The 288,358-nt window shown below is 41.5% G+C and overlaps 5 protein-coding genes, 11 non-coding genes and 2 pseudogenes across 33 annotated transcripts; 11 read left to right on the forward strand and 7 right to left on the reverse strand.

The window, feature by feature from the left end:
- The first annotated feature begins 2,966 nt into the window (after positions 1-2,966).
- Positions 2,967-35,205, forward strand: VSTM5 (V-set and transmembrane domain containing 5). Its single transcript, XM_003253001.4, has 4 exons — positions 2,967-3,173; positions 32,107-32,433; positions 32,547-32,687; positions 32,818-35,205. Exons 1-4 carry the CDS (start codon positions 3,083-3,085, stop codon positions 32,859-32,861), a joined length of 603 nt encoding a protein of 200 aa, XP_003253049.1. The 5' UTR covers positions 2,967-3,082; the 3' UTR covers positions 32,862-35,205.
- A 4,921-nt stretch (positions 35,206-40,126) lies between these two features.
- Positions 40,127-68,148, reverse strand: MED17 (mediator complex subunit 17). Its single transcript, XM_003253000.4, has 12 exons — positions 67,440-68,148; positions 64,035-64,201; positions 61,428-61,647; positions 58,055-58,191; positions 57,884-57,968; positions 56,823-56,975; positions 55,352-55,482; positions 54,171-54,355; positions 52,689-52,826; positions 47,111-47,228; positions 43,537-43,696; positions 40,127-41,613 (listed from the first exon to the last, which is right to left on the reverse strand). The coding sequence occupies exons 1-12, from the start codon at positions 67,687-67,689 to the stop codon at positions 41,402-41,404; spliced, it is 1,956 nt and encodes a 651-aa protein (XP_003253048.1). The 5' UTR covers positions 67,690-68,148; the 3' UTR covers positions 40,127-41,401.
- Positions 54,583-54,683, reverse strand: LOC115830572. The gene has a single exon (XR_004026120.1). It is a non-coding gene; the product is annotated as a small nucleolar RNA U13 (small nucleolar RNA).
- LOC115830594 lies at positions 57,111-57,309 on the reverse strand (annotated as a pseudogene).
- A 16,950-nt stretch (positions 68,149-85,098) lies between the features above and the next one.
- On the reverse strand, positions 85,099-114,139 carry C15H11orf54 (chromosome 15 C11orf54 homolog). Of its 7 annotated transcripts, none has more exons than XM_030794640.1 (9): positions 114,002-114,139; positions 108,249-108,400; positions 105,276-105,374; positions 101,674-101,747; positions 101,392-101,493; positions 100,038-100,214; positions 97,982-98,131; positions 95,599-95,715; positions 85,099-85,331 (listed from the first exon to the last, which is right to left on the reverse strand). In XM_030794640.1, exons 2-9 carry the CDS (start codon positions 108,301-108,303, stop codon positions 85,185-85,187), a joined length of 921 nt encoding a protein of 306 aa, XP_030650500.1. In that variant the 5' UTR covers positions 108,304-108,400; positions 114,002-114,139; the 3' UTR covers positions 85,099-85,184. The 7 variants fall into 7 exon arrangements, with proteins under 7 accessions (XP_030650500.1, XP_030650502.1, XP_012351373.1 ...); XM_030794642.1 differs by lacking the exon at positions 85,099-85,331 and adding an exon at positions 93,195-93,641 and having other exon boundaries at positions 101,670-101,747; positions 114,002-114,103; XM_003252996.4 differs by lacking the exon at positions 85,099-85,331 and adding an exon at positions 93,443-93,641.
- A 54-nt stretch (positions 114,140-114,193) lies between these two features.
- TAF1D (TATA-box binding protein associated factor, RNA polymerase I subunit D) lies at positions 114,194-125,084 on the forward strand. Of its 4 annotated transcripts, none has more exons than XR_004026036.1 (12): positions 114,194-114,417; positions 116,370-116,462; positions 117,228-117,618; positions 118,475-118,650; positions 118,966-119,023; positions 119,405-119,568; positions 121,062-121,939; positions 122,169-122,203; positions 123,003-123,050; positions 123,502-123,847; positions 124,084-124,596; positions 124,825-125,084. XR_004026036.1 is itself a non-coding variant. In XM_030794654.1 (6 exons), the coding sequence occupies exons 2-6, from the start codon at positions 116,395-116,397 to the stop codon at positions 119,546-119,548; spliced, it is 837 nt and encodes a 278-aa protein (XP_030650514.1). In that variant the 5' UTR covers positions 114,194-114,417; positions 116,370-116,394; the 3' UTR covers positions 119,549-119,779. The 4 variants fall into 4 exon arrangements, 1 of the variants encoding a protein (XP_030650514.1); XR_004026035.1 differs by having other exon boundaries at positions 123,502-123,548; XR_004026037.1 differs by having other exon boundaries at positions 121,062-121,097; positions 121,892-121,939; positions 123,502-124,596.
- Positions 120,475-120,600, forward strand: LOC115830554. The gene has a single exon (XR_004026104.1). It is a non-coding gene; the product is annotated as a small nucleolar RNA SNORA40 (small nucleolar RNA).
- On the forward strand, positions 121,691-121,822 carry LOC115830551. Its single transcript, XR_004026101.1, has one exon. It is a non-coding gene; the product is annotated as a small nucleolar RNA SNORA18 (small nucleolar RNA).
- Positions 121,991-122,062, forward strand: LOC115830562. The gene has a single exon (XR_004026110.1). It is a non-coding gene; the product is annotated as a small nucleolar RNA SNORD5 (small nucleolar RNA).
- On the forward strand, positions 122,795-122,933 carry LOC115830543. Its single transcript, XR_004026093.1, has one exon. It is a non-coding gene; the product is annotated as a small nucleolar RNA SNORA8 (small nucleolar RNA).
- Positions 123,159-123,288, forward strand: LOC115830545. Its single transcript, XR_004026095.1, has one exon. It is a non-coding gene; the product is annotated as a small nucleolar RNA SNORA1 (small nucleolar RNA).
- LOC115830542 lies at positions 123,725-123,797 on the forward strand. The gene has a single exon (XR_004026092.1). It is a non-coding gene; the product is annotated as a small nucleolar RNA Z40 (small nucleolar RNA).
- On the forward strand, positions 124,201-124,321 carry LOC115830549. Its single transcript, XR_004026099.1, has one exon. It is a non-coding gene; the product is annotated as a small nucleolar RNA SNORA32 (small nucleolar RNA).
- Positions 124,627-124,759, forward strand: LOC115830544. The gene has a single exon (XR_004026094.1). It is a non-coding gene; the product is annotated as a small nucleolar RNA SNORA25 (small nucleolar RNA).
- On the reverse strand, positions 124,920-193,974 carry CEP295 (centrosomal protein 295). 9 transcript variants are annotated; one of them, XM_030794653.1, is made up of 30 exons: positions 193,843-193,974; positions 188,775-188,908; positions 187,793-187,993; positions 186,570-186,694; positions 185,424-185,517; positions 179,712-179,807; positions 175,838-175,978; positions 171,667-171,850; positions 171,278-171,445; positions 167,661-167,882; positions 163,756-163,848; positions 163,502-163,605; positions 159,884-160,021; positions 159,106-159,203; positions 155,358-158,853; positions 152,902-153,079; positions 152,620-152,763; positions 149,171-149,323; positions 134,304-134,398; positions 133,646-133,742; positions 132,398-132,646; positions 131,328-131,467; positions 129,885-130,062; positions 128,115-128,785; positions 126,921-127,061; positions 125,735-125,831; positions 125,495-125,650; positions 125,304-125,403; positions 125,130-125,229; positions 124,920-125,045 (listed from the first exon to the last, which is right to left on the reverse strand). In XM_030794653.1, exons 2-30 carry the CDS (start codon positions 188,880-188,882, stop codon positions 125,007-125,009), a joined length of 7,806 nt encoding a protein of 2,601 aa, XP_030650513.1. In that variant the 5' UTR covers positions 188,883-188,908; positions 193,843-193,974; the 3' UTR covers positions 124,920-125,006. The 9 variants fall into 9 exon arrangements, with proteins under 9 accessions (XP_030650513.1, XP_030650508.1, XP_030650506.1 ...); XM_030794648.1 differs by having other exon boundaries at positions 159,845-160,021; XM_030794646.1 differs by having other exon boundaries at positions 124,920-125,229; positions 159,845-160,021.
- On the reverse strand, positions 133,830-133,899 carry LOC115830552. The gene has a single exon (XR_004026102.1). It is a non-coding gene; the product is annotated as a small nucleolar RNA U2-30 (small nucleolar RNA).
- LOC115830553 lies at positions 134,095-134,174 on the reverse strand. The gene has a single exon (XR_004026103.1). It is a non-coding gene; the product is annotated as a small nucleolar RNA U2-19 (small nucleolar RNA).
- A 59,151-nt stretch (positions 193,975-253,125) lies between the features above and the next one.
- On the forward strand, positions 253,126-253,768 carry LOC100584632 (annotated as a pseudogene).
- The last annotated feature ends 34,590 nt before the right edge of the window (positions 253,769-288,358 follow it).

A 288,358-nucleotide genomic window follows, 5' to 3' on the forward strand; every position in this document is an offset into this window, starting at 1 on the left:
GAAGCCCAGAGACTCAGTTTCTTCTAAAGTGCTTTCTCAAAAAAATTTTTAAAAAGAAAAGGGGGGGAAATGTGAAAGGAAAAAAATTCTTGGGGCCCCCAAATCACTAAATTAAAGGAAAAAGTCAAACTGGGAACTGCTTAGGGCAAACCTGCCTCCCATTCTATTCAAATTCATCTCTCTGCTCACTGAGATAACTGCATATCTGATTACCTCCTTTGGAGAGGCTAATCAGAAACTCAAGAGAATGCAACCATTTGTCTCTTAGCCATCTATGATCTGGAACACCCCTTCCTGCATCAAGTCTTCCCACCTTTGCTTCAAGTTGACCTACCTCTCCAGACAGAACCAATGTTCATCTTGCATATGTTGATTGATGTCTCATGTCTCCCTAAAATGTTTAAAACCAAGCTGTGCTCTGACCACCTTGGGCACATGTGTTCAGGACCTCCTGAGGCTGTGTCACAGACACACATCCTCAATCTTGACAAAATATACTTTCTAAATTGAGACCTGTCTCAGATTTCCAGGTTTCACAGCAGTAAGCAGAACAGCCAGTTTCCTCTCAACTTAGCCTTAGCAGGAGAAACCTCTGTGTCTGGAAGCCTTTCTCAACTTGAATCATTTTGTCCCCACTAGTTTGTGAGTATTTTGAGACTAGGAGTCATGAGTTATTATTCATCTTTGGAGCTGCAGTGCCTAGTACATTGCCTGATATGGAGGCAGATTTGATAAATGTTTGATGGATAAACAAGTGAATGCAAGTAATTCCTGAAGCCCTTTACATCTAATAAAGAAAACAGAACAATGTCAAGAAGACCACTTGCTTTAGCAGGGCATTCTCAATTTTATATCATAAAAATCCAACTTAAATTTGCTGAGGCAAAAGAGGGCATTTATTTGCTGATAGATGGCAAACCCAACCGTGCAGAATCCCAGAGCTCAACCCGTGTAGTTAGGCCTTTATCCCTTTCCTCAGTTCCCTGCTCAGTTTGTCTCATCTTGGTTTCATTCTTAATGCAGGGCCTCTCCACATGACAGACAAGATGGTCCACCAGTACCCCCAGGTTCATATCCCATTTTTAGCATCCCAGCAGTGGCCATACATTTCCAGGGAAGACTCTGATGGCCCTGTCTGCTCATCCTTGAACCAAATACTTTGGTTGGCAGAGAGGGTACTTCAAATGGACAGCATGGTCGACAAGCCCACCCCAAGCCAGTCAGCAGGGTACCACTATTATCGGCCTCACTAGGAACACATCGGAATTGTCAAGAAATCTCCTTTAGAAACCAGAAAGAGATGGGAAAGTACAGTGGGTTACGATAGTCTTCTATGTCTTCCTTCCTATCTTTTTTTTTAAACAGGGTCTCATTCTGTCACCCAGGCTGGAGTGCAGTGGTACATTCATGGCTCACTACAACCTCTGCCTCCTGGGCTCAAGTGATCTTCCTGCCTCAGCCTCCCAAGTAGCTAGTACTACAGACGTGGGCCACCATGCCCAGGCTAATTTTTGTATTTTTTGTAGAGATGGGGTCTCAGTATGTTGTCCAGGCTGGCCTCAAACTCCTGGGCTCATGCAATCCACCTGCCTCAGCCTCCCAAAGTGCTGGGATCACAGGTGTGAGCCATCACGCCTGGCCCTTCTAGGTCTTTCTATCTTCCTGCTCCACCATCCTTACTTAGCATGATGGTTTTTGCATTCATTTATGTAACTTAATGGATGCAAGACACATGCCACAGATCTGAACTGAATAAATGTTTTCAAGGCAGAAAGAAAGGGGCAGGGGAAGTCCCAGCCTTAGCTGTCCTTTTTATGAGGAAAGCAAAAACTTTTCCAGAAACATCTCAAAAAGACTTCCCCTTAAATATCACTGGCCAGCAGTGGATCACACTGCTACCCCTTGTGGCAAGTGAGGCTAGACTAGTTTTGACAAAGTGAAATAGAATTTCATGACTAGTTTGGACCAAAACTGTTGCCCCACCCCTCCATCGACCTTTCCTGGAGACTAATTACACTTGCTCTGAGCCCCCAGAGCACGCTGGGCCTCTCTGATCCTAGCGACATATGCACTGTACAGCGGTTGCTCTTTTTTTTTTTTTTTTTTTTTTGAGGCGGAGTCTCCCTCTGTCGCCCAGGCTGCAGTGCAGTGGCGCAATCTCGGCTCACTGCAAGCTCCGCCTCCTGGGTTCACGCCATTCTCCTGCCTCAGCCTCCTGAGTAGCTGGGACTACACGCACCCGCCACCACGCCCGGCTAATTTTTTTTTTTGTATTTTTAGTAGAGACGGGGTTTCACTGTGTTAGCCAGGATGGTCTCCATCTCCTGATCTCATGATCCGCCCTCCTCCGCCTAGCGGTTGCTCATTTTTTGCAGCCCCCACCCCTTGCTAGGATTTCTAAACAGGTGCCCACATCCTCGTATCCCCAGCACTTAGCACAGTTCCTAGCTTCATTCCACCGGTTTATTTGAGTGACTGCCATGTGCGAGGCTCTGTGCAAATAAAGCAGGCGATTGGTGAACATTTCTTGGATGGATGGAGGGATGGATGGATGGACAGATGGGTGGATAGATGGATGAATATCATCACTGTGCAGTGGTTCCCATCAGGGCAGCCTGTCTCCCCACCCCCTCCCCTCATCCCTGTCACTCCAGGCTGTCATTTCACTTTCCTAAAAGCCTTCCCTTTGCCCATGATGCCAATGACTAGCTCTGTCCTGAAGCAATAGCTAGTACTTTCCCTCCTTCCTGCCACCTAGCATCCAGCCTAACCTTGAATCAATACCAGTAAAATGGGTGTGAACGGAAGGAGGCTGCTCATTATTTGCCATTATTTACCTCTGAGTCTGTGCATTCCCATTCCTTCCCATATTAATTCTCTCCCCCGCAACACCCCCCCCCCCCCCAGCCCGCCCCGCTCTCTATCCTTGGGAACTGGTTCAACCAGAGTACAACCAGCTCATCTGCATCTGGCCCTAAAGAACCTGAGGGAGCCAGAGGCGGAGGAATAGAGAAGGCTGCATAGGAGCTGCAGCGCGGTGCGGCGAGCACACACCCCGGCCCGCGAGGCCCCGGGCTCGCCCATGAGGCCTCTGCCCAGCGGGAGGAGGAAGACCCGAGGCATCTCCCTAGGACTCTTCGCCCTCTGCCTGGCCGCAGCCCGCTGTCTGCAGAGTAAGCTCCGGGGGACGCCCCGGGTGCTGGGGGAGCGGGAATGGGTAGGCGGTCGCGGGCGGGTCCCTGGGTCTAGCAGCGGCCCCCCTGGCCCTCGCCCACCTTGTCCCACTGAGGGCGCGCGGTGAGCTCGGGCTGGCAGGCACCGCGCCGCTTCCCCGTGGGGCTGGGCGCGGCCTGGAGACCCGGCGCCAACCGTGGCGGGAGGGGCGGGAGGGGCGAGAGGGGCTGGGCAAAGCAGAGGCTACCGGCCGCGGCACCCCGGCCCACTTCGGGGCGCCCGCCCCACCCGGCGAGCCCGGCCTGCAGTTATCAGAGCTGGAAGGTGGCCCAGAGATAACCGGCTCCCAGCGCTGTGGCCACCGCCTCTGCAACATTTTTTATTTCTTTTTCCTGGAATAACCAGATTGCAGTCCGTGCGCCGCCCCCTACTGTGGGGACCCCTCTATGGCCTTCCCGGGTCATCTCCCAGGAGAATAATCAGGCCTCCTTGATCAGTCAGACGAACCCACAGCAGCCTGCTCCCGTGAGAAAAACGGTTCTGGGGTTTGGGTTGGGCGTTGTGGCCTGAAGTCCCCAGGCTGGAGGTGGTCCTCGCGACCAGCGCACCGAGCAGATTCGCTTTGGATGGCCGGACCGGAATCCCCAGCCTGGTAAGCCTGAATGTGAAGCGTAGTCCCACAGGCTCTCTTGGACACAAACAACAGATCCTAGCACAGTTTTACTTTCTCATTTAATCATTACCATTTGCACTCCCATCTTACACATGGGCCAACTGAGGTTTAGAGAATGACAGAGCAGGACCGCTGAAGGTGAGAGGCCCTGTAGTAAGAGCCAGCACTTATTAAGCATTTATGCATTCACCATCCCTCAGACTTTACAAGACCCCTCTCATTTAGTCCTTAGGGCAACCCTAATAAACTACTCTTATTCCTGTTTCACAAGTGAGGAAACTGAGGCACAGAAATGTTATAAGCCGATCGCAGTGACTTATGCCTGTATTCCCAGCATTTTGGGAGGCCGAGACCAGTGGATCCCTTGAGTCCAGGAGTTCAAGACCAGCCTGGGCAACATGGCAAAACTCTGTATGAAAAAATTAGCTGGGTGTGGTGGCCTGTGCCTGTAGGCCCAGCTACTGGGGTGGGCGGCGGGGGAGCTGAGGTGAGAGGATCACTTGAGCCCAGGAGATTGAGGCCTCAGTGAGCCCTGATCGTGTCACTGCACTCTAGCCTGGGCAACAGAATGAGACCTTCTCCAAAGCGAAAGAAAAAGAAAAAAAGAGAGAGAGAGAGAGAGAGAAAAAAATATGTTACTTATTCAAGGTGACTGAACGATCTAACACTTGACCTTTACACCTCTCTGGCTAGAACCCAGCTTCAGAGGTTGCAAATCTCAGAAACCCAGTAAGACAGAGGCATGTTCCTCTGGCAGCTGTGGATCAAGAAACAGTTGGTTGTTAGTCTCGAGCAGGTGGATGGGTGTGTTTGTCATTGCAGTGGCTTTTTCTATTATTTTTCAAACCTTTAGCACTTGTTTCTAATCACCATACTTACACATCTGTTCAGATACCCCTCATGCTCAGGGACCAGCTATTCGCGATAGTGTATAATTCATTCATTCACTCACTCATTGACTATACCCTCTCCCTGCAGGAAGCAGGCTGCGGTGGGTACCTAGGATATGGTGGTTCACAGTTTTGTTCTCAGGAAGCTCAGGTGTCATGGGGAAGACAGACAAGCAAACAAGAGGGGCAGCCTTGCAATGGCAAGCCTTGAGAGGCAAGAGGTGCCATGTTCTGGGAGCCCTAGTGTCTCAGAATCCAGACTTGAGCAAACTTCCCCAAAACAGCCCCACCCGCCCATACCTGCCAGATGGGTAGGAGCAGCTGGGGGGATGGGACGAAGGGAATGCAGGGTGTACCAGACAAAACAGCACATGCAAAACCTGGAGGCCAGGTAAAAGTTTGCAGTTTTCCATTGAGACCTGTCTCATGCACAGCAGTAAGCTCCAGGAGGGCAAGCACTCTGTTTCAACTCTGGGACCCTAGCACTTGCCCAGTGCTAGCCAGGGCCTGTACCCTTAAAAGACGTTAAATGAATGTGTGCCTGCCTGAATGAAGCCTGTGCTTTGGAGCCAGCCATAATGATGAAGAGTAGGCCTCCTCCTTCCTACCAGTTCCCTGCATGCTCTACCTCTTCTGCCTGTGTCAAAAGCTTCATCCAGAACCTCTGATATTCACTATTTACCCTGAAGTCTGAGTTAAAGCATGCCAAACACCCTGCTTTTGAAACCTTTCCCCTACAAATGTATGGGTCCTCCCAAGATTCATATATTCAAGCCCTAACCTCCAATGTGATGGTATTTGGAGGAGGGGATTCAGGGAGGTGATTTGGTTTAGATGAGGTCATGAGGTGGGATCCCATAATGGGATTAGTGTCCTTATAAGAAGAGGAAGAGAGACCAGAACTCTCCCTCCCAGCTGTGTGAGGACACAGCAAGAAAATGGATATTAGCAAGCCAGGAAGAAGGCCCTCACCAAAAACCGGCACCTTGATCTTGAGCTTCCCAGCCTTTCCAGAACTGTGAGAAATAACTGTGATTTAAGCCACATTAGTCTATGGTCATCTGTTACGGCAGCCCAAGCTGACTAGGGACAAGGACTTATGGGCTCGGAAAGCTGGCAGGCCTCCCCACCAGGCCAGGCACCTTTCTAGAACATTTGTTCATGTCCTTTCCCAGTACATTAGCCATCAGGCTCACGAGTACCCACCCAGTGCTCCCTCTCATTTGGAAGTACTTGATCCAAGACTATAGTAGGATAGTCTAGTTAATGGTCTGGGCCAGAATCAACCTGCTTTGTTCCAATCCCAGTTTCTAAGTAACAGTCAGCTCCCCCAACACACACACATATACCCAGCGGGGCCAGTCCTCAGGAAAATAGAGGAACACGGCTAGGGCTGAATCCGAAGCTGAGGAGGGAGTGGACAGACCCAGGGATGCCACAGCCAGAATGCAGCTGTGGGTTCTGGGCTTAGTGGAAGGTGGGGGCAGATGGGATGAGGAGGGAGCCAGTATAGGAGGAATCCTCTCGAGGCCCTTTATGAGACTCTGGGTCCATCACTCCGTAAGTCCTCAGCAGCTGCCCAGTGCTGCCATCCATGTGGCAAACATCTTAGAAGCACCTACTATGTTGCCGTGGGCCGTGCGCTGATCCCTGATCAAACGAGACAAATGAGGTGTGGTCTCACTCTGCACTGTCCTTTCAGATTTATAAAAAATATTTTTTGCATACATACAAATGTACTCCCTGGAAAAAAAGTGAGTTTCCAATGTACTTTTAAAAAACGCAATCATGGAGCCAGGTATGGTGGCTCACGCCTGTAATCCCAGCACTTTAGGAGGCCGAGCCGGGCGGATCACAAGGTCAAGAGATTGAGACCATCCTGGCCAACACGGTGAAACTCCGTCTCTACTAAAAATACAAAAATTAGCCGGGCGTGGTGGCAGGCGCCTGTAGTCTTGTAGTCTCAGCTACTTGGGAGGCTGAGGCAGGAGAATCACTTGAACCCGGGAGGCAGAGGTTGCAGTGAGCTGAGATCACGCCACTGCACTCCAGCCTGGTGACAGAGTGAGACTCCATCTCAAAAAAATTAAAAAAAAATTTTTTTTAATGCGATCATTCTGTACTGTTTATTCAGCAACTTAGTTTTACGCCAATGATTTTTAGCTCTATCCATGTTGATAAAGGAAGTGCATTCCTTTCAACTTCTCTACATATGTCATCATATAAATATGCTGCTTTTTACTTAGCCAGGCCCCACCGATGGACAATTAAGCTTTCAGCTTTTAGCCCTCACTCAGGGGAGAGAAACTCCTCATACAGGGTGATGTGTGCAGTGCTAGTGATGCACACATCGTATGGAAGAACTGTCAGCTCCCTGGCTGATGGGCACCCCTGCACACACACCTCCTCCCCATCTCAGAAAATGCCTGAAAGACAAAATTGAAGCTGTTGGTGGGGTGGGGGGTGGAGTCAACCGGAAAGTCACACAAATGTCTTACTTCCTGATCTCCAAGAGCCTTCCTGAGTATGCTCCCTACTGGTCTGGGAGCGGGGCAAGGGCCAGGAGGCTCTCCTCTCCATTATCCCCAGGACCTAAGGACAGCTATATCCCTTATCTGATGTAAGACTCTTTGGGGGGAAAATAAAAAACTTTTACTATATCTAAAGTCAGAATTCATGTTATAAATCAATGGCTTTGGAACTGGGCACAGTGGCACACACCTGCAGTCCCAGCTACACGGGAGGCTGAGGTGGGAGGATCACTTGGTCACTTGAGCTCAGGAGTTTGAGACCAGCCTGGGCAACATAGTGAGACCCTGTCTCTAAAACAAACTCACAAAAAGGCTTTACTACAATTTTTGTCAGCCTGGATTGAAGCTGAGTTCTTCCAAAGAGAATGTGTGTTGCTTCTGCCAGTCATGGGAGACATCCTGCCTGGCGAGTCAGAAAACACTTTATGAAGCAGGTGAGGTTGACTCTTGAAAGATGAGTAAGTGTGTATAGCAGGACAGGGTGGAGAAGAGAATTGAAGGCATATAACAGGTGCTCAAAAAATAGGTGCACAATGCCTCTGGGGACCTGACAAGGGAAGAGGGAGTGGAAGTTGCCCTAGCATGCACCCATGGGAACTTAGCCACTGCCCCACTTAGAGACCCCACTGATGCTGGAGCCCTATTGTGCATTCAAGATGCTGGCTTCTCTGCACCTGGATTTTCCCTGGAAAATGGGCTTGGGGTTGGAAAGTAATTACTTATCCAGCAGGAATGAGCGTGGGAGGGGTGGGGATTGACAAGTTTCAAGCTGGAAATGACTCTCCCCTCCTATAACTGCTTTGCTGGGCTGGGAAGGCACCCGTTATCCCTTTAGGAAAAGGAAAAATGACACACTGGACAGTAAAAGGAGCACAGGACATTTTTTGTCCATGTGTCCAGCTGGTCAAGGGAGCATACTAGCCTTTCTCTCTGCTGAGGCACACCCTGGGGCAGCTCAGGCCCATGCCATGCTGACCCCAGAGGAGCCCTGCTGCAGAGAATCCTCAGCTGACAGCACCCATGCCAATCCCAGTGGTGTGTGTAAGCCCCGTATGTGGGGTCATCTTACTCTGAGTGTACACGGACCTTGTAAGATGCCCATATCCTGCTGTAGACCAATTAGATCACTATCTCTGAGGGCAGGACCTAGACACCGTTTTGTTTTGCTTTTAAGTTCCTCAGTGGTTCCAAAGTGTGGCCAGAGAACTACTGCACTAGACTAGACCATTCCCCTCCATTAGTCTGATCCTATGGAAACAGCTGGTTCACCACATCTCCCTCCTGCTGTTCTCAGAACACCCAACGTTGTGTCTTAGAGTCTCACCTGTGTCTTTGTGGTTTTATCCTGACAAGCCTGAAAATACTTTCCCACCAGGCTGAGGGCAGAAGACAAGGCTGCTTTGCTGGGAAGTTTGGTTCGGCTCAGTAAATGGTTTCTGAGCACGCACTGTGCCTAGAACAGCTTGCCAAGAGCTGGGGTAGCAGCGGGGCCCTGCACTGAGGGATCGTAAGTCAAAACCTAAGCAGCTGATTCACTGTCAGATGCCCTGGGGGCACTGAGAAAGGCAGCTAGCTCGGTTTGGAATGGGAGGAGCTTCTTGAAGAGGAGGCCTTGATGGCAAGGTAGGAGGTAGTCAGGTAAGGAGAGAGAGAGAGAGAGAGAGAGAGAGTTCTTAGCACTGGCGAATTGTGAGGACAATCACTTTCTTTGTGGGCCAGTAGAAGGAGTGATCATTCTTTAATCAGGCTTTTCGACTCGTGTTAATTTCCTTGTATTCAGTCTAACTAGTTGTCTGATGGTTAAGGGAATGGAGCTTGGGAAGGTCTTGGAGCTTGGGAAGGCTTTGCATCTTGGGTGGAAGGTGCTGGAATAATTCCTCCAGTAGACCCCTACACTAGTGCCAGAGGAGAAGAGAGATGTGGGTCCTTCGGCACTAGGCACGGGTAAGGGGACCTAATGTCAAGCTCCTCTGACAGTTTGCCCTTCTGTACTCATACAAGATTCCTGCCCCAGACTCACTCCGGGACTGGATCACATTCTTTTTGAAAGCCAATGCCTCAAAGCAGAACACCGGAGCTCCTCTCTCCTCTCCCCATCCACCAAGCCTTCCACGCACTTCGGGATGGGATTTCAGAGGTTCTTGAACCAGAACTTGCTCCTTTATGTCAGGTCTATTCAATTCGACAGCCTGTGCTTGTATGAGTCACATCATATACTGCTATGTGCTGGTGATTCGGACATAAGCACAATGTGATACCTGCCACACTTTCTAACAGGGGAGACGGGCAGTCAGTCATCTAACGTGAGTGGAAGGCTGGCATGAGCTGTGCTGTGGGAGCCTAGTGGGGCCTGGCAGAGGAGATGACATTAAAGATGGGCCTTGAAGAATGAGCAGGAACCTGAGAATGGGAAAGCGGTGAGCTGAGCTGAGGCTGAGTGAATAAAGGCCCAGTGGGGGATGGTCCGTAGTTTGGTACAACTGGAATTGGCGGTGAGGAGTCATGGGAGATGTAGATGGAAAAGAAAGTTGGGACCAGATTACTGAGGTCTGTCAGAGCCAGGGAAGACAGCTAGATGTGTGGTTTAGAAAGATCATTGATAATAGCCTTCAGCCAACTGAAGAGATGAAAAGCCAGTATCTCCTCAGTTTTTTATAACTTAATAAATAACAATTACAAGACAATAATAACTGTGACTGCTTACCAAGCACTTCATGACAGGCACTGTAACAGCTGCTTTTGATTCATCTTCAGAGTTAGCCTGCAACGAGATGCCATTAGTCCTTATTTTATAGGTGCAGACACTGAGGCTCAGAGAAGTTGAGGGACTTGCCTAAAGACATTCATTCATTCATTCATTCAGGTACATATGAGAAGTCCACAGTGCCAGGCACTGTGCTAGGCCCTGGGGATTCAATGGTCACCAAGACGGACCAACCCCTGTGTTCACATAGCTGACGGCAGATCGAGGAGGATGAACCATTCATCAAGAGGAATTGCAACAGAGGGGGATAAGTGTGTTGCTGGAGAGAAACAGGGAACAATGGGAACACAGAAATGGGACCCTTAACCTGGTGCTAGGGATTGGGGAAGGCTTCCTGGAGGAAATGATGTTTAAACAGAAACCTTAAAGAATAAAGAGTAATTGGCCTAATAGTTTTTCTGGAGGAGAATTTAACCTGTGGTATCCAGTTATGCATGTGCCTGAATTCTCTCTTTTTTTTTTTTGAGACAGAGTGTCACTCTGTCACCCAGGCTGGAGTGCAGTGGCGTGATCTCAGCTCACTGCAACCTCCGCCTCCCAGGATCAAGTGATTCTCCTGCCTCTGCCTCCTGAGTAGCTGAGATTACAGGTGTGCACCACCACACCCAGCTAATTTTTATCTTTTTGGTTTCGCCATGTTGGCCAGGCTGGTCTCGAACTCCTGACCTCACGTGACCCACCTGCCTCGGCCTCCCAAAGTGCTGGGATTACAGGCGTGAGCCACTGTCCCTGGCCCTGAATGATATTTTGATCGCTCTATACCCCTCTTCCAAGTGCCTTCAGGCATCCTATAAAGTCCCCCCAAAAGAATTGTTGGGAGATAACAACACCTTATTTTCTCCCTTATCTTCCTGTTCAACACACATTTACTGACCACACCTTCTAGTTCCCCATGCTGGCCGCTGGCCCAGGCCTGACTCAGTCTTGCCACCCAGCTTTGCAGAGGGCAAACCCAGCCAGCTCCCAAACCCCTCGCATGCTGGTGCAGGGTGAGGCAGTGGCTGCTGTCATGCTTTGCTTCCTTGGCATCGGATTAGAATGACGGCAGTGGCTTTTACATACCCTGTGGTCTTTCAGAAAAAGAGTCCAGCTTTCCAGCAAGGTGGCTCTTGTTGGTGCCTGGAAAAGGTGTGGTAGGAAGATTCTAGAAGGAATTCCACAGGGAAGAATTTCAGGTCACCCAGTCTTGCCACACTTCAGAAGTGAATCGAAGGTTTACAAATGCTTATTCCAGTTCTATTATGTGATCTGGAGCAGAAGAACCAGCCTCCTCCTCCAACACTCCAGGTCTCAGATCTTCTGCTTTAATCCCTGTTACAACCCCAGCTTCTGCTTACATACCCCCAAGGATGGGGAGCTCATTACTTTACCAAAAAATCCTGTGCATCTTCAAAGAATTCTCATTAATAATAGCTACTATTTATTGAGCTATCACCAAGTGTTAGAGACTGATAAGCTCTTTACATATATTGTCTCATTTAAACTTTATTCTGCTGCAGGAGGTGGGCCCAGCACTGTTATATTATCCTTATTTCCTAGGTACCATAACAGAGGCTGAAAGAAGATAATTCATTTACCCCAGTTCACACAGGTGTTACTGGCACAGCTAAATTTTGAACACCAGTTAGTCTGACTCTAGAATCCATGAATGCAACTGTTCTACACTCACTGCCTCAATTCTGTTCACCAGAACCTGTGTCCTTTCACTCTTGATCCATTGACCCTGGTTCTGTTAATGACCGCGTGTCCCAAAACTTCCCAGGAACCAAGATAAGAACTGCTGCATCACAGACTAGGCCCTGCCTGGCAGGTACGGTGTTAGCAGGGCAGTGTCAGAGGAGAGGAGGGCCTGGCCTCCTGGGACCCTGAGGGCATCCTTGGTGTCCTCTTCGCCCTGAGGTCTTACAGAATCCTTTCAGCCAAAGTTCTAAAAGTACAGTTCCAGGACCACCAGCAGTGTCACCCTACTGAATGAGAAACTGGGGACCGGGCCCTGCAATCTGGTTCAGTGATCACCTCCAGGTGGTTCTAATGGAGCCAAATGCTGAGAACCACTGTTAGAGTTTTGAAGAGGGTGGAGGAAGCATCACCTAGGTGTTACCAGAAGGAAATCCTTGAGTGAGTTGTCCAGGTCCTTGGTGTTTTGAACAAAGAATTCAACAAAACACATGAAGTAACAAAGGAATGAAACACAGGAATGAAGCAGAAAAGCAGGGATTTGTTACAGCAAGAAGGCACTCCGCAGGGTGGGGGCAGCCTGAGCCAGAGTTTACAATGTTTTCTGGGTTATAAGTACTCCTTTTGAAGTCCCTGTTGGTTACCTCTTACCTGGATGAAGGATTAGGTTCGTGGCTAATTACAGGCTGAAGTGAATTGGTGGCCTATGCAGATAAAGAGATGGCCCATGCTTGGCCAGAGGCCAATCCAAGGCACTCTCCCTTTCCCTCTGAGATCTGGAGGAGAGGGAGAGGCGTAGAGAGAGTAGCCTTTGGGCCTGCGAAGGTGGGGTTTTTCCTTTTGATTTAGCTTTAGGACGTTTTCGTTAATTGGCCTTAGGTGCCTTGCCCCGAGACCCAGGTGTTTTCCCTTTTATTTAACTTTAGGAAATTATCATGAATTGGCCTCAGATTCCCTGTCCCAGACCTTGGTGTTGTCTCTTGATTCAGCTTTAGGAAGTCAGCACGAATGGGCCCTAAGTTCCCTGCCTGCAGACCCTATTCTCCTGCCTCAGAAGCACTTGTTAGAAATGCACTTTTAGGACTCACCTCACCCTACTGAATGAGAAACTGGGGATCTGGCCCTGCAATCTGGTTCAGTGATCACCTCCAGGTGATTCTAATGGAGCCAAATGCTGAGAACCACTGTGTTAAGAGTTTTGAAGGGGGTGGAGGGAGCAAATGGAATGACTTTGCCTGCCTGTTCTTCCTCCTAAGCCCCCAGAGCATCCCTAGAAATAGGACTAGCCAGATACAGTAAAATTTGAGTGATGCCAGAAATAGTCCACTTACCCCAACTATCTTCCTGAAAGAGCTGTCCCTAGTGTCTCCAACATTGCTCTTTCACATAGTTCTTTGGCTTCAGGCTTTGTGCCTGCTGTAAAGGAATTCTAATAAATGGTCTTCAGCTGCTAACACCTCAGTGTGGATTAGCTCTGTGATTATCAATCTTGATGCATGCTGGAAACACATGGGAAGTTTTAAAAAATCACAGAGGCCTTGGTCACACCCTCAGATGCTGAGTTAATTGATCCAGGAGAGTGTTGTAAAACCTTCCCCAGATGATCTAATGCACAATCAAGTTTTGAAAACAACAGATTAGCTGATTCAGTCCTTTCCAATCAGAAAACTGAGGACAATTATTTCTGGAAATAAAAGCCACAGAAGGGCATTTGCTAGGGTGGCTTAAACAACAGAAATTCATTGTCTCCAAGTTCTAAAGGCTAGAAGTCTGGGATCAAGGTGTCAGCAGGGCTGGTTAGTTCTGAGGCCTGTAAGAGGGACTGTTCCATGTTGCTCCCTGGCTTCAGGTGGTTTGCTGGCAATCTGGCATTCCCTGGCTTGCAGATGCATCCCCCGATCTCTGCCTTCATCTTCACACAGCATTCTCTCCATGTGCATGTATGTCTCTATATCCAAATGTCCCCTTTTTAGAAGGATCATATTAGATTAGGGCTCACTGTAATGACCTCATTTTAACTTGATTACCTCTGTTACAACCCCATCTCCAAATAAGGTCATATTCTGAGTTCTGGTTAGGACGCCAACATATCTTTTTGGGGACACACAATTCAAACCATAACAGGCAAAAAGGGCAGGAGCTTTGGGTAGAGCACAGGTCTGAATGGAACCAACTACTACCTAGATTCCATCCTTACCTATAGCCTGCAGTTCCCACCCATGCCCTACCAGGCCTGATCACGCCACTGCCCCACTTCCTCAAGCTGGCACTGGTGGACTATGATAATATTTCTTTTTAATGCACCTCATAGAGAGTGCTTACTGCGTGTCATACTCTGAGTTTTCACAACCATGCAAAGCAGGCGTTGCTATTCCCACTTTACGCCTGAAGAAACAGATTCAGGGAGGCCAAATAACTTGTAAGGAGCAGGAGACACCCAAGGGAAAGTGCATTCAGAGGGAAGTAGAGGTACCTGCCATGGGCAGAGGTGCCAGGCCTCTCCCTAGACCTGGAACCAGGACCCCAGAAGCCATATGTGTCCACGGCAGCAGCTCCTTTCCCCAGCAGTCCCTGGGCCGCAGGAGCCCAGTCTCTCCTGCTGCCCGGCAGCCTCTTGCCAGGACCAGCTTTCTCTGTTCCACTTACTGTGGCCTCCAGGAAGCAGCCTGTCTCTTGGGGCCACCATAGGGCCCAAGAGGCCCCGCATCCTAAGTTCACACTCTTGGGACAGAGAATCTGATTGGCCCAGTTCAGATCAGGTATCAGCCTTGGGCCAATCACTGCAAGTGGGTTCTCAAGGCCCTTTCTGCAGGGGCCGGGCTGTAAGAAGAGCCTGGCGCTGCTGCCTGGGCAGCTGAATTCACTCATTAGGGACTCCGAAGTGGTGCTGGAGTGTGGGCCCAAGAGCAGGAGCTCCTTAAATGTTGGTCCCCGACCCTGTCCTTCCCCAAATGCTTCTTGAGTGGAAGGAGACTGAATTCTCTTGGTCTGGAATCAGGGCTTGTGCCCCTGGAATTGTTCCTGGCTGTCAAGCTTTCTTATCTGTATGGTTTTGTTTATTCATTTTATTTTTTTGAGACAGGGTCTCTCTCTGTCACCCAGGCTGGAGAGCAGTGGTGCGATCTCAGCTCACTGTAGCCTTTACCTCCCAGGCTCAAGTTATCCTCCTCACCTAAGCCTCCCCAGTAGCTGGGAACACAGGCGCCAGCGCCACCACACCAGGCTTTTTTTTTCTTTTTTTTTTTTTAGAGATGGGATTTCACCATATTGGCAAGACTGGTCTTGAACTCCTAGGCTCAAGTGATCTGCCCACCTCGGCCTCCCAAAGTGCTAGGATTGCAGGTGTGAGCCACTGTGCTCGGCCTGGTTGCTTTTTTGTTTTTGTTTTTTGTGGGTTTTTTTACGATGGAGTCTGGCTCTGTCGCCCAGGCTGGAGTGCAGTGGCCTGATCTTGGCTCACTGCAACCTCTGCCTTCCGGGTTCAAGCGATTCTCCTGCCTCAGCCTCCCGAGTAGCTATGTCTACAGTTGCCCCCACCATGCCTGGCTGATTTTTGTATTTTTAGTAGAGACGGGGTTTCTCCACATTGGCCAGGCTGGTCTCGAACTTCTGGACTCAAGTGATCCACCCGCCTTGGCCTCCCAAAGTGCTGGGATTACAGGCCTGAGCCACCACGCCTGACTTTGTTTTTTAAATTGAATCATTGACAGAAAAGCCACGAAGTGGCTCGGAAAGGGGAAGGGGTTTGTGCAGAGTCGCCCAGCTATAGCGTGTGCAGCCCAGATAGAACCTGGGTCTTTCGGCTCCACTGTATGTGCTCTCCCCAGCAGGGATTGGGAGGGGCCTTTTCTGGCTTTCCCTGCACACTCCCACCCCCACCCCCCTGCATCTTGCCCTCTTCTGCCACCCTCTGCACCTGCCGGCACATCTCTTGGCCCCCGTTGCTCTCAATCAGTTGTGCCACGCAGTTGGCTGAGTTTCCTCTTAAGAGTCAGAGAAGCAGTTTGCCTGTTTTATTTTAAAAATTCCTTTTTTTATGGGTGTGTTTGCAACAACCTGAGGCACACCATGAATTATCTTCTGATTAGTCCTAAGATTCTTCTGGGTGTGGCTGGCATATAGCCCTGGTATACCCGTGCCTACAATTTATTATTTGTGGGGTGAGGGCACTGTGCTAGGCATTCGGCATACTGCATTCACTTTCATTCTTTCTAACACATCCGATCTGTGAGATATCTATGGACATCCTTGTTTTACACATGAGGAACGGAGAGTCAGTGACTTTGAGCTAATTTGGCCAAAGTCATGATATTAACAAAGGGCAGATCGATATTGGAACCCACTTCTGTTTGACTGATTTCCTCTGAAGCCCTTGCTTCCCTGACATTTCCTGGGATTCCTTCCCTATGTGGCCCCAGTTGCCAGGAACTCAGAAACTGGGCTCTGTGTGCATGAGGGCATACGTAGAAGCATGGGTGCATGCACATGCATGTGTGTGATACAGGGATGTTTACACAGAAGGATCAAAAATATATTTCAGGCTGGGCAAGGTGGCTCACACCTATAATCCCAGCACTTTGGGAGACCAAGGTGGGCAGATCACCCGAGGTCAGGAGTTCGAGACCAGCCTGGCCAACATGGTGAAACCCTAGCTCCACTAAAAATACAGAAATTAGCCAGGCGTGGTGGCACACATCTGTAATCCCAGCTACTCAGGAGGCTGAGGCAGGAGAATCGCTTGAACCCGGGAGGTGGAGGTTGCAGTGAGCCGAGATCGTGACACTACACTCTAGCCTGGGCAACAGAGCAAGACTCCATCTCAAAATATATGTGTGTGTGTGTTTGTGTGTGTGTATATGTATTTTTTTTTTCAGACAAAAAGAAGGAGGCAAATTGGGTCCCAAGGGTCACACAAGAACTGGCTGTGGAGTCCAAAGTTCTGATCCTGTGCTCAGATTGGCATAGTTCTGGGTTCTGTACCCCACACCCCCAGATCAGATGTACAACCCTATAAGGGGAGTCACTGAGCAGAAATTCTCATCCATGTTCCAGGCACTCTGCAGAGTTCTGGGGCTGCAACAGGGAACCAAATAGGCAACTCCTGCCCTCATGGAACTTACAGTCTAAAGGGAGAACAGATGTCAAATACCCACACAAGTGTATACTTACAAACTGTAATAGTTACTATGATGGAAAAGTGCTATGAAAACATACAAGAAGAGACCTGACCTAGCCTGGAGTTGGGATAGACTTCCCAGAAGAGGTGATGATTGAGATCTGAAGGATGACTAAAGGTTAACAGGCAAACAAGGGAGGGAGCAGGCAGGGGGAGTAGCCTATGCTAAGTCCCTGCAGTGTGAGAGAATGAGATGAATCCAAGGGGCTGAAGAAAGGGCAGTGTGCCTGGAGCTCGGGATATGAGGGCATGATGAGGATGCTGAGGCCTAAGTGATGGGCAGGAGCCAAACGACACCTGGCCAGTCAAGCCTTTGAAGGGGTTTGACTTCATTCCTAGAGCAATGGAGAGCCAGACAAGGGTTTTAAACAGGAGGGTGACAAAATACAATGAAGTTTTGAAAATATCACTCAGGATGCTGTGTAGACAGTAAGTTAGTGGGGATTAAGCAGGCATAGTGAGGCACATTGAAAGACCATTGCCACCATTCATGAATTGGTGGCTTGGACTAGGGTGATGGTAGAAGAAAGAGCACACAAATCAGATTCAAGTTACATGTTGGAGGTAAAATTGACAGGACCTTGTGACAGATGGGATGTAGTGGATGAGGAAGGAGAAGGTGTCAGGATGGTGTCCTGTGGAGCTGACTGGCTGGGAGAGCCTTTCACTGAGGTTGGGGACACCAGACAACCAAATTTGGGAGACAGGATTATACATTTATTATTTTATTTTAAAATTAATTTGCTTCTTTAGTTTTTGCTTATGTTTGAATAGGTAGTATTTGCACACAGTCCAAAATTCAAAATATGTATCTGTAAAAGCCTCCCTGTCTTGTCCTCCAGCCACGGAGTTCCTCCTCCTTACCCCCTGGAGCCAATAGGTGTTACCAAGTTCTTCTGTATCTTTCCAGATAGTCATGACTGTAGACTCAATTCTGTGTGCATTTAATTTATCTTTGAAGATGTAGATTTTGAAGTACCTGTCAACTGTCAGGTGCAGAGGTAAAGCAGACAGTTGGATTAATGAGTCTGATACTCAAAGGTGCAGTTGTGTTGGTGATGTGAATTTGGAAGTAACTGGACTCAGAGTTGCATGCATAGATGGGATTACCTAGGGAGAGAATACAGGACAGGGCCTAGGATCAAGTTCAAAGAATTCTGTGATTTAATGGCAGATCAGAGTACCTTAGCCTATTTTTGGTTGCTATAACTAAATACCAAAGACTGCATAGTTTATTTAAAAATTTCTTTTTAATTTTTTTAGAGACAGGGTTTTGTTCTGTTGCCCAGACTTCAGAGCAGTGATGCAATCATAGCTCACTGAAGCCTGAAACTCTTGGACTCAAGTGATCTTCCCCCCTCAGTCTCCTGAATAGCTGCGACTACAGGTGTACACCACCACACCTGGCTATTTTTTTTTTTTTTTAAGAGATATGTTCTTGTTTTTCTGTCCAGGCTGCTCTCGAACTCCTGGCCTCAAGCATTCCTCCTGCCTTAGCCTTCAAAAGTGCTGGGATTACAAGCATGAGCCCCTGCACCTGGCCATAAGAATTTATTTCTTAAAGTTCTAGAAGATGGGAAGTCCAAGATTGAAGGCCACATCTGGTGAGGACCTTTTTGCTGGTGAGACCTCTCTATACAGTCCTGAGTCAGCAGAGGCCATCATGTGGTGAGGAGGCTTTTATAACAGACTGGCTTTTATAACAGACCCACTCTCATGATAACCCACTAATCTATTAACTCACTAATCTATTAATCCATGAATGGGTTCATTCATTCATGAAGGCAAAGCCTTCATGACCCAATCACCTCTTAAAAGCCCCACCTCTTTATACTATTACACTAAGGATTAAATTTCTTATTTTATTTTTATTTTTAAATTTATTTTTAAGACAGAGTCTTGCTCTGTCACCCAGTGGCGCGATCTCAGCTCACTGCAACCTCTACCTCCTGGCTTCAAGCAATTCTCCTGCCTCAGCCTCCCAAGTAGCTGGGACTACAGGTGCACATCATCACATCCGGCTAATTTTTGTATTTTTTTGTAGACCCGGAGTTTTGCCATGTTGGCCAAGTTAGTCTCGAATTCCCGGCCTCAAACAATCCGTCTGCCCCAACCTCCCAAAGTACTGGGATTACAGGCATGAGCCACCACACATGGCCAGGGGCTTAAGTTTCAACATGAGTTCTGCAGGGACAGACATTTAAACCATAGCAAAGAGGATGAGCCCTCAAAAGATACTGAGAAGCAGCTACCAGAGAGATGGGAAAAACAGCTGGTGAGTGTGGTGGGCCAGAGCTATCGCCAAATCAGAAGGAAGTGTCAGCAGCATCCCAGGAAGAGGAGGGAGCCTGTATAGTAACTGTGGGAAAAGAAGTGTCAATTTATGTAGTAGATTGTCTGGCAGGATGGGGCCCTGTTGAGTTTGGTGATCTTGAGTCTATCCTAGAAACAGTGTGCTTTGTTGTGCTGAAAAGTGTCTGCCAGGTGACATTCTCCTGCAGGGCTGGCTACTCATGTACAGGCAGAGAAAGAGTAGAACATTGTTACTCCGAGGACTAGGGCCTTACCAAGTAGATATGATGAAAAGGCAGAAAGTACTGGTGTTGAAAAGATTGACAGGAGTGCTTAGATCCTGATGGGCGATGGAACTGAGGCTGGGTAGGGAGGGAAGTGAGGAGGATGGATTGGGAAAAGTAGAGGGAGTCAGAGTGGAAGGACTGATGAGGCCAAGGGGAGGAATTGAACAGTAAACAAGGAGAGAAGGTGTGGAGGTTGAGGTTGACTAGAGGGAGGATGTTCCTGTAGATGAGATCACTGATGGGCTGTCCACGGGTATGCTGGAGGGACACAGGATGATGCTGTAACTTGCAGTAAAAGGCGCCAACATGTTTAAACAATGAAGAGAAAGGACTGGGGACAGAGAGCTCACATTGTTGAGAGGGGAGAGTGTGGAACAATCTCAAGGGAACAAGTTTTGTTTTCTTGGCAAGAGTTGGAGAAGTGATCGTTTATACCAACATTTTCCAATAGAAATATAATGCAAGGCTCACATGCAAGCCACATATGTAATACTATTTTATTTTTGAGACAGGGTCTTACTGTGTCACCCAGACTGAAATGCAGCTCACTGCAACCTCTGCCTCCTGAGCTGAAGCTATCCTCCCACCCTCAGCCACCCAAGTAGCTAGGACCACAGGTGCATGCCACCATGCCCAGCTAATTTTTGTATTTTTTGCAGAGATGGGTTTTGCCATGTTGTCTAGGCTGGTCTTGAACTCCTAGGCTCAGGCGATCCACCCGCCTCGGCCTCCCAAAGTGCTGGGATTACAGGCATGAGCCACCATGCCCAGCCATGTATGTAATTTTAAATGTTCTAGTGGCCATATTAAAAATATAAAAAGAAACATGTAAAATTGACTTTGAATATATATTTGGTTTAACCTGATATATCCAGAAACATTATCATCTCAACATGTAATCAATGGAAAACAAGTTATTAATTAGATGTTTTATATTCTGTATAACATACTAAGTACTAAGTCTTCAAATTCTGGTGTGCATTTTACTTAGAGTACATCTCAGTGTGGACTAGTCAGTTTCAAGTACTCAACAGCTACATGTGGCTAGCAGCTACTATATTGGACAGTCCAGGTCTAGACTTTTGCTTTTTGTCATATCTGTCTCCCAAGTCTTCGCCAGCACTGAGCCATGTGCTATTTTGGGAAACATTAAAGAAATGTAAAACTCCACCTCTATACTCAAGTGCCTTATCTTATTAGGGGCAGCTGTGGGACCATGAAAAGAGACTTGGGTTCCAGTCTCAGCCCTGAATTTTTACTTAGCAAAGACTTGGACACTTACGTCTCTGACCCTCAGTTTTCTCATCTGTAAAGTAGTGATCAAATAAGCAAGTGTCCGGGAAGGGAAAAGCATAGGGCCTTAGTCCAAGTCTCCTGCCTGCCTTCATAGACTGAGGTAATGCTCATGGGGTTGTCCATTGTGTATATGTGAAAAACATTTTCAAATGTGAAGATTCTAAGGCTCAGACTCAATCTTGGCATGCAGTATTTGTATTTTTACAGTCACAGTGTATTTATTTTTTAAGTAATTCACAAACTTGCTAAAATGTTACTATTGTTCCAAAGAGTATAGAGTGAAATGTAAAGTCTTCTCCCATTCCAGACACTCATTCTCCTCCCCAAAGACAACCACAGCTCCTGGTTTTTAGAATAACTTAGAGATGTTCTATGCATTTATATGGATAACTGTTTGTCTATCTGTGTATGTGTGAGTGTGTGTGTATACACATATAATTACTTTATTCAAGTGGAATCATTCTCTATACACTGTTCTGCCCTCTACTTTTTTCATTATTTTTGAGATCATCTAACGTCAACACATATAGATTTGCCTCATTCTTTTGAACATTTTTGTAATATCCCAAAACATGAATACTGGTATTTTATTTAACTGGTTCCTTACCAGTGAACACACAGGTGCATCTCCAGTCTTTTGCTGCTACAATTGACTATACTGTGCTTCATGACAACACTGACACACATATCTCTGCATCTATGTGCCCATCTTATCTGTAGGATAAATTATTAGAAGTGGAATTTCTGGGTCAAAAGGTATGTGCTATTTAAGTATTTTTACAGATTGCATCATATGCCCTCCAAGCAGGTTCCACCCATTTACAATACCACAGTAATGTTTGAGAGTAACTTCCATGCACTCCTGACAACATAATGTTATCAAACTTCTTCATCTTTGCCAGTCTGATAATGGCCAGGTCAGTCAACTTTCCCAGCATTGGTTTCACTGGGCTGTGATAATGGTGTATAACATCTGATATCTAACAGGTGTTAACTGACAGGAATGGTGACTGTTGCCATTTTCGAGTGATTTTCCTGGTTTGGGTACAAATTCTGAAACCTGATGAAGGGGAACAGCCTGGTAGCCTCCACCTAAACCTGCATCTGTTTACATTGTTTGGGTTTGGCTGACATCTGGGTGACTTCCCAAGGCCATTAAACAGAAAGATCATGGGGAGCCCTTTCCAAGATGAGCTGAGCTTTGGTTTCTGAGCAATCAGGCACTGAGAGGGGGAATTACCACCTGAGCTCACAGGAGGTATGGGTACCTGTGAACTGTGTGCCCAGGGCAGCCATCAGCACTGTTCTTCACCACTAAACAGGAAAGCTATCACTTGGGGATGCTGTATTGACCTCATACACAAAGCTGTGTTTCCCAAATTACTGGCAGGCAGGTGTTTCAAGAATGGCATGAGTTGGACAGCAACATGGATATTTTAGTTGTGGCTTAAAACTGTGCTGCCTGTAATCCCAGCACTTGGGGGGGTTGAGGTGGGAGGTTCGCTTGAGCCCAGGAGTTTGAGACCAGCCTGAACACCATGGTGAAACACTGTCTCTAGTGCACACCTTTTGTCCCAGCTACTAGGGAGGCTGAGATGGGAGGATTGCTTGAACTCAGGAGGTGGAGGCTGCTGTGAGCCATGATTGCGCCACCGTATTCTAGCCTGGGCAACAGAGCAAGACTGTGTCTCAAAACAAAAAAACAAAAAACTACCAGGCGTGATGGCACACACCTGTAATCTCAGCACTTTGGGAGGCTGGGGTGGGTGGATTGCTTTGAGCTCAGGAGTTCAAGACCAGCTTGGGCAACATGGCGAAACCCCATCTCTACAAAAAAAATAAAAATAAAAAAATAGCCGGGCCTGGCCAATATGCCTGTGGTCCCAGTTACTCGGGAGCTGAGGCTAGAGGATAGCTTAAGCCCAGGAAGCAGAGATTGCAGTGAGCCAAGATCCCATCCACTGCACTCCAGCTTCAGCGGTGAGACCTTATCTCAAACAAACAAACAAAAAAGAACCAACCAAACAACAAACCTGTGCTGTTACTCCTGCCAGCTGTTTGACTCTCAGCAGACTTGGGGCTGGGAAAGGGGTCCCTCTAGCACCTTCCCCAGCTAGATCCAGTAACCCTCAGCTCAGTGGAGATACTCCTTTCCTGCTCTCTCCCGGTTGGCAACAGTTTGACAGGCAGGGCACACATGTCACCATTTGTTCATTCATGCAAGTATATTTTGAGTATCTACAAAGTGTCAGGCTCTGTCCTGGGCACTGGGCGTTCTGAGATGAATAGGACAACAATTCTCTCTACAAAGATCTCGTGGTCTTGGGCAGACCTGCCCTACGCATGCCCACTTCTTACTACCCCTTCTCTCAGAGGCTGGCACAGGGTGGCCAGGGGATGCAGGGCACCACTAGCTGTTCCCAGCTGTTTAGGCTCCAGCCTTAGTTTCTCCCAAAGAACAAGCACCTGTTGGGGGCCCAGGGCAGTACATGTGATGTACGTAAATGGTAAGATTATGAATTCTGCCAGATTGTCCTTCCAGAAGCCCAGTTCAGATCATGTCATGGCCCTATTTGAACACCCTCCTGGGTCCTGTTCTGCCTCTGCCCTGCCCCCACCCTGCCCCACACTCTGTCAGCTTCCTTATCCCATGGCCACCCTGCACTTCTTAATCACCAAGTCCCAAATCTGAGGAGTCTTGGATCTCTCCTGCCTTCCTGGGTCGTCCTACTTTTCTCTCAGCTGAGATTGGGCTTCCTCCCTTTCCCACACTTTTAAAAGCTTGTTATTTATGCCCCACCTTAAATGAGTGTCTTTTCCCTTCCCCGCCTCCTGCAAACTTTCCTGGCTCATTACTAGGACAGTGAAAAGTACTCAGGTTTTGAATCTCTGCTCAGCCACTTACTGTGACATTGGGAAAATTATCTAACCTCAGGGAACTGCAGGCCAGCACCCAATGAGCCTGTCCCCAGCTGTTGAGGAAGCTGTGGCAAGTGCAGTGGTGAGCTCAGGGACAGGAGTGAGGTCCCAACTGAAATGGGGGTGCATGGGATGCTGACCCCTGGAGATGCATTAGGGAGCCAGAGCATTAGGGAAGACTGGCTTTCCTTCTCCCTCAGTCTGTCAGGGCTGGCTGCCTCCACAGCTCCCCTACTGAGCCCCTTTGAACACCTCAGAAATACACAGTGGTATATCTTGGAGTTTTCTCTCTGCTCTTGAATATTTCTGTTTTTCTTTTTTTATTGAGACTGAGTCTCACTCTGTTGCCCAGGCTGGAATGCAGTGGTGCTATCTCAGCTCGCTGCCAACCTGTGCCTCCCAGGTTCAAGTGATTCTTGTGCCTTAGCCTCCCAAGTAGCTGGGATTACAGGTACCAGCCACCACGCCTGGCTAATTTTTTGTATTTTCAGTAGAGACAGAGTTTCATCATGTTGGCCAGGCTGTTCTCAAACTCCTGACCTCAGGTGATCTGCCCGCCTCGGCCTCCCAAAATGCCAGGATTACAGGCGTGAGCCACCACGAGTAATCAACTCTGTTGGTTTGCCCATGATGGTCCTGATTTTAGCCATGAAACTACCACATCCTGGGAAATCCCTCAGTCCTGGACAAACTGGGGCAGTTGGTCAGTCACCCTGAGGCAGGTGACAGAGACCTGATCAGAGAAGGGTAAGTGGTGGGGGCTGTGGCTCCTGGATGAACACAAAGTTCTGTGTCATTGCCCGGCCTGTTGCTGGGCCTTATGTGTGTCATCGACCCTCATCCTCGCAGAAGAGCTGAGGCTCTCATAATTAAGGACTTTCTCCAGATCTCCCAGCGAGGAGGAGGTCTCAGGGTAGAGCCTGGGTGTGTCCTGCCCACATCAGGTGTCTCCACTACGCCTCCCTGCCACTTGTTTTCTGAATTAGGACTCCTGAACCTTAGGCTGTGAGACCTATATGCTAGCTGCTTAACTAAAGCCTTGATAAGGATGACAATGATGCTTAGTTTCTAGTTCTCAGCTGCATCTGACAATCACATTTGCTGAATATGTTGTTTTCCAGATAAATTAGGTGAAAATGAGTAATTAAGATGTATCCCTATAACTCCTTAAATGCAGGGACTATGTTGGCAAGATACCTGTCCTATCATTAGTTGATATTCTTGTCATCTCAACAGACGTAATTGTCATCTCAACAGTATTGACCTTTGTTGTGATTTCAAGAAATATATCCCCCTTCTGAATAATCAATTTTAAAAAAACCGAAAAGTACAACCTTTGTAATTTATTTGTAAGAAAAGTAGTAAGTAACCCTTCTGGGTGTTATATTCTAGCCCATTGCTCGGTAGGTGGTTTCAGCTTCCTAGTACTTTTACTATTTCCTCTTGACAGCTTTCTGATTAGTTACCAGAGGGTCTCACCATCTCCAGGAAATTGGGAAGCCCTTTGGTTCAGGTTCCAGTGACTTCTGTCCTGCTAAAATCTTCTGCTCTGTGACTTGTTCTTTAAGAGAGGCATCCCCATCTATCTTGGAAATGCCTAGAAATGTAGTTCCTCTCTGCTTTTCACAAATAATTCAAGTGAAGATGCAAAGGTAAACTTTTAAACTTTAAATTTTGCTGGCCAAGATTGCATAGTCTAATCAGGAGAACTTAAAAAGACTTTTTAAAGTACATTTAAAAAAATTATTAATAAATAACCGAAAAATTCAAAATTATATAAATGGCTTACATGGAAAATAAAATTCTCCTGCCATTTGATCTCTGAGGGGCAATTCCTATTAACAGTTTAGCATATATTACTCCAACACTTTTTCATTTTTCCATACATAATATGTATATACTAGCACATATTTGCACAAATATAAATGAGATCACATTAGGTATGCTGTTTTATGTTTATTTTTTTAACTTAGTAACATCACAGATGTGTTAATGGCTGCCTGCTGTCCTTTTTTTTTTTTTTTTTAAAGACTACTCAAGAGCAGTAGTGAGAAGGGGAGAAAGAGCAGAATAAGGGGTTTCATCTGTAACTGACTGTGAACAATCAGTTGAGATAACTCATTATCTTCAGACCAGCCCATCCATTTTATAAGTGAAAGCTGATGTACTGAACCAACCTCCTTGAATAGAGCACTTGAACCAGGCCTGAATATTGGCCCAGCCACTAAGTTTCTCTGGACTCACTCTAGATTAATTTTAGCATGAGATGCAGAGGTGGTTACTCATTAATTCAACTTTTTAAATAATTGACAAGCAGTTTGCTTTAAAACCATGAAACTGTTAATTTTTCATCTTTGTTATAGATTATTATTATTATTACGAGATGGAGTTTTGCTCTTGTTGCCAGGCTGGAGTGCAGTGGCACGATCTCGGCTCACCGCAATGTCCGCCTCCTGGGTTCATGCGATTCTCCTGCCTCAGCCTCTCGAGTAGCTGGGATTACAGGCATGCGCCACCACGCCTGGCTAATTTTGTATTTTTAGTAGAGATGGGGTTTCTCCATGTTGGTCAGGCTGGTCTCGAACTCCCGAACTCAGGTGATCCACCCGCTTCGGCCTCCCAAAGTGCTGGGATTACAGGCATGAGCCACCGCGCCCGGCTTGTTATAGATTATTTATTCCTAATTATATGTGATAGATTGACGGAAGGAGAAACCGCTTTGTTCCTAACACCTAGTTAAATGCCCGGTTAGTCTGTCTAATTAAGAGGAGGTTTTTCTCAAGTCTTAACAAATTCAAGAAGATTTAAATTATATCAAATGTCTTTGCTGACCACAGTAATATGAAACTAGAAATCAACAGTAGGAGTAAAATTGGAAAATTCTCACATACATAGAAATTAAACAACAGACTCCTAAAGAACCAATGTATCAAAGAAAAAAATCTTAAACAGAAATGGAATTATAGTATACCATAATTTATAGGGTGCAGCAAAAGCAGTTTTAAGGGGAAAGTTTATAACTATAAATGCTTACGTTAAGAAAAAAGATGTCGGGCCGGGCGCGGTGGCTCACTCCTGTAATCCCAGAGCTTTGGGAGGCTGAGGCAGGCGGATCACAAGGTCAGGAGATCGAGACCATCCTGGCTAACACGGTAAAACCCCGTCTCTACTAAAAATACAAAAAAAATTAGCCGGGCGTTGTGACGGACGCCTGTAGTCCCAGCTACTCGGGTGGCTGAGGCAGGAGAATGGCATGAACCTGGGAGGCGGAGCTTGCAGTGAGCTGAGATCGCGCCATTGCACTCCAGCCTGGGCAACAGAGTGAGACTCCATCTCAAAAAAAAAGAAAAAAGAAAAAAGATGTCGAATAATCAGCCTAACTTTACACTTCAAGGAAGTATTAGAAAACTAATAGAAAAAGAAGAGCAGAAGAAAATAAATAATAAAGATCAGGTCGGAAAACTAAATGTTTGTCAATTTTATTCGTTTTTGAATTTTTATTTATTTTTAATTTTTTTAGAGACAGGATCTGGCTCTGTTGCCCAGGCTGGAGTGTAATGGCATGATCATCGCTCACTGCAGCCTGGAACTCCTGGGCTCAGGTGATCCGCCTGCTTCAGCCTTCCAAGTAGCTAGAACTACAGGTGTGCACCACCAGACCTGGCTAATTTTTTGCTTCCTGTAGAGATAGGGTTTCACTAAATTATACCCAGGCTGGTCTTGAACTCCTGGCCTCAAATGATCCTCTCCCACACTGGCCTCTCGAAGTGCTGGGATTACAGATGTGAGCCACTAAGCCTGGCCCTTATTTTTTTTAAAAAAATCAACTCTTAGTTTTGTACATCTTTTCTATTATTTTTCTAGTCTCTATTTCATTTATTTCTGACCTTGACCAGGTGGTCAAGGCTGCAGTGAGCCAAGACTGCACCACTGCACTCCAGCCTGGGTGACAAAGCGAGACCGTATCTCAACAATAACAAGAAAAAAAAAAAAAAGGAAAGAAAATGAAGAAAAAAAACCTGTCCTATTTACAATAAAATCAAAAATAATAAAATATTTAGGAATAAATTTACAAAGAAGACGAGAAGCCTATACGCTGAAAACTATAAGACAGTGACAAAGGAAACTGAAGACACAAATAAATGGAAAGATACCCTATGTTCATGGATGGGAAGAATTAATATCGTTAAAACGTCCATATTACCCAAAGCGATCTGCAGTGTCAATGCAATCCGTATCACAATTTCAACAGCATTCTTCACAGAAATCAAAAGAGCAGGCCAGATGCAGTGGCTCACACCTGTAATCCTAGCACTTTGGGAGGCTGAGGCAGGTGGATCGCTTGAGCCCAAGAGTTTGAGACCAGCTTGCACAACATGGTGAAAACCTGTGTCTACAAAAAATACAAAAGTTATCTGGATGTGGTGGCGCACACCTATAGTCCCATTTACTTGGGAGGCTGAGGTGGGAAGATCACCTTAATTAACCCCAGGGAGGTCAAGGATACAGGGAGCCATGATTGTGCCACTGCACTCCAGCCTAGGTGGCAGAGGGAGACCCTGTCTCAAAAAAAAACATCAAATTCATATAGAAGCACAAAAGATCCTGAATAGCCAAGCAATCTTGAGAAAGAAGAACAAAGCTGAAGGCATCATGTCTCCTGATTTCAAAGTAAATTACAAAGCTATAGTAAATTGAAATGGTATGGCACTGGCATAAAAACAGGCACATAGATCAATGAAACAAAATAGCCCAGAAACAAAGGCACTTATATATGGTCAACTAATATTTGACTAAAGTGCCAAGAATACACAATGAAGAAAGGAGTCTCTTCATAAAGGTGTTGGCAAAACTGAATATTCACATGTAAAAGAGTGAAATTGAACCCTTACCTTATATTATTCACAAAAATTAACTTGAAATGGATTAGATATTTAAGTGTAAGACCTGAAACCATAAAACTCCTAGAAGGGAAAATAGCGGAAAAACTTCTTGACATTGGTCTTGGCAATAACTTTTTGGATGACCCCAAAACACAAGCAACAAAACCAAAAATGAGTAAGTGGGACAACATCAAACTAAAAACCTTCTGTACAGCAAAGAAAACAATCAACAAAATGGAAAGGCAATCTATAGAATTCAGGAAAATAACTGCAAACCTGGAAAGTTTTCCATATACATGGAACTCATACAACTCAAAAGCAAAAAACAAACAACAAAAAAGAAACAAATGATTTAAAGATGGGCACAAGGACCTGAATAGTGATTTCTCCAAAGAAAATAATACAAATGGCCAACACGTACATAAATAGGTGCTGAACTAATCGGGGAAGTGCAAATCAAAACCACAATGAGATATCACCTAACTCCTGTTAGGCTGGCTATTATCAAAAAGACAAGATGACAAATGTTGGTCAAGATATGGAGAAAGGGAACCCTTGCACAATGTCAGTGGGAATGTAAATTGATATAGCTATTATGAAAAAAGCATGGAGATTCCTCAAAAAAAATTAAAAATAGAAGTACCAGCCGGGCATGGTGGCTCATGTCTGTAATCCCAGTACTTTGGGAGACCGAGGCGGGTGGATCACCTGATGTCGGGAGTTCGAGGCCAGCCTGACCAACATGGTGAAACCCCATCTCTACTAAAAAGACAAAAATTAGCCAGGCATGGTGGCAGGCGCCTGTAATCCCAGCTACTCGGGAGGCTGAGACAGGAGAATCGCTTGAACCTGGGAGGCAGAGGTTGCAGTGAGCCAAGATTGCGCCACTGCACTCCAGCCTGGGTGGCACAGTGAGACTCTGTCTCAAAAAAAAAAAAAAAGAAAAAAGAAAAGTGCCATACAATCCACCAATCCTACCGGGTATATATCAAAAACAATTGAAATCAATGTATCAAAGAGATATCTGCATGCTCTTGTTCACTGCACCATATTCTCAATAGCCAAGACATGGAAACTACCTAAGTGTCCATCGACAGATGAATACATAAATAAATATATATGTGAATATTATTCAGCCATATGAAGAAGAAAATCCTGCCATTTGTGACAACATGGATGAACCTGAAAGACATTATGCTAAGCTGCTAAATGAAATAAGCCAGACATAGGAAGACAAATACTGTATGATCTCACTTATATGTGGAATCTAAAAAAATTGAACTCATAGAAATAGATTAGAACTGTTGTTGCCAGAGGCTGGGGCCACTGGGGAAGAGGGAGATGGAACTGAAAAGGTTCCAACTTTGAGTTATAAGATGAACAAATTCTGGGGACTGAATGTTCAGCGTGAGTGGTGACGGATATATTAATTAATTTAATTGTGATCATCATTACACAACATAGAGATATATCATCAGGCTGTATACCTTGAATGTATACAATCGTTATTTGTCAATTAAATTTAAAAAAAATTTTTTAAAGAAGCTTTTCTAGGCCGGACACAGTGGCTCACACTTGTAATCCCAACATTCTGGGAGGTTGAGGCCAGGAGTCCAAGACCAGTCCTAGCAACACAGAAAGACCTCATCTCTACCAAAAAAAAAAAAAGAAAAAAAGAAAAAAAAAAGGAAAAAGAGGTTTCTCTGGTCCAGAGAAATACAAAAACCAGCAAGAACTGGTCAGCCAGTTTCCAGTTGTATCAGCATCTGAGAAACTTGGAGTTGTTATTTTTATTTATGTTTTAGTTTTGCAGTTTCTTGGGCCAAAGTAACCGAAATGCTCAAAGCGAAGTTCCATGAGGGTGTGAAAAGGGCTGGTAGTCTCCCAGGATATTAACCTGTTAGTAACCTTGACCAACATAGTTAACAGAATGTACATGAAATGCACAGAAGTTATTAGTTCTAAATATAGTTCTCTAAATCTTACAGCAGTAATCACTAGTGCAACTGCTCATATTTGAGGTCAGAAAAATCAGGAAACGTAGATACATGATTGATAGATAGCCACAAAGTAGAGATATGGGCTGGGCATGGTGGCTCATGCCTGTAATCCCAACATTTTGGGAGGCTGAGAAGGCAGATCACTTGAGGCCAGGAGTTCAAGACCAGCCTGGCCAACATGACAAAACCCCATTTCTACTAAAACTATTAATGCAAAAAAAAATTTAGCCTGGCATGGTGGCACATGCCTGTAATCCCAGCTCACGTAGCTGAGACACAAGAATATCACTGGAACCCAGGAGGCGGAGGTTGAGTGAGCCGAGACCATGACTCAGCACTCCAGCCTGGGCGACAGAGCAAGACTGTCTCAAAAACAAAACAAAACAGAAAACAAAGTAGAAATAGAGGATTAGAATCAGAGCTGTGCTGAAATCCCTCCTCTTCCATTATGTGGGCATGTTGGTGTGCCTATGTAAAAAATAAAGGAGATGGCTGGGCACAGTGCCTGTAATCCCAGCACTTTGGGGAGGCCGAGGCAGGCAGATGATGAGGTCGGGAGTTTGAGACCAGCCTGGCTAACACAGTGAAACCCCGTTTCTACTAAAAATACAAAAAATTAGCCAGGTGTGGTGGTGGGCGCCTGTAATCCCAGCTACTTGGGAGGCTGAGGCAGGAGAATCTCTTCAACCCAGGAGGTGGAGGTTGCAGTGAACCGAGATCGAGCCATTGCACTCCAGCCTGGGAGACGGCAAGACCCCATCTCAAAAAATAAATAAAATAAAATAAAAGATAATTATAAAGTAGATAACATAGTAACTGGCACAGAAAGTCTTAAATATAGTTCTCTTCCCTATGTGTATGTTAGCTTTTAGATGTACCTTATTTTTCAAACCATCCAAGCATCAACATTCCTATTAGGAAAAGGCTCATGTTCTTGTTGCTGTAAATATTTGGTCATTCACTTATTCATTTACTCAGCAAACATGTATTGACCAACCACTATTTGCCAGGCATTGTACTGGGTTCAGGGACCATAGGGATAAAGAAAACATGATTCCCACCCTCCAAGGTCTGGCCTGGAATTTGACCTCTGTTTTCTTCTTTATTCCAGTCGTCTTAAACTCTGCACTTTGTTCTGTGTTAAAGAATAACTATGTCACACACTGAGGGCTTGAGTGAGAAGGAGTGATCCAGAGAGTCATGAGAACAGTCCTTGGGCATCAGAAGGGCTCCCATATACTGGGAGAGAACCTCTGTAGTCTACCTTGCTACAAAGGTGTCAGATTTCAGGTTGAAGTAAAAGGGAGCATTCTAAATAGAGTCTTCAAAACGGAAAAAGGTTGCTCTGTGTGTAGAGAGCTCTCTATCTCCAGGGAGCCTTGCGTCTTGTTCAGCATTATCGCTTAAGCACCAGAACCTAGAACAGTTCCTGGCATATAATAGGCAGGCAATAAATATTTGTGAAATAGATTAACAAATTATATAAGTTCACTTCACTATAAAGCCATATATATGTGCCCAACATCCAGTATATCATCCTGCAGGTCAGGGCGTGTCCCTGTACATTCCTCAGGCCACCATCAATGCCACCGTCAAAGAAGACATCCTGCTCTCAGTTGAGTACTCCTGTCATGGAGTGCCCACCATCGAATGGACATATTCGTCCAACTGGGGAACGCAGAAGATCGTGGAGTGGAAACCAGGGACTCAGGCCAACATCTCCCAAAGCCACAAGGACAGAGTCTGCACCTTTGACAACGGCTCCCTCCAGCTCTTCAGTGTGGGAGTGAGGGATTCCGGCTACTATGTCATCACCGTGACTGAGCGCCTGGGGAGCAGCCAGTTTGGCACCATTGTGTTGCACGTCTCTGGTAATACATCCCCGGGCCCCGTGCACCCCTCTGAACTGTGAGCGTGTGGGAGGCCAATTTCACGATATTTAAAGAAATGTTGTCTTCCCCCTCCCCTCACCCTCACTCCATAGAGATCCTCTATGAAGACCTGCACTTTGTCGCTGTCATCCTTGCTTTTCTCGCTGCTGTGGCCGCAGTATTAATCAGCCTCATGTGGGTTTGTAATAAGTGTGCGTATAAATTTCAGAGGAAGAGAGGACACAAACTCAAAGGTAACCCCCTGGGCCTTATGATAATCCATGAGTGGTTTTGAGGCCAGAGGTGGCATGTGTTATCTTGTTCTCACCAAGAAAGCATGATGTGGCTTGATTTCCAACTCACTGACTTGTCTTTGCTTTACAGAAAGCACAACTGAGGAGATTGAGCTGGAAGATGTTGAGTGTTAGCCAAGGCTGGGCCTGACTGCATTCCTACCTCAAGAGGAAACCATTCTCCAACAAAAAGAGCAAGCACAGCTATTATTCTCATTGTGTGTGGTCCCGTTGCAGCCTGCTCCTAACAGGACAGTGGGAGATTAACAACATTGACTGCATGGAGTTGAGGACTGTGGATGGGACAAAGCTAGTTTTAGGACTCGCGCTAAGTTCAAGGAGAAGAGTGATTGAGGCTTTGAACCAGGAGCTTCGCTTGGCTGCAACATCAGGGCCGTGCTGACCCATAACCAATGGGTGAGTGCAGGCATTGGCTGCTTGCTCACAACACTCGCTCTGGCATGCAGGATGGCCTGTTGTCAGAGTCCCTGTATCAGAGGCCAGAGGATTTCCAGATGGAAGTGCAGCCAGCATTAGAACATGCTTTCTGTGCTCCTGTCTGCTCTGCAACTGCTGTGCCTACCAGCCCCCTATCTGGTATCCCACAAGCAAGCACTACTGTGGGAGCTATTGTGAGAAAACCTGAGCCTTTTAGACAATCTGCTGCCTCAGAGCAGAGGTGGAAAGAGACTGGGGGTGGGGGTTGGTGCTGTTGTGCTGCAATGAGTTGCTCATTAATGAGGCCCAGTGGCTGGGAGTTTTATGGGAGAGGAGCTCAATGGACTCCTGAGAGGCCATCTTTGGATACAAGGAATAGAGAGAAAATTATCTTTCTCTTCCTCCCTCACTCCAATGTTAATTGGATTTTCCCTCCCATGGCTCAAACTTAGGCCATTGTAAGTAAAACAACAGCTCATCTCCACTATGGGCAGCACCTGGCCTCCTGACGCACTGGATGCCACCTGTGTGAAAGCTGAGCTTGCTCAGTGGGTGATGCAGCTGGAAAATCAGTCATCTCGGGCTTTGGATCTGTCCCCCTCAGTCACTAACACTTCACGTCTCAAGTCAGGCCCTTGCCCTCTCCTACCTGGGCTGAGGAACGCTTGGCCCTTGCCTACCTCACAGTCAGGGTATCAAGAGAAGCCCACAGTATGCACAGAGTTCTCTGAGCAACTTACGAAAAGCATGAGGCTTCTTCAAGGATCTGGAAAGCTACACTGGAAAATGCTATTCTATCTGAGTATTAGAAATTGATAAAATCCTCTGAGGTCTTGGGGCTCCAGGTGAGATTGGGGACTGGACCACAGCTGGCCTTGGTCATTATTCCCTTAGGTTGTTGGTCACCATGTTCACCTGTAAGTTTCTCCATCCCAACTTCCATTTGACAAGCTCTAAAAGCAGGCATGGATTTATTTTCCATTCTCTTATCTCTCCAATATTCATCGCTACAGACCAAAGGTACCATCCGATGATGATGTGTTCCTAGTCCTCAGCTGCAAATTCACCCATGCAAAGGTTAAGAAGTGCTAGAACATTCCTTTCTCTTCTCCCTCCTTTCAGGCCTCCGATGTCTATATCTTCTCTATTTCCTATGTGGCAGAGGAGTTGCTTGGATAAGTTACAGCCCTTTCCCTCAATATTGAATCCAGAGTTTTGGGAAGGGATATCTCAGAATATTCAGACAGGAACTCTCAGTATCCAGAGCAGGACTCCCAAGGCACTGCTTGATTCAAAAGGTGACAGCAGTTGGTCTATACAACGGATGTGTAGCTCTAGCACCTGACAGGTAGAAGATACCCTCAAGGTGCCTCCTGTAGACACATGGGTAAACTCACACACTGTGCCCTTTCCCCATGCAGCAGTCGGAGGAACCAGGCCCTAGGCCAGGACAGTTTCCAGTGCTGTGAAGAAACGAGGTGAGGAGTATCCAAGGGGCTCAAGGATAATCTGCTGATTTCTTTCTCGTCTTTCACACAGAGAGGCCAACAGCAGGAAAGAAGTAGGAGTTGGGTAGCTGCTGGGGCCAGCATGTCCTCTTCCACACTACCTGCCTTTCAGAACTCTGCTCTTCCGCTTGTCCGAAGTCAGGGCTGGCAATCTTCATAATCAAAGGGGAGTTGGAAAAGAACACCCACTAAGAGGCCTCCATGGCAGATGTCAATTAAATTGCCCCCCCAAAATCTCATGACAGTTTCACATCAGTAGTGTGGAAAGTTACAATTTTTTTTTTTTTTTTAAAAAGCTTCTTTCCTTGGCTTTCCATTTCTTTGAAAAAAAGGTTTCTTTTGAATTTTTAAAGCTCTGCCATCCTGAACATTCCTGTGGAAAGGTTTAAAATGCAGAGCCTGAGGTTTTTGTTTTTCAGAAAAATAAAAATCAGAGAGATTAGCTAGTGCAAATGTTAAGCTATAAATTATGTTTCAAACTGTGAAAAAAAAAAGTGTTTTAAAGAATGAATGAAATAAAACCTGAAAATAAAGCCCTGGTCCTTTGTGTGTGTGCCTGCTCCTGCCAAGAAATCAAGAGGCTCTGGGTGCTGTGTCCTGTCAGGCTGAGCATAAACAAAACCCCTAATCGCAGTCAGGTCTGGCACATATTTTAAGCGACAATGCAACTAATTACACTGGTTCTAACAGTAAACATTATTTAGCAATTCAGAAAAACTACACCTTATCAGCACCACCATTCTCCCCCCAATTGTAGCCAGAAGACCAATTTGAAATTTATGCTTTCAGAATATTAACTGTAATTCAATAGCGTTCTTCCTGCTTCTGGAATGGGCCAAAAGTAGGATGTGACAATTGTACCACTTGTTCAGCAGTGGATAAGATGCCCTACAGAACACACATGCTTTGTCAACAGAATGTCCTTTCAGAGGTTATGATCTTAGAACCCCAAAAGGTATATATTGTACTTTCTCATTTCATGGTGTTCCGGGTATGCAAGGAGAGCTCATGTCCTCTGAAGGCCACATAAGATGGTAAATACCTGAGAGCACTTCGTGCTTACTCTGATTTGAAGCAATACCTCACAAAGGTGAGAAGCAAAGGCAGTGAGAGAGGTTATCAGGATATCTTGCCCCAGGCAAGAATGCAGAGACAAACCCTACAATTCCGAAGAGCTGGGTAAGTGTAACAAGGGATTGAGAAGAGATGGCAGAATAGAATGCTGGAGATGTAACCAGGACCAAGGAGCCAAATATGATAGAGTGAATCCCCAGGGACGTGATTCACGTGCTGCCTCCTTGACAACACTGGGGAGGATACTGAGGGAAGTGGAAACCATCTCACCGGCATCAGCTTTTACATATCCAGCACAGGTTTCTTCTGCCCAGTTTCTAGGGAAGCATCAGACACATCCATAGTTTACTAAAAGCAGAGCAAATCCTTGTGATCACTGTTAGCACATCTATCCCCAACTCAATTTCCACTAATGGTGTGAGTTGCCAGAGCTTGCATCTCTCTGAACCCCTGAATCCACCCAACCTGGCTGTCAGCTTTTCCAATTCTTGAGAACATTTCCACTGTCCTTTAAAAATTAAGTGAGTACTTTTGGTTTGGCTTAATTACAGAGGTGATAAATCCTTCTTTAAAATTCAAATGGCACTAAAGTCTATATATATTAAAGTAAAAGTATCTTTGGCTAGAGTTAATTAACAAAAACTAAATAAAGCAAAAATCTCTCTCCTTCCCTCAATCCAGAGGAAACAATAGTCAAATTTGATGTGTATCCTTCTAGACTTGCTTATGCATATATTAATATATCTGTGTATATATATGCCAAATATACATATTTATCCTATTTTCTTTCTAGTCAAATGGGATTCTATCATATACATTACCCTACAACTCACCAGTCTTTCCTTAATGTGTCGGGAATTATTTCATGTCTACCTATACCAAAACTTCGTTCTTCTTGCCTGCACAATGCAGTCTATAGTATGAATACAAACACTATTAATTGTTTTTTGTTTTACAGAGTTTTGCTCTTGTCACTAAGGCTGGAGTGCAGTGGCGCCATCTCAGCTCACTGCAACCTCCGCCTCCCAGGTTCAAGCAATTGTCCTGCCTCAGCCTCCCAAGTAGCTGGGATTACAGGTGTGCACCACCATGCCTGGCTAATTTTTATATTTTAGTAAAGACAGAGTTTCACCGTGTTGATCAGGCCAGTCTCGAACTCCTGACCTCAGGTAATCAGCCTGCCTCAGCCTCCCAAAGTGCTGGGATTACAGGCATGAGCCACCGCGGCGGCTGGGTTTTTTTTGAATACACTGTAATTGTTTGTTCACTGAAAAATTACTTTTTATTTCAAATGATATATACAAAAATCATCTTAGGCAAAGTTTCTATGTATCAGGCTAGTTCCTTCAACCAAGATGGTTTCCTCCTGTTAAGTAATGCATTCAACTCTACCTCCTGTGAATCTCTTAGTCTTTTAGGGAATTCAATATTCCACGATTTCGGTGGGTTTTTTACATAAAATTTATCGGAGATTGAGTATTGGTGGAAGAAAGGGTACTGATAATGTAAAATAAATCTAAAGTTTTAGTGTTAGATTTGGTTTTATAAAGTACACATTATCAAACCAAACTGGGGTCTGCTCATCTGGCACAGCAAAGCCAAGCACTGACGTTGGGACTGCAGCAAGAGGAAGTGAGGCATTTATTGTAGGGCACCAAGCAAGAACTCCAACTCCTCAATGGCTTGCAGGTAAGGGTTTTAAAGGTGGGGAGGCAAGGCTGGGTACAATGGTTCACACCTGAAATCCTAGCACTTTGGGAGGCCAAGGTGAGAGTATCCCTTGAGCTGGTTTGAGACCAGCCTGGCCAACAGAGTGAGACCCTGACTCTATAAACATTTTTAAAAATTAGACAGATGTGTTCGTGTATACCTGTAGTCCCAGCTACTCAAGAGGCTGAGGCAGGAGGATTACTTGAACCCAGGAGGTTGAGGATGCAATGAGCAGCTGATTGCACTACTGCACTCTAGCTTGGGTAACAGAGCAAGACCCTGTCTCAAAAAACAAAATCAAGAAAACCCCAAAAAACCCACAAAGGTGGAGAGGCAGAGGTTACAGGCAAAGTCATAAATCAATACATGGAGGCTATATATTGGTTTGACGTAAAAGGTGGGACATTGAAGCAGGGGCCAACAAATCATAGGTGGATTCAGAGATTTTCTGATTTGCAATTGGCTAAGGACAAGCTTTGTCTAAAATTTGGGTCAACAGAAAAGAATGTTAGCTCCAGCTCACAGGCATGACCTCCTCCAGGCCCCTCGGGAAGAAATTCAGAACAAAGAACGGCAGTCCTAGTTGTCCTTGCTTATCTGAGGTCTACATGCCAGCAAATCCACTTGGTGGGGATCTGAGATTCTGAAAACAACTCAGGGACATATTTTAAGATGTTATCTTTAGTTTCTATAGGGAACCAAGCATCTGGACTCTTAACTTCCTGAGCAATTGTTTTAAACTACAATTACCTTCTTGCTTATCAAGTTGCTTATTTACGTCTCAGGACTACCCTGGAAATTCCCTCGAAGGAATTCAAGATTTTCCTTTATTTTCAGGCTCAGGGCACCCACAGGCCTTTAAGAAGGGGTCCCTGCTCCATCTCACACACATAGGTAGGTTAAATTCCTTTGATGTTACAGGCTAGTGCTTGTCCAGGTAGTTCTGTCTGTAAAAATATTTTTTCCTTGGGTACCTCATGTTCTGAAAGGATTTTTTTCCAACTAAACAAAGTGAACTTACTAAATAATCTAGTTGCCCCTGTTTTTATTCATCAGCAATACCTAAGGAGGCCAGGCGTGGTGGCTCATACCTGTAATCCCAGCATTTAAGGGCCAATTACAATTCCTGAGCAACATGAGATAATCAGGTTATCCCTTTGATTTGATGGTGTTCCAGCAAAGAAATCTGATGAAAAACACTCAATATCTTCACCATATATAACACATCACGCAAATATGAATACAGGACATTCTGAAATGCTTTCTCCTAATAAATACAGCTGGTGTCTCGACCATTTTTTCTAATTGGCTTGACTCTTAGAAGCACACTTGCTTAATGCTTTATATTTACGTAGTACTTTAGAATTTAACATTTATTACCAACCTTACTGAAACTTCTCAATCACCACTGAGGTTAGTAGAGGAGGCATCTCTATCTTCATTTATATATAAGGAAACACGTTCACAGAGAAACCTTGCCAAGTTCATACAGCAAGCCAGTAGTAGAGCCAAGATTCAAACACAGCTCTTTGCCAACCTGTTAATACTTGTTGAGGGGCTAATTGGTTTTCTTCAAACTGTCTCCCAAGTTTCCACAGCACATCCTTCAAACTCCAAGAAATTCAGGTTAAAACATTAAACTAGAAAATGTAAATAAACACAAGGCACAAGAATTGCTACCACAGCAACTAAGCTACCATTTTCCCACACATTTGCTTTAGTTTCTACAATTCTTTAGGTCGGTACTGGCTACTCACTACAGCGACATAACCAAACAGGGAAAGTAAGACATGAAGAACGTAAAGTCTTCAATCATCCCACTCTACTCAGATGGGGTTTAAAAGAACAGACGGTAGTATCTGCACATGTATTCTCAGCCATTCTACTCAAGGTGTGGTCCTGGTCCGTGAATTGTTACTGATTCATGACAAGCAGAGAAATAAAAAATAAAGCATTCAGAAATGTTTACATTTGGGGGGGCTGGGCGCTGTGGCTCATGCCTGTAATCCTACCACTTTGGGAGGCCAAGGTGGGCGGATCAACTGAGGCCAGGAGTTCAAGACCAGCCTGGCCAACACGGCAAAACCCTGTCTCTATCAAAATTACAAAAATTAGACAGTCGTGGTGGCACACACCTGTAATCCCAGTTACTCGGGAGGCTGACGCATGAGAATCATTTGAACCCAGGAGGCAGAGGTTGCAGTGACCTCTGCAAAGACAGTGCCGCTGCACTCCAGCCTGGGCAACAGAGTGAGACTCTGTCTACAAATTCTAATATTTGATGCAATTTAATCAAGTTATAATCAAATAAATGGGGCTTTTATTTTGTATCTTTTCAAAATTTCATTTTGGGAATTCATTTTTATTAGTTTACCAAAGTCTCAATCTGCAATAGTAGAAGTTTATATAAACAAAAACTGGTCATTCAGCAAAAGTCTCAGACTCATTCTTCTAGCCTGAGCCTTCGAAATCACACACAAGACTCCTCATGTGAGTGGAATTGTACAGATTAGCCTATTGGCCAAGGCAAATTTTGCGGGCAACAATAATTTTTGAAGCACTCAAGATTTTTAAATAACTGCAAATTCATACCAATTATTTTAATTTCAATGGATAGAAAGATGCAAGATCTTGATCAGAAGAGGAAAAAAGCACAAAGTTGTTCTATCGTGGCCCACAAGCTCCATTTTTTCTTTAATGAAAACACGGTGGAGAAATACAAATGACTTTTATTACTGCACAGTCATCTTACAAACTGTTAAAGCAGGATGTCTGTTTTAAAAATTGAAAGCCTTACTTATAAGGAGAGCTCACCTGTATGATATTACTTTCAGTGGTACCGAAAGGCTTATAAGCCTAAATCTATCCTCATATTAGTCGGCACACTTTAGGCACTATTTCCAAGAAGTGCAAACCTGTTCCTTGGAAAAGATAATCCACTAATCCATTAGTTTTTTCCCTTTGAAAAAGCAGAGAGCTAATGGAAAGGCCTTAATTGGAGAAAGCAATCCAGGGCTGCCAGGTGGAGGTTGGAGAATCCCAGGTGGAAGGCTGGGCATGAGCCATGCACTAGGTGTCTCAACTGGTGAGGTCATTCAAGTGGGAGAACAGACCAAAAAAACTTGAGGACGCCCTAAAGAGATAATCTGCCTCCTATGCCTTCAGCTGTCCTTTCTGAGGATGCTCTTAAATTACCTATGTAGGTTAGTCTCAGGAAAGCTTAAAGGAGACAACTAGAAGAAGAGGTTTTCAAGAGTTTAGAGAGTAGGCTGGGCATGGTGGCTCACGCCTGTAATCCTAGCACTTTGGGGGACAGAGGCAGGTAGATCACTTGAGCCGAGTTCGAAACCAGCCTGGACAACATGGAAAAACCCTGTCTTTATTAAAAAATACAAAAATTAGCCAGGCGTGGTAGTGCATGCCGGTGGTCCCAGCTACTCGGAAGGCTGAGACAGAAGGATCACCTAAGCCTGGGAGGTGAAGACTGCAGTGAGCCATGATCACACCACTGCACTCCAGACTGGGCTACAGAGTGAGATACCATCTCAAAAAAAAAAAAAAAAAAAAGTTTAGAAAGTATTTGGGGGGAAAAAGTATTTGGAGATTTTTTTAAACCACACACTTTATTTGATGTCAATATCAAAGAAGGAATATTTTAAAAAGCAAATAGAAACCCTTAAGTTAGTAATATTTTAAGCTGCATGAAAAATGTATTATTTTACATCTTGTCATACTGTATATACAACTGTACATAAACTTCTGCATTTCAAAGCACTTGTCATTTATAAAGTGAAAAGTTTCAAAGTGCTAAATAAACATTTCCTAATTATTATTTTTAAAAACAGCACTCTTTTGGAAGTTATCTATTCTTTGTGCTTATAGTTAATCTGCAAATATTTCAAGTCAAAGTTTCTGGAAACTTCTTTAGGAAACATCTGGAAAAAATCATAGTAGACAAGGGCTAAGTGCAGACATAAGCAGCTCCATTTTATAAACAAAGTTTCGACCTTCCATTTTATTCCACTGAACTTCTTTGAATGGCCCACGAAGATGACTCCATTTGTTATCTTGTAAAACATCACTTTTTGGAAGGTCTTTACATTGGTTACGAGGAAATTGAACCATAATCTTGCTGCCACTTTCAGGTCCATTACGAACTGTGGAGAAAAACCAAAATATCAATACACTCTAGTTTACCAAACTAGAAATAACAAGGATAAATCCCACAACTTCATTCTACTGTGAATACAAAAACTTTGTCTACCAACTTAAATATTCTTGCTAAAAAGTGCTTTTTCAGTTTCAACATACAAGAAAAAAAAATTCTAACTTTTATGTAAGAGGATGGTATAAATATTCACGAATTATTATTTGTACCACAAAGATTAAGCAAGATGAGTTTTGACCTAGAAATGTCAAATGTCCTCTATAATTTCAGGAAATCATCTTTTTGTTTGTTTGTTTCCACATGCAGCACTGAAAAACATAGAAAGCTTTTTTAGGGAGGCGGTTAAAGACAAGGTCTCACTATGTTGCCAGGGCTGGTCTCAAACTCCTGGGCTCAAGCAATCCTCCCACCTCAGCCTCCCAAAGTGCTGGGATTACAGGCGTGAGTACATTTACCTATTTTTTTCAATACATTCATTTGATAATGCAAACATTCAATGAATTGTTAATACATGCCTAATATGTAATGAAACCTCAACCACTTAAAATCAGGACTGAAAGGGAGGAAGGAAAGATTATTCTGAATTAAGAATTTCAGGTTTTAATGAGGTTTTAACTATTATTTGGGAAAGAAGAAGAGGGTATTTTGAAATTCCTAGCAATCAAGATCCAGCAATGACCAAGCTTGCAGATTCACAAGGTGTGATCCTGTGGGGAAACATTTCTAACTACCCACTCTTTCAAATACAGTCATGAGCTGCACAACATTTCAGTCAACTGCTTTTGTTGCATTACAACTGCCTATAGTATTCAGTACAGTAACATGCTGTACAGGTTTCTAGGAGCAACAGGCTATGCCATGAAGCCTAGATGTGCATGTAGTAAGCTGTACCATCTAGGGCTGTGTAAGTGCACTCTATTATCATACAATGAAATCCTCTAACAACACATTTCTCAGAACCTGTCCCTGTCGTTATGCAACACATGACTGTATTTTTAAAGTAGTCAGAGCAGATATTACAAACAAAGATCACACTAAAACCGTAAGTGCTTCAAATGTAAATTTCAGCTATGTAATACTCATGCAAGTGCCTATTAAAGTGCCCACTTGTAGAAGGTGCTTAATAAAATACTTCTCCTCGGCCAGATGCAGTGGCTCATGCCTGTAATCCCAGCACTTTGGGAGGCTGAGGCAGGCAGATCATCTAAGGTTAGGAGTTTGAGACCAGCCTGGCCAACATGGCAAAACCCCGTCTCTACTAAGAATACAAAATTAGTCGAGTGTGATGATGGGCACCTGTAGTCTCAGATACTCGGGAGGCTGAGGCAGGAGAATCGCTTGAAACTGGGAGGCAGAGGCTGCAGTGAGCTGATATCACACCACTGCACTCCAGCCTGAGCGAAAGAGTGAGACTCTGTATCAAAAATAAATAAATAAATAATAAAATAAAATAGAACACTTTATTTTAAATTATTTTTTAATTATTTATTTTAAAATATTTTAAAAACTGTTACTATTTTTTAATGTGAAAAAAATAGTATCTTGCATTAGATACTCCTCTCTGTTCCATCCCTTTACTATTTTTAGGATCAGATATTTTTCTTCCCGTGTTTACAGCAGTATATTCTTTTAAAGTTTTTATCCATTAAACTTTGGGACTGCAGGAGTAACAGTGCTGATGATACTTTTCAGACTATCTCAGGAAAATGTGCTGCCAATCTAAACATTTATTATAATTACTAGAAAGAGAAATAATAATCTCTTGCTCTGAATAATAGCTATGATCAAATAAACATTCAGTGTAAATATTTATTGCAGAGATAAATTACTCTTACCCATATTTAATTATTAAAACTAAATGTTAAAGCCAAACTCCCAATGGTCCCTTCTCATTCAAAGCAGCAGAAAGTACCTGAAATAGCATAGTCACCACTCGGGGAGGCCACCGTGATGGCAGACGCATTACCAATGCTCTCTATAGGTCCAAGTCCCACATGATTACTGAAGCTCAGTACTTGCCAGCCCATAACCTTGGCGAGTTGCTGAACCGCATGTACCTGGTGCTGTGACATCTGTGAATGAAAAAGGACACTTGACTGACAATCAGCAGAGGTATTTGCAGTGACTTAACATCATGACCATAAAGTAAACTTCTGTTGGGGTACTCATTGACTAGTACAGCAACCCTATCTTAGGTCTGAGGAATCCTCCTGTGTGTAACTTAGAGGGAGGGAATAGGACTCACCTTCCACTGCAAAAGCTACAGTTGCCTGATAATTGCTTCTCCTGCCCACCGGCAGCTTAAGCAAAGACATATAACATAAATTTGGCCAACTGAAGACTACCATCTAGATCACTGAATATGGTGTAACATTTGCCCTTTCAAATCCACTGTCTACCTTATTTTCTGCCCTGGGAGGCTGACACACGTGGTTACATTAATACCTTCTTACATCCTCTGGCTTTGGGCTGGGTTCAGGTAATGGGAGCCATCCAATGGGAGCCAGCAGGATGGCAAGGAAGAGGGAGGTCAGGGTATTTATTCCCCTGGCACCCTCCCTGTGAGGTTGTCTAGGCTGGTTGTATCTCTTGACTGGTTGCTAGGCTTCTCGAGATGGACTGTTCTACATGACTCTCCTGCTTAGGGTTCTTGTAATCTGTCCTTCCTCTTAACTTTGGCCTAGGAATGGTGACCACTAAGTCCCTGGGGCCTGGTTACCTGGTTACTACTGCTAGCAGCAGGTTACCACACTATCCCTGGTGGCTCACCTACACCCACATCTTTGTAAATAGATCTTTAGATCCTCCTGAGTCTGCCACCTATTTCTTGTTAAGACTCTGACTGATACAATGGGGGCAATTTAGAATGCATTTTGTCACCAGTGCTGAAGGCAGTAGTGCTGGGACAGCATGAGTGCCATTCCCCTGGCCATGGTTCTCATATCTAGCTTTGATCCCTATCCATCTGCAAGCCTTGTTCTCTAGACCTCCCATTGATTCTGGGACCTACTCAATAGTGTTCTAATATATTTTTGTGTGTGTGCTTAAGGTGACCAAAGCCAATTTGGATGTAATCAGCCAAGAGCTGCCATACCTAACAAATGAATTTTATTTACTTGGCACCAAAGAAGCAAATCAGTATATAAGATTATTGCTCGCTCCTTCCTTTCCTTTCCCTCCCTCCCTCTCTCCCTTCCTTCCTTTCCTCCCTCCCTCCCTCCTTTCTTTCTTTCTTTCTCTTTTTCTTTTCCCTCTGTGGCCCAGGCTACAATCTACTCGGCTCGCTGCTGCCCCCCACCGCGGACTGCCTGTGACTGCCGGCTCGCGCCGCCTGCTTTTTCTCCTTTGGCTGCAGGCGCGGTTTCGCCATGTTGGCCACGCCGGTCTCCAGCTCCTGACCGCGACTGCTCTGCACCTCGGCCTCCCGAGGTGCTGGGACAGCAGACGGAGTCTCGCTCACTCGGTGCCTCCCAGCCGCCTGCCTTGGCCTACCAGGGTGCTCGGATAGCAGCCCCTGCTCGGCCGCCGCCCCGTCTGGGAGGTGGGGAGCGTCTCTGCTCGGCCTCCCCGTCTGGGAGGTGAGGAGCGCCTCTGCCCGACCACCCATCGTCTGGGAGGTGAGGAGCGCCTCTGCCCGGCCACCCATCGTCTGGGAAGTGAGGAGCGCCTCTGCCTGGCCGCCCCGTCTGGGAAGAAGTGAGGAGCGCCTCTGCCCGGCTGCCCCGTCTGGGAATTGAGGAGCGCCTCTGCCCGGCCGCCCCGTCCGGGAAGAAGTGAGGAGCGCCTCAGCCCAGCCGCCCCATCAGGGAAGAAGTGAGGAGCGCCTCTGCCCGGCCGCCCTGTCCGGGAAGAAGTGAGGTGCGCCTCTGCCTGGCCGCCCCGTCTGGGAAGTGAGGAGCGCCTCTGCCCGGCCACCCATCGTCTGGGAAGTGAGGAGCGCCTCTGCCCGGCCAACCATCGTCTGGGAAGTGAAGAGCGCCTCTGCCTGGCCACCCCGTCTGGGAAGAAGTTAGGAGCGCCTCTGCCCGGCCACCCCGTCTGGGAAGAAGTGAGGAGCGTCTCTGCCCAGCCGCCTCGTCTGGGAAGAAATGAGGAGCGCCTCTGCCTGGCCGCCCCGTCTGGGATGTGGGGAGCGCCTCTGCCCGACCGCCCCGTCTGGGAGGTCTACCACGGAGGCCAGAAGCAATGTGGGGGCTGGACGTGGTGGCTCACGCCTGTGGTCCCGGCACTCTGGGGGGCCAAGGTGGGTTGATCACTTCAGGCTAGGAGTTCGAGACCAGTCTGGCCAACATGGCGAAACATATGAAAAATACAACAGACAGACCAACCAACCAACTCAGTGACAACAAAACAGGTCTACCCTGGAGTCATACTCTAATTTTTTCTATTTTCCTCCCTTTCTGATCCTTTATCCCACTTTCTTTTTCTTCCTCTTCCTTCTCCTTTGTCAAATAGAGGATTGAGTTATCATTAAAAAAAAAAAAAAAAAAAAGATTATTGCTTCTGAGGTGGAAACTGTTACTATTTTTTTTTAATGTGAAAAAAAAATAGTATCTTGCATTAGCATTTCAAAAACCTACCCTTTATCTCACAATTCAGTATTTCACTGGGTCATTAAAAACTCCATGAAGAAATTAGCAAAAATACTGTTAGATATGAAAAGAAAGGGCTAGAAATTTGTCTGATGTCACAAAGCAAGTTTGTCGTAAAGCTGGGACTACAACACATCATTTTTTTTTTTTTTTTTTTTTTTTTAAAGAGATGGTATCTTGCTCTGCCACCCTGGGCTGAAGTACAGTGGGACCAATTATAGCTCACTGTAACCTTGAACACCCGGGCTCAGGCAACCCTCCTGCCTCAGCCTCCCTAATAGCTATGACTATAGGTACATACCAACACACCCACCTAATTTTCTATTTTTGTGGAGACAGGGGTCTTGCTATGTTGCCTAGGCTGGTATTGAACTCCTGACCTGAAGTGATACTCTCGCTTTAGCCTCCCAAAGTGCTGGGATTATAGGCACAAACCACCATACCCAGCCTCGGACCCATCACTTTCTATACTGCACCTTGGACTTGAGATGAAACTACTTCATTTATTATGGATAAGGGTCATTATAGTTTTTTATCTGATCTCCCTTTCTCTAGTTTTCTTCAGTGTCTACAACAACTCTAGAGATATTGTAAACCCTAGAGATTTTGTAAACCTTCACAAACATGACATGTGGGAAAAAAAACTTGCTAGTCTCAGAACTGGTCCTTCATCTTAACATAAACTATGTGAAAACCTAGGACAGCTTATCAGCACTTCCAATTAACCAACAGGTTGTAAAATGTGCATTAGAAATTAAACAGAATTTAATTTCTACTGGAAAAAAATTTTTTTCTTCTTACACAATTTATTACATTTTAACTACTTTTTAACCAATTTGTTCTTTAAGTAGCTATGCGAAGAAGGGGGCTTAAGACAAAATCTGCAACTGTTACCTGAGACAGAAGAAAATCCTGTAGCTCCTGCTCCTGATAAGACAGTGTAATTACTCTTCCATCTCTATGTACAACTCGAATCTGCTCAACTCCAATATTCAATTGCAGTTGAATGGACCTTTATAGACACACATACTAAAAATCAGAGATGTTCAAAATTATCTTATACAATTTCATAAATAATAAACCTTTACATCAAATTAGAAATTATTATTATTTTTTAGACAAAGTCTCAAAGCCTGTTGCCCAGGCTGGAGTGCAGTGGCATGATCTCAGCTCACTGCAACCTCCGCCTCCTGAGTTCAAGAGAGTCTCCTGCCTCAGCCTCCCAAGTAGCTGGGATTACAGGCACCCGCCACCACATCAGGCTAATTTTTGTTATTTTTAGTAGAGACGGAATTTCACCATGTTGGCCAGGCTGGTCTTGAACTCCTGATCTGAAGTGATCTACCTGCCTCAGCCTCCCAAAGTGCTGGGATTACAGGCCTGAGCCACTGCACCCGGCCAAAAAAAAAAAAGTTTTAATTACTCACACCAACATCCATGGAGGACATGCAGGAGTCTTCTTAGGTTCAACTAAACAGACTCACCCCAGAATACCATAGACCACACTGAGTACCAGTCTACCCAGAAGCATTTGAAGAGACCACAGCTTGCCAGCAGACCATGCAACTGTCTATATAGCAGCAGAATACCTTTGTTGCAAGGAGATGAGATCCACATTGGGTATATGTGGGACCTGCCCTAACAGGAGCCGTAAGCTTTTGTAACAACTCCATAGGCATGGTTTCCACAAGCCAAGCCCAGTTTTAAAAGTCACCACTATCCAGGAATATCCAAAGGCATTCCCATCAGTTATTTAAAATTTCTCCTGGTTCAGATGCATTTTACCAATTTGAGATCATTTTTACTATAAGCAATTGTTGACTAGTAATACAGATGACATCTTTCCTTATCAGGTTTCCAAGGGATTAGAGCCAGCATTAACCAAAGAGCAAATTCTCATACAGAAAGAGAAACGGTTTTGTTAACTCTTTACCTTCTCTTACTGAAATAATCGGCAAACAAGTCAGAATATATATACTCCATTAATTTGGCTTAGGTCAAATAAAGAAACTTATACAATAGCCAGTAAATAACAAGCAGATCACTGCACTCTTCCAAAGCAACTTCTAAAATTTCAGCATGTAGTATGTCCAAGAAACTTGAAATCCCCTAATAACCTAGACGAACAAAATGCGGGAAAAAGCAGCTTTATGTCCTCTCACATTTGATAATAGCTCGTTTCTAACTTTGTTTTAAAGCAAATATTTGAGAATAAAGCATTTTGGTGATTGTCTACATAAAATTGTAATTAAAAAAAATAAAGGCAGGGCACAGTGGCTCACGCCTGTAATCCCAGCACTTTGGGAGGCTGAGGCGGGCGATCACAAGGTCAAGAGATCCAGACTATCCTGGCCAACATGGTGAAACCCCTACTAAAAATACAAAAATCAGGTGGGCATGGTGGCACACACCTGTAGTCCCAGCTATTTGGGAGGCTGAAGCAGGAGAATTGCTTGAACCCGGGAGGCAGAGGTTGCAGTGAGCCAAGATCACACTACTGCACTCCAATCTGGTGACAGAGCAAAACTCCATCTCAAAAAAAAAAGAGACAGGGTCTTGCTATGTCGCCCAGGCTGGAATGCAGTGGTTTTATCCATGGTGCCATCATAGCGCACTGCATCCTTGAAATCCTGATGTTGAGTGATCCTCCCGCCTCAGCCTCCTGAGAAGCTGGGACTTCAGGTGTGTGCAACCATGCCTGGCTTAAGTTGTAATTTTGATGAACTAAAGTTTACATTGTTTTCTCAAAGAAAAACAAAACTCAAAAGGCTTAAAGATATATTAATCTAACCAACATTTTAGAATTCTTAAAACAAGGTGTGAAGGAACAGGGTTTCTTATCACTCACTATTGGTGAATGCATACTTGTGGCAACCACTTTGAAGAACAATTTGGTAGTGCTAAGTAAAAATTGTATCTTTTTTTTGAGACAGGATCTCACTCTATTACCCAGGCTGAAGGGCAGTGTCGCAATCTCAGCTCACTGCAACCTCTGTCTCCTGGGTTCAAATGATTCTCCCACTTCAGCCTCCCAAGTAGCTGGGACTACAGGCATGTACCACCACACCCAGCTAATTTTTCTGTTTTTAGCAGGGCCAGGGTTTCATCATGTTGGCCAGGCTAGGCTCGAACTCCTGGCCTCAAGTGCTCTGCCCAAAATGCTGGGGATACAGGCATAAGCCACTGTGCCCAGCCAAATGTCCTTCTCTTTTAGCCCAGCAATTATACTTGTAGGACTTTACCCTATAAATTGATATGCCTGTGTATGTACAAATTATTTTGCTGGTACTCAACAAAAATGTTCAACAACAGAAGACCGATTAGAAGTTTGGGACATATTAATGAAATACAAAAAGGCTGTAAGAAGAAAATGAGGTAGATCTATGTGCTAACAAAATAATGTTTACTCACTCATATATGACTACTGAGCAATAAATTATTTATTATGTGTCTTGTCTGCATTTCTGGACCTTATGGCCACATGAATAATTTTAACTCAGAACAATGCAGAATAATCCACATATTTTAAACCTTGTTAAAATAGTCCACATAAAAAGAGTCTACTACTCTGTAAAGCGTTTCCTGTATACAGTTCTTCCTAATTGATCCCATTGTATTCTGATCATTAAGCCTACCTGAGTAAGCTGAACTAAAACACTACTGAGTTTAAAAATCACGTAAATTACAAACGACTGCTAATATGTAGAGTTTCTTTTTGGGGTGATGAAAATGTTCAATAATTAGATGATGATGGTTATACAACATAGGGAATATACTAAAGACCACTGAACTGTGTCCACTTTGAAATGGCGAATTTTGTTATGTGTATTATGTTTTTAGAAAGCATACAAAACTGTGTAAGAGAGGTAGGGTTACATGTCTTCTACATGCATATGTAAAAAAAAATTTTTTTTAAAGAGAGGTCAGTTACAAGAACAGGTAGGATATATATGCTTGTAAATACATAGACTTTCCTAGAAAGAGTTGTAAGAAACTTTTAAATGATTGATCCAAAGGAGTTCTGATAATTATTTTCAACTTTCAATAGCCTAAGTTGAGCCCAGCTGTGATGGTTAATACTGTCAACTTGATTGGATTGAAGGATACAGAGTATTGGTCCTAGGTGTGTCTGTGAGGGTGCAAACGAGATTAACATTTAAGTCAGTGGGCTGGGAAAGGCAGACCCACCCTTAATCTGGGTGGGCACCATCTAATCAGCTGCCAGTGGGGCTAGAATATAAATAGGCAGAAAAATGTGAAAAGAGAGACTGGCCTAGCCTCCCAGCCTACATCTTTCTCCCGTGCTGGATGCTTCTTGCCCTTGAACAACAGACTCCAAGTTCTTTAGTTTTGGAACTTGGACTGACTCTCCTTGCTCCTCAGCCGGCAGATGGCCTATTGTGGGACCTTCTGACCCTGTGAGTTAACACTTAATAAACTCCCCTTTATGTGTATGTGTGTGTGTGTATATATATATACATTCCATTAGTTTTGTCCCTCTAGAGAACCCTAATACACCAGCTATAGAAGATGAGGAAAAGGGCATTCTACTACTGCCTTCTACTTCTCTTTCACTCTTGATTCTGTCAAGGCTACATCATCACTAACCTTTCTTCATGGAAGTTTACAACGTTTACATTGGGACCTGTAACCATAATCCCACAGTTTTAGTCTTAGTTCTAAGTATAAACAATTCAATGATGATAATTTTCTCTCTTCCTTTCCATTGCACTCAGTCTCTCTTAACTTTTTACTATGGAAAATTTTAAACACAAACAGTAGGAGGGCAAAAGGCTTACTGGCAAATAAATAATAAACACCAACAGAAGTATAATATAATGATAGCCTATAATCCCATCACCCAGTCTTAAGTTAAAAATGCAATCCAAACTTGTTTCATCTATGTTCAACACCTACTTTCTCCCACCCCACCCTCAAATCACCCCAATTGTTTTATTATTTCTTTAGATACAGGGGAAGAAAACTCTATGACTCTACTTTATTCCATCATCTTTCTCTGGAAGTTTCAGGACTAGTTTCCTTCCCATTGTGTATTCTTTCACACTCTACATCTGCTCTCACACTTATCTACTACGTTTTCATTTTTTAAGTGAATTAAAACCTCTGCATTAAAAATAGCATTATATTGGGAATGACTGTACATAGGAAAAATCAAAAAGAAAGAAAACAATAGCATTATAAATGTATTTTCTGCCCCTACTCCTAAGGGTTGTTATTTTGTGTTTCACAGTATGCTTTGCTTTACTGTGGCTAGTTACGTCTGTCTGAAATAAAGCAACTAAGAAGGGTATGGTAGTGCACACCTGTAGTCCCAGCTACACAGGAGGCTGAGGCAGGAGGACTGCTTGAGCCCCAGAGTTTGAGATCAGCCTGGACAACAGCACTGTGAGACGCCATCTCAAAAACACAAACTGAGACAAAAAGTAAATAAAGCAACTAACACTTTAAAAATAAAACGTAGTCACAGACCCTGACAAATGTCAGGTGTTAAATTTCAAAGAGGCTCAAAAAGTAGGCTAAAAAGTCCTTAATGGCTACTGTCCAATTGTATTAACTTGTGATTTGTGAATGTAAATCAAGTAGACTGCATTCCTATGAAGCCTGGGGACAAAAACCATCTTACCTCCTTCACAGACACACAGTTATCAACCCAGTTTTTAGGGCATAATCATGAACTCGATTAGACCCAGGATCAACACCAGGTCATGAGAGCTATAAAACTTAGGTTGTTTTAGGCATAACATGGAGTGTACAGGCTAGAATGCAATTGGCCCTATTCACTTCAAATATACTAGACCTGCCATAACCATCAGGCGAGAACTGAGGCAGACCTGGAGTCTCAAGAGGTAAGGCAGCCTTCTGCTCAGTGCCGGGGTTCATTGTTTATCCCAACTCAAATATGTGACATGTACTTAATAAAGACTAGTTTTCAGACATTCTTACCTCTCATTCTTACAATGTTTAAAAACAGACTTTATGAATTTTCTCCTAAGAACTAATTGCCATAAAAAAAACAAAAAAACAGGGGCCGGGAGTGGTGGCCCATGCCTGTAATCCCAGCACTTTGGGAGGTCAAGACAGCAGGATTGCTGGAGTCCAGAGTTCAAGACCAGCATGGGCAACATGGACCTGTTTCTTAAAAATTTTTTTTTTATTAGCTGGGCATGGGGGCACACGCCTATAGTCCCAGCTACTCAGGAGGTTGAGGCAGAAGAATTCCTTGAACCCAGGAGCTCGAGGCTGTAGTCAGCTATGATTATCACTGCACTCCAACCTGGGTAAAGAGTGAGACTCCACCTACTAAAAAAAAAAAACACTCTACAGCTTATATAATTTACAGAAACGTTATGCCACCCTAGCAAATAAAAACCAAATGCTTAATATAATTACTCAGCAAACATCAATAGCAAATTAACATATTAAATACAAAACTTTTATTTTGGCCACTTACTTGCATATTTGTTCATAGCCTTGTGATGTGATTAAAACTTTCACACTAGATTCATAAACATCATTGATATTTGACCAATGAGCCTGTATCTGAGGATCCTCAATTCGGCTTGCTAAGCTGTCAATGGTTGCAGCAGCTCTTTTAAACACAAGAGGTTAAAAAACTTTTAAAGTCACCATACAAAATGATAGGAATATAAATGATTCATCAATTTTATGAAAATTTTAAAACTAACTACTTTTTAAAACTACCACTATGTGTAAGGCAGACTTTAAATAAAGGCAGAGGTAGCTCTAAGAACCCTTTCATACTGCTTGAATGTGTAGGTTCTCGGCTTGACATTACAATACACTCTCATCACACACCCAATTATGACGATTCATGATGGGTTTATTCCCTTTAACTCTTATTTATTTTCTTCCACTCAGAAAAGCTTATCAGGAAATGAGTGAGAAGGATATTCGATATTCTATGGTATAAACCTAATATAAATCATTCATAAATGTCAGTACTTGATCCCTGGTAACAAATGACTTGGGACACACCCACATCTAGACCCATTACTGTAATGAAATTATAATCATATTCAAGAGAAGCTAGAGATTTTTTGCACAATCAAATCCTTATACTCCAAAAAAAGAAAAATATCAATACAAATGAGAAATAAGATTTATCAAGTGTTCATTATACAGCAAGCATTATAATAAGAGCTTTCATGAATTATATCATTTAATCTTACTAACATATCATTTAATCTTAACCTTATTAGGTAGGCACTATTATTTTCATTTTTTAAACAGAAAAAGGTTTAGCAATGTTAAGCAATTTGCCCAAGGTCATATAGCTATAAACTGGGATACAAAACCTGGGAGTCTAAATCCAGAGCTAAAAACCTGGGAATCTAACTCCAAAGCCAGTAATCTTATACACACTAATCAACAGCCAACACTTAGAACCAAAGCATAAATCATTTAAATTAACCAAACCCTCAGTTTCTAATTATCTGATTTTTAGGTGCATAACTTCTTTAAGCCTCAATCTTATCAGTAAAAACAGGGTTAATACTACCTGCCGCAAAGAATAAGGATTAAATAAGTTAACATAAGGAAAGTGTCCTCCAAACTCTAAAATGTGCAAGAAACAAAATATACAGAAACCCTCAAGAAAAAGCTTTAAATCAGTTCAGAAATAAGTATCTCACAGCTGGGTTACTGAAGAAAGTATGGTGTTGTAAGGCACATTCCTAGTCAGTTGTCTTTGCAAAAAAGTGACAGAGTTAGAAAGAATACACTGTTAGCTCAGAAGTGGATCTAAGTCTTCCCCAGACTTGACAGGACCCAGTCTATGAGTGTAAATAAACTCTTACCACTTCCTCTCCCTAAAATAAAATAAAGCATCCCAAAAAAGTGTATGAAATAATAGAAGAAAACACACTGCAATTTCAAAGAAAAAACAGAAAACAGCAACTTTTTTCAATCTTACCTACTCCTTAGAAAAATATGCTTTGCTTGTTTAATTATTTTTTCCAGAAGCCCTTCACTGGACTGTAATGAATTAATTTCATTTTTATCAAAAGCATGAGGACCCGAAAGTCTCATTCTCTTGTGGCCAAAAGGTGCACTTGCTGGATGAGGCATCATGATGGAACTCAAGGTCTGTTTATGAAACTAACAAAAACAACCATTTTAAATAACCAATATCCACATAGTAAATGCTATATAATATTTAATCAAAACATGGTTGACATCTTAGAAACACTGAAAGGAATGGATTTGAACCACATATGAAAACAATCCAACCTTGGAGAAAAATGCTAGCATCTACTAGGTCACACATAATGCAAGACTGTAAAGAGAAGGGTCCCTCTCAAGCTGTAACTTTTTTCCTTTTCTCATGTCGGATGGGTAATGCACCCACATCCTAATAAGGTTTGAGGGAGTCACAACTCACGCATGAGCATGAAAGCCCAATCATGCTTTTGAACCACAAAAGGATCTCAAGCTTTTTTATTTTACAAGTTTTAAAATGTACAACAATCCTCTTCATTGAGTCTCATAAATAGAACATATGCAATCAGTAAATAGTTCTTTCACTATACCCTAGATTAGAGGTTCCCAAACCCGGCTGCCTATCTGAACCTCTTGAGGAGCTTTTTAAAAACAACTCTTGCATCATCACAATCAACTGAACCAGGTTTTGGGGTGGGGCGGGGGAGGCTGTAATATATAATTCTATGAAATTTCACAGGATATTCTTTTGAAATTACCCTGGCCTGTGAACCAGCTCCCTGGAAACAGTTGTAGATGATTTGTAAGTAGAACAAGTCCTAAAATAAAACTAGTCTGTTCACAGACTCTGGCAAGACATTTTCCCTTATCTCCCCTAGTCAGAATCGCCGTTCCCTCTGCACTTTAGCATCAGGTTTCTTACACCTCTACTTTAAAACCTGTGTATCTCTACCACTAGAAGGTATGTTTGGGAACAGGGACAGTATTGTGATTATCTCTGTATTCCCCTAGCACACAGCAAGGATCTTTCACATCAGACAGTGAATGTTGTTGCTACGTGAATAATCAAGACTCAGCAGACGAGGGGGACTTTGTGCATACTCACTGCCCTGGACATGCTCACCAGAGTGCAAAGAAAACCATTTATTTCCTTACCTCTCTAATCAGTAGATGCAAATTATGCTCTAGGACATAAAGGTGGTCCTCTGGACATTGCTTTTCAGTAGCAAATTTTTGGGATTTCTTATCATTTGAGGAATGGCACAAAGAAATAGATAACTGCAAGCCTATTTATAAAAAGAAGGAGGACAGATGTAAATAACCTGAAATATGGAAAGGTACAAACTGTCTTCATAAAGTATAATCATAGTTCATTTTCAAAAGATATATTCTAAACTTGAAGATCAGACCTCATGATTAACATCCGTATATCAAGATTACTATTCGGCTGGCTACAGTGGCTCACACCTGTAATCCCAGCATGTTGGGAGGCCAAGGCGGGTGAATCATAAGGTCAGGGGATTGAGACCATCCTGGCCAACATGGTGAAACCCTGTCTCTACTAAAAACACAAAAAAATTAGCTGGGCATGGTGGCGTGTGCCTGTAGTGCCAGCTGCTTGGGAGGCTGAGGCAGAATTGCCTGGACCTGGGAGGTGGACAGGTTGCCGTGAGCCAAGATCACGCCATTGCACTCCAGCCTGGACAACAAAACGGAAACTTCATCTCAAAAAAAAAAAAAAAAAAAAAAAAAATTCATGAATATAATAAGCTACCATGTATTCTAACAATTCAAATTCTGTTGACATATAATATGGCTGCTGCCCTTGAACTGGCTAAAGACTGGTGAAAAAGCTATATATTAATTTGTTTTTTCCTTTAAAATAAGAGTAGGCAGCCAGTCTTACTGCATAAAAGACAGTTAGTCTTCCCTGCTCCCATGAGAAGTAGGATGGAATTTCTCACCACTAAAACCTACTTCCTTCTAAGATGACAGTCCTTAGAATTTACGTAAAAAACAAGTGCAAAGCTAAATACAAACTGATCTCCAGGGCAAGTCTACCTGCTTTTGAATAATATAATTAAAATCCAGTTTCTATAAATTTGAGACTATTACGAGTAAACTCTTTTTTTAATTTTTTTGTTTGTTTGTTTTAGTAGAGATAGGATTTCACCACGTTGGCCAGGCTGGTTTCAAACTCTTGACCCCAGGTGATATGCCCGCCTCGGCCTCCCATAGTGCTGGGATGACAGGCGTAAGAGTAAACATTTTTAAATTGACCTCTCATTTAGAAAATAAGGCAGGATCCCTGAAAAAATCTCCTTTAGCAACTGTCGCTAAATAACTAGCTATGCTAGTGCAAATTTTCTTTTCTCTTGACCACAATAACGACTACATAAGTGCAAATTTTTAATATGTAGCTTAAAAATCCAAGGGTCACACTATTTAGGACAGAACAGATTCCACAGTGTAGTTTGTGTTACATGCTTTACTGGCTGTCACTAAGGATAGCACACTATTTCTTTGCTCTCATTATTCTCCCAATACACCCTAAGAGCTACCTTCTTTGTCCTGTTCCCCAAAACACAAAGTCCTGTTCATAAAGTCGAAAAAGGGCTGCTCTTACTCGGAAAGGGCTGAGAGATAATCTGGTTTTTCACCACAATGTGAGGGATTTGTGATTTAATTTGAACAGCTTCCCGAGAGAGCTGTGCAAAAATTTCTTTACATAAGAGAACATTCTGTGCCGCTTCTAATTTTGTCTGCCAATGCGGGGAACCTGAAAGACAAGAAATATATGTATCAATTATCTAACCATATTATGCATTAACTAGTTTAAATGGTGATCTGAATACATATGACAAAAGTTTAGGAAAACACTACATTACAGTATATTCTTTTTTTTCCTATTCAGTCTCTATAGAGACTGTCAAAAATTGCCAATGCCAACTGTGTTACAAATCATCCTGGCAGGGTATTGAGAAGTTCCCCGCCACCCCAATCTTTCATTCCTGAAGAGGAAAGTTTAAATTCCTGAAGAGGGAAGTATCAATTAGCAATAATCATGCCACGGATAAACCTCATTGGGTATGATACTGCCACTGTGCAAAGCTATATTCTTTCCAAAATATAAAAATCTCACTTCTTTAACAGAGAAAAGCAGTAAATAAGTTCAATCTTAAAAATAAGTTGCTGGTGGCTCATGCCTGCAATCCTAGCACTTTGGGAGGCTGAGGCGGGTGGATCACCTGAGGTGGGTGGATCACCTGAGGTTGGGTGTTGGAGACCAGCCTGACCAACATGGAGAAACCCCATCTCTACTAAAAATACAAAATTAGCCGGGAATGGTGGCACATGCCTGTAATCCCAGCTACTCAGGAGGCTGAGGCAGGAGAATCACTTGAACCTGGGAGGCGGAGGTTGTGGTGAGCCGAGATTGCGCCATTGCACTCTAGCCTGGGCAACAAGAGAGAAACTTGGTCTCAAAAAAAAAAAAAAAAAAAAAAAAAAAAAAAAAAAAAAAATTGCACAGCTATTCACTAATGGTTTACTGACAAATTTTAGAAGTGTATTTTGAATTGTTCTTACTTCAAAATATCTATTTTTCCTACCCATATTTATCTTCAGTTTATTTTAAAATGTCACCTCAAATAAGACCAGAAATTAGAGGACAGAACATAACCATACCTGGTTTGGATTTGGGCAAAGGTCGTTTGAAGAGGTTAACTGTGCCGAGGTCACCTATATCTGGAGCCTGTTTTTGTATTGAAACCTATATGACAACAAAAACAAAAAAAGTTAACAAATTAACTTCAGGCTATTCGTAAGAAATTACTTGAAAAATATTTTGACGAATACCTTGATATATGCAGACCCCTCTAAATCACTAGGAATTTGGACATCAAGAGGACAGTAATCTTCAGGTATCTTTTTATCCAGATCGAGATCTGTATTCTTTATTACTTCAAATGTACCATGATGAGGAAAGAGAGATCCTAATGTTGTATTAAAAATAGGAAAATAAAAAACAGTTAACATATTATTCTGACACACATTAAGTATATAATACTTCACATCCACATCACTGAATCCACAAATAAGTCCCCACTAAAAAACATATGTTTTGGGGGGAAAGGGTGGGGAGTGGTGAACAAAGGAAAGAAAGATAATGGTGGGGGGGGGGGGTAGTTATTTACCTTAAAAAAAAAAACACTTCTTAGTCTAATGACATCATTATAATAAGAATTCCACAGAAAATCCAAAGTGTTTTATTCCAATGGAGTATTGATAAAAATGGGTGTACTCACAGGGCGGGCGTGGTGGCTCATGCCTGTAATCCCAGCACTTCGGGAGGATGAGGTGGGTGGATCACCTGAGGTCAGGAGTTCAAGACCAGCCATGACCAACATGGAGAAATCCCTGTCTCTACTAAAAATACAAAATTAGCTGGGCGTGGTGGCGCATGCCCATAATCCCAGCTACTCAGGAGGCTAAGGCAGGAGAATTGCTTGAACCGGGAGATGGAGGTTGTGGTGAGCTGAGATTGCGCCATTGCCCTCCAGCCTGGGCAACAAGAGCGAAACTTGTCTCAAAAAAAAAAAAAAAAAAAAAAAGAGATGTACTCCTAGAAATGAAACCTTGGGGATGAAATATTTCTGGAGCTTAGCCTCTCTACTAAGGTTTCAACTAAGTGCTCTGCATCCAACAACAGAAAGACAGAGGATAGTGCACATAACATCTTTTTTTCAACCAGTTTCCTAGATTTTTTATTTTTTATTATCTTTTTAGAGACAAGGTCTCCCTCTGTCTTCCAGGCTGCAGTATGGTGGTGTAATCATAGCTCACTGCAGCCTCAAACTCCTAGGATTTAACAATCCTCCCACTTCAGCCTCCCAAGTAACTAGGACTACAGGTACATGCCATCACACCCAGCTAATTTGTAAGTTTTTTTTTTTTTTAGAGATAGGGTCTATGTTGTCCAGTCTGGTCTTGAACTCCTGGGCTCAGGCAATCCTCCCACCTTGGCCTCCCAAAGTGCTGAGATTACAGGTGTGAGCCCCCATGCCCAGCCCAGTTCCTAGATTTTATGTGATGTGTTTTTGTGTAGTTCAGAAGTTTGGGTAAGTTGTTCTGGGCCATTGAATTACGTAAGAAATAGGTGGTTCAATGTAACTGGTTTTATAACAAGGGAAGATGTTAAAGATTTTCTTGCAATTAAAAACAATGTGATCAAATCCTTTCATAATCATGAGTGACTACCCCAAAGAAAGAATTAAAGTTCCTGCACACAAATTATTTGTGGAAAAGAAAATACCCAAAACCAGAAAGCACTGCTTCTACAGATCACCTATTAAAATTTTTAAACGGTCTTGTCATCTTTAATTCATCTTTATAATGAAATTTAACCTTCGGGATTCAAACTACCCCAATTAATATTAATGCTGTAGCTATGTCAGTCCTCCAGTATTTGACTTAACCACCTTAACCTTTTTTTAATCTTAGGATAATGATAGCTTACTCTGGCAAATAATCTTTCAGATACCACTCTACCATTATCTCAACTATCAAAGTCAAGACTTCTTGCCTCCTCCCCTGATATTCACAGCTTTTACCCCACTGAGCTATGAAGTTTTTCCATATAGCCAGCCCCTCTGATTGCCTCAGCAGCTTATAAAACATTGCCATTATTACCTTGTAAAACCTACTATTTATTATAGCTCAACAACTAAGAATTTATATCAAAAAATATGAAGTCAACATCATCAAACTTTAGTATGCCCCCAAAAGTTGCACTCCCTAAGTTAGTGTTGTAGCCCTAGTTTGGTGGGAAAAAGCAGAGCAAACCTTTTCACCACCCTTTCTCTTCACTCAGGACATAAAAACAGCTGAGCAGATTAATGGGAAAAGAAAAGGTAAAGAATAGAAAGTTTCTTTCCTCCTCTCATGTCCATTTTTTTTTTTTTTTAATTCTCAGAAGAACACTTCCATCACGTCCAGTTTTCGTTTGTTTGTTTTTTTGGGTTTTTTTTTGAGACAAGGTCAGGCTGGAATGCAGTGGTGCAATCCCAGCTCACTGCAGCCTCGACCTCCTGGGCTCAAGGGATCATCCTGCCTCAGCCTCCTGAGTAGCTGGGACTAACAGGCATGCAACACCATGCCCAGCTAATTTTTGTATTTTTTGTAGAGATGAAGTTTTGCCATGTTGCCAAGGCTGGTATCGAATTCCTAAGTTCAAGCAATCTGCCCACCTCAGCCTCCCAAAGTGCTAGGATTACAGGTGTGAGCCACTGCACCCGGCCATGTTCAGTTTTTAAGGGTTACAGGTAAGGCCTTGATTGAGGAGTGTAGTTCTACTTCATTTCTAACTAAAAAGTCAATTATGCTTCAAGTTGTGCCAGCACATAAACCCCATCTTTGAACTTTCTGTTAAGTGTACCTAAAAGGTTTTGAAATAGAAACTAGGCTATTTATTATAAGGCTCTGATCAGAGTGGCTTATATGAACAGAAATTAAAATTTTGAAACATAACACATAGCTGAGAAATAATATATATATATATATTTTTTGAGACGGAGTCTCGCTCTGTCCCCCAGGCTGGAGTGCAATGGCGTGATCTCCGCTCACTGCAAGCTCTGCCCCCTGGGTTCACGCCATTCTCCTGCCTCAGCCTCCCGAGTCGCTGGGACTACAGGCGCCCACCACAACGCCGGGCTAATTTTTTGTATATTTGGGAGAGACGAAGTTTCACCATGTTAGCCAGGATGGTCTCGATCTCCTGACCTCGTGATCCACCCGCCTCGGCCTCCCAAAGTGCTGGGATTACAGGCTTGAGCCACCGTGCCCGGCCAGAAATAATATATTATAGAAGGATGTTTAACATTATACTTACACAGAAAGCATGGTTTTTGTTTGTTTTTGAGACAGAGTCTTGCTCTGTCCCCCAGGCTGGAGTGCAATGGTGCGATCTTGGCTCACTGCAACCTCCACCTCCTGGGTTCAAGCAATTCTCGTGCCTCAGCCTCCCAAGTAGCTAGGAATACAGGTGCGTGTTACCACGCCTGGCTAAGTTTTTGCATTTTTGGTAGAGACGGGGTTTTGCCATGTTGCCTGGGCTCATCTTGAACTCCTGGCCTCAAGTCATCCACCCGCCTTGGCCTTCCAAAGTGCTAGGATTACATGCATGAGTCATCGTGCCTGGCCAGAAAGTACAGTTTTTAATAATTATTCATACCTGCACTTCTGTAGCTCAGATCTCCAAGAATTTTATCTCCAACTTTTCGAAGTTTCCAGTGTTGCCGTAATCGCAAAAGCTCAGAATTGAAGTCTCTTTGTAGCTTGTTTTCTTGGTTTTCGGTAACTGATTTAGTCAGTCTTTCTGCCCCCTTCAATAGGATTTGTGCTGCTCCAGCAAGTGACTTCTTTTTAGATATCAATTGCAACGTCTGAGGATTCTGTCAAAAACAACCCAAACACGCAGTTCTGCAGGATTTTTAAATGACTCTAAAATTACACAATTTATCAACAATAAAATGAAGTGAACAAAAAGCAAAAAGGAGGGGCAAGTACACATAACAGTGTTTTTAATAAAATAATAACCTTAACCTATTTCTTTGTCCAACTCATTCAAAGCTTTACTTATGTTAAACCAAAAACACTACAATGGCCTCTAGTCAGAACTTACCATTGCATCAACTCTGTCCAGCCTGTTAAGGTCCCCTCTTAATGTACTGCCATTCTTCTTATATATTGCCTGCCCCCTATCCTGTACACACACACATATAGTTATATATAACCTTTTTGGTACTCATTATACTTCTGATTAACATCTATAATCTCTGCTTCAATGGTAACCTGCATGATGGCAGAAACCGCTATACCCACAAACCCTAGAACAATGCCTGGTACATAATATTTGATTTAATGAATGAACGAATGAATGACTGCAATGGGTATAACTGTAAAATTATCTTGTATTTTGTAGCTTACCATATTTTGTATCTTACCATAAGCTATTAAAGTGCTTTTGGAATTAGGACTAAAATCACACAGCATTAACTTTTTTCTTTTGAGATGGAGTCTTGTTCTGTCACCCAGGCTAGAATGCAGTAGCACCATCTTGGCTCACCATAGCCTTGACCTACTGGCTCAAGCGATCCTCCCGCTTCAGCTTCCTGAGAAGCTGGGACTCCAGATGTGCAACACTAAGCCTGGCTTTTTTTTTTTGGTAGCGACAGGGCCTTGCTATGTTGCCTGGGATAGTCTCAAACTCCTGGCTTCCTGCTTTGGCTCCCCAAAGTGTTGGAATTACAGGCATCAGCCACCGCGCCCTGCCATTGTTAATATTAAATGTACTTCACTGAATCCTAATTTTTTGGAAAACTGATCAGAAATCACTATGTATGTATCATATATACATAGATAAATACCCACAATCACCATAATGTGTATATTTTACTAACCAGTTTAATACAGTTTTCTGGCTGTATGAGAGTCAAAAATCACATAAAAAGCTTCATAAACATATCAAAATAATCTTTTGATCGTATTAGGGATTGTAAATAAAAGAGTTCCTGGAGATATTAAGAAATTCCTGGAGACTCCCTTCTGGGAAAAGCACAGAATAGTGGAAAAGGCAGTGGGGCTATGAGTTAGGTGCTGGAGTTCTAGTCTTGGCTCTCTAACTACTGGCTTGACACCAACTTGAACATATTACAAATCTCTTTAAGCTTTAGTTTTCTCTCTGTAAAATGAAGAATGCAGATTTAGGGAACTCTATTAGTCCCCCAGCACAATGTTTCTAGATTCTGAAACTATTACTATGTGAGTAATTCTATTCAATTAATTTTATTTACAAATGGGTTCTAACAGTCATTACTTCCTCTCCATGACTAATTTGGTTATGGTCTTGACACTTGTTTTCCTTAAGGACCCAAGTAGCCTCAATGATTTCAGACTATTCACCAACTCATCTTCCTGCTGCTTCTCTTTCATCTTCAAATGTTCAAAAAGTGAATATACTGTTTATGAAATAGCAGCAATTCTACCCAGCTCTCAATATGCTCCATAATTTGGCCTAACATTTCTAATCCATCCCCTAAAAAAAAGGGAAGGAAGGATTAGATGGAAAAACAGGGACTTAAGAGAAAATAACTTGCTTAATTTAAGGTCACACAGTTAATGAAGGCAGAGGCAGGATTTGAATCCAGGTCTACCTGATTCCAAAGCTATTATATCATCACATTTTTGTGTAATATATCACAGACCAAGGACCCAGGCTATAATAATTTGTTAAGATTTGGTAACCTTTAAAGTATTACATTCTTTTTTTTTTTTGGAATGGAGTCTCACTCTGTCACCCAGGCTGGAGTGCAGTGGCGCGATCTCAGCTCACTGCGACCCCCGCCTCCCAGGCTCAAGCAATTCTCCTGCCTCAGCCTCCTGAGTAGCTGGGACTACAGGTGCCCACCACCACGCCTGGCTAATTTTTGTTATTTTTAATAGAGACAGGGTTTCACAGCATTAGCCAGGATGGTCTCGATCTCCTGACCTCGTGATCTGCCCGCCTCGGCCTCCCAAAGTGCTGGGATTACAGGCGTGAGCCACCACGCCTGGCCTTAAAAGTATTACATTCTTAATGAAACTTAACTCTTCCAAGGATCATAGGTATATAACAAAAAAATAAAGGAAATGCAGTTGTATGGCTTTTAGACTAGTCTTTAAATCTTCATCTGGACTTAATTTTGCAAGAAAGGAAAATGGAACAACAGGCACAAAGCCAAAAAAGTGTCCTGGGATTTAATAAATAAAATTTTATTATTCAATTAAAGTCCACAAATACCTGTTTTGGAGGAAGTGCATCCTGAGAGACAGGATCAAGAGTCATAAATTTTTTATCCCTAACAATACTGAGAACGTCATAAAGAACACACATCTCTGTCAGGGCACTTCTCAAATTGTTCCTCACTGAGTCCCAAGGCCAAAGGGAAGGCTGAAATTTTACCACTCCTAAAAAGAGACAGAGAAAAAAAAGAAATACAGAAGTATTCGTTACATTGAATGGCAGACAGCTCACTTAAGTTTAAAAAGTACTAAAAGGAGAAATAATTAATTTAATTTCAAATTGTTCTCTTATTTACCATCTCCTCTACCATTTCTTAAATCTTTGTTAACATTCACATTATCATTCCTACAATCGCAAAATGAATATGACATCTATTTCCACAGGTTAAATTTATCATTACGACATTATAGACTCAAATATCTTTTCAAATTTATGTAAACCTTTTTAATAATCTTCTTACAGTTTTTAGAACTTGAATTTACAATTGCACAACATTTCCAAAATACAGAAAAGTACAAAACGAAAATGACCTGTAAACCAGCCACTATTAGCATATCTTCCTTTTAACCATTAAAAAAAGTATTGTGATTAAATACATGAACATTCACTATATAGAGTTCACATGATAAAGAATTAGAGGGTAAAAAGTGAAAGTTTTCCTTCATTCCCCAACCGATTCTCTCCCCTCCTGAGAGGTAACCACTATTAACAGATGGAGTGTACCCTTTCTTTTCTTTTTTTTTTTTTTTGAGACAAAGTCTTGCTCTGTCACCCACCTAAGCTGGAGTGCAGTGGCGCCATCTCGGCTCACTGCAAGCTCCACCTCCCGGGTTCATGCCATTCTCCTGCCTCAGCCTCCCCAGTAGCTGGGACTACAGGTGCCCGCCACTACGCCCAGCTAATTTTTTGTATTTTTAGTAGAGACGGGGTTTCACCATGTTAGCCAAGGATGGTCTCCATCTCCTGACCTCGTGATCCGCCCACCCCGGCCTCTGAAAGTGCTGGGATTACAGGCGTGGGCCACTGTGCCCTGCCCCGATGAGTGCACCCTTTCAAAGGTTTTTCTATGCACTTACATATATCTATTTCCAATTTTCTATTACTTGCTTTTTCCCCGCCCCCACTTAATATTTCCTGGAGACACTTCCATGTTAGCACTTATGAGTCTACTTAATTCTTTTAACACTGTATGATATTCTGGAACATGGATGTACGGTATGTTTAACCACTTGTATTTAATGGACATGTAGATTGCTTCCAACAAGTAAACTGCTTCCAACAATGCTAGCAGTGGTAAACACCTTGAATATATACCCTGTATATGTGCACCTTTTTCTGCAGGTTAAATTTTTAGTCGTGGTAATAGTGAATCAAAGGAGATATACATTTAAAAGTTTCGGCTGGGAGCAGTGGCTCAGGCCTGTAATCCCAGGACTTTGGGAGGCCGAGGCAGGGTGGATCACCTGAGATCCGGTATTTAAGACCAGCCTGGCCAACATGGTCAAACCCTATCTCTACTAAAAATACAAAAATTAGCCAGGCATGGTGCCGCACGCCTATAGTCCCACAAACTAGGGAAGCTGAAGTGGGAGAATCGTTTTGAATCTGCCAGGAGGCAGGGGTTGCAGTGAGCCGAGATTGCACCACTACACTCCAGCCTGGGCGACAGAGCAAGACTCTGTAAACAAAACAAAACAAATCAAAAAAAGTTAAAATTAAATTTTGGCACATATTAAACTGCCAAATTGTCTTTCAAAATCACTACCAGTTCACATTCCTAACCCTGAATATTAACAATCTTTTCAATTTCTGTCAATTTTGTGCATGGAAAGAGTATCTTAATCATGTTTTAATTTCCCAGTCCCTAGTAATGAGATTGAGTCTATGTTCTGTTTATTGGTATCTGAAGTCTCTACTCTATGAGCTGTTTATACCTTTGGCCTATTTTTCCAAAGTGTCATCGTTTTCTTTTCAGTCTCAAGGGACTTTTTGAATATAGAAGATACCAACTAAATTTGTGTTGTATGTGTAGAACTTCTCCCAGTCTGTCATTTTATCTTTTTACTTTGCTTATGGCATCTTTTCCCATTATTTTTAAATTTTATGTAAGTAATATATCTATACTTTGTAAGGTAGGTGGGTGAGTGTGTGGTTGTGTGTGTGGATGTTAGGGTCTTGTTCTGTTACCCAGGCTGCAGTGCGGTGGCACAATCATAGCTCACTGCAGCCTTGATCTCACTGGCTCAATCCATCCTCCTCCCTCAGCCTCCCCAGTAGCTGGGACCACAGACGTGCACCACCACGCCCAGCTAATTTTTTTAATTTGTAGAGACAGGAGCTCCCTATGTTGCTCAGGCTGGTCTTGAAATCTGGGCTCAAGCGATCCTTCCACTTTGGCCTCCCAAAATGTTGGGACTACAGGTGTAAGCCACCATGCCTGTCCTGTTATTTCCTAAATTAAGATCTAGCCTACTCCCAGAATAATGCAATTATTCTTTCACTATTTCTTCTAACACTTTGTTTTACTTTCTTCATTTGGCACCTCAATCCTCAAAAATTATTGTGGAAATAATTTTTATGTGAGGTATAAAGTAGTATTTATTTTTTTTCGCAAATGGACCCCTAATAATCCTAACAGCACTGCCCTGAAATGACATCTTTAAATTCCCATTTACACTAGGTCTGCTGCATAACTAAATTAAGAATTGATTTTTTTTTCAAAAATCCTTGACAATAGTAAGAATCCGAAACCCACTCATTGCTTCTTCACTTCCCTCCTAACTAGTCTCCTCCCTTCCAGTTTTGCTTTCCCTATAATTCATTTACTGGAAAGCATCTAGAGTAACCCTTAACAAAATCATGTCTCTACTTATCCTGCAAAAGCTTTCAGTGGTCTTAACACTAGTCAAACGCTTATCCTGGCCTACTGGGCTCTACACGATATGGACCCGCCTACCTCTTGGACCTCGTCACACATTTCAGTCAAAACAGACGTCTTTTCTGTAGGTGCTACTATCATCATTCACACTGCACAAAGATGCAAAGTAACTCGCCCAAGGTCACACAGCCGGCAAGGGGTACAGCCCCGATCTAGGGCTCTTAGCCACTAAGTGTGCCACATTAAAGGCGCTCTACAGAGAAGCATTCATTTAAACATTTCACGGTTTGACAGTGTCTCAAACGCTGCCACTCAAGGAGACCCGCAGGAGTATTGCGTAAAGTCGTGTCCTACCTTGTCCGGCAGCAACAAAAAGATGACGACCAAGTATCCTTACGCTTCCGCTAGAGGGACACTCAAAAGTTCTCGCACGCACAAGATCACCCCCATCGCGGGAGAGGCCGAGGCCCGCGCGGGTGCTGGGACCCAGACCGGCAGAGTAGGGCAGCGGATGCAGACTTTACCTTCCTCGTCGTCCTGGTCTGCGCTGGAGCCAGCGCCCGGCCAGTCCTGCGCGTCGCCCTCGGTCCCCGCCGCCTCCTCCTCCTCGGAGCCCGAACCCTGGCTGAAGTCTATCCGCTGGGCCAGACGCGCCAGATTCTGCGACATGGAGAGCGGCGGCAGGTACGTCTCGGTGCCATCCAGGCCCACCTCATGGACCTGCTTCTCGCAGGCCGATTCGATGCTGATCCTTACTGCGCGCACCCCGGACATGCTGGCTGCGTCGGCCAGCGGTGGGAGGACCCCCCACGAGCCAAAAAACGAGGTACGAAGAGGCGGCTTCCCTGCGGAGAGCCGGGAACCCAGAACCCCGGAGCCGCGGTGCCTCAGAAGACCCTCGGGAGACCGAACGCAACGCTCAAGCTGGAAACAAAAGAGCTGGCCCAACAACTTTCCCAGAAAGCACCGCAAGCTCCCTCCTCCGCAAGTCTTTCGGAGCAAAACTGGGCAGGCGCGGAAGCTCCGGGGCTCCCTAGAGCGCTTCCGGTGAATCACGATGCAGGGTGGGGTAAACTTCCGGGCCTATAAGAGGCGTGGCCGGCAGCGGGAGGGAAAGAGCGGTTTGGCAGCCGAGAGCGTGGCGGGTATGCTCCCTGCTTTTTAAGCCTGCGTTTGTTTAAAAAGTGGATGAGGAAAGAAAGCTGCAGAGGCGAGAAGAGTCAAGGAAAAGGAAATTAATGGATCCTTGGATGTTAGTAATGAGAGTCTTGTTGAGAAAACTGAGATCTGGTGGCGCGCGCCTGTGGTCCCAGCTGCGCGGGTGGCTGAGGCGGGAGGATCGCTTGAGCCCTGGAGATGGCGGCTGCAGTGAGCCGAGATCTCACCGCTGCAGTCCAGCTTCGGCAACAGAGTGGGATCCTGCCTCAAAACAAACGTTTTTTTAAATTAGCAAGAAATTTTTTAAAGAAACACTATCTGAAGAGTTAGAAATTAAGGGCATGGCTTGGGGGAAACAATCGTGCTTATCACCACGTAAAATTATACTACGTAATTATTTGGTTTCCTGTTAGTTATAACTCTATGATAGCCAATATCTGCAGCAGACATAATAGACTCTGGCATGTAGTAAGTGCTTAATATTTATTTTATGCCCGAGTAACAGAATAAATAATGTTGATCTCACTTTTTTATTAGTGATGGGGTCCCGCTATGTTGTCCAAGCTGAGTGCAGAGGTTATTCACAAATGCTATCAGCACACTACAGCCTGGAGCTCCTGGGCTCCAACAATGCTCCTGCCTTAGCCTCCTGAGTAGCTGGGACTAGAGTGTGTCACCATGCCTGGCCTACAAATAATATTTAAAAGATTTAGAAAAAGAGGAATAACGTAAGTCTTTGGGTCTCCAAGAACGTATTTCATTAGTAGGAATTCCACAGACAAAGATGGATTATCTTATATTACAAACGTCTGTATTTCGTTTAAGGAATTATATATACCGTTTATCATGAGTGTTCGCCAGGTTTTGTTCTGACCAAGATATATGTAGGTTTTGAACTACTCTCCTAAGGTATTTAGGAAAATACGGTTGCCCTGGTGGCAGTCCCTGCTGAAGAAGAAAGTAGATGGCCGTGTGTGGAGGGGGTTGAATTTTCATGAGAGAAACCTATTTCTGGCAAGCTGCACAGTCTGTCGCCCAATCATGTTTGAGAATCACTGTACTTGCTTTTCGTGTGAATTTGTAAAAAAAAATTTTTTTTAACTTTATTTTAAAATCTGATTAATAGCCAGGCGCAGTGGCAGTCTAATAGCAGTGCAGGCAAAAACAAGACAACAACAAATGATTATGATTCCTAGAATAAGTAACAGCTTTTGCCACCAAGTCTTCAAGATCAAAACTAGCTGCTTAGCCAGTTGTTTAAAGATGTGTTGGATGTGAAAGGTTAGTTGCTGAGGTTTTCATATTATCCATTAACTTAGTGATACTATCTGATTCATCTGGGATACAGACATAACACACAGTTTTTATGATAATGCAAGTTCCTCCCTGGGCTTCGGTGAGTATGTCAAAAGCCATATGGTTTTGTAATATAGCCTTTTCCATAAGAGTGACTTTATTGTTTAATAATGGAATACCTATGTAGCTATCGTTTTGGTATAATTGGTTAGGACCTCTATATGCCAAATAACATCTTCAACCCTCAATTGTGGTATGAAGATGAAAGCTAAGTGATCATGCCAATGGAACACAGAATGAACCCAATGAGATCACAAATAAGGAAAATTTGCAGGCTTTGGCAAAGTACAAACTGCTCAACCATATGATTAAGCATAACCCGAAGAACATCATCCTGACTATCCTGGAAGTAACCATGGTCATAGGTTAGTGCCACATAGCCAAAATGTTGCATTTGGAGCTAATCAGTAAATACATTAAATGGCATGCCAGTCAGTACTTTGTAATATAATGGTGTGAATACACAGTTCTTTGGGTATCCATCCCATATCTCCAGTGCTTTTGGGCCAGATATCTTTGGTATGATTTCTTTGTTCCCAATATAAAGGGGCAAAGTGGCCGGGCACGGTGGCTCACGCCTGTAATCCTCCACTTTGGGAGAATGAGGTGGGTGGATCACCTGAGGTCAGGAGTTCGAGACTAGCCTGGCCAACATGACGAAACCTCCTCACTACTAAAAATACAAAAACTAGCTGGGCATGGTGATGCATGCCTGTAATCCCAGGTACTCAGAAGGCTGAGGCAGGAGAATCACTTGAACCCAGGAGGCAGAGATTACAGTGAGCCAAGATCTCACCACTGCACTCCAGCCTGGGCAACAGAGTGAGACTGTCTCAAAAACAAAAACAAACAAAAAAAAACTCGGAGTGGCAAGGACAAGGTGGCTGAGCTGACAGAAGGAGGGGTAAGCCAGATAAAACCATCCCTAATTTGTGCTATACCGTTCTGAAATCAAGGTGTCTTATCTCTTAATTGGGACAGTGTCATTGTTTCATTACTTAATTGGGACAGTGCCAGCATTAAAGTTAACAAACTAGTTTATTTTACTAAGAAGCTCCTTCCATGCTTTTTACTCTGTAAAGGTTTTGTTTTGTTTTTTGAGATGGAGTTTTGCTCTGTCACCCAGGCTGGAGTGCAGTGGTGTGATCTTGGCTCACTGCAACCTCCGCCTCCTAGGTTCAAGTGATTCTTCTGCCTTAGCCTCCCGAGTAGCTGGGACTACAGGTGCACATCACCACGACTGATTAATTTTTGTATTTTTGGTGGAGACAGGGTCTTACTTTGCTGGCCAGGCTGGTCTCAAACTCCTGAGCTCAGTCGATCTGCCCGCCTTGGCTTCCCTAAGTGCAGGGATTACAGGTGTAAGCTACTGTGCCCAGCCTTTAAAGTATTATTAATAGGCTAGTGATGTACTTTATCCTTCATCATACTAGTGTCAAGCACCATGACTGTTTTTGAAATACAAATATATTTCTGATATTCTATGCAATATCTTCTCTCCTTGGAGCAATATATTTCTTTTCCTTGGAGAGAAGATACCCACAACTACTGGAAAAGGGGCATGAGACCACATGTTCAACAAGCATTTTTTTTTTTATAATCTATTAGCATAGTCCTAAACCCATTGCAAAAAGAGGTTGGCTTTATGGGCAACAGTTATTGATAGTAGTGCCAAGACATGAAAACTAAGGACAAAAAAAGGTTAATGGGAGCTTGTAAAGGAAAGTCTCCCCCATGTATTAACATTTGCTAATATTAAGCATTTGTTTAGATACAGGTCTGGTTTGGAGTCTTGAGTTTTAGCCACCTACATCAGATGTTATCTTGTTCTAAACCTGTCATTGACTTATTTTGAAACAGAGATCACCTTCTGGGGAAACAGTCCCTCAGGAGATGGAGCCCTCTTCAGATCCAGACATGGATCCAGGAGTCTATTCCAGTTTTTGTTTTTTGTTTTTTTGAGATGGAGTTCATTCTGTCACCCAGGCTGGAGTACAGTGATGCAATCTCAGCTCACCGCAACCTGTGTCTCCCGGGTTCAAGTGATTCTCCTGCCTCAGCATCCCCAGTAGCTGGGATTACAGGCAGGTGCCCACCACCACACCCGGCTAATTTTTGTATTTTTAGTAGAGATGGGGTTGTGCCATGTTGCCCAGGCTGGTGAACTCCTGAGCTCAGGTGATCCATCCGCCTTGGCCTCTCAAAGTGCTGGGATTACAGTCATGAGCCACCACACCCAGCCAGGAGTCTATTCCTTCTAATATAATAGCAAAAGGGTTACTAAGAAGCACTTGGTAAGAGCCCTTCCACTTGGTTGGAGAGAGTCCTTTAGAGGATGTTGTTTCCAGTAGATACAATCTCCTGGATGAAAATTGTGGGTCTTGAATTTTTCATATCCCAAGAGCCCATTAGGAAATAATCTTTCACTAGGTAATAATTTTTAGTTAATCGTCTCATAAGGTTAGAACAACAAGGGAATATATCTCCCCTTACAGTTAAGGAGTTACCATTTCCTGGGACAGATTCATAGGTATGTGAGTTATTATTTCAAATGGGTACAACTGATGTTTTCCAAAGGGGTTGATCTTGGGTTAAACAAAGACAATAGAAGCCTTTGGCCATGGGATCTTAAAAATTTGTGTTATTGGCCGGGCACAGTGGCTCACGACTGTAATCGCAGCACTTTGGGAGGCCGAGGTGGGCGGATCACAAGGTCAGGAGTTCAAGACCAGCCTGGCCAATATGGTGAAACCCCTTCTCTACTAAAAATACAAAAATTAGCCGGGCGTGGTAGTGAGCACCTGTAGTCCCAGCTACTCGGGAGGCTGAGGCAGGAGAATCGCTTGGAGGCAGGAGAATCGCTTGAACCCAGGAGGCAGAGGTTGCAGTGAGCCAAGATCGTGCCACTGCACTCCAGCCTGGGCAACAGAGAGAGACTCTGTCTCAAAAAAAAAAAAAAAAACAAAAGTGTTATTTTTTCTCAATTGAGTGTTTTCTTTTTGTAAGGACAGGATCTCACTATGTTGCGCAGGCTGGTCTGGAGCTCCCAGGCTTAAGGTCTGGAGCTCCTGGGCTCAAGCCATCTTCCTACCTCGGCCTCCCAAAGTGCTGGGATTACAGATGTGAGCCACTGCGCCCAGCCCAGCTGTGTCTTAATTATTCCATGGGTATGCCCCACCAATCCAGATGATTGGGAATGATACACACAATTAAAGTGTTGGAGGATGGGCCGAATTTTACATACTGATTGAATTCTGTGCAACAAAATGAGTACCTCAGTCTCTGTAGAGTTCTAGAGGAACTCCCCGAGTTGGAATAATCTTTTCTATAAGAATTTTACTTACTGCTAAGGCAGTCACTCTTTGGCATGGAAATGCTTCTACTCAATGAGAAAATGTGCAAATCACTAAAACATACTTGTATCCTTGTGACTGTGTCAGCTGAACAAAATCTAATTGCTATACTTCCAAGGGGTCTTCAGGTAAAGGAAAATATCCTTGAGAACTGTGTAAAAGGTTTCCCTGGATTACATTTTGGGCAGATAGGGCAGAAATTGTATACCTTATGAGTTATAGTCAAAAAAGGGTTCCAAAAATATTGTTTTCCCCAAGCAACCATTTTATCAGGGCTCCAAAGAATTAGATCATGTACATAGGTTAAAAATGATTACTGTGAGGCCGGGTGTGGTGGCTCCTGCCTGTAATCCCAGCACTTTTGGAGGCTAAGGTGGATGGATCACTTGAGCCCAGGAGTTCAAGACCAGCCTGGGCAACATGGTGAAACCCCATCTCTACAAAAAATACAGGAATTAGCTGGGCATGGTGGCATGCACCTGTGGTCCCAGCTATGCAGGAGGCTGAGGTGAGAGGATGACATGAGTCCAGGAGGCGGAGTTTGCAGTGAGCTGAGAACGCACCACTGCACTCCAACCGGGGTGGCAGAGCGAGACTGTCTCCAAAAAAAAAAAAAAAAGAATGATTACTGTAATTCAACAGATAGTATAGACAAGTTGTTTGGCCCATATCATACCTCACCTTTGATAGAGTATGTTCCCCCACTTTGTTTTCCAGTTTTCCAATTTGAATTTTGGAGCTCTGGATTGACTTTATTTATTTATTTATTTATTTATTTATTTATTTATTTATTTTGAGATGTAGTCTCACTCTGTCGCCCAGGCTGGAGTGCAGTAGTGTGATCTTGGCTCACTGCAACCTCCGCCTCCCAGGTTCAAATGATTCTCCTGCCTCAGCCTCCCGAGTAGCTGGGATTACAGGTGTGTGCCACCACGCCTGGCTAATTTTTGTATTTTTAGTAGAGACGGGGTTTCACCATGTTGGTCAGGCTGCTCTCGAACTCCTGACCTCATGATCCGCCTCCCTCAGCCTCCAGAAGTGCTGAGATTACAGTCGTGAGACACTGTGCCTGGCTGGATTGAATTAATTTTATGTCAAGTTGAGATGCTCCTTGAAAAGTTAATGTAGATTGCTTTTCTTGCTTAGATGTATTTCGAACAGTTCTTTTTGTTACCTTATCAGCCAGCTGACTTCCTTTGCTCTCTGGAGTATATGATTTAGAACGACCTGTGATTTTAATAATGGCCAGTGATTTTTGGTAATAATATGGCTGTTAGCAATTGTGAATTAAGGTGTCCATTTTATATGAACTGACCAGAAGTAGTTAAAAAAATCTTGTTTCCATTAACATTTCAAAATCATGAGTTACTCCAAAAGCAAATCTGCTGTCTGCATGAATATTGTAGTTATTTCTTTCACCAACTGACAGACTCTGATTATTGCTATCAATTTTGCTTGATGAGCTGAGGTGGCTTTTGGAAGGTAAGCATTTTTTATTTCTTCAGTTAAAGATACTATAGAGTTGAACATCAATGCAAAAATCCTCAATAAAATACTGGCAAACTGAATCCAGCAGCACATCAAAAAGCTTATCCACCATGATCAAGTGGGCTTCATCCCTGGGATGCAAGGCTGGTTCAACATACACAAATCAATAAACATAATCCAGCATGTAAACAGAACCAAAGACAAAAACCACATGATTATCTCAATAGATGCAGAAAAGGCCTTTGACAAAATTCAGCAGCCCTTCATGCTATAAACTCTCAATAAATTAAGTATTGATGGGACGTATCTCAAAATAATAAGAACTATTTATGACAAACCCACAGCCAATGTCATACTGAATGGGCAAAAACTGGAAGCATTCCCTTTGAAAACTGGCACAAGACAGGGATGCCCTCTGTCACCACTCCTATTCAACATAGTGTTGGAAGTTCTGGCCAGGGCAATCAGTCAGGAGAAAGAAATAAAGGGTATTCAATTAGGAAAAGAGGAAGTCAAATTGTCCCTGTTTGCAGATGACATGATTGTACATCTAGAAAACCCCATCGTCTCAGCCCAAAATCTCCTTAAGCTGATAAGCAACTTCAGCAAAGTCTCAGGATACAAAATCAATGTGCAAAAATCACAAGCATTCTTATACACCAATAACAGACAGACAGCCAGATCATGAGTGAACTCCCATTCACAATTGCTTCAAAGACAATAAAATACCTAGGAATCCAACTTACAAGGGATGTGAAGGACCTCTTCAAGGAGAACTACAAACCACTGCTCAATGAAATAAAAGAGGACACAAACAAATGGAAGAACATTCCATGCTCATGGATAGGAAGAATCAATATCGTGAAAATGGCCATATTGCCCAAGGTAATTTATAGATTCAATGCCATCCCCATCAAGCTACCAATGACTTTCTTCACAGAGTTGGAAAAAACTACTTTAAATTTCATATGGAACCAAAAAAGAGCCAGCATTGCCAAGTCAATCCTAAGCCAAAAGAACAAAGCTGGAGGCATCATGCTACCTGACTTCAAACTATACTACAAGGCTACAGTAACCAAAACAGCATGGTACTGGTACCAAAACAGAGATATAGACCAATGGAACAGAACAGAGCCCTCAGAAATAATATCACACATCTACAACTATCTGATCTTTGACAAACCTGACAAAAACAAGAAATGGGGAAAGGATTCCCTATTTAATAAATGGTGCTGGGAAAACTGGCTAGCCATATGTAGAAAGCTGAAACTGGATCCCTTCCTTACACCGTATACAAAAATTAATTCAAGATGGATTAAAGACTTAAATGTTAGACCTCAAACCATAAAAACCCTAGAAGAAAACCTAGGCAGTACCATTCAGGACATAGGCATGGGCAAGGACTTCATGTCTAAAACACCAAAAGCAATGGCAACAAAAGCCAAAATTGACAAATGGGATCTAATTAAACTAAAGAGCTTCTGCACAGCAAAAGAAACTACCATCAGAGTAAACAGGCAACCTACAGAATGGGAGAAAATTTTTGCAATCTGCCCATCTGACAAAGGGCTAATATCCAGAATCTACAATGAACTCAAACAAATTTACAAGAAAAAAACAACCCCATCAACAAGTGGGTGAAGGATATGAACAGACACTTCTCAAAAGGAGACATTTATGCAGCCAACAGACACATGAAAAAATGCTCATCATCACTGGCCATCAGAGAAATGCAAATCAAAACCACAATGAGATATCATCTCACACCAGTTAGAATGGCCATCATTAAAAAGTCAGGAAACAACAGGTGCTGGAGAGGATGTGGAGAAATAGGAACACTTTTACACTGTTGGTGGGACTGTAAACTAGTTCAACCATTGTGGAAGACAGTGTGGCAATTCCTCAGGGATCTAGAACTAGAAATACCGTTTGACCCAGCATCCCATTACTGGGTATATACCCAAAGGAATATAAATCATGCTGCTATAAAGACACATGCACACATATGTTTATTGCAGCACTACTCACAATAGCAAAGACTTGGAACCAACCCAAATGTCCATCAATGATAGACTGGATTAAGAAAATGTGGCACATATACACCATGGAATACTATGCAGCCATAAAAAATGATGAGTTCATGTCCTTTGTAGGGACATGGATGAAGCTGGAAACCATCATTCTCAGCAAACTATCATGAAGACAGAAAACCAAACACTGCGTGTTCTCACTTACAGGTGGGAATTGAACAATGAGAATACTTGGACACAGGAAGGGGAACATCACACACCAGGGCCTGCTGTGGGGTGGGGGGGAGGGGGGAAGGATAGCATTAGGAGATACACCTAATGTAAATGACGAGTTAGTGGGTGCAGCACACCAACATGGCACATGTATACATATGTAACAAACCTGCACGTTGTGCACATGAACCCTAGAACTTAAAGTTTAATAATACAAATATATATATATAAAGATACTAAAGAGTAACCTGGTTGGGCGCGGTGGCTCATGCCCGCATTCCCAGCACTGTGGGAGGCTGAGGTGGGTGGATTGCCTGAGCTCAGGAGTTTGAGACCAGCCTGGGTAATATGGTGAGACCCCGTCTCTACTAAAAATACAAAAATTAGCCAGGTGTGGTGGGCACCTGCCTGTAATCCCAGCTACTGGGGAGGCTGAGGCAGGAGAATTGTTTGAACCCCGGAGGCGGAGGTTGCAGTGAGCCAAGATCGCGCCTCTGCACTCCAGCCTGGGTGACAGAGCAAGACTCTGTCTCAATAAAGAAAAAAAAAGAAAGATACTACAGTGTAATCTGTGCAATAAGTCCCAGGTTTATTCTTTAGGTAAGATCCATCTGTAAGCCAAACAACATCAGCGTTAATAAGGGGAATCTATTTCTAAGCCAAACATCAGCCTTAATAAGGAGAATCTCTTGCAGGTCTGTTATAGGAGAGAGAAACTAGTCGGTTAAGATTATGCACTTACGGCCGGGTACAGTGGCTCATGCCTGTAATCCAACACTTTGGGAGGCCGAGGTGGGAAGATCACATGTGGCCAGGAGTTCAAGACCAGCCTTTGCAACATAGTGAGACCTTGCCTCTAAAAAAAAAATTCAAAAAATTAGGTGGAAGGATTGCTCCAGGCCAGCAGGTCAAGCCTACAGCGAGCTGGTGAGCTGTGCTTGGGCCACAGCACTCCAGCCTGGGTGACAGAGCAAGACTCTGCCTTGAAAAAAATAAAAATAAAGATTATGCAATTGTGTAACATCTCTCGAGGCAGAAGAATGGCAGAGTTTAGATTATTGCACCTAGAGATTGTAATGTGAGGTACAGAAAAAATAACTTCATAAGTAGTCTGATGACCGAATAATGTTGAGTGTGGTGCCAATTTTGAAGTGCTTTCACAAAATGTGGAACTAAGTGACAGGAAATTCCCATCACTATTTCTCTGGTGGCTCTTACTAACAAAGCAGTGGAAGTTATTGCCCTCATGCAAGGGGGCAGTGCTTTAGCCAAAGGGTCTAGTTACCGACTATAGTAGCCTGTAGGTCTGTTTTGGGCTCCCTGTTTTTATGTCAGAATGTCTAAGGCGTTTCCCTGATTTTCAAAAACAAACAATGAAATGGAATATTATAACTTGGGGGTCCCACCCTGGGGCATCTCTTAAGGCCCTTTTTAATCCCTTTCAATGTTAACTGATTTTCTTTAGTCCATTGCAGGGTGTCTGGCTTGTTTTGTTTTAAAGAATACATATGCTAGGTGTGGTGGCTTATGCTTCTAATCTCAGAACTTTAGGAGGCCTAGATGGGAGGATCCCTTGAGGCCAGGAGTTTGAGACCACCCTGGGCAACATTGCAAGATTCCATCTCTACACAAAATTTTTAAAAAAAATTAACTGGGCAGCCAGGTGCAGTGGCTCATGCCTGTAATCCCAGCACTTTGGGAGGCCAAGGAAGGTGGATCCCTTGAGCCCAAGAATTCTAGACCAGCCTGGGCAACATGGTGAAACCCCGTCTCTACAAAAAAAAAAATACAAAAATTAGCTGGGTGTGGTGGTGTGCGCCTGTAGTCCCAACTACTTGGGGCCCTGGGGTGGAGGATCACCTGAGCCCCAGAGGTTGAGGCTGCAGTGAGCTGTAACTGTGCCACTCTACTCCAGTCTGGGTAACAGAGCATGACCCTGTCTCTTGAAAAAAAAAAAAAAAAGTTAAAATCAGGAACCAATTGGATAGATTGTTTGTTTGTTTTTAGAGACAGAGTCTCGCTCTGTTGCCCAGACTGGGGTGCAGTGGTGTGATCAGAGCTCACTGCAGCCTGGAACTCCTGGGCTCAAGGGATCCTCCCACCTCAGCCTCCCGAATAGCTGGGACTAACAGGTGCATGCCACCATGCCCAGATAATTAAAAACAATTATTTTGTAGAGATAAGGTTTCACCATCTTGCCCAGGCTGATCTTGAATTCCTGGTCTCAGGTGATCCTCCTGCCTCAGCCTCCCAAAGTACTGGGATTACAGGTGTGAGTGACCATGCTTGACCTGTTTTTTTTTTTTTTTGTTGTTTTTTTAAATAAACAACAGAAAGTTATTTCTCACAGTTCTGGAGGCTGAGAAGTTCAAGATCAAGGTGCCAATAGATTTCGTATCTGGTGAAGACCCATTTCCTGATTTATACACAACACCTTCTTGCTGAGTTCTCACTTGGAAAAGATAAACAAGCTCCCTCAGGTCTCTTTTGTAAGGGTACCAATCTCCTTCATGAGGGCTCTGGCTTCATGGCCTAATCGCTTCCCAACAGGCCCCACCCCCTAATACCATCACCTTAGGGGTTAGGATTTTGACATTTGAATTTTGTCATTGGATAGGTTTAATAAAAGATTTGATACAGTAGAGAACAGGATTAATGAACTCAAAGGCTAGTCAATGGAAAAATCTAAACCAAAGCACAAAAAGAACAGAACAGAGTGTAAGATAATTTGGGATTCATGTTCCAAGTCATTACAAGAATTAAAGTGTTAATAAAAGAATACTATGAATCACACCCCTTTTCCCCACTTCCTCTAGCCAGTGTATCTTAGTTTTAGCGCCCCCTGTCATGCAGTTCTGTATTACTGGGACCACCCTCCATATACAGTAGTAAAAGAGAGAGAAAATAGGATCACAAGAGGCTCATTTCCTGATTCCTCTGCCCCAAGAGATGTGTTTTTCTCTGGGACTTTTAGGTAACAGCTTACCTGCTGCCACTGATGCAGCAGAACAGCTTTGCCTGCAATGGGGCTAGTCAAGGGATCCTCCCACCTCAGCCTCTCAAATATCTGGGACTAACAGGTGCATGGAGAGAACAGAAGAGGGCCAGGAGAGAACAGAAAACATAAGGGAAAAAAAAGGGAGACCTTTCTTTTTTTTTTTTTTGAGATCGAATTTTGCTCTTGTTGTCCAGGCTGGAGTGAAATGGCGTGATCTCGGCTCACCACAACCTCTGCCTCCCGGGTTCAAGCAGTTTTCCTGCGTCAGCCTCCCAAGTAGCAGGGATTACAGGCATGTGCCACCACGCCCAGCTAATTTTGTATTTTTAGTAGAGATGGGGTTTCTCCATGTTGGTCAGGCTGGTCTCAAACTCCTGACCTCAGGTGATCTGCCTGCCTTGGCCTCCCAAAGCGCTGGGATTACAGGCATGAGCCACCACACCCAGCCAAAAGGGAGACTTTTCTCCATGGGGCTCCTTTTCCTGGTTCTCTGGTGAGAAAGAGGGACTGTCTATTGGGAGCTTTTGTTCTCCGTGCTGGTTGCATAGTTGCCCCAATGCAAGCTGCCTTGGGTCAAATCCAGAAGATAAAAGAGGAGAGGAAAAAGAGGAAACTCATTATCATATTGTTCATTCTTTCAGTTTTGACTTCCCTTCTCAATTTGCCTATTGGTTTTTTGTTTGTTTGTTTTGTTTTGTTTGAGATGAGTCTCACTCTGTTGCCCTGACTGGAGCGCAGTCACCTGATCATGGCTCACTGCAGCTGTGACCTCCTGGGCTCAAATGATCCTCACATCTCAGCCTCCCTAGTAGCTGGGACTACAGGTGTGCACCACCACACCTAGTTAATTTTTAATTTTTGTAGAGACAGGATCTCACTATCTTGTCCAAGCTGGTCTCAAACTGATGGCACTGGCAGGCCATCCAGAGTGGCCACTGCCATTGAGCTCTGGCTATGGGGAGTGCATGGGGAGGAGGTGGTCAGCCCTCCTGCAGCCTGCTGCCCTGGGGGCCACCACAATGGGGCCAGGCCTGGTTGCCCACAAGTGGGGGAAAACCACAGTAGGACAGAGTGGTGCCCTGAGGTGGAGCTGGGCTCCAGGCAGTGCTGTGCTTGCAAATGAAGCACAGGGCCCGGGCCCAGGTCACAGAGTTGGGGCCGTGCCTTGGGGGCCTGGGGTGGGAAGTGGGAGTGGCACCTGCTTCAGGGACCTGGCCATTAGCCACTGTTCCCACCCCACTGATGGCTGTGGGTTCCTGCACCTCAGGAGGAGGCTCTGTGCAGGGCCCCCTGGAGCCACATCCCCAAGGTCTGCCCTGCATCAGGGTGACTGCTGAACCTGACACTCCTGATGGCTGGCCCTGGCCTGCACCTGTGATCTGGTCCCAGAAGCCCCCCAACCAGGGAAGGGCCATGAGCTAGGCAGAGGGGAGCCCCAGCTCACCCCTGAGTGCCAGGGCCACATGGGGAGCTCACAGCAATATCACCCCTGCCCCAATGCTGGCCTGGGCCCAGCAAGGACCTGGAGCTCCTGCCGCAGACTGCAAGGGACCTGGTTGGGGCTGCATGCTCCACAGAACTGGTGGGAGCTGGAAGCAGGCAGCAGTGCCCATCCCCCCCCACCCCAGGTGCAACTGCAGCTGCCCAAGTTGGGGCTGTGGACTCAGGCCTTCCTGTGTTATTGGGGGCCGGAGCAGGCAGGCACCCTGCATGCCCCACACCTCCAAACCTGGGCCTCTCTGCACTCTTGGAGGCCTGGGAAGTCCCCCAACCCCATGGTCTCAAAAGTGACTGCTCCTACTGCCTGGCTTCTCCCTGCTGTTGGCACCTGCTCTGATCTTGGAGCAACATGGGGCCAAGCTGGGGTACTGTCACAGCCCAGCCAGGTGTGCACACACTTGGGGCAGTGCTGACATACCGGCCCCCTTCTGCCTTGGCCCCTCCAGACTTTGGGTACCAACAAGCATAGTGGGGAAGCCAAGGGGGGTGCTGCACTCCAGTCAGGGCAACAGAGTGAGACCCTGTCTCAAACAAAACAAAACAAACAAAAAAATCAATAGGCTCAGCACTGGCCTACAGGTGACCCTTGACTTGAGCAGCCTGGGCACCATGGACAGTGGCAGGAGGCAGACAGGCTTCTGGGCAGAAAAGGGTGGGTCCCCAGTGAGGCCCCACCTTCAGGTCAGGGAGGGCCTGAATGCTGGGGGCTAAACTGCCAGTCCCAGGAACCAGAGTGAAGACTTGTGGTGCCTTTTCTTGGCCCATCCATGGCCACCCTTGGATCAATCAGTGCACACTTCTTCCCCTCTGAGGCCCATAAAAGCCCCAGGCTCAGCCAGAGCAAAGCAGAGGACAGAGGAGCTACCCTCTCTGCTAGGAGCTGAACACTCGTCAGGACACCCTGTCTATAGAAAGGAGCTGCCCACTGCAGGTCTTCTTTGAGCTGTTCTAATACTCATTGAAGCTCCTTTTCATCTTGCTCACCTTTCACTTGTCTGCATACCTCATTCTTCCTGGTTGCAGTACAAGAACTTGGGACTCGCTGAAAGGCAAGACTAAAAGAGCTGTAACACAAACGGCTGAAACATGCCCCTTGCTCACCACATTGTGGGTGGAGAGAAGAGCTGCAGCCCTCTGGGGAGGCCAGACCTGGAAACTCCCTGAGCCAGGGCTGTGACTCCCTCTTTGAGGTCCTGCAGTTTCTGATGTCTCCAAGCTTCCGGACACCACCGTGCTCCCCAATGCCAGCTGGGGAAGCAGCTTGTGGTGCACCTGGTCCAGCCAGCATGTCTGACTGTGCAGTGGCTGGATCCCGTGCTTGCTCAGATACCCTTCATGTCTCCATGCCTGACTCACAGTCTTTCTTGGAGGCATGGGATCCCAGCCAGTAGCATGAGCTGAGCACAGCCTGCCAGGCTGAATGGGTGGAATGAGTCCAGCTTGCCTGAGCAAAGCTCTAGCAAAGGCACTACCAGCCACAGGTTTCCAGCCAGAAAAGTGACACCCCAAAGATCCTGTAACAAAACTCCTGGGCTTAAGCAATCCTCCCACCTGGGCCCTTCCAAAGTCCTGGGCCTACTGGCATGAGCCACCATGCCCAGCCCATTGTTTAATTTTCAACTGTTCTGAAAGGGATGCTTTTTGTTTTTCATGCAAAGTTCTATATTTTGCAATTGTGTGGGAAACAGATTGTTGTGCTAAGTCTTGGTGCTGGCCAAGGCTTATTCCATCTTGGCCAGCAGCAGAAGTTCAAATTCATGTTTTTTTGTTTGTTTTGTTCATTTATTATTATTATTTTTAAAGATGAGGTGCATTAGTCAGAGTTCTCTAGAGAGACAGGAGAGATGTACATATGAAGGGGAGTTTATAAAGGAGTATTGACTCACACAATCACAAGGTGAAGTCTCATAATAGGCCATCTGCAAGCTGAGGAGCAATGAAGTCAGTCTGACTCCCAAAACCTCAAAAGTAGGGAAGCTGACAGTGCATCCATCAGCCTGTGACCAAAGGCCCAAGAGCCCCTGGAAAACCACTGGTGTAAGTCCAAGAGTCCAAAAGCTGAAGAATTTGGAGTCTGATGTTTGAGGGCAGGAAGCATCCATCATGGGAGAAAGATAAAGTGTGGAAGACTCAGCAAGTCAGCTTCTCCCACCTTCTTTTGCCTGCTTTTTTTCTAGCTGCACTGGCAGTTGATTGGATGGTGCCCACCCACATTGAGGGTGAGTCTGCCTCTCCCAGGCCACTGACTCAAATGTTAATCTCCTTTGGCAACACCCTCACAGACACATTGAGGAACAATACTTTGCATCTTTCAATCCAATCAAGTTGACAATATCAACCATCACACAAGGTCTCACTCTGGTCACCCAGACTGGAGTGCAATGGCAGGATCTCAGCTTGTTGCAGCCTTTGCCTCCTGGGCTCAAGCAATCCTCCAGCCTCAGCCTTCTAAGTAGCTGGGACTACAGGCATGCACTACCACATCTGGCTATTTTTTTGTGTTTTCGGTAGAGACAGAGTTTCTCCATGTTGCCCAGGCTGATCTCGAACTCCTGGGTTCAACAGATCTGCCCACCTCAGCCTCCAAGAGTGCTGGGATTACAGGTGTGAGCCACTGTGCCTGGCCCATGTGTTCTTTAGTAAATTTCTCTTGTTATGATATTCAGTTTCCTTTAACGTGTTGTTAAAAGAAAAATTTTAGACAAATTAAACGGAGCTTAATTGAACAAAGAACAATTCTTGAATTGGGTAACCCCCAGAACAGAATAGGTCCAGAAGTGACTCCAGTGCTGCCAGATGGTTGGAGAGGATTTAAGGACAGAAAAAGGAAAGTGGCCTACACAAAATGGAAGGGAGGTACAGGAACAGCTGGATTGGTTACAGCTCAGCATTTGCCTTATTTGAAGGTGGTTCGAACAGTTGGCCACCTGTTGGAGTGTTCGAACAGTTGGAGTATGGCTGCTGTGATTGGTTGAGACTTGGCTACTTGTTACAAGAGTAACAGTCTGTGAACCCAAAATATCTGAGACAGGTCTCAGTCAATTTAGAAAGTTTAATTTGCCAAGGTTAAGGATGCACTGTGACACAGCCTCAAGAGGTCCTGACAACATGTGCCCAGGATGGTCAGAGCACACGTTGGTTTTATACATTTTAGGGAGACATGAGACATCAATTAATCTGTGTAAGATATACATTGGTTCCATCAGATAAGGCGGGACAACTATGTGGGGACTTCCAGGTTAGAAGTAGATAAGAGATAAAAGGAAAAGGTTGCATTCTTTTGAGTCCTTGATCAGCCTTCCACTGAATACACAATTTAGTCTGGCCCAGTGACTGTGCATATTGTTTTTACATAAACAATAGGGCAGAGAAAGCAATCAGATATGCATTTGTTTCGGGTGAGCCTCAGAGGGATGACTTTGAGTTCTGTCTGTCCTTTGTCCACAAGGTATTGTGGACAATTGTGAGGGAGGTATATAGCTTCTTATCTTGGTAGCTGTCTTATTTAGGAATAAAATGGGAGGCAGGTGTCTGACATAGTTCCCAGCTTGACTTTTCTTTTGGCTTAGTGATTTTGGGGTTCCAAGATTTATTTTCCTTTCACAAGTCCATTTACACATCCAGTTAGATTACATTTCACTAGGTATGGAGAAACCTTTAAGCCAAACTTAAAATATGTAAGGAGGCAGCTTTAGGCTAAACTTAATTTAACAGTGTACAGTACAATATAGGGCAATACTGGCCAGGTGCAATGGCTCACTCCTGTAATCCACGCACTTTGGGAGGCTGAGGCAGGTGGATTACCTGAGGTCAGGAGTTCGAGACCAGCCTGGCCAACATGGCAAAACCCCGTCTCCACTAAAAATACAAAAATTAGCTGGGCCTGGTGGTGTGTGCCTGTAGTCCCAGCTACTCCAGAGGCCAAGACAGGAGGATCACTTGAACCTGGGAGGCGGAGATTGCAGTGAGCCAAGATTGCGCCATTGCACTCCAGCCTGGGCAACGGAGTGAGACTCCATCTCAAAAAAACAAACAAACAAAAAAAACAAAAAGCAATATAGGGCAATACTGATAGGATTTATTCTATTTTATTTCAATTATTTTTTCACCTGAGTTGGGGCTTAGAAAACGAAATTGTAAAATATGGCACTTTGGCATGCTGAGTGTTTTGAATTAAGGAATATTAAAAGGTCTCAGAAATAAGCCTCGGAACCAAGGGATCTCTCTGACCTTCCTCAGCTTCCCCATCTCTCTGATCTTCTTCCTTTCCTGAAGCATCTGGAAGGACTCTGGAACTTCTTTTTGTGAGTAGGGAAGCTTCTTTCCAAAAAAAAATTCAGTGAATCCCCTCTCTAGGAATCTCATCAAATAACTAGAAAAGGTTAACCACAAAAAGATGACACTGGGACTTGTCACCATGTCCAGGCAGGCTTTTCTCTTTTTTTTTTTTTTGAGACAGAGTCTCACTCTGTCACCCAGGCTGGAGTGCAGTGGCATGATCTCAGCTCACCACAACTTCTGCCTCCCACGTTCAAGTGATTCTCCTGCCTCAGCCTCCAGAGTAACTGAAATTACAGGTGCCTGCCACCATGCCTGGTTAATTTTTGTATTTTTAGTAGAGATGGGGTTTCTCCATGTTGGCCAGGCTGGTCTCAAACTCCTGACCTCAGGTGATCCACCTGCCTCGGCCTCCCAAAGTGCTGGAATTACAGGCATGAGCCACCATGCCCGATCTGGCTTTTCATTTATTCTTCTGAGTGCAGCTCCAAGAGGATTACCTGGGAGACATTATCTATATAAGATAACCTTTGCTCACAGTAAAGTTCTGCCCCTCATCTTCCTGCCACCTCCCCCAGAGTTCAAAATAACTTTCTTCCAGGCCATTGTTCTTGGAGCTCATTCATTTTCCCTAAAAATCTTTTACTCCTGTACCCCCGTGCCCACCATCTCCCCTTCCTCTATGAAGAGGGGCATATAAACATCTGGACCTCATTGGATTATTGAGTAATCATTCTCCTGAGGTTCCCTCATGCTTATGCACATTAAATAAAGTTTGTATGCCGTTTTTTCTTGTTAGTCTGCTTTTTGTCAGTTTATTTTCAATGAGCCTTCAGAAAGAGTGAAAGGGAAGCTTGATCTTCTCCTGTATGCATGTCAGTGTCCCCACTAGACCGAGCTCTTCCAGGTCAGGGACTATGTCTTATTCATCTTTGTATTCCTAGTACCTGGCACAGTATGTACCAGTACAATATGTACCATATATACCAGTAGAGTACATACTAGTATATACTAATACCACTACAGCATGTACCAGAGCACCTAGTATAGTATGTAATAGTAAACTGCTACTGAATGAAAGATTAGGCCACACAGAGGCTTTACAGGTAAACTAAAAGGAAGCTGAGCTTTAAAACCAAAAGCAAACGCAAATCTGCATTTAGGTGTTGTATTAGTCTGTTCTCGCATGCTGTAAAGACATACCTGAGACAGGGTAATTTATAAAAAAGAGAGGTTTAATGGGCTCATGGTTCTGCAGGTTATACAGGCTTCTGCTTCTGGGGAGGCCTCAGGAAATTTACAATCATAGGGCGAAGGCAAAGGGAAGCAGGCAGGCTGGGAACACTGGCTCATGTCTGTACCCAGAATTTTGGGAGGCTGAAGTGGGAGGAGCACTTGAGTACAGGAGTTCGAGACTAGGCTGGGCAATGTGATGAAACCCTGCCTCTAAAATAAAAAAATAAAATAAAATAAAAATTAGCTGGGTGTGGCATGTGCCTGTAGTCCCAGCTACTCTGGAGGGTAAGGTGGGAGGATGGTTTGAGCCTGGGAGGCAGAGGTTGCAGTGAGCTGAGATCATGCCATTGCACTCTAGCCTGGGTAACAGAGCCATACTCAGTCTCACTCTGTCGCCCAGGCTGGAGTGCAGTGGCGCGATCTGGGCTCACTGCAAGCTCTGCCTCCCGGGTTCACACCATTCTCTTGCCTCAGCCTCCCAAGTAGCTGGGACTACAGGCACCTACCACCACGCCTGGCTAATTTTTTGTATTTTTAGTAGAGATGGGGTTTCACCGTGTTAGCCAGGATGGTCTCGATCTCCTAACCTCGTGATCCACCCGCCTCGGCCTCCCAAAGTGCTGGGATTCCAGGCATGAGCCACTGCAAAGGGGAGGCAGGCACATCTTCACATGGCCAGCAGGAGACAAAGAGAGGGTGAAGGGAGAGGCGCTTTCAAACAAGCAGACCTTGGGAGAACTCTATCACAAGATAGCACCAGGGGATGGTGCTAAACCATTAGAAACCACACTGGTGATCCAATCACCTCCCACAAAGCCCCACCCCCGAGCCTGGGGATTACAGTTCAACCTGAGACTTAGGTGGGGACACAGAGCCAAACCATATCAGGTATTTACTGTAGTGACAAATATTAGGTTGCCGGTGCAAATAATATCAAGTGTTAGTCTAAATTTGAAGAAGTTAATCCTCGTTGTGGTTAATATGAGTCAGAAAAACAGAGCGTATCAGAGAAATGAGGCTAAAGGTAGGAGTTCTAGGAAGAGTAATCATAGATTTAGCCAATGAATATACAGATTTTCTGTGGAAAATTCAGTTTTTAATATTTCATTATTTTAGTCACATAATTGCCCTGTCAGATTGTGTTCTGTTATCTGGAAGACCAAAATGGATGCTCCTTTATCAACTAAGAAGAACCCTAAAGTTAAGAAAATGAAAGTTACCTATGGGTGGAGGGTTCCAGGCTTGGTTGGCATGGGAACTCTGCAAATTCCTAAGGCTACAAGAAAAAACACAATCTTGCTAAATTTGCTAAAAATAGGAGCTATTGGGAAAATTGTCAGAACCTTACCAAACCTGATTTACAATCCAAACCACTATAGCTCTGATTGGACAAAGGACCAGCCTTACAAAAATTCTTTCCTGATAAGCAACTGAAGACCTCAAGCCAGTTTCAGCCAGTTTATAGAGACTGCATGCAAACTTTGTGTCCAATAGTTCACCTTTTGACCTGAAGAGCCAAGTTCCACCTTATTTTAATGTTAAAACCTTACCCCAAAGTGAACATGGGATGCGTGTTACATATGTTTATCCATTGCACGTGTTCAACTTCCCTCATAGATATGTATAACTTTTCTCCCAAACCTGCTGAATATGTTTTACTCTATTGTGTGATACAGGCCCTGTGAGGCATAAAAACCAACCTGCCCTTTTCCCTCTGGGAAGAGAGCACCTTTGGCCTAAGCTGGAGACTCTCTCTTCCTGCTGTGCAAACTGAAATCACCAATATAGCTCTCCTTTCTACTATTTAGCCATCCTGGTGGTCTTTTGGATGACATATTCTTCTTCTTTAAAGGAACATGGTCTGACTCTGTTGCCGAGGTGGGACTGAGGTGGTGCCATCTGGATTCACTATAGCTTCAGCCTCCAGGTCTCAAGTGATCCTCCTGCCTCAGCCTCCCAAGTAGCTGGGACTACAGGTGTGTGCCACCATGCCCAGCTAATTTTTTTAGCTTTTGTAGAGACAGGGTCTCACTATGTTGCCCAGGCTGGTCTCAAACTCCTGGGCACAAGCGATCCTCCCACCTCAGCCTTCCAAAATGCTGGGATTACAGGCATGAGCCATTGCACCTGGTTGGATGACAATTCTTTAGGTTTATCTGTGTTCTTATTTTAGGTTTGGAAAGATGGTATGACACTGTGATGTATAATAAGATATGCAGTATGTATAGACAGTCTTAGTCCCAGTATTCTGGCACACAGCTCCTAAAACCCTGGGAATCTCCAAAGTGACAAATGGTTTTTTGTATGCTAATGAAATGACAGTGATAAGTGGGTTTCTGCATGCCAGAAGCTCCTGGATGGCTTCAGGATAGGGGCTCCTTGCCCAGGAACTAACCACGTGATTAAAGAATTATGGCTTTCAGCCCCAACCCCAACCTTGAAGGAGAGGAGAGACTGAAGGTTGAACTTATTTATCACCAATGACCAATAATTTAATCAATTCTGCCTACATAAGGAAGCCTCTATAAAATCCCAAAAGAAAGGCAGAGGTGGGTGGATCACTTGAGCTCAGGAGTTCAAGACAAGCCCCGGTAACATGATGAGACCCCATTTCTACAAAAAATACAAAAATTGGCTGGGCGTCATGGCGCACACCTGTTAGTCCCAGTTACTCAGGAGGCGGAGAGAGGAGGATTGCGTGAGCCTGGGAGGCAGAGGTTTCAGTGAGCAGAGATCATGCCACTGCACTCCAGCCTGGGTGACAGTGAGAACCTGTCTCAAAAACAAAAACAAGCCAAAATCCAAAAGAAAAGGGTTTGGATAGCTTCCAAATTGCTCAACATGTGGAGATGCCTAGAAGGTGGGGCACCCAGAAATGGTCTGGAAGCTCTGGACTTCTGCTGGCCTTTCCATATGCATCTCTTCCATCTGGCTGTTCATCTGTATACTTTATTATATCCTTTATCAATAAACTGGAAAATATAAGTAAAGTGTTTCCTTGAGTTCAGTGATCTGCTCTAAGCAAATCAAACCTGAAGAGGTAGGCATAGAGACCCCGATTTACAGTGGGTTGGTCAGAAGTACAGTTCGCAACCTGAAGACTGTGATTGGCATCGGAAGTGGGAGGCAGTCTTGGAGGATTGAACCATTAAACTGTGGGATCTGATGCTATCTCCAAGTAAATAGTGTTCAAATTGAATTAAATTATAGGATCCCCAGCTGATGTCTGCTGGAGAATTGCTTGGTGTGTGGGGGAAAAAACCCCATGCATCTGGTCACAGAAGCTTTCTGTATTATACTGAGTGAGTAAGAGTAAGAAGAGCACTTTGGGCAAGGTGCAGTGCCTCATGCCTGTAATCCCAGCAATCTGAGAGGCTGAGACGGGCAGATCACTTGAGGCCAGGAGTTCGAGAACAGCCTGGCCAACATGGCGAAACCCTGTCTGTATAAAGAAAGAAAACTAAGAAAAAATTTAAAAAGAAAAGCGTTTTGATTTTTTCCCCCACCTCTATTAGATGGTGTGAATGTACCTGGTCTCCAAGCTTTTTGAATTGTGTCTCTCGGTGGCTCACGCTTGTAATCCCAGCACTTTGGGAGGCCGAGGCGGGCGGATCACGAGGTCAGGAGATCGAGACCACGGTGAAACCCTGTCTCTACTAAAAATACAAAAAATTAGCCGGGCGTGGTGGCGGGCGCCTGTAGTCCCAGCTACTTGGAGAGGCTGAGGCAGGAGAATGGCGTGAACCCGGGAGGCGGAGCTTGCAGTGAGCCGAGATCGCGCCACTGCACTCCAGCCTGGGCGACAGAGCGAGACTCCGTCTCAAAAAAAAAAAAAAAAAAAAAAAAAAAAAAAAAAAAAAAAAATTTTGAACTGAAATCCCTAACATAAGAAATGCACACAAAACTACAGAAACTTAAAAGGACGAAATAAAATATATAAATAGATGTTCTAATATTCCCACACCCCTTGGAAGGTCATGTGTACCTGCTTTCCATGCACCCCATTTTGGAGGACACTAATGGAAGAGTAAAGGCAGTGTTTATATCTGTAGTGTGAAGAGGCCCAAGACTGCTTCAGATGATCTCTACACCTGGAATCTGACCTGAAATAAGCTCTGATTTGAAATCAGATCTGAAATCTGTAATTAAGAATCTGACTTAATTTATGTTTGACTGCTGGTGGCTTTTAAGCCTTATCCCACCCCTCATCCTCTTATGCCCTACACCTCTGGCAAGCTAAGAAAGCCTGGGTGCTCGCCAGACATGGTGGCCCATGCCTGTAATCCCAACACTTTGGGAGGCTGAGGCAGGAAGATGACTTGAGCCCAGCCTGGGCAACATAGTGAGACACCATCTCTTTAAAAAAATAAAGCAAGCAAGCCTGGGTGTTTCCTTCTTTGATACCGGTGGGAAATTCAAACCACATGCAAGAAACATCACTCTGGCCCTACTTCCTAACCACCAAAAAACTCCAAGTCAATCTCCTTCCCTGTTGTCAAATCCTGCTTAGGAGCTGCCCTGCTTTCCTCAGAAAGCTTCATTATGTGAGTAACAACCCTTTCATACTCTGTTGGTGTGTGTGTGGCTTCATCAGTCATTTTTTTTTTTTTGAGACAGGGTCTCACTGTGTTGCCCAGGCTACAGTGCAATGGTACAATCATAGCTCACTGTAGCCTCCAACTTCTGGGCTCAAGTGATTCTCGTGCCTCAGCCTCCTGAGCAGCTGGGACAACAGGTGTACACAACCATGCCCAGATAATTAAAAAAATTTTTTAATTTTTTTGCAGAGATGGGGGTCTCTCTATGTTGCCCAGGCTGGCCTTGAACTCCTGGACTCAAGTGATCCTCCTACCTTGGCCTCCCTAAGTACTAGGATTACAGGTGTGAGCTACTGAACCTGGCTATCAGTCTGGACATCCGAACCAAATTTTGAGTGTGGAATGCATCCTGTCTCAGTGTGGGATGGCCACAAAAAAATAGCATCCTCCTTTACAGTTCATCTACTTTCTTTTCATAGCACTTAATACCACCTGACATATTATATATTTATTGTCTTCCCCACTAGACAGATCCCCAGCTTTAGTAAAGTGTTTGGTATAATCATCCAAGTGGCTACTTTGCTAGCACTGTTAAAGGCACTAGTGCTACAGTCATGAACAAGGCCCTTGCCCACATGAAGTGTATACTCCAGAGAGAAGGGTAGGTGTTCAATACATATTTGTTAAATGAAAGACTATTAATATTATTTTGTCTGGAGGTAAGATACTGCAAACATAATATATCATAAATTAAATTTTTTATTCATTTTTTTGCATCAAAATAGTGCTTAAAATAGGAATTTATACTCACAAGACATAGCTAACATCCAAAGTAGACAATTAAAAAATATTATTTGAAAATTATGTACTTAGTACTAAAGACTTCCTAAATTTGCACATTAGCAAGATTGCCATTTAGCACCATTAGAGAGTTGATCTTTGGCTAATGATTATTCAAAGAACATTCACGAAAATTTCAACCATTACAATCAGTGAGTATAATTTTATATTTCAGCAATGATAGTGGTCATGTTCAGCAACAGCTTCACTTACAAATTAAAGTAAGCTCACTTCAATGTTGCACTTTGATGCTGTTTTTTTACCCCTTCTCTTGCAAGTAACCAGTGAAATAAAAATTGCTTCTAAACAGCAATCGAAACAAGGGAGGAATTATGGCTAGCCAATTAGTTGCTGATGTTTGTGTTTTTATTTTTTATTTAAGAAACATTTTAAATAATAGAGATGGGGTCTCACCATGGTACCCAGGCTGGTCTTAAACTCCTAGGCTCAGGCAATCCTCCCACTTGGCCTCCCAACATGCTGGGATCACAGGCTTCAACCACCATGCCCGGACTGCTAATGTTTGTGAAAGGCAAATTGTAAACTTCTACGGTTTAACTTCACCAGAAGAGTAAAGGGCTCCCCACCTGCCACCTAGTTCTATAAAAAACGTATACTCTGATTACTGGAATGGATTTTTAAAATTCAATTCAAAGATTCAATAACTATCAACATTTCTAAATACTGATTTTTCTTTTTCTTTTTCTTTTTTTTTTTTTTTTTGAGACGCAGTCTCGCTCTGTCACCCAGGCTGGAGTGCAGTGGCGCGATCTCGGCTCACTGCAAGCTCCGCCTCCCGGGTTCACGCCATTCTCCTGCCTCAGCCTCTCCGAGTAGCTGGGACTACAGGCGCCCGCCACCACGCCCGGCTAATTTTTTTTGTATTTTTAGTAGAGACAGGGTTTCACCGTGGTCTCGATCTCCTGACCTCATGATCCGCCCGCCTCGGCCTCCCAGAGTGCTGGGATTACAAGCGTGAGCCACCGCGCCTGGCCCCTTTTTCTCTTTTTCAAATGTTTTTTAATGTCCTGCAGGTAATAACACTGATTTTTCTTACTCAGAAACATCTACTTAGCAGTTGTGATACTAATTTGCAAAATGTAACAATGTTATACAAATATAAGATACTACTAAATACAGAGTAGAAATAATTGCATGATTCCTGATATTTATATTCAAGGTATAAAATTAAAGAATATCTCAATTAGATAATTTTGTTCCCAATCTCTTTCAGACCAGATCTATGAAATAATATAGAATATACTATCAATATATTCCTTCATATGAAGTGAAAAAAAATGGGGTTTAAGTAGTGAGATAATTTCTACTTTTTACTTTTTTAAAAAAATAAATAGACAGGGTCTTGCTATGTTGCCCAAGCTGGTCTCAAACTTCTGGGCTCCAGTGTGCCTCCTGCCTCAGCCTCCCAAAGTGCTGGGATTATAGGCATGAGCCATTGTGCCTGGCCTGTGGGATCATTTCTATTTGGTTTTATATCAGTATCAATTAATGAGTCAATCAATTAACCTTAATTATTTCTTTTTCTAAATAAGTATCAGCTGATTTAATCTCGCCCAATTGAATGAGTCTCTTTTGGTTGATCAATGCGATAGAGAAACTCTGCAGGTAAGAAGTATCCAAGATATTCCACTATATCTGGAGTAGTGTCATAATGGTAGTGTCCACCTTCTCCATGATGACTAAAAAAATGAGTGTGCTCCAGTCGCAAATCAAACCCCTAAGATAACAGACAAACAATATGTTAGTACTCAAATTATTGATTAGAGTTTAAGGGGGGAGGGATAACTTTTTATGTTGCAATAGTTTTTGTTTTTTAAATAGGTAATACATTCACATGTTCTTTTTTTTTTTTTTTTGTGACGGAGTCTCGCTCTGTCACCCAGGCTGCAGTGCAGTGGCGCGATCTCGGCTCACTGCAAGCTCTGCCTCCCGGGTTCACGCCATTCTCCTGCCTCAGCCTCTCCGAGTAGCTGGGACTACAGGCGCCCGCCACCTCGCTCGGCTAATTTTTTGTATTTTTAGTAGAGACGGGGTTTCACCGTGGTCTCGATCTCCTGACCTCGTGATCCGCCTGCCTCGGCCTCCCAAAGTGCTGGGATTACAAGCGTGAGCCACCGCACCCGGCTACATTCACATGTTCTAAATTCAAAGGGGGCAAAATGATATATTCAGTAAAATGTATCTTCTTCTCTTTTGCCCTCACCACTCGCTCCCCTTCCTAGCAGGTAACCAATGTAAGCAGCTTCTTGTATATCCTTCCATAAATACTTACTTTTATTTTTACTCAAATGTAGTATTTTGTACACACTTTTCTGCATGTAACTTTTTTTCATGTAACAATATAGTTTTGAGATCTTTGTATATGAAATCATAAAAGAGCTTCCTCATTCTTTTATATCTACGTGGTATTCTATTGTGTATGTAACTTCTCAACTGACACTTGCATTATTTCTAATTCTTTTGCTACTACAACAATACTGTAATGAATAACCTTTTAACTAGTAATTTTACACAATTATGCATATATTTAAGTATAAAATCCTAGACATGTAATCACTGGATCAAAAGATATGACCAGGCTAGGCGCAGTAGATCATGCCTGTAATCCCACCACTTTGGGAAGCTGAGGCGGGCGGATCACTTGAGGTCAGGAGCTCAAGACCAGCCTGGTCAACATGGCGAAACCCTGTCTCTACCGAAAATACAAAAATTAGCTGGGTGTGGTGGTGAGCACTGGTAATCCCAGCTACTCAGGAGGGTGAGGCAGGATAATCACATGAACCCAGGAGGCAGAGGTTGCAGTGAGCCACGATTGCATCACTGCACTCCAGCCTGGGCAACAGAGCGAGACTCTGTCACAAAAAATAAAAAAAAAGAAAAGATATGACCAATATTTTAGTAGGTATTTGCTCTGAATTGGTCTGTAATATTTTTTCTAGTGTCTAGTATTATAATATAATGAACACCAAACAAGATGACAGGAGACCTGAATCCTAGTTGTGACGCTACTATTTGTTTTTTTTGAGATGGGGGTTATACTGTTACCCAGGCTGGTCTCAAACTTCTGGGTTTAAGTCAGCCTCCTCTGTAGCTAAGAATACTGGGGCAGGCAACCATGCCCAGCTACACCTGCTATGTAATAAAATAATTTTGGGTGTTATTTAAAATGCTTGTGCCTTCATTTTCTCAAAGGTAAAATCTGCTCTGCCTAACTCATAGGATAGTGAAGAGCTCCCTTATCTTCCAAAATAATTCTACAGGCTACCCTAATTCTTAAATAACAACAACACATGGCCGGGCATGGTAGCTCATGCTTGTAATCCCAACACTTTGGGAGGCAGAGGTGGGTAGATCACCTGAGGTCAGGGGTTTGAGACCAGCCTGACCAACGCAGTGAAACCCTGTCTACTAAAAATACAAAAATTAGCCAGGCATGGTGGCGCATGCCTATAATCCCAGCTACCCAGGAGGCTGAGGCAGGAGAATCACTTGAACCCAGGAGGCGGAGGTTGCAGTAAGCTGAGATCGTGCCATTGCACTCTAGCCTGGGCAACAAGAGTGAAACTGTCTCAAAACAACAACAACAAACACAAAAAGTGCCTAGTTCTTAAAGATTATCCTAAAAATCAAGCATTATCATTGCAGTATAATATAAAAAACAGACACAGACTTACTGGGTCTCTGGAGACAAAAACTGGTAGACAAACCAAAGGAGCTTTCATCTCATAAAAATGCAACCATTTATTCACTTCTTCATCAGAGTTCAAGGGGCAGGAAGAAAATTCTGCAGGCTACAACAAAAGATAATTACATAGGTAAACATACTGAATATTACTAAGAATTAAAAATTTTTAAAATATATTTTATTTACTTATTTATTTTTTAATTATACTTTAAGTTCTGGGTTACATGTGCAGAACATGCAGATTTGTTACACATGCCCTGGTGGTTTGCTGCACCCATCAACCTATCACCTACATTAGGTACTTCTCCTAATGCTATCCCTCCCCTAGTCCCCCACTCCCTGACAGGCCCCGATGTGTGATGTTCCCCTCCCTGTGTCCATGTGTTCCCATTGTTCAACTCCCACTTATGAGTGAGAACATGAGGTATTTGGTTTACTGATCTTGTGATAGTTTGCTGAGAATGATGGTTTCCAGCTTCATCCATGTCCCTGCAAAGGACATAAGTTCATCCTTTTTTATGGCTGCATAGTATTCCATGGTGTATATGTACCACATTTTCTTAATCCAGTCATTTGGGTTGGTTCCAAGTCTTTGCTATTGTGAATAGTGCTGCAATAAACATATGTGTGTGTGTGTCTTTATCACAGAATGATTTATAATCCTTTGGGTATATGCCCAGTAATGGGATTGCTGGGTCAAATGGTATTTCCAGTTCTAGATCCTTGAGGAATCACCACACTGACTTCCACAATGGTTGAACTAATTTCCCCTCCCACCAACAGTGCAAAAGCGTTCCTATTTTTCCACAACCTCTCCAGCATCTGTTGTTCCCTGACAGGGTCTGGCTCTGTCACCCAGGCTGGAGTGCAGTGGGATGATCACGGTAGGCCTGGAAAAGGCACCACAAGTTTCCACTCTGGTGTGTGGGATTGGCAGCTGGGCCCCCAGCCTTCAGGCCCTCCCTGGCCTGAAAGTGGGGCCTCACCGGAAACCTGCCCCCTTCTGCCCCGGAACCTGTCTGCCTCCTGCTGCCAATCATGTATTCCAGGCTGTAGGTGCCAAGGGGTGCCTGAAGGCCAGTGCAGAGCTGCTCTCAGCCCCCACTCAGCTTCCCCTCTATGCTCGTGTCAGTGCCCAAAATCCAGAAGGGGCCGGGGTGGCAGGCGGCTGGTGTGTCAGCAGTGCCCTGAGCGTGTGCACACCTGGTTGGGCTGTGACAGCGACCGGGCTCTGCTTGACTTTGCTCCTGGATCGGAGCAGGCGCTGACAACAGGGAGAAGCCAGGCAGTGGGAGCAGGCATTTCCAAGCCTGCAAGAGCAGTGGGGGCCTTCCCAGACCCCCCAAGAATGCAGGAATGCCTGGGTCCGCAGCCACGGTTTGGGCAGCTGCAGCTGTGTGGAGAAGGCAGGGCTCCTGCCTGCTCCGTGGAGTGGGAGATCCAGGTCTGCAGCCGCGGGTTTGAGCTGCTGCAGCTGCGCCTGGGAAGTTGGGACTCTCGCCTGTTCCGGCTGGGAGAGCACAGGGATGCCAGGGACCACAGCCATTGCTTGGGCGATTGCAGCGGCACCAACGGAGCTCCAGTGCCAACTCGGAAGGGGCGGGACTCCCACCTGTCTTCAGCTCCCACCCGCTCCATAGAGTGTGTAGTCTCAGCCGTGTCTCCCTGCTGCAGCCGCTCCGGAGAGCCTGCCGCTGCCATCATCACTATGTTGACCAGGCTGGTTTTGAATTCCTGGCCTCCAGTGGTCCTCCCACCTGGGCCTCCCAAAGTGCTGGGATTACAGGCATGAGTCACTCTGCAGGCCTTGAATTTATCTTGATCTTAAAAATAAACATATCCAAAGTAAAGTTCTAATATATTAACATGCACAAAGACATTATCTTACAATCTGATTTACAATATTATCATTTAAATTTTAAAGTAATACAATCATAGTAAAAAGGATTTGTTTAGAGTGTCTTCAGATGTAGAATTCCCAACACATACTTTACAATCCTAAGATCTGGCACTGTGCAGTGTCTCACGTCTATAATCTCAGCACTTTGGGAGGCAGAGGTAGGTGGATCAGCTGAGGTCAGGAGTTCGACACCAGTCTGGCCAATGTGGCAAAACCTTGTCTCTACTAAAACTACAAAATGAGCCGGTTGTGATGCTGCATGCCTATAATCCCAGCTACTCAGTAGGCTGAGGCAGGAGAATCCCTTGAATCCGGGAGGTGGAGGTTGCAGTGAACCAAGATCGTGCCACTACACTCCAGCATGGGCAACAGAGCAAGGATCCGTTTAAAAAAAAAAAAAAAAATCCTAAGATCTTAAGTATGTGCACACACACAAACTCCTTCATGCATGTATGCACACACGGGCTCTTACCATAATGTGAGACTTCACTTTTCCCTTCTGAATTATGAAAGTACCTCCCATTCCTATGGGCTTATTTCCATAATGTTTTTCCAGGGTCTGTCTCATACAAGTCACAAAGTTAAGTGGTCCAGTTCTTCTTTTGGCTTTCACCTCAATTACCTATAGAGGACATAAAGATGCATACAATTGACTATGCTGCAAAATAACTACCAAAGTAAAACATTATATAATTTAATTCTATCAAGCAAATATTCTGTTCTTTGCTTGGAGCCCCCAGATCTGAGTTGAGATGTTGCAATCCCGTGAATCTTGATCAATCATATATATATGTATACACACACACACACACACACATATCAATTATATGTAATTTGCTAATAAGTCTTAAGCATGCTTTCTTGAACTGCGAAACTGAGAAAGACAAGTTTCTCAGTGTAGAGAGTCTAGAGACTCTTAACATACGTGTCGAGGCAGTCAAAAGATTGAGAATTACCTTTGGTAATTCTTTGGTTAAAGGAATTAACCTTTGGTAAGTGTGGATGAGGAGAAAATGATTACATTTTCTCACTTCCCTTAAAATTCTGTACTATATTATCTCCACAACTTGGACGTTAAGTATTTTCACTTCTCAATCTCTTATCTCAAAATAGCTGAAGAGGCTATCTCTACTTCCAAAACTGGAGAGTCTTCACAAAAGCTAACACTGAAATCATCTTTTTGCATACCAATAGGAAGTAAATATGAAGTAAGGCATTAGTTTTCCTTACTTTCTTCTTGCTGTAAGTTTTTGCTACCACCATTTCTATCTAGAGCAATGTATGATTCATCAGAAATGAGCAAATAACCTATTTACTACCTGTAAGTAGGCATTATTTATTTTAGCTGTATGGTTCATGTAGATGACAAACTCACTCCCCAAATTAATATTCTATTACCTTTTAGTTCTCAGAAAAACGTCTTGCTTACTAAATAGTCTTTTTTTTTTTTAAGACAGGTCTTGCTGTCACCCAGGTAGGAGTGCAGTGGTGTGATCATAGCTCGTTGCAGCCTCAAACACCTGGGCACAAGGGATCCTCCTGCATCAGCCTCCTGAGTAGCTAGGACTATAGGCATGTACCACCACACCTGGCTAATTAAAAAAAAATTTTTTTTTTTTTTAGACAGGGTCTTGCCATGTTGCCCAGGCTGGTCTGAAACTGCCAGCCTTAAGTGATCCTCCAGCTTTGGCCTCTCAAAGGACTGGAATTATAGGCATGAGCCATTGTGCCAGCCGTACTATTCTTTTTTTTTTTTTGGAGACAGAGTCTTGCTTTGTTGCCCAGGCTGGAGTGCAATGGTGCGATCTTGGCTCACTGCAACCTCTGTCTCCCAGGTTCAAGCAATTCTCCTGCCTCAGCCTCCCAAGTAGCTGGGACTACAGGCATGTGCCACCTTCCCTGTCTAACTTTTTTATTTTTAGTAGAGACGAGGTTTTGCCATGTTGGCCAGACTGGTCTCAAACGCTTGACCTCAGGTATCTACCCGCCTTGCCTCCCAAAATGCTGGGATTACAGGCGTGAGCCACTGCATCTGGCCTCCAGTCATATTATTCTTAACCTTAAAGATGACTTTTGCTCTGCCTGTCATACTCTCTGAACCTTTCATTACTGGGTTATTTAAAGAGCTTTGACTTAGGAAGCTCTAATTTTCTTTTTCTTTTTTTTTTTTTTTTGAGACAGAGTCTCACTCAGTGGCCCAGACTGGAATGTAGTAGCATGATCTTGGCTCACTGCAACCTCTGCCTTCCGAGTCTGAGTGATTCTCTCACCTCAGCCCCCCGAGTAGCTGGGACTACAGGCACACACCACCACACCGTGCTAATTTTTGCATTTTTTGGTACAGATGGGGTTTCACCGTGTTGACCAGGCTGGTCTTGAACTCCTGACCTCAAGTTATCCACCCAGCTTGGCCTCCCAAAGTGGGAAACTAATTTTCTTAGCAAAACCATATTTGTGGCAGTAAAAGTTCACATTTTTAGCTTTCTGAGAACATTTAGGGAATATTGTATTTTTATGGACACAATCACCTTGCCAGGTTGGCCCTCACTGGCAAAAAGATTAGCCAGTAATGCACACTCAAAATCATGACGTTTCTCACTGTATTTCTCCAGTAGGCACCCTCCATCTGCAGGGTTCACATGGGCAAAGTAACTTCCATTCACAGGAGGCTTGTGTTCACTTTCTGTCTGAATAACTGGCATAAACTGAAAAGAAAGTGAGGCAATTAGTCAATCTTTGTATCTCTGCAAAGATAATATCTTGAATAATGTTACAAAACATTTAATCCTTTTAAGACATTTTAGTTCAAGTCCTAATAAGAGAACATAAAATACATAATATTTAATTTTAGACATAAAAAACTTGGAAAACTTTTATAGGCCGGGCGCCGTGGTTCATGCCTGTAATCCCAGCACTTTGGGAGGCCAAGGGGGGCGGATCACGAGGTCAAGAAAAGAGATCAAGACCATCCTGGCCAACATGGTGAAACCCCGTCTCTACTAAAATTACAAAAATTACAAAAATTAGATGGGCGTGGTGGCACACACCTGTAGTCCCAGCTACTCAGGAGGCTGAGGCAAAAGAATTGCTTGAACCTGGGAGGTGGAGGTTGCAGTGAGCCAAGATCGTGCCACTGCACTCCAGCATGGTGACAGGGCGAGGCTCCGTCTCAAAAAAAAAAAAAAAAAGAAGATATTGTATTTCTTATAGTATATCTATAACTTGCGTTAAATATCTTATTTTAAATTTTAAACTTTTTTTTCCTAACTTGAACACTAGGCAAATTGTATTAATGTTTCTGCAAAGAACTTGTATGACTACTATTAGTCATATCTGAAAAGGTTATGAGAGAATGAGCAGACTGAAGTCTTGTATTCATGAGATTCAAAGAAACAGTAATATTTTCGTATGGTAATAATATATACTAGTAATAACTATTAACTTTTATAAATAACCATCATACTACTGTGATAGTTTCCTACTATTTGGTCTGGAAGAAGGAGTTGACTAGATCACTAATATTCCATTCATCTTCTAATCCAAAGCTGCCTGCACACTCAAAGCAAAGATTTATAGAGAAGCTAGGAATCCTGTAAGAATATAAGTATTTTATAATCTAGAACCTTCAACAGAATACCATAGAACCCTGCATTTATCTAAGGCTGAACCTATAACCTAAGAAAATCTAAAACTGTAAGTTAGTACTCCATTACAGTTAGTCCAGTTGGAGTGTGTGCTATAGCAGAAATCTATATCAAGTAGTATCAAACCTGCAGAGAGATTTACAATTCACTCAGAAAGTAGGATTTTTGGCACTAAAAGCAAAAAGACAAACCAAATGTCAAATCAATAAAGTAAAATAATTTTCTTATATATGCTGACCTCAGAATTGAACCCGAGAGTCTGAAATGGACCTGCTCCTGCTCCAAGAATAAAAGCTCCAGGCAGCTTGATTTCTTTTGCAATTTTATTCAGATCATAAACCTACAGAAGAGGAAAAAATATTATTTAAGTCACAACTTGTACAAAATCCCTGGTTTACCTTTTATTACTGATCCATTAGCGCTTCCTTGCCAATTGATCAACAGGTCTTCTAATAATAAACACAGTAATCAACCCAACTTCTACAATCTTTATGTGAATACGCAGAGTAAAAGTACTTACTTTTTTTTGGTTTACAAGAGGCAATAAGTAAGGCACACCTCCTACTTCTGCAATTCTAGTTTTCCCACAGATGCCTAAGAAAAAACCAAAAAACGAAAACACAAGCCGTATTAAAAATAGGCAAACATCTAATTTAATAATAAAATGCCAACAGTATATAACTTCTCCATTCTTATAAAGTTTTACAAATAACAGGGATTGGAAGACATAAGTAGCTAGAACCCCTGTCCTATTTTAAGTACCTGTGTCTCTAATATCATCATAACCAATTATGGCTTATATAGTTGGTGGCATAAAGGCAATACAAGGCAAGGGCAAGGGTTAGAACTGGGGCCAAAGTTTGCATTGGGTAAGGTTTCTAGAATGTCTTTAACACCTTATTTCTTTAAAAAAAAATCTATTTTGGGGTGGTTTTCCTTTTTTTTTGGCTAAAATTGTTTTTTGTTTTTTAATTTAAAATATTTTGCTCTGATACAATGTAAATTCTTAGATGGTGGCTCATGCCTGCAATCCCAGCACTTTGGGAGGCTGAGGCGGGTGGATCACTTAAGGTCAGGAGTTTGAGACCAGCCTAGCCAACATGACGAAATCCCGTCTCTCCTAAAAATAAAAAATTAGTTGGGTGTAGTGGTGTGCACCTGTAGTCCTAGCTACCTGGGAGGCTGAGGCAGGAGAATCGCTTGAACCTGGGAAGTGGAGGTGGCAGTGGGCCAAGATCAAACCACTATACTCCAGCCTGAGCAACAGAGTGAGATCCCATCTTAAAAAACAAAACAAGCTGGGCGTGGTGGCTCACACCTGCAATCCCAGCACTTTGGGAGGCTGAGGTGGGTGGATTACCTGAAGTCAGGAGTTTGAGACCAGCCTGGCCAACATGGTGAATCTCTACTAAAAATAGAAAAATTAGCTGGGCATGGTGGCAGGAGCCTATAATCCCAGCTACTAAGGCGGCTGGGGCAGGAGGACTGCTTGAACCCAGCAGGGGCAGAGGTTACAATGAGCCAAGATTGTGCCACTGTACTCCAGCCTAGGCAACAGAGCAAGACTCTGTCTCAAAAAACAAAACATCACGAGGTCAGGAGATCGCGACCATCCTGGCTAACACGGTGAAACCCCATCTCTACCAAAATACAAAAAATTAGCCGGGCGTGGTGGTGGGCACCTGTAGTCCCAGCTACACTGGAGGCTGAGGCAAGAGAATGGGGTGAACCCGGCAGGTGGAGCTTGCAGTGAGCCGAGATCACACCACTGCACTCCAGCCTGGGCGACAGCGAGACTCCGTCTCAAAAAAAAAAAAAAAAAAAAACAAAACAACCCAGAGAGATCTAGGTGAGATGTACAAATTTCAAAGTTATATTCAGGTAGTAATTAAAACCATAAGAGTGGATTAAAAAAATACCCAGATATATTACTAGAAATAAGAAGAGGCTAAGGAAAGAATTCTGGAAAAGATCAATATTTAAGAGACTATTAGAAAAAGGAACCAGGAAAATGTGGAAGAGGAAGGAAAGGCACCAAGGAAGAACAGGTGAAACAAGGACAGAGGAGATAGAACCTAGGGGAGAATGTCAGGCAGCAATGGCCAAGCAGTATGAAATATGTGGAGAGGTTAAATAGTACTAGCAAACATTTTAAGGTCATTGGTGATCTTAGCAAGACCAGTTCATGTAGAAAATGTCTAACACGCCACTGCACCCAGCTAATTTTTGTATTTTTAGTAGAGATTGGGTTTCACCATGTTGGCTAGTTTGGTCTTAAACTCCTACGTTTATGAAAGATCATACATACACATATTAGACGCATATCTGGCTTCTAGTATTGCAATTTAAAGACTCACAAATTACTGACCAGAAAACACTTCTTCCAAGTATAACTCTGCATGACAAAATTAAGACTAACTATTTTGGCCGGGCATGGTGGCTCACATCTGTAATCCCAGCACTTTGGGAGGCCAAGGCGGGCAGATTGCTTGAGATTGGGAGTTTGAGACCAGCCTGGCCAACATGATGAAACCCCGTCTCTACTAAAAATACAAAACTTAGCCAGGTGTCAGTGGTGCACACCTGTAATCCTAGCTACTTGGGAGGGTGAGGTATGAGAATCGCTTGAACCCGGGAGGCAGAGATTGCAGTGAGCCGAGATTGTGCCTGGGCAACAGAGCGAGATTCCATCTCTCACACACACACACACACACACACACACACACAAAAAAAAAAAAAACAACAAAAAAAGATTAACCATTTTTCCTTCTTTCTTGTACTCTTCTGTTTCCTGACTTTTATTTAATTTTAGTTAATTACTTAATTAGCAGGGGAAACATATTACACTCATATTTTTAAAAAAATCAATGCCGGGCGTGGTGGCTCACGCCTGTAATCTCAGCACTTTGGAAGGCCGAGGTGGGCGGATCACGAGGTTAGGAGATCGAGACCATCCTGGCTAACACGGTGAAACCTCGTCTCTACTAAAAATACAAAAAATTAGCCAGGCGTAGTGGCACGTGCCTGTAGTCTCAGCTACTCGGGAGGCTGAGGCAGGAGAATCGCTTGAACCTGGGAGGCAGAGGTTGCAGTGAGCTGAGATCGCGCCACTGAACTCCAGCCTGGTGACAGAGTGAGACTCCATCTCACAAAAAAAAAAAACAAAAAAAACTATAAAAAAGTATGCTAAATGCTTTGAAGAAGCTAAAAGAAACTGCCATATGGTACAAAAGCCTTCTAGAATTTACAGGTCTACTTAAAATCAAAGATTGTTTAAGCTGGAAAGGCCCCCAAAGAACATTCAATTCAAATCCCCCCATGCTAATGTTATCTCAAAGTCAAGTTTGTTTTAAGACAGAACTAGAGTCCAGAATTTCTATGGCAAACTCCTTTTTAGCAAAGATGTTAATTACATAATAAAAAGAACACTTTGAGTGTTTATCCTCAAATTCCTCATCATAATAGGGTATAACGGGAGGGGATTAGACTTTGGAAACAGACTTGCATTTGAATCCTGGTTATGATTTACACTGAGCTTATCTAGCCTCTCTCGTTTTCCGTTTTCTCATCTATAAACAAGGGCTACTACTTACCTTGTGGTGTTATTGTAAAAACTGAAACATCAAATAAGTATCTATCACACTGACAAATTATTTTATTCTTCTAATACTAATTTCCCTTCCTTCTCACTTCAAACAGTGGATGCTCACTTGGCAAATTTGTTGAAGGATTAGTTTTAATAGATCATTCAAATACAAGGCTTTTAGGATCTCTTCTGGTCTTGAATAAATAAAATCATAAAAATTAAAATCAGTTTCCATAACAGTCTAAGCAATTAAAAGCAAAACTCTCGTGTGATACAAAGAATTCTAACCTATTGGATGTCTATTCTATAATCTCTGAAGGTTACATAAGTGAATAAAACACAATCCTCTTCCACAAGAGTATGAAATGAAATTTAACCAATATCAGAAAAGTGAGCACAGAAATTTGGCACAATTTAGCCTAAATGTTGTGACAATATCCTTTATTTGTAGATAATTTAAGATGTCCTTAAAAATAATTCTAGTTTCAAAAAAGATTATGACTAAAAAACAAAAGCTAATTGCAAAAATTGCTTACCTTTTACAGGAAAGGTAAAGGGTTCCTTAGTCAAATCAGGGCAATCAACTACAGAGACCTGGACATCAGCAAAGTTATCTTTTAACCCCTTCTGCATAACTAATAAAGACAAGGAATAAGATTATTTAACATTAGGTAAAAGCTTGGCTATCACATATCAAAAGTGCCCTCAACACACTCCCAATCTCAACTTGTATAATAAAAAAGAAGGCGGAAATGGTCTTATTAATGAATATAATTAGACATTAGACATAATCACAAGGTACAACGTAGACTAAGATATATAAATACTTCCTCTACAGTGATTTTCAACTGTTGAGGATAAACAGCCTGCACTTGTGTGAGGGTGAGGATTACCTTCTTTTTTGAGAGAAGATTCCAAAAACCAACTGAAATGCAAACATTTAAACTTTTTAAAAAGTAAGCAATCACACGTAACAACTTCAGTGAAGGTAACAGACAATATGTTGAACAAAGCAGCCAGATACAAAAGACTACATACAATATTACTTCACCTTATGCATCTCAGAAACAGGCAATGGATCAAGGCTGACTGGGAAGGTGTGCAAAGGAGCCTTCTGGGATGTTGGAAATATTTTACATTTTGATCTGGATAGCAGTTACATAGGTGTAACTATTGTTAACATTCATCAAGCTGTACACTCAAGATTAGTGTACTTTACCGTAGATAGTTATACCTCAATAACAATGTATAAAAGCGCAGGTGTCTCAAAGTTATTAATGTAAGACCAATGTATTTCCCTCTCTTTTTCTCTCTTTTAAATGTAGAGACCAGGTCTTGCTATATTGCCCAGGCTGGTCTTGAACTCCTGGGCTCATGCGATCTTCCTGCCTTGGGTTCCCCAAAGTGCTGGGATTACAATGAGCCATCACACCTAGCCTCAACGGTTTTGTTGTTGTTGTTGTTGTTTTGAGACAGAGTCTCACTCTGATAGCCTTACCCTGTAGCCCAGACTGGAGTGCAGTGGTGCGAAGCATGATCTTGGCTCACTCAGCCTTCATCTCCAGGCTCAAGTAATCCTCCCACCTCAAACTCCCCAGTAGCTGGGACTACAGGTGGGTGCCAACATGCTTGGCTAATTTTTGTATTTTTTGTGAAAATGGGGTTTTGGCTTGTTGCCCAGGTGGCTCTCAAACCCCTGGACTTAAGAGATCTGCTCACCTTGGCCTCCCAAAATGCTGGAATTATAGGCATGAGCCACTGCATCAGCCTATGTACTTTTAAGGATCAAAAGTTCTTACAAAATTTCTTTCTTTGTTTTTTTTGAGACGGAGTCTCACCCTGTCGCCCAGGCTGGAGTGCAATGGCACGATCTCGGCTTACTGCAACCTCCGCTTCCCAGGTTCATGCCATTCTCCTGCCTCAGCCTCCCGAGTAGCTGGGGTTACTGGCGCCCGCCACCACACCCAGCTACTTTTTCTATTTTTAGTAGAGACAGGGTTTCACCATGTTGGCCAGGCTGGTCTTGAACTCCTGACCTCGTGATCCGCCCGCCTCAGCCTCTCAAAGTGCTAGGATTACGCATGAGCCACCGCACCTGGCCAATTTCTTTTTTTTTTTTTTCGAGGCTGAGTCTCGCATTGTTGCCTAGGTCGAAGTGCAGTGGCGCGAATTTGGCTCAACGTAACTTCTGCCTCCCAGGTTCAAGTGATTCTTGTGGCTCAGACTCCCGAATAGCAGGAATTACTGGCACACACCACCACACTCAGCTAATTTTTGTATTTTTAGTAGAGATGGGGTTTTGCCATGTTGGCCAGGCTGGTCTTGAACTCCTGAGCTCAAGTGATCTGTCCACCTTGGCCTCCTAAAGTATTGAGATTACAGGCATGAGCCACTGTGCCAGGCCATAAAATTTCTACTTTTTCTGAATATATCCTGCACATATAGAAGGAAAATAGAAACAAACACAAAAGTGAAAACAGGTTCTAGAAAAGCAATCAAAGAAAAAATCTGGCCAAGCATGGTGGCTCATACCTGTAATCCCAACACTTTGGGTGGCTGAGGCAGGAGGATCAAGTGAGGCCAGGAGTTCAAGAGCATCCTAGGCAATAGAGCAAGATCCTATGTCTACAAAAAGAAAAAAGAAAAAGAAAAAATTCCTAATTGCCCTGTCATATTAGGGAAGACAGACTGATGAAAAAGAAATACAGGCCAAACAATACAGATTGTTTACTAGCTACCATTCAATTAGGGAAAAAAAAAAGATTGTAAGAGGAAAGTTACAACAAAGCAAAAATGAGTCTATTTCTTAACTTCAATCTTATCAGGATGACAGATGAACTACCAGAACACTACATTTTGAGAAACAAGCGAAGGTTCTATCGTTACCATTAGAACAGAACCTAGAGGTTGTCAAATAAAGGTTAGTATTCTGACAGACTTTACAGTTTTGGATAACAACTATTCCTGGCTTCATTTTTGTACTCGTTTTTGTTTTCCTTTTTTTGACTATCTTCCCTCCTAATTTATCCTGGGAAACTGCCTTAAATCAAAGCAAGTTCACTGGCAGTCTGTCATTATCAGTGGTAGGGGGGAATTATATTGGGATATGATTAACATACAACAGTAGAGTATACATTTAAAGAATAATGTAAGTGAAAAAAGTTAAAGCAAAATTGTGCAACTCTGGGCATCACACATGCTTAAGTCTTGGATTACTAATCATTTACATCCTGTAAAGTTGGTATCATCAATAATCTATAAGTGAAAGAAAAAAGAATTTATAAATTATAATTTTAGTTTTTTTGGATGGACAGAATTTGGACTTTCTCAATAAAAATGGGACAGAACAGATACTGAAATGGAAAATGAATTCTGTACCAAAAGTACTATTTTGATAAGTAAGATATAGATATAGACAAGTAGTAAGCTATAGATAGATCTTAGAATATTTTTAAAAGAATTTTCTCTTGGGATAATTTCTAAAAATCCAAAGTTAATATTGTTTTTACCTCCAGCAAGCTCTTCAAGACTTGGTACATGAAAAGAAAACTCAGCACAAGCCATTTTCTTTCTTCTTTAGGCGTGAGGTTGGACAAATAGAGCTACTCTTGGTTAATTATCACAAGAGTCCACAGTGCACCAAGTATGAACAGCTTCTGTTCTGGAAATGAACATTTAGCATTCAAACACATAAACAGAACAAAAGGGCATTCAGGTTTCTATCTTCATAAAAAGGCAAACACAGCTTCCAGCATTTAATGTTCCAAGTGAGAAATAGCCAAGTGGCCTTTTAATACTTACACTTTATTTTACTGTAATTTAAAATTTTAAACTACTTTTTTAATAGAAACAAGGTGTTACTATGTTGCCCAGTCTGGTCTTGAATTCCTGGCCTCAAGCGATCCTCCCACCTCTGCCTCCCAAAATGCTGGGATTACAAGTGTGAGTCACTGCTCCCAGCCGATTCATTTTTTTAAAAAATATCATATAGCTGGAGTGAACACCCAATTTTCTAATGGTTGGTCTAAGGAATATAGGTCTTGAAGCAAAAGGTACTTATTAGGAGTTTATGGATAAGTGTTTAAATGGTTGTAGATAACAGTACATATAGGATTTGTATAGTACATATAGGATCTCAAGTATTTCTGTAATAGATATGTGTGTTTTCTATTCCATATTTCACATTTAGGTCAAAAATTAAATGAGTTCCTTAGACTATCACTTTTTCAAAATAAAATTTAAATTACAAATAGAAATGGAAACTTTTATGGAATGATTAGCCTTTGAAATTCAAATTTTTATTTTCATTTACAAATAAACATACTTCAATTATGATAATCTATCCAATTATAATTTGATATTTAAATATATGCTTTTCTATCATTGCAACTAAAAAATAAAATATATGCCAAGTATACTTTGTAACAAATAAGTGTACATACACAGAGATTAGTATCTTACCTTAAGTGTTCAGTGATGAAGTATACAACCAGAGGGAGATAAAATGAAGGCAGGGAAAAATATAAGTAATATGAGGTAGACAGGTATCCTACTCCAGGCCAATCACAACAGGGAACACAGACAAGACTCTCAAGGGTGTTTCTAAGAGTACTGCAGGAGTTCTCGTTAAAATTGTTAATAGAACACCTCATTAATCTGAGTGGCCTCTGCCCTTAACATGCCTATTTAGCAAGTGGAGGTGATCCTCAGCCATTTGAAATATTCTTCCAAATTTTTTTTTCTAATTTTCCAAAGATTCATAGGTTGCTTAGAAACTGGGTTTCTAGTTCTGGTACTTTCCAACAACATATCCTCTATAACCATTCTATTGCAAACATTTAGGATGTTACATTTACTTTAGTACTTTATCAAATACCAGCTTTTATTGTTCTTGATTTAATACATGTAATCTAATCTCCCAAATATATATAACTGTTTATTAAGGGTCCCAAATCTTTTTTTTTTTTTTTTTTTGAGACGGAGTCTCGCTCTGTCACCCAGGCTGGAGTGCAATGGCACGATCTCAGCTCACTGCAACCTCTGCCTCCCAGGTTCAAGCAATTCTCCTGTCTCAGCCTCCCTAGTAGCTAGGATTACAGGCATGTGCCATCATGCTCGGCTAATTTTTTGTATTTTAGTAGAGACGGGGTTTCACCATGTTGCCCAGGTTGGTCTCAAACTCCTGAGCTCAAGCAATCCACTTGCCTCGGCCTCCCAAAGTGCTTGGATTACAGGCGTGAGCCACTGCACCTGGCCCCCAAATCTTATGTAATCACACTTAAATTATTTTAAACATAGTTTTGTGTGGGGAAAAGAAAGATCAGACTGTTACTGTGTCTATGTGGAAAAGGAAGACAAAACAAACTCCATTTTGATCTGTACAAAGAAAAATTGTTTTGCTTTGAGATGCTGTTAATCTGTAACTTTAGCCCCAACCCTGTGCTCACAGAAACATGTATTGAATCAAGGTTTAAGGGATTTAGGGCTGTGCAGGATGTGCCTTGTTAACAATATGTTTGCAGACAGTATGCTTGGTAAAAGTCATCGCCATTCTCCATTCTCTATTAACCAGGGACACAATGCATTGCGGAAAGCTGCAGGGACCTCTGCCCGAGAAAGCGTGGGTATTGTCCAAGATTTCCCCCCACTGAGACAGCCTGAGATATGGCCTCATGGGAAGGGAAAGACCTAACCGTCCCCCAGCCCGACACCCATAAAGGGTCTGTGCTGAGGAGGATTAGTGTAAGAGGAAGGCCTCTGTTTCTCGCATATCCCTGGGAACAGAATGTCTCCGTGTAAAGCTGACTATTAGTTCTATTCTGAGATAGGAGAAAACCACCCTGTGGCTGGAGGGGAGATACGCTGGCAGCAATACTGCTCTGTTACTCTTTGCTACACTGAGATGTTTGGGTAAAGAGAAACATAAATCTAGCCTACTTACACATCTGGGCACAGTACCTTCCCTTGAACTTATTTATGACACAGATTCCTTTACTCACATGTTTTCCTGCTGACCTTCTCCCCACCATCACCCTGTTCTCCCGCTGCACTCCCCTTGCCGAGATAGTGAAAATAGTAATCAATAAATACTGAGGAAACTCAGAGACCAGTGCCGGTGCAGGTCCTCGCATACTGAGTGTGCCCGTCCTCTGGGCCCACTGTTCTTTCTCTATACTTTGTGTCTTACTTCTTTTCTCAGTCTCTCTTCCCACCTGATGAGAAATACCACAGGTGTGGAGGGGCAGGCCCCCTTCAGTTTTGGGTTGAATAATTTATAATTGTTCAGAAATGAGACAGTTTAACTTTTTCTTTTAAATAATTTCAGATTGACAGATATTACATACAAATAATTCCTGCATATTCTTCACCCAGATTTCCCAAATGTTAACATTTTATCACATTCTTTATCAAGCAAACATTGGGTACTAACTTATTTATGAACATGTCAAAATCTGCACAATGAATAGTATATTCATTTATAATGATAATAAAAGCACTTTAGATATTTTTGGTGGCAGTGGGAATAAGAACACAAGTTAAAATCCAAATGTAATCTTAATTTTATTCCCTTTACTATCTCTTTAGTAAAAAGTTAGGTCAGTTGTTTCCGTTTATTTATGTCCCTACCAAAGTAGAAACAAAGTTCAATCTTGGGAGGATGTAGCTTGAATAACTGGTTTAGAAATGTACTTATTAGGGGTACTTATTAGGGATTAGTGGGTAAGTGTTTAAATGGTTGTGGATAACAGTGCATATAAGACTCTCAAGTATTTCTATAACAGATACTTGTGCTTTCTACTCTATATTTGACATTTAGACAAAAAATTAAATGAGCTCCTTAGACTATCACTTTTTCATAATAAAATCTAAATTATGAAGGCCCGTTCAATCCTAAAATGATGTGAACTTCAGGCAGGCTGATGGCAAAGCAAGCAGTGTGGTAGCATGTGTATGTGAGTGTTTGTGTGTTGGAGGTGGGGAGAGGGTTAGAGTTGGAGCTGAGAAAGGAGTTAGGTTCTTACATAAACTCCAGGAATACAGCCTTGGGCCAGATGGAGGCAAACAATATTTTCCTGCCTAATTGGTGGGAGTTGATGGCCCAGAAATAGGGTGTAGAAGGGAAACGGAGCTGCAGAGGTTAACACCTGAAGGGGTGGACCAACTATCGCAACTAAACTGGTTACCATTTGAGTGCACACTATGTACCAGACACCGTTAGACACTGTGCAGACATTCTCTGAAAACTTTTCACAACCATGACAGGTTGTAAGACAGGTTGTGGATCTTCAGGGGTCGCGGGCATCCCCCAGACACAGCCGCAGAGCCTGCATGGAGTTCGCTAGTGCCGGCGACCAAAAGCGCTCGCTCCGGCTCCAGCATCTGCTCACCCCCACGCACCCTCCCATAAAGGGTGGAACGCAGCAGGCCTGGGTGAGTGGAGTTCGTGGCTTCTGGCACTCAAGATCCCGCCTCATTCACTCGCGCGCCCCCTCCCGCGAGGAGTTGGGAGCTGCGGGCTGAGTAAGTGGAGGCACAGCAGCCGCAAGACTCGCGAAGGGGTCAGAGAAATATCCTGCTTCAACTGCACTCCAGCCTGGGTGGCAGAGCAAGACCCTGTCTCTACAAAACAAACAAACACCAAATGTGGCCGGGCGCGGTCATTCACGCCTGTACTCCCAGCACTTTGGGAAGCCGAGGCAGGCGGATCACTTGAGGTCAGGAGTTCGAGACCTGCCTGGCCGACATGGTGAAACCTGGTCTCTACTAAAAGTACAAAAATTAGCTGGGTGTGGTGGCGGGCACGTGTAGTCCCAGCTACTTGGGAAGCTGAGGTGGGTGGATTTCTTGAGCCCGGGAGGTGGGGGCTGCAGTGAGCTGAGATCGGCCACACTGCACTCCAGCCTGGGCGACAGAGTGAGACTCTGTCTCTAAAAAAAAAAAGAAAGAAAAAATACAAAATGAAATGTGAAATTTCAGTGATTCTGCATTAGGAGTTAAAATGTTCCTTCCCTTTAATAGCACTTTTCCCCTTCTTTTTGAACAAGGGATGCTGCATTTTCATTTTGCATTGAGCCTCACAAATGACACGGCTAGGCTTGCTGCTGAATATGGCAGTGAGGGACATGCCATACCAGTCCTGGAGCTTAGTCATTGCCCAGACCCTGTGGATCAAATGCAGTGGGCTGCCTAAAGGATCAGACTTTTTATCCCCGGAATTGTCCAATCTATGGAGCAAAGCAGGTAAAGAGACCAGATTACTTTTAAGGCCTGTTCAATCCTAAAATGATGTGAACTATAAAATAAGACTACGCAGCTTTACTGGTTTTTTGTGGTTTATCATATGAAAACAGAATTTTGAAAGCGGAAAAATCAAACCAGTTCATTCCTTTTTAAAATTACTTTGGGAGGCTGGGCGCGGTGGCTCACGCCTGTAATCCCAGCCCTTTGGGAGGCCGAGGCGGGCGGATCACCTGAGGTCGGGAGTTCGAGACCAGCCTGACCAACATGGAGAAACCCCGCCTCTACTAAAAATACAAAAATTAGCCGGGCATGGTGGTGCACGCCTGTAATCTCAGCTACTGGGGAGGCTGAGGCAGGAGAATCACTTGAACCCGGGAAGCAGATGTTGCGGTGAGCCAAGATCGCACCATTGCACTCCAACCTGGGAAACGAGCGAAACTCGGTCTCAAAAAATAAAAAAAAAATTACTTTGGGAGAAAAAAACCCCACCAAAACTAAACTAGTTTACACTGTTTAATCTTAACTCAGGAACCGGTCAAGGAACTAATGGTGTGGGGCAGGGGGGATGTAGGAGGAAACTTAGGAAAAAGAAATCCTCCACAGGTCTCACTTGTGACATGTTAGCCAACTCCTGGGAGGCAGAAAGGGTGAGCTTACGAAACAGGTGCAAAAGTGGGGGAGACCGGGGCGTGCTACGGAATAACACTGGCGTCCAGCACAAAGGTTACACACTTCGAGTCATGGTCAAAGGATGAGCCTTCCCCAATATTTTAACACACAAGGGTTTTTGAAGGCAGAAGTAGACAAAGGATGACAAAACACTCAGGCACACATCCCACCTGTCACCCTCGCCACACACCCGGGACCAGGTTTAGAAAGCCAGGCGACAGCTCAGCAAACGCGAGACCACCGGAAACGAAGCGGGCTGAGAGGCTGTTTCCTCACAGTTCTCATCCACTCACAAGTGACCGCACGTTTTGTTTTTGTTATATGCCGAAATGTTCTTGGCTATTCCACTCACCTAACTGCTCACGGAAGCAAAACACCAGAGTCCGGATCTTCGCGTAGGCCAACCCCCGCCTCCTCAGAATACACGAGCTAGAGCTCCGCCCACGTCAGTCGGTACTCCCTGCGTGGCGAGAAAAATGGCGCCCGCGCGTCGCGTCTCCTCCCACCGCTCGCCTTCTTCCCGGAAGCTAAGTTGTATCGCGATATTTCGGCCTGACTATTACTTGGGCCGCGGAAATAGCCCATCCTTTTCTTCCGCACGGTTGGAGGAGGTCGGCTGCTTATCGGGAGTTGGAGGGCTGAGGTCGGGAGGGTGGTGTGTGCAGATCTGTAGGACTGACGCACCACGCCAGTCGCGGGTTTTGGGCCGAGGAGGCCTGGGTTACGAGCAGCAAGTGCGCGGTTGCACCCACTGTGAGGCCGTTTTAGGTAGGTTGCTAAGAGGGCGAGGCCATCCGGGCCTGGCGGGCGGGGGAGGCGTTGCATATCTGGGGTTTCCTGGGGACCCTGCCTTGGTCCGGAGGATCGAGCCTCCGAAGTCGGGCCGAGAGGGTGAAGGGATCACGGCTGCAGGCCAGTCCGCACCACGCGGCTGGTATGAGTCACACAAAAAAGTGGTTGTAGTGTGGACGGGCTTCATTATATCTTGCGATGGAGGTGTTAAAACGTGTTGCCGAGAAGTTTAACTTTATTACGTGATTTAACCTTCATATGTGAGGTACCCATTACTAGCGCCAGTTTTCTGCAGGTTAGGCGCTGCCGGGTGAGAGGCGCTGGTGGTCACAGCGTTAGCTCCGGGTAAAGCGCCGCTCTCTGCCCACGTGGCCTCTAAGAATTGCAGAATCCCGGCGGAGGCATCCACACCCAAGTAAACACTTCGAAAAAGTGATTATTGAGCTAGCTTTATTTTGATAATCCCTACTTTAAAAAAAATTAACCACAGGTATAACCATTAAAGCATGGGGGCGAATTTTTGTTGAGTTCCGTTTTTGAGCATTCGATATTTAATGACTTTGTAGAATCTTGTACTTAAAAAAGCTAGTAAGACGTTCTACCAGGAAATTACCACAGGGGGCATTTAACAAATCTGAGCTCTTGGTGACCTTATCGTTTTATATTTTAAATATTTATATTTAAATATTTTGCTAGTTCATCCTAGGATTTATATGTAATGACTCATGTCAGTTCCCAAGAAGCTACAGAATGAGACGAGATTGAGTAAGGCAAGTACAATAGTGAAATAAGTAGTTATCTTTAATTTTTGTTGCCATGGCTTTTTTTTTTTTTTTTTTCTGAGACAGGGTCTTGCTCTGTCGTCCAGGCTGGAGTGTAGTGGTGCAATCTCGGCTCACAGCAACCTCCACCGCGGCTCATGCGATCCTCCCGAGTGGCTGGGAGCAAAGGCACGGGCCACCACACCTAGCCAGGATTTTAAGAATTTTTTGTGGAGACAAGGGTCTCCTTGTGTTGCTGAGGCTCACTACATACAACCTCCACCTCCCAGGCTCAGGTATTCCACCTACCTCAGCCTCCTGACAACAGGCGTGCGCCACTATTCTGGCTAATTTCTGTATTTTTTGTAGAGACGGCGTTTCACCACGTTGCCCAGGTTGGTCTTGAGCTCCTGGGCTCAAGCGATCCGCCCGCCTAGACCTCCCAAAGTTTTGTGTTACACAGGCCTGAGCCACCTAGACCAACCTGTTTTTCTTTTTTCTTTTAGCTCAGAAGAAGGAATCTTTTTCTTTTTTTTGGTATGTTGTATACTCTCTACCATGGCGATGAAGACACAAGAATTATGATAGTTATTGAAAAAGGTTGAGAATTCAGAACTTGTCAGTTTCCACCAATAATGGCAAAGATGCAGTATGACAAAGTTCAGTTACTTAAATGAATCTAGGAATGAAGAATCTAGGAATTATAATGGAGAGGTGATTAGGAGTTTAAAATGGTTTATTGATTGGAGATCCTTTTCCTGGTTTATATAGGGCACACTTTGCCTTAGGAATTCCCCCTTTGATCTTGGAAAATGGCTTTTAATTGTACATTAATACTGTATTGGTAATTGTACGTTAAAATATGTGGCTAATGATAAAACTACATTTTTTACTTATATTGAAAGATGCTTTTGTTGGAAGTGACAGTACTTTTTTGGAATCTTGTTGCATTGGATACATTTAGAGGGTAAAAACTGAAAGAACCTGTGAATAGAATTTCTGGATTTCTTTTTAAAGAAACTGATCTGAAATGGATAAGAAGCTTAACCTTGGTAAATGATTTTGCCTAAAATCATTGGCATAGTCTGACCATGTTCAACACTGTAGTAGATAATGTGTCAATATTTAGGGAAGCTTTGTCATATTTACTAAATTTCATAATTTCAGAAAACTGTTTAAAACAAAGCAACTGATGGATAAATCAGGAATAGATTCTCTTGACCATGTGACATCTGATGCTGTGGAACTTGCAAATCGAAGGTGAGTGGGTTTTTACTGGAGAACTGAGTGGATTCAATCATGTTTATTGTATCTGAATTACGAGAAACTATTGTATATAATGAGTGACAGTAAAGATAATTTTCAGGAATTGGGAAAGAAAGAAAACTAGATTTCACTGACCTTCCAAGTTTATCTAGTTATATAGATTGATATAATAGCATTGCAAATACTTTAAATTCAAAATGTGAATATATTATAAAGGGACACATTCTTCGAGAAAAAATGTATTCTTTAGGTCATATTAGCATCTCTTCCAGACTACATCCTCCGGTTCGGTAGGCTGTTTGTTTTACTCAGACGCTCTTAGCAGTGAACCGAACCATACAGCCTTTTGGAGCTCATACATTGTCTTGAAAGATACATAGTTTTTTTTGTAAGTTGAGCATAGTGGTGCATGCTATTAGTCCTAGCTAGCTACTTGGGAGGCTGAGGCAGGAGCATCCCTGGAGTTTCCAGGAGTTTGAGATTGCAGTGAGCTGTGATTGCAACACTGCACTCCAGTCTGGGTGACGGCAAGATGATGTCTACAAAACTCTTTAATAAGAGCTGTAGCTTTATGGGCTATTTAAATAGGATGGTCAGCAGAAAGGCTGGCTGGTTCCGAGCCCATCCTTTAAAAAATTTTTAATTCTGGGCGTGTTTTCTGAGTTGGTTTTGGAAGAAATGTACATTTGGGACTGGGTATTAATGGTAATAAGCAGTAAGAAAGGAAGATGAAATTAATTTTTTTTCCCATTTTTCTAGTGATAACTCTTCTGATACCAGCTTATTTAAAACTCAGTGTATCCCTTACTCACCTAAACGGGAGAAAAGAAACCCCATTCGAAAATTTGTTCGTACACCTGAAAGTGTTCACGCAAGTGATTCATCAAGTGACTCATCTTTTGAACCAATACCATTGACTATAAAAGCTATTTTTGAAAGATTCAAGAACAGGAAAAAGAGATATAAAAAAAAGAAAAAGAGGAAGTACCAGCCAACAGGAAGACCAAGGGGAAGACCAGAAGGAAGGAGAAATCCTATATACTCACTAATAGATAAGAAGAAACAATTTAGAAGCAGAGGATCTGGCTTCCCATTTTTAGAATCAGAGAATGAAAAAAACCCGCCTTGGAGAAAAATTTTAACGTTTGAGGTGAGTCAGCATTTTACATACATGGCTACACATAACTCAGATGCCAAAATGATTTGTTGGCCAATTTAGAATTGTCTCATATACTGGGAACAGACTGTCTGCAATTTTGATACTCTTCTATACTGACTTACCCCTAAAGTCCACCCTATCCTTCAACTGAATCTTGACTTGTATCTCTTATATAACTACACTTTTGCCAGATTTAAAAGATAGTGCTCCAACGCTCTTTGTATAAAATCCTTTGATCTCATCCCATCTCAGGTCTTTAAACACAACCCTAAAACTCAGTGGGGATAATAAAAGCTCACATAACTTGAAATTACTTTTGCAGTAACCTAAACGAAAACCACACATGCCTTATGTTCAGTGGATATATTCTTAAGGCCTGGATGTTTCTAAGCCAATTATCTGAAAAATACACTAATACTTAGGAGTAGACTTTTTTAAATATTTGAGAGTTGTATGTTGAATGAATGCAGAATTTATGATCCCTTGCCAAAACCTGAAATTTTATTTGGGAGGATTAATACATGTTAATCTCTTCAGTTAATCTCTTTAAGGTGATTATAGTAAACATTAGAAATCTTATTCCTGTTTTTACATTTTAAAATGCCTTTAGTAAGTCCCAGAAATGACAAGATATGTACTTCACTTTTCCTTGGTACCAGCTTAGGTAAATTTATAATTGTAATGTGAATTTTAATAATCAGTATTTGATATGTCCACAAGTGGGGAGTAGTTAAGATAGCAAATTCAGAGTCTTTGTTAAGGGGGGGCATTGCCCTTTTTGAACATAGGCACCTGCTGGGTCGTGAAAGAAAAATGTTGACATACTTATGGTGTTTTTAATATATAGCAAGCTGTTGCAAGAGGATTTTTTAACTATATTGAAAAACTGAAGTATGAACACCACCTGAAAGAATCATTGAAACAAATGAATGTTGGTGAAGATTTAGAAAATGAAGATTTTGACAGTCGTAGATATAAATTTTTGGATGATGATGGATCCATTTCTCCTATTGAGGAGTCAGCGTAAGTGGAATCATATGGAATACTTTGATAATAGGTTATAAATTAAACTTTTATGTTAATTGCTTCATATTTTGCCTTTAATATAGTTATACTTAAATAATGAACAAAGATACAGAGTATGACAATTGGGATTATTACAGTTGAGCCAAGCTTGGCACACAATACATCTATAATTCTCTAGAACACAAAATTCTCAAATTTTGTGTTTGCTTTGACTAGCATTGCAGTTACAGTTATATTTCAGAGTGGAATATACAACTAATTAGGTCATAGAAGATTCTGTCATCTCAGTGATGATAAATTTTAATATTACAGAGCAGAGGATGAGGATGCAACACATCTTGAAGATAACGAATGTGATATCAAATTGGCAGTAAGCGACTTATTTTTTCCTGTTCCATTTTGGGAATGCTGGAGTTGGTTGGTACAGAAGGAATTGTATTTAGTTTTTCTCTTAACACTTCATTTAACTTTTGAAAAGCTCTATAAGTTTACTGCAGGAAATGCAAGAAGGAAAATAATTTTTTAGAGACTTGATAACATGGGGTTTTCAGTACTATAATAAATAGCATTCTGATACGTATTATCGCTAGTTAGGATATCAAATGAAAAAATAAGCAGATGTTAATTTGGATTTTTAACATCTACATGTAGTCTCTAGGTTATCTGAAGTAATCCAGGGCATTCAGCTATATGTAATTACTAAACCATTTGAGTTATTGCTTAATCCATGATTTTTGTTTGTTTTATGCAGGGGGATAGTTTCATAGTAAGTTCTGAATTCCCTGTAAGACTGAGTGTATACTTAGAAGAAGAGGATATTACTGAAGAAGTTGCTTTGTCTAAAAAGAGAGCTACAAAACCCAAAAATACTGGACAGAGAGGCCTGAAAATGTGACAGGATCATGAATGTCAAAGGTGAAGCATATAGAAAAAATGACTTCATAGAAATGAATAAAGATAAATGTGGATATATGTACCAGTCTGGTGATGAAGAAATTCTGAAACCCAGGACTTTATAACAAGAAAAAAAAATTTTAACCCTGTGAAGAAGTTTGTGAAAGAAATGTGTGAAGTAGTAATAATTAGAAAAAAACCATTAAAACACCAGAGAAAATACATAGAAAAATTTGAGAAATTGTCATTTGATTTCTGAATAAGAGCTTACAGGTGTCCTGTGAGTATTGAAACAATGAAGTGTAGTGATTTTAATTTTGAAAAGAAAATCTTAAAGATTAAGTAACTTGACACCCAACCATCTTGAAGAGGGTATTTGAAATGCTCTAATTTTATCTCAGCTTTGTTCAGCCATGACAAAGGTGACCTGTCAGATGCTTAGTATTGTAATAACCTCATTTCCCTTCCCAAATTTTGAGTATCTTTAATACTATTCTTTTTACAGAGTCTCGATCTGTCACCCAGGTTGTAGTGCAATGGCGCAATCTTGGCTTACTGCAACCTCCATCTCCCGGGTTCAAGCGATTCTGCCTCAGCCTCCCTAGTAGCTGGGATTACAGGCGTTAGCCAGCACACCCAGCTAGTTTTTATATTTTTAATAGAGATAGGCTTTCACCATGGTCTTGAACTCCTGACCTCAGGCGATCCGCCTGCCTTGGCCTCCCAAAGTGCTGGGATTATAGGCGTTGAGCCATGGCACCCAGCCTAATACTACTTTTAACTACCATTTTCACTTTTTTTTAGTTCAAGAAAAGGCATACACATTTATTTAACATGTACACGTGGGGAGAACCAGTGATTACCCCGATGTTCATTATTTTGATCACAATAGAGCTGACTACTCTGCTATGTAGTGCATTTTGGGACTGCACTTACGTATGTTTTTGTTTAACGTGGACAAAGACTTATGGATAGGTGCAAAAAATAAATCCTCTTTTGCAACCCAGAACTCATTGTTCAGTATGAGTTTTGATACATATAAGAAGGGATATTATGATACCTGAGACAGTTGATTGATGGAAGTATTGATAGCCATAAAGGTTGGTTCCAGGCCAGGTGCAATGGGTCAAGCCTACAATCCCCACACCGAGGTGGGAGTATTGCTTGAAACCAGGAGTTCAAGACCAGCTTGGGCAAGAAAGAAAGAAACACCTCATCTCCACAAAAATTTAAAAAGTAGCTGGGTACTGGGGCATGTGTCGGTAGTTGGAGTTACTCACAAAGGGGAGGCTGAGGCAAAAGGATTGAGCCCAAGAGTTGGAGGCTGCACTGAGCTTTGATGGCACCACTGTACTACAGCCTGAGTAACAAAGACAGACCCTGTCTCAAGGAAAAAAGGTTGATTCTAGGACTGTAGAATAGATAAACAGCATGGGATATGAGGGAAATCCTCAGCAGTATTTTGTATTCCAATTTCATGCTGACAATATATACAATGGCTTTTTGTTTTGAAGGCTTTTATCTTGAGAACATGGTGTCTGGAGTTAAAGGTATGTCTCAATATGAGTTTTCACATCGTATTTATGTGTAGGAAACAGTATGTTGTCAGAGCAAGCAAGTTTCATTTTATTCAGAGACATTTCTGCCATGCTTTTAATTCCCACTTATACTGATTTCTGAAAAGAAGAATCCTAGATTCACACATTTTATAGTGGTGTGTCAGATTCATTTTAGTTGCAAGCATTAGAGGGTCCCGAATTTGTTAGTTTGTAGCAATAATCAGAACTTTGGATTTCCTACTTGAAGCCTACGGCATTATTTTGAATTAATGCACAATCTAAAATGAGGTAGAGGATTTTATGGTTTAATGCAAGATAGAGTATAATGAAATGATTACACAGGTTGTAAGAATTCATAAATTTGAATGATGTAGAGTTTGATTAAAAGTTATATAATGCCAAAGTCATAACTTACAGGCACATTATATTCCTGTATTTTATCATGGATGACAACTAATTTTGAGCCAAGAATTAAAATTAGCCTCAAACCCCTGGGCTCAAGCGATTCAGCAAGAATCACACGATTTTTAAAAGACACAGCAGATCCTGTGTCTTAAAAAAAAATCAAAACCTTGTAAATAGTGGTTGAGGTCTATCCCGATGGGGCTTTTCCTGTAGCCTGCACATCGTTGGAAACGCCTCATAGAGTAACTCTGTGGTTTTACCTTACTCACAGGACTATTGTTAGATCTGTGGGCAGGAACTACAAGACAGTTGCTAAAAGTTTGAAAAAAGACAGTTACTAAACGTTATGAAAAACCAGATAATCTACTTTTTTACCTTAGGTATTGGTATATTCCACACATCTGTACCATTCTTGAGTGATTGCTTAGGTAAGTTTTATTAATTGGTGACAGTATAATTTTTTGGGAAATAGGATTACAGTTCAGATGATGAATTTAACTGTTCAACTGCTGAGTGATATGGGCATGAACTAAAACTTAATTCTGACAGAGCTGGATATGGCTATATAATAAACTGGATCTTAAATTTATACTTGGGTTTTAGTTTTAATAACTGGAAATGTATCCTTTCTAAATCTTTAATTGGTACTTTCTGTAGGAATGAATGTGATTTGAACTCATTCGTGTTGAGAGGTAAGTAAAATATTTAACTTACAATAATCAAGGACTCAAAAGATGAGAAATAAAGTACACCATCCCAGTATTTCAGGTATAACACAGAATTAGTATGATACTGGCAAAAATATTACAATATATATATTCGTATAGAGAAGGAAAATGAAGAGACTGCATGTCTATACCTACCAAATGAAACTACCTATATTCTTTGCATCGTTATTCAACTGGCAGTTACACATATTTCATCCTAAAGTCATGTAAACCTGTGTGGATATGTTGAATCAATAGGGATATGAATTACATTAAAAGAATTTTGCATAACTGGCAGTTTGAGCAACAGTGAGCTTGACGTTTGTAGTCTGCTTGATCTGTTAAGTTACATGTATACCATCTGTAAGTTTTATAGAGAGACTGGGCAAAGATTAGGCAAAGACTAGAGTTGCAGCTTAAAATGAAGTTAATGTAGCTTCCTTATTACAGTGACAATTAGGAAAAAAGGTCAAATTATTGTACTTGTTAAAGGAACTTGAATTTGAGAGGTTTGTGAAAGCATTTCTCAGCAATATTGCAAATTTGGGAATACGAGTTGTACAGTTCAGTCATAATTGCACTGCATGGTATCTGCACTCAGCAGTTTATACCTGCTAGGGTGTTCAAAGGTCAGTGCTATAGAAATTCAGTATCTGGCATCGTTGGTTTTCTTGGCTTTGTGCTTGTTAAACCTGGTATTTCTATTGATACAGTATTTGTATAGGTTTCTCAGTGTTCAGTTTGATATACTCTAAAATAGTAAGCAATGCTTTTCTTTTTCCAGGGTGTCAAATTGAGAACCAGGCAGATCCCCACCACCTACAGTAAAAAGGTAAGATTCTCTGTTTCTACTGATTCTGCTTGTTTCCCTCTATTGGTGGCATTGCCAGCATAACAAGAACTTTGTACAAATACACTACTAAGCTTTAAAGACTTACAATGCCTCATTCTAGAGAATGGGCACTGTTGATCATGGTGTCCAAAAATAGTTAATGTGGCTAAATTGAGACAGGTTATGCTTCCATCACAGTATGCATATTGCAGTGGTGACAATGAGACCTGTAACATTTTGCCATGCTTATGAGTAAAATATGTAGGAGAAAAATGTTGACTTTTCAATATTAGAAACAATAACATTTAAGTAATAAGGAATTTTCAGCTCTTATAGGACCACTGTTGTTTTTGTATGCTATATATTGACTGAAACATTGTAATGTGGTACATGACTGTGTCTTGGATCAGGTGTCAAAATATAAGTGTACTTTGTACAATTCATCTTCTAGGACCCTAAAGTAAATTGGTTGAAGAAATTAGATCCCAAAAATTCTTGGTAAGTTAATTCATTACTTAAAAGGCCATGCAGGTTGTTTTGCTGAATACTAGCTTTTCTCCAAATGTTATTTTAGGTTATTACATTTATTTATCTAGTAATGCTATTGCAACATTTATCACCACTTAGGAGTAAAAAAAGACTAGACTTATTATGTGTTTAAACTTTATTATTAATGATGTTATGATGATGGGCGAAATGTTCAACTGCTCTGAATGGGCTGAGTGAAAATGGCCTTTCTGAACATCCATTTACATTAAATATTCCATTGTATTTCAGAAGATTATAAAAGCTCAAAGGTAAAAGTTACCAGAAACCTGATCATAGAGCAAATTCAGATGTGAATGGGCATGGGATCATTGATTTTTTAAAAAATACCTATTAGTTTAAATAGCTATTTTAAGCATGGAATTTTCAATACCTTAGTTGGGGTGCCGGGTTTTAAGATAATTTGGAACCTAAGCAACCTCATTCTGAAAGATTGATTTCTGCACTTAATAGTAAATATAAATTTGAAATACACATTTTTCCATAGGTGAATTTCAAAGTCTTCATCAGTATATCCATATTAAAAGGAGATGACAGAAGCCAAAGTAATTATGGCAAGTAATGGTTTTTATCTTAACCATAAGTTATTTGCTCAAGGGTATAATGGTCATTACCAAGGCTTTTAGAATGCAGTTTCTCATTTGCTGTGGACATGACCATAAAAAAATTTCCCAGTAGGTTTTCTCTCTGCTACTTTGCTAGCAATCAGCTTATTGGGAACAGTTGATTATAATGTGAACCACATATGATTTTTCTTTAAAATCAGTGAGATTTTAAAATTCTTCTAGATCTCTTGAATCATGCGGATGTGCTTTGCCTTTGTATTGTAACCCTTGTGGGTTGCTAATAACCAAGCAGTTTGTAGTAGAGTTAACTCAGGCTCGTTCTAGGACTCATTCGTGTTCACTAACTGTACAATCATCTCTGGAAATGTAAAATTTACTTTTATGTTATTGTTATGTAGGGCTGACAGGACAGCTGGATCAGTTTCATTAAAAAGGTATGTATGCATTAGAAAAGACATTTGTATAGGTCATTTCAAAGAGGGCTCATGAGGCTGTGAAACCCAGAGCTCTTAACGCTGTGACCAAAGATGGAAGTTCTCTATAGGATGCCATAGCACTCCTATGTTTGGTGCTATGTTTTCCCGAGGAGATATAAAACTTAATAATCCATGATTGTTGCCATGTGAGAGTTTTAAAGGTTAATTAAAATTTCTCTTTTTCAGGGCAAACTTGAAGATACCTCTTTTGACTCCAGCTCTTTAGAGGATCAAAAGTGACCTTGATGGACAGTGGAAGAAATCACAACATGGAATTCTTTGAATAAAAATTTATTGACTTTAAATAATTTTGTCTAATGCTACATATACACAATTAAAAAAAACCTCTTTACACTGTTTCTGGAAAGTCAGCATGTATTTTTGGCTCGAAGTTTCTCTAGTGTTTTCTGTGGAAGGAATAAAAATTTAGCAGTTTCAGTTGTGTACTTCATGCTTGAAAAATTAGGTCCTTCCCCCTCAGTTACACTCACCTTATGGAATTCTTTTGCCCTTGCTCTGTTTTGGGCATAAGCTTCTTGTTTTGCTTTTTCTTCCTTTTGTTGTTTCACTTCAGCTAGTTGATTGTATAACCTGTAAAGAATTTATATAGAATTAGAGATAAACATTGCAAAAAGTAAATCACTAAGAAAAAAACAAAACCCTACCTTAGACCCCTTTGGTGCCTTAGAGCCTGTGTAGTCTGTCTGTCTTCAGGAAAAGATGCTCTGACTTTAATCACACCCTTTAGACGACTCACAGATGAACCTGAGGAAAGAAAAGTGAAATCAAGTTATAATCACAAGGCTTTAAACATTTAAGGGAGTTGGTTGGTGAAGATTTTAAAAATTCAACATACTTAGAGATGGTTTCTCTTTAACTGTTTTGATTTTAGAATTTTCAGAGACACGAATTTTATTCCTTATTTCTTTCTGCCTCTGGTGGGATCTCTCCATAAATGATTGTTTTCTCTTTTGTAAGCTCCCTGGTATAGGTGTAAACCATCGAGGGGTTTCTGTTGGGGGGAAAATAAATTTATGACAGAAATAGGCAAAGTATCTACTTTCCATTAGAAGTGTGGAGGCCATCCAAGGCTTACCTGTAGATGCTGTCCTTGGTTTTTCTATGGAAAGTTCTGATACAGCTGGATAATCTGAGGCTTCTGTTCCTGATACAAGAGGCAGAAACTCACTCACCTAATGGCAAGAAAGTTGCATGTTTTATTCACCTTAAAAATTTTTTTTTTTAGGCCGGGCATGGTGGCTCACGCCTGTAATCCCACCACTTTGGGAGGCCGAGGTGGGCGGATCACGAGGTCAGGAGATGAGACCATCCTGGCTAACATGGTGAAACCCCGTCTCTACTAAAAATACAAAAAATTAGCCGGGCGAGGTGGTGGGCGCCTGTAGTCCCAGCTACACGGGAGGCTGAGGCAGGAGAATGGCGTGAACCCCGGGGGGCGGAGCCTGCAGTGAGCTGTGATCATGCTGCTGCACTCTAATCTGACAACAGAGCAAGACCCCTTCTTAAAAAAAAAAATTTTTTTTTTTTTTTTTTGAGATGGAGTCTCGCTCTTTCACCCAGGCTGGAGTGCAACCCCGGGGGGCGGAGCCTGCAGTGAGCCCAGATCACGCCATTGCACTCCAGCCTGGGTGAAAGAGTGACACTCCATCTCAAAAAAAAAAAAAAAAAATCTTTTTTTTTTTTTTTTTTAAGAAGGGGTCTTGCTCTGTTGTCAGATTAGAGTGCAGCAGCATGATCACAGCTCACTGCAGCCTCAATCTTAGCTGGGTCTAGAGACCCGCCACCATGCCTAATTTTTGTGTCTTGTAGGGATTGGGTTTTGCCTTGTTGCCCAGGCTGGTCTTGAACTTCTGGACTCAGGCTCCACTGCCCTCACACCTCTAGGCCTCTGTTTGGATAGTTTTATTCTTACTGCCCCCCTACTACCGTAGTAAAATTACCAGTTGTTCTGAAGTCATTTTTCAATATCTGGAATAAGTTTAGGTAAAACTTTCAACTTGGCACCCTAACACTAGCTGTATAATAAGATTAGTTCTACCAGAGTCTTGGAGATGGGCATAAATTGAAGTGGGGATTAAAAGAAAATGCACAGTGGTTGACAGAATTGTGAAGGTTTAAGACAAATTGAGAGCTGGTAGGGGTGTCGGGTTAGTTAAATCCATAGCATAATTCCCTCCAATGAGTACCTTCTGATAAGTTGTAAGAGACAATCAGCTAGTTTGCTTGTAATGGAATAAAATAGAAGGCATGCTTAAATTCACCTGAAAGCAGCTTTTTGCTTCATTCTCGCTCTTCTCTTCTAGGGTTAAATTTGCAAAATCCATTTCAGCAATACTGTTATCACTGGTGCTTACTAAAGTAAGTTCTGGTTCTTCCATTATACCATGGCCAGTTTCTGTTTCCTGTGAACCACAATTAAAAGGAACATGTCAAAATAGCCTTAAAACACTTGAAAAAAAAACATTTTGTATATAATGCACATTTTTTGCAAGTGTATATAAATGTGAAAATGGAGGAAGAAAAGCAATAATTGGGAAAGACCAACAGATCAGATTTCCTTAGGCTTCTGTAACTCCAGCATTCAGTTGTAGAAATACTGGAGTCCACTTTGGGGAGGGGATGACATAGTGTGACAATGAACTGAAAGTATCTACCACAATGATTACAAACCTAAATGCTTGTAGTGTTGGGCAAAAAATATAAATGCAGTTTGGCTGGGGCTGTGCAGAATTGTATCCTCTCTAAAGGGAGCAGGGGTTGACTGGGCTACCAAATGTGGGCCACTGACTGCTAACAGATTATAAATGTTTCAAAAGAAGTATCTAAACACAACAAGAACAAAAGCAGCCAAATAAAACGTGGTTTAGTTGTAATTCTTATTTTCAATCTGTTATGTTTATATGTGGAAGGATAAACTGCACATACTGCTAGATGAAAACCAGTCACCAGTTGACTGGTGGTGAAAGCACGCAGATTATAAGTTGCTTAGTATGAGTAGCAGGGTTCCGATACTTATTCCAATAATGGATGAATTCAGTGCACTGCAATGAGGCTCAACACTGAAAGTGCTGAAGCACAGGCAGAACCACCATTTTTCAGGGAAGGTGGAGAAAGGATATCTGAATTGGGAGAAAAAGGATCTTTTGTAAAATACTCTCAGAAGACAGTTTTCAAATTTTTAAGTTTCTTCATTATGCTGGATATTTCCAGTGATCACAAGCTTGATAGGAATATTAACAAGCAGTTTTGCTTGTATTTTGTTTCAAGTTTTTCCTGCCAGGCATTGTGGTGTGTCCAAGCTACTTGGGAAGTTGAGGCAGGAGGATCCCTTGATCCTAGGAGTTTGAGTTCAGCCTGGGTAACACAGTGAGATCTTCATCTCTAATATTAAAAGAAAAAATTTTTTTCCCAAAAAGGAACTTAAATGTTAATTATACAACACTGATTTCACTTACCCAGACTGGTATAGAGCTCTGTAATGAAAATGATCCAGAACTTGCAAAAAGCTCTGATTGTCCTAGTTGAGGTAGTTTTTTGGTGATTTTTGGAATGTCTGTTTCAGCTGAATTCTCAAAATATTTTTTATTTTGAGTAGTTAAGGAATATGGTGCCTGCATTGAAGTTCCCATCTCCACTGTTCTTAAACATAAGTGAGAGTCAATTTCCTCCACCTGTGGATGTGTGTCTAAAACCCTACAGGTTTCATTTTTATTATCTTCAGTGAGTCCTTGACTTTGTGGCATTGTAACAACCCCTCTTTTTGATAGTTCTTCAAAGCCCATCCTTTCCTTTCTGCTTTCTAGCTGGTATTTTATTGAGCACTCACTAGAGTTAGAACCACATGGAGTGCTATGTTGTACATTTAACTGATCAAATACATTAGCTTCATCAGATGAACTGTAGACTGAACTTAAGTTTCCCACAGAAAGCTGGAAATGAACACTTTTTTTCTTGTTTTGTAATATTTCAGTATGTTCTTCAGAGGGATAGTTCTGATTTTTCATGCCTTGGGAAGAATCTCTTGCTTCAATGCTAAAAATACTTGGTAGATCAGCATGCTGGCTCTCCTGTGAAGAATATTCTGGCTGTTCAAAACATTGAAGCTGTTCAAAACATTGTTCAGATCCTGCATTAAGAAATTTAAAAATCAGTTAATCATTGTTACATGTTGTAAAACTTGGATACTGAGTCTCTAATAGTTTATCATCCAATTGCAAGTAACCTACAATTTTAGGCATAAAAGTTGATGTATATAAACATGAATACAAAGATAAGGATGGTCACAGTGATTTCTCAAACTACTCTACAGCTCACACCAAGTATTTTTTCTTTTTCTATTAATATTTAATAAGGACAATATGGCTATAAACTGAGGATGTTTTTCATCTATAAGAACTGAATATGATTTTAATAAAGAATAAAGCATCCATGTGTATCTCAATTATCTATGTGTATATATAATTTGTGTATCTCAATTATGTATGTATGTGTGTATATATAATAATTTGTACAAAAGGCTCAAGAAGAATACTTGTTTTCTATGTTGCCCAGGCTGGTCTTGAACTCCTGGGTTCCACGGATCCTCCTGCCTCAGCCTCCCAAAGTGCTAGGATTACAGGCGTGAGCCACTATACTTGGCCTAAGAAGAATACTTAAACTGGCTGGGCGTGGTGGCTCACGCCTGTAATCCCAGCACTTTGGGAGGCCAAGACGAGTGGATCATCTGAGGTCGGGAGTTCTAGCCCAGCCTGACCAACATAGTGAAACCCTGTCTCTACTAAAAATAGAAAATTAGCTGAGTGTGGTGGTGCATGCCTGTAATTCCAGCTACTTGGAGGGCTGAGGCAGGAGAATTGCTTGAACCTAGAGGTGGAGGTGGCAGTGAGCCGAGATCACGCCATTGCACTCCAGCCTGGGCAACAAGAATGAAACTCAGTCTCCAAAAAAAAAAAAAAAAAAGAATACTTAAACTGCTAACTATCATATAATGATTGAGGTAGGGAAATTGAGAAACAAGAGGCAACACTTTTCCTTTTATTTGATAACATTCAGTATTGTTTTAAAAAATGCATATATTACTTCTGTAATTTAAATATTTTTTAACACCCAGGATAGGGGTGAGAACAGGGGTAAAGATAAACCAAGAGGTGCTAGGCTTAATTTCTAAGGAAATGGATGTAAAAAATCATGAAAAAATTAACTTTTTCTAATTTAGTCATACATACCCCCAATATTTTCTGTAGCAAAACTGTGAGCTCCAACATGAGCCAAGTTAGTGTCAGGTTGTTGATTTGGGCTTGTGTTAAGAGAAGAATGCATGCTGGTCCTCCTCAGTGCTGTGAAATAAACTGTACTTTTGGATGATCCAGTAGCACGGTGGCTTTCAGATGAAGAATCTGATCTCTGGCAGGAAACAAAAGGGAAAGGCTGAAATACTGATTAGGTATTACCAGTAATCACTGTGTTCCTTTAGTATTACTCTTCCTTAATTACCACTTTACTATGACAGTGATGATTTGCTTTTTCAAATCCAGTTCTTTTCAATCAATATGAAAGAGACTTTAAAATGTCAGGCTATCAAGAAGTGGAAGCAAAAAGACTCAGGTTTAAATCTCAGCTCCTTTGACCATGTAGGAAGATACTTTAAATTTTGCAAAATTGTATTTACCTTACTGTTTAAATATGTTCCACAATTAAAAGTTGTTATCAAGCCTTTTATGGCATCATACTCCCTAGGTGGAGATAGATGGATGGGACAAACAAAATTTTAATGCAGCTGTTTTCTTTTTTTTTTTTTTTTTTTGAGATGGGGTCTTACTATGTTGTCCAGGCTGAAGTGCAGTGGTGCGATCTCGGCTCACTGCAACCTCTGCCTCCCAGGTTCAAGCGGTTCTCAGCCTCCCGAGTACCTGGGACTACAGGCATGCCATAACACCCAGCTAACTTTTGTGTTTTTTAGTAGAGACGGGGTTTCACCATGTTGGCCAGGCTGATCTCAAACTCCTGGCCTCAAGCAATCCACCCGCCTCAGACTCCCAAAGTGCTGGGATTACAGGTGTGAGCCACTGCACCTGGCCCAATGCAGCTGTTTTCAAACTTGGTTCAACATTAGAATCACTTGAGGAGCTTAAAAAATAATAATAATAATTAGCACTATCTGAGCACTCCCAGAGACTCTGCTTTAATTGGTCTAGGGTGTAGTCTGGGCAATAGGATTTATTTTTATTTTTTATTTAAGTTTTCCATGTGATTATTTTTTGTTTGTTTCTTTTTTTAAAGACAGGGTCTAGTTCTGTCACCCAGACTGGAGTGTAGTGGCATGATCTCAGCTCGCTGCAGCCTCCACATCCTGGGCTCAAGCAGTCCTCCCACCTCAGCCTCCTGAGTAGCTGGGACTACAGGTATGCACCACCACACCTGGCTAATTTTTGTATTTTTAGTAGAGACAGGGTTTTGCCATGTTGGCCAGGCTAGTCTCAAACTCTTGGCCTCAAGTGATCTGCCCGCCTTGGGCTCTCAAAAGTGCTGGGATTACAGGTGTGAGCCACTGTGCCTGGCTTTCCATGTGATTCTAGGTTAAGGTTTAGAAGAACTTTTGTTCCAGTAGAAGAAATGGCTTAAAACTATTTTTAGATATTCACTGCAATGGGACATCTACTTTAATATACCTGGTAAAAGTCTCTGTTGTCTGGAGAAATCCCAGAGGATGATGATGATAAGTCAAAATCTGGATGTGGTTCTAAGGGTTTAAACAGCTGATGATGCAAATTAGGAAAAATGTGTTCCAATTCTGGAAAGTCAAGGTCAACTGTTGGAATTTTTGAGGGAAAAAAAACCATAAATTTATTTTTAAGGTAAACACCAGAAAAGGAGTATTAAGAACATATTCATAAACGCTTATTTTCAGGTAACTCCAGTGTAACAAAAACTTCAGTTTTTCCCCCATGATCAGCAGATGCTTTAAAGTTAAGTCCTATCATGATTATTTCAAAGGTCCAAAATATGGATCCTCTCAGTGACCAAAACTTAAGTTTTATTTTTAGAGAAATTTAATTTAATTTTTTTTTTAAATAGAGATGGGGTCTCAGTGTGTCCCAGGCTGGTCTTGAAATCTTGGGCTCAAACAGTCCTCCTGCCTTGGCCTCCCAAAGTGCTACGATTACAGGTATGAACAAACTTTTGACAAATACAAATTTCCATTTCTACAACCTTATGAGGCTAATTAGGATCAATAGGACATATGTAACCACTGCTTCAGTATACGCTTAAAAAAGGAAAAAGGCTCACTGTATTCAGTGTTACTATGGGCCAGACATTGTGCTTTATGTGCACTGTCTCCTTTAATCTCTAACATTCCTCTTTTATAAAAGGTGAAAAAGTAACTTGCCCATGGTTTTACAGCTAGGAAATGGTCAGGCTATGACTCAAATCCAGAACTGTCTGATTTCTGAGCTCCTGCTCTTATTTATCAGTAATACTGCCTCAGCCGTAATAGCTAACTCTGCAATGGTAAAGGAAGATTTGCTAATTAATCTCCTGTACATGTGCCTCAGTGAGTCTAATTGGTTCCAGGTCCCCTTTCTCACTAAATGCCCTCAATATTTTCTGTGGTATAATGGTGTTGTAGCAGGCCATAAGAACATGAAGCTCAAACAATCACTGCATAAAATTAAAAATGATGAAAGGTGAAAATTTAAAACTTAATTTACATAAAAATATTGCTCTAAAATAATTTTACCCTGAGAATCTGTTTTTTCAGGTATCAAATTTGCTTCATTAATGTACTTGTCTATCATTTGCTGAAAGTGTGTGTGACCACATGTAGTTTCATCCACTATAGGCAACAGAGATTTATGAAAGTCTGAAGAGTTCTGCCGCTGATAAATATCTTCTGTTGAAGGAACTATGGAACTTATAATATTTGTTTCCTCTTCTTTACCAGTGGTAGATTCTTGCTTGCCATCATCCATGTGCTCTGAAAACGACTCTGAAAATTGAGTTTAATGAAAATATGTAAATAGGCCGGGCGTGATGGCTCACTCCTGTAATACCAGCACTTTGGGAGGCTGAGGTGGGTGGGTCACGAGGTCAAGAGATGGAGACCATCTCACCAACATGGTGAAACCCCGTCTCTACTAAAAATACAAAAATCAGCTGGGTGTGGTGGCACACACCTGTAGTCCCAGCTACTCGGGAGGCTGAGGTAGGAGAGCCGAGATTGCACCATTGCACTCCAGCCTGGCGACAGAGCAAGACTCTGTCTCAAAAGAAAAAAAATGTAATGACAGTGACACTATATTCCTTTTAATGGAATATTCCTTACAGACATACTGTACTGGGTACTTCCTTACAGACATATTTTAGTGGAGAGGCATGGTAATACATATTGCTAAGAGATCAGTGCAACCATGAAATTTGCTTGGATAGGTTTCCACTGAATGGAAAAATGTATTAGCAACTGCTTCTCAAAAGCGTTGCTGGGGATCCACAGAGCATCTTTGTTACTTCCAGTAATGTTTAGAACACCACAGGCTCCAATGTTTTGCTGGGTGTGAATATTTTACTTTTTATTTTTGAGACGGTTTCACTATGTTGCTCAGGCTGGAGTGCAGTGGCACGATTGTGGCTCATTGCAGCCTTGACCTCCCAGGCTCAAGCGATCCTCTCACCTCAGCCTCCTGAGTAGCTGGGACTTCAGGCACATACCACCACACCTGGCTAACTTTTGTGTTTTTTGTAGCAATGGGGTTCTACCATGTTGCCCAGGATGGTCTCAAACTTCTGGGCTCAAGCGATCCTCCCACCTCAAGGTGCTGCTGGGATTACAGGAGTGAGGCACCACGCCAGGCCATACTTTACTTTTGAGATTTAGAGAAACAGTTCCCCATGGTGTATTATGAAAAACCAATGCTTCCTTCCATCACTGTATTGCAACTCAACTGGTGCTGGTCTTTCAACTTATTTATAAACATTTTGACCTTATTACCTGGATCTGTAAGGCTCAAATCTGTGTTTTCATAACTTAAAAGGCTCCCAGTGGAAATGGTTACTGAAGATAATGGCTCATGAGAAAGTGTTTTAGCCTAGAAATTAAGGGGAATATCAGACCACAATGTAGCAAGTAGTATGTAAGAAAACCCCAAATCACCAACCCCAGCAGCTGTCATTTCTGAGCTCAGGTCAAGTGTAGAATCCTTCATAGTTACAAAGATCAGTAGTAAAACCTTTTCATCATTGCCCAGAAATGATTAGGCTTTCATAGACATACATACGCACCCCCTGACCCCCAATCTCATTCATTCCTACAGCTGTTATCTTTATACACACACACAGACACACAAACCCACATACACACATACACACACACACACACACACACACACACACACCCCAGACATATGCCCTTATGGTTTTACATTGTTTTATAGTTTTGCTTCTCACAACTATAGAGATCATGCATCAGGTAGACTGGAAAGCCTTCTGATGCTCAGATTTGGCTAGTTTCATCATTGATCGACTTCAGGTAAAAGCAGATCTCAGAGACACTGACTTCAATGTTATAACACAGCTTCTGTAAACTAAACAAAAGAGAATATGAAGCCAAACAGCTCTAAAAATTGAGTGAACATTAAGACATTACTAACCTTATCATCTGGCTTCACAGCCAAATATGTATGTTCTTCCTCCACAGCATAACTTAACACTGCATGATTTTCAGCAACAGATTCCTTTACCTTAACTGAAAAATTGATTTTGGAACTCAAGATGGGAGAAAAATATAGTTGGGATAAGACAAATCAAATTCTTAGCACCACAGGACACCATTCCCTGCTTTCCTACAATCTACTTTCTCATTTTGCTTCTTAAAATTGTCTTGTCTTAGATCAAAGAAAAAATTCACCTTATTTGTTAAAAACATTCACTAGTCAGCACAATATACTTTTTCCTGGAAAACTGTAGCTATTGTTATTTTATGAATAAAATGCTTTAAGAAATTTGAATATTAGGTCTAAAAGCTAGAAAAGAACCAGTGTGATGAGAAATGCTTTTGTCACTATTTTAAGTGGAAAAGCAAGAATATTAAATCATAAACACAGTATGGTCCTAAAGATGGGAAAACATGCATATAAAAGAGACAATAAAGAAAACACCAGGGTCAGGTGTGGTGGCTTACACCTGTAATCCCAGCACTTTGGGAGGCTGAGGCTGGTGGATCGCTTGAGTGCAGGAGTTCAAGACCAGCCTAGGCAACAGTGAAACCGCATCTCTACGAAAATTACAAAAGTTACAAAAGTTAGCCCGGCGCGGTGGCAGGCACCTGTAGTCCCAGCTACTCAGGAGACTGAGGTGGGAGGGTGGCTTGCTTGAGCCTGGGAGGTGGAGGTTGTAATGAACTGAGAATGTGCCACTGCACTCCAGCCTCTGCAACAGAGCCAGACCCTGTCTCAAAAAACCACAAAATGTAGCCAGTGGTTGTTTATGAATGGTAGCACAAGGAGTAATTTTTACTTGTACTGTACCTTTTACTGCCTTCTATTATTTTATTTCATTTTTTTAGAGACAGTCTTTTTTTTTTTTAAAGCTGTAAAAAAAAAGGCTTTTTTTTTTCGGGGGGCAGACTCTCACTCTGTCACCCAGGCTGGAGTGCAGTGGCGCAATCTTGGCTCAGTGCAACCTCCACCTCCCAGGTTCAAGCAATTCTCCCTGCCTCAGCCTCCCGAGTAGCTGGGATTACAGGCACACACCACCATGCTTGGCTAATTTTTCTATTTTTAGTTGAGATGGAGATTCACCATGTTGGCCACCATGCTGGTCTCGAACTCCTGACCTCAGGTGATCTGCCCGCCTCGGCCTCCCAAAGTGCTGGGATTACAGGTGTGAGCCACCATGCCTGGCGAGACAGAGTCTTGTTATGTTTCCCAGGCTGGTCTTGAACTGTTAGCCTGAAGTGATCCTCCTGCCTTAGCCTCCTGAGTAGCTGGGATTATAGGCATGAGCCACTATGCCCAGCCTTTTTTTTACAGCTTTCTAAATTCACAATGAGCATATATTACTTTTATGATGAATTATCATTCCTAATTATATTTGATATATTAAAACATTAAAATTATACTTTCTGTCTCATATTAACAACTCATGTATTCTGAGCTTATTTTCCTTCTTATTCCAAGTGACGAACTGACACTTGTGAGAAAGCTCACCAAGACATATTGTATGTAGTCTATGGCTCTGAAAAATACAATTAAAACTGCTTTACTGAATATAAACAAAATTCTGCTTCATAATCTCAATGATATTAGAAGGTATGCACATTAAAGGTATATTTCTTAAATGTTTATGTAATAATTATTAATTATTAATTTTATTATTTTTTTTAAGACTAGTCAAGTGTAGTAGTGAGAAAAGGGAAAAGAACAGAACAAAGAGTTCGATCTGTAACTGTCTGTAAATAATCAATTGAGATAACTCATTACATTCGGACCAGGAGAATTATTTTTCAAATGTAGACCTAGTAAACAAACAGGCAGGCATGGTGGCTCACCCCTCTAGTCTCAGCAACTCAGGAGGTTGAGGTGGGAGGATTGCTTAAGGCCGGTAGTTTCAGACCAGTCTGTGCAACCTAGCGAGACCTCATCTCTACAAAAAAATAAAAAATTAGCTGGGCATGGTGGCATGCTCCTGTAGTCCTACCTACCTCGGAGGCTGAGGCAGGTGGATGGTTTGAACCCAGGATTTTGGATTTTGAATGAGCTATAATAGCACCACCACACTCCAGCCTGGGCAACAGTGTGAACAACCGTGCCTTGAAACAAAACAAAACAAAACAGGAAAAAATAAAAATAAAAAAATAAAAATAAACCCCCCCCCCCCACACACGTACCCATCTATCTATATGTAAGTACAGATATTTATTCATAAAATAATATATATTATGGTTAATGAAGTAGAAACAAAGCTAATAGCAAATCTTTGTCTATTTTTTTTGAGACAGAGTCTCATTCTGTCACCCAGGCTGGAATGCAGAGGCACGATCTTGGCTCACTGCAACCTCCGCCTCCCGGGTTCAAGAGATTCTTCTGCCTCAGCCTCCCGAGTAGCTGGGACTACAGGTGTGCACCACCAAGCCTGGCTAATTTTTGTATTTTTAGTAGAGACGGGGTTTCACCATATTGGCCAGGCTGGTCTTGAACTCCTGACCTTGTGATCCGCCCACCTCGGCCTCCCTAAGTGCTGGGATTACAGGCATGAACCACCGCGCCTGGCTGACATTTGTCTTTAAATACAATATATTTTTTGGATGACAGGGTCTTGCTCTGTCGGCCAGTTGGCTAGTGAAATTTTATAGTGAGTTTTTATTTTTTCTTCTATTCTTAACAGCTCATTTTAAAAGCTAATTGGGAAATGAGAAGTTAATCTGGGTTGTTCAATTCAATAATAATAATTACAATTATTTACTGTTATCTGTAATATACCTAGAAGACTCCCTCAGTGGAGGTATGAATAAATAAGGCAGCATTTGCGTAGTAGTAAGAAGTGAAAAATAAAAGTGAGAGAAAGGAGCAAGATCAGAGCCAATGAAGATGTTCAAAGATTCAGTGGATAGGTCTCTGAAAGCTGGAAGAGAAATAACTGTCATCATTTGGGATGTGGTTCACTGATAACAGTTCCTAAAAAGGGGAAGTGACATAATGAAAGGAACACCTTACTGCTACCTTTTTATGCCATGCAGGAAGGCACCATTTCCTGTTTTCCTACAAAGGCAGACAGTACCAAGCTTGCAGTTAGTGGCTCCATCTTAAAAATCTATTAAATTAAGGTGTGGGGCAGAAACAATGGAATAGTAGTAACAAGACAGACCTTTCTAAAATAGAAACAATCTGGGCCAGGCGTGGTGGCTCACGCCTATAATCCCAACACTTTGGGAGGCCAAGGTGAGAGGACTGATCAAGCCTAGGAGTTCAAGACCAGTCTGGACAACACAGTGAGACCTTGTCTCTACAAAAAATTACAAAATTAGCCAGGTGGGGTGGTGCATGCCTGTAGTCCTAGCTACTTGGGAGGTTGAGGTGGGAGGATCAATTGAGCCTAGGAGGTCAAGGCAGCAATGAGCTGTGGTTGCGCCACTGCACTCTAGCCTAGGTGACAGAGCAAGACCCCGTCTCAAAATAGAATAAAATAAAATTGAAACAATCTGAATCTGGGAATGATTCTGAGAAAGAGAAAAGCCGTCTCTGGTATCCAGGAGCTGACCTGGCACTATCAGGTAGGCCCTGGTGTTCTGTTAAACATCAACAATTCCATGGAATGCCAAGCTCAGAAATGGCCACTCTGTGACCATGATAAAGAAAAAAAAAATGAGACCCCTTGTAACCACATCTGAACACAGACAAAACCATGAATATTATCTAAACCACAAGAATGACCAAGCATTCCCTCATCCTGGCTAACAGGAGTAACTGCTGCTGTTTTACCAGTTACAACTTTAGCTTCACTTCCATTCATACCACCTCCTAAATAAAAACTTTTCAGGTACTGAAACAGAATTACTCCTGCTTCCTGACAACATCCAATACTAATAACCAAAAAGCCCTGTTTCCTTGAACCCTTCTCCTAATCCCCTAAAACAAGCCCAAATCCTGTAAGTCCTTTCTAAGTAGCCATTTACTGAGATGCCTCGTGGTTGCCTGTGGTACGCATTCCCCCTCATTGCAACAGGTCAGACACTCAGCTTTGTTCAACTATAGGTGTGTTCCTCGTGGTCTTTAGCTAGAGGATATCAACAAATAGAATAAAAAGAAAATGCAAATATCCACTGTGTAAATAAAAAAGAGTGATGCAGCAGGGAGGGGCGAAGCAAGAGAGATGAATAGAAACTTCCATCAACTGTCCTCACCACAGGAACTTCAAAGTTGGCAACTTAGGCGGGAGATTAAAGAAAAATAAAATTAAAAAGAAAGAGAAATAAGCTTTCCTGTATTAGGCTGACTTGTCCCAGAGGCAGCAACAGGCACAGCCCAGACCCAGGAAAAGTCTTAATAATACTATCTAATGTGCTCTGTAGACACTCCCAGCACTCCCTCAACATAGGGAGAAGAAAAACAAATTTTCCTTTGTTTTGTGGTATGAGTTTATAGATTCTTGTTCTCCGTAACTAGTAACTTCGAGTATTCTGTTTTATCTAAGAAGTACAACGAAGGTCATGAGAAGCCTAAGCAGGCCTGAACTACAGCTGTCTAGGCACCATAGCGAAGGTTATGAGATAAACCAGTGCAAGGCTCTTTAGAGCAAAATCTAGATAATGGACATCTGGGTTGCATAGCGATGGTCTTGTGCAATCCTGAGTTATGAACTTGTTTCAATTCGATTAACTGTCTTTGTCCTGCCTCTGTATCCCTGCTTTCACACCACTGTAAGCTTGCTTCAAGCTAGCCCACCCCCTTTTGTGAAGTGTGTATAAAAGCCAAGTACTGTCTTTGTTCTGCGCCCAGTCTTTGAATGTTGAGTCTGCTGGGTCTCAGTGCACTCAATAATAAAGATATCCTCCTGTATACACCCCAAGGTCTCTCTCTGATCCTCCTGATTCCACAACAGCAACTATATAAAAAAGTACCTTCATACGAACCAAAAATCAGGTGAGCAATCACAGTACCTGGTTTTAACTTCATATCACTGACAGAGGCACTGAAGAGGATAGCAAAGACAGTCTTGAAATGCCAACACCACCCTTCCCTCATCTCCAGGCAGTGGCCACATGGTGCGGAGAGAGAATCTGTATACTTGGGGGAAGGAGAGCTCAGCCATTCTGGGACTTTGCATTGGAACTCAGTGCGGCCAGCACCAGGTAGAACTCACCCAATGCCCATGATGGGAGCATTGAGACCAGCCCTAGCCAGAGGGGAAGTACCCACTCTAGCAGTTGGAAGTTGAGTTTTGGCAAGTCTTGTCACTGCGGGCTAAATTTAGTGCTCTGGAGTCCTAAATAAACTTGAAAGGCTGTTTAGGCCACAAGGACTGCAACTCCTAGGCAAGTCCTAGTGCTGTGCTGGGCTCAGAGCCTGTAGACTTGGAGGGGTCACACAACCTAGTGAAAACCAGATAGGGTGGCGAAGGGAGTGCTTGTGCCATCCCTCCCCTAATCCCAGGCAGCACAGCTCACAGCTCCAGAAGAGACCCCTTCCTTCTGCTTGAGGAGAGAAGGGGAAGAATAAAGAGGACTTTGTTTTGCAAATTGAATAGCCACTCAGTCACAGAATAATAAGGCACTGGGTGGATTTATGAGGTCCCCATACTAGGACCTAGCTGTTGGATGACATTTATGGACACATCCTGGGCTAGAAGAGAACCTGCTGCCTTGAAGGGAAGGACCCAGTCCTGGCAGGATTTGTCACCTGCTGACTAAAGAGCCCTTGGGTCCCAGCAGTGGTAGCCAGGTAGTATATGCCATGGGCCTTAGGTGAGACTCTGAGACATGATGGCTTCATGTGTGACCCAGCATATTCATAGCTGTGATGGCTATGAGAAGAGACCCCTTCTGCTTGAGAAAAGCAGAGGAAGAATAAAGGGGACTTTGCCTTGCAGCTTAGGTACCAGCTTGGCCACAGTGGGGAATAGCACCAAGTGGGATCTTGGGGATTCCAGGCCTTGGCTCTTGGATGGCATCTCTGAACCTACCCTGGGTCAGGAAGGAGGAAGCCCACTGCCCTGAAGGAAGTCCCATGCCTGGCAGCATTCACAACAAGCTAACTGAAGAGCCACTGGGCCTTAAGTGATTATCAGTGGTACCATGACAGTACTCTCCATAGGCCTGTGGTGGTGGTGGACAAGAGGAGAGACTTCTTTGCCTAGGGAAGGGGAGGGAAGAGTGGAAAGGACTGTTTGTGATTTTGGTGCCTGCTTAGCCACAGTAGAGTACCCGGTAGAGTTCTAAAGATTCCGATTTCAGGCACTGGCTCCCGGACAACATTTCTGGATTTGCCCAGGGCCACTTGCCGCCCTGAAGGGAAGGACATAAGACTAGCTGGCTTAACCACCTGCTGACTGTAGAGCCCTAGGGCCTTGAATGAACAAAGATGGTAGGCAGGTAGTGGTTACAGTGGGCCTGGGGCAAGACCCAGTACTGTGCTGGCTCAGGTCTGACACAGCACAGTCCCAGAGGTGATGGCCACAGGGGTGCTTGTGTCATCCCTTCCCCCAGCTCCAGGCAGCTCAGCACAGAGAGAGAGAGAGAGAGAGAGAGAGAGAGAGAGAGAGAGAGAGAGAGAGAGAGAAACTCTATTTGTTTGGGAGACAGGAAGGTAAAGAATAAGAGTCTCTGCTGGGTAGTCCAGAGAATTCTTCTGGATCTTATCCAAGACCACGAAGTCAGTACCTCTATGAGTCTGCAAGAACTACAGTGTTACTGAGCTTGGGGTATCCCCTTAATGAAGACATGGCTGCAGTGACCAAAAACTTAGATCACAACACTGAAGTCCCTTGGAATACTCAGAAAGCTGTCTCAAAAAGGATGGGTACAAGCAAACCCAGACTGCAAAGACTGTAAGAAATACCTAACTCTTGGCAGGGCATGGTGGCTCATGCCTGTAATCCCAGCACTTTGGGAGGCCGAGGCGGGGGGAACATGAGGTCAAGAGATCGAGACCATCCTGGCCAACATGGTGAAACCCCGTCTCTACTAAAAATACAAAAATTATCTGGGAGAGGTGGCACGCGCCTGTAGTCCCAGCTATTTGGGTGGCTGAGGCAGGAGAATCATCTGAACCTAGGAGGCAGAAGTTGCAGTGAGCTGAGATCATGCCACTGCACTCCAGCCTGGCAACAGAACAAGACTCCGTCTCAAAAAAAGAAAAGAAATACCTAACTCTTTAATGCCCTGGTACCAATGAACATCCACAAGCATCAAGACCATACAGGAAAACATGACTTCATCAAACTAAGTAAGGGACCAGGGGCCAATCCCTGAGACACAGATATGTGACATTTCAGACAGAGAATTCAAAGGTAGCTGTTTTGAGGAAACAAAGAAACTCAAGATAACACAGAGAAGGAATTCAGAATCCTATCAGATAAATAAAATGAAGACAGTGAAATAGTTACAAAGAATCGAGCAGAAATTCTGAAGCTGAAAAATGCAATCGACATACTGAAGAATGGATCACTCTCTTAATAGTAGAACTGATCACGCACAAGAATGAATTAGTGAACTTGAAGACAGGTTATTTGAAAATGCAGAGGAGACAAAAAATAAGATAATTATAAAGAATGAAGCACACCTACAAGATCTAGAAAATAGCTTTAAAAGGGTAAATCTACGAGTTATTGGCCTTAAAGAGAAAGCAGAGAGACAGGGATAGAGTTTGTTCAAAGGGATAATAACAGAGAACTTCCCAAACCTAGCGAAAAATATCAATATTCAAGTACAAGAGGAATAGAGAACACCAAGCAGATTTAACCCAAAGAAGACTACCTCAAGGCATTTAATAATCAAATTCCAAAAGGTGAAGGATAAAGAAAGACTCCTAAAAGCAGCAAGAAAAAAATAAACAAATAATATACAATGGAGCTCCAATACATCTGGCAGCAGACTTTTCAGTGGAAATCTTACAGGCCAGGAGAGTGGCATGACACATTACAAGTGTGGAAGGAAAAAAACTTTTACCCTAGAATAGTTTATCTGGCAAAAATATCCTTCAAAAGTAAAGGAGAAACAAAGACTTTCCTAGACAAAAGCTGAGGAATTTAATCAAAACCAGACCTGTCCTACAAGGGATAATCAAGGGAGTTCTTCAACTGGAAAGAAAACAACATTAGTATGCAATAAAAAATGATCTGAAGGTACAAAAATCACTGGTAATAGTAAGTACACAGAAATACACAGAATATTATAAAACTTTCTTTTGTGTAAACTACTCATACTTAGAACAGAAAGACAAAAAGATGAACAGATCAAAAATAATAGTACAACTTTTCAAGACATAGACAGTACAATAAGACATAAATAGAAACAACAAAAAGTTGAACAGCAGGGACACAAAGTTGAAGTACAGGGCTTTTATTAGTTTTCTCTTTGCTTGTTTATGCAATCATTGTTAAGTTGTCATCAGTTTTAAATAATGGGTTATAAGATATTATCTGCAAGCCTCAGGGTAACCTCAAATTTAAAAACATACAACAGATACACAAAAAATAAAAAGCAAGAAATCAAAACATACCACCAGAGAAAATCACCTTCATTAAAACAACAACAACAACAACAACAACAACAACAACAACAAAAAACATAAGAAAGAAAAGTAGGAAGAGAAGACCACAAAATAACCAGAAAACAAATAACAAAATGACAAGAGTAAATCATTACTTATCAATAATAACATTCAATGTAAATGGACTAAACTCTCCAAGCAAAAGACATAGTGTGGCTGAATGGATAAAAAAACAAGATCCAATGATCTGTTACCTACAAGAAATACACTTCACCTATAAAGAAACAGACTGAAAACAAAAACATGGAAAAAGATGCAAATGGAAACCAAAAAACAGCAAGAGTAGCTATACTTATATCAGAAAAAATAGACTTTGGCCAGGTGTGGTGGCTTATGCCTGTAATCCTAGCATTTTGAGAGGTCTAGGTAGGTGGATCACCTGAGGTCAGGAGTTTGACACCAGCCTGGCCAACATGGTGAAACCCCGTCTCTACTAAAAATACAAAAATTAGCCAGGTATGGTGGCGCATGCCTGTAATCCAAGCTACTCGGGAGGCTGAAGCAGGAGAATCGCTTGAACCCAGGAGGCGGAGGCTGCAGTGAGCCAAGATCCTACCACCGTACTCTAAACTCCAGCCTAGGCGACAGAGTGAGACTGTCTTAAAACAAAACAAAACAAAACAAAACAAAACAAAACAAAACAAAACAAAAAAACAAAAACAAAAAAAAACAGATTTCAAGACAAAAACTATAGAAAGAGAAAAAGCAGGTCATTATATAATGATAAGGGGTTAATTCAGCAAGAGGATATAACAATTATAGGCCGGGCACGGTGGCTCACGCTTGTAATCCCAGCACTTTGGGAGGCCAAGGCGGGTGGATCACGAGGTCAGGAGATCGAGACCACAGTGAAACTCCGTCTCTACTAAAAATACAAAAAAAAAAAAAAAAAAAATTAGCTGGGCGTAGTGGCGGGTGCCTGTAGTCCCAGCTACTCGGAGAGGCTGAGGCAGGAGAATGGCGTGAACCTGGGAGGCGGAGCTTGCAGTGAGCCGAGACTGCGCCACTGCACTCCAGCATGGGCAACAGAGCAAGACTCCGTCCCAAAAAAAAAAAAAAATTATAAACATATATGCACCCAACACTGGAGCATCCAGATATATAAGGCAAATATTATTACAGCAAAAGAGATAGTTAGACCCCAATAAAATAATAGCTGGAGACCTCAACATCCCACTTTCAGCATTGGACAGATCTTCCAGACAGAAAATCAACAAAGAAACATTGGACTTAATCTTCACCATAGACCAAATGGATCTAATAGATACTTACAGAACATTTCATCCAATGGCTACAGAATACATATTCTTCTCAGCACATGGATCATTGTCAGAGACAGACCACATGTTAGGCCACAAAACAAGGCTTAAAACATTAAAAAAAAGACTCAAATAGCCCAGGGGTGGTGGCTCACACCTGTAATCCCAGCACTTTGGGAGGCTGAGGTGGGTGGATCACTTGTTCCTGGGCGGTCAGGAGTTTGAGACCAGCCTGGCCAATATGGTGAAATTCCATCTATACTAAAAATACAAAAATTAGCTAAGCATGGTGGCACATGCCTGCAGTCCAGCTATTCGGGAGGCTGAGGCAGAAGAATTGCTTGAGCCCAGGAGGTGGAGGCTGCAGTGGGCCAAGATCATGCCACTGCACTCCAGCCTGGATGACAGAGCTAGACTCTGTCTCCAAACAAAAACAAAACTGAAATAATAACACTTATCTTCTCTGACCACAGTGGAATAAAACTAGAAATCAGTAACAAGATAAATTTTGGAAACTATACAAACACATGGAAGTTAAACAGTATGCTTCTGAATGACCAGTGGGTCAGTGAAGAGACTAATAAAGAAACTGAAAATTTCTTGAAACAAATAATGGAGACACAACATACCTAAACTTATGAAATACAGCAAAAGCAGTACTAAGAGTGAAGTTTGTAGCTATTTAAGTATCTACATAAAAAAAGAAGAAAAACTTCAAATGAACAACCTAAAAATGCATCTTAAAAAACTAAGAAAGCAAGAGCAAATCAAACCTACGGTTGGTGGAAAAAAAGAAATAATAAAGATCAGAGGAGAAATAAACGAAAGGGAAATGAATAAAATAATGCAAAAGATCAAGAAACCAAAAATTGGTTTTATGAAGAAGATTTTAAAAATTGACAAATCTTTAGCCAGACTAATTACAAAAAAAAGATCCAAACAAATAAAATCAGAAATGAAAAAGGAGACATTACAACAGATACTGCAGAAATTTAAAGGATCATTAGAGACTACTATTAGCAACTATAGGCCAAAATTGGAAAACCAGAAGAAATGAATAAATTCCTAGACACATACAATCTATTAAGGTTGAACCATGAAGAAATCCAAAACCTAAGTAGACCAATAACAAGTAATGAGATCAAAGCTGAAATAAAGTCTCCCAGCAAACAAAAGCTCAGGACACTATCGCTTCACTGCTGAATTTTACCGAACACTTAAAGGCAAACTAATACCAATCCCACTCAAACTATTCTGAAAAACAGAAGAGGAAGAAATAACTTCCAAACTCATTCCACAAGGCCAGTATTGCCCTAATCCCAAAACCAAAGACCCAGTAAAATAAAATTTACAAGTCAGTATCTCTGATGAATACCGATGCAAAAATCCTCAATAAAATACTAGCAAATCGTATTCAACAACACATTAAAAAGATCATTCATTATGACCAAGTAGAATTTATCCCAGGGATGCAAGGATGGTTCAATGTATGCAAAACAAACAATGTGATACATCCTATCAACAGAATGAAGGACAAAAACGACATGATCATTTCAATTGATGCTGGAAAAGCATTTGATAAAATTCAACATTCCTTCATGATAAAAACCTTAAAAAACTGGGTACAGAAGGAACATAACACAGTAAACGCCATATATGACAGACCCACAGCTAGTATCATACCAAATGGGGAAAAACCTGAAAGCCTTTCCTCTAAGATCTGAAACACAAGGATGCCCACTTTCACCACTGTTACTCAAAATATTAATGGTACTGGAAGTCCTAGCTACAGCAATCACATAAGACAAGGAAATAAAGAGCATCCAAGTTGGAAAGGAAGAAGTCAAATTATTCTTGTTTGCAGATGATACGAGCTTATATCTGGAAAAAACCTAAAGACTCCACAAGAAAACTACTATACATGATAAATTCAGTACAGTTTCAGGATACAAAATCAACATACAAAAACCACTAGCATTTCTATATGCCAAAAGCAAATCACCTGAAAAAGAAATCAAGAAAGTAATCCCATTTACAACAGCTACAAAGAAAATTAAATACCTAGGAATTAAGCAAAGAAGTGAAAGATTTCTACAATGAAAACTGTAAAAGATTGATGGAAGAAATTAAAGAGGACACACAAAAAATGGAAAGATATTCCATGTTCCTGGATTGGAAGAATCTCAATATTATTAAAATGTCCATAATACCCAAAGCAATCTGCAGATTCAATGCAATCCCTATCAAAATACCAATGACATTCTTCACAGAAATAGAAAAAAAATCTTAAAAATTTATATGGAACCACAAAAGACCCAGAATAGCCAAAGCTATCCTGCGCAAAAAAGAACAAAACTGGAGGAATATACCTAACTTCAAATTATACTACAGAGCAACAGTAATCAAAACAGCATGGTACTAGCCTAAAAATAGACACACACAGATCAATGGAACAGAATAGAGAACCCAGGAACAATTTCATACATTTACTGTGTACTCAGTTTTGAGAAAGGTGCTAAGAACATACATGGGGGAATGAGAGTCTCTTCAGTAAATGGTGCGGGGAAAACTGGATATCCACATATGGAAGAATAAAACTAGACCCCTATCCCTCACCATATACAAAAATCAAACCAAAATGGATTAAAGATTTAAATCTAAGACCTCAAATTTGAAACTACTAAAAGAAAACATTGGGGAAACCCTCTAGGTCACTGGTCTGGGCAAAGGATTTCTTGAGCAATACCCCACAAGCACAGGAAACCAAAGCAAAAATGGACAAATGGAATCACATCAAATTAAAAAGCTTTTGCACAGCAAATGAAACAATCAATAAAGTGAAGAGACGACCAATAGGATGGGAGAAAATGTTTGTAATTACCCATCTGACAAGGGATTCATAACCAGAATATATAAGGAGCTCAAACAACTCTGTAGGAAAAAATCTAATTACCTGATTAAAAAATGGGCAAAAAATCTGAACAGACATTTCTCAGAAGAAATACAAATGGCAAACGGGCATATGAAAAGGTGCTCAATCAACACCAATGATCACTACAGAAATGCTAATCAAAACTACTTTGACACATCCTCCCAGTCCAGTTAAAATGGCTTTTATCTAAGACAGGTAATAATGAATGTTTTGCAAAGATGTGGTGAGAAGGGAACACCACTGGTGGGAATGTAAATCAGTACAACCACTATGAAGAGCAGTTTGGAAGTTCCTCAAAAAACTAAAAATATTGCTACCATATGATTTGGCAATCCTGCTGCTAGGTATATACCCGAAAGAAAGGAAATCAGTATTGACTGCAGCACTGTTCACAATAGCCAAGATTTGGAAGCAACCTAAGTGTCCATCAACAAACAAATGGATAAAAAAAATGTGGCACATTATCACAATGGAGTACAATTCAGCCATAAAAAGGAACAAGATCATGTCATTTGCAATAACATGGATGGAACTGGAGGTTATTATGTTAAGTGAAATAAGCCAGGCACAGAAAGACAAACTTCACATGTTCTCACTTATTTGTGGGAACTCAAAATTAAGACAACTGAACTCAACGGAGACAGAGAGTAGAACAATGGTTATTGGAGGCTGGGAAGCGTAGTTGGGGGTCGTTGGGGGAGTGGGGATGGTTAATGGGCACAAATAAGCAGTTAGATAGAATAAAATCTAGTATTTGATAGCAAAACAGGGTGACCATAGTGAATAATTTCATTGTACATTTTGCAATAACTAAAACTATAACTGAATTGTTTGTAATAAAGTATAAATGCTTGAAGTAATGGATACCCCATTTACCATGATGTGAATATTACACATTGTATACCAGTATCAAACTATCCCATATACCCCACAGATACACCTACTATGTAGCCATAAAAATTAGAAATTAAAAAAAATAATTTTTTAAAATGTCAAAAATTATAGTTCACTGAAAATTATATCCTTTATAGTTATTTTAATCCACAACTTAAAGAGGAGATGTTAAAGTCAAATTTTTTATAAACCCTCAAAAGAATATCCCTTTCCTTCATCTCTCATTCTACTCAACTAAAATCAATTATCTTAGTAGATGTAGTGCTAAAATAAAAATAAATCTGGCTAAAAACTGTAACTTCTTTTTTTTTTTTTTTTTTTGAGACGGAGTCTTGCTCTGTCGCCCAGGCTGGAGTGCAGTGGCTCGATCTCGGCTCACTGCAAGCTCTACCTCCCGGGTTCACGCCATTCTCCTGCCTTGCTGGGACTACACGCGCCCACCACTATACCCGGCCAATTTTTTGTATTTTTAGTAGAGACAGGGTTTCATGGTGTTAGCCAGGATGATCTCAATCTCCTGACCTCATGATCCACCAGCCTTGGCCTCCCAAAGTGCTGGGATTACAGGTGTGAGCCACCACACCCAGCCAAAATGTAACTTCTTACAAGATGCCTTACAACTAATAAAATAGTACAACTATGCTTTGTAGGATCAGTACACAAATTATATATAAAATACCCTGTGCTATATATACATATATAAATTCAGAAGTGAGAAGATTAACATTGGCTGTCTTTGGGTGTTAGGATTAAGTGATTTAAATATTTTTCCTTGTAATTATCTTTATTTTCCAAATATTTAAAAATAAACATAAAACGGCTTATTTAGAATGCCCACAGATAGAATTTTTAAAATAATTAATAGTATTCAATTAGATATGGATTGTTACAAATAGGCTTAAACATAAAATTTATGGATGCTGCCAACTGTATAAAACTCATACCTTGATAAACTTCTTACTGGTATTTAATAAAACAATTTAAAAGCAAAATTACTCATTTAACAACTGCATAGAACAATATAGTAAGAGTGCATCATAACGATTCCATTAACAGCAGTAACTAACGTTATTTACCATTTTTCACCATTACAAATAACAAAATAATAAATATCTTTTGTCCACATATCCTTGTGCACACAATTCCACTTTCCATTTATTTCTCACCTGCTTCATCAGAGTTATCACCACAGACATTCTCTTGGCCAACTGGCTGAAGACAACTAAACGGATCACGGGCCAGTGGGCTCCCAAAGAAACTTTGTTCTCGGCTTACTGAGACTCTCAGGGGGTCTCTGTCTTGATAAATACCTGGTTTACCTGGGGGAAAAAAATATTTCCACTTCAGTTTCTGGAACTATTAATAGCTAGAACTAAAGTGCCAATTTAGATTATGGGTAGAAATCTAAACTCTTAAAGACTTACTGTATATAGCAAGAAAATAATTCCTTATCTTTCACAGTCAAGCTTTTCTGTTATTTGTATTTAATTTTACTAAGCTTTTAATGATGCTGCTACCTCATCACATCAGATTATGTCTCAGTATTGACTAATCCAAAGAAAATTCATGGAGAATTTACCAGCCATTATAACATGCATTCATAATTTATATATAAAGTTCAAAAATAACCACAACTAATTTGTGGTATAAGAATCAATATATGGTTTAGAAGAGAGGGGATGATAATTGGGAAGGTAAAAGAGAAGTGTTTACTGGGTTCTCTAATGTTCCACTTCTTGACCTGGTGGTGTTTACATGGGTGTGGTTATTACAGTGATTAACCACTGAAACAAACATGATTTGTGCACCTCTTTGAAGGTTATATTTTGATAAAGCATCCCCCCAAAAATTGGGAATTAACGGCGCTAGGCACCACTACAAAAGGAATACATGCAGCAGGAAACTAAAAACAGAACGTTTAAGACTGTGTACTTGGAAGAGTTATATCCCTCTCCTGAGATCCCTGTCCATCAACATCATCCCCAGAGGAAACTAAAGGTTTATTCTCTGGAGAAACCGAATCTGATACACTCTGGAGTCCTGGGGATCAGGCACAGAAAGGAGGCAAGAGTGGAGGGGGGTGACAGAATGCCATAAGGAAATCAGAGGGTGTTAAAATAAAGTCTGCATCCTCAATCCAGATCTCCTAGGTCTGGCTCAATAATATCAACAGCCAGGCTTGTATCAAGCTTAGAAGGTATTTCTTTGAAGAAACTAAACTTCTCTCAAGGAAGGGAACTACAGATACTACAGTGAACATCCTCACTACAAAGCCATACTTTTTCCAATAAAGTCCAACAGCACATATGGCCCCTCACCTCGAGAGAAGCTCCAACTGGCCTTTTAGCATCCCGTTCAAATATGAAGATATTAGAGGAAAGGTTCTAAAGTATAAGACAGAGACAATGAAAAAATGAAAGAACTCAAAAATATAAAAACCCAAACCAAAAAATCCACTATAAATATTTAAAGTAGACAATATTCTGCATCCATGAAACAAAGCAGGATGCTATAAAAAAGGAAAATAATCAGAGAAAAAGAGTAACCTTTTAGAAACTACAATTTGATCATCAAAAGTTCAAAAGAAAAGTCAGAACACAAAATTAAGAAAATTAGCCCAGAAAACAAAACCCAAAGAAAAAGAAAGAGAAGAAAAAATGGAAAGATCAATATAGATCAGTATTTCTCAACCTTATTTTTATCATCCCTTAAGGAGTCTTTTTAGACTTTTCCTTTTCAAATTGCCTCTACCCCCATTCAGTTTTAATAACCACAAATATACTGTATATCTGTTTATGCATATTTGTGCTTTGTACATATAAATAGTAAAAGTTTTTTTTCACCTCCCCAAGAACCAATTTTTATCCCTTTGGGGGAAAAAACACCCTTGTTAAGAATGCATAGCATGGCCCATACAACTTCCAACTAAAAGGTGTTCCACAAAAAGAGAAAATAGTGCAAACTACATTATATTGAGAGGTATTTAACTGAAGTAGTAGAGTCGAAAGACAGACACTCTAAAAACTTTAAGCAAATTAAATAAGAATTTACTACACGAAAAAAAGTTTAGAAAAATAAAATATAATAACATACTAATGGACTTAGCAGCGAAAAAGGTCTATGTATCACCATAATGATAATTTAGCTTAATTTTTGCTTAAACCCACTGCAACTATGGAAGTTGAAGATATACAAGAAGAAATACTTAAAATACTTGAAAAGTAACTGCCTCTGGTAAGTGGTATTAAACGGTGTGTAGGGGGCAGGAAGAACTGCTGTTTTGTGTTATACCTTTGAGTGCTATTTCCCTTTTTAAATTACTTGCATGTAATATGATGATAGAAGTATTACACTAAGAAGTATGGTAAAGGCTATGATGAGACCAAGACTTCATGTGAAGGAAATCTGAATAAGTTTACCAAACAAATGACACTTACTAAGTCTTGAAGGGAGGAAGAGAAAGATCATGAGGGCCTGGTAGTTCACCTACCAGGGGTTTTGGTAGGGATTTTAGTTCACCTACCTAGGGCTCCTGACTTATTTAGAGTTACTCTTAGACTTAAAAGAAACCACTGCAGTCTCAACCCCCTGGGCTCAAGTGAGCCTCCCACCTCAGCCTCCCAAGTAGCTGAACACTACAGGCAAGCGCCACCAGATGGGGTTTCCCTGTGTCACACCAGGCTGGTCTCTATCCTCCCATCTCAGCCTCCCAAAGTGCTGGGATTACAGGTGAGTCACTGCACCTGGCATACCTCCCTTAATTCTTTCAAATGCTCAGAAACACAGGTACATTATTTTATAGCTGAAGATCAAAACAGTTAATATTAACATTACAGCTTTTTTTTTCAACTACTATACTAAGAAGGATACAACTTCTAAGTACCTATTGACAAAGCTAATTTTCCCCTTTAAAAATAATTTTGATAAATTTGAGAAAATTATTTAGTGAATCTGAATTCTAAAAACAATTATGAAATTCACATAAGACTATTTATTAAGAATTACAGAGATGGGGCCGGGCGCAGTGGCTCACGACTATAATCCCAGCACTTTGGGAGGCTGAGGCGGCAGATCACAAGTTCAGGAGATCAAGACCATCCTGGCGAACACGGTGAAACCCCGTCTCTACTAAAAATACAAAAAAATTAGCCAGGCATGGAGGCGGGCGCCTCTAGTCCCAGCTACTGGGGAGGCTGAGGCAGGAGAATGGCGTGAACCTGGGAGGCGGAGCTAGCAGTGAGCTGAGATTGCACCACTGCACTCCAGCCTGTGCAACAGAGCAAGACTCCGTCTCAAAACAAAACAAAACCAAACAACGCATGTTCTCACTCATAGGTGGGAATTGAACAATGAGAACTCATGGACACAGGAAGGGGAACATCACACTCCCGGGACTGTTGTGGGGTGGGGGGAGGGGGGAGGGACAGTATTAGGAGATATACCTAATGCTAAATGACGAGTTAATGGGTGCAGGAAATCAACATGGCACATGGATACATATGTAACAAACCTGCACATTGTGCACATGTACCCTAAAACCTAAAGTATAATAAAAAAAGAAAAAGAAAACTGGCAAATTATTTAAAAATCTTGTTTTATCAAAGCATCTATTTACCTGGGATAGAAGTTCTGCCACTTGCTGGTGACTCTACTTCTTGTATAGCACTAAGTTCATGCTGGTTTAAGTCCAAACCACATCTGGCTTTTGCTACAGGTGGCTTTGAGGATCTTCTCCCCAGATCTTTTTCCAGATGCTCACCTATTAAGTCAATGACAAAGTTGGATACAATACAAAATCTATTAACATACTTCTAACTTTTCTTCAACTAGCAAGCTACAGGGGAGGAAAACAAGGAATAATCAGTGAAATAATTACAATCAAACACAATTATCTTACCACTTTGCTTGGCACTAGTATCTTCTGAGGCCAAATGATTATCATCAGAGTTGTTCCTATCTGCATGCCTAATATTTTCTTGATCATTTCCTGCTAGGTCTTGTGTATTAGGAAACCACTCTCTGAGCTGCCCCATCTTCTGGGTTTTTAAATCATTTTCAACTGTGGGCTTACTTATCTGAAAAAGTCGAGATGAGGGTGGGGAAACACAAGTTGGGGGATCGTGTGAAGGATTATTCATTAGACTTATATCTCCCTCCTTAAATTAGAACGTCAACCAAATAAATAGTTCCATCAATCACACAGTTTTATCTATATATAAAAAATAAGATATGCTTCTAATGCCAAAAGGATAATGTTTCCATTGAAAATACAACCATTCGGTCGGGCACGGTGGCTCACGCCTGTAATCCCAGCACTTTGGGAAGCCAAAGTGGGCAGGACACCTGAAGTCAGGAGTTCAAGACCAGCCTGGCCAACATGGTGAAACCCCGTCTCTACTAAAAATAGAAAAATTGGCTGGGCGTGGTAGAGCATGCCTGTAATCCCAGCCACTTAGGAGGCTGAGGCAGGAGAATCACTTGAACCTGGGAGGCAGAGGTTGCAGTGAGCCAAGATTGTGCCATTGCACTCCAGCCTGCAGCGTGGGCAACAGAGCAAGATTTTGTCTCAAAGAAAAAAAAAAAAAACAGCCATTCACAGCCTTGGACTTAAAAACTTAGCCTACAGCCAGGTGCAGTGGCTCACGCCTGTAATCCCAGCACTTTGGGAGGCCAAGGTAGGCAGATCATGATTTCAGGATATTGAGACCAGCCTGGGCAACATGGCAAAACCCTGTCTCTACAAAAAATACAAAAATTAGCTGGGCATGGTGGTGCATGCCTGTAATCCCAGCTACCCGGGAGGCTGAAGCAGGAGAATCGCTTGAACCAGGGAATCAGAGGTTGCAGTGAGCCGAGATGACGCCACTACACTCCAGCCTGGTGACAGAGCAAGACTCCGTCTCAAAAACAAACAAACAAACAAAAAACAAACAAAAACTTAGCCTCCATTGCATCTTTCCATAAGAGATTATATTTGAGTATTTCCCTCTGCTTTTCTTTTGCCATTACTTTTCCTTTAAATGACCAGTAAATCTCTAGACGTTAACTCTTCCTGAACCCAACTCAACCTTCTTCTTGACATCAAAGGATTTGTAGAATTCTATTTAGACTAAATAATAAATTTAGGAAGTAGCCTTCCATTTATTTTTTTTTTTGAGATAGGGTCTCCCTCATCGCCCTGGCTGGAGTATAGTGGCATAATACAGCTCACTGCAGTCTCAACCTCCTGGGCTCAAGTCATCCTCCCACCTAAGCCTCCAGAGTTGCTAGGACTAGAGGTACATGCTACCATGCCTGGCTAATTTTTGTACTTTTTGTAGAGACAGGGTTTCACTATGTTGCCCAGGCTGGTCTTGAACTCCTGGGCTCAGGAGATCCACCTGCCACGGCCTCTCAAAGTGTTGGGATTATAGGCCTGAGTCACCATGCCCAGCGGAACTGGCCTTTTAAAATAAAATGGATACATTCAAATTTAGAACAAACTCTTGTCTCCCAGATAGGGCAACTATGAATGAGTCACTGGGCCAGAGTCTTATGAACAATTCAGATAAAAGCAGCAGGTCCAGCTCTACATCAGCGTAAAATTGTGCCAGTTTTACAACAAACCATAATAGTGTCACTTGAGAAAAAAGATGGTACTGATTTTGATTTGTATATAAATGTCCACAAAGAGCACAATGCCTGTTGCTGCATAAGAGAAATTCTGCTAACCAGTTATTTTTACAATTTTAATCTTATGGTAAGCTTAAAATCCATTAAAACAAAACTCCAAAATAAGAATCTACATTGTTTTGTGGTGTATTTGCAGGTGAAATTAATTGAGCTTTGGGCCAGGGGCAGTGGCTCACACCTGTAATCCCAGCACTTTGGGAGGCTGAGGTTGGTTTGAGACCAACCTCACCAACATGGCAAAACCCTGTGTCTATTAAAAAAAAGCACAAAATTTAGCCAGGCATGGTGGTACACGTCTGTAATCCCAGCTACTTGGGAGACTGAGACACAAGAACCACTTAAACCCAGGAGGTAGGGGTTGCAGTGAGCCGACATGGTGCCACTGCACTCCAGCCTGGACAACAGAGCGAGACCTTGTCTAAAAAAAAAAAAAAAAAAAGCGAAAACAAAAGAAAATTTAAAAAATAAAATTAATTGGGCTTCACGTAACTATTAACCTCATAAACACCATGTGGGTGGATCGATTTTTGTTTTAACTTCCACATCATTTAGGGTGAAAAATCAAAGCAGTTAAGGTCAAGCTACTTTTTCTCAATAACTGAAAACTTGCAATCTTAGTATTAAAAACTGATTTGCATTTAAACTTCTATTGTTTCATTATTATTCAGGTTTAAAACATACCTGACTGTCTTTAAAGAAATCCTTCAAAGTCTCTTCATGTTTCTGTATCTGCTGCTGCAATGCTGTTTGTCTCTGTACAAGCAATTTTTCTTGGGCTTTCTGGCTATAATGCAGAACTTCTCTTTGTAGATCCAACTGCTTCTGAAGTCCCAAGTTATCTTGCTGAGTTAAGACAGGCTGTGAAAAACTCAAAAGTCCATCATGAAACCCTGGGATCACAGGATCACCTGGGGGGGCTGCATGTTCATTCTGGGATGAATACAATTCACGGGTGCTTTTAGGTTTAGCTTCTGCAAAAGGTAGTGGAATAAACGAATGCTCTGTTTCCTTGGGTAGAAACAAAGAGGGGATAGTATGCTCAGCAGATTCACTTTTGTTCAACTTTCTTTCTTTGTTTAAAGACAGTTCTTCCTGGGGTTTCTCATAAGAATACATCACTTCCCTTTGTGCATCCAATTGTGCTGTCATACTATCTTGCTGAGGCAGAATAGGCTGTGATAAACTCAAAAGTCTATCCTGTAATCTTGGAATCTCACGATGACTTGAGGGAACAGTATCATTACTTTTGGTTGGGAAAGACTTCTGGGTTCTTTCAGAGTCAGCAACAGGCACCTGGGATACGAATGAAGAGGAGCTAACTTGTTCAGATGATACCCTTTTCTCCAATTCACTTAATCTTTGCAAAAGCAATTCTTCTTGGACTTCCTGTATAGATCGAATGGCTTTCTTCTGTGTATCTAACTGCTGTTGAAGTGCCTGCAAATCACCATGGTGAGACTGGATAAAATGCTCAGAAGATATCTTTTCCTCAAATTTACATGGTTTTGACAAAACCAATTCTTTCTGGGTTTTCTCAACAGAAGGAAGGAAATCTGTCTGTGTATGCAAGTGTTCTTCAAGTGCAATCAAATTATCTTGTTGAGGTAAAACAAGATGTGATAAACCCAATAGCCCATCAGGCAATGTTGATATCTCTGAGTGACCTGAGGATACCATATTATCACTGTTAATTGAACATGGTTCTTGGTTTCTTTCAGATTCAGTAAGAGGTAATGAGGCGAATGAATGCTGTGGTACTAGGGGTAAGAAAGAGGTGTCAACCTGCTTGGGAGATATTCTTCCCTCCCATTCACTCTGACGTAAAAGTAATTCTTCCCGAGCTTCTTGTCTAGCTAGAATGATGGCTTCTCTCTGTGTAGCTAACTGTTCTTGAAGTGCCTTCAAATTATCTTGTTGAGGCTGGATAAGTTGCGATATCCTCAAAAGTCTATCCTGCAATTGTGGGATCTGAAGGTGGCTTGAAAAAATTTTACTTTCACTCTCTGTAAAAAGAGGTTCCAGGATTGTGCCAGACTCAGCTGAAGCTAAAGAAGTAAATGAAAGCTGTACCAACTGGGGTATGAATGAAGATGAGCCAGTTTGTTCTGAAGATGTATTTTCTTGGGTTTTCTGGCTGAAATGAAAGGCTTCTTTCTCAGGGTCTAGCCGTGCTTGGTGTTCCTCCAAATTACCTTGTAGAGGTAGTATATGTTGTGAAACTCTCAAAAGTCTTTCCTGACATCTTGGGATCTTAGGATGGCTTAAGGGAATGGTACTGTCACTCTTGATTGATATACATTTCTGGAATCTCTCAGATTCATCTACCTGGGAAAGAGATGAGGAGGTGCCAGTCTGTTCAGAAGAAATTCTTTTCTCCAATTCACTTTCTGTGTGTACAAATTCCTGAGTTCCTTCTTTAGCACTAAGTATTACCCTTTGTATTTGTGACTGTTCTTGGAGTCTTGTCAAGTTTTCTTGCTGTGGCAGGCTATGCTGTGGAAAACTAAGAGACTTATCCTGAAATGTTGGGATTATCGAATGACTGGAGGGAACTACATTCTCCTTCTCAGATAAATAAAGCTCCTGAATTCTAGGCTCAGCTTTAGCAGAAGCTTGTGAAGCAACTGAATGCTGAACAACCACTGGTGAGGATGAAGAGCTCACGACCCCAGACTTACTGTCCCCCAAATCTCTTTGTCTATGTAATTCTACCTGAGCTTCATGCCTAGCCTGAAGAGTATCCCTCTGTTTAGTCAACTGTTCTTGGAGCAACTTCAAACTATCATGTAGAGGTAGGAACTGCTGTAGGAAACTCAAAGACCCATCCTGAGATTTGGGGATGTCAGATTGGCATGAAACAAGTCCTTTCTCGCTCTTAGATAAATGTTGCTCCTGTATTTTTCCACATTTTGTATCAGCAGATGGTAGTGAAGCAAATGTATGCTGAGCTACCTGAAATGGGAAAGAGGGCTCAGCCTGTTCAGAACATACTCTTCTATCCAATTCACTCTGTTTATGTACACACAATACTTCCTGGGCTTCTCGCCTAGCCTGAAGGCTATCCTTCTGAATATTCAACTGCTCTTGGAGAAATTTAAAATTATTTTGCTGTGATAGGATAGGCTGTGAAAGACTCAAAAACCTATCCTGAAGTTGTGAGATCACATGATGGTCTGAGGAAACTGCAGTATTATTCTTGGTTGGTGAAGATTCCTGGATTCTCCCCAAATCTGCTTTGGCAGAAGGCAATAAAGCAGATGAATCTGGAGTTACCAAGGGAAGGAATACCGAGAGGCCAGTTTGCTGTTCCAATTCTTTCTGTTTGCACAGAAGCAACTGTTCCTGAGCTTCCTGTCTTGCCTGAAGAACTTTCTTCTGTAGGTCTAACTGTTCTTGGAGGGCCTTGATATTACCTTGCTGGGCTGTGATATTCTCTGACAGCAGCAAAGGCCTATCATGCATTTGGCTGATTATAGAATGGCTTGTGGAAACTGTACTTTTGCTCATGGCTGAAAAGGGTTCTTGAATTTTTCCTGATTCAACTTTAACAGGCAGAGAACTAAAAGAATGCTGAGGTACCAGTGGTACAAATGAAGAAGGTTCAGTTAGATGGGAAGATATATTTTCACTATTCTCTGAGAACAATTGTTGGGATTCTAAACTTTGAAAAGTTGTTGCCCTAAATGTTTCAGATATTTTTCTAGCATCCTGTGATATTAGCCGCCTGTCACGTGACAAAGCCCTTGAAAGTGTCTCAGAATCTTTGGGGACCAATTTACAGTCTCTCTGTTGTGTTTCAGTCTGAGAGAATTGCCTTAGATGTTCTTGTGATTCTAAAGCTTGATTGGTTAAAATATCTGAAGCGCCTAATGTTTCTGTTGTTTCCACCTGTCTTTGTGGAAAGTGATTTTGTCTCGCTACCTGAAAATGATCTTGTTCTAATTTGGAGGTCTGTATAGGTTGTATGCATTGGTATTTGTTAGGACTCAACTTGAGTCTCTGACCTCGATCCCAATGCTCTGATATAGCAGTTGGTCTCTCAGATTTCCATGATGGCACTGATATAACAGAATCAGTTATCAATGATACAGCTGACATCGATGGGCACCTTCCTTTTAACATAGTTTGATATTCGAGTAATCGTTTCTTGGCTGTTTCAACAGACTGCCTGTGTAACCTACCAAAAACAAAAGCAAACAATTATTCTTTTTTAATGAAAAATAAAAAGCCCCATGTCTACACATCAAATTTAACAAACAGCAATCTAGGGTTGGCAATACTCATGGTGAAGAGAAATTACGCTCACATTGTCCTTTAAGAATGGCAATTCTAAATGCCATAGTTCTAAGGAAATCCAAATTAGATCCTCATATAAACGAAATAATAAATCCTAAAAATGTAGTCACATACGATCACATATAAATTATACCTGTTTTGTTGTAAAAGCTGATGTTGATAGTTACGAATCATCTGCCTATGACTATCTTCATCAGAAATTACAGTGCATGATGCTGGAGCAATGCCAACCTAATAAAAGACAAAGTTACTAATTAAAAAGCAAATTTAGAAATAAGTATTGAAGTATTTTTACATACAGTTCTATAATTGTAAACTTCTATACAGCTTTATTTTTTATAAAATGACTGGCATTTCCATTAGTAAGAAATGAACTAATCTGTCATTCTCCTTTAGCGCAGGTCCAAAAGCTCAACGTACGCATTACCTACAAACCATGGTCATATCTATTAGTATCTTATAGAAACTGAAAGATGAAAGCCGTAACTGATGCAAATTTATTCATATATACATACATTATATCAAAAAAAGACCAAAAAAGAATTACAAAGGCATTTTACTCTTATTATTTTTTTGAGATGGAGTCTTGCTCTGCAACCTCCACCTCCCAGGTTCAAGTGATTCTCCTGCCTCAGCCTCCGGAGTAGCTCGGATTACAGGCATGTGCCACCACGCCCAGCTAATTTTTGTATTTTTAGTAGAGATGGGGTTTCACCACATTGGCCAGGCTGGCCTCGAACTCCTGACCTGAAGTGATCTGCCCGTCTCGGCCACCCAAAGTGCTGAGATTACAGGCATGAGCCACCGTGACCAGCCATCCATTTTACTTTTCTAAATGCTACAAGTGTTCATATTTTCTTGTTCCCCCTCACCAAATGATTTATGTAGTGATGAGATTTTCTGCATCCTACCCCAGTCGGTTGAGTTTTTTTTCTTTTTTCTTCTTCCAGCTGAGCCCTGAAGCAGTCAGTTTCTAATTTTAATTTCTGCTGTTCAATTTGTTCCAGTAATTCCAATTGCTTTTGCTTCTGCTCTTCTATTTCCATTATCTAGGTAACAAAAATACTATTGATCTATTAACAACAAACTCATACAGAGGCAAAGCTAACACACATTCCATTTAAAAGAAATTAGGTTTCTTCACCAAGGGTACCAATTTTCAAAGAAGTAAGTGGTGATGCTTTATCTCTGTTGTTGTCACTGACAGACTGAGGATGGGAGTAAAAGATGGGAAATGGGAAAAAGAGAAAAAGGGATAGAAGTAAAAAAAGGCAGAAGGAAAAGAAAGAATAAATACATTAACTATTTCTACTTTCTGAGAGCACAGGGAAACCCTGATCACCACTGAAGAACTACCTTGAAGTAGCAAATGACGTACAGCCAAATTCTATGTTCACACATTTAATAGTATAAATAATGACTAAAGAAATTACATACCAAGGCCTCCTAAAATACTTTGACTTCTTAACCATACTCATTAAGAGGGATAGTTATCTAGAAGCAATGAACAACATTCTATGTCTTTTTTGTCAGGCATGGAACAGAAGAAAATGGCAGAAAGATAACACATAAACTCTAATACTATACAAACAAGCACACTCACATTCTAATATGAACATGTTCAAGTAACTGTGAGTTTCATGAGGACAAAATTAGCCTGCCAAATCCAGCACCTTAGTCCCCTCCTATCTGCAGTTTAGCTTTTGTGGTTTAATTACTCAGGGTCAACAGCAGCCAGAAAATCTTAAATAGAAAATTCCAGAAATAATTCATAAGTTTTAAATTATGCACTATTCTAAGTAGTGTGATGAAATCCTGCATTGTCCTGCTCTGTACTGCTGAAAACATGAATATTCCCTTTGTCCAGCATATCCATGCTGTAAACTGGACCAGGCCATTTGTTACTTAGTAGCCATCTTGGTTACAAAAACTTGCCTGTTGCAGCATCACAGTGCTTGTGTTCAAATAACCCTTATTTTATTTCATAATGGCTCCACAGCATAAGAATAGTAATGCTGGCAATTTTGATATGTCAAAGAGAGGCTGTAAAGTGCTTCCTTTTAGTGAAAAGCTGAAAGTTCTCAATAAGGAAAAAAAAAAATTATATGCTGATTGCTAAGATCTATGGTAAAAGTAAATCTTCTATCAGTGGAATTATAAAGTAGGAAAAATAAATTCACCCATAGTATATACAGGAATCAATATTATCCGCAGTTTGGTACTATCAAGCATCCACGAGGGGTCTTGGAACATATAAACTGTGGATAAGCAGGGACTACTCTACAGTCCCTGATAGACAGACAAATATTTACTGAATAAGTAAAAAAAGGAATGCACGTTGTTTTATTATATAAAGAGCAGCACTTCTACTAGAGATAATGAACAATGATCTTGTTTTCAAAATAAAAAATGTTTTGACCTGATTCTTTACCTATTCCTAGCTAGGCAACAGTGGCTTCAACTGAGTTCCCAGACAGTTCCTCTTCCTTACTTTCCCTTACTCATAGGAGCCCCTGAATTTAGACTGTTTACACTTCTGTAGTACATCTACAACTGTACTATCCATACAGTGGTTACTGGCTTTATGTGACTACTTAAATTTAATTAAATAAAACTTAAAATTCAGTTCCTCAGTTACGCTAACAATATTTTATTCAACAGCCTATGTGGCTAACAGGTACATACTGTACATAGATATAGAACATTTCCATCATCACAGAAAGTGCTACTGAACAATACTGTTCTAGACTATTGATGAGAAATTTTTCTTTTTTTTTTTTTTTTTCTTTTTTTTGAGATAGTTTCGCTCGTCGCCCAGGCTGAATGCAGTGGCACAATCTTGGCTGATTGCAACCTCCGCCTTTTGAGTTCAAGAGATTCTCCTGCCTCAGCTTTCTGAGTAGCTGGAATTGTAGGTGCACACCACCACGCCCAGATAATTTTTGTATTTTTAGTAGAGATGGGATTTCACCATGTTGGCCAGGCTGGTCTCAAACTCCTCAGGTGATCCGCCCGCCTAAGCCTCCCAAAGTACTGGGATGACAGGTATGAGCCACTGCGCCCGGCCTGAGAATGTATTTATCTGAGAAGAAATACTGGCTCACGGAACTATCATTTCCCAGACGTATTTTTGAAAAAACTAACTAGGACTATAAACTGGCCTGCTTAGTAATAATTAGCCTCCTTCAAGGTAAGTTGGGTTAAAAAAATATTTTATTAAAAGTAGATGAGACCAAAGTTATAAGTTAAGGAAGTTTTTTTTGTTTTGTTTTGGTTTGTTTTGTTTTGTTTTGAGACAGAGTCTCACTCTGTCGCCCAGGCTGGAGTGCAGTGGCACAATCTCGGCTCACTGCAAGCTCCGCCTCCTGGATTCACGCCATTCGCCTGCCTCAGCCTCCTGAGTAGCTGGGACTACAGGTGCCTGCCACCACGCCCGGCTAATTTTTTGTATTTTTAGTAGAGACGGGGTTTCACCGTGTTAGCCACGATGGTCTCAATCTCTTGACCTCATGATCCACCTGCCTCAGCCTCCCAAAGTGCTGGGATTACAGGCGTGAGCCATTGGGCCCGGCCTTTTTTTTTTTTTTTTTTTTTTTTTTGAGATGGAGTCTCACTCTGTCATCCAGGTTGGAGTGCAGTGGTGTGATCTTGACTCACTGCAGCCTCCACCTCCTGGGTTCAAGCAATCCTCCCACCTTAGCATCCTGGGTAGCTGGGACTACAGATGTTTGTCACCACACCTGGCTGATTTTTGTATTTTTAGTAGAGAGAGGGTTTCACCAGGTTGGTCTCAAACTCCTGGACTCAAGAGATCGGCCCACCTCAGCCTCCCAAAGTGCTGGGATTTCAGGCATGAGTCACCATGCCTGGCCTAAAGAAGTTAAAGTTTAGCTTGGGCAACATAGCAAGAGCTCATCTCTACCAGGAAAAAAAAAAAATTAGCTGGGCATGGTGGCCTATACCTGTAGTCCTAGCTACTCAGGAAGCTGAGGTCAGAGGATTGAACTGAGGAGGTCAAGGCTGCAGTGAGCGATGATCATGTCACTGTACTCCAGCCTGGGCGACGGAGCAAAAAAAGGGGGTTGTTTATTAAAAGTTCTTCCTCTGAAGTATTATTTTTCAAAAACCTTGTGGGATTACAAAGCCCATCTGAGTGTCTAATACTATGACAACGACTTGTTAATTCAACAACTATTTATTGTATACTTGCTATGTACAAAGCATTGTATCAGAAACTGTGTAGGATAAATTGAATTTTTTAAAGAAGATAGTCTCTGCTTTTTAAAAGCTAATAAATTTTATAGGGAAGAGCTATACAAATATATAAAATATAAAGCAGACACAACAAGGGTTGAATGAGCAGTATGAGCAAAGACAACACACATTTTATCAGCTGAATGTTTGTGTAAGACAATGTCAAAAACATATCAAAATTAGCCAGACATTAAGACAAATTTCATTGGCCAAACAAAATTATATAATAGTACCTAGGGGAAAAATAAACCTTTAAAAATAAAATTTCAAATTACCTGTTTCTGCCTTGCTGACATTCTAATCTTGGCTGCTTCTTCTTGAGGATGAAGTAGAACTGGACTCTGAGCTACAGGTGTGATAGGCAGAGTCTCATTTATTTCTAGGGGAATGCCCCAAACAAAAATTAGTTTCAATAATTTAGAATTTTGACACCACTATAATGCCCTTTCTTAATATATCACATGTAATTTTATTTAAAAAAAGATGCAAGGAGTCAAATTTAATTTGAGGATGTGATAAAAAGAAATACCTTGTTCTTTTCCAGAGTTTGTACCACACGAAAGTGGTTTATCTTCACTAGCAAGTGGTCCAGACTCAATTGTTAGTGTATCACTTTCAACAACTGTAATAGATAATACCACTGTTATTATGAATATATAATCATTGTCAAACTTAAAGCGAAATAACAAAATTCTGGTATTAACAGATTCAATCTAGGGCCATCTGAATGTCACATCTAGTTAAGATCCAGTCACCTTCCTGATGATCAGATATATTTCTCATTAAACCCAAGCCTAATAATAACAACAGAGATGAAAGAATGAAATTGTGAAAACGTGAAGAACTGATTTAAAAGATACGCTGATAGGGTTTCAAACACAGGAGAAAAGCATAAAAAGAGTGGAAACAACAAGGTATCGAAGTTAAAAAAGAGAAGCTAACAAAATGTCAATGTATCTTTGATATATTTGGATACTAGGTTTTTAAAAAATAATTTGTGAAACCAGAGCAGAGAAGGAAGTTAAAGCAATTTGTTCTGATCATATTTGGGTAGCCAGATGTCTGCATGGAGCTATCTGTTCATTCACTCATTAATTCATTTGGCACCTACTTATGTGGCAGATGCTGGGGATACCACAGTGAATGAGAAAATGCCTCAAGGAGGCTTTACAGAGTAGGTGGCAGAACCATCATATAATTATCCCAGAAAAAATTATAAAATTAGAAATTGTAATAAGTACTATATAAGAAAAATGAATGGTTATATAATAGAGTATAATAAATCTGGGCAAGATGAAATTTCTCTGAGGAAACGACATTTAAGCAGACACTTGAAAGGTAAGGAAGAACCAGCTAGGTAAACAACGTGAAGATGCATAGGAGACCTTTCCAGACAGACCAACGGGTATAAAAGGCCCAGTGAGGATAAAGAAACAAACCTTGGCCCATTCAAGGAACTGAGAGATCAGTGTGCATGGTTTTAGTCAGGTAAGGGGGAGAATAAAGCAAGATGAGAATGGTGAAAGCCTGCTCATGTTGGCCCTTTATGTTTTTTTGTTTTTTTTTTTTTGAGACAGAGTCTCATTTTGTCTCCCAGGCTGGAATGCAGTGGCGCGATCTCAGCTCACTGCAAGCTCACTGCAAGCTCTGCCTCCGGTTTACACCATTCTCCTGCCTCATGCTCCCGAGTAGCTGGGACTACAGGTGCCTGCCACCACGCCTGGCTCTTTTTTTTTTTTTTTTTTTGTGAGACGGAGTCTCGCTCTGTCCCTCAGGCTGGAATGCAGTGGCACGATCTCGGCTCACTGCAAGCTCCACCTGCCGGGTTCACGCCATTCTCCTGCCTCAGCCTCCCAAGTAGCTGGGACTACAGGCGCCCACAACCACCATGCCCAGCTACTTTTTAGTATTTTTAGTAGAGACGGGGTTTCACCATGTTAGCCAGGATGGTCTCAATCTCCTGACCTTGTGATCCGCCCGCCCCGGCCTCCCAAAGTGCTGGGATTACAGGCTGAGCCACCGCACCCAGCCCATGCACGGCTAATTTTTTGTATTTTTAGTGGAGACGGGGTTTCACCGTGTTAGCCAGGATGGTCTCGATCTCCTGACCTCGTGATCCGCCCGCCTGGGCTTCCCAAAGTGCTGGGATTACAGGTGTGAGCTACCGCGCCCGGCCAGGCCCTTTATCAAAAGAACTTGGTCATGGATTGACTATGAGAGTCCCCTTTTTTTGGATTTCAACTCCATATTCTCCCCTACTTCTCTGGCCACTCCTTTTACTGACTTTGCTATCTGCCCTTTCTCTAGCCATCTTCTAGATGTTGGAATCCCTCAGATGGTCTTACAAGCCCTCTTTTCACTAAATTATTTCCCCTCCAAGTGGTTTTCTATGCCCATGGCTTTAAATATCATATATATGTCTAGATTCCAAATTTACCTCTCTTGCTTTAAATTATTCGATTAATTCAACAAATGTTAACTGAGCACCTGTTTTGTACAAGGCAGTAGTCTAGACTCTGGGGACCTAGCAATGTACAAAATCAAAGCTCCTGTCCTTATGGATGGGTGGGGTAGGCATTAAGACAATAAGCAAAATAAGCACCAAAGTCACTTTACTGGGCCCATCAGATATTCATAAGAGCTATGGGGGGAAAGCAGGGTAAAGGGGATAGGAAGTAAAAGGTGTGGAGGTCGGGGTAGAGGTGGGGAGTGGTAGAAGTGTGCCATTTTATATAGTCAGAAAAGGCCTTACTGAGAAAGGGATAGTTGAGTAAACATGTGAAGGAAGTGAGGGAGTGAGTCAAGGAAATACCCAAGAAAAAGAGAAGTCTCGTCAAAAAGATTAGCAATTGCTAAGACCACGAGTCCTATGCCTGCTGTTTGAGAAACAGCGAGCCAGCTGGCATCTACAGTGCAGAAGATGGGGAGGGAGGTGTGGCAGGCAAATGAAGTCAGAGAGGTAGTGAGTATGAGAGTAGTGGTGATGGGGGTGTATGTGTGCAGGTCATATAAGGCTTTGAAACCACTATAAACTCTCTGGTTTTTACTGAGTGAAACTGACAGTTACTGGAGGGCTTCATCCAAAGAAATGACATGAGATTACTTGTTTTTAAGAGGACCACTATGTTAACAGACGACAACAGGGAGGTGCAACGGCTGACGATAGCAGGCTACTACAAGAATCTACCCTAGAAAATGAACACGGCTTAAGCTAGGATGTAGGTGGAAAGAAATGGTTGGACTATGGATGTATTTTGAGGGTAGGACCAACTGGATCAGCTAATAGTTTGGATACATAAGATACGAAAAGAGGGAAGAAGAATGGCTATAAGCTTTTTGGCTTGAGCAAGGGAATTAACATATTGCCAGATACTGAAATGTGGAATACTGTAGGAAAAGCAGGTATGTGGTGGGAGGGGATATCAGCAGGTCACTTTTGAACAAATTTAAGATATTATTAGATATACAAGAGAAGGAAACAGTTAAGTAAGGTGAGTTCAAACAGGAGGCCAAAAATAGACATGCACACTTGGGAGACATCAGTATATAGATGATAATGTAAAGTGTGACATTTGAGATCAACTAGGGAGTTTTGATAGAAAGAGAAGGGACTTGCGGAATGAGCTCTAGACTAACCAATGACTAACAATGGTTAGTCATTGTGGGGATGTGGATAAACAGTGAAGAAAATACAAGAGAAAATAGTAAAGTAGGAAAACCAAGGGAAGGTACTGTCAAGGGGCCAAGGGAAGAAAATACTTCAGGAAGGCTTCCTGTGGGACTCAGGATAAAATCCAAAACCCAAATATAGACCACAAGTCACTCTTATCAAAAAGCACAGAAGCAAAACATTTCTATCTATACAAATCCAATCACATTTTTTAAATAATCCCAATCAAGGAGATACTTCAATTATAGGTGAAAATATGCTTTATAACTTTTGGAAATATAGTTAATAGCCTATTTTTCCAATCAGAAAATTATTTAAAATTAGCAAATAAGAAACCAAATATCTGGTGGGAATACAACATGCTCAAAAGCCATTAACATGTTCATATATCCTTTGATCAGGAGTTATTCTTTAAAGAGTCCTTCCTAAGGAAATAAAGATGTAGGCAAAGACTTCACTAAAAGGATGCCCACTGTAGCACAAAAATGCCAAGAAAAATTAGAAAACAGCCTGAACATCTCAATAAGGAACTGGTTAATTTTGATTCATTGATTACTTTGGAATTAATATATATAAATAACTATACTAGATTAAAAGTGGTCTGGAAGAAGATTCACTAAGGCTTTTATGTTTCTTTGTTGTTTTTAATTAGCAGGATTATGTTTTGTTCCTTTTAACCTCTATTCTTTGATTTTTCAGAAATGAACCTACTTTTGAACAACTTAAAAGGATTTATATAAAATGAGACTCTTGGAGAGAAATACCTTGTTCCTGCCCAGAGGATAATGTTCTCTCTTCGCTGGCAATTGTTCCTGACTCAACTGTTGGTACTTTACTCTCAATTTCACTAATAGTCGTAATCATTTCACTTTCATCCTCAGACATAGATTTAATTGTCCAGAGAGATTTTTGGTTTCGGATCTTATTTAACAATTTTTTAAAAAGAACTTTTGAAGGAATCTGTTGGGTCTTCATTACCAAGGGAACTAAAAGAGAAAGGGAAAAAACTTATTTAGCATCTATTGTATTGCCAGGCAAATTGTTCCATCTTATATTCGGTTACTGCTATAACCACTGGTTAAAAGCACAATTTTATTTTCCTCATATTTACAATTTAACAGTATATACAACAATGCTATCTGACTCCAATCATTATAACTAGAAATAATTTTTTCAACTGAAAATAGTAGAAGTGCCAAAATTCAAGTATTTTCCAAAAACACATATACAACACAAATATCAAGCCTAAAAAACTTATCAGGAAGATGTTTATTTTGCTCACTAAATGATAACTGAATGTGTAACTTCTAATTAATTTGCTGGTAAGATTAGTATTGAAAATATATGCTGTGAGGTTCTACAGTCTACACTAGAGAATGGTCCCAAATATGGCTCTATATTTCTTAGTGAGCTACAGAGGAAAACATCATAGCCATAAAAGCAAATCAGCTGCTCCCAAATTATTCTTGGCACTATCTGGGAAAAATATCTCCCACCCATCTTCACAGACAGATCCCTTCAGTTAAAAACAAAAATAAACAAAAAAACAACATAAGTATTTCTTCAAACATTTTCCCATGTGGGCTGATAGTTTAATGCCAAAACTCAGTATAATACAAACAGTTCTCTAAGAGGACAAAAATGTGATGCAAGTACATATTTCTCTGGCTTAGTCAAGGAATAAAATTTAAGAATATCTTTAAGAGGTTGAAAATAGGCAGATTGTAGTTTTGTCTAACTTACATTAAAAAAAATTCCAATTGAGTTATAATTTACAAAGAACAAGGTGCACAAAAACCTAAGTGTATAGCTTATTGAATTTTACATATGTCGATGTAGCACCTTTCAGATTATGTGGAACATTACCAGGACTAAGGTTCCTTCATGTCCCTTCCCAGTCAATACACCCCTAAAAACAGCCACTACTTTAACCCCAAAATCACAGATTAGTTTTGCCTATTTTTTTTAAACCTTCATATAAACATGGAATCATATATTTAGATACTATTTTCTGCCTGGCTTCTTTCATTTACCATTAGTCCACAACCTACTCATTTTTAAGAAGTAAATTCATTGCCAATATTTAAAAGGAAGGATTTTTAAAAACAATGAGATTCCTAGCTTCAAACAAACAACTTGGCAACACCAAGCCAATAAGACCAAATGAGATCAGCAGGAGCTAAAGTGTAACTGTCCCTTTAGATTAGGCAAGACTTCCACTGTGACAAACTAGATATTGAATGATACTCCCAATGAAAATAACTGAAAAAGCTGCATAAAGAGTAAAAATATCTTTTTTTTTTTTTTTTTTTTTTAAGATGGAGTTTCACTCTTGTTGCCCAGGCTGGAGTGCAGTGGTACGATCTTGGCTCACTGCAGCCTCTGTCTCCCAGGTTCAAGTGATTCTCCTGCCTCAGCCTCCCGTGTAGTTGGGATTACAGGTGAGCACCACTACACTCGGCTAATTTTTGTATTTTTGGTAGAGACAGGGTTTCACCGTGTTGGCCAGGGTGGTCTCGAACTCCTGAACTCAAATGATCCTCCCACCTCAGCCTCCCAAAGTGCTGAGATTACAGGCATGAGTCACTGCGCCTGGCCATAAGAATATCTTTTTAAAGACTGCTGGCCGGGCATGGTGGCTCATGCCTGTAATCCCAGCACTTTGGGAGGCAGAGGCAGGTGGATCACGAGGTCAGGAGTTCGAGACCAGCCTGGGCCAACATAGTGAAACCCCGTCTCTGCTAAAAATACAAAAATTAGCCAGGCATGGTGGTGTGTAGCTGTAGTCCCGGCTACTCGGCAGGCTAAGACAGGAGAATTGCTTGAACCCGGGAGACGGAGGTTGTGGTGAGCCGAGATCGTGCCACTGCACTCCAGCCTGGGCAACAGAACAAGACTCCATCTCAAAACAAACAAACAAACAAACAAACAAAGACACTGCTGACCTGGCATGAAACAAAAAGGTTCTGCAGAGGACAGAAATGCAATTTAAGTGGAAAGCTTGGAGGGAAAGCAAGTCAGTCCTGAAACCATCTTCTGCCAAGCTTATGCCAAAGTCAAAACATAGTAACCTTTAGCTGCTGCTGCTTTTTTTCCCCCAGTTGCTGGTAGTAACCTTAGGCTTCTGTTTGGACAACAATGTATGCATAGGAGACATGAATAAGGCCTAGAGCCCTCACTTGAGGAGTCTAATGGGAGGCCTACATAAAGTTGGAATCCCAAAAGGCTACGTTCACAGTGTAGGGTGAAGATGATAAGAAAGCCTGAGTGGTTTTAAACAAAGGAAATACCAGTAGATACAGGGCAAAAATAGCTTAATTCCATGAAGAGGACTTGGTCTTTAAGGAGACATGCAGGTAAAAGGAAAGTGTTAAAGGTAACTCCCAGTGGTCTGGCTTGGGTAACTGCAGACTGTGATACCATTCATTAAGATAGAAAAGATAGGTAGAGATAGTTTCAGTAGGCAAGAGAAGATCATAAATTTATTGCTAGACGTGGAGTTTTAACTATGGGACAGCCAAGTAAAAAAGTTCAGAATGTTGGATATAGAGATGTTTGAAAGATCAAAATTTGTGCTATCCATCATTACACATGAAGTACCTAGAAATAACTGAATACCAGTAGGATCTCCGATGATCTGACAAGTCTATGCTGATCTTTGTTGTGCTGAACCTCTACTCACTCAAATGGGGATGGCACCAGGTTCAAGAGGCCAAATAAGAGATCCAGAGCTAGCCAATGAGATTTGGGGTTTCACTGAGGGTATACATATAAGGGAGAGTCCAGTGGCAACAGGCTGGACAAAAGAACTGCAACCGCTTGCAAAAAGCATGCAGTTTAAATAGCACTGTCACTTAGTACCCTTTTCCTAACGATCTCCACCTGACAACTTTCATTCAACCCAAAACTTGACACCTTGATCCTCTGTATGGCTCATGTTCCACGGGATGGGACAGGGGCTCAGATGTTCCTCATAGACAAGAAATGAACCTCCAGGTTGGCTACTCCCAGATTCCCTAGCTCAGAACACACATTCAGGTGTGTATGCCACACAGGGTCATTCTCAGGGTATGCTCAAGTTATTGCTATCAGGTATGTTTACCATGCAACCTTTCAAATGAATTCAGAATTGAGCACCTAACTCAAATAACCTGAAAATCTTCAGATCATCTGTACGTCTGAATAAACTTTCCTCCTACACATATGAAAAAGGATTGTCAATGATGGAAATATAAAAACATTGTATCCTTTAGCTCCTGCTCCCATCAGTATTACTCATTGCTTGCAATTAAATCAGACCAGATTTTCCTAACTGCTGGTTAATGGTTAGCATTTTTTCTTCTGTGAAGTACTGTAATATTTAGCTCAGAAGGGTTTTTACCGTCTGTTTCACTAGAACATATTATTTTAGCTTCTGTCACTGGAAGGTCTTCGGCTGCACCCAAATTTTCTTGTTCCACTGAAAGGTCCAGCTCTTCATCTTGGATCTGATCAGTCACAGTGGGCAAGGGCTCTGGTTCAAGGTGCAGAATCAGATTCCCTTTCACCTCTTAAAAAAGAAAAATAGAGACATGTTTCCATTCCAAAATGATTAAAAATAACTGGATCAAAAAAATGCAAAGGCCAAGGTAATGTCTCAATCTAAAATATGGGGGACCTCCTTCAAACTGAGAACTCATTTCAAGATAAAAACTGCTTTATCATTACAAACATATTTTCCCACCAAAACGTTTAAAACCACTATTGAAAGCCCTACTGAAAATATCTTACTCCTGTCTGCATTGTACATATCTTCAAAGGCAAATTCCAATTCTCTCTGCCAGTCTTCTTTCATTTCACTGCGTTTGTATGGAAGTTCAACTAGCTGTGGTGGCATTTGTGCTACAGTCTGTCTCCTACGTGCCAGGTCCTCTTGCTGTAGCTGTTTGAGTTCTTTCATTAGTTTCTTCTGATTCTTCAAGAATAAAGAGAATTAACAAAAACGGAGTCACAAACTTTGTATGGTAATATTAACAGTGTTGCAGGTAGGGGAAATGAGGATCAGGGTCTAAGCTTCTCTCCTCTCCTCTATTATTTGTTCAGCCAAAAGACAGACATTTATTCATTCAACAATTATTTGCTGAATACCAGATACCACATTAAGTGCTAGGGACAGAATCTCAACCCTATCCTAGTAGTAAGACCAACAAATAAGTAGTGTTATGTTAGTAAGTACTATGAAAGAGTGGTACTGGTTAGGCCATAAAGCTGCAAAAAGTGTCTGCCAGCTACAGTTTTCCTTTCTGAGGAAAGTCATGAAGTTAATGTCTATATAAGTTGCCATGGCTCCTGTGATGTACTTTGTTCCACTTCTCCATATACCTATCTCAGGTAAGCACCAAGACCCAGGGTGACTGTGGCTTAACATAGAATATTTCTTGTTACTTCACACTCTTATGAATTTCCATTATTAAAGGAGATCTGACTGTAATTCTTTAAGCTTAAAGAGTGTGGCTAATATGAAAGTTTAATCAGTGTTTTAATGAGGTTATCTAATGGAATTTTGGTGGTAGAAGGCAAGGAGGGAGAACAAGGCAAGACTTCTCGTTCCTTGGGATAAGGATTTAGCCAGACAAAAGTGGGTGAAAGAGAATAAGTACATGTAACAAAAAAACTGCAGCACAACGGTATGGAGATGAAGGCATGGGATATTCAGAAAATAGCACACTGTTCATTATAGCTAGGGCATGGAAGGCAAGGATGATTAGGGAAAGAAGATAAAACTGGAGAAGCAGGTAGAAGTCAAATATTAGTTAATACAGACACTAGAAGGAAATAAGGTCCCAGGCCACAATACAGTATGCAGCAAAAAGGTTCAGACAGGAAAAATGAAATCCTCTATTAGCAGTGAGATTGCATGGTTTTTTAACAACCTTCTTATATAAGGAACATTAAGTCTACTATAACGTAGAGAAATCCTGCATTAAAAAAGTGGTAATGGGCCGGGCACAGTGGCTCATGTCTGTAATCCCAGCACTTTGGGAGGTCAAGGCAGGCAGATCACCTGAGGTCAGGAGTTCGAGACCAGCCTGGCCAATATGGCGAAATCCTGTCTCTACTAAAAATACAAAAAGTAGCAGGACGTGATGGCACACACCTGAAATGCCAGCTACTAGGGAGGCTGGGGCGGGAGAATCGCTTGAACCCAGGAGGCAAAGGTTGCAGTGAGCCAAGATCACGCCATTGAACTCTACCCTGGGCAACAGAGTGAGACACTGTCTCAAAAAATAAAAAATAAGTAAAAATAAATTAAAAAGTGATAACATATATACATTACTTATTCTTTTGTAAAATTTTAACTATTTTGTCTTTTAAGGATGAATTTTTTTTGCCATGGCCTGCAAAGGAATAAAATTATAAATGAACTTATTTCATTTATACTAAAATTCTAATTATCTAAAGTTATTTTATTAAGTGTACTATTCTAGCTCACTGCAAACTAGTATATTCTTCCTTTTGGATTATTTATAACAATGACCACTACCACTAACATTTACTGAGCTTATGAAATTCCAGGCACATTTCCAAGGGCTTTACTAAACTCATTTAATCCTCACAAAACAGATGATCAGGAGAGGTGTGGCAGGGGAGGTTAAAAAAAAAAAAAACAAAAACCAGCCAGGCTTGGAGGCCCACACCTGTAATCCCAGCACTTTGGGAAGCTGAGGCGGGCAGATTGTTTGAGGTCAGGAGTTCCAGCCTGACCAATATGGTGAAACCCCATCTCTACTAAAAATACAAAAAAATTGGTCTGGACACGGTGGCTCACGCCTATAATCCCAGCAATTTGGGAGGCTGAGGCAGGCGGATCATGAGGTCAGGAAATCGAGACTATCCTGGCTAACATGGTGAAACCCTGTCTCTACTAAAAATACAAAAATTAGCCAAGCGTGGTGGTATGTGCCCGTAGTCCCAGCTACTTGGGAGGCCAAGGCAGGAGAGTTACTTGAACCCAGGAGGTGGAGGTTGCAGTGAGCCGAGATCGCGCCATTGCACTCCAGCCTGAGTGATAGAGCAGGACTCTGTCTCAAAAAAAAAAAAAAAAAAAAAAAAAAAAATTAGCTGGGTGTGGTGACACGAGCCTGTAGTCCCAGCTACTCAGGAGGCTGAGGCAGGAGAATTGCTAGAATCCGGGAGGTGGAGGTTGCAGTGAGCCAAGATCCCAGCACTGCACTCCAGCCTGGGCGACAGAGTGAGACTCTGTCTCAAAAAACAACAACAACAACAACAACAACAACACATGAAACAGAACTCAGAGGTTAACTAATCTGCCTGAGATCGAACAGCTGAGTGGTGAAGAGAGATAAATCCTGGCACAATGACTGTGGAGCCCACTTGCTTAACTACTAAACACTACTGCTTTTATGGAAGAATCTGTTCGATTTATGACTGCTTTTTGTGTCTGTTTTACTATAGGTTTAAACTTTAGATGGGGAGAATTACTGATAATAATTCAGACTTTCAGTTATTTTAGTCATAATTCACTCCTAGTTTATAAAAGCTAAAAATTTAAGGGAAAAAGAAGCTCATGATTTAGTTCAAACTATAAAAATAACCTTTCATAAGAAAATTTAATTTCCAATGCATTTTTAAGAAGTACTTAAAACTCATTCCTAAGATGGGTATTTAAAACATCCAAATGCATTAGTCAAATTCAGAAAATAAAGTCAGACTTCCAGTAAGATGAATCATTTTTATGCTATGTTTTAAGACTAAGTACTAAATGAACAATAAGCATGACAGAAGTAAAGCTAAAACTATAAAGCCAGCTTTCATTATAATATTTTACACATTTATGACAGTCACTATTTATTGATTGACTGACAGAATCTCACTCTGTCACCAGGGTGGAGTGCAACAGTGCAATCTCAGCTCACGGCAGCTTCTACCTCCTAGGCTCAAGCAATCCTCCCACCTCAGCCTTCTTGGGAAATGAGGTCCCAGGCCATAACACCGTCCCAAACTGGGACTGACTGTATAGTCCCAGGCCACCACACATGGCTAATTTTTGGATTTTTGGTAAAGACAGGGTTTTGCCATGTTGCCCAGCCTGGTCTCGAACTCTTGGGCTCAAGCGATCTGCTCGCTTTGGCCTCCCAAAGTGTTGGGATGACAGGCCTGAGCTACCTCGACTGGACTTGACAGTCACTTTTTATTTAAGTTTTTTTTGAGACAGGGTCTCGCTCTGTGGCCCAGGCTGGCGTGCAGTGGTGTGGTGTGATCTCAGCTGAACGCAACCTCCTTGTCCAGGGCTCAGGCGATCCTCCCACCTTGGCCTCCTGAGTAGCTGGGGCTACAGCTGCACACCACCATGCCTGGCTAATTTTTCTGTTTTAAGCAGAGACTTGGTTTCTCCATGTTTTCCAAGCTGGTCTTAAACTCCTGGGCCTACGCGATCTGCCAGCCTTGGCCTCCCAGAGTGCTGGGATTACAGGCATGAGCCACCATGCCTGGCCTATTGACTGTCACTTTTTAAAAGCTCCAGTAGCAAGGATCATGACTTTATTTTTGAAACAACATTCTGCAAAACCAACAAGTGCTTTGCTCAATACATATTTCATGAACTGAATCCTCAAATTTATAGAGCACATATGCTATTGAAATAATTAAATCAGGAAAGTGATTTTTTTCTCAGGCTGTTTTTGGACATATTAAAATATTAAACTTTTAATAAATTCATTAGTAAAATTTTTAGAACAGCAATACACTGGGAGAATAGCTTAACCCAATCAGAACTTGAAATGGGAGGGCGAAGAAAGTTGGGAAACTTGAAATCATATGAATCAGAGACTATATTGAACACTCACCCTTCCTACCTTTCTTTGAGCTCATTCACTAATCAGTCCTGCAATGCTATTAGTAAGTTCATCAGTAATGGTCACGGGTAGAATATAAGTCTTACTTGAGCCAAATGGATCTTCTTCATTGCTTGGAATCCCCGTACATGTGCCTTTTCAAACCGTTCCATTCTCTCTTGTGCTGCCTGTTTTTGTAGTTCTTCCAATCGTTTACCTTCCTCTTCAGCAGCCAAACGAGCATCTGGCTAGCAGCCAATCAAAAATTTTAGGCAAAATTTTTAAAGTGTGAGACAAGCAGTAACTAAAAAACAAAACAACCTTAAAATCATGTTTTCTACATATGTAAAATATAAGAAGAGTTATATTTTAAAATGTTCACAATTATCAACGGCATGTATCTATGAAAGGGATCAAATTGTTAGTATAAAGTTTTACGAGTTACTCATTTTAAACCAGATGAGGTTATACTCCTCCAAACACATTTCTTTATCACTTTGTAAGTAAAGAAATCTCTTGCTGGGCGTGGTGGCTCATGCCTGTAATTCCAGCACTTTGGGAGGCCGAGGTGGGTGGATCACCTGAGGTCAGCCTGTCCAACACGGTGAAACTCTGTCTCTACTAAAAATATAAAAATTAGCCAGGCATGGTGGCGGGCACCTATAATCCCAGCTACTCGGGAGGCTGAAGCAGGAAAATCGCTTGAGCCTGGGAGGCAGAGGTTGCAGTAAGCTAAGACTGTGCCACTGCACTCCAGCCTGGGTGACAAAATAAGACTCCATCTCAAAAATAAAAAAAAAAAGGAAACTTCATTAAAATGACAGTTTTGAAAGGTAAATACCCACAAATCTCATTAACATAAATAACACAAAAAAGAGAGGCACAGAGTCTGGATTTACTTTTTTTTTTTTTTTTTTTAGAGATGGGGTCTTGCTATGTTGACCAGGCTGGTCTCAAGCAATCCTCCCATCTCAGCCTCCCAAAGTGCTGAGATTACAGGCGTAAGCTACCATATCCAGCCTGGATTTACTTTTATTATCTGAACATTCACTTTCTAAATGTAACCAGGAGTGAAAGTCTTTTTCTGTCTTTTGTATGTTGAAATTCTGCCAGCCAGTTGAAACAATTAATGATGACCAAGAAAGCTGTTAACTTCAAGTGTAAGATTATTAAAAATTCTCACATGGTGAGATAAATAGGTAGAGAGATTGACGGTTGTTAAATTAACAAAGAGTACACTGGCCAAACAAATTTATCAAAAATATATCCCCTTTGAGCCACTAAATATTCATGCAAAACTAAATAACATCAGGCAAGACAAAAAAGTTAGATTAAATCAAAATTATAATCTGTAGAAGTATTTAGTATATCAATATGTATGATATTAAATAAAATAACCTCTGAGAACAATATTTCAATCCATTTCAGCCATGAGGTTTTCAAGAAAAAAGTTGTTTATGAATTCTTCACATCTCTTGAAGATAAATTAAAAGCAGTATGTCAATTTTGGTAAACCAAAATTTTAAAGAAAGGAAAAATTTCAAAATAGCATACAACATGAAGGATAAATACCAGTCCAGATATAAAAAAGCATATAAAGGATATGAATAAAGGGTTAGAGAAAAAGTTTGGGACCGCAAACGAATTTTGTTCTTATTGATCATACTTCAAAACAAGATTTATAATACAGCTTTAGGAAGACAATCCCCTACAGATTTGTGTCAATGCAATTAAAAACATAACCATAAATCTGGTTGAAATAATGTTAGATTCTATTTTCAGTATGTGAAGATCGAAGATATATGAATGATAAATGCTATTATTAAATACATTTCTGAATCTTGTACATCAGATATTTGGAGAGAAATCTTTTTAGATATAATAGAGCATGGAAAATTGAAGATGAATTTAACTGATTCAGCTTCACTTTTCTGCAGAGATTTCTGGGTCCCACCACAAACGATATAGTTAATCTGACTGAATATTTTCAGAATGCAAAGTTCATTTGAAAAAAATGCTACGTAACTGTCACTGACAAAGAATAGACATGATGAAGCCCATGAATAAGTAATGTAGGACTTTCAAGCGTATGATGTTTTGTTCAGTCGTGTGTAGAGGTAGCGAATGAAGCAAAACAAAATGTAGAGAATTACTGGCTGTAAGTAGGACTACAGCAGGCCACTTTCATAAATCTTCTTCAGCCAAAGATATATATTATGACATATAAGAGATTTTGGAATTACTTTATCAGGATATTAAAAACACACACACAATAGCAGCTCTTATGTGCTAAAAAGGCTGACTGAACAAATGAAAGTAGTTTATTTGCAGAAAGCTGCTAAAGAAAAATATCCAAACATATATGCCAAGAGTGCAAATATTTTTATATGATACCTGCTGTAAAGATCATATTGTTCTCCTCCAGGGAAGATGCTAAAATTATTGTGCATGTGATATAAGTTGAATGCAGATGAAAATTCAGAGGTAATTTTATCTTGAAAGCCAAGCACACTGGTCATCACATTTTAAATCCAAAGTTTAAGGACAGATTTTTCCTAAGTGATAGAGTAAAGCAGCAAATGAAAGAAAACATTCGAATAAAAATGTGTTCAGTAATAAAACCATTTCTGAAAATATTCAGAAATCATATCTTCATTCAGTACACAAGGCTTTAGTTTGTGGGACTACTTTCATAAAACTGTTAGAAACAAAATTTGTTTGTGGTCCCTAACTTTTTTCTAACTCTTTATCATTATAACTACTGACCTAATTTTTAAGTCCAAAAATTGAAAAGGAGGTAGGCCTTCTGGTAACTATCAAAAAAGAAAGCTTATGGATATTAATTTAATACCATCAGCAGCACCCTATGCTGATGGAGTTAGGTAAAAAAAAAATCATCATCAATCTTAGTTAAAAGGTAACATCTTTTTAATATCACAAAAATGCAGTAAACAATAAAGCAGTTAGCAATAAATTGAAGTTATTGTTCCTACATTATAATATCGAAATTGTAATAATACTTTACAATTTTAAATAAATCTCAGATTTACTCTTGCATCTTAGAAGTTCATTCTGTGATGATATTCACTTTAGTTCTTAACTGAATATTGCTTTTAATACCTGCTATTAAGCAGTCAACCAAAATGTATGTTTGTTGCATTCTAAACGCCACAGGAGTGCTATAAAATTTATTTTCCTAGTGGCCAAATATATTCAACATGAAAAAAATTAAAACCCCCACTGACACAGAGAAATAGCAATTATAATAATATATCATTTGTTACTCTTAAGACTGGCAATAATTTTTAAAACATAATATTTGGTGCAGACAAGGTTATGGTAAGGTGGCCATTCTCCTATGTTGCTGATGCTTTTAAAAAGCAATTTAATGATCTGTATCAAATGTTACACAGTTTGGAGCCAATACTTTCACTTTCAGGAATTTTATATAATCAGAGATGTGGATAAAAATGTGCAAGATAATGCTTACATTACTTACAGAAGCAAAAAATAAAATAACGGTTAAATAAATGCTACGATGAAATATTAAGTGGCCACTAAAAATCATGTTTTGAAAAGTGTGTATATGTTTATATTTAAATAAATGTTATAATGAATTTATTAAAATATTAACCATATTCCACTTTGGTGACAGAATTGGTGTTTTCCCAGTAGTTTACACTTATGTGTATAGTTCCAAATTTTTCACAAATAGCATGTAATATTTTATGATAAAAAAAGCTTTAAAATCTGCTATTTTAAAATATAACCATTTAAATAGCCAACTAGTTTCTTTAATTCATATTAAACCATCATATGCCTGACATGAAAATTCAAAGCATTTAAAAGGTTTTTGATTATTATTACCAATTGTCCAAATTTTGAAATCTGGGAACACCATATCTATAGCTAAGATATAATTCAATTCAATGCACACAGAAATAATAAAGCGAGGGCGTGAAGAAACAGTAAGTCAATCACCTGTTTTGTGTCTGTCTCTCTGTTCACAAAAGTGTGAAGATGATGGTAGGTAGAACTATTGGTTTTGACTGCAGAAATTCTTTTTACTTCAATGTTCTGGAACAGAGAACATAAAAAAACAGGTTAAAAGCATTAATTTTCAGTTAAAGCTGAATCCAATGTAAAAAAAGTAATTTTGTATTTTAATGAGTTCTCCGCATCCAAAACATGCTAAAAATCTGCTCATAATGAAATCAAATTTTTAGAGTTAAATTACTTCAAATTTTAATAAAAGTACCAGATTCATCAGTATTTCAAATCATCTTCAAGGTGTCGCTAACTAATCAATGTGTTTTATTCATCTCAATTTTTAAGTTATTTATAGAGAAATTTCATCTTTAAATCTCCTGAATATAGAAGGGTTTACAGGCCATATCAAATGAAATGAAAAGCACTTCATTATATTTATAAGAAAACAACATGCACCATTATGTCCTCTTCCATATCTAATCACAAAAATTCTACTGTAGTTCACATTAGTCTTATTTTCTCAATGTTTAATGACGTATTTTGAGTTTTGGTCCTGAAACACTTGCCAATATATTTAAATTACACTTATTCTAGAACAAAACAACTCTCAGAAGAATGAAAGTAAACTACCTTCCCCCTTCCCTTTCCTGTATTTTGTAGTAAAGGCAGATTCAGTCCATCACAACCTATCATACAGATGTTTAATTAATTAACTAAACTGACAAAGAATATTAAGTGCCTACTATGTGTTAAACATTACACAAGGCACTGTGAACGACAACGAGAAGTAAAATAAAATAATGGCCCCTGGCTTCAAGGAGCTCACAGTAACAGTTTTAACTAGAAGTTCTAACATTCACACATAAATTAAATAATAAACTATGCATTTTACAGATAACATGATGAAAAAAATATCCACAAAGAAATGCTAACACTTCTGCTGGATGTCTTCTGTATTATATCCTAGTGGTGAAAACTTAGCAAAGTCCCTCAACTTTTCTGTCCCTCAGCTTTCTCAAGAAAAGTGGGTTTATAGCTATTGCTATACCATATGATCACTGTGACAATTACTGTAAGAATCAATTAATGTATAAAAAGCACTTTTAATTTTTTTAAGGCCTGTTGACAAGGCCAGAGTACAGTGGCATGACCATAGCTCACTGCAACCCCTGAGCTCAAGTGATCCTTACGCTTCAGCCTACCATAGCTAGGACTACAGGCATGTACCACCATGCCTGGCTAATTCAATGACATCACGAATGCAACACAGGTTGGGAGGGTGAAAAGTTTAAATAAGAATAGGTTGAGAATTAACCAAAGTTTTAGCTATAACATATATGAGTGTGGAATGATGAGGAGGACTCAAGTGAAAAGAAACGATATAAAAGACAAGAAGGGGCTGGGCGCGGTGGCTCATGCCTGTAATCTCAGCACTTTGGGAGGCCGAGGCAGGTGGATCACTTGAGGTAAGGAGTTTGAGACCAGCCTAGCCAACGTGGTAAAACTCCGTTTCTACTAAAAATACAAAAATTAGATGGGAGTGGTAGCACACACCTGTAATCCCTGCTGCTAGGGAGGCTGAGGCAAGATAACTGCTTGAACCTAGGGGTTGGAGGTTGCAATGATGCAAAATGAGCCAAGATTGTGCCACTGCACTCCAACCTGGGCGACAGAGCAAGACTCTGTCTCAAAAAGAAAAAAAAAGGGCCGGGCGCGGTGGCTCACGCTTGTAATCCCAGCACTTTGGGAGGCCGAGGCGGGCGGATCACGAGGTCAGGAGATCGAGACCACGGTGAAACCCCGTCTCTAATAAAAATACAAAAAAATTAGCCGGGCGTGGTGGCGGGCGCCTGTAGTCCCAGCTACTCGGAGAGGCTGAGGCAGAAGAATGGCGTGAACCTGGGAGGCGGAGCTTACAGTGAGCCGAGATTGCGCCACTGCACTCCAGCCTGGGCGACAGAGTAAGACTCTGTCTCAAAAAATAAAAAAAAGCTGCACAGGTGATAAATGTACAGCCAAAGTTGAGAATTACCTAGACCAGTCAGAAGATAACTAATTGGCAAATACCTGGATATACATCCAGATATGTACGATAGAGGACCTTATTCAGGGTCTTATCATTTAGGTAAAGGATTAAACTGACCACTAATGAAAACATTAACTAGCATACATATACACATATACATATATATATTTGAGACAGGGTCTTACTATGTTGCCCAGGCTGGTCTTGAACTCCTGGGCTCAAGGAATCCTCCCAACTCAGCCTCCTAAGTAGCTGGGATCAAAGGCAGGTGCCACCACACCCAGCTTTAACTAGTTAATATTAAAGTTCAGTAAGAAACTGAAGTCACAAAACAAAAATTCAGAGATGGTAGTACACATTAGAATGCTTCACTCTACAAAGAATCTTAGTAGCCTTTAAATCAATGCCTTGAAAAAATAAACCATAGGCTTCTTGACAAGGAAGAACTCTGAAGAAAACTAGTCTCTAAAATTATGTAATTTGATATACAAATGGGATTCAGCTTACACATTTTAAAGTACCAGTACTTCCAGAGTAAAGACAATTATGTATAGATTGAATTTGGAATTCTCCCAAAATTGGGATAATTTGAGATTTCGATTACTATGAATCCTTATTGATTATAACAGGATTTCCAGTGAATTGCACCTAAGTTTTTAGTGAAATCAGTCCTTAGCCTGGCAGAATTAGGATGATCTGTTAATAATTTAAAATCACTCGATTTACTTCCTGTGTTCTATCTTCCAGCCTTAGTTTTGCTCCACAGTAACTATTTCCAGCCTTATCTACCCAAGTACAGGACAAAACCAGCTTTCTACTCTGGAGTACCTGACACTGGCTCATGCAGCAATGGAAAAGAAGAAAAAAAACACCAGGCACTGTGGCACATGCCTGTAGTCACAGCTACTCAGGAAGCGGAAGCAGGAGGATTGCTTTAGCCCCAGAGGTCAAGGCTGCAGTGAGCTATGATGGTGCTGGTGAAGAGCCACTGCACTCTAGCCTGGGCAACATAGTGAGATCCCGTCTCAAAAAAACAAAAAGGTATAAGCAAGGGAAGAAGTAAAACAAAGCTCATTTTTCTCTTGCATCTGGTATAGATACATGAGAAGTCTTCACAGCATCTCAGGGTTTTCAATACAAACTTCATTCTTTAACAGACCTATGAAAAGATTATGGTTGTTTACATTCCTAGACTTTAATATATATGTAGTTAACTTGAACAGTTAGCATGAACTCTGAAGAAGCATATTCATGGGAAGCTAAGTGTCACAGTAAAAAGATCATGAGCTTTATAGAATTTGACCTTGACATAAACTCTGGTTGTCGCACTTACCTATTAAAGGACTTTGGTTACGTTACTTAACCTCTGACCTTCAATTTTCTTCATTTGTTAAATGGAAATATCTAACATGCAGGACTAATGTGATTAAATTAGATATGAATAAAAAAACCTGACATAACTAAAATCTTAGGTACACAAGAAGTATCAATTCTCTTCACCATGTAAACAGCTCTCTCAAAAAATAATATTTTCTTAAATTAAGGAAAGACCTTGGTTTGAGAAGACTAAACAGTCTAGGTTTATTTCCCCAGGCTTTTCAGCATTTATATTTTTATCTGCTTGGAGAAACAGTGATACAGATGCATCTATATCCTGTGTATGTGACACAATGTTCTTATATGGTGCATTTCCCTGGCCCCCAAATACCCCACAACCTAGCTTTTCCCAAACCAAAATCCTGTCCCTCCCTTCTATGCCATAAATTCACAACCGTCTCAAGACATTCAGAAACACTGCCTTATCCCAAACACCTTTATTGGCTTGGGTAATGTATTTTTCTAAAATAATGCCTTTTAGTGAAACAGGAATATATAATCACCCAGATCTTAGTTTATAAGTACCATTTCTCCACTAAAAAGAATCAGGGGTCTTTGGAGATACCAGATACAGGACAGAGTAAATTAAGCCTAGGTCATTTGCTGGGCCACAGAGCAAGGAAATGCTCATGGAGTCACGGGGACGCAAGAAACAACTTCAAGTCTCCTGCTGACCAAATTTCAGATATTACAAACATCAGTGAGAAGAAAAAGAATAGTGACTATGATTGACTATGTAATATTGAGTAAAAAACCCCCACAAGTTAACAGGGATAGTAACAAAAGAGAAAGGAAAAAAAAACCCATTTACCACCAATGGCATTATTACCCCAACCCTTTACTCCGAAAACTGGCAGAGGGAAAAACAAGGAATATATCCTGTTTTCTTAAAAGGAACTAGGCTGGGTGCAGTGGCTCACATCTGTAATCCTAACACTTTGGGAAGCAGAGGTGGGTGGATCATCTGAGGTCAGGAGTTCGAGACCAGCCTGGCCAACATGGTGAAACCCCGTCTCTACTAAAAACACAAAAATTAGCTGGGCATGGTGGCGGGTGCCTATAATCCCAGCTACCTAGGAGGCTGAGGTGGGAGGATCGCTGGAACCCAGGAGGTGGAGGCTGCAGTGAGCCAAGACTGCACCACTGCACTCTAGCCTGGGTGACAGCGAGACTCTGTCTCAAAATAAAAAAAGAACTAAATAGTTCATGCCCACTGATATAATTCATGCTTGTCAAAGCACTTACAGAGTTTTGTTTGCTTTTTATAAATTTTTGACTTTGGCTTGTTATAAATACTAAGAATTAAGACAAAAATAATCAAAAGGCATCATGGATAATATATTGCCTGGCTTTTATCGTGTCACTTTGTACTGAGGGAGTGATTGAAATACAACTTTTCCATCTGAATTTTGTTGGATCAAACGTTATATGGTAGATGGCTCAACGTAAAAGCAGGAAGGCTGACAAACTGAAGGGCCTAAGAAGCGAATATATGGTACTTATGCTTATGCAGAATATACCTGTATGTACAACTATGTATTTGTGGGTTTACTTCTACTTCATTTTTCAGGTAAAAATAACTAGGTAATTTTGACAATCATCCAAATAGCCATTTCAATAACTATAACAAGCTAATGTGGAGAACAAGTATTTTAAAAAATTTCTGCTTTAATTACATTTTTTAAAATAAGCTTCAAATCACAAAAGCACACATTTTACTCCCATGAAAAATAGATCCTTCTTATTATTTTATAATTTCTTTTCCTCTTTTCTTTTTAAAAATCACACTTGGATACTTTATAATCTTATGCAAATTTATTAACTTAACTGAAACTTATCTGTAAAATGTTGACACTTAAAATAAGCCAAATTCAGAGTGTGGGAAAGTCTAAAGGACAAAGAGTTTAGTTTTTTTTCCCCCAATAAATAAATAAAGGGTATTTTTTTCAAAAGGCAGAATTATTAAAAGTTTTTTCAAAACCAAAACCATTATAGTTTTCCAAACAAAATTTTTTTGACATCATTGAGGAAGGCTGAACAAATACTGGGTATTAAATAATATTGGAAACAATATTAGTATTATACTAAGAAAAAAGTCCTTATACATCAGAGATACATACTAAAGTATTTACAGGTGAAATGATATCTAGAATTATTTTAACATACACCAGATATACTCCTGTACAGTTTTTAATTGTACAAGAAAACTTGTACAATTAAGTGATAGTCATTCTGACCTCCACTGAATTATAATAGTAAAGAAGAATTATGACCTAGTTCCTCTTAATACTCAAACTCACCTCAAAAAGAGTTGGAGGAGGAGGTGGCAGACTTGTGATTTTGGCTGATCTCTCTTTTTCCACAAGCAGTGCTTCCTTTCGAGCTTTTATATGCCTTAAGAAACAAGAGATGTGATTAATTAATCTCTCAGTGATAATATTACAGTACAACTCTCAGGGTTAAAAATACGTAAGTCATAGGCTCAAGAAATCCTCTAGTCTGATTCCACAGGCTCAGTAAGCTTTACATGTGTAAAGAATCTATACACATGTTAAGAAAATGTTTACAAATTGAGAGAGGCCTGTCAAAAGACAGAAAGCTCTATGGTGGGGACCAACCCAAGAAACTCATAATGTTCTTTAGAGTGGAAAAAAAAAAAAAACAGAAATGTTAAAAATGGCCATTGCTAACTAGTAACAGGGCCCTTAATTTTTTACTTTGCTTCACTCATGTTTCCTGTGAATGGCCCTTTAATTTTACAACATGCAAAAAATACTAATGACTTCCAGAGTCTACAACCTTTTTAATGTTCTTAATCACATCAATTTTCATTTCATGTTTACATCAGAAACAGACATTGGTTGACATGCATTCTGAACTAGCCATACATTTTTTCAGAAACTTAGTAACTGCTGCTAAACTCAACTCAAACTACAACTAGAAAAGAAAGCTCATTAGTTACTATGTTCACCTAAGCAAATCACTCCCTGTCCCCAACATTATTTTTAAATCAAGTTTAACAAATGCGCCGGGCGCGGTGGCTCACGCTTGTAATCTCAGCACTTTGGGAGGCCGAGGCGGGCGGATCACGAGGTCAGGAGATCGAGACCACGATGAAACCCCGTCTCTACTAAAAATACAAAAAAATTAGCCGGGCGTGGTGGCGGGCGCCTGTAGTCCCAGCTACTTGGAGAGGCTGAGGCAGGAGAATGGCGTGAACCCGGGAGGCGGAGCTTGCAGTGAGCCGAGATGCGCCACTGCACTCCAGCCTGGGCGACAGAGCGAGACTCCGTCTCAAAAAAAAAAAAAAAAAAAAAAAAAAAACACATGCAATGAATATGCTACTATGATGTTTATTTAATATTTGCTTACACAGTATCCTATGTATCCTCTACTTTCAACTATGTTAGTTTCAGTTGAGATTATAGTAAAAATTATTACTTTACCAGGTTTTTTGTTTCATTAATATTTCTTTTTGATTTTTCTGTACTTTCAGGGCTTCTTTATGCCTCAAATCTGCTTTTCTTTTCCTTTCTGCTGCCTGCTGTGCCAAAGCATCCAAATCAGGTTCCTAAAAATATACATCACTTAAAATGTCGTGTTAAACAAGAATAAGAGAAATGTATCTCATATGACATCAGAAGTGATTTATCAATTTTGTCATCTTCTTTCTACATACTATAGCAGTGTTTCCCAGAGCATGATAACAGCACCGCTGATGATATGCCATATTAGGAGGGATAAACACAAACATTTTAACGTAAAGTTAATGCAATCAATTAACATGTTATTACAAAAATATAAATAGGATATTGAACTACTTAGGACATGGTTAAAGTAAGTAATAAAAGAGTCCATCTAAATTAAAATGTCAAATATATAGTGATATGGGTAGTTTCCCAGTCAGGGCAAAAATTGTGAACATGGTATTCAAATAACAGAGGTTTGGGAAACATTGCATTAAGGCATAAAGTTAATGTGGCACACATAAAACCACAAAAATCGGAGTCAGAACTTACGGCTATTACTAAAAACACAGACTAAAACCAAGGACCATGAAACAGATTGCCACAGTCTTTAAGATATTTTCTTTCTCACTAGTTGTTATCAAAGATTTACCTTCTTTGTAACTAGCTTGTTTATTGTATGTGACTGATTCTGGGACTGCAGTATTTCCATATCATAAATCACAATAAATCAAAATAATGGGGCAGACTTACCACGATTTTCTGAAAGTCATCAAAAAATGTTTGTTATTTGTAAATGAAATCCAAATGTATATACATTCAAACCAAATGTTTAAGGGAAATACACTGAAATGAGAAATCTGAATTCGCCCCACCAAATCTGTCTAAAATGCCTGAGATGGACAACAACTTCTGATTCAGAAGATTATTATTTCCCCAGATAGAGGAGTACTGGAAGAGAATAATGCTAATTTGAATATCATAAGAAGACCAATTTTATTTGACATGGATTTTACTTGAAATAACTCTTAGTAAGAAATGAGCCTATTATTCGCAAATTACATTAAATTTATAAAAAAGTTCAAGCTGCCCCAAAGAAATTCAATGCATGAAAATGTTATCAGAAAAGCATTCAACAACTATAATTTACTTTTTACTAATATTACTGCCACAACTGGGTAGTCAAGTAAGATCTCACTCACATTTTCTTTGGCCTGTCGATGTCCCTCTCCCATACTTCTTAAACTTGCCAAATACAGTTTTTCCAAGTTCTGTATTTTCTGAGTTTGTGATTCTTCCCATTCTGCCCTTAGCTCTTCTGCCAAACGTGTAAATTGTTGATTCCTCCTCTGTTTTATGTCTTCTCTTATCTGTAAGGCGATATCTCTTTCTTGTTCTCGAACCTAAAGAATGCATATTTAACAGGTTATATGAAAGGAGGTTTACTTAAACTTTTTTGAAAAGCTATTTGGAAACAGGAACTCAAATGAATTCTCTTAAGTCTGTCAACTCTCTCTGATACTCATCTTTATTAGATAAGGACTATTTAAAGCAGAAAATCTGAGTGAATGTACAAAAAGTAAAAATCTCAAGACTATATCTAATGTCTCCGAACTGATAGCTTTTATTCAGCGCCCACTCCCAAAAGGACGGCCATTATCACTCTTATAACCTATAAAAGCTAAAGCGATAAATATGATGCAACAAAATCTATAGCCCAGAGTATAGACAGAGCCAGATGAGAACTCCATTTCTGTTGTACATCATTTCTGATTCTAGACAGAATGGTGCCTGAAACATACTTCACAAAGACTTACTTTAAAAACACTTCTAGAAAAGGGTTATCTACAATTTCCTGATAAATTTGTTTCAGCAGCTAATAATCTTTCCAATTAGCATTCTTCAAAGTCATCTAAGCTTCCTGTTACCAATTACAGACCATTTTTAAAAAAGATAAAGAGCTATTTTCAGTATTTGAGTCAAATAATACCTATCTTCCAACTCTTTTACAATCTACTTACCATCTCAGCCTATTTTTCAAGTGTTCCAATTAATACCGAAGAACCAGGGCTCTTGTATACCCAGAAGGTTTTTAAATACAACATTTAGAACATTCTAATGTAAAACAATACAAGTAATTTGAGGAAGAAAGGAATTTAAAACTTTATTACAAATAAGTCATACCTGTAGCAATCTTAGTTTTCGCCTTCTTTCATAATCTTCCTTCAAAATGAAGGCTTCCTCATTAGGACTCAATCTCAGCTTGTGAGCATTCACGACTTTTCTTTTCATTTCTGTGTACTTTATGTATGACAGTTCTGAATTCAAAAAGGAAAATGTCTATAAAAATAATGTAACATTAAAATAGGGCAGCAAAGATCAGAATAATTTTGTTTGTTTGTTTGTTTTGAGACAGTCTTGCTGTCACCCAGGCTGGAGTGCAGTGGCACGATCTCAGCTTACTGTAACCTCCGCTTCCTGTGTTCAAGCGATTCTCATGCCTCAGCCTCCAGGGTAGCTGGGATTACAGGTGCACGCCACCACGCCTGGCTAACTTTTGTATTTTTAGTAGAGATGGGGTTTCACCATGTTGGCCAGGCTGGTCTCGAACTCCTGGCCTCAAGTGATCCACCTGCTTCAGCTTTCCAAAGTGCTGGGATTACAGGCATGAGCCACCATGCCTGGTCAGAATAATTTTTAAAATTCGTGTTAATACTTTTGATATTTAAAGGGTTATATATATGCAAGGAAAAATTGAGTAAACAAAGTCCAACTTATTAGCAATTATAAATTCACACTTAGATCAGTGATACTCAGAAGGGTGGGAAAGTGGAAATGAAGACTGAATCAGAATTACTCAGAAAAGTTTTCTCCCATCTATGGCAGATTGTCTACCTCGAGTATCTGGACCTGACTTATTCCTGGTTAGCATTTCCAGAGTTTACTGAGCTTAAATGTGAAAAAGCACAAAGACCTAAAAAGATGTTAGAATAGCATAAATGTTTTCAAAACTATAATCTGACACTTTAGAACTTTCATAACTTGTTCATAACTAGCAAGGCTGCTGTAATTTCAAGGGTTCCTTGTTCCTAGATTCAACTCCCAGGCTACTGTATATAACTTGACCACCAAGTGTCATTGTTACCTCATGAAATCACATCAATCCCATGTTCTATACTCTACAGTAAACAATTCTTCAATAATTATAGTGACGCAATTTTTACATGAATGACCTGCTCGGCTGTATCAAGTGTTTAGGTTTCCAGATCTATTCTTCTTCTTTTTTTTTTTTGAGACAGAGTCTTGTTCTGTCACCCAGGTTGGAGTGCAATGACACGATCTCGGCTTACCGCAACCTCCATCTCCTGAGTTCAAGTGATTCTCCTGCCTCAGCCTCCTGAGTAGCTGGGATTACACGCATTCGCCATCACACCGGGCTAATTTTTGTATTTTCAGTAGAGACAGGGGTTCACCATATTGGCCAGACTGGCCTCGAACTCCTGACCTCAAGTGATCTGCCTGCCTCGTCCTCTCCAATTGCTGGGATTACAGGTGTGAGCCACCACGCCCGGCCCAGATCTATTCTTCTGTTGCTACCGTTCACACTGTATTCTCTCTCTCCTCCCTAGATTATAACATGCTCCTACTTGGGGGAACGAGGCAGAAAGAAATGGAATAAATATAAGAATCTATAGTTCTATAATTTAAATACCCTCTTCAGGTAATTCTGATATTAACTGGCTCCCATTACTGCCATTTCCAAAAAATTAGACACTTTACATCAGTACACGACCATTTTATCTGAGACAAGTCAACATTTCTCAGGTCTCCCTCACAATGACCAGGCAGGCAATCTCAGTTACTGAATATTTACATCTTTCTGAAGCTGGCTTAAGCCCTCCTTCCTCTACGAAGCTGTCCACTGATAACTCCTGTTCCAATTTCCCACTCCTGATTTGCCCAACTCTAATACATTATTATCTATACATTCAGATGGGGACTAATTTTATGTTGTCTTGGTATTACCTCCTGTAGTTTTTCATCAATTACAGTTTGCTCTTTCTAGTTAGATTCCTAACAATTAAAGGACAGTGGCTATGGGTTTTTTAATAAAAATTTTAATATTCAATTAAATTTAGTAAATAACTACCAGGTAATATTTCACATACTACGGATGGACAATGTTTTCAACCAGGTCTAAACACAATAGGGGCTAGGAGACTGTGGTATTACCTAACAGGGACTAATACCTTTCCAGTGACTTCTCCATCAGAATGTAAGCTCATCAGGGCAGAATGGACTTATTCACCATTTTATGTCCATAGCCTGAAAACAGTATCTCGCTCATAGGTAGTTACTTCAGTAAGTGTGTTGACTGAATGAATGACTCAATGAGTTAATTCATGTAAAGTGCTACAGAGCTATACGCAATCATCACTACCTTCAACAAGACTCTAATGCCAAAAAGGAGTAACTGCTTGCATTAAAAAATCTTTTAATGCATCCTACTCATCTAATATTCACACGGCTTTGGTAAGGGTAACTAAAGTACTGATTATATTTTTCATGCTATACATGAAGAAACAAGGCCTCTTGGGTTAAAGGACTTTCCCTGAGTGACAACATCTAGTGGCGGAGGCAAGGGAAGAATCTGGTTTCCTTATTCCAAATGGCTCCTAACTTTCCAACACACAAAAACATGTGGAGTGGCGAAAATTTTATTTAAGCTGTTGTTTTTTGAGAGTGAGAATTTAAAAAACAGAAAAGAATTTAACAAAGAAGAAAAAAGATTAATCTTCACAATGTATCTTTATTATTTTGTCTGAAGGTCTAAGAATTCACTCATATTTAAATAATTAAGACTAATTGCTGAGGAATCTCATAGACATAATATCACTGAATTTTTAAAAAGCCAGACACAAAAGAGTACAATAAAATTGATTTATATAAAGTTCAAAAACAAGCAGAACTAATCCATGAGAGGTAAAAGTAAAGTTACCTTACTGCAGGTTACTGACTCGGAGATGGCACAAAGAAGTTTGCTGGGGTACTGAAAATATTCGGTATTTTGATCTGTATGATGGTTTACACAGGTGTATACATATGTAAAAATTCCTCAAATGGTATACCTAGATTTGTGTTTTATTCTTATACTTTAAGGGGAAAAAAACCCTTATATTTTTAAGGGAAAAAAATCTAATATTTCAGATTTTAAGTATCTATTACTTCATCTCAGAGGATTATCGAAAAACACATATACATTTATTATTTTTAAGCTCCTAAAATGCGATAGAATAACTGTTTCTTCTTGTGTATAATTTTTAAATTTTTTAAACTTTTTATTTGGAAATTTCAGGCTTAGAATTCCCATTTGCCCTTTCCCCAGCTTCTCCAAATGTCAACGTCTTGTGCATAACCACGGTACAATGATCAAAATCTGAATATTAACACTGGCACAATATTTTTTACTAATCTACAGGCAGTATTCAATTTTTGTCAATTATCACACTAATGTCTATTTTCTGGACCAGAAGCCAATGCAAGGATATAACACATTGCATTTGCTGCTGTGTAACTGTGGGTCATCTAAAAAGCAGATGCTAAGATGGGAGTAAACCTGCAAATATATTATTAGGAGAAATGCGTGTGTGAGGGAAAATGGGAGGGAGCTGATAAAAGTTACAAGCACCTCAGACTTCAATGTAAGTCTGACATTGAATGGAGGGAAGTAACAATGAGTAGACCCCTCTTAGACAGCCATGCAGTGTAAGAAATGTTCAGCAAGACCTGTGAGGAGATTCTCAGGAACAGGCCTGCCACTGTCAGTGGCTAGGAGCAGCCCATGGGAAGCATGGCCTCAGTGCAAATGGAGATTTCAGAACGCAGATTAAGATATGTGAGTTACATTCTCATAATGCCAAAGTTGTCATGTCTCCCTTAATCTGGGACGGTTTCTCAGTCTGTCTTTTCAAGACCCTGTCATTTTTGAAAATACTGGCCAAGTACTTTGTTGAATGTCCCTCCATTTAGATTTGTCTAATCTTATGTGATCAAACTGAGGTTATGTATTTTTGGCAAGAACACCACAGAATTGATTAGGCACCTTTCTCAGTGCATTGTTATCAAGAGGTAAATGATGCTGAATTTTGGTCACTTGGTTAAGATGATGTCCACCAGGTTTCTCCTCTATAGTTACTACTTTTCCTTTATAAATATCTCATGAAGACAGAGTGGAGGCTACAGAAATATGCTTTTCATCATACTTTTGCCCATTGACTTTAGTATCCATTGATGACTGTTGTCTGAAACAACTACTGTGGTGTTTACTAAACAGTATTTTCTATTTCCATTATTCCTTCTATAATTATCAATCGGAGTCCTGCTGTAAGGAAGTTTTCCCTGCTGCCCCATTTATTTGTTTATTAATTATTTATTCTTAGTAATATGGATTTTTAAATTCTACATTTTATTACTATCCAGTATTGGAGATGATACTACTTATCTTGCAAGATTTCATCCTGAGGATTAAATGGCTCCTGGTACACAGTAATCACAAAATTAACACTAAACTTGGAAGATTTGGGTTCAAGACCCAACACTGCCACTTATTAGCAGGAAGATACTGGCCAAGTCATTTAAGTCACTTTGGTCTCGTTTTCTTAAACTGTATAAAGGGAATAATAATCTCTACCCCAAAAGATTTGTTCTGACGACTATGTGACTTAGCGTGAAGTCTTCAAATGCACTCTAAGTATTAAGGACTCAAAAGTTCACCATTGCTTTAAAAGCTGAGTTTGTGACAGGACTGAATAACTGTGAGGTTAAGGTGGCAGACACCAAAAGAGAGCGTGCTCTTTGTATGAAACGATTCCAGGTAAAGCTCTTTTAACAGCTACCAGGTGGCAGGCCATGTCCGCGGCCGCTCTGGGGAGCGCCCCTCCCCCGGCACGGAAGCTACGGGACAGGGGAGGCTGCAGGGGGAAGCTCGCGCGACCCGACCCCAGGAGAGGGCGCAAGGCCTCTCGCACTGAGATGCCGAGTCTGGGTCTGGTCCGGACACTCCTTACAGCCGCCGGCCCGACCGCGGGCAGGGCCCACGGCCTGCGGAGCCTGAGAAACGCGGGCCGTACCTGCGTTCGCAACGAGGCGCCTTCCTACGATCCCTTTCCTTCGGAGTACAATTTCAGCTCTTGGGCTTCGGGGAGTCATGCTCCTACGGGGCGACTGGGAAGCCAGTGCGTCCATCACTCACCTGAGAACCTGGAACCTGGACACAGTAGCCGCAGCTCAGAGTAAGTCGACCTGGTAAGCTCCTACCCATCAGCTGCCCAGCAGCCGTTTCTGCGCCTGCGGGAAAGCCATCGCCGAGCCGCCGTCACTTCCGTCATTCAAACCGCCCGCCAATGGCGGGACCAAACCGCGGGAATAGGCCCGGTCCCGCCTTCCTCGGGGGCCGCCGGGAAGGCCGCGCTGTGTTAAAACCCCGCGCCCCGCGCACGCGCACAGGCACGCGCCAGCCCCAGCCTGCGTAGGGGCCCATTATTTGTCACACCTTGTCAGGCTTTGACCTTTAACCTTATGGGCCGCGCTCGGTGGCTCGCGCCTGTAATCCCAGCACTTTGGGAGACCGAGGCGGGGGGATCACTTGAGCCCAAGAGTTCGAGGTTATGAGTTCAAGACCAAGTCCTTTTAAAAAATGGTAAAACCTTATCTTTACAAAAAATACAACAACAACAAAAATTAGCCGTGCGTAGTGGTGGGCGCCTGTAATCCCAGCTACTCGGGAGGCTGAGGCAGGAGAATCGCTTGAACCGAGAGGCGGAGGTTGCAGTGAGCCGAGATCTCGCCAGTACTGCACTCCAGCCTGGGCGACAGAGCCAAAGCCTGTCTAAAAAAAAAAAAAAAAAAAAAAGAGTGCAGAGCCATGAGGGTGACTTTTGTTTTAAGGCCCCATCATGAACATATCTTGGGATATGCATCCTTTTCTGTACTGACTACGGAATTCATTGGTACTATAATGCGCAGTTAATGTCTTATAGCTTTCATTTAAGGCCTCCAGCTCATAACAACAATGAGCCGTATGTTACCCTGTGTCTCCAGAGGTCCAATGCACGGAGAGCACCTCACGGATTTATCTGCTGTAAATAACCAATAGTCAGGCGGTGAGCACAGGTTAATACTTATTGAGTATCTGTTATGTGCCGAGTACATTATGTTAGGTGCAGGGGAGACAAGGGTGAATGGATTATGATGCCTGTATTAGATTTTGCAGTCTGGGTCATGGGGGTTAAAAATATCAGGAATCAGAGGATTAAAAATGGGGGGTGGGGATGGGAAGTTGCTGACCCGATCAGATCTGGCTGCACTGTGGAGAAAAGGTCAGAGAGAGTGAAGACAGAAGGCCGGATACTACTGCAGGAAGTGAAAGATAATAGCCATGAGAATGGAGAGACGTGGGTAGATTGAATAGGAAACCAAACATCAGGAATTGGTGGTTGCCTGGTTATGGGAGGCAAAAGAGGAGAAAACAAGGGTGATGCCCAGGTCCCAGATACCTAACACCTGGGTAGATAGTGATAACATTCTCCTGGAACACACAGGAAGAGAACCAGGAGGTAGAAGTAATGAGCTAAGCTTTGAATATTTTGAATTTGAGCTGTTTATGAGATATCTAGACAAAGGGATGCATTTCAGAAATTTAGGACACAAAATTAGCAGTACTTGACAAACAATTGCTTGTGAGATTGAGAGAAAAGGGAAAGTGAAGTTAATTTCATAGGCCACTAGCTTGGGTAGCAGTGTTGATTCTTGATTGTAAAGGGAGAAATCAAAGATGGGAGTTAAGTGGGCAAGGTGATGAGCCAAGCTCTGTGTATATTGAACTTCATGTGCCTGTAGAACATCCAGTGATGTACTATAAGCAGATGAATACATTGGTAGATAGCCCACAGAAAGAACTAGGCTAAGCATAAAGGGATTTCCTTGTTATATGAGTAATAACAAAAGCCAGCGGAATGGATGAAATCACTTAGGGAGAATTTGCAGACTGAGAAGAGCAATGAGCAAAGAACCAAACTCCGAGGAGCACCAAAACTTAAAGGGATGGAGTTGGAGGAAGGAACTGTCAAGTACAGAAAGAGTGTGATTCCACCTCAGATTTACAGATCAGGATACTGAGTTACAGAGAGGTTTAGCAACTTGGCCAAGGGCACATTTAAGTCAAGGGTGAACCAGGACTAGAATTCACGTTTCCCTCCCAAATATTACGGTTCTACTCAGCCTGTCTCCCCATTTCCTGTCACATTTATCTTGAAGAATAATTGTATTCATTTTAAACATTTTTCAGCATCCTCCATACAGATGCAGAGATACTCTTCCATACCCGATAAAACATGTGCATATTATTTCATGCCTTGGGCTAGGTTTAGTGCCTGGACATGGGTTCCCGCACATGCTGTCCCATGGCACTTAGGAATTCTTATTGAAATGAGCTGTTTATAGGGCTCTCTATTGATTACATTCTAAGTTCCTGGAGAACCAGGAGTGCACTTTGTTCAGTTGCCTGGCATAAATGAACAAAGCTGAATAAATGAACAAATTATATGCCTCACTTCCTCAACCTGCATCCTGAGTAGAAATTCTACACTTGGAGATTTTGAATCGAGGCTTGTTCTGTTTTTAATAGAAGACAGTGAGGAATCAAAGCCCAAGTGGGCTTAGAGTCAGAGCATCTGGCTTAGCATTACCACAGATACTTTCTAGCCATGGGACCTCGATCAGTTGCTGCCAACCAAACCACCCTGGAATGTCCAATATGGGTCACTTACTATGGCTGGCAGCTGATGTTGGCTGGCAGCTGAGAGCTCACCTGGAACTGCTGACTGGAGTGTCCACTCATGACCAGTCCATGTAGATTGGACATCTCACTCCATTGTGGCTGGTTTGGAGAGGGAGCATCTTAAGAGCGAGCATTCGCAGAGAAAGAAAGTGGAAGCTGCAAGTCCTTTAAAAAGTGAGGCAGAGAACGAGTTGTAGTAAGTTGTACCACATTTTATTGGTTAAGTAACATGGAGCCAGCCCAGATTCAAGTGAAAGGGAAATGAACTACATCTCTCAATGGAGGCAGTAACAAAGAATTTGTAGCCATCTTAATCCACCACTATTTCTTAGTAATACTTCATCTCCCCTCTCTATAGGATGGTTGTGAGACTCAAAAGGCATGAATCATGTGAGAGCACTTTGTATACTCTAGAGGGGTATACACATACTAGGTAGTTTTGCAGTTATTTTATTTTTTTTTCTGTCCAGCACCTTTCTCTCCTCCTCTGGTACAGACCCAGACCTCTAGGCCACAGGGGTAGGCCTGTGACCCAGACTGGACAAATCACAGTTCTTGTTTCCATTGCCATTGTGACCAACCGAGGTATGGGTATATGACCTAATTGGGGCAATCAGAGTCTTTCACAGGAATTGGCACTGGAGACAGCAGAAACAAATATTTTCCACTCTGGGCTCATGTTAGGATGTAAACCTGGAGCTTTCCCAGGTGGTCCCCCACAAGCTGGTCTGAAAGAATGAGTGTGACAGCAAGGAGCGCAGAGACAGAATTTGGATAGTGTTCAAGTCCCTGGATCTAGCCATACCTGAGGTCAATATGCCTGCCTATTCTGCAGCAAACTGGTAGTAGCCATTCAATATTTTACTGAAGCTGCTTTGAATGGGAATTTCTATTTTTTTGCAAATTAAAAAGGGCTGTAGATTTTGATTTAAATTCTCATAGACAAATCTGGATGTCTTGGGAAGTAGTATAGAATAATGTTTAAGATCTTAGCTGAGCGCAGTGGCTCACACCTATAATCCCAGCACTTTAGAAGGCCGAGGCAGGAGGATTGCTTGAGCCCAGGAGTTTGAGACCAACCTGGGAAACATAGGGAGACTCAATCTCTACAAAAATATTTAAAAATTAGCCAGGTATGGTGGTGTGCACCTGTAGTCCTAGCTACTTGGGAGACTGAGGTGGGAGGATAGCTTGAGCCCAGGAGGTCAAGGCTGCAGTGAGCTATGATTGTGCCACTGCAGTAAGTAAAGTTTGGGCAACTGAGTGAGACCCTGTCTGAAAAATAAAAATGTTACATAGATTTCTTCCAATTGGATTTAAACTTCTGGCTAACTCTGTGACTTTGAGCTAGTTACTGGACTTCTTTAAAAGTCTGTTTCCTCATCTCTTAAAGAGATGTAGTAAACGTACTCAAAAGGTTCTTGTGAGGTTTAAAGCTCTTGAAACAATGTCTGGCACAACATGTGCAATAAATGTTATCTTTTTTGGCTTTTATTTTAATACATTCATTTTAGAATACAAGAGAGGGAAAAAAACCCAAACTCTTAAATGTACTTATTGGTGTTTTGGATTTGATTTTTTTTTTTTTTTTGGTAGAGATGGGCTGTTGCTTTGTTGCCCACGTTGGTTTCAACTCCTGGACTCAAGTGATTCTCCCACCTTGGCCTCCCAAAGTGCTGTGATTACAGGCATGAGCCACCACACCTGGCCTGGTTTGAGTTTTAATTCAGTCTTTTTGTAGAGTTTAGGCCTAGGGAGAGGTATGTGTATTTAGTTTCTAGTATTGTTAACCTATTGAGAATGAACATCAGTAACCAGTGATCAAGAGGAAGAATTGTCCTCAGCAGTAATGACATTAGTGTCACTGGTTTATAATGCTGCCACTCTTCAAAATGCAACTGAAGCCATTTAAGATTCGAACAGTTTAAGATGTTTCTCTGATAGCAAGGGTTTCACTGTTTCATCTTTATCCACGATCCAATATAAGCAAATGATACTTAAGTGGGGAGGAACCCTCAATAATTCTTACATATAAAAGCCAGAAAAAAGGGGGATCTCTGCAAGAACAAAAGTAATCAAAGAACTTCCATCTGACCATCTGCTAACTGCCCTCTTTCTCCCTAATATACACACCACAGGAGCTTAACAAGTGTCAGTGTCTCAGTAGAATAATTTAGAGCTACTACCAGGAGTGAAATTAAGAGTGCCAGGCAGGAAAGGAAGGATAGGCTGAGAAAAACTTTTAAAAGCTGTAAATATTTTTTAAAGGTATAGGGTAGGAGTTGAGCCAAGGAATTGAGCCACTTACTTAAAGACAGTAAGAAACAAAGAGGAGATAATAGGGAAATTCACTGGTTTTGTTCTATCTTTTAAATCTTTCCCAGCACATTGCTAATATGATGCGTATCAAAAATATGAATACCTGTTAAGACATAAGTGTGTAGAGTTTGAGTTTCATGCTTAGAGAGAGAGAGAGAAGTCTAGATAAAAAGAAAAAAAAAAGGAAATCATATACAACCCAAAAAAGTACAAAGCCATTGAGGGGGCTTGGGTAGGGTGGGGAAGAGTTTTGAAGATGTGTGTTTGAACATCTACTTGACCAACAGTTAACCTCCGAAGCTCAATGTCTATTTATAAAATAGGGATTAAAAATACCAAACATTTATTATGCACCATGTGTGCCAGAAATATTAATACCTACCCTATCTCATAGAGCAGTGGTAAAGATTACATTTTAAAATTTTGCATTGTAAAGATCAAATAGAAAATTTGTAAATATCTTACATAGAAGCATATAAATAACTGTAAAAGATCCTCCTATGATTTAGCCACTGGTCCAGACTCAGGGCAGGTCACTGCCACACCACCATTTCTTTGTTACTGCCATTTGACTCACTTGAACTGATCCAGCTTACAGAGAACAAGAACATCAATCAGTTCTGTTTACTTAGCATTCTCTTTGTCCAAAATTATTTTCATTTACCTGTGAACATAACTGTAACCCTACACCCTTGCTACCCAAAGGGTGGTCCAAGGACCAGCAGTGTTGGCATCGCCTGGGAGCTTGTTAAGAATGCAGACTCTGAGGCTTCTCCCCAAACCTGCTGAACCAGAATCTGTGTTTTAACTAGATCTGCAGGCAATTTGTATACACATTAAAGTTTGAGAAACACTGTTCTACACAAAGCCCTATATGAGGTAAATAAGCTTGATGCTATACTGGACATTTTGGAATCAACAGGTGAATTGGTGATATTTCCTAACCACAAGCTTAGTTTTCTCATTGCATTATAGCAGACCCCTCAGTATGAGTCTCCTATGTACAGATCTTATCTCTTAGAGTCACTATAATGTATTGTTGTTCAAAGGAAATTTTGTCTCTTCAACTTCCTCCCTCTCAGTATTATCTACACATCTGCTCCAGCCTTAGACACTCATCTCTGGGGGTAGTTTTCTTCAGCTGTCTCCTTGCGTTTTTGCTTTTCCCTCCTCAGGCAGGGTATCTTGTTTCTACCCCAAACATTCTCTCTCCTTTCTTAAAAACTGTAAAGACTTCCTTTAATAGTTTGCTATGGCTGCCATAACAAAGTCCTGCAAACTGAGTAACTTAAACAACAAATATTAATTATCTCACAAATCTGGAGGCTAGAAGTATGAGATCAAAGTGTCTGTTGACAGGGCCATATTCCCTCTGAAGATGTTAGGTCTGTTCTAAACCTCCTAGCTTCTGGTAGTTCCTTGACTTGCACATGCGTCATCCCAATATCTGCCTTCAGCTTCAGATGGCGTTCTCCCTGTGTGTGTGTGTGTGTGTGTGTGTGTGTGTGTGTGTCCAAATTTCCCCTTTTTCTAAGGACACCAGTCATACTAGGTTTGGGGCCCACTCTACTCTAGTATAATCTCATCTTTAATTACATCTGCAGTGATCCTATTTCCAAACAAAGTCACATGCAGAGGTGTTGGGGCTTGAGATTTCAACATATGGTTTCCTGAGGAACACAGTTAACTCCTAACACTTCCTCTTGAAGCTAGTGCAAGGATTGTGAAGTACTTGAAACAACTCCGTTTGTTCATATAACTCCCAACTCAGGATTTCGCAGTATAAAATCATAATATTTTGCATGGGCAAAGTAGGTGGGAATATTTGCTTCTTATTAGTGTGGAATTACTGTTGTGTGACTCCAAGTGTTGCCCACATCTTCCTAGCATGCCTGCTGTGCTGCTGGCTTATAATGTGAGCTTGTCTATGGAAAGAATGATTCCTGAGAGCATCAAGCTAAGTATGCACTGATAAGTAGTGAGATAAAAATGCCCTTCCCTTCATAGCCGCAAATCTAAAAGCTATCCATCTTTCAAGGCTAATGTTGTCTTATGAATTATAATGTCTACCATTTTATTGAGTCCTTAAGTAGCTTGGTATTACATGGCTCAAGTGACAGAGCTGGGGTTTTTACCCAGACATTTCTAACAGTAAAGTCCATACCCTTCCCATTCCTTTCTGCTCACCCCGCTGTATTTGACTCCACCCCAATCACTCAATGTATTATTCCTTTTTTTGCACTGCTCTAAAGAAATACCCAAGATGGCGTAATTTATAAGGAAAAGAGGTTTAATTGATTCAGAGTCTGCATGGCTGGGGAGGCCTCAGTAAACTTATAATCATGGTGGAAGGGGAAGCAGGCAAGTCTTACATGGGTAGCAGAACAGAGAGAGAAGCACGAAGGAGGAGTTTCCAAACATTTATAAAACCATAACTCACTCACTATCACAAGCACAGCATGGGAAAAACCACCCCATGATCCAGTCACGTCCCTCCTTTGACACATGGGAATTGCAGGTCCCTCCCTCAACATGTGGGGATTACAATTCGAGGTGAGATTTGGGTGGGGATGCAGAGCCAAAGCATATCACTCAATAAATATTTACTGAGTTCTTTTGTGAACAGTGGTCTATGCTATATGTGTTTCTCTTCTAGCCAGCTGTGATCTGTATGTATCCTGAACTTTCTCTGCTAAACTTTAATCACACCTTCTACCTTGAAGGAAATCGCATCTCTACGGGGCTAGAACAATAGGTAGTCCTCAGTAAATATCTGATGAACAAATGAAAGAATGTATGTACTCACAAATAATAGACTGTTTTTCAGATCCATGTCCTGATTATTGTAGTATGATCTAGCTTAAAAAATAATTCTGGGCTTTAATTCATTGGCTAGTAGGGAGGCCTTTTCCACTATATGTCTGGTGTGATTAAACTTTGTGCCTGGTGTACCCTCTTTTACTTGACTTGTTCCTATTGAGTGGCACCTGATGACCCAATTCTGAAGTCAGATCAGTTGCATATGGTCTTATCACCATTTCAGTCATGCACCACCCGTTACAGAATCACCTTTTCTGGAGCTCCTGGAGGCCTCTCCAGCATGTTCCGTCTCCCTCACACCATGTCTGTGGGTTCCATATTTGGGCTCATGTTGACCTTTCTCCATTAGATAAAGCCCTTATCCTACTTTTGTTAGTTGAAATCTCATCTCCAATAATACTTACCAAATTTCAAGCTTCTATTCTGCCCCTGCCTCTTCACCCACTTTCTTTTTCTCTCCCCTCCTATCTTTGCTCCGAAGACTTCGCTATTGGGATTTCACTTTTGGGATTTTCCCCAAGCTCTCTGATAGGGATCTATGCATCCTGCACATTCTCTCCTCAGCTTTATTAAAGAGCTAAGGACTTCACAATCTAATGTCATCAAGCCACCAGGCCCAGGTCAGAAGAGGAGTGTACCTTTTCAGTAAATGTCCCTCTTTCACCTTCAACCCTAGTCACGGCACACCATTCTCAGGAAGACCTAAATAACAAACAAAACCATACACATTTTGCTGAGAGCAGAATTATCACCATCATGCCCATTCTACAGATGACAAAATTCACGCTCAAAGAGGCTAAATAGCTTGCCTGTTATTACTCATCTTGTCAACCACAAGAGGAGCACTCAATCCCTGGTCTTTTGACTCAAAATCTAAGGGTCTTTTTGCCAGCACAAATGCATATTAACATGTTAAAAAGAGTCACCTTTTGGGCTAGGAAATTTTGCATTCCTTTCCTTCAAGAACGGTAGGTTCCAGGCCAGGCACAGTGGCTCACATCTGTAATTCTAGCACTTTGGGAGGCCAAGGCAGGCAGATCACTTGAGCTCAGGAGTTTGAGAACAGCCTGGGCAACATAGTGAAACCTTATCTCTACTAACAATAAAAAAAGAATTAGCTGGGTGTGGTGGCATGTGCCTGTGGTCCCAATTACTTAAGAGGCTGAGACGGAAGGATCGCTGGAGCCCAGGAGGTAGAGGCTGCAGTGAGCCGTGATCATGCCACTGCACTCCAAGTTTTTGAGACCCTGCCTCAAAGAAAAAAAAAAGCTATGTTCTAGTTTTATGACATCCACCTCTGTTGAAAAGTATGACTCCTAGATAAACATTTATGATTTCTGAGGGAGCAGGGGGAGCATTTTTGGAATCTGTTCCTTCTGCTCCTCACCCCTGAGATAGCCACGGGCCCCCTTGATGATATGGCTAGCCTCTCATGGCCTCTCCTGACCCTCATCTACTCTGCGTCTCATCCCTCAGGCTAGCTAGTTCAGGCTGAAGGATTCAGTTAGACTACTCTTCCTAGGTGCATGTTTGCGTTTTAAGAAAGCCATTCAAAGCCTTAATATAAGGAAGCAAGCAACGGGCCAGTTTAGGCACTGTCCTGCCTTTACATGGTAGTGACAAGGCCGGTAGTAGGAGATGCGGCAAATACCTCAGATGAATCCTTTATGGGTATTTTCTTGCAATTCCAGTTGGAAAAAAAGTGACAGAAATTATAATGTCTGCCACTAGGGGGCGGATTAGCCAAATTTTGGAATATTTGTGGGCGAGTGAGAAGACTCAGAAATTTTTTCTTTTCCTATTCTCACAAATTCCCCTGCATCAGACAAGAGAAGACCAGCATCACCAGAAATAGGAAAAAGCAAAGGCAGCAGCATTGCTACTGGCAAGAGCAGGGTCCCCCATTGTCATCCTCTCGAAATGTGTTAGCGCACGAGGGTAGCACACCCAGGTAACAACAGCCTGGTATTCAGTACCTGTTACGTGTCAGGCACTGTGCTAGGCACTTTACCTACATTGTCTTCCTTGATCCACACAGCAATCTTCTGAGGCAGATTTTTCAAATCATTATTTTACCGGTGAAGGAACAGGCTTGTGAAGGTTAAATACATTGCTCGAAAGCAAGCAGCTAATACGTGGCAGAGTTGGGATTTGTATTGCTATTTGTGGGGAGTGGTAGATGGGTTAAGGACGAAGTCTTGAAAGGGGTTGATATTAAGTCACCATTCAAAGCCTCTAACAGAGCTTCAGCGAGAGGCACCGCCTGTCTTAGGCAGTGGCTGTAAGGAGAGAAAAGAGTTTTAAGCATATTATGTGTGTCTATTGTAAAAAATAATATGGAATATCTTAAAGAAGAAAGCAGAAACTATCTTCAAATCTTATGTAGATAAAGCACTTTTAATCATTTTTAGTCAGTACTTGCCTATGCTGGTTTTTGTTTTGTTTCATTTTGCTTTTTATTGTTCATGCATTACCATGTAAATAAATATAGAATCTTCACTAACAATTTTAATGTTTGTGTTTTGTTCTTTTGTACTTAAACCTCTTAAATTACTTACCCAATACCTACTGATAAACTTTTTATTAATTTTCAGGTTTTTTACCACTATAAACAATTGTGTAATAAATTCTTTGTGTTTGCTTCTTTCCAAGGTATCTTCTCTTTTATTTATTGGATCCCATCCTATCTCCCTTAATCAAACAGTTGTCCCTGTTTTTCCTTTGCTGTTTTTCCTCTCTCTGCTATACTATTTCTTTAGCAAACAGATATGAGATAATAACTTCCATCTCGTTAAAAAAAATCTTCTTTGGGCCGGGCATGGTAGCTCACACCTGTAATCCCAACACTTTGGGAGGCTGAGGCGAGCAGATCACTTGAGGCCAGGAGTTTGAGACCAGCCTGGCCAACATGGTGAAATCCCATCTCTACTAAAAAAAAACACACAAAAATTAGCTGGGTGTGGTTGTGCACACCTGTAATTCCAGCTACTTGGGAGGCTGAGGCAGGAGAATTGCTTGACTCCAGGAGGCGGAGATTGCAGTGAGCCGAGACTGCGCCACTGCACTCCAGCCTGGGCAACAGAACGAGACTACATCTTTAAAAAAAAAAAAAAATTTCTTTGATGTCACTCCACCTCCAAATCCAGCCCATTTTCTTGTTTCCTTAGACACCTAGAATGCTTGACAGAGTTGTTTACTCTTATCAGCCTTGCATCATCTTTTCTTGCTTCTCCTAAACCCACTCCATCAGGTTTTGTCCACATTCCTCCACACATAGTTCTTGCCAAGATCACCATGACCTCCATGTTGTCAAGCCCTTGGTTTGTCCTCCAACTTCATCTTCCTTGACCTCTGAACAGCACTTGACACCTGATCATTACTTGTTGGAATTCGTTTGCCTTCCAGGACACCACCCTCTAGGAGGCTCTCCTATTTTATTGGCCACTGCTCTTCAGTCCCTTTTGTCTGTTTCTCCTCGTCTTCCTGACCTCCAAATCTTGGACTATCGTGGAGTTCCATTCTCAGAACTTTTTTGTTCCTTACCTACATTTGTTCCTTAGGTGATCTCGTCTGGACTCAGGACTAAATCCCAGCATTCTACTCCCACATATATATCTCCAATCTAGACCTTTCCCTGAACTCCAGATTCATAACCCAACTGCTTGCCTAACATCTCTACTTAGATGTCTAAGACACGTCTCAAACTTGACAAGTGGAAAGCCCTTGATTTTTCTGAGTCTACCTCACCCAAATTTTCTTCCTCGGGCTTCCCCATCTCAATAAATATAATACTAACAAGCTGCAAATCTCAGAATCATCCTTGACTCTTTTCTTTTACAACTCACATCTGTATCGTGAGGAAATCCTGATGGCTCTATCTTCAAAATGTATCTAGAACTCAACCACTTTCAGCCACCTCCACTGTCCTCTCCCCCATCATATCTTATCTGGATTATCATGGCTTCCAAGTGGCTTTTCTGCTTACTAAGAAGTCAGAGGGTCTTTACAAATTCAAGTAATCGTTCATCACTGCTTTGCCTAGGGCTCTCTGGTTCTGCCTGTCTCATTGAAAGTAAACCTCACGGTCTTACTATGGCTGACAATGCCTTACATTATCTCAGAGCACTGTCCCTCAGCCCCATCCAGCCTGCTTCAGTTTCCACCCTCCCTCACTCTGCTCCAGTCTCACCAGCCTCCTTGCTGATCCTTAGACACACCAACATGCTCCCATCTCCCCACCTGTTGTTCCGTCACTTGGAATCATCTCTTCATGGGTATCTCTATGTCTTGTTTCCCTGGTTCCTTCAAGTCTCTTCTCAAATGTGTCCTTAACAGAGAGGTCTTTCCTAATCACCCTGTAGGAGCAGGACATTCCATCTTCTCTTGCCCTGACCATTCTCACCACCAACACTAACACCACTACCACCACTACCCACCCACCCACACATACACCTCCCCACCATACACACACACTTTTTGTCATTTGTCTCCCTTGACTATAATGAATGCTTTGCTTATTTTGTTGTTGGCCCAGTAAAGAATATCCCTAACGCCTAATCTAATGCCTTGCACATATAAGAGCTCAACAAATATCTGTTGGATGAAATAATGAATATTCATCTTCTAGTGTAGTTATCTTTTCATGATAGGCTTTTAGGAGTGGGATTACTGACACCAAGGGTATGAATATTAAAGACATATTTGACACATTCAACAATTTATGTTCCCATCAACAGAGTACTATTGACCCAACTCAAAATATTTGCCTATTAGATTACTAAAGATGAAAAAGTATTGACAAAACCTATCAACTTTGTCAATACTTTTCATCTTTAGTAGTCTGATAGGCAAATATTTACATTTTAGGATTATTTGAATGTTTTTCTGTATATATTTCTTGACCATTTATATATATCATTTGTGTGAATTCCTAGATTATATTCTTTGTCCACTTTTCTATTGCAATTATTTCCTGTACTGACTTGTTCTTTCTGCATTAAATCTTTGTTTAAATTGCCATTTTTTTCAATTTAGCATTTGTCTTTTCATCTTATTTTTGGTGTTTTTGCCAAAAAGAAGGTAAATTTTTAATGCAAATTTATTCATTTTTCCCGTGTAGTTTTTGATTTATCCAATAAGAACATAGTTATGTGAATGAATATTTGAATATTGAGCCTGCTCAGGCTTTCTTGGTAATGTTTGTTAAGCATATTCTTTCCTTGGAGGTAAATGTCTTGATAAAGTTTTATGTCATGAGTCTAGGTAGAAGGAGGTAGTACAGCACTACATGACCCATCAAACATATAGTCCCATGAATCTGGGGAGTAGGAATGCTATACCAAGGCAAAGTGACATGAAGCCAATTACTTGGGGAGTTCAGGGAAGGGTGAGCTGACACAGTTGTTAAACGTCTATATGTAAAGCGGGTACCAGAGGGAGAACATTGTGTAGCTCCTGGAGACTGTGCTTTCACAAGGTTCTGCTCCAAGAAGAGACACATAAATGAACACAACTACACAGGTTCTGGAGAAACAGAAAAGTTTACACTGACAGGCTTCTCAGGCAGTAGAACCATATATCCAACAGCAATTTCCCTTGTTTCCTCAGCAGTATTGACTGACATATATCACCACTAATTGGTGCTATACATAAGCACAGCTAAGGCAGCTGTCTCCCCCTCATCCCCCCGTGTATCAGGCACTAAAGATGTCCTCAGGTGCAGAAACAATACTTTCTCGTCCCAGTATAAATGGGATGAGTTAGGGTAGTGCTTTCCATCCATTGTCCCACAGATGGGTTAAGGTGTACTGACATATTTATTCCTGGTAAACATGGCTGCTGGTAGAGGCCCTGGGTGGCCTGAATCCCCAACCCTTACTCCTCAAAGTACTGTTTGTGGACTAGCAGCATGGACATCTTCTGGGAGTTTCAGAATCTGCATTGTCACAGATGTCCAGGTGATTTTCCAGGAAGTTCAGAAGCTGTGCCCAAAACAATTGACTCTGGTTTTGAACAACACCATCATTTAATTCCACTTCAATGTATTATCATTCTTTGTTTCTTGATTGTGAGAACATTTGGAGAGCACTGATTATTATAATCAGACGTAGGAAAATGATCAAATAATGCAGTTGCTGCTATTGTTTTTTAAATTGCTCTGTTTTCTGGAAAAGTATGGACACTATTTATCACTTGATTTTGTGGGCTTTGTAGCCCTCTCTAATTGTTCACATGTAATATAAAGCTTGCCCCTTCTTAATGAGACTGTGAGATCTTAAAGAACAAGGACTATTTTATCTTATAACCCTTCCTCATAATTTTTTAATACCGTAAAGTGGTGTTGTGCAAACTTTGCATAGGAATCACTGTGGGGAAGGTATCTTGTTAAAAATGCAGATTCTTATTCAGTAGATCTGAGATTTGGCATGTCAAGCAAGCTCTCAGGTGATGCTGATACTGATGGTCCATAGATCACACTTTGAGCAGCAAGGTTATAGGGTATTCATTTTATTCTCACAAGGTGTTTATGAGGTAGGTGAGTTTGATATTATCCACATTTTATAGATGAGGTACCTGAGGAACAGGAAATTAAAGTCATGCCCAAGATCCCATAGCTAGTAAGTGATGGAGTTGGATTTCCCATGGTGTTTGCCTCTTATAACCCATTCTTCCTTTGCACAGTAAAGGATAGAAGGGCAATGGATGCTGGCCCTAGAATTGCTAGAGGCTCCAGAGCAGCCTGGGGTCTAAGGCAAAAATTTTTTATCTCCTTTTTGGATGGCCATGACTCAGATAGTGTGTTTTAGACTGGCATTATGGTGAATAAGAGTTTTGTACCAGGGGGACATTTGGACACTCTCTCAGTGGCTACAAAATAAGTTTTACCCAAGATACTTATTACTTTACATCTATCTATCCTGGATCACTTGTAGCACTTTAAAAACATAGATTCCTGGGCTCCACTGAGAAGATACCAAATCAGCATCTTCAGAGACAGGAGTTCAGGCATCTGCACTTTTTTCATTTAAAATTTTTTAAGAGACGGGGCCTTGCTATGTTGCCCAGGCTGGTCTTGAGCTTCTGGGTTTAAGTGATCCTCCCACCTCAGATGTGCCACCACACCTGGCTTGGCATCTGCATTTTTCAAAGCACCACATGTGATTCTAATGGATGATGAAGGTTTCATAAAAATCACTGCACACTCTCTCTTTGCATCTTCACCAGGCTGAATAGTGGAGGAGCTAATGATTATTAAAACTTACTGTAGGCCTGCTAATTGCTCAATGTGTGGATACAGGACCAGCAGCACTGGCTTTACTAGGAAGCTTGCTACAAGAAGTAAGAATCTCGGCCGGGCGCGGTGGCTCACGCTTGTAATCCCAGCACTTTGGGAGGCCGAGGCGGGCGGATCACGAGGTCAGGAGATCGAGACCACGGTGAAACCCCGTCTCTACTAAAAATACGAAAAAAAATTAGCCGGGCGTGGTGGCGGGCACCTGTAGTCCCAGCTACTCGGAGAGACTGAGGCAGGAGAATGGCGTGAACCCGGGAGGCGGAGCTTGCAGTGAGCCAGTCGAGACTGCGCCACTGCACTCCAGCCTGGGCGACAGAGCGAGACTCCGTCTCAAAAAAAAAAAAAAAAAAAAGAAGAAGTAAGAATCTCAGGCCCCAACTCACATCCACTGCATCAGAATGTGCATTTTAACAAGATCCCCAGGTGATTTCTATGCACACAGAGTTTGAGAAGCACTGCTTTACATGCATAATCTCATTTCACTTTATCTTTCCAACAAATTCCAAGGTAATTTTTCAGATGTGTGGGTGTTGAGGTCTAGGGAAGTTAAGTAATCTGCTAGTAAGAATTCAAAATTGGCTCCACCTGAATCTAGAACCCACGTTCTTAACAAATATATCAGTGATTCGCACTACTTAGTATATAGAAGATTTACCTAGGGAGCTTATTAACAATATTGATTCCTGAGCTTTCTCCCTGAAATTCTGATCCAACCCATCTGAGGCAGAGCCCAGAAATCAGCATTTTAACCTTTCCATCCCAGGAACTTGGAGGGAGGTGACCGCAGAACACAATTTGCAAAGCACTGGCACTTTATTATATTTACTGGAAGTACTTTTGGGGAGAGAACTACCCTATATTTTCAAAGCACTTCAAAATGAGAGCTTGACTGATAGTAATAAAGATTTTTTTTTATTTTTTATTTTTCACTTTTTTACCAAATTCTGGATTGAGATCCCCTAGGCACCTCTGGATCTAATCACAAGCTTTGGGAGAAAGCGTGAAGGAGGCCAGGTAAGGTAAAGACCCAGATCTGTTCGAGAATAAACCCAAAAGCTTATTTTTCACACTTTCCAAAACTTAATACAGGCAGGAATGTTGGTTACCTTTTAAAAATTTTATTAGATTTCATGTATAATTTAAATCACTGGGTGGCTGTAACTCCTGCTAATAAATTGTGTACACCCTGAACACAATAAAAATCAGCTGGTACAGCAGAATGGGTCTGTTCAGTGCTGAACCCCTAAGGGCATGACAAAGTTAAAAAGGGATGAACGATAACTAGCCACAGAGGTGCAGGATCTCTCTTCTTCAATTTTATTTCAACAAAATACATTTTTAAAACATGTTTTGTTTGACATAACACTCCTCTCCTGAAGACCTCAGGGTGCTCTGTGTACACACACACATACATGCCTGCATGCACGCACACACGCACATTCTCATTGCCTTCATCTGATGCTTACCACGAGGATGTACAAACAGGAAGAGAACTAAAGTGAAAGAAGTAGAATGAAGGCCGGGCACAGTGGCTCACGCCTGTAATCCCAGCACTTTGGGAGGCCACGGTGGGCAGATCACTTGAGGTCAGGAGTTCAAGACCAGCCTGGCCAGGTAAAATCCCGTCTGTGCTGAAAATACAAAAATTAGCCAAGCATTGTGGCACATGCCTGTAATCCCGGCTACTTGGGGGGCTGGAGCATGAGAATCACTTGAACCCGGGAGGCGAAGTTTGCCGTGAGCTGAGATCACGCCACTGTACTCTAGCCTGGGGGAAACAGAGTGAGACTCTGTCTCCAAAAAAAAAAAAAAAAAAAAGCGGAAAGGATCAGTAGTGGTAAATTACTTGCTAAGACTCACCATTTTGAGTCCACTCAGTCATTTTATATATATGTATATATACATGTATATAGAACATTGGTTACACTCTAGGCCATTTGGTAGCTACTTAAGTGGCAAATGAGAGTATATCACAATCTCCACTCTCAAGAGTATATCACAATCTCCACCCTCAAGATACCATGCTCATCATGGAGCAGTAGGGTAGGGACAGGAGGAAAAACACACATGTACACAATTTTAACATGTTAGCTTAATGGGGGCAATGCCTCCTGAAAATAGATCTCCCTGGAATTTATCTGTTATCAATAAGGAGGAAATCTGGGCTTGGAAAATGTGATACAGTGAGCAGCCAGCAGTTCTGGAATGCCTACTTAACTCTGTGCCAGACATGCCCCACAGCAACTGGCAGTCTCTGAGTAGTTATCCCAGACTTGCAGATGAGGAGGGGAAGCCCCAAGAGAGTTAAAAACATGCCCATGGTTACAATGGGGGAATGTGGCATAATTAAACCTAGGTTGTCAGACTCTAGAGCAGCGTTCTTCTGACCTTACAATCTTATTTCCATTGTTGAGAAGGCAATAAAGAGAAGAAATGAAATCCATACATGAAGAAAATTTGACATAGAAAAATAACACTCTAATGATTATGGCTGGGTTTTTGGAAATTCAATTTTGTAGTATTGGATCAAGTTTGGTAATTTACTAAACGAGTAGAAGGATGGCCTGGGTAAGCCTAGGTGGTTGATTTCCTTTTATAAGGTCTAAAAGAGATCCATGTAATGACAGTCCACCCCAGCCATCCCATATGATAATGCTTAGTTTATTCAAAGGTGACCCCAGTATCAAGTAGGATTATAGATTCTGAGATGAGATTTTGTTAAAGGTTTTAACTCAGAAAGATGAAATCAGGGGTCTCAGAACATGACATACCACTACCCAGGTGCTGAAATCATCAAAAATCACAATGCTTTTCCCTGGGCCTATCTTTCCTCTCTGAAGATCAAGGTGTGTCGGGGCTGGAGTCAAACCTGGCAGTCTGTCTGTTTGAAGTTGCTGTATGTGGTAGGAATTCAAGGATGTGTGAATCAGTTATGCTGTAGTAATGAATGAGACTCCCAAATATCAATATTTATAACAATAAAAGTTTATTTCTCACTCCTATTTCCAGCATGGGCCAGTTGCAGCTGTGTTCCACATCTCTGTGCTGAGTCCAGGCTGATAGGCCAGTCTCTTCCTGAAGCATTCCCTGTTGTTGAGACCTGGGGAAAAGAGATGGCAAACCATGCTCTGGTTCCTAGTGGCACTTCTCACTTTTCATTGGCCATGTCAGCCTTAGCCACTCTGGAGTTCAACAGGGAAGGCTTCTATAATCCTCACAGAAAGGAGAATCAGAACATTTGGTGGCAAGTAAATCCAACCTACTGCAATGAGTCGAGGGTTTTGAGGAACACATTTGGGATCAAAACTCAGGGGTCAAGTACAATGCATGAGAGCAGGGCCATAAATGAAAGGCAAGACCAGTAAGGCTACAATCCACCAGAACTGAGGAGCACAGGGATTCAGAGCAAGGGTGGGATCAAGTGGGACTGCATGGACACCCTGGGCAGTTTGTGTTCCCTGATCGGTGCTAGCTGGGACATGGATGAGCTGGCTGGCTTGAAGGTTCACAAATGTGCAGACTTCGGGAATACAGCTTGTTAGGGTCCATCTGAGTAGTGTGAGCTGTCCATCTGGTGTTTGCTGACCCTCATTGCCTTGTTTTCTGCTCTGCACACTGATCACCCTGGGGAAACTGAGGCAGCATGTTATACCAGTGAAGGTTCTAGAACATTTCCCAGGTCTATGGCCTTAAGAGGATCATTTTTGGACATCGAGTACTTCTTTCTTAAAATAGATAATTTATATTGGACAAAAGCCTTCCAACCCACTTTAAAGAACTTTTGATTTAAAAGATAGTACAATTAGGAGAGCCTTGCAGATAGCTACTTGTCTGGGATAAATGGTGATATATGAGGAGAAATAATCAAGAATGTTAAATTAGCTTTGCTTTTCTATTACTTGGAGCAATATCAAGCTAAACTCTGCTACCTAGAGGAAAAGACAAAGAATCAGTGCAAACAGGAACTTGGATTAGGCAAAGGAGCACAGGATCCAATTCTTCCCCTTTTAGACCTTGAGAAAAAGTGTAAGTGAATTTGGTTCAGCAGTCTTTACTACTCCTTTATTTAGTGTTCATCTCACGAGTTTGGAGACTGTGCCTCCTCTGCCCTCTTGCATCCCACTCAATACATGTACTACCCAGATTTGCTTCTCAAGGCCTGTCTCAGTGTCCCAAATCTTTTTCCCCACTATTGAAATTACCGTTTAATTTCCTTGTTTAAGAGCACTACCTGAGGAATCTGTGAATAGACTAACTCAGAATAAATGACTGGTAACCAGTCAGTATGTTACTCTTCCTAGGAAAATTTGCATTTAAAATCTTCCCAAGGACAATGCTTCAACTAAGCAAATACTGCCGTAATGGTGCAATATGAGGCAATGCAGCTTGCCAGTAGGGCAGCTGTTTTGTTAGGGGCCCTTCCCTGGTTTATTTCTAGTCTCTTCCAAATAACCTGTATTTATGAGCACCCAGCTTGACAAACAATTCAAGCAGCCCAGCTGCTGGTGACTTCTGCATAGTACTGTACCACTTTTCTTTTCTTTTTCTTTTCTTTTCTTTTTTTTTTTTCTGAGACAGAGTCTTGCCCTATCCCCCAGGCTGGAGTGCAGCGGCATAATCTCGGCTCACTGCAACCTCTGCCTCCTGGGTTCAAGCTATTCTTATACCTCAGCCTCCTGAGTAGCTGGAATTATAGGCGCCTGCCACCACGCCCAGCTAATTTCTGTATTTTAGTAGAGATGGGGTTTTGCCATGTTGACCAGGCTGGTCTTGAACTCCTGACCTTAGGTGATCTGCACACCTCAGCCTTCCAAAGTACTGGGATTATAGGTGTGGGGCACCGCACCTGGCCTCTATACCACTTTTCAGCAAGATATTTGTGAATCTGGGTCTCAGGTGTCTACGCCTGCATGGTCAGGAAAAAACTAGTCATTATAACACTAGTTATAATTTATCATCAGCCTTCATGATTTCCCAGGCACTTACACATGGATTAACCTTGTTGATACTCAAAAAGCCTATGATGGAGGCAGTGCAGATTTATTATCCCCCATTTTATGGATGTGGAAACTGACGGAGGGATTAAGTGACTTACCTAATTAGTTTCTCTACACCCAATCCAGTGATCTTTCTTTATGTAGTGCTGCTCCTTCAGCCTCTGGCACAGCCTGGACTGCTGGTGCTTAGAGTTTGGATCAGGCAGGCGAAAGTGCAAGATGGCAGGGCCACATCATCTGCCAAAGCCACTGATGTTTGATATATCTAGGACATGGCCACAGTGTTTTGCCACAGGGCATCACCTGGTGGGGGAAGGTTCCTATATTGGTATTCTGCATCTGTATGGGTATTGATTTATTTCTCAAAGGGCTCTGTCTGCCTTCTATCTAATTATGTTACTAATCTTCATCCCAGTCCTTTGAGGATTTTTATCCCAGTGCTACAGAGGTGCCAGTTTCCAGGGTTACCAGAAATCCATAGATTAAAGCCTTTCTCCAGCTTTCTTGTCAAGGTCCTTATCAGTAGAATTTTTTTCATCATCTTTTCTGGATGGTGTGTCTCTTACAACTTTTCTCTTTTACTTCTATTTGCAGTTAATCTGTTAAGAATAATCCCCGAGAAGCTGCTTTGTGCAGATGTAAAATAAATTATAGACACTGTGTCCTCAATGATTGTTTAAACAAAACCCAAACAACCCTACATCAGGGCCAATGTTGTGAGGTGGAAAGTGCTCTGCTCTTGAAACCAGCAGATCTGGGGCCTGTGGGACCCATCTCAGCTTGTCAGTAACTAACTGTGTGGTCCTGACCTAGTCCCGTAATGGCTCCTGGCTGAGTCTGTTTTTATAACTGCCATATTGGTTTGGGAGGCTTTGATGAGATGATTCTGTCAGAAAGGCCTTCTCAAACTTTAATGGGCTTTGGAATCACCTCTGAGAAATCTAGGTTAAAATTCAGATTCTAGGCCGGCTCATGCCTGTAATGGGCTTTGGAATCACCTCTGAGAAATCCAGGTTAAAATTCAGATTCTAGGCTGTGGCTCATGCCTGTAAACTCAGCACTTTGGGAGACCAAGGCAGGTGGATCACTTGAAGTCAGGGGTTCGAGACCTGCCTGGCCAACATGGCGAAACACTGTCTCTACTAAAAATACAAAAATAATTGGCAGGGTGTGGTGGTGCGTGCCTGTAATCCTAGCTACTTGGGAGGCTGAGGCATGAGAATTGCTTGAATCTAGGAGGTGGAGGTTGCAGTGAGTCGAGATCACGCCACTGTACTCTAGCCTGGGCAACAGAGACAGATTCTATCTCAAAAAAAAAGAAAAAAAAGAAAAAAATGCAGATTCTAAATCAGCAAGTCTGAAGTGGGGCCTGAGATTCTGATTTCTCCTAGATTCCTAAATGATGCGACCAAGGTTGAAAACCACTGTTTAAAGAAATCTCGGAATGACACATGGCTACAGCCTGCAATGAGGGTCTGAAAACTGAGGGGGTGGGAGAAATCATAGCAGCTTTTAGGAAACTTCCCCAATTCATCTTTCTTGATTTTTAAGACCTGCCGCAAGTAGGGTTTAAATGCAACATTTATTTTTTTCTCCTTCTTACAGAAATAATGAGTGGTATTTGTAGACACAAGGCTAACACACATCTCAATACTTTTCTTGGCTGACATTCACACTGATTTACAGTGCCAGAGGCTAAAGGTTTGAAAATACCCCAGCATCCTACTGCACAGGTAGCTAAATTAAACCCGATACCCAGGACCTGCGTGATTGGAGTGATGTACTATTCCAGTCTACCTCAAAAACCTGTCAGTGGGGGAGTATTGGAGGATCAGGAGGAAGCCAAATTTGGGAAGTAGAAACTGTATTGCAAAAATACAGTCTCAGCAACTAATTACCCATCAGATAATTGTTTGGAATGATAAGAAATTTTCTGTTTCAATTTGCCTTGAAGTTCAATGGATGCTTGACCCAGAGAAAAACCTTCTCTTTTGCCATTTGGAGAAAGTGGTCAAAGTCTTGTAACAGTTAACCATCCTTACGTATTCCCATATCCAAACCCTCCTTCTTAGACCCAGGTACTGGACAATCTCGAAAGGATTGTAGATTAATCATGCAGCTAACCCAAGACATCATCATCTCCAGAATGATAAGAGCTAAAATTGTGCAGTGCTTTGTGGTTTAACAAGCACTTTCGGCCAGGTGCGGTGGCTCACGCCTGTAATCCCAGCACTTTGGGAGGCCGAGGTGGGCGGATCACGAGGTCAGGAGATCGAGACCATCCTGGCTAACACGGTGAAACCCCGTCTCTATTAAAAATACAAAAAATTAGCCGGGCGAGGTGGTGGGCGCCTGTAGTCCCAGCTACGCAGGAGGCTGAGGCAGGAGAATGGCGTGAACCCCGGGGGGCGGAGCCTGCAGTGAGCCGAGATCACGCCACTGCACTCCAGCCTGAGTGAGAGTGAGACTCCTTCTCAAAAAAAAAAAAAAAAAGCACTTTCACTTACGTTATATCATTTCATCCTTATGACTATTCTTTAAGCCACACACTATTATCTCCATTTTCAATTCTGGAGAATTTATGTGATGTATCTAAGGTCATACTGTCAGTGGCAGAGCTGGAGGCAAACCCATCTTTTGACCACTTATTTATTGTTTTTTTCCACAATAGTACGTGTATCTTTGTTCTAGAATACTATCTTTTCAATCCTGGACTCACATTAGAAGCTTTTAAAAATAGTGATGCCTGCCCTATTTGAGGTCAATTAAATTAAATCCGAATCTTTGGGGTGGAGCCAATATCCATCTGCATTGTTTCCTTTTCTTTTCCTTTCTTTTTTCTTCTCTCTTTTTTTTTTTAAACTCTGAGACTGATTCTGATGTGTATCCAGAGGTGAGAAATCACTATTCTGGAAGAAGTTTTAGGGAACTTTCTTTTTTCTTTAAAAGGAAAGTATCTGTTTATAAAGCCAGATATGGACATGATACTTGGTTTTTTGTGTGAGTAATTTCTGGCACCTAGCTCAAATGTCTGACAGACTGGGGTAAAGGAAGCAAAATTAGTGAGCCTCTGCTATGAGAAAGGTTCCCTGCTGATCATTTTACTGCTCTATAAATGCAGTGTAATTAGTATTAGTGTCATGGCCTTGTTTGTGCCATTTGTAAATATCAGGGCTGAGATTTGAACGCACATCTGCTAATGCCAATGCCCAGATATGTTCCATTGTGCCAGTGGTTCTAGACCTTGGCTGAGAGTCTGGTTACCTGGGCTGGAGTAAGGCCCAGGCATTGGTGTGTTTCAAAAGCCTCCCCAGTAATCCTAATATATAGTGAAGGTTGAGGATCACTGCCCTACACTGTTTTATCTTTGAAAAGTGCTTAGAATACACTTGTTGAGCTTGAGGGTATGGGGCAAGGGCTTCCTTAGCCATGTAGACATATATATACATGTACACACATCAACCTACTCACATCTCTCTCCATCCCTCCACCCCAAGTTAGAGAGAACAAAGACTTTCATTCCACAAGAACACATTTTAGAACAGAAAATTCAATCACGTGAATTCACATGTCCAGCTTTTCCTGAAAGCAGAGAGAGGGGAAGAACTTTCTTCTGTAGGCCTGGGGTTTCTGAAGGGTCATCAGCCTCAGGACATGGCACAGAGTGGGTAGGGGAAGAGGCAGAACATTGAATTGGGCCACAAACACAAACATGGACATCTTTCCAGTTCCACTCCGAGCCAGTCTGCACTAGGAACCAGCCACATCTTGGCAAGACAATGTGATAATTTAGACCAAACAGTGTAGAGAATGGCCTTGTGACTGGGAGATCATTAAGAAGTTTAGAAAATGCCTTATTAACTCCCTAGGAGTTATGCATTAGTATAACTCTAGGAGAATGCATTAGTATTTTGAGGAAAATAGAACAGATTTCCCATTGGATTGGGTCCCGGCTCCACTAATCTTCAGTAGGTCCCATGTGCCTGTTCAAAACTGTCTGGGGTAGTGGACATGCAAATGCATTTCAGGTTCAGGCAAAGCAATTCTTAGGCACTGTCTCTGCTCCAAAAGCCATATCCAAGTCATCATTGTTATTCAAGATTCCAATTAAGTGCTTCAGAATTGCGAGAGAGAGATAGAGAGATGCTTGCACCTTCTTTTCCATTAGTATTCCTGCCGTGTTTGAAGAAAACACCATATAATTTTTACATGAATGTTTGAAATTTGTCCAAATGAAAAATTATTAGTCAATTTCATTCACTGGATTTCTCTGAACCTTAGTTGAACCTGAGACTCCAACTTCAAAATGCCAGACTAATCTCTGAAGGTCACAGTTCAATGACATCAACCTTAAGAAAGGAATCCTTACAATCTAGATTAGGTTGGATCTGAATTAATTTTTTTTTTTTTTTTTTTTGCCAAAGATTGTGTGCTGCCTAAATAGAAGGAGACTTGGTACTTTAATTAAAAATTTTGGGTCTCCTAAGCCAACATTTCAGAAAGGGCCCCCTAATCTCTATTAATAACTGAATTCAATTCAAGAAGTATTAACTGAAAGAATATTTATTAGGTAGATTCAAAATGGAGTGAAACACAGGCCTATTAATTTGTTCACTAAGCACTAATCATGCTGTTACTATGTGCCAGACACTGACCTAAGCATAGGGGTATAGAGATAAGCAAGTTGCTGCCTCCATCCCAGGGGCTTCTAGTACAGTGGGGAGACCCACAATATTTCCTCAGCACCCCATTGCAAAGTAGAAGAAGTATTTTCACATCTGGTGTACAGATCAGGAGAAAGAGAGAGAAGGCAGATGGCATGGCTGTCCCCTTGGTGAGCTCTCCCTTGCTCCTTCCTCATGTGGACTTGAGCCACACAAGGAACCAGACCTTAATATACCCAGTCCATCACCACCTCCTGAACAATTAAAAGGTTTAGCTGCAGTGCTTTTTGGGGCTCTTGAAGGTAGTGATAATACTTGCTGACTTCCCCTGTGGGGTTAATTCATTTTATAACTAAGAGGAGGAAGAGGAACACTCTAATATGGTGGTGACCTCTTGGTTGGTCTCTTAAAGCTATGGAGACCTCTTTCTGGATTCCAAACCTTACAAACCATTTTCATGCTGCTGATAAAGACATACTAAAGACTGGGTAATTTATAAATAAAAAGAGATTTAATGGACTCACAGTTCCACATGGCTGGGGAGGCCTCACAAGCATGGTGGAACGCAAAAGGCATGTCTTACATGGCAGCAGACGAGAGAATGAGAGCCAAGAGAAAGGGAAAACCCCTTATAAAATCATCAGATCTTGTGAGACTTATTCACTACCATGATGAGAACAGTATGGGGGAAACTGCCCCCATGATTCAGTTATCTCCCACTGGGTCCCTCCCACAGCACATAGGAATCATGGGATTCCTGATTCCATGATGAGACTTGGGTGGGGACACAGAGCTAAACCATATCACAGGGACTGATTGGGTAATTTCACCTAGACAAGGATAACATGTCATAGCAAGAGGAAATTCTACCGTTTTCCATTCTTTTATTATTATAATGTAACTCACTTAACTGGGGCAAGAATACTGGGTCTTCACCTTCCACCCAACCAGACATAGATTAGGACTCCACCAGGCCAAGGAGAGGGATGGGAAAGTAGGAAGCATTGGGGTCTGGGCATGATGCAAATCGCCAGGTGTGGGTATGCCAAAGACCAGTGAGAGTGGGATATCAGTGGACAGGAACAGACAGAAGTCAGGTGTCCAAAATTCTAGGTAGGGGCTAAGGCATGAATGGTCATTTCTGGTCTGAAATAGGCTAAAAGTGAGGAGCATGGAGAACCACAAAGGGCTACTGGCTACCATGGTCAATGGCAGACTGGGAGTTCTGGGAGGTGAAGATCTTTGTTATAAAGCTGTCTTGGCAGGAGTCATGTCAGCATTTGGGTGGGCCCAGGGCCGCAGATGGGAACCAAGAGGTGAGAAGAGAATGCAGCTGGTTAGGGCAGAAGAAAGTGGAGGCTACAGGTTGCTAGCTTTCTGGGTTTCTGCTCATCAAAGAAGGGTGTATTCTTCCATACATATTCTCAACCTTATTGTTGCATTTATCCCAGTATATTATTTTTTCTTTACTTTTTATCTTACCAGCCCACTTCAGCGCTTCCAGGACAGAATCTGCAAGCTTGCTCAGCACAGGTGTGGCACACAGTAGGTGTTGTTTGCTTTGCCTGATTCCTAATTTAGGGCTCTTTACCATCCCCCTGGGGTTTCCATGTGGATGCTCAAACTCTTAGAAAGGACACCTCTAAAAATTATTCAGGTGCTTGTTGCTACCATTGTCTCTGACAAAAGGGTTCACGGTAGCTTGCAAGCCAGTGTCATAATGTTTCAGACCTTGCTTTTATGTTCTGCCAAAATATGCTAATGAGGTAATATTTATTGGGAACTGCTACAGGGTTGGCCCCATGCTTATGGTGCAAACATCAGTAAAAAGATTTGAATACCTGTTACCATCAACCCAGCTAATTAAGTAAAATCATCCCCTGAAGAGGCAGCTCTTCTCATCTCCCTGATTATGAGCTGAGAGATTCAGAACTCAGAACTGTGAGAAATGAATGTTTATTGCTTAAGCCACCCCATCTATGGCATCTCCCTGATTATGAGCTGAGAGCTCCCTGAGACCTCCAAATATTCTGCTCCCATGACTCTTACTTGGATTTTTTTTCCCAGGCTGACAGTCTTCTAGCGAGGTATGGCCTTTATTTTTTTCTAATTCCCCGAACACTGTGATACAGTCAGAACAACATTATTGCCTGTCCTGTCTAATCACATTGGTGAAGAAGGAGAAAATGAGGAGTGGAAAAAGGAGACGATAGGAGTGTGTAGCAAGGGAGAAAAAAGAGAAATAGAAAGAAGGCTGAGGGAAAATAAGGAAAGTAATGCGAATCTTCTTGACAGTTTGAGTTTTGCGTTGTTCAGAAAACTGTTTAAATCCTTCAAATTTTCTCTTTCAAACCAGTCCCCTGTCAGAACTTGAAACATCTTTTCTGCCTGGGACACAGGCTGTAGGAAACTTAAAAGATTCAAAGATGTCTACTTATCTAGATAATTTTCCTACGTGTGTGTGTGCGCGCGCGCTCGTGCGTGTGTGTGTGTGTGTGTGTGTGTCTGTGTGTGTGAGCGCTTGCCCACGTCCCTTAGTAAGGCTATGGCAAGCACTTTCGAGTTCAAACACCAAACACGAACTCTCTACTTATTTGTTCCCAGTACACAAACTCTGGCTGTAGTTTTTGTTTTGTTTTGTTTTTCACTGTAGGATGGCTTATTGGGATGGCTGAGAGGAGGACAATAATTGTTATTTATTTTCAGGCCATCAATTAGCCAGGGAGTAGGGGGAGAGAGATGATTAACTTTTTTATTTCTAGAATTGCTTTGTAAATTTTGAATTAAAGGCTGGGCGCGGTGGCTCACGCTTGTAATCCCAGCACTTTGGGAGGCTGAGGCGGGCGGATCACGAGGTCAGGAGATCGAGACCACGGTGAAACCCCGTCTCTACTAAAAATACAAAAAAAATTAGCCGGGTGTGGTGGCGGGCGCCTGTAGTCCCAGCTACTCGGAGAGGCTGAGGCAGGAGAATGGCGTGAACCCGGGAGGCGGAGCTTGCAGTGAGCCGAGACTGCGCCACTGCACTCCAGCCTGGGTGACAGAGCGAGACTCCATCTCAAAAAAAAAAAAAAATTTTGAATTAAAAAAAAGTCCTGGGTGGGCATGGTGGCTCACGCCTGTAATCCCAGTACTTTGGGAGGCCGAGGCGGGCAGATCACTTGAGGTCAGGAGTTCAAGACAAGCCTGGCCAACATGATGACCCCCATCTCTACTAAAATATAAAAATTAGCCAGGTGTGGTGGTGCATGCCTGTAATCCCAGCTACTCGGGAGGCTGAGGCAGGAGAATTGCTTGAACCCAGGAGGCAGAGGTTGCAGTGAGCCTAGATTGTGCCACTGCACTCCAGCCTGGATGACAGAGCGAGACTCTGTCTCGGGGAAAAAAAAAAAAGTCCTGCTATGACCTGAATGTTTGTGTCTGCCCTCTCTCCTCCAAATGTATATGATGAAATCCTAACCCGCAATGTGATAGTATTAGAAGATAGGGCCTTTGGGGATTAATTAGGGTTAGATGAGATCATGAGGGTAGAGTCCTCATCAATAAGGTTAATGCCCTTAGAAGAAGAAATGCAAGGAAACTTCCTTTCTCTCTCTGCTCTCTGCCATGTGAACACAGAGTGAGAAGGCAGCCATCAACAAACCGAGAAGCAGGTCCTCACCAGACATCCAATCTGCTGGTGCCTTGATCTTAGACTTCCCAGCCTTCTGGACTGTGAGAAATGAATGTGTATTGCTTAAGCCACCCAGTCTATGGCAATTTTTTATGGCAGCCCAAGAAGACTAAGACATGTCTCTTTCTTCCTCTGTCCTCCTGAGCTTCCCTGATCCCAGTGAAACCGCCTTTGCAAAAATATAACAGACAGTGAAAGAGATTTAACTTAACCGACTCCATCTTGCTTTTACCCTTTAAGCTGTCCTTGTTTATTCCTGGGGGTAGGCTGAACTAACTTTGGGAGAAACAGTTTATAGTTTATAGTTTAAACAAAGATGGTAACAGCCCTTTCCCAAAGCAGACCTCCTTCTTGCCTGAGGACTAGATTGCCTTTGTAGGACTAACATTAGCCACAAGATTAGAAATTATGGTTTAGGAGACCAGTCATCATGGTGGAACCCGGTCTCTACTAAAAATACAAAAATTAACTGGGCATGATGGCACTTGCCTGTAATCCCAGCTACTAGGGAGGCTGAGGCAGGAGAACTGCTTGAACCTGGGAGGTGGAGGTTGCAGTGAGCTGAGATTGCACCACTGCACTCCAGCCTAGACGACAGAGGGAGACTCCATCTCAAAAAAAATAAAAAATAAAATAAAACACCATGAAATGAAAAGCCAAAGCACAAGGTCCTAGGAAGAAGAGAAGCAGAATCCTCGACAATGGAATCGACAGTTGTCTGTGCTTTACTGTGTGTGTGTGTGTGTGTGTGTGTGTGTGTGTGTGTGTTGGGGGAGGAGGTAGTGATAGAGAGTGAGAAAGAGGTAATGTCTGGATATTCCTGATGGTTACTTTTTTCCTGATGGTTTTAATTATGCTTCCTCTACTTTTCCTAGCTGGCCTTCTTTACCATCCTCCCAGGGTTTCCATGTGAATTCTCAAACTCATAGAAAGAACATCTCTAAAAATGATTCAGGTGCTTGTTGCATTACTTTTCTTATTTTCCCTCAGCCTTCTTTCTATCTCTCTTTTTTCTCCCTTACTACACACTCCTATCATCTCCTTTTTCCACTCTTCCTTTTTTCCTTCTTTTCCTTATTCACAAAAACCATAAGACAGGACAGCCTAATCACTTCCCTAACCGTAGGATGACAGTGAGCTAAGGAGGGGATAGAAATTCCATGTCACATGGAAAACTCTTTAGTGGATGTAGAGGTGACAGGAGGTAATAGAAGCAAGCAACAGAGAGTGGAAGGAAAAGTAGTATTGTGCCGGAATTGAGAGTGTAGGTTTTGGACACACCTGGATTTGAATATTAGGGTTAGCACACAGCAGCCGTGGAATCGCTTAACTTCTCTTAGTGTCAGCTTTCACATCTATGAATGGGAAGAAATTAGATTATGTATTTAGAGCATTTAGCAATGCTATATATTTAGTTAAAACTCAATAAATGTAGACATTATTAAGTGTGGAATACTGGAGGGCAAAAGCATTGAAGGAGTAGTTTTTAGATGAAGGTGCATGAGAAATCAGTTGGGCACAGTATGAAGAGTACGAGTCCCACCTGCTGCCCATCCTCGTGTCAATTCTCTGGGCAAACATGGGGACTGGGTAAATGGGTTGCCTCCATCTGAGAGGACTTCAGGGAGATCTGGTGAAAGGCAGATGAGCAGTTATCAGGGGTTCTGTTTCTTAAAAAATAATGCCTTACATCTCAGCTTCAACTAGATGACCACCAATGTCCATTAAAGCCTGATTAAAAAAAATATGCGTGATATAACATCCAAAACCTGCAAAAGGATTAAGTACAATTAAAAGGAAGTCGTCCTTTCACTTTGTCCCAGTCTTCGGGTCCCTCTTCCCAGAAGCAACCACTGTAACTAGTTTCTTATATTTTTAACTGTACTTTAAATGTTCTAGTCTCCAAAACCCCTGTTCAGAATATCCCATTCTCCTTTACACATGCATTAAAATCTAACTTTTAATGTTCCCTTTTATACTACTTGAGAACTTCCATGACTGTCATAGCTGGTCTGATGATGACCCTGCCAGCTGTTCACAAGGGGGTTATGCAGAGCTCTGGTGAGCACCCAGAAAGGGAACATGGATAGGCAGGAACACACAGCATGTGCAGGTGGGGCCTGGCATCAATCAGGAGAGCCCTACCCACCTGCTCTCCTGCCAGAGACATTGGCTTTCTGCCCTTGTGGCCCAGATCATAGCAAAGCAAGATAATGCTGAAACAGACAGACGCAGTGTAGTGAGGAGAAAGGGGAGGGAGAGAAGTGCATACATGCCCAGAGGTTACTGGGCAGAGGAATAGAAGGGGTTTTATTCTGTTCAAAGAGCCTGGAGAAATCCTATAGGGCCAAGAGGAGGAAAAGTTAAACTAGAAAGAAAAAGGAATACAGAGGACAGAGTGTCACCCACAGCGGTGACTGCAAAACAGAAAATGTAAATGCTTTCTCCTCTCCTGTTGTTCCAAAACTACCTAATTTTATATTCTTGCCAATGATGACTTCGTTCATTCTGCCATTCTACATGGCACTGTCCCTTTCCAATAACACAGTATATGTCCATTGTTGATTTTGCTGAGAAACCCCCACAGGGCTGCTCAGGTCTGGCTTTTACAGCATGGTCTGATTTCAGTAATGTTATAAGGCAAACTCATTAGAGCCAAGTTAGGGGCCCACAGAACAGATAAATGAATAGTCTGCTAAGCTATCCATTTACAATGGCCATAATAAAAATGTTAATAAACATCAATATTTGTACCATGGTTTATGATCACTTTTAATGAGCAATTCTGTGTGCTCTTTGAGTGATTTTCTTTAATAGATGACTTCCCTGTTGTCAAATTTGATCTTGACTCAATGCGATTATGCCATCCCACTATGTCTGTGCTTGAGTTAAAAAGCCTCTTGGCTGAATTCCACAACTAAACTCAAAAGTTGAGAAGTTGGACATCTTAGTGACTTTTATAAGTGGTTGTCACCTTAATGCATGATTTGGGGTGGAGGTTGTTGCTAATTTAAATTGTAGGTTCCATAGAGACACCCCCAATTCTAAAAATGCAGAATTAACATCTGCTTAGACGAATGACTAATTTGGACCCTCCAAAATCCATTTCTGAGCCAGAACTATCTGGGTTGGGTGTCTGGACAACTACTGAATGTTAATTTATTTTCAACTTTATATTTGGCTCTTTAGACATTGACTTATTAGGCCACCAAAAATTCTTTAAAAATAGATAGTGTCATGTAAACCAAAGGTTTTCTTCACTCATTGACTCTGTTTCCTCATCTGTAAAGTGAGAGTGATGATAATCTCTACCTTTCAGAATTATATACAAGACACATACATATATGTGTATATGTATGTGTATATATATGTATATGCATATAAATATTTGTATCTTATTTAAATAAGTTACTATATACTAAGTGCCTAACAGTGGTGCCTGCTGTGTTAACTATCATAATTACTCTGCAGTGGCCCCTGTAGAATTTTCCTGAAGTTCCTCGCTCAGATGTGTAAAAATAGTAGGCTTAGTTTTGTATTTCCCTTAGTTTTGTGTTTGTCATGTCTTTTGCATAGTTTTGCAGGTACATGCAGATCATGCAAGCCAGAAATAGATCGTCTGTCACCAAATGATACTTCTCCAGGGTTGCTTGTTTTCTCTCTGATCTCTTTTTACTTATCAACTCTCGCCGACACAAATTTTTTACAGTAAGGGCTTTGATGGGGAATGGAGTGTTCTGTTTACTGAAAGATAAAGATTAACTTAAAATTAGCTGCGAGGCCTCTTTTGTCCATATCTTGTTGAAAATATTTCCAAATGAGAAAGTCTATTTTCTTGTCCTCAGACAGTTCCAGGAACATGTTAGTTCATCTTTCAGTGGTAATGGAAGCTCTTGGAGTGTCTGGGTCATTGCTCTGAACACTGGCTTTCATCACATAGGCCTGAGAATCTAAAAGCTGAAGAGCAGGTGTTGGCAACTTGAGCCAAAGTTGACACTGAGGCTAAAGTTTCTTTGGGCTTACTGTATTATAATCATGTCTTACATAGTTTTGTGTTGTAGGTACTCGAGAAATGTTTGTTTAATAATTGCATCCTTGCTCCCTGAGATCCCTAGCCTCTCCTGCCATCTCCCTCTCTCCCATCTTTTTCCAAAAAACACTAAAGACAGCTTACAAGAACTCCTAAAATATAAAGAATGTGGGAGACATTACTTAAGGATAAACCAGCATCAGTCATGTCTCCCCTTTCTCCCTGCTGTGTGACCACGTTTCCACTGTGGTGAGGCCAGTTCTGCTGTCACTGTAGATTGCACCAGGAATTGGGGGTATGGGGTGGGCAAAGCAGTGGCTGAACATAGCAAACCAGTTTCTCTCTCCTGAAAGACAGTTCTCAGTGTTGGGTGATGATATTTCTTCCAGAAACTTCCCTTCTTGATGTGGTTAGAAGTAAATCTTGTTATGTCCATTTTAGGGTACTGGGGCTCAGAGAAGTGAGGTCATGCAGATTTGGGATTTGAATTCAAGTTTGCCTGACTTGATTGTCTAGAATCCTGTACTGAACCAATATGGCAGCCACTAGCCACATGTGGTTATTTAAATTTAAATTTAAAGTAATAAACATTAATTTGAAAAATTTGGTTTCTCAGTCACACTAGCCACATGTTAAGTGCTCTATATCCACATGTGGCTAGTGGCTACTTCTAACAGGAAACACACTCAAACTCAAAGTGTTTTCCTCTGCTCTCACACTACCGACAACAATCAATACAGAAGACTTCTATGACCAAATGTATGGGGGTTTTTCCTCACATACTTAAGCAAGCAATTAATTTTGCAGTGGACACCAGCTGGGTATCCTCCAGTTCAATCCTGATGCGCTCTACCTGGGAGATAGCCTCGAAAACCATATGTTGAGGGCTTAGTCCCACAGGACTGCCCCCCACTTCCCACATATCACAACTCCAGGCCTCAGGAACTTCTGACCAATGGTCTTCAAGTTGGGGTTCCCAGGACACTCTCTTCGGGTTAGATTAATTTGCTAGATTGGCTCATAGAACTCAGGGAATCACTTACGTTTACTGGTTTATTATAAAGGGTATTACCAAACATACAGATGAAGAGATGCATAGGACGAGGTATGGGGGAAGGGGCAAGGAGGTTTCACGCTCTCCACAGGCACACCACCCTCCAGGAAACTCTATGTGTTCAGCTATCCAGAAGCTCCTTGAACCCTCTTCTTTTGGGGTTTTATGGAGGCTTTATTACATAAACATAATTGAATAAACCATTGGCCATTGGTAATTAACTTAACCTTCAGCTCCTCTTCAGAGGTTGTGGGATGGACTGAAAGTCCCAACCGTCCAATCATGCCTTGGTCTTTCCAGGATCAGCCTCTATCCTGAAGCTACCTAGGGGCTGACAGCCATCAATCAATCATTAACATACAAAAAGACGTAACTTTGGAGTTTCTAAGAATTTTAGGAGTTGCATGCCAGGAAACAGGTTCAAAGACCAAAAATATTTTTCTAATATCATATTACTGTTGTGGACAGTGCAAATATAGGACATTTCCATCATTACAGAGAGTTCTACTGGCTTGGGCTCTTAAAGTGGAGGACTGAATTGTAAACTAAAAGGTATCTGAGACAGGTCTGAATTGATTTAGAAAGCTTATTTTGCCAAAGTTAAGGACTCGCGCATGACACAGGCTTGGGAGGTCCTGATGACATGTGCCCAAGGTGGTCTGCACACAGCTTGGTTTTATACATGTTAGGGAGACATGAGACATCAATCAATGTATGTAAGAAGTACATTGGTTCAGTCTGGAAAGGAGGGACAACTCAAAGAGGGGAAGGAGCTTCCAGGTCATAGGTAGATAAGAGACAAACGATTGCATTCTTTTGAGTTTCTTATTAGCTTTTCACCCAATGTCCAATTTACAGGAATCATCACTTATGCATTAGTCTGGCTTAGTGAAATAGGGCAAAGGAAGCAATCAGAGATGCATTTGTCTCACATGAGCACAAGAATGACTTTGAGTTCTGCCTGTCCTTTGTCCACAAGTAATTTCTTTGTAGGTAAATTGTGATGGAGGTATGTAGCTTTTTAATCTTTGTACCTATCTTATTTGGGAATAGAATGAGAGGCAGATTTGCCTGCAGTTCCCAGCTTGACTCTTCCCTTTGGCTGAATGATTTTGGGGTCCCAAGATTTATTTTCCTTTCACAGACTCAAGCTCAACTTCAATATCCTATGCATAGCACAGATTTCCAAAACCCAGGAGTCACTAATAGTCAGCATTGTTTCTTTTTCCTATGCCATCAACACATTTTCAATGTAGATGAAACACCCTTCCATTGGAAGAAGATGCCATCTACAATTTTCTTAGCTAGAAAGGATGTCAAGGCCTGACTCTCAAACGACAGGCTGACTCTCTTGTTAGGGATTAGTGCACCTACTCTAAGTTGAAGCCAGTGCTTATTTAGCATTCTAAAAATCCTAGGGCCCTTAAGAATTATGCTAAATCTACTGCCCGTGCTCTATAAATGGAACAACAAAGCCTGATGACAACACATTTGTGTACAGCATGGTTTACTGAATATTTTAAGTCCACTGATGATGGTACTTACTGCTCAGAGAAAAAGATTCATTTCAAAATGTTAGTGCTTATTGACAATGCACCTAGTCACCCAAGAGCTCTGATGGAGATGTACAAGGAGATTAATGTTGTTTTCATGCCTGCTAACACAATATCCATGGATCAAAGAATAATTTTAACATTTAAGTTTTATCATTTCAGAAATACCTTTTGTAAGGCTATATACCTGCCATAGATAGTGATTACTCTGATGGATTGGGGCAAAATAGATTGAAAACTTTCTGGAAAGGATTCACCATTCAGAACATTCATGATTCATAGGAGGAGGTTGAAATATTAACACTAATAGGAGTTAGGAAGAAGTTGATTCCAATCTTCATGGATGACTTTTTACGAGTTATTTTACTGGTGACTCATGGTGGCTCATTCCTGTAATCCCCACACTTTTGGAGGTTGAAGCAGGAGGATTCCTTGAGCTCAGGAGCTCAAGACCAGCCTGGGCAACATGGTGAGATCCTATCTCTAGAAAAAATACAAAAATTAGCCAGATGTGGTGATGTTGCACCTGTAGTCCCAACTACTCAGGAGGCTGAGGTGGGAGGATCACTTGGATTTGGAAGGTTAGGACTGCAGTGAGCCATCATTGCACCACTGCACTCCAGCCTGGGCAACAGAATGAGACCCTGTCCCCAAAAAAGAATACAATAAATAAATAAATAAATGAAATTATTTTACTGATAACCCAGATCCTCATGAATGACTTAGAGGGGCTCAAGACTTTAGTGGAGGAAATAACTGCAGATGTGATGGAAATAGCAAAAAAACTAGAATTAGAAGTGGAGCCTGAAAATGTGACTGGATTGCTGCACTCTCATGATGAAAGTTGAATTGATGAGGAATTGCTTTTTATAGATTAAACAAAGAAAGTGGTTTATTAAGATAGAATCTACCCCTGGTGAAGATGCTGTGAACACTATTGAAAGGACAACAGGTGGCGACCTGGGTGAGGCGTCCTTGCTTCTGGGTGCAAAGACTCCTAGCTGGAAGTCTAGGAAAAATTACCTAGGAAAAAAGGCTTCAGTTGTAACTGATAAATTAGAGAAAGTTGACATTTAAGGATTAGCTTCATCGATGACTTCAGGGCATTAAAATTTGGAGCATTAAAAACATCACTTGGTGGAGCCAAGATGGTCGAATAGGAACAGCTCCGGTCTCCAGCTCCCAGCCCCAGCGACACAGAAGACGGATGATTTCTGCATTTCTGCTTGAGGTACCGGTTTCATCTCACTAGGGAGTGCCTAACAGTGGGTACAGGACAGTCAGTGAAGTGCACTGTGCACGAGCCGAAGCAGGGCGAGGCATTGCCTCACTCGGGAAGCGCAAGGGGTCAGGGAGTTCCCTTTCCTAGTCAAAGAAAGGGGAAACAGACGGCACCTGGAATATCGGGTCAGTCCCATCCTAATACTGCGCTTTTCCAACGGGCCTGGAAAACGGCACACTAGGAGATTGTGTCCCGCACCTGGCTCAGAGGGTCCTATGCCCATGGAGTCTCGCTGATTGCTAGCACAGCAGTCTGAGATCAAGCTGCAAGGCGGCAGCGAGGCTGGGGGAGGGGCGCCCGCCATTGCCCAGGCTTGCTTAGGTAAACAAAGCAGCCAGGAAGCTCGAACTGGGTGGAGCCCACCACAGCTCAAGGAGGCCTGCCTGCCTCTGTAGGCTCCACCTCTGGGGGCAGGGCACAGGCAAACAAAAACTCAGCAAGAAACTCCACAGACTTAAATGTCCCTGTCTGACTCACAGCTTTGAAGAGAGTAGTGGTTCTCCCGCACGCAGCTGGAGATCTGAGAACGGACAGACTGCCTCCTAAAGTGGGTCCCTCACCCCTGAGCAGCCTAACTGGGAGGCACCGCCCCAGTAGGGACAGACTGACACCTCATTCAGCCAGGTACTCCTCTGAGACAAAACTTTCAGAGGAACTATCAGACAGCTGAATTTGTGGTCTCACGAAAATCCGCTGTTCTGCAGCCACCACTGCTGACACCCAGCCAAACAGGCTCTGGAGTGGACCTCTAGTAAACTCCAACAGACCTGCAGCTGAGGGTCCTGTCTGGTAGAAGGAAAACTAACAAACAGAAAGGACATCCACACCAAAAACCCATCTGTACATCACCATCATCAAAGACAAAAAGTAGATAAAACCACAAAGATGGGGAAAAAACAGAACACAAAAACTGGAAACTCTAAAAAACAGAGCACCTCTCCTCCTCCAAAGGAACGCAGTTCCTCACCAGCAACGGAACAAAGCTGGGTGGAGGATGACTTTGATGAGTTGAGAGAAGAAGGCTTCAGACGATCAAACTGCTCTGAGCTACGGGAGGAAATTCAAAACAATAGCAAAGAAGTTAAAAACTTTGAAAAAAAATTAGAAGAATGGATAACTAGAATAACCAATGGAGAGAAGGGCTTAAAGGAGCTGATGGAGCTGAAAGCCAAGTTTCGAGAACTACGCGAAGATTGCAGAAGCCTCAGTAGCAGATGCGATCAACTGGAAGAAAGGGTATCGCTGATGGAAGATGAAATGAATGAAATGAAGAGAGAAGGAAAGTTTAGAGAAAAAAAATAAAAAGAAATGAACAAAGCCTCCAAGAAATTTGGGACTATGTGAAAAGACCAAACCTACGTCTGATTGGTGTACCTGAAAATGATGGGGAGAATGGAACCAAGTTGGAAAACACTCTGCAAGATATTATCCAGGAGAACTTCCCCAATCTAGCAAGGCAGGCCAACATTCAGATTCAGGAAATACAGAGAACGCCACAAAGATACTCCTCGAGAAGGGCAACTACAAGACACATAATGGTCAGATTCACCAAAGTTGAAATGAAGGAAAACATGTTAAGGGCAGCCAGAGAGAAAGGTCGGGTTACCCACAAAGGGAAGCCCATCAGACTAACAGCTGATCTCTCAGCAGAAACTCTACAAGCCAGAAGAGAGTGGGGGCCGATATTCACCATTCTTAAAGAAAAGAATTTTCAACCCAGAATTTCCTATCCCGCCAAACTAAGCTTCATAAGTGAAGGAGAAATAAAATACTTTACAGATAAGCAAACGCTAAGTGATTTTGTCACCACCAGGCCTGCCCTAAAAGAGCTCCTGAAGGAAGCACTAAACATGGAAAGGAACGACCGGCACCAGCCACTGCAAAAACGTGCCAAACTGTAAAGACCATCGAGGCTAGGAAGAAACTATAGCAACTAACGAGCAAAATAACCAAACTAACATCATAATGACAGGATCAGATTCACACATAACAATATTAACGTTAAATGTAAATGGGCTAAATGCTCCAATCAAAAGACACAGACTGGCAAACTGGATAAGGAGTCAGGACCCATCAGTGTGCTGTATTCAGGAAACCCATCTCACATGCAGAGACACACATAGACTCAAAATAAAGGGATGGAGGAAGATCTATCAAGCAACTGGAAATCAAAAAAAGGCAGGGGTTGCAATCCTAGTCTCTGATAAAATAGACTTTAAACCAACAAAGATCAAAAGAGACAAAGAAGGCCATTACATAGTGGTAAAGGGATCAATTCAACAAGAAGAGCTAACTATCCTAAATATATATGCACCCAACACAGGAGCACCCAGATTCATAAAGCAAGTCCTCAGTGACCTACAAAGGGACTTAATCTCCCACATAATAATAATGGGAGATTTTAACACCCCACTGTCAGCATTAGACAGATCAACGAGACAGAAAGTTAACAAGGATATTCAGGAATTGAACTCAGCTCTACATAAAGTGGACCTAATAGACATCTACAGAACTCTCCACCCCAAGTCAACAGAATATACATTTTTTTCAGCACCACACCACACCTATTCCAAAATTGACCACATAGTTGGAAGTAAAGCTCTCCTCAGCACATGTAAAAGAACAGAAATTATAACAAACTGTCTCTCAGACCACAGTGCAATCAAACTAGAACTCAGGTTTAAGAAACTCACTCAAAACCGCTCAACTACATGGAAATTGAACAACCTGCTCCTGAATGACTATTGGGTACATAATGAAATGAAGGCAGAAATAAAGATGTTCTTTGAAACCAATGAGAACAAAGACACAACATACCAGAATCTCTGGGACATGTTCAAAGCAGTGTGTAGAGGGAAATTTATAGCACTAAATGCCCACAAGAGAAAGCAGGAAAGATCCAAAATTGACACCCTATCATCACAATTAAAAGAACTAGAAAAGCAAGAGCAAACACATTCAAAAGCTAGCAGAAGGCTAGAAATAACTAAAATCAGAGCAGAACTGAAGGAAATAGAGACACAAAAAACCCTTCAAAAAATGAATGAATCCAGGAGCTGGTTTTTTGAAAGGATCAACAAAATTTATGGACCGCTAGCAAGATTAATAAAGAAGAAAAGAGAGAAGAATCAAATAGATGCAATAAAAAACGAAAAAGGGGATATCACCACCAATCCCACAGAAATACAATCTACCATCAGAGAATACTACAAACACCTCTATGCAAATAAACTAGAAAATCTAGAAGAAATGGATAAATTCCTCGACAAATACACCCTCCCAAGACTAAACCAGGAAGAAGTTGAATCTCTGAATAGACCAATAACAGGTTCTGAAATTGTGGCAATAATCAATAGCTTACCAACCAAAAAGAGTCCAGGACCTGATGGATTCACAGCTGAATTCTACCAGAGGTACAAGGAGGAACTGGTACCATTCCTTCTGAAACTATTCCAATCGATAGAAAAAGAGGGAATCCTCCCTAACACATTTTATGAAGCCAGCATCGTCCTGATACCAAAACCTGGCAGAGACTTAACCAAAAAAGAGAATTTCAGACCAATATCCTTGATGAACATTGATGCAAAAATCCTCAATAAAATACTGGCAAACCGAATCCAGCAGCACATCAAAAAGCTTATCCACCATGATCAAGTGGGCTTCATCCCTGGGATGCAAGGCTGGTTCAACATACGCAAATCAATAAATGTAATCCAGCATATAAACAGAACCAAAGACAAAAACCACATGATTATCTCAATAGATGCAGAAAAGGCCTTTGACAAAATTCAACAACCCTTCATGCTAAAAACTCTCAATAAATTAGGTATTGATGGGATGTATCTCAAAATAATAAGAGCTATCTATGACAAACCCACAGCCAATATCATACTGAATGGGCAAAAACTGGAAGCATTCCCTCTGAAAACTGGCACACGACAGGGATGCCCTCTCTCACCGCTCCTATTCAACATAGTGCTGGAAGTTCAGGCCAGAGCAATCAGGCAGGAGAAGGAAATAAAGGGTATTCAATTAGGAAAAGAGGAAGTCAAATTGTCCCTGTTTGCAGATGACATGATTGTATATCTAGAAAACCCCATTGTCTCAGCCCAAAATCTCCTTAAGCTGATTAGCAACTTGAGCAAAGTCTCAGGATACAAAATCAATGTACAAAAATCACAAGCATTCTTGTACACCAATAACAGACAAACAGAGAGCCAAATCATGAGTGAACTCCCATTCACAATTGCTTCAAAGAGAATAAAATACCTAGGAATCCAACTTACAAGGGATGTGAAGGACCTCTTCAAGGAGAACTACAAACCACTGCTCAATGAAATAAAAGAGGATACAAACAAATGGAAGAACATTCCATGCTCATGGGTTGGAAGAATCAATATCGTGAAAATGGCCATACTGCCCAAGGTAATTTATAGATTCAATGCCATCCCCATCAAGCTACCAATGACTTTCTTCACAGAATTGGAAAAAACTACTTTAAAGTTCATATGGAACCAAAAAAGAGCCGGCATCGCCAAGTCAATCCTAAGCCAAAAGAACAAAGCTGGAGGCATCATGCTACCTGACTTTAAACTATACTACAAGGGTACAGTAACCAAAACAGCATGGTACTGGTACCACAACAGAGACATAGATCAATGGAACAGAACAGAGCCCTCAGAAATGATGCCGCATATCTACAACTATCTGATCTTTGACAAACCTGACAAAAACAAGAAATGGGGAAAGGATTCCCTATTTAATAAATGGTGCTGGGAAAACTGGCTAGCCATATGTAGAAAGCTGAAACTGGATCCCTTCCTTACACCTTATACAAAAATTAATTCAAGATGGATTAAAGACTTATATGTTAAACCTAAAACCATTAAAATCCTACAAGAAAACCTAGGCAATACCATTCAGGACATAGGCGTGGGCAAGGACTTCATGTCTAAAACACCAAAAGCAATGGCAACAAAAGGCAAAATTGACAAATGGGATCTCATTAAACTAAAGAGCTTCTGCACAGCAAAAGAAACTACCATCAGAGTGAACAGGCAACCTACAGAATGGGAGAAAATCTTTGCAACCTACTCATCTGACAAAGGGCTAATATCCAGAATCTACAATGAACTCAAACAAATTTACAAGAAAAAAACAAACAACCCCATCAAAAAGTGGGCGAAGGACATGAACAGACACTTCTCAAAAGAAGACATTTATGCAGCCAAAAAACACATGAAGAAATGCTCATCATCACTGGCCATCAGAGAAATGCAAATCAAAACCACAGTGAGATACCATCTCACACCAGTTAGAATGGCCATCATTAAAAAGTCAGGAAACAACAGGTGCTGGAAAGGATGTGGAGAAATAGGAACACTTTTACACTGTTGGTGGGACTGTAAACTAGTTCAACCATTGTGGAAGTCAGTGTGGCGATTCCTCAGGGATCTCGAACTAGAAATACCATTTGACCCAGCCATCCCATTACTGGGTATATACCCAAAGGACTATAAATCATGCTGCTATAAAGACACATGCACACGTATGTTTATTGCGGCACTATTCACAATAGCAAAGAGTTGGAACCAACCCAAATGTCCAACAACAATAGACTGGATTAAGAAAATGTGGCACATATACACCATGGAATACTATGCAGCCATAAAAAATGATGAGTTCGTGTCCTTTGTAGGGACATGGAGGAAACTGGAAAACATCATTCTCAGTAAACTATCGCAAGGACAAAAAACCAAACACCGCATGTTCTCACTCATAGGTGGGAATTGAACAATGAGAACTCATGGACAGAGGAAGGGGAACATCACACTCCGGGGACTGTTGTGGGGTGGGGGGAGGGGGGAGGGACAGCATTAGGAGATACACCTAATGCTAAATGACGAGTTAATGGGTGCAGGAAATCAACATGGCACATGGATACATATGTAACAAACCTGCACATTGTGCACATGTACCCTAAAACCCTAAAGTATAATAAAAAATAAATAAATAAATAAAAAGAAAGGACAACAAAGGGTTTAGAATATTACATAAACTTAGTTGCTAAAGCAGTGGCAGGATTTGAGAGGACTGGCTGAAATTTTGAAAGCAGTGCCACTGTGGGTACAATGCTACCTAATAGCATCACATGTTACAGAGAAATCTTTCATGAAAGAAAGAGTCAATTGATGTGGCAAATATCACTGTTATGTTAAGAAATTGCCACAACCTCCCCAACCTTCAGCAACTACCACCCTGATCAGTCAGCAGCCATCAACATCCAGGCAAGACTCTCCACCAGCAAAAAGATTATGACTCACTGAAGGCTCAGATGATCCTTTGCACTTTTTAGCAAGAAAGCATTTTAAAATTAAGGTATGTATATTGTTTTTATAGACATAATGATACACACAATTGCACAATTAATAGAGTACAGCATAGTGTAAACATATCTTCTATATATACTGGAACACCAAAAAATTTGTGTGACTCACTTTATCATGATAATTGCTTTTTTTGCAGTGATCTGGATCTGTACATGCAATATTTATGAGGTATGCCTGTATATACTCTAGTCCAGATTTTAGCAGAATAGTTTAGGATGGGCTTTAACTATTTCCTCCATGATCTTTTAGCTGGGATAAAGTGCATATAGGGCTCCTCATCGTTCTTGGTGATCTTCTGTATAGCTATTAGTTCACTTGGACACCCTCACAACACACACACACACACACACACTACAGTCTAAATCCATACTGATGAAATGAAACATATTTATAATTACAATATGGTCCACTAAAATGCTCTTGCCCATGATAGCAGTAGAATAGTATATTGTCATGCAGAGTTTTGTCAATCTCTTTAAAACGTTTCTTTTCCTGTGCCACCTTAGTGAAAAAAAAAGGTGTCAATTTTGGCTATCTATAAATTAAAGGTCACCAGTTGGATACTTGGAATACCTTGCCAAAGCTTGAAAATTAAAGTTATTTGTTTAGTTTTTACTTTGGGGGACAAGATTAAATCCTTCGGCTGGGTATTCTTCCAGATATCCTGAAATCGTACTCTGAGGAAAGGCAGCAGGAGGCACTATTGTCCTCTGCTCCTAGTGACCCCATGGGCCACAGAAGGATTGGAAAGGAGGCAGGATTACTCTAGTATTTACAAACAGCTAATACATTCTACACAGTGCTGCAGCACTCACCCTCGTACTCAACCAGCAACGTATCACTCAATGCCTTTTCTTGGAGAATGCCAGGAGATTCTCCCTGACCTCTAACATCAATTTAAACTTGGATAATGAGTTTTCTTCTCCTTTTTTTTTTTTTTTTTTGCCGAAACAGTGCTCTGAATACTATGTCTACTTAATAAAAAGTCTTCAGTAGAAGGTTTTGTGATAAGGCTTTGGAGCCGAACAGACCTAACCGGAAGCAGAAGCTAACTGTATCCCTATGAGCAGTTTACTCAGTTCATTCTACAAATTTTAACTAAGCACAGATTGCATGCCAGGCACTGGGCTAAGTTTGAGAGACACAAAAATGAGTAAGATGAAATTTCTCCCTCTTGGAGTCTAGTGGAGGCTGTCAGAAAAGTAAACAACTAATTATCGCACAGCATAGCATACCAGCTGTCATCACAGGCGGCTGTGAGAGCTGAGGCCCAGGGGAGGGTAAGGGAAACGTTCTCAGAGGAACTGGGTAATAACTGAATGAGTCCTAATGAGTGTGAACCTGAAATGTCTGCGACAGGTCTCAGTTAATTCGGAAAGTTTAATTTGCCAAGGTTGAGGACACACGCCAGTGACATTGCCTCAGGAGGTCCTGATGACGTGTGCCCAAGGTGGTCAGTGCACAGTTTGGTTTTATACGTTTTAGGGAGACATGAGACATCAATCAACACATGTACGATGAGCATTGGTTTGGTTCGGAAAAGGTGGGACAACTCAAAGCAAAGGCGGGATTGAAGCAGGAGAGGGGGCTTCCAGGTCATAAGTAGATAAGAGACAAATGGTTACATTCTTCTGAGTTTCTGATTAGCCTCTCCAAAGGAGGCAATCAGATATGCATTTATCTTCGTAAGCAGAGGGGTGACTTTGAATAGAATGGGAGGCAGGTTTGCCCTAAGCAGTTCCCAGCTTGACTTTTCCCTTTCACTTAGTGATTTTGGAGCCCCAAAATATTTATTTTCCTTTCACAAGGGTTAGTAGGAGGTAACTAGGAAAGAGCTAGGGCTGGTTAGAGAGGAGAGTGTTTGAGGTGGAGGAGAAGTAACCATCAATAACAGGGTGATAGGAATACCTAACACATGGAGCTGGTGGGAGAATTAATGGAGAAAATGTAGATGTATAAAATTCTAGCCCAGTCCATAACAGGTGCTGAACCAATGCAGTTCAGGAGGCCCATCCTCTCCCTCTCAACCATGGTATTCTCTCCCCCAGTTTCCTCTTTGTGGCAAAACTGAACTCTGGACTTAGCAGGCTTCCCTATGGTCAGTGTGCATTTAGAGTCTGCCAAAGATCGTGTACTCTCCACTATGTCAAAACTGCCCATATTTTGTACAAGTTAATTGCAGAGGTTACAAGGGGATTTGGCCACCTTCTTAACTTTTCTCCACAGCACATGGTAAGCACAAGTGAGTCCAGGAATGCAAATAAAAGCACAATGCAAAGGTCTGAGTGTGCTGGTACATACACTGAATTATTCTCTGCATGATCATTTCAATCACTGTTATTAGGCCCTGTAATTAAATATCACTAATGTTTCATGACAGCCCCTCAGTTGGATTCGGGGCACAAAGGAAAAGATTGGGGTGAGTTGGTGGGGGTGGGCACACCAAACACAGAGATGTCTGTGCTTGGGAAATGGTGTCATCCTTCAGGACCATTCACTAATACAAAATCTTCTCATTTATATACAGAAATAATGAGGCAAAGGAGCAGCTTAAGAAAAAAAGAGAGAAGATAAGCAAAAATACTACAGATCACTTAGAAAGCCACAGTAATTTACCTATCTGCTTTTCTTTTCTGGGAAGATTTCTATCTGTCCACATTGTCATAAATTACTTAGTGGAGTAAAATTGGTTTTCAGTTTGTTCCACCTCTATTTGACCCCTGTGTAAACAAGAAGCCACACTGGATTTCCTCATACGCTTAGCTGTATAACAGCCCCAACAAACCAGGTTTTCAGTTTCCAATTGACCACAATTCTGGGGCTAACAGATCAGCCATAGCAGGGAATCGCAAGCAAGTTCCTGGCCCTGCTGCTGAGAGATTCATAACACTTTCTGCCTCCAGGCTGCCTGCTGGGTTAAGCAGAGCCTGTCCTTGGTGCCCCTGACACGTGCAAAGTAGCCAGAGGGAAGGAAACCTTGGAGGAAATGTGAGTTCCATTCTCACCCTTGTCAGAAAGGAATTTTTCCTCCGGCCTCTGAGAAGGTCTGTGAAAGTAAATTAGGTAGAAAATTACTTTTTGACAAACTTGACTGAAGCTGTGAAAGTCGTTCTGCTTAAGTTTGAAAAGTGATTGGAACTGAAGGGTTTTTTTTCTTTTTAAAAATGATACTTTCTCTCTTTTCTTTAAAAAACAAACAAACAAAAAAACAGATTGCCCCAGGGTAAAGAATAAGAATTCAGGTAGACTGTGAGTACTTTTCTAGTTTGTCTGATTCTGATGAGGAATTCTTTTTTGTTTGTTTGTTTTAGGCGGAGTCTCGCTCTGTCGCCCAGGCTGGAGTGCAGTGGTGCGATCTCCGCTCACTGCAAGCTCCGCCTCCCGGGTTCACGCCATTCTGCTGCCTCAGCCTCTCAAGTAGCTGGGACTACAGGCGCCCGCCAGCGAGGAATTCTTGTCTTCATTTGCATGTCATTACCCAGGCCCTCTTGGATTTTCTAGGCATTCTGCATCAGTATGTAGAATTTTCTATTATTTCTCATTGCAAATGTATCATGTTTATGGATTAATCAGGCATTCCTGCTAGTATTAGAACAATACAACCATCATATTTGAGCTGTCGTATCTATGATTATTTCTGTTATCTACTTTTGGGTAACAAAGCACCCCAAAATTTAGTGTCTTGAAACAACAGCAATTAATTATCTTCCTAAATTTTGTGGGTTGGCCAGGCAGTTCTTCAGCCAGATGTGGTGCTGTCTGGGCTCTCTTACAGCTTCATTCAGCTGGCAGATGGACTGGGCTAGAGGGTCCCTGAAAGTCTCTCTCACATGTCTGGGACCTGGTGCTGACTGTACACTGGGCACCTCTCTTTTCCTCCATGTATCTGCCTCTCCACATAGGTCTCATCCTCCAGGGTCTCTCATCTCCAGAGGACAGCCTGGACTTCCTTACAGCGTGGTTGCTGGGCTCCAAGAGGATAAATAAATGCCAGGCTTCTTAAACTCTTAAGGGGTGGGCCAGGACTAGCATAAGGTCACTTTGTCCATATTTTGTTGGCCAATGCAAGTGACAAATCCAGCCCAGATTCAAAGGAGAGAGAAACCAACTTCACCTCTTGGTGGCATAAGCAGCATGCACAGTGAGGTGGGGGAGGAATTGATGGCAGCCTGATATGGTTTAGCTCTGTGTCTCCATCCAAATTGTTACAGGAAAGTGGTCCCGATCCAGATCCCAAGATAGGGTTCTTGGATCTTGCACAAGAAAGGATTCAGGGCGAGTCCATACAGTAAAGTGAAATCAAGTTTATTAGAAAAGTAAAGGAATAAAATTATGGCTACTCCATAGAGCAGCTTCTAGGGCTGCTGGTTGCCCATTTTTATGGTTATTTCTTGATGATATGCTAAACGAGGGATGGATTATTCATGCCTCCCCCTTTTAGACCATGTAGGGTAACTTCCTGACATTGCCATGGCATCTGTAAACTGTTGTGGTGCTGGTGGGATAGCACTGAGGAAGGATGACCAGAGGTCACTCTTGTCGCCATCTTGGTTTTGGTGGGTTTTGGCTTACTTCTTTACTGCAACCTGTTTTCTCAGCAAGGTCTTTATGACCTGCATCTTGTGCCAACCTCCTGTCTCATCCTGTGACTTAGAATGCCTTAACCATCTGGGAATGCAGCCCAGTAAATCTCAGCCTCCATCCTATTCAAGATGGAATTGCTCTGGTTCACACGCCTTTGACAAAATCTCAACTCGGATTGCAATCCCCATGTGTCAAGGGAGGGATTTGGTGGGAGGTGATCGGATCATGGGGGTGGATATCCCCCTTGCTATTCTTATGACAGTGAGTGAGATCTGGTTGTTTGATAAGTGTCTGGCACTTCCCCATTCTCTCCCTCTCTTTTCTGCTGCCATGTAAGACATGCGTTGCCCCTCCTTCACCTTCTGCCATGATTGTAAGTTTCCTGAGGCCTCCCCAGCCATGCAGAACTGTGAATCAATTAAACCTTTCTCCCTTCTAAATTACCCAGTCTCAGGTATTTCTTTATAGCAGTGTGAAAACGTACTAATACACAGCCCTTTTTGGAGACATCCAACACAATGGTAAAATGCATTTGAACTGATGCTTAAAAGTTTGTTCCAGGAAATTGAGGATTGCCAGTATTATTGAATGAATCTGGATAAACTGATGATAATTGATAGTGATAACAAGTATAGCTACTCTTCATTAAGTGCTCCCTTAATGTGTGTTAGGTGTGATGTTAGGTGCACCATTTCTATCTTCTAGAAAACAGCATGGGAAGGATGGTATTGTTATACCCATTTTACATATTAGGAATCTGAGGCTTAGAGACCCAGTAGTGCAGGGGTTCCCTGCAGCAAGCCGTGAAAGGTGCAGAATGGGGCATCCTGCCTCCACTTTCCTCAAGTATTTAGCACTCCAGAGTGTCCCACCTCAGCTCTTCCCTGACCTGGGCCACACCAGTCAAGACTCACTCTTCCTTCCCCTGTGTGAAGGTCTCTTATGTTCAGACTCTTTCTAAGCCTGCTTTCTGCTCACTATCAAAGGGTACTAACAGGTTTTTAGTTAAACTTCTTCCATCAAATATGTTGCTCCTTTAAGTTGACAGCCTTGACTCACCCAGTTAAAATTTTTCCTTAAGAAGATACTTAGCCAAGAAAAGGCAGGAGAGAATTTTGAAGAATTTAGAAGAGTACAAAGAGCTGATGATTAGCCTCTGCCATTTGGAAGAATGGCTATACCAGCAGGGTGGGTTATGAATAAATGCAGAAGGAATGGACCCTTTGAAGAATGGTTCTGGACAACCAGCCATACATATGAAAAAGCGCAAAATTAGATTCCTACTTCATACCATACACAAAAATTAATTCCAGGTGAATTAAAGGCCTAAATGTAAACAAGTAAAGAGGATATGATGTTATTTCTAGGACCTTAAGTGGAGACAGGTATTTCTTAAATTAGACACCAAAGCTCAAAACATATTGAATAAACTGATTAATTCAAATGATATTAAAGCTTAAAACTTCTGTGAAGTTGAAGATGTGAATACTCTCCAGCCCAGTACTTATATGGTTATTGGTTATGGATAGATCTAGAGAAACTCTCATACGCAGGCATGAGGAGGAATGCAAAAGTTTGTTCACTGAAGCATTGGTTATAATATTAAAAAAATTAGAAACAGTCTAATTGTTCCACAGTAGGGGAATGGAAAAATGAACTGTGGTTTGTTCATATAATGTAATAACATTTAGCAGTTAAAATGAATAAACTAGATTTATATGTAGCAACAGGGATAAATCTCAAAGTCATGCTGAGTAAAAAAAGCAAGTGAAATGTATATACAGAATGACGCTTTTATGAAAATTTTAAAATGCAGGGAATAACATTAAATATTTTTAATATGGCTACCTGCATATGCAGAAACGTATCAAAAGCACAGGAGGATACACACCAACTTCAAAACAATGGGAATGGGGGAGGGAACTGGCATCATAAAGCGAGGACTTCATTGTATCTTATGCTTTGTTTCTTAAAAAGGATTTGGATTCAATGTGGGAAAATATTATCCTATGTTAAATCTGAGTAGGAATAACAGGTGCTTTTATTACATTGCTTACTATATTTTTCTTACGTTTTAAACAGTTTGTGTTTTTAGAGCCCTTAAAGAATGATAGCAAGGCTGTGAGGTCCAGGTAAATATGAAAGATAAAATTTGGAGAATGTAGATTGTATTTGAAGTTGCAGCTTGTGAAGTGCCTGGTGGCTTGCCTGGTGGCCCATCAGCCTGCCATCTCAGGACCATTTCCTTTGAGCCCAGCCCTGGTCCAACTGATAATGCTCCAGCCCCTCTCCTGCTTCCCCCTGACCTGTCTTTGGGGCACCCTCTGCAAGCAGAAAACAGGTTGAACCCTCACTTGTCTCTACTTACTGTTCCCAGCTACCCAAGCTCATTCCTATTTTCCCTTTCATGCTTAAAAATTCAAAAATCTGAGGTGAATAATAAGGATGCTGTTGAAGAAGGAGAGGAATTCCAAAAGGTCTCACTTCTTAAAAAAGCTTTGTGTTTTTCAAGTCTGTGTCATCTACGTTATTTCAGTGGCATTGCATGTTAACCTTGTAGACAAAGCAAGTATTTTTATTTCCATAAAACTGATGAAGAAACTGAGTTATTGCAGAGCTAAAAATCATTAAAATAATTAGTGAGATGGCTGAAACAAGAAGCCAGTCTGAAGTCCCATTATATAGGCTCTTCACAGTGTAATGAATTGAGTGTGGTGTGTGACTAATATGGTGAGCACAGGTCTCCAAGGGGGCATTGGGTTGAATTGTGTCCCTACAAATGGCATGTTTAAGTCCTAACCCCAGTACTGTGAATGTGACCTTATTTGGAAATAGGGTCTTTGTAGATGTAATCAGTTAAGATGAGGTCATACTGGGTTAGGGAGGGCCCTAAATCAAATGACTGGTGTCCTTTTAAGGGAAACACACAAAGACATACACACACACACACACACACACACACACAGACACACACACACAAGAAAGAAGGGCATATAAAGACTGATGCAGAGATTGGAGTAATGTAGCTATAGCTAAGGAACACCAAGAATTGCTGGGATCTGCTAGAAGCCAGGAGAGCAGCTGGGAGAAGATTTCTCTTTCAGAGCCTCCAGAAGGAACTAACCCTATGGCCACCTTGATTTAGGACTTCTGTCCTCTTGGACTATGAGGTAATAAATTGACGTTGTTTTAAGGCACTGAATTTGTGGCCATTTGTTACGGCAGCTTTGGGAAGCTAATACAGTCACCCAGGCTTGGGGTGATCTCACACAAGGTAATGCCTCAGCTGAGAACTGAAGGGCTAGTATAGGGATGGTTTGGGGAATGTGTTCAGCCACAAAATATGGAAAACCCATCCAAAGCAGCTTAGACAAATAGGATTTGTTTCTTTCCCATAACAAGAAGTCCAGAGATAAGCAGTGCAGGGCCCTTGCTTAATGCCATGGAGGACCAAGTCCTTCCTGTATTTCCACTTTACTATCTCTAGGTTGTTAGTGTCTTTTTTTTTTTTCTTCTTTGAGACAGAGTCTCACTGTTGCCCAGGCTAGAGCACAGTGGTAAGATCAGGGCTCACTGCAGCCCTGAACTTCTGGGCTCAAGCAATCTTCCTGCCTCAGCCTCCCAAGTAGTTGGCACTACAGGCATGCACCACCATACACAGCTAATTTTTAAATTTTTTGTAGAGATGGGGTCTAACTATGTTGCTCAGGCTGGTTTCAGACTCCTGGGCTAACGTGATCCTCCTGCCTTGGCCTTCCAAAGTTCTGGGATTACAGGCATGAGCCTGGTGCTTGGCTGTTTGTTGGTGTCTTTGTCCTCATGCTTGTTGCCTCATGATCGAAAGATGGCTATGGAGCCAGCCAGCCATGCATCTGCATTCCAGGTGGAAAGAAGAAGAAAGAAAATGAAAGAGTCCTTTTCAGAAATCCTCAGCAGACTTCTGCTTGCATTCAATGGCAGAACTGGCTTACATTTCATATGGCTGCCCCAGCTGCAAGGAAGGGAACCAGGAATTTGTATTTTTAGTTTCTAGCCTCTATAATAGAGGAATACGGCAAGAAGTTGATCACTGGTGTAGAGTAAGCCGTTTTGCAATAATTGTCACAAGTACTGTATCAATAAATTTTAGGTCTGGCAGCATATAACAAGAAAACCCAAATAATAATCGTTCAAACACATGGGTCTGGCTGTAGGCAATCTAGGGCTGGTATGGAGGCTCCACAATAATCAAGAAAGCATATTTCTTCTACCTTTCTTTTCCTTCATCCTCATTGTTAGCTTCCATCCTCATCATGCCCTCATAATCCAAAATGGCTGCTGAAGTTCCAGTCATCACTGTTTCATCCCAGAAAGCAGAGTGGATGAATAGGGAACATAAGATTGCATACAATTGTCAATTGTCGTTTTGAGGAGACTTCCAGTCAGTATCTTCCATTATATTTCATTGAACAGTATTAAAGAAAAGGTGAGAAATGCTGCTTTTACTTGAATAAAAACAGGCTGTCTCAGTAAGGAAGAAGAAAATAGATATTAGGAAAGCAATAAGGAGCTTCTCCCTCATAGGGCACATACGTTTCATGTCAAGTAGGAATCTGGCCTTATTTGTAGTGATTCATAAAGCTCTGTGTTAGAAAGGATTCTGAGGCAGTGATCCAGGCTCAGTGGGTAGGGTTCAGTGGTTGATTTGGATCTTGATCCTGGTCATGAGTGTGCAGGTAGCTTTGTACATACATGTGCCTTGAATTTGCTATTCCTGGATATGGCTATGTTAGCCAATGAATGTGGAGGTTAAAAAAAATAAAAGGAACACATGCTCCTGACAGTCCTTCCTTACTCACCTTGTAGCTCCTGTGCATAAGCACAATGCCGGACATCTTACTGGTCACTGTGGAACAAGTGATTGTTGATGGATTTCTCTTCCTTTGGAAAGGGTTGTGGAAGCTCATTTGCTGGTGATGGGGGTGACTGTGGGAAGATGTATTGATTTGCTAGGACTACTGTAACAAAGTCCTGCAGAGTGAGTGGATGAATAGAAATGTATTTTCTCATGGTTCTGGAGACTAGAAGTCTAAGATAGATCAAGGTGTCAGCAGAGTTGGTTTCTTGCAAGGGTCATGAGAAAAGAATTTATTCCAGGCCTTTCTCCTTAGCTTACAGATGGCCATCTTATCCCTGTGCCTTCACATCATCTTCCTTCTGTCCGGGTCTGTTTCCAAATCTTCTTCTTCTTCTTTTTTATTTTTTTTTTGAGACAGGGTCTTACTCTATCTCAAAAAAGGTTGGAGTGCAGTGGCATAATCATGGCTTACTGTAGCCTTGACCTCCCCAGGCCCAGGTTATATTCCCACCTCAGCCTCCTGAGTAGCTGGGACTATGGGCATGCACCACCACACCCAGCTAATTTTTGTACTTTTTTTTTTTTTATAGAGACAGGATCTTGCTGTGTTGCCTGGGGTGGCCTCAAATTCCTAGGCTCAAGGAATCCACCTGCCTCAGCCTCCCAAAGTGTTGGGATTACAGGTCTGAGCCACTGTGCTTGGTCTCCAAATCTTCTTCCTATAAGAACACCAGTCATATTGGATTAGGATCCACCACAATGACTTCATTTTAATTTACTTACTTCCACAAAGACTTTATCTCTCTTTTTTTTAAGATGGAGTCTCGTTTTGTCACCCAGGCTGGAGTGCAGTGGCATGATCTCGGCTCACTATAACCTCTGCCTCCCAGGCTCAAGCAATTCTCCTGCCTCAGCCTCCTGAGTAGCTGGGATTACAGGCTTCCACCACCATGCCTGGCTAATTTTTTGTATTTTTTTTTAGTAGAGATGGGTTTCACCATGTTGGCCACACTGGCCTCAAACTCTTGACCTCAAGTGATCCGCCTGCCTCAGCCTCCCAAAGCGCAGGGATTACAGGCATGAGCCACAGCACTCTGCTACAAAGACTTAATCTCTAAACACAATCACATTCTGAGGCACCGGGAGTTAGGGCTTCAACATATGAATTCAGAGGAGGGGCAGACAAGAGTTAGCCCATAAGAGAAGATATTGTTTTCCTTTCTGTCCAAACAAAAATGCATTCCTCAGATGGAGAGAGAAGCTTGAGCTATTCAATAACTATCCCCAAAAAAGTTTCCTTTATACTAAAAACACTGATTTGAAGACTGGAAAAATTCAGTCTCATCTGTTAGGTGATGTTGGGTGGCAGGAAACACTGTCGGCTTCTTAAGTTCATGCAGCATTATGGGTGGTAGCAGAGTTGTGCTATGGGGACCAGGAATGGGAGTTGTGTCAGGTGAGAAAGGACTGGAGCAGTAAGCCCAGGGGGCAGAGAGCAGGTCCTGGGAAGTGAGCTATTGCCAAGAGGAGTGGCCAGACACCCCAGGCTGAAATAGGGAAAGTTTGGAGGCTGTGAGGCTAGGCTGTGAGTGTTTGAGGGGGTGGGCTCTAGAATCAGACAGATCTGGGTTTGAATTCTGACTCCACTTCCTGCTGCTTACATTAACTGGTCAAATCACATGATTTCTCTTAGCTTCCATTTTCTCATCTCTAAAATGGGGGCAACCTTCTAGAGTTGTGGGGAGGAAGATAATGTATCTAAAGTATTATCATAGTAACCTTTGGTGCATAGTAACTGTTCACTAAGTTGTGAGAGGTCAGAGGCCTGGAGTGAGAAGCAGAGAAAATACCCTAGACCAAAGCCTGGGCAGCCAACGCTAGGATCCAGTCCAGAGGTGTGGCTAAGGTCCAAACGAGTCACATGGAATTTGAAATTACAAGAAGGGTTTGAGGGTCCATAGCTATCTAAGGTCTTGCTGTCCCAAACCAGAAGTGGTTTAGATTAGGTTCCTTGAGGGCAGGAATAGTGTCTGGGTCTTTCCGGGTGTGTGTTCATGTGTATATATGTGTGTGTGTGTGTGTGTGTCTGTGTGAATGCCATTAACTCCTAGTGCCTGGTCCTGGTCCTGGTCTGACACTCATTTAGTCAACAAATAGCCCCCTTTACATACGTTATTTAATTTAATCACCACATGCTATACATCACGTATTATAATCCCCATTTTTAATATGAGAAAACTAAGGGTTGGAATGGTTTAGGAATCTGCCTAAGGTAATGCAACAAGTTAGGGTCAGAGGCATGATTCAAACTCTGTTCTATCTGACATCAAAGACCATGCCCTTTGCACTGCAAACTAGGGATGTCTGCCTCAAGTGGCTATTCTGTGTGTGCACAGAGAATGCAGTAGATACCAGCTGGGGGTGGAAGGGGGGTGACAGAACACTTTCCTTAGTGGTGGAGGCTATCCCCTCACTTTTCTTAGTAACTGTGCTGTCCCTCTGCTATGGTCTGAATGTTCATGTTCCTCCAAAATTCATGTTGAAATCTAATCTCCATTGTGATGACATTAAGCAGTAGGGCCTTTAGGCTTTGCCCTCATGAATGAGATTAGTGCTCTTATAAAAGAGGCTTGAGGGAACCATTTGCCCCTTTCTCCATGTGCAGTCACCGTGAGAAAGTGCTAGCCTTCACCAGGCATCAGATCTGCTGGTGCCTTGATCTTGCAATTCCCAGCCTCCAGAGCTATAAACAATACATTTCTGTTGTTTATAAATTACCTGGTCTAAGGTGTTTTGTTCTAGCAGCCCAAATGAACTAATATACCTTCTTATTATTTATCATTAATAAATTTTTTAATAAATTAAATAAATTAATTAATTTATTAATAAACAGCCCTTGCCCTACCAATCATGGGGGTATTATAGGCACATTACTCAGGCTAGGTCTGTTATATCATATTATTGATAATATACCATTTCCCTGTCCTCAGGGATTGATCGATGTATAACCATGTGGTTCGAGTACGCCAAGAGCCCTTCCCTGGAATTTTTCAACTACACCTGGAAAAGAGAAGTTCTCTTTCCTTTAGGATCATTAAGCTAGGAGGCTGCAAGCCCAGAGTGGTCTGTGCCATGTACCTTGCTATGTGAAGAAATTCTACTTGTAACAAAGTGAATGAAGCCAGAATGCAGAAAGGACCAGAGACAAGTTGGACAAAGTCCCCAAAGCATTCGAGTCCCTAGATATACATATCCCTAAGACCAGCTCCATTCTTTCTCTTTCCATGGCTATATAAGTTATGGGGAGGAAGATAATGTATATAAAGTATACTAAGTATACATAATGTATACTTTATATACATTATGGTATACAATGGTAATATATTACATTACTTAGTTTACCATGGCAGAGTTGGATATCTGTCACTCTCAAGCAAAGAATCTAGACAGTTTCCCAATAGATGGAATATATATGAAAACACTTTAAGAAAAATTTTTATCTGACTAGTGGGATAACTAATCACAGACCCAAAACTTGATTTCTAGGTTTATTTCTTGAGGATGCTTTTCAATCTATGGCTTCCCCATTTTTAAAGAGGTTTTTCAGAGTAGTAGCTAGCCTATAGCTGTAGGCTGGTGATTCCCAAAGAAAAACATCAAACTTCTCACTGAGAAAATATTTTAGGACCAGAAAACAGTATAGTATCAGTATTAATTCATATAGGGAAGACTATTTTGTAAGTGCCATTTAAATATTTCTTTTCAAAGCAATCTTATAGCTTTGAACCTTTTTCTCTATATAGATGTGGAGTTCCTTTGATGGGTTTCTAACAATGTCAAATTCATGACTTCTACTTTTAAGTCTGTGATATTTAAGATACTTAAAAAGCATTTACATTTGAATCCAGTTATTAGACATGATGGCCAAATTATATTTTAGATGAAACTTTTCCTAAATTAGCTGCTCCCAACTATATTTATAAGAAAACTTTATATTGTGACAATATATGCAAATTCTATTCCTGGTGAGGAGATGACATTGCTAATAGCAGAGAACAGTGGCCTGACAAGTCTATTTTCTCACAGGAAATATGAAGAAACACTTGCAGTTGAGGTTTTGTTTGCCCCTAAAGTTAATAAATTGCATGATCTAATAATAATTAATTGTGCCTTCCCTCCGTCATAAAGCTCTTAAAGCATTTCTCAATCAATTAGCAGCTCAGGGACATTATTATTACTGGACATTTTGCAAAATGAATGTGTTCAGAGTGAATACAGAGTAGACTTTCCTGCTGAGCAGCTCAGGGTGGGCCTAGGTCACAAGCTGAGCAAGCAGGCTTTGAAGTTTATAAGGAAAGCTTTCAATGTCTCACCAGCTTACTGGCAAGGTTTCTTGGTCCCTTACTTTTATTTTTCACGTATTGCTCTTCTCATTACTTATGCGTTGCCCATTAAATCCAGCGCTGCAGCTGAGGTCTGGTTTTTCTACATTTCCAAGTTGCATTGCTGGATTGCTGTCTTTGAAAAGATAAGCTAAATTGTATGCCCAACCAGTGCAAAGTCCAATACTGCATAATTATCCAGTATATTTTGTTGGCATAGGCTAGCAAAGCCAGGTGATTTAGGTCAGAATGTATTTTAGATTAAGGTCATGCTGGAAACCCACCAAGACTTATGGGCCGGATTTAAACATTCAAATGCTACCAACTTCTGCTCTGGCCCACTGAGAGGTTGTTGAAGCCCTATACAATTAACTATTTGCTCATAGCAATGGGTGACCAAAAAGGTGGTAAAATAATGTGATGCAGTTTCCCTGGCACCTTTACATGTAGACTCTGCCTGTGACTTCTTTGGTTTACATGGTATTTAATTTACATGGTATGTTGAATCAAACACAGGTCTTTTTGTGGATCCTCCAAAAGGGAGTTTTAAGGTTGCTTGAAAGGCCTTCCATAACTTGCTTGATTATCTGGAGGCTCTCAACCTGACTGGAATTCCGTTTATATTTGGTAGTTTAAATAAAGGAAGGCCCTGGCATCTAATTAAACTAAAGAGCTTCTGCACAGCAAAAAAGAAACTACCATCAGAGTGAACAGGCAACCTACAGAATGGGAGAAAATCTTTGCAACCTACTCATCTGACAAAGGGCTAATTAATACCCAGAATCTACAATGAACTCAAACAAATTTATAAGAAAAAAACAAACAACCCCATCAAAAAGTGGGCAAAGGATATGAACAGACACTTCTCAAAAGAAGACATTTATGCAGCCAAAAAACACATGAAGAAATGCTCATCATCACTGGCCATCAGAGAAATGCAAAGCAAAACCACAGTGAGATACCATCTCACGCCAGTTAGAATGGCAATTATTAAAAAGTCAGGAAACAACAGGTGCTGGAGAGAATGTGGAGAAATAGGAACACTTTTACACTGTTGGGACTGTAAACTAGTTCAACCATTGTGGAAGTCAGTGTGGCGATTCCTCAGGGATCTAGAACTAGAAATACCATTTGACCCAGCCATCCCATTACTGGGTATATACCCAAAGGATTATAAATCATGCTGCTATAAAGACACATGCACACGTATGTTTATAGCAGCACTATTCTCAATAGCAAAGACTTGGAACCAACCTAAATGTCCAACAATGATAGACTGGATTAAGAAAATGTGGCACATATACACCATGGAATAGTATGCAGACATAAAAAATGATGAGTTCATGTCCTTTGTAGGGACATGGATGAAACTGGAAACCATCATTCTCAGCAAACTTTCACAAGGACAAAAAACCAAACACTGCATGTTCTCACTCATAGGTGGGAATTGAACAATGAGAACACATAGACACAGGAAGGGGAACATCACACACTGGAGACTGTTGTGGGGTTGGGGGAGGGGGGAGGGATAGCATTAGGAGATATACCTAATGCTAAATGACGAGTTAATGGGTGCAGCACACCAACATGGCACATGTATACATATGTAACAAACCTGCACATTGTGCACATGTACCCTAAACTTATAATAATAATAAAATTAAAAAATAAATAAGTAAATAAATAAATAAATAAAGGAAGGCCCTGGGAGCCTAGGATGCCCTATGATGCCAAACTGAGATATACTCCTCAGCTCTCTTCTCTTAGCCTCTACCTTAAGGTGACAGAAAGGGCATGTCTTAGCAATCGGGAACAGTATGATAGGCTGAATCATGTGCCCCCTCCCCAAAGATGTCCATGTCCTAATGCTCGGAGCTGTTGCATGGTACCTTACACAGCACAAAAGTACTTTGCAGATGAAATTAAGTTACAGGTCTTGAGATGGGGAGATTATCCTGGATCATCCAAGTGGGCACTAACTGCAATCACCAGTATCCTTTTAAGAGGGAAGCAGAGGGAGATGTGACACTGACAAAAAAGAAGGCAAGGTGGCCACAGAGGCAGAGACTAGAGTCATGCAGCCACAAGTCAAGGAATGCCAGCAGCCACCAGGGCTGAAGCGGCAAGGAACGGGTTCTTCCCTGGAGCCTCTGGAGGGAGGCTGGCCCTGCCAACACCTTGATCTGCAACTTCTTTCCAGCTTCCAGAACTGAGAGAAGAAGTTCTGTTGTTTTAAGCCATCAACTTGCAGTAATTTGGTATAGCAGCCATAGGAAACCCATGCAAACAGTGAAGTATAAGCGGGGAGAGAGGAAGATCCTCGGTCATGCCAGGGCCTGCCTCAAGTTAGGAAGTGTAGAGAATATACTGTGGTCCAGGACTGGCCTCCAAAAGAGCCTCAGACTGACTGTTTGGGTCCAACACAAAAAAAATTTTTTTATTGGATAAAAAAAAATGAATGTGAGCCTGAGACTGATGGTAGGAGTTTGGGGACTTCACAAACCTTGGGTTATACCCCAAACTACAGACTGTCCATTCACTCAAATCTGGAGTTGCAAGTGTATAAATTGCTAAATGCTAATGGTCTGTGGAGGGATGTATTTATCTGGCTTTCTTTTATCTCAGCTTTGCTTTTATCTGACAGAATTTCACTGTCAGAGTTATTTTATCTATTTCCCCTACTCTGTTTTTGGTGGGAGACTATTTTATAGCATGGTTCTTGAAATTGCATAACTGAATACTGAAAATCTTCACAAGACCCAGCATTTCTCTAGGCCTTTTGGGCAAAAAGAAAAGCCTGGCATCGGCAGTGAAGGAAGATGGCAGCCCAGAGCTTCCCCACACCATTGCACGGGCATGTGGGCCATGGCACGTTCAGTGATGTGTATGAGCCTGTGGAGGACACGTTTCTGCTTCTGGACGCACTCCAGGTAGCGGCTGCCGAGCTGGCAGGAGTGGAAATATGCCTGGAAGTAAGGGCAGGGTCAGGTGTAGTATCTGCATTCCTAGCCTCTATGATAGGTCCTCAGGCTTTGTACATGTGCACTGATATCAACCCTGAGGCAGCAGCTTGTACCCTAAAGACAGCACAGTGTAACAAAGTCCACATTCAACCAGTTATTACAGATTTGGTCAAAGGCTTGCTACCAATATTGAAGCAAAAAGTTGATCTTCTGGTGTTTAATCCCCCCTATGTGGTGACTCCACCTGAAGAGGTAGGAAGTCACAGAATAGAGGCAGCTTGAGCTGCTGTCAGAAATGGTCAGGAAGTCATGCACAGGTTTTTCCCCCTGGTTCCAGATCTCCTTTCACCAAAAGGATTATTCTATTTAGTTACCATTAAAGAAAACAACCCAGAAGAAATTTGGAAAATAATGAAGACAAAAGGTCTGCAAGGAACCACTGCACTTTCCAGACAAGTAGGCCAAGAAACTTTCAGTCCTCAAGTTCACCAAGTTCTAGCATACAATGTGTGCCCAGAGCTACTGGAAACTGAATGCATTTAACATATCTTGAAACTGAAGTCATTCATTAGGTAAAAAGGAATTTTATCAGAAATTTGTTGTTAAAAAAAAGGTAGAAAGGTGGAACATTCCCTTTCACTCAGGCCTATAGTATTATTTGCACAAGTACAAGTAAATATTTATATTTATAATTTGCATTTTAAATATAAAAGTTATGTATGAAATATTTATTTCAGCATTATTTAGTAAGGCAACAGAATTGATCTGGCAAATGTCTTTTTTTTCATACTAGTCCATAAAGGCAGTTTGCTTTCAGATGGCAGGGCCAGCAATACACCTTCATTGTTGTATCTCCGGTGTATATCAACTCTCCAACTCTATGTCATAATTTAGTTCATAGGGATCTTGATTGCCTTTCCCTTCCACAAAATATTATACTGGTTATATTAATGACATTATGTTGATTTGACCTAGTGAGCAAGAAGTAGAAACTACACTAGACTTAGTGGAAAGACATTTGCATCAGAGGGAAGGAAATAAATATGACTACAATTCAAGGACCTTCTACCTTAGTGAGATTGGTAAAGATCCAGTGACATGGGGCATGTTGGGATATTTCTTCTAAGGTGAAGGATAAGTAGTTGCATCTTGCTGCTCTTACAACCAAGAAAGAGGCACAATACTTAGTGGGCCTGTTTGGGTTTTGGAGGCAACATTTCCCAATTTCATTATGTTACTCCAGCCCATTTACCAATTGACTCAAAACGCTGCTAGTTTTGAGTAGGGCCCAGAACAAGAAAAGTCTCTGCAACAGGTCCAGGCTGCTGTGCAAGCTGCTCTGCCACTTGGGTCATATGATCCAGCAGATCCAGTGGTGTTTAAGTGGCAGTGGCAGATAGGGATGCTGTTTGAAGCTTCTGGGAGGTCCCTATAGGTGAATCTTTGTTTAGGATTTTAGAGCGAAGCCCTGCCATTACTAACAAATAACTAGTCTCTTTTTTGAGAAACAGCTCTTGGCCTGCTACTGGGCCTTAGTAGAGACTGATACTTAATGAGTCACCAAGTTACCATGCAACCTGAGCTGCCCATCATGAACTGGTTGTTATCTGAGCCACCAACGCACAAAGTTGGATATGCACAGCAACACTCCGTCATCAGATGGAAATGGTATACACATGATTGGGCCTGAGCAGGCCCTGAAGGCACAAGAAAGTTACATGAAGAAGTAGGCCAAATTTCCATAGTTCCCACTTCTGCTATCTGCCTTCTCTCTTCCAGCCTGCATCTATGGCTTCGTGGGAACTTCCCTACGATCAGCTGACAGAGAAAGAGAAGACTTAGGCCTGGTTTACAGAGGATTCTGTATGATATGCAGGTACCACCCAAAAGTGGACAGCTTCAGCACTACAGCTCATCTCTGGGCTACCTTGAAGGACAGTGGTGAAGGGAAATCCTCCCAGTGGACAGAACTTTGAGCAGTCCCCCTGGTTGACTTTGCTTAGAAGGAAAAATGGCCAGATATTCAATTATATGCCAATTCATAGGCTGTGGCCAATGATTTGGCTGGATGGTCAGGGAGTTGAACATAACTGGAAAATTGGTGACAAAGAAATTTGGAGATGAGGGGTGTGGATAGATACTGAACGGGCAAAAAGGGTGAAGATATTTGTGCCCTATGTGAATGGTCACCAAAGGGTTAGCAAAGAAGGATTTTAATAAAGTGGACAAGATAACCTGTTCTGTGGATACCAGTAGGCCTCTTTCTCCAGCCACGCCTATCATCACCCAGTTGTCTCATGAACAAAGTAGCCATGGTGACAAGGATAGAGGTTATGCATGGGCTCAGCAATGTGGACTTCTACTCACTGAGGCTGACCTGGCCAAGGCTACCTATGAGTCCCCAGTCTGCCAGCAGCAGAGACCAACACTGAGCCCCTGAGATGACACCATTCCCTAGAGTCATCAGTCAGCTGCTTAGTGGCAGGTTAATTAAATTGATCCACCTCCATCGTTGAAGGGATAGTGTTTTTTCCTTACTGAAATAGGGCTTACTCTGGATACAGATTTGCTTTCCCTTCGCACAATGCTTCTACTAAAACTACCATCTGTGGACTTACAGAATGTCTCATCTACTACCATGGTATTCCACACAGCATTACAAGGAACTCAGTTCACAGCAAAAGTGTGGCAGTGGGCCCATGCTCATGGAATTAACTGGTCTTACCATGTTCCCTACTATCCTGAATCAACTGGCTACATAGAGCAGTGGAATGGCATTTTGAAGACAGTAATAGCACCAGCTATATAGCAGTGCCTTGTAGGGCTGGGACAAGGTTCTCTAGAAGGCTGTCTATGCTCTGAATCAGCATCCAGTATATGGTGCATTTCTCTTATGACTGGGATTCACAGGTTCAGGAATCAACGGGTCAAAATAGGTGGGACACCATTTGCTATTAGCCCTAGTGACCCACTAGTAAAATTTTTACTTCCTGTTCCCATGACTTATGCTCTGCTGGCCTAGAGGTCTTACATAGGGTGAAATGTTTTCCACTGAGAGACACAATAATGATTTAATTGAACTGGAAGTTTAAGACTGCTCCTCAGCCATTTGGGGCTTCTCATGCCTCTACCTCAATAGACAAATGAATTACAGTGCTGGCTAGGTGATTGTTCCTGACTACCAAGTAGAAACTGGACTACCCCCAAACGGTGGTAGGGAAAACTATGTCGGGAAGACACGAGATTCCTTAGGGCATCTCTTATTGTTACCATGCCCTGTGATTAAGGTCAGTGGAAAACTACAGCCTAATTCAGACAGGACCACTAATGACCCAGACCTTTCAGGAATAAAGGTTTGGGTCACCACTGGGTAAATACCATGACCAGATAAGGTGCTTGCTGAAGGCAAAGGGAATACAGAATAAGTGGTGGAAGAAATACTAGCTTTGATCGTATGACCAGTTACAGAAACACAGACTGTGATTGTTGTAAGTATGTCCTCCATATTTTGCTATGACTCCATTTTGTGTGTGTGTAGCTTTGTTTTCTTTCTTCTCATTTCCTTATTCTGTAACATAAGATGCATTGATTTTATAGCATAGTGTTTAAATATTGTTAATTTTTAAAACTGGCTCCAATGTTCAACCTTGATTAATTTTACATCGTATTATTTAAGTTATGGGATATCAAAGAGAGAGTAAATATCACATGAAGACTTTACCTTCCCTTCTGGGAAATGGGTTCGTGTGTTTCTGGTAGAATGCTGGATTGTTAATCATGTTAGATGGAATTATGACCTTGTTATTGTCTTTATGTGGCAGTTATGTATGGTTTAAGGAGATGTGTATGGTGCCAAGTTGACAAGGGTAAACTTGTGATGGTTAATTTTATATATCAACTTGAATAGGCCACAAGGTGCCAGATATCTGTTTAAACATTATTCTGGAGTGTCTTGAGTGTGTTTACAGAGGACATTTGCATTTGAATTGGGGGACTCAGTAAAGGAGATTGCCATCCCCAAGGTGGGGGGGCATCATCCAATTTGTTGAGGGCGTACATAAAATAAAAGGCAGAGGAAGGAGGAATTCATCCCTTAAAAGAAAAGAAAAGCCTGGCATCCTGGTTACCTGCCTGGTTGGAGTGGACCTCCTCCCTGAGCCGTGCTGGGAAGTGGCGTGCCCCTGGGGCAGCAGGGCAAGTGATCCTGGAGCACTGTGGAGAAGAACTACCTGGCTATCCCCGGGCTATGCGGAGTCTGGATATTAAATAACGTGTCTACTATGCAGAGGCTCTAACTTCTGACATGAAGCTGCTGGGGAAGCATCGATGTGCTGCTCACAATTAGGGGCTGGTGGAAATCCAGCCGAAAGGAACAAAGTGATTCTGAGGACAAAATAGCTCAATCAAGTGAAAAGTGATTTCAGACCTGACATCAGCCTGACAGTAGCAACTGGGTCCTTATTATTATCTGCTTTTGAACCTCAGTAAGAGAACTTGCCTACCTTTGATACTGTAAGCAGGATCCTTCATGTTTAAAGATTAAAGCAGCTTTCTGGCTTGTTAGAAAGAAATCGCATGGGAATGGGTTTCACAGCCAGAAGCTGAGCTCTCTCAAAAGGATGTCATTCTGCGGCAAGATTATCTCCCCCTTCCATGAATACCAAAAAAGCCCCTGATTAATTCTTTCCATTAGGAGCCCCATGTCCCCCTACTGTTAGATTTAGGATTGAAACAATATAGTCTGATTACCACTGTGTCCTGTGCAGTTTAGATTGTAAGTGTGAGATGTGAAATGTAAGAATTTTTTTTTTTTTTTTTACATCTTGTCACTCCAGATGAGAATATACTTTGGAAGTGAAATTAGAAACAATGCAATGTTGATTAAGGACTAGGACTCTCACACGGCCCACCGTGACAAGATTTTGATTGGCATTATGTAATTAAAGGGTACTTTAAATGGTTGCTAAACATAACCAGCTACAAAAAGGTGACAGAAGAATAATTTTAATATAGGAATTTTTAAAAAGTTATACTCATTCATAATATATATAAAACACCTGATCGAACATTTAAAATTAAATCTCTAGGGTGTGCTGAAAGGGTTATATTCCACAGTTTCTGCTTTTTTGTTTACATAAAGCAATACTTTTTTTTTTTTTTGAGATGGAGTCTTGTTCTTGTTGCCCAGGCTGGAGTGCAATGGTGCAACCTCGGCTCACTGCAACCTCCACCTCCCGGGTTCAAGCAATTCCCTTGCCTAAGCCTTCCAAGTAGCTGGGATTACAGGCACCCGCCACCACACCCTGCCAATTTGTTATATTTTTAGTAGAGACAGGGTTTCACCATGTTGGCCAGGATGGTCTCGAACTCCTGACCTCAGGTGATCCACCTGCCTCGGCCTCCCAAATTGCTGGGATTACAGGCGTGAGCCACCGTGCCCAGCCTTACATAAAGCAATAATTTAAGGCACACTGTATTTGCAAGAAATTGCTAGTTAATGTGTATAAATCATTAGGGAAAAGGGGAAGTTTTGAGATATAAAACACTGGTATTTTAGAGGATAAATACCAATATGCCTTGATTTTTCCCTCCTGTGATAGTATTTACTGAATATAATTAAAATAATTAAAATTTTTAGTTGTTTTACTATCCATAAATTATCCTCAATCAAAATTTTTAATTGTTGCCTAATTTGAACATACTTCCATGGTTGGGGGGAGGTTTGGTCTGAGAGAGGGGAACAGAAACAGCCCTAAATGCTTCCTCCTGCTCCCTAAGAAATACTTACAAACCTAAAGGCCCTATTGCAAAAGCACCTCATTTGCAATGTCACTAGGGAGTTACCAAAATGTAGAGAAGGGTATGTTCTAAAGATTAAAAAAAATTAAGTTGATTTTAAATTTTTCTCTTTTTTTCCTAATCCCCAATGTGATAGTATGATTTAATATCTATATTTATGAGTTAACAGTAGTGGACACACAATTTGTTAGTGTGAGTTCTATGTGTTTTTGCCAGAAAGGCCACCCTTGATGGTCTAGCCCAAGGCTACTACTCGTTGTCCATGCTTAGGCCCACAAGCTGGGAGAAAGCTGCTGGAATCAGTGGGCATGCATCCTCCTAGGCAGCTCCTCCCAGGCACTCTTAGGTGACTGGTGGTTCCCTTGCAAATGCACTTACAGAGCAGCAGATCTTGTTAATTATTCGTGTAACCAACCCTGAACTTTCTCCTTTGCCTCTTTTTGAACTTAAGGAATAGAGGGAACTGAACTGATCTGACTACAAGTAAACAGGCGTGGAAACTCCTGATTGGCATTATTAGTCTTCCCTAAAGAGAAACACAGCAGGGCCCTCTTAAATGTCAGGTTGAGAGCATTTGACAAACCTGGACAGCCTAAGAGAAAAATGTTGCTAAATGGTTCACAGCAAGCCCTTCACATCACATTCCTACTTTCTCCTATAAATTGCTTTGCGACAACAGGATAGGTGGAGAAGACCTTTATTCCCATCAGATCACTGGACTCTTTGTCAGGACTTGGTTCCATCCTGACTCTCTGATTAACTATGGTGACAATTCAGATTATTGTCCCTAAGGGGCTCACTGGTTTTTCAGCATTAGCAGTAAACTCTGTTATCTCATTCAGCAACCCAATTACCCATGTAAAAGGCTGATACTGCAGGTAGGTGTAGTGGGAGACAAAAGAAGTGTAAGCCTCAGGGAGTTCTGAATCTGCTTGAGACGATGAAGCATACAAACAGTGCTTATTCACCACAGGAAGGTAGGCAGGAAGGAAGGAAGGAAGGAAGGAAGGAAGGAAGGAAGGAAGGAAGGGGGGAGGGAGGGAGGGAGGGAGGGAGGGAAGGAAGGAAGGAAGGAAAGAAGGAAGAAAGGAAGGAAGAAAAAATTTTGGGAAAATTTCTGCTCTCCTTTTTATCTCTGTTCATTAAATTGAATTGTTTAAGAATTTATTAGAGGTTCAACTTTTAATTTTTTAAACTAGTGAATTATTAGCATTTTAATAAATAATATTTAATATCTAGTAATTAAGGTTCAGAATATTACACTACCATATCTTAGTATCTATTAAGCCAAACCAGACCAGACCAAACCAAACAGAAACAGCAAAGTATTATTTATTTATTTATTTATTTATTTTTTAAATTATACTTTAAGTTCTAGGGCACATTTGCACAACGTGCAGGTTTGTAACATATGTATATATGTGCCATGTTAGTGTACTGCACCCATTAACTCATCATTTACATTAGGTATTTCTCCTAATGCTATCCCTCCCACCTCCTCCCACCCCACGACAGGCCCCAGTTTGTGACGTTCCCCACCCTGTGTCCGAGTGTTCTCATTGTTCAATTCCCACCTGTGAGTGAGAACATGTGGTGTTTGGTTTTCTGTCCTTGCGATAGTTTGCTCAGAATGATGGTTTCCATGCATTTAGCATGTCCCTACAAAGGACATGAACTCATCCTTTTTATGGCTGCATAGTATTCCATGGTGTATATGTGCCACATTTTCTTAATCCATTCTATTATTGATGGACATTTGGGTTGGTTCCAAGTCTTTGCTATTGTGGATAGTGCCACAGTAAACATATGTGTGCGTGTGTCTTTATAGCAGCATGATTTATAGTCCTTTGGGTATATACCCAGTAATGGGATGGCTGGGTCAAATGGTATTTCTAGTTTGAGATCCTTGAGGAATCGCCACACTGTCTTCCACAATGGTTGAACTAGTTTACAGTCCCACCAACAGTGTGAAAGCATTCCTTTTTCTCCACATCCTCTCCAGCACCTGTTGTTTCCTGACTTTTTAATGATCACCATTCTAACTGGTGTGAGATGGTATCTCATTGTGGTTTTGATTTGCATTTCCCTGATGGCCAGTGATGATGAGCGTTTTTTCACATGTCTGTTGGCTGCATAAATGTCTTCTTTTGAGAAGTGTCTGTTCATATCTTTTGCCCACTTTTTGATGGGGTTGTTTGATTTTTTTCTTGTAAATTTGTTTGAGTTCTTTGTAGATTCTGGATATTAGCCCTTTGTCAGATGGGTAGATTGTAAAAATTTTCTCCCATTCTGTAAGTTGCCTGTTCACTCTGATGGTAGTCTCTTTTGCTGTGCAGAAGCTCTTTAGTTTAATTAAATCCCATTTGTCAATTTTGGCTTTTGTTGCCATTGCTTTGGTGTTTTAGTCATGAAGTCCTTGCCCATGCCTATGTCTTGAATGGTATACAGCAAAATATTTCTAAAGAGGGGGACGACAGCCCAGCAGAGATAGCATTTAGTTACACAGTACTGCAAATGAGCACTTCCTAAAGTCACTGTTTCCTCCTTTGGCATTTCTCTAACTTTGTTGAATGAGAAAGGGGCTGAGCTTCCAGTAGAAAAGGAAGAGAGCCATAGACTGGCATTTGATTGAAATATAATTCCTTAATAATTTTTTTAAATAATTTTAAATTCATAGAAAAGATGCACTAATAGTAGAATGAACTCTCATATACCCTTTATTTCCTTCCTAATCCCTAATTTCCTAATGTGATATTAATATTTTTCCACCTTTGCCTTTCATGCTTTCTCTAAATGTATTTATACATTTAGGGTTTTTTGTTTTTGTTTTAGTTTTAAGAGGCAGGGGCCTTGCTATGTTGTCCCTGCCTCTTAAAACAAAAAGAGAGACCTTGCCATGTTGAGGCTGGACTCAAACTTATGAGCTATAGGGAACCTTTCACCTCAGCTTCTCAAGTAGCTGGGACTACAGGTACGCACCATTGCACCTAGATAGTTTTTTTAAACCTTTGAGAATAAGTTGCAGATATATTTCTTACTCTTTAACACATCAATGTATATGTCCTAAAAACAAGGACACCCTCCTATATAACCAGAGTACGGTCATCAAAATCAGGAAAGTAACATTAATACAATACTACCATGTGATTGATACTATTGTATTAATTGGTATGCATGTAAATACTACCTCAGAGCCCATTCAGATTTCTGTGATAATCCCAATAATGTCCTTTATAGTTCCAGGATCACGTGTTGCATTTAGCTCTCTGAGTCCTTAGTCTCTTCAGTTGAGAACCCTTCCTGTGGTGTGCTGCTAAACTGCTTATGTGGTGGGGTAGTGGGGTCTGATTTGTAGTGGCTGCCAATGATTATAGTGTGAATATTCCCATTCTGGCTGATTTCAGGTTACCAGCTTTGTAGCACTGAACTGCACAATTGGGAAGAGATGCACAGCATCAGTTTTCTAGAGTGGGGCTGAGCCAGTACCAGCTGTCTCCAATGTACCACTGATCGTTCCTCGTTCCTTCGTCTTTCCTTGTGTTTCATGACTATGTTTGTTTTGTTGGTTTGTTTGTTTTACAAGTACAGAGCAGCTACTTTGTAGCATGGCCTTCAGTTTGGGTTTGTCTGCTACTTCTTCACATTTATATTCAGTGTATGCCCTCTGTGGCAGGAATTTGACAGAAGTGACACTGTGCTCTTTGCAGGGCCTCGTCTCAGGAGCATGTGATGATGACTTGCCCCATTACTAGAGACGTTCACCTTCTTTCTTTCTTTTTTGAATTTCACGTAGGTGTTAACTTTTATTACGTGATAAGACAGTGTCTAGCCAGGTTTCTCTGCTGTTAAGATAAAGAATATTTTATACCTTATTTAATAAGTAATTAATAGGCATTTTATGGAGAGACTACATTGATACTATTTAAATACTCAATCCTCCTTAAACTTTTACCTACTGGTTTTAGTATCCTTTGGTGATTCTTGCCTGAAACAATTATTTCTATTATAGTTGCCAAAGAGTGATTTTTAAAATTGCAGTAACCCTTCTAATATTACTAGTTGTCATTCTGCTGTAAGGTAGATACTTCCCTTCTCCCCAATTTCTTTATTTATATTAATATGGACTCATGGATTTCTGTTTTATTCAGTTGGTTATAATATACTATGATTATTTGTTTTGATGCCAAAACATTGTGGATTTGGCTAAGTTGAGCCTCTTTGGGATGGTGTCCTTTTGACAGGTCCTCATCACTCTTGGATCAGCACCTTGCTTTCTGGCAGAAGATATTCCAGTCATCTTCTTCTTTCCCTGTGTCAGCCTTGGAATGGCTATTTTCCAAGGAGCCTTGGTTTCTTTGAGTGGAGAATGATATTTAGCAACCAAGATCTGGGCAGTAGATGTGCTCATTCTACTGCAGTTTCATTGCTTCTAGGCCTTCTCAGAGCTAGGAAATATAGTTATACACACACACACACACACACAGACACACACATTGTGGTGGACACAGTCATGTACCTCTCAGAGACTCCTTTAAGAGAGGACTTGTTGCAAAGAATTGCCTTGCCCAGTGTCACACCTTGCCTGGGGCAGTCCACATCTTATACTGATTAAGAAAAGATTATAAAGGCTGGTCATTTTGGTCCAATGAGGAACAACTCTGACAGGCCACACATGTGCTCAAGAATGGGGTTGGCCAAGGCTCTCTTGAGCCTGCATTGCAGTTCAAGTTCTTCTGCCCAATCCATTTCCTTCCACATGTTTCGATTGTTTCGATCCCTAATAATACCCTACACACTAAATGTCATCTCAGCATTTGCTTCTAGAGAGCCCAATCTGCAACACACACACACACACGCACACACATACACATCTATTTCTATACTTACAAATATATGAGCTCACACCAACACCTCTAATTCTAACCAATAACTGTAAGTTTGTTCTAGTCTTCCCCTCTCCAATCATCATCAACACATTTACTTATTTTCTCCATCCCTCTGTATGTAGGCAACCTCCTGACGATGCAGGATGTCTCTTCATTCCCATCTCCACCAGTCTGACCCCACACATCCTTGGCCCTGGCCCTGCTGACCTCACTGGCTGTGTTAGCTGCATCTTCAGCGCTGATCAAAAGGAAGGAGAGTTCAGTTCATGTTATAAGACAGAGGGTTCTAACATTTCATATAAGTAATACATTTTATTTGGTTTGAAAATATATTTCAACATTAAATAGTGCTTATTTCCTTTTTAGCGGTGACTGAGGTCCACTAAAATTGAAATTCTGTATTATAGTTTCATCTTGTATTAAATGGAAAAGTGTTTTTAGAATCAGCATTTTGGCACATATAATAGAAAAGACATGTCAAGAGAAGGCTCTAATTACTTTAGGAAGTTGCTCCATGAACATAGCCATCAGTTCTAGCTGAGACAGAAAAGTCTTTGCAGAGGAGGCGGGGTTTGAACTGGCATCTCCAGGATGTATTGGCTTTGAACAAATGAATCAGAAATATACCAGGGAAGGAAAGGTGGTAAGTGAAGTCAAGGAATAGGTAGAGTGGGTAAGAACGAGTATCAGGTGACAGTGATTCGATCAATTTGGCAGAAAATATTCATGTAAGAATGTGGGAGATAAACCTGGAAAGTTAGGATCCTGACCATGCTTCAGATTTTATTTTGCAGGCAATGGGTAGATATCTTTCATCCTTTGAATATCATGATAAAGATGAGGCTGGCAGCATTGGTCAAGATGCACTGACGGGAGAGGGAGCAGTTAGGCCGTTACTGCGAGGGTTTGAGTGCTGAAGATAAAGGCACTGGGGAGGTGGGGAGGGGGCAAGTGTAGCAGACAGGGTCCAGTCAGGGAAGCAGACCCACTGTGAATACTATGGAATAGGGATTTATTTTAGGCATAGACCTTATACTATTGTGAAAGAACAAATGAAAGCTTTTCAAGCTGGGGCAGATTTGAGCAGAATTATAGGTTGAGGGGGAGGAACCAGTAGAAAAAAGAGAGGCTGATGATATATTTAAAAAGAACTAAATCCTGAAAGAGCCTGGAAAAGGTGAAAACCAAGAGCTCAAAAGGAGTGGTTACTCTCAGAAAGGAAGCACGTATATTCCTTTCATACATACACTGTCCCCCAACCAACCCCCAGCAGAGGAAATCCCGGCCCCCTCTGTAGAACTCCTGCCCATTATCTTCAGACTAATAAGCACCATGCATTTTTACTTCTAACAATACTTTGTAAGGCAATCGTATATTCTCAGATTAAAAATATAAGTCACTTGGCTTTTTACACAGCTTTTGCTTATTAAACTGAACTGCACTAGAGCAATTAAAGAGAAATATCTTACAACTCACTGGAAAAGGATCATCCATAGATGTCAGGGTTCTGGTATTTTTATTCCCACTTTAAATTTAAAGACATGGGAGCTTGTTAAACTGGCTTTTTTATTTGGGGATTTGTGGAGTTAGCAAATTCTGAATGTCTTCAGTAAGATAATTTAGTAAGAAAGTTTGTGTATATCTTTCAGTGCAGGTGACAACATTCCAGTGAAGTATTTCACAGCGTGCAGAACACGGTCATTAATAAACCAACATCCTCAACAGTCATGCATATTTCTTTTTTATAACAAGCATCTTGTTTGGTAATGGCAGGACAGCAGAGTGAATATCCTGCCACACTGAAATTCATGAAGTTCAGTCCATTTTATGAAATGCACTTTTTGGTATACTCTTTATAAATTGCTATCTCTATCTTTATGACTTAAGGATTTGGGAAATACTCACCTGGTAATAACACTTTAAAATGCATCTCCCCTGCAGTATACCCATTATGCTGATTGAACTCAGAAATTCTTAAAATATAGCCTTCCTTATCTCTATAAGAATAATTATCTGTGGAGGATGCCATGCTTAAAAGGTGTAGGGGGAAAGGAATAATGGCTCCAGTGGAGGATCATCCTGGGATTCAGCATCTTTGTAAGAGCAGCTAGGATCATGCTGTCAAAACACATTAGGCAAATCCAAAGATTAGAATCCCTCTCCTTTGTAAAATGAGAGGCGAAAATGAGTAAAGTGCATACCTGGCTTTGCTTTGGTTCAATTCTTTTCTCTGGGCTGCTCTGCCAAACCTTGCTTATTGAAACTAACCTGGGAGAAGAAACGTCTGACTTATGGAATGTTTTCAAATAAATGCAATTTTTATACTCTTCAATACAAATAGTAACTCAAGCCAGGTGAAAATTTAGCTAGGTGGGTGTTCTGGGAGGGCCAGTTTTGTGACTAGAGCTGACAAGGGCTTGTAATTAGCATAGTGACTGTGTGCAGTAGGTTGATCCTTCTAAAGTGCTTTTTTTTTTTTTAATTATACATTAAGTTTTAGGGCACATGTGCACAATGTGCAGGTTTGTTACATATGTATCCATGGGCCATGTTGGTTTGCTGCACCCATTAACTCGTCATTTAGCATTAGGCATATCTCCTAATGCTGTCCCTCCCCCGTCCCCCAACCCCACAACAGCCCCCAGAGTGTGATGTTCCCCTTCCTGTGTCCATGAGTTCTTATTGTTCAATTCCCACCTATGAATGAGAACATGCGGTGTTTGGTCTTTTGTCCTTGCGATAGTTTACTGAGAATGATGTTTTCCAGTTTCATCCATGTCCCTACAAAGGACATGAACTCATCATTTTTTATGGCTGCATAGTATTCCATGGTGTATATGTGCCACATTTTCTTAATCCAGTCTATTGTTGTTGGACATTTGGGTTGGTTCCAACTCTTTGCTATTGTGAATAGTGCCACAATAAACATACGTGTGCATGTGTCTTTATAGCAGCATGATTTATAGTCCTTTGGGTATATACCCAGTAATGGGATGGCTGGGTCAAATGGTATTTCTAGTTCTAGATCCCTGAGGAATCGCCACACTGCCTTCCACAATGGTTGAACTAGTTTACAGTCCCACCAACAGTGTAAAAGTGTTCCTGTTTCTCCACATCCTCTCCAGCGCCGGTTGTTTCCTGACTTTTTAATGATGGCCATTCTAACTGGTGTGAGATGGTATCTCACTGTGGTTTTGCTTTGCATTTCTCTGATGGCCAGTGATGATGAGCATTTTTTCATTTGTTTTTTGGCTGCATAAATGTCTTCTTTTGAGAAATGTCTGTTCATGTCCTTCGCCCACTTTTTGATGGGGTTGTTTGTTTTTTTCTTATAAATTTGTTTGAGTTCATTGTAGATTCTGGATATTAGCCCTTTGTCAGATGAGTAGGTTGCAAAAATTTTCTCCCCTTCTGTAGGTTGCCTGTTCACTCTGATGGTAGTTTCTTTTGCTGTGCAGAAGCTCTTTAGTTTAATTAGATCCCATTTGTCAATTTTGGCTTTTGTTGCCATTGCTTTTGGTGTTTTAGACATGAAGTCCTTGCCCACGCCTATGTCCTGAATGGTATTGCCTAGGTTTTCTTGTAGGATTTTAATGGTTTTAGGTCTAACATTTAAGTCTTTAATCCATCTTGAATTAATTTTTGTATAAGGTGTAAGGAAGGGATCCAGTTGCAGCTTTCTACATATGGCTAGCCAGTTTTCCCAGCACCATTTATTAAATAGGGAATCCTTTCCCCATTTCTTGTTTTTGTCAGGTTTGTCAAAGATCAGATAGTTGTAGATATGCGGCATCATTTCTGAGGGCTCTGTTCTGTTCCATTGATCTATGTCTCTGTTGTGGTACCAGTACCATGCTGTTTTGGTTACTGTAGCCTTGTAGTATAGTTTAAAGTCAGGTAGCATGATGCCTCCAGCTTTGTTCTTTTGGCTTAGGATTGACTTGGTGATGCGGGCTCTTTTTTGGTTCCATGTGAAATTTAAAGTAGTTTTTTCCAATTCTGTGAAGAAAGTCATTGGTAGCTTGATGGGGATGGCATTGAATCTATAAATTACCTTGGGCAGTATGGCCATTTTCACGATATTGATTCTTCCAACCCATGAGCATGGAATGTTCTTCCATTTGTTTGGATCCTCTTTTATTTCATTGAGCAGTGGTTTGTAGTTCTCCTTGAAGAGGTCCTTCACATGTCTTGTAAGTTGGATTCCTAGGTATTTTATTCTCTTTGAAGCAGTTGTGAATGGGAGTTCACTCATGATAGATGCAATAAAAAATGAAAAGGGGTTATCACCACCGATCCCACAGAAATACAATCTACCATCAGAGAATACTACAAACACCTCTATGCAAATAAACTAGAAAATCTAGAAGAAATGGATAAATTCCTTGACAAATACACCCTCCCAAGACTAAACCAGGAAGAAGTTGAATCTCTGAATAGACCAATAACAGGCTCTGAAATTGTGGCAATAATCAATAGCTTACCAACCAAAAAGAGTCCAGGACCTGATGGATTCACAGCAGAATTCTACCAGAGGCACAAGGAGGAACTGGTACCATTCCTTCTGAAACTATTCCAATCAATAGAAAAAGAGGGAATCCTCCCTAACACATTTTATGAGGCCAGCATCATCCTGATACCAAAGCCTGGCAGAGACATAACCAAAAAAGAGAATTTCAGACCAATATCGTTGATGAACATTGATGCAAAAATCCTCAATAAAATACTGGCAAACCGAATCCAGCAGCACATCAAAAAGCTTATACACCATGATCAAGTGGGCTTCATCCCTGGGATGCAAGGCTGGTTCAACATACACAAATCAATAAATGTAATCCAGCATATAAACAGAACCAAAGACAAAAACCACATGATTATCTCAATAGATGCAGAAAAGGCCTTTGATAAAATCCAACAACACTTCATGCTAAAAACTCTCATAAATTAGGTATTGATGGGACATATCTCAAAATAATAAGAGCTATCTATGACAAACTCACAGCCAATATCATACTGAATGGGCAAAAACTGGAAGCATTCCCTTTGAAAACTGGCATAAGACAGGGATGCCCTCTGTCACTACTCCTATTCAACATAGTGCTGGAAGTTCTGGCCAGGGCAGTCAGGCAGGAGAAGGAAATAAAGGGTATTCAATTAGGAAAAGAGGAAGTCAAATTGTCCCTGTTTGCAGATGACATGATTGTATATCTAGAAAACCCCATTGTCTCAGCCCAAAATCTCCTTAAGCTGATTAGCAACTTCAGCAAAGTCTCAGGATACAAAATCAATGTACAAAAATCACAAGCATTCTTGTACACCAATCACAGACAAACAAAGTGCTGTCTTTTAAGCACGTTTTAGTTTTCAGCATTCAGTGTTCTTGCAACTTTTTTTACCTTAGTAATCTTTCAGAAATAAACTTCAGTCCTGTTTCTGTTTCATGAATTTATAGTTAATGGGACTTCAATTAAGGAGTGTGTGTGTGTGTGTGTGTGTGTGTGTGTGTGTGTGTGTGTGAAGCCATTTTATTTTAAACAAAGGAAGGAGAAGAGGAAGATGCAAGTTATAGGCCAAGATGTCATATAAGTTCTGAAGATGGGGAGAAGGGCACAGTCTTAGGGGACATGAATTGATGTTTTTCTAGTATATAGCATGTTTCAGACTCTGAATTAGGGGATTTTGTATTAGAAGCCAGGAATTCTGAATCTAGAGATTCTTATAATTAAATCTACTCAACTAATTCTTGAAATGCCAAATATTCTCCCTCAAAGGTGTGTAGGGGGCAAGAGCCCCCCTTGGCCCTCTGAAGTTTTGCTGAAAAATCAACTTGTGAAAGGCAGGTTAGTTGGAGATAAGAAATACAAATTTATTTAATATGTATACATAGGGGCCTTCAGAATGAAGACCCAAAGATACAGGGGAAATTGTCCATTTTTATGCTTAGGTTCAACAAACTATGGACAGCCATGTATAAATATGATTAGGCAGAAAGAGTATGATCTAATGTTAACAGAATTAGTAGGACAGACACAGCAAGGCCTGTGCGTCCAGATTCTTCTTGGCCTTTCTAAGCATGCATTCCTTCCTTCTGAGTATGGGGCAGAACCCTCTCTGGAATGGAGGTCTTATACCTAAAGTCAAACAAAGTAGTCAGATAATTTATTTGTGGCCACTTTTTACATAGAAAGGTGGAGGGATGCCAGGTGCAGTGGCTCACGCCTGTAATTCCAGCACTTTGGGAGGCCAAGGCAGAAGGATCACTTGAGGCCAGAAGTTTGAGACCAGCCTGGGCAACATGGTGAAACTCTGTCTCCACTAAAAATACAAAAATTAGCCAGGCCTGGAGGTGTGCGCCTGTAGTCCCAGCTGCTCGGGAGGTTGAGGCACGAGAATCGCTTGAACCTGGGAGGTGGAGTTTTCAGTAAGCCGAGATCACACCACCGTACTCCAGCCAGGACAACAGAACAAGACTGTATCTCAAAAAAAAGAAAAAAAAGGCGGAGAGATGGAGGGAAAGTTAGTTTATGGCTGGCTTTGGGAAAAAGAGATTCTGGTTTTGATGACCTGGGGAAGAGCAGTTTTAGTTTCTATGGCTAGCCCTAGGGGAGAATTGGAGACAGGAGGGCAAAAGGTCAGAGAAAAACTTCTGTTTCCTAGACCTTCATTTTGGGGTATTGTTTTCTGAGCCCCAACAAAAGACACAAAGAGCCTTGGGACTAGCTCTTGAGATCAAAGAGTTATCAGGAATCATTTAGGTAGCAGCCTTAACTAGCGAAAACAAAGTAGATAACCTAGAAGAAAGCCAAAAAATAAAATAAAATCTGCCCCACCCCACCAAAAAATACCATCAACAAAAAGCCTCTGAAGCAAAATCAAGTACTGAGCAAATAAAACAGATGGCCTCACATCACAGGCACTGTTCTTATACTAGAGCTTCATGAGTTTTCACTTAGAATGGATTTACTCTTATTTTAGACATAATTTTAACAAGACTGAATGGCTGGTTTCTTAGCCAGCTGGTGATTAGAAGCAACCTGTGCTGGCAGTGGCAGCTGTGATTGCCAATAATTTAATACTGAAGGAGAAGACATAATCTAATACATCTAGAAGCCATCCAAACTCAATGCCTATCAATCCAGAGTCTTTAATGTAGGGAATAAACTGCTTCAAAAACCCCTAAACATATTTTTATTTTATGGTGCAGAAAAATATGACTGAGTAATCAAGCAAAGATTAAGTTATGTAAAATGGACTCACATTAAAGTGGGAAAATATTTAAAATATTAAAATGTTTTGGGGCTGGCACGGTGGCTCACACCTGTAATCCCAGCACTTTGGGAGGCCAAGGCGGGCGGATCACTTGAGGTCAGGAGTTCGAGACCAGCCTGACCAACATGGAAAAACCCTGCCTCTACTAAAAATACAAAATTAGGGCCAGGCGCAGTGGCTCACGCCTGTAATCCCAGCACTTTGGGAGGCCGAAGTGGGCGGATCACGAGGTCAGGAGATCGAGACCATCCTGGCTAACATGTTGAAACCCTGTCTCTACTAAAAATACAAAAAAATTAGCCGGGCATGTTGGTGGGCACCTGTAGTACCAGCTACTCAGGAGGCTGAGGCAGAAGAATCACTTAAACCCGGGAGGTGGAGGTTGCAATGAGCCGAGAGCACGCCACTGCACTCCAGCCTGGCTGACAGAGTGAGACTCCGTCTCAAAAATAAAATAAAATAAAAATACAAAATTAGCCAGGCGTGGTGGTGCATGCCTGTAATCTCAGCTACTTGGGAGGCTGAGGCAGGAGAATCGCTTGAACTCACAAGGCAGAGGTTGCAGTCAGCCAAGATCGCATCATTGCATTCCAGCCTGGGCAACAAGAGTGAAACTCCGTCTCAAAAAAAAATTTAGGAGCAGAGTTTCCACTACATTTAAATTTCAATGATAAGAAATATTTTATTTGTGGCGATGCCAGCAAAACACTTCTTTTATCCACCATTTTCCTTAATTATTTACTTGCTCATTATTTTTACCCATCCGCCAACATTTGATGTGGCTGAGGTGTTACTATATTGAGACATTAAGGAAATATTGCAGTTTTATTTTTATTTTTTATTTTATTTTTTTAATTTTTCTTCTGGTTCACAACATTCCTTTGGAACCAATAGGAAATATTGCAGTTTTAGATGCCTAATTTCCAACTTGATCTTAAATCACCTATACAGGTCTAGCAATTCTCAGGATCAGAAATGCAACCTGGGGAAATGCTTCTCTGATAAAAGAAAATTGAAGAACCTTGGAGTGTCCATGAGAAATGAACTATAACCAACGACAGTTCCTTTGAGAAAAGTTTCGTTATAAGTGAATGCTCCTTGTCATTAATACACGTCTTGTGCATATAAACAGAAAAATCATTGTGGCAGTGTTATAGATTCAAAAGAAAAAAAAGAAAAGGAAACATGGGAGAAACAAGGAAGATAACGGTTAAAACAAGGGATGAGGGCCCCAAATAGAGCAATGCAAGTACTTATCAATCTGCTTCTCAGCTTGGACTAAAGTAAATTCTTCAACTGCACCAAAATAATGCACCAACCCAAAGGTTGATGACCAGCCTGAACTATGTCCTAAGGCAAACTTTGCTTGAAAACTCTTTTAAAGTTCAGTTTCTTATATAGGTATATATATATATATATATATATATATATATATACACACACATCAAATATATATATGTACATACATATATTTGATGTATATATGTATATACGTGTATATATACACATGTATATACGTGTATATATATATATACACGTATATACGTGTATATATATATATACACACATATATACATGTGTATATGTGTATATACATATGTTTATTTAGAACTGTTCAGTTAATATATCAGTTATATTAACTGTTCAGTTAATATATATTAACTGTTCAGTTAATATATATTAACTGAATATATATTAACTGTTCAGTTAATATATATTAACTGAACAGTTAATTAGTGATGATGAGCATTTTTAATATATATAACTGTTCAGTATATATATATGCATATACATATATATATATTTAAAACTGTTCAGTTACTATATCAGACATTTATTAAGCCCCACAATATGCCAGGCCTATTTGATCTATATAATCTATTAAAACTGTTCTTTATTAATTAGTTCTGGAAATCTTTGGTGATACACGCACATACACACACCTGCAAACACACATGCCCATGCCTATGTTTTCATTCTTTTTTTTTTTTTTTTCTTTTTTTTGAGACAGGGTCTCACTCTGTCTGTTGCCCAGGCTGGAGTGCAGTGGCACAATCACGTCTCATTGCAACCTCAACCTCTAGGGCTCAAGCGATCCTCTTGCCTCAGCCTCCCAAGTAGTAGCTGGGATTACAGGTGTGTGCCACCATACCCAGCTAGTGTTTTCATTCCTTTTAAATAATATTAATCAAGTGTATCATTTCCTTCTGATCACTCTCTTTTCTTTTCCTACAAAATTGCAAACCAGAGATATCAAGTCTTACACAAACAGTAAAAGGCAATTATAATAAAACCGGTTCAACAAAATTGCAAAATTGGCTGATTTGATCTCCTTTGCCTTCACAAGCTGCTCTTTCTGTAACAATATCATTTAATTTCCACACTTATTGAGCACTAGAAAACCTGTTCTCAGGCTGGGTGAGATGGCTCATGCCTGTAATCCCAGCATCTTGGGAGGCTGAGGCAGGTGGATCACGTGAGGTCAGGAGTTTGAGACCAGTCTGGCCAACATGGCGAAATCTTGTCTACTAAAAATACAAAAACTAGCCAGGCATGCTGGTGGGTGCCTATAAATCCAGCTACTCGGGAGGCTGAGGGAGGAAAATCTCTTGAACCTGGGAGGCAGAGGCTGCAGTGAGCCGAGACTGCGCCACTGCACTCCAGCCTGGGTGACAGAGTGAGACTCTGTCTCAAAAAAAAAAAAGAAAATAGAAAATAGAAAACCTGTTCTCAGACAATATTTTGGTATCCATTAATTATATGTTTATTTATGTCTACATATATATATACACACACAGTCTTTTTTTTTTTTTTTTTTTTTTTGAGATGAAGTCTCGCTCTGTCACCCAGGCTGGAGTACAACGGTGTGATCTCTGCTAACTGCAACCTCCGCCTCCCAGGTTCAGGTGATTCTCCTGCCTCAGCCTTCCGAGTAGCTGAGATTACAGGTGGATGCCACCATGCACGGCTAATTTTTGTATTTTTAGTAGACACCGGTTTTCACCATGTTGGCTAATCCGGTCTCGAACTCCTGACCTCAGGTGATCCACCTGCCTTGGCCTCCCAAACTGCTGGCATTACAGGCATGAGCCACCGCACCTGGCCTACACACAGTGTTTTTTAAGGGTGAAGCTAGGGGCTGGTGTTTCACCAATAAACACCGATGTACTTAGAGTCTAATAGTATAGTATTCGAACTACTTTCTATGGTGGCTGAACTAATTTACATTCCCACGAACAGTATATAAATGTTCCCTTTTCTCTGCAGTCTTGTCAGCTTCTGTTATTTTCTGACTTCTTAATAATAGCCATTCTGACTAGTGTGAAATGGTCTCATTGTGGTTTTGATTTGCATTTCTCTGATGATTAGTGATGATGAGCATTTTTTCATGTCCGTTGATCACTTGTATGCCTTCTTTTGAGAAGTGTCCGCTCATTTCCTTTTTCTTTTTTTTTTTGAGACAGGGTCTCACTCCATTTCCCAGGCGGGAGTGCAGTGGTGCAATCATGACTCACTACAGCCTTGACCTCCTGAGCTTAACTGATCCTCCTGCCTCAGCCTCCTGAGTAGCAGGGACCACAGGCACGCACCACCATGCCCAGTGTTTTGTAGAGACAGAGTCTCCTTACGTTGCTCAGGATTGTCTCAAACTTCTTGCCTGAAGCAATCCTCCTGCCTTGGCCTCCCAAAGTGTTGGGATTAAAGGCATGAGTCATTGCACCCAGCCCTTTGCCCATTTCCAAATGGGGTTATTTGTTTTTTGCTTGTTTATTTAAGTTCCTTATAAATTCTGGATATTACACCTTTGTCAGATGTATAGTTTGCGAATATTTTCTTCCATTCTGTAAATTATCTGTTTATTCAGTTGATAGTTCCTTTTTCTGTGCAGAAGCTCTTTAGTTTAATTAAATCCCACATATCAATTTTTGTTGTTGCAATTGCTTTTGGGGACTTCACCAAAAATTCTTTGCCAAGGCTAATGTCAAGAAGGGTATTTCCTAGATTTTCTTTTAGGATTTTTCTAGTTTTAGGTCCTACATTTAAATCTTTATTCCATCTTGAGATAATTTTTGTATATGGTGAAAGGTAGGAGTCTAGTTTCATTCTTCTGTATATGAGTAGCACCACTTAAAGAACCTAAAACAGGGCTACCATTTGATCCAGCAATCCCACCACTGGGTATATACCCAAAGGAAAATAAATCATCCTACCAAAAGGACGCACGCACTCATATGTTTATTGAAGCATTATTCACAATAGGAAACACATGGGCTCAACCTAGGTGCCCATCAACAGTGGATTGGATAAAGAAAATATGGTACATATATACCATGGAATACTATGTCGCCATAAAAAAAAATCATGTCCTTTGCAGCAAAATGGATGGAGCTGGAGGCCATAATCCTTAGTGAATTAATGCAGAAAACCAAATACAGCATGTTCTCACTTATAAGTGGGAGCTAAACATTGAACATATACAGACATAAAGATGGGAACAACAGACACTGGGGCCTGCTAGAGCAGGGAGGGAGGGAGGTGTGGGCTGAAAAAACTACCTGTTTGGTAGTATGCTCACTACCTGGGTGACAGTCATTCTTACCCTAAACCCCAGCATCATGCAATGTATCTATGCAGACCTGCACATGTACACCTTGGATCTAGGATAAAAGTTGAAATTTTTTAAAAAAGAGCATAGTCTTAAAGTCAATGTGTTGCTTTCCCCGGAGTGTCTGCTTTTTAAGCAGATCTGCTTTACAGTTTTCTCAGATAGCAGAATAAAATGTTCTTTACCTTATTAAAGGACTCTTGGGCAGCAGGTACTATAGATGGGGGTTGTGGGTATTTTGGGGATGGAGACTGAATTGATGTGGACCACTTTCCTGCCTGGATTAAGGAGTTAGGAAGGTTGAGGCTTTGGAGGGCTTTCTTCCTGGAACAAGCTACGGGCTATCTGCACAGCATACTCTGCCAGTAGCCTTTTTTGATGGTTTCAACCAGGCCAATGAACTTGACGCCTTCTTCTCACCTCCCACTCCCTGGCCTGCACAGAGTTCTTTTAATCATGCTTTATTCTGGTCTCCTATTCATTGCCTGTCCTGGTTCCACCCTAGTGCTATGCTGTTTCCTGTTTATCTCTCCTGTCTTTTCCACACCCTCACCTCTGTACCAGGTGGGGCTGATTTCCCTGGGCTGTGAGCTTTCTTGTTTGTTACTGGAGTGGGTGAAAAGAGGACCTCGTATACATCAAATTTTCATTCCTCGGTCTATAACTTGGTGACCTTGAGCAAGTGAGTTAATTTTCTAAACCTCAGTTTCTTCATTTATAAAATGAGATTAGAGCCAGGTGCAGTGGGACACTTCTTTAATAATCCCAGCACTTTAGGAGGCCAACAAGACAGGAGGATTGCTTGAGGCCAGGAGTTCAAGATCAGCCTGGGCAACACAGTGAGACCCTGTCTGTACAAGAAATTATCTAAAAATTAGCTGGGCATGGTGTGCATGCCTGTAGTCCTAGCTCCTTGGGAGGCTGAGGCAGGAGAATTACTTGAGTCCAGGAGTTAGAGGCTACAGTCAGCTATGATCACACCACTGCACTTCAACCTGGGCAACATAGTGAGACCTTTACTCTTAAAAAAAGGAAAAAGGGCTGGGCTCTGTGGCTCACATCTGTAATCCCAGCACTTTGGGAGGTCCAAGGCGGGTGGATTGCTTGAGGCCAGTTGAGACTAGCCTGGGCAACATGGAGAAATCTCATCTCTACAACAAATTAGCCAGATGTGGTGGCATGTGCCTGTAGCCGCAGCTACTTGGGAGGCTGAGGTGGGAGGATCACTTGAGCCCAGCAGGTTGAGGCTGCAGTGAGCTGTGATCACACCACTGCACTCCAGACTGGGCAACAAAGCAAGACTCTATTAAAAAAAAAAGAGTAGGAGAGTAGGATTAGTAACATCTGCTCCAAATATATCTGTAAGGATTGTATATGGGAAATTTTCAAATAATAACAACTAATATACCTGACATTTTTTCATTTTGGTAAATCATTAAAAACAACTCCACAGAGTAGATATTATTATTATCATCCTCTTTATATAGAGGGAGAAAAGTTTTGGAGGAGGGGAGGTAGGAGAATTATGTAATTTGTCCCAAGTCATCTGGTTTATTCAAGTGCCAGAGCTGAGTTTGGGACCCCGCCTGTCAGTCTCCAGATCTCTGGTTTGTAAATACTGTCTTATTGGAAGGGAACACAGGTTCATTTTCTCTTTTCTCTTTGCATGTTGGCTGGCGCTTGCGTCTTGGCGCTGCCTCACTCACAGTCAGCAGTTTTTTCTGTTGACCCCATTGGACACCAATATCACAGCACCTGTAGTCCCTGGTGCAGCCTGAGGGCTCACTTTAATTAAAGTTTGTGGCGCTGGCAGAAAGAAATCTGGCAGGAACTATCTTCTTAAGGATTCTCCCCCAGACCCACTTGCTTCATTGCACCACAGCAACAATTGCCCGTCCCTGCTCATAGGTCTGCTTGCCTGAAGAATGGCCCCCGAGCATCTGGAAAGCAAAAACCAAAGGGCACTGTGGCCTGGCAGCAGATCTTCTCTTCCAGTTTTGACCCAACCCACATATTTGTCACTTAAAAGGAAGAAAACTGGTTTGATGAGTGATTTCCAGGCTTCGGGTTTGTTATCTCTCCTGACAGCTGTTCTCCAGTATTTTGTAGGCCTATGGAGTGGAAGAGCAAGAAACTTATTCGGTGTAGTCCAAGAAGAAATCACTGGAGGCAAATTTTAGCTCAGTGTAAAGAAGGCTTTTTACTTTTTTCAAACAATGGTGTTTGTTTCCATATGTAGGGAAAATGCTGGATGAGGGGGCATTTTCAGGGGCCCTGAGTTGTATAGGACTTTAGGGGTACACCCATCTAACTGCCTGGCCCTTAGGATCAGGACAGCTGGGCTGGAGAGAGGGTTAAATGATATGACTGTGGGTACAGCACCTTGACTAGTGCCCACAGTTGGCAGGTGCTCAGCAAACAGTGTTTATTTAACTGACCTCACAAAGGTCTTATTATGCATCAGACACTATTGTAAGTATTCAGCAAATATTAACCCATTTCATTCTCATGACAGCCTTATGAGGTAGTACTGTTACTGTGTCTGGGTGGAAGAGTGGTTGCAGTGGTTTCTAGTGCTCTCTCCAACTTTGAGATTCTATGACCAGGCTCTTGTGATTGGCACTGCTGATAACAGACCCAGCCAGTCAGCTGGACTGAACTGATGTTTGACGGACTGTTGGTTTATATTAGCCACCAGCTGTCTCGACCCTAAGGGCCAGGCATTTAGATAAGTGCACCCCTAAAGTCCTGTACAGTTCAGGTCCCATGAAAATGCCCCTTCATCAAGCATTTCCCCCCATACAGACATGTCCATTAACAAATTTTTCCATTATCCTTGAAAGCATACTCTGGCTGCTTGGAAAATCATCTCTTCTTCCCCTCCTTCTCATAATCAATTGCTACCAATTGCTATGCCAAAATCCATGTTAAGCTATACGTGTGTGTGTATCTATACACATATATGTGTACATACACATGTTTGAGCAGGAGAGCAACAGAATCCGTTTATGTCTTGGTAAGTTATTAACACATAAGTCCAGTCTGATCTCATTCAGACCCTTCCTTATTTACATAGCTATTTTAATGTGCCTGAGATCTATTCATGTCCCCAAAGATCCCTTACTCCCTCTCTGTGAGCCCCTGGTACGGCTAAATAAATAGCTGAACTGAGGTTTTCCATGACAACTCATTATTTTTTTTAAAAAAAATTGGCTTATAATAAAAGGTGATAAAAACAAGATTGAGCTAAAAGACAACGTAATCAGAAGACAGAAAATGAACACAATATCTAAAGAACCAGATAAGACTGTGAGAGACCAGGTCAGTACAAGCTGGTAATTACATTAAAATTGGCACAATCTATCTGTTTTTCTCATAAGCGAACATTTTGCCTGACTGATTTTCTATGAGTAAAGTCAGGAGTTCTTTTTTTGTTGTTACATATATATATTTTAAAACCACAGAAACTCATAGCCTAGAAGGAAGGAGAGAACAAAAGGAGAACCATTCCTTCTTTTATTCATGTAATTATTCAATAATAATGTATTAAATGTAAATTATGGCTAGTTTGGGGTTCCATAATGTGGAACTCATTTGAAAAACTATGAAAACAACAAAATTGTTAAAAGGGTCAAGAAATGGGTGTTGCTACAAGGCTGCAGAAAGTGGTTGTCTACTCAAGGAAACAATTGAATTTTTATCAGTCAATACCTTTAATTATATGAAGAGTTATTATTGACCACATTAGTAGTCAATTATTTTTCTTTCCCAGTCAGAGAAAATAAGAAGAAATAGGCTTCCCCTACAGCAAGCAGAGTTTAGAAGCTGTAATGCGACCTCATTATGGAATTGTTGAGTCCATGAGACCGGGCTGTATTAGCAAAGGGCATAGCCTCGGCATCATTGAGCGATCAGAAGCTCCGTGCCCTACTTTCTGTATATCTCCATTACCCACCATGCCCACATACCCTCAGTCTCAGTTCCAGTGAGACAGATTACTGGAGCTACTACAGCCAATTGCCTAAACAGCATTGCTGGGCAGTCTCTGCTGTGAGTCCAGCTCTGATTCAACAGCATGCTTCCCAGGCCTGCTGGGCCAGTGGGAAGAGCAGCACACTCTGTGTTAAGAAGCCTGGCTTGCAGGTCCTACTCCACATGTTGTTTTCCTTCTTTTGGCCCCAGTTTTCTCATCTGTAAAATGAACAATACTTCCTTCCTTCCTTCCTTCCTTCCTTCCTTCCTTCCTTCCTCCCTCCCTCCCTCCCTCCCTCCCTCCCTTCCTTTCTCTCTTTCTCCTTCCTTCCTGCCTGCCTGCCTGCCTGCCTGCCTACCTGCCTTCCTGTCTTTCTCTCTCTCTCTCCCTTTTTTGAGACAGGGTGTCACTCTGTTGACCAGGCTGGAGTGCAGTGGCACAATCTCAGCTCACTGCAAACTCTGCTCCCACCAGCCTCCCGAGTAGCTGGGACTACAGGCGCACCACTATGCCCTGATAATTTTTGTATTTTTTTTTTTTTTTTGAGACAGTCTCGCTCTGTCACCCAGGCTGGAGTGCAGTGGCACAATCTTGGCTCACCGCAACCTCTGTCTTCTGGGTTCAAGCAATTCTGGTGCCTCAGCTTCCCGAGTAGCTGGGATTACAGGCATGCACCACCACACCTGGTTAATTTTTGTGATTTCAGTAGAGACGGGATTTCACTATGTTGGCCAGGCTGGTCTTGAACTCCTGACCTCAAGTGATCTACCCACCTCGGCCTCCCAAAGTGCTGGGATTACAGGCGTGAGTCACCTCACCCGGCCTAATTTTTGTATTTTTAGTAGAGATGGGTTTTTGCCTTGTTGCCCAGGCTGGTCTTGAACTCCTGGGCTCAAGCAATCCACCCACCTCGGCCTCCCAAAGTGCTGAGATTACAAAGTGAGCCACTATGTCTGGCCCAAGTTGGTCTTAATGCTAGTAGCTCTCAAACTACTAAAATTAAAGTGTGATGAGAATCTAAGCTTATTTTATTTGGAGGGGTTGCTTATTGAAAATCCAGATTTCTATCCCTTTTCCCACATAAATTTTTGTTTATTTAGCCTGGATGAGGCACAGAACATGGGATTCTGCATATTAAAAAGTATCTGATAGTGTAAGTTGGTTGAAGGTAAAAATTAAAATAAAAAAAGAATAAAAAAGTATCTGATACAAGTGATCCTGGGCTAGTACATTAGTTTGCTAGGGCTGCCATAACACAATACCGTAACAGGCTGGGTGGTTTAAGCAACAGAAATTAATTTTTCTACAGTTCTGGAGGCTGGAACTCCAAGATCAAGGTGTTAGAGGGTTTAGTTTCTTCTGAGGCCTCTCTCCTTGGCTTATAGATGGGCATCTTCTCACTATGTCCTCACATGGTCAACTCTCTGTGCATGGGTACTCCTGGTGTCTCTTTGTGTGTCTTAATCTCTTCTTATAAGGACACAAGTCAGATTAGATTAAGGCCTATCTTAATGGCCTCATTTTAACTTAACCAGTTCTTTGAAGGCCCGATCTCAAATTTTGAGTTACCAATGGTTAGTAACATATGAATTTGGGGGGACAAAATTTAGCCCCTAACAGCTAAATAATCTCTACAATTCTATGCCCAATGAAAGCTAGATCAAACCTCTCTGCAGACTCAGCCTTGTTTTGGGGTCTTGTTATAGGACCCTTGTGTTATAGCTAAACTCTTATTTTTATACTTTTTCCATTTCTCTAGCTAAAGCTCCCAGCCCTAATTTGGTGACATCTGGCCTTAGTCTCCTTGTTCTAATTAGCATTGCCACCCTATCTAAAGTGCCTACCACCTCATTCATGCCCACCCCATCCTACCCCTCTACCTTCTCATTTCTGCATTGATTCAGATCTGTTATTGCCTCATTTATTGGTTTACTTGTTTCCTGTCTTTCTCCCCTACTAGACTATAAATTCCATAGATCAGCCATGGAATGTTTTGTTCCTAGCACCATGAACAGTGCCTGGCATACAGTAGGCACTCATTAAATATTGATGCATGAATAAATGAATGAATGAGTGATGAGATGACCTTTAAGGTCTGTGTCTGTTCCAACCTACAATTCAATTGCCTTTTCCTTCTTTACTCTTTCACAGGGATGGTATTTAAGAGACCTCCCCTCAGCCAGAGGGAATAAGGTATGTGGAATACTGAAGCACACTGATATCTATCTAGAGACCTGGGAGAGGTGAAAATTCTGCTCATTTATTGTCCTACCAATGTCTTAATCACCAATGCGTTAACAGTGCCCTGGACCTAGAGTGTCTGGACTGTACTGCGGAGATAGGTTGATTACAAAGAAAGGCAGTAAATCAGCCAAGGCCAAATGTCACACACCACAATGGAATTGACAGTCCAGCAGATGATCTGCTTTGGCCCACAGCTGAAGTCTGGGTGTGATCATCAGTCTTCTTGCAGATGGTCAGAAACTCCTATTTATGAACTTTGGCCTGAGACATTTGCTAACACGGCATAAGCAGTTAGGCTTTTTCAGCTATGAAATTCCTTTAGGTTGATGGAAAGATGCTAGCACATGTCGATAAAGGTGACAATAATAGTGCAATATAAGTAATAATAATAAATGAAAAAAATGTTAATAATAGTTTAAACAGGTAAAGTCTGAGGTACACTAAAAATAGGTTAATTATAATCTCTGATTGGGTTGGCTGTACATACATGAATAAAATATCTTGGAAGTCCTAACCAGAGAAATCAAGAGAAAGAAATAAAAGGCATTGAATAGGAAAAGAAAAACTCAAAATATCTCTCTTCACTGATGATATGATTGGCTACCTAGAAAACCCTGAAGACTCTGACAGAAGGCTTCTGGAACTGACTTCAGTAAAGTTTCAGGATACAAAATCAATGTACAAAACTCAGTAGCATTTCTATACAGAAATGATGTTCAAGCCAAGATCCAAATCAAGAACACAATCCCATTTACAATAGCCACACACACATGCACAAATACCTGGGAGTACATCTAACCAAGGAGGTGAAAGATTTCTACAAAAGTTACAAAACACTGCTGAAAGAAATTGTAGATGACATAAACAAATGAAAAAACATTTCATGCTCATGGATTGGAAGAATTGATATCATTAAAATGGCCATACTGCCCAAAGCAATCTATAGATTCAATGTCATTCCTATCAAACTATCAATGTCATTTTTGACAGAACTAGAAAAAACTATTGTAAAACTCATATGGAACAAAAAAAATAGCCCAAATAGCCAAAGCAATCTTAAGCAAAAGGAACAAAGCCAGAAGCATCACATTGCCTAACTTCAAACTATACTATAAGGCTACAGTTACTGAAACAGCTTGGTACTGTTACAAAAACAGACACATAGGCCACTGGAACAGGATATAAAGAAATATATAGCCATATACCTACAGCCACGTGATCTTCATTAAAGTTGACAAAAATAGGCAATGAGGAAGAATTTATAATGCTGGTATAGCTGGCTGGATGTATGTAGAAGAATACAACTGAACCCCTAGCTTTCATCATATACAAAAGATGAATTAAAGGTTTAAATGGAAGACCTCAAACTTCAAGAATCCTGGAAGAAAACCTCAGAAAGACCCTGTGGACGTTGGCCTTGGGAAAGAACTTATGACGAAATCCTCAAAAGTAATTGCAACAGAAGCAAAAATTCACAAGTGAGATTTAATGAAGCTAAAGAGTTTCTGCACAGCAAAAAAAAACTATCATCAGAGGAAACAGAAACCCTACAGAATGGGAGAAAATATTCACAAACTACACATCTGTCAAAGATCTAATATCCATAATCTATAAAGAACTTAAGCAATTCAACAAGTGAAAAACAAATAACCCTGTTAAAGAGTGGGCAAAAGACAGGAACTTCTCAAAGAAGACATACAGGCAGCTAACAAACATGAAAAAATGCTCAACATCACTGATCATCAGAGAAATGCAAATCGAAACCAAAATGAGATACCATCTCACACCAGTCAGAATGGCCATTATTAAAACGTCATAAATGACAGAAGCTGGTGAAGCTGCAGATAAAAGAGAACACTTATACACTGTGGAGGAATGTAAATTAATCCAGCCAATGTGGAAAGCAGTTTGGAGATTTCTCAAAGAACTTAAAACAGAACTACCATTCAACTCAGAAATCCCATTACTAGGTATATACTCAAAGGAAAATAAATCATTCTACCAAAAGACACATGCACCTGTATGTTCATTGCAGTACTATTCACAACAGTAAACACATGGAATGAACCTAGGTGTCCATCAAAGGTGGACTGGATAAAGAAAATGTGGTACATATACACCATAGAATACTATGCAGCCAAAAAAAGAAAGAGCAAACTAATGCCTTTGACAGCAACATGGATGCGTCTGGATGCCATAATCCAAAGGAACAGAAAACCAAATACTGCATGTTCTCGCTTATAAGTGGGTGCTAAACATTGGGTACTCATAGACATAAAGAGGGCAACAATAGACAGTGGAGGCTAAAAGAGGGGAGAGGTTGAAGAGGGCAAGAGTTGAAAAACTACCTATTGGGTACTATGCTCACTACATGGGTGATGGGATCATTCATACCCCAAACCTCAGCATCACACAATATAGCTACGTAACAAATCTGCACATTTGCCCCTGAATCTAAAATAAAAGTTGAAATTATATGAAATAAAAATAAATAAATATGCTTAAGTGGAAAAAATCAAATATTTTATAGCTACATGAGGTAGTATTTTTAGATAGCTGTCATGTATATCTTCACTGAAGGCCTTGATTCTAGGCTGAGATGATTGCTTTTTCCTTATATTTATTAAATTTGAGAGGAAAGATTTGTTTCTACATCTGTTTCCTCTACTAGAGCAGTGGTTCCTTGAAAGCAATGATCTTATTTATTTCTGTATCTTCTGCACCCGCTACATGGCCCTCAAAATTTGTTTATTGGATACACGACTATCAAGGAGATTTAAATGTTATTGACTAGTAAACATTGCTTAAATGTTTTAAGGCAGATTAGACTGAGACTTATTAATTACTGCTACCATCATTCTAATGTATCTTGCTCTCAATTATATTATTTATAGAATTTTTAAAAACTGGTTTTTAGTTTAAGGTCAACATTTATTAGAATGGGGAGAGCTAAGCATGTTTGCAGGAAGGAAAGAAACCAGGAGAATGATACTTGCATGGCCTTCCTCTGGGAATGCAAAGTGACTTTCAAATTATCCCAAGTCAGACATAATCAAGAAAGTAAGTATATTGAAGGACAGCCAAATACCTGTGACACAATGCAAAGCATTTAAAAAATCATCTTGTGCTGCAGATTACACACATTGTTGCTCCACTCAATAGTGTATGTAATAGTAAATTGGCTCTAATTATTAATACCAATAATACTATTCACTGAGAAATCAGTTTATAATAGAGGATTATTCAGCTACCAAGCTTCTGGGGCTATAGCTAAGCACCTGCCAGAGAGGCAGTCATGAGGGGTTATTATTATTAATTATCTGTCCAATTATTTCTCCCTTAGGAACAGCAACAGTATATATGCCACATCTAAGGAGGGGAGGAGGGGCCCATCTGTGCTCACCCCACTGCTTCACAGTCCTTCTAACAAAGAGATTGTGCTGCGGTGGCCCCAAGAACCTTCCTGCAGGTAACACAGGTCCTTAAGAAGCCTTCAGAGCTGCATCAAAGTGCAGCAGGGGAGACTACACTGTGTTGTTCCCCTCTTCCTCTGTCACTTTCCATTCTCCCGGCTCCCTTCCTTCCAAACCTGCTCTTTGCTGCCCATTCTCAGGAAAACCTTCCCTCAGCTCTACCACTCTCTCGAGCTAATCTTTTCCATTGTGCTCCCAAGCCAACTTTTTCCTTTGAGATAGCTTGGGAAAATGATGACAGGGCAGTGGTGAAGCATCCTTAAGTTGAATGGGGCTTTTTAAAAAAGTTGTAAAATACACATACAATTTACCACTTAAACCAGTTAAAAGTGTGCAATTTAGTGGCATTTAGTACTTTCACAGTGTTGTAAAACCATCACCACTGTGCAGCTTCAGAACATTTCCATCGACCCAAAAAGAAACCTGCATCAGTTAAGCAGTCACTCCGCTTCCCTCCTCCCACTCAGCCCCTAGCAATGACTCATCCACTTTTTGTCTCTATGGATTTGTCTATTCTGAATATTTTATACTCAGTATGTGACCTTTTGTGACTAGCTTCTTTCACTTAGGGAGAGGTTTATCCACTTTGTAGCACACATCAGTTCTTCATTCTTTTTTATGACTGAATAATATTCCATTATATGGATATACCATATTTTGTTGATCAGTTAATGGACATTTAGGTTGTTTCCACCAAATTTAGATTGTTTTAAGGATAGATTCTATGCAGTATCTCCATATCCTTTATCTATTGAGATTTGGCTTCTTCTCTAACAAGGGTAACAACCAGTAATGATGACAGCCCATGGTTATGGGAGAGTTTGCCCTGTTCTGGACATCATACAGAATATTTTGCAAGCATAATCCCATTTAATTCTGATAAGGGCAGAAGCTTGTGTAGTTTGCTTTCACACCAGCATCCCAGCAGAGGGGCCAGGGCTAAAATCTAATCCAGACTTCATTGGTTCAGCTGAGCCCTTTGCTCAGGTTGTATCTGTCCTGAGAGAGAAGCACTGGGCTCCAGTGTGCCCAAAAGCAGCTCTGTTAATGGCTCTTTGAGGTAAACATTATCATTATTCCCAACTTGTATTTAAGGAAAGTGAAAGTGAGAATTAGAGAGTTTCCGTAACTTATTCAAGATCACACATCTAACAAAGGGGAGGAAGCTTGGGCTTGAAGCCATATCTGGGTCCAAATTATTAGCCACTGCCCTATTCTAGGATAATGTTGGGATGGACATCAGTGGCCTCCTTTCTTCTTCCAAGATTTTCTTTTACCATAATCCAAAGTTAAAGATATATCTTACTTTGTGACCCAGAACATAATGCACATATGTAACAGGGAAAAAATTTCATGGAACTACACTTAACCTTAGTACCTGCAATACACTTTTCTATTCTATTTAATTTTTTAAAAGAAATACTGGTCAGGCTCTACTAAATTGGTTTCTAACAGGCTGTTGCCCACAGTTTAAAAACCACTGTTGAAGTCTATTTTTTTTTCAGTCTTTATTTTACTCGACCTTTTTGTGGCAGTTGCCACTTAGATAAGATTCTGTATCTTGAAACTCAATCTCTTTGCAGATCACCCTTTCATGGGCTTCAGAACACATTTCCAGCTTTCTTCCTGCATCTCGACCAACATGTCTTGTATGGCCTGGCACGTTGGCTCATGCCTGTAATCCCAGCATTTTGGGAGGCCAAGGCGGGTGGATCACTTGGGGTCAAGAGTTCGAGACCAGCCTGGCCAACATGGCGAAACCGCATGTCTACTAAAAATACAAAAATTAGCCAGGTGTGGTGGTGGGTGCCTGTAATCCCAGCTACTTGGGAGGCTGAGGCATGGGAATCGCTTGAGCTCAGGAGGCGGAAGTTGCAGTGAGCTAAGATCATGCCATTGCACTCCAGCCTGGGCAACAAGAGTGAAACTCTATCTCAAAAAAAAAAAAAAAAAAAAGAAGTCTTGTATGTACTTCCTGCCTCCTTCTCCATCCTTTTAAAGCTGCTCTTTCTCCACTGCTCCCCAGCTCACTTTGATTCCTTTTCTACCTTCCCAGTCTCCTGAAATATATAAAGAACTCTTCCAACCAAGAGTTGAATAGAGTTCAACCAAGATTAAATAGACATTTTTTTCTTTTTTAGAGACAGGGTCTCACTTTGTCACCCAGGCTGGAGTGCAGTGGCATGATCATAGCACATTGCAGCCTCAAACTCTTAGGATCAAGTGATCGTCCCTCCTCAGCCTCCCAAAAACAAAGCTGGGACTACAGGCATATGCCATCACATTAAGATAATTTTTTTTTTTTTTTTTTGGTAGAGACAGGGTGTTGTTATGTTACCCTGGCTGGTCTCAAACTTCTGGGTGCAAGCAGTCTTCCCACATTAGCCTCCCAAAACACTGGAATTATAGGCATGAGCCACTGCACCCAGCCTGAATAGACAATTTTTAAAAGAATATGTACAAATGGACAAGCACATGAATTGATGCTCAACACCATTAGTCATCAGACAAATAAAAATTAAATTCACAGTGAGACACCATTATACACCCACAAGAATGTCTAAAATTTAAAAGACTGACAAGCAAGTGTTGGCAAGGATATGGAGCAACTGGAGCTTGCATGTATTGCTGATGGGAATATAAAATGGTACAGCCACTTTGGAGACTGGTTGACGGTTTCTTGTACAGTTCACTTCACACTTACCATGTGCTTTAGCAATTTCACTCCTAGCTATTTCCCTCATGAGAAATAAAAACATATGTCCACGCAAAGACTTGTACATAAATGTTCATAGCAGCTTCATTTATTTATTTATTTTGAGGCAAGGTCTTGCTCTGT

This window comes from Nomascus leucogenys, chromosome 15 (assembly GCF_006542625.1).
Source record: "Nomascus leucogenys isolate Asia chromosome 15, Asia_NLE_v1, whole genome shotgun sequence".
NCBI classification, from domain to species: domain Eukaryota; kingdom Metazoa; phylum Chordata; class Mammalia; order Primates; family Hylobatidae; genus Nomascus; species Nomascus leucogenys.

Excerpts from the sequence above, each read along its gene's own strand:
- C15H11orf54 (XM_003252996.4), bottom strand. The coding sequence starts at position 108,303 with ATGGCTTGTGCTGAGTTTTCTTTTCATGTACCAAGTCTTGAAGAGCTT. Across the intron at positions 95,716-97,981 it reads AAGTGAAGTCTCACATTATG|CCTGCAGAATTTTCTTCCTG; the intron begins GTAAGAGCCCGT and ends CTTTTGTTGTAG. Across the intron at positions 93,642-95,598 it reads TTTTTGTCTCCAGAGACCCA|GGGTTTGATTTGCGACTGGA; the intron begins GTAAGTCTGTGT and ends CTGTTATCTTAG.
- VSTM5 (XM_003253001.4), top strand. The coding sequence starts at position 3,083 with ATGAGGCCTCTGCCCAGCGGGAGGAGGAAGACCCGAGGCATCTCCCTA. Across the intron at positions 3,174-32,106 it reads CGCAGCCCGCTGTCTGCAGA|GTCAGGGCGTGTCCCTGTAC; the intron begins GTAAGCTCCGGG and ends ATCATCCTGCAG. Across the intron at positions 32,688-32,817 it reads GAGAGGACACAAACTCAAAG|AAAGCACAACTGAGGAGATT; the intron begins GTAACCCCCTGG and ends TTTGCTTTACAG.
- CEP295 (XM_030794644.1), bottom strand. The coding sequence starts at position 188,882 with ATGAAAAGAAAAGTCGTGAATGCTCACAAGCTGAGATTGAGTCCTAAT. Across the intron at positions 187,994-188,774 it reads GAAAACTAAGATTGCTACAG|GTTCGAGAACAAGAAAGAGA; the intron begins GTATGACTTATT and ends TGCATTCTTTAG. Across the intron at positions 179,808-185,423 it reads CTCCTCCAACTCTTTTTGAG|AACATTGAAGTAAAAAGAAT; the intron begins GTGAGTTTGAGT and ends TCTCTGTTCCAG.
- MED17 (XM_003253000.4), bottom strand. The coding sequence starts at position 67,689 with ATGTCCGGGGTGCGCGCAGTAAGGATCAGCATCGAATCGGCCTGCGAG. Across the intron at positions 61,648-64,034 it reads ATGCACTTCCTCCAAAACAG|AATCCTCAGACGTTGCAATT; the intron begins GTATTTGTGGAC and ends TGTTTTTGACAG. Across the intron at positions 58,192-61,427 it reads TCTGAGCTACAGAAGTGCAG|GATCTCTCTTTCCTCATCAT; the intron begins GTATGAATAATT and ends ATACAACATTAG.
- TAF1D (XM_030794654.1), top strand. The coding sequence starts at position 116,395 with ATGGATAAATCAGGAATAGATTCTCTTGACCATGTGACATCTGATGCT. Across the intron at positions 116,463-117,227 it reads GTGGAACTTGCAAATCGAAG|TGATAACTCTTCTGATACCA; the intron begins GTGAGTGGGTTT and ends CCATTTTTCTAG. Across the intron at positions 117,619-118,474 it reads GAAAAATTTTAACGTTTGAG|CAAGCTGTTGCAAGAGGATT; the intron begins GTGAGTCAGCAT and ends TTTAATATATAG.